At 38.0% G+C, this 265,463-nt stretch overlaps 11 protein-coding genes and 1 long non-coding RNA gene across 17 annotated transcripts; 3 read left to right on the top strand and 9 right to left on the bottom strand.

The window, feature by feature from the left end:
• Nucleotides 1-9,226: 9,226 nt before the first annotated feature.
• Nucleotides 9,227-29,467, bottom strand: LOC129410738 (uncharacterized). Its single transcript, XR_008633007.1, has 4 exons — nucleotides 29,371-29,467; nucleotides 18,114-18,261; nucleotides 10,383-10,489; nucleotides 9,227-9,322 (listed from the first exon to the last, which is right to left on the bottom strand). It is a non-coding gene; the product is annotated as an uncharacterized LOC129410738 (long non-coding RNA).
• A 16,396-nt stretch (nucleotides 29,468-45,863) lies between these two features.
• On the bottom strand, nucleotides 45,864-54,188 carry smyd5 (SMYD family member 5). Its single transcript, XM_020923478.2, has 13 exons — nucleotides 54,054-54,188; nucleotides 52,561-52,669; nucleotides 52,305-52,444; nucleotides 51,289-51,410; nucleotides 51,147-51,216; nucleotides 50,965-51,069; nucleotides 50,815-50,877; nucleotides 50,336-50,406; nucleotides 50,162-50,268; nucleotides 49,932-49,988; nucleotides 48,956-49,050; nucleotides 48,127-48,197; nucleotides 45,864-47,472 (listed from the first exon to the last, which is right to left on the bottom strand). The coding sequence occupies exons 1-13, from the start codon at nucleotides 54,144-54,146 to the stop codon at nucleotides 47,322-47,324; spliced, it is 1,254 nt and encodes a 417-aa protein (XP_020779137.1). The 5' UTR covers nucleotides 54,147-54,188; the 3' UTR covers nucleotides 45,864-47,321.
• Nucleotides 54,189-55,348: 1,160 nt separating this feature from the next.
• Nucleotides 55,349-64,946, bottom strand: sfxn5b (sideroflexin 5b). The gene is made up of 14 exons (XM_020923551.2): nucleotides 64,869-64,946; nucleotides 61,567-61,635; nucleotides 61,405-61,482; nucleotides 60,426-60,452; nucleotides 60,274-60,328; nucleotides 60,162-60,187; nucleotides 59,987-60,040; nucleotides 59,762-59,818; nucleotides 59,619-59,684; nucleotides 58,592-58,682; nucleotides 58,362-58,477; nucleotides 58,102-58,187; nucleotides 56,570-56,687; nucleotides 55,349-56,316 (listed from the first exon to the last, which is right to left on the bottom strand). Exons 1-14 carry the CDS (start codon nucleotides 64,923-64,925, stop codon nucleotides 56,239-56,241), a joined length of 978 nt encoding a protein of 325 aa, XP_020779210.2. The 5' UTR covers nucleotides 64,926-64,946; the 3' UTR covers nucleotides 55,349-56,238.
• A 2,138-nt stretch (nucleotides 64,947-67,084) lies between these two features.
• Nucleotides 67,085-75,099, bottom strand: LOC129410553 (rab11 family-interacting protein 1). The gene is made up of 6 exons (XM_055159007.1): nucleotides 74,720-75,099; nucleotides 72,594-73,114; nucleotides 71,312-71,876; nucleotides 68,696-70,888; nucleotides 68,135-68,270; nucleotides 67,085-67,339 (listed from the first exon to the last, which is right to left on the bottom strand). Exons 1-6 carry the CDS (start codon nucleotides 75,097-75,099, stop codon nucleotides 67,085-67,087), a joined length of 4,050 nt encoding a protein of 1,349 aa, XP_055014982.1.
• Nucleotides 75,100-75,936: 837 nt separating this feature from the next.
• LOC110158828 (BEN domain-containing protein 4) lies at nucleotides 75,937-80,982 on the bottom strand. The gene is given in 7 exon segments (XM_020923347.2): nucleotides 75,937-77,327; nucleotides 77,916-78,156; nucleotides 78,292-78,318; nucleotides 78,391-78,482; nucleotides 78,567-78,874; nucleotides 78,876-79,122; nucleotides 80,514-80,982. Coding segments are annotated over 7 exon segments (1,617 nt in total). The 3' UTR covers nucleotides 75,937-77,094.
• Nucleotides 80,983-82,375: 1,393 nt separating this feature from the next.
• On the top strand, nucleotides 82,376-85,294 carry shisa3 (shisa family member 3). The gene is made up of 2 exons (XM_020923573.2): nucleotides 82,376-82,947; nucleotides 84,056-85,294. The coding sequence occupies exons 1-2, from the start codon at nucleotides 82,677-82,679 to the stop codon at nucleotides 84,604-84,606; spliced, it is 822 nt and encodes a 273-aa protein (XP_020779232.2). The 5' UTR covers nucleotides 82,376-82,676; the 3' UTR covers nucleotides 84,607-85,294.
• A 1,829-nt stretch (nucleotides 85,295-87,123) lies between these two features.
• On the bottom strand, nucleotides 87,124-194,801 carry atp8a1 (ATPase phospholipid transporting 8A1). Of its 3 annotated transcripts, none has more exons than XM_020923351.2 (36): nucleotides 194,198-194,801; nucleotides 173,538-173,655; nucleotides 164,517-164,616; nucleotides 162,860-162,958; nucleotides 158,286-158,331; nucleotides 158,083-158,123; nucleotides 157,202-157,275; nucleotides 155,214-155,283; nucleotides 154,985-155,112; nucleotides 154,066-154,177; nucleotides 153,775-153,940; nucleotides 150,946-151,073; nucleotides 149,840-149,917; nucleotides 149,665-149,753; nucleotides 145,599-145,671; nucleotides 142,367-142,472; nucleotides 141,509-141,591; nucleotides 140,553-140,602; nucleotides 139,801-139,870; nucleotides 138,818-138,902; nucleotides 138,030-138,169; nucleotides 134,479-134,617; nucleotides 131,784-131,848; nucleotides 127,764-127,936; nucleotides 125,348-125,531; nucleotides 122,125-122,235; nucleotides 115,663-115,737; nucleotides 113,995-114,117; nucleotides 109,234-109,312; nucleotides 108,114-108,175; nucleotides 107,919-107,975; nucleotides 107,687-107,794; nucleotides 95,984-96,072; nucleotides 95,585-95,677; nucleotides 92,042-92,133; nucleotides 87,124-89,327 (listed from the first exon to the last, which is right to left on the bottom strand). In XM_020923351.2, the coding sequence occupies exons 1-36, from the start codon at nucleotides 194,244-194,246 to the stop codon at nucleotides 89,230-89,232; spliced, it is 3,453 nt and encodes a 1,150-aa protein (XP_020779010.1). In that variant the 5' UTR covers nucleotides 194,247-194,801; the 3' UTR covers nucleotides 87,124-89,229. The 3 variants fall into 3 exon arrangements, with proteins under 3 accessions (XP_020779010.1, XP_055015171.1, XP_055015172.1); XM_055159196.1 differs by lacking the exon at nucleotides 157,202-157,275 and adding an exon at nucleotides 156,618-156,691; XM_055159197.1 differs by lacking the exons at nucleotides 87,124-89,327; nucleotides 92,042-92,133; nucleotides 95,585-95,677; nucleotides 95,984-96,072 and adding an exon at nucleotides 100,653-100,903.
• Nucleotides 194,802-201,235: 6,434 nt separating this feature from the next.
• On the top strand, nucleotides 201,236-208,322 carry grxcr1a (glutaredoxin and cysteine rich domain containing 1 a). Of its 2 annotated transcripts, none has more exons than XM_020923346.2 (4): nucleotides 201,236-201,649; nucleotides 204,216-204,455; nucleotides 206,474-206,539; nucleotides 208,058-208,322. In XM_020923346.2, the coding sequence occupies exons 1-4, from the start codon at nucleotides 201,236-201,238 to the stop codon at nucleotides 208,235-208,237; spliced, it is 900 nt and encodes a 299-aa protein (XP_020779005.1). In that variant the 3' UTR covers nucleotides 208,238-208,322. The 2 variants fall into 2 exon arrangements, with proteins under 2 accessions (XP_020779005.1, XP_055015451.1); XM_055159476.1 differs by having other exon boundaries at nucleotides 201,254-201,649; nucleotides 204,222-204,455.
• A 1,716-nt stretch (nucleotides 208,323-210,038) lies between these two features.
• Nucleotides 210,039-216,211, bottom strand: slc30a9 (solute carrier family 30 member 9). Its single transcript, XM_020923443.2, has 18 exons — nucleotides 216,004-216,211; nucleotides 215,374-215,522; nucleotides 215,100-215,279; nucleotides 214,962-215,012; nucleotides 214,556-214,655; nucleotides 214,372-214,464; nucleotides 214,212-214,294; nucleotides 214,068-214,126; nucleotides 213,642-213,709; nucleotides 213,119-213,277; nucleotides 212,858-212,993; nucleotides 212,747-212,786; nucleotides 212,593-212,664; nucleotides 212,304-212,411; nucleotides 212,034-212,199; nucleotides 211,800-211,929; nucleotides 211,146-211,259; nucleotides 210,039-211,064 (listed from the first exon to the last, which is right to left on the bottom strand). Exons 2-18 carry the CDS (start codon nucleotides 215,480-215,482, stop codon nucleotides 211,020-211,022), a joined length of 1,713 nt encoding a protein of 570 aa, XP_020779102.1. The 5' UTR covers nucleotides 215,483-215,522; nucleotides 216,004-216,211; the 3' UTR covers nucleotides 210,039-211,019.
• A 1,337-nt stretch (nucleotides 216,212-217,548) lies between these two features.
• On the bottom strand, nucleotides 217,549-221,932 carry gsr (glutathione reductase). Of its 3 annotated transcripts, XM_020923474.2 has the most exons (13): nucleotides 221,730-221,932; nucleotides 221,217-221,388; nucleotides 220,826-220,852; nucleotides 220,664-220,752; nucleotides 220,243-220,312; nucleotides 219,887-220,034; nucleotides 219,727-219,781; nucleotides 219,496-219,595; nucleotides 219,155-219,409; nucleotides 218,820-218,931; nucleotides 218,543-218,674; nucleotides 218,319-218,452; nucleotides 217,549-218,222 (listed from the first exon to the last, which is right to left on the bottom strand). In XM_020923474.2, the coding sequence occupies exons 1-13, from the start codon at nucleotides 221,786-221,788 to the stop codon at nucleotides 218,073-218,075; spliced, it is 1,503 nt and encodes a 500-aa protein (XP_020779133.1). In that variant the 5' UTR covers nucleotides 221,789-221,932; the 3' UTR covers nucleotides 217,549-218,072. The 3 variants fall into 3 exon arrangements, with proteins under 3 accessions (XP_020779133.1, XP_020779132.1, XP_055015620.1); XM_020923473.2 differs by lacking the exon at nucleotides 221,730-221,932 and having other exon boundaries at nucleotides 221,217-221,474; XM_055159645.1 differs by lacking the exon at nucleotides 221,730-221,932 and having other exon boundaries at nucleotides 221,225-221,344.
• A 276-nt stretch (nucleotides 221,933-222,208) lies between these two features.
• Nucleotides 222,209-226,902, top strand: LOC110159055 (zinc finger protein 518B). The gene is made up of 2 exons (XM_055159643.1): nucleotides 222,209-222,570; nucleotides 222,906-226,902. The coding sequence occupies exon 2, from the start codon at nucleotides 223,009-223,011 to the stop codon at nucleotides 225,568-225,570; it is 2,562 nt and encodes an 853-aa protein (XP_055015618.1). The 5' UTR covers nucleotides 222,209-222,570; nucleotides 222,906-223,008; the 3' UTR covers nucleotides 225,571-226,902.
• Nucleotides 226,903-227,913: 1,011 nt separating this feature from the next.
• On the bottom strand, nucleotides 227,914-239,914 carry LOC110159056 (cytokine-dependent hematopoietic cell linker). Its single transcript, XM_020923622.2, has 16 exons — nucleotides 239,769-239,914; nucleotides 237,056-237,105; nucleotides 234,159-234,312; nucleotides 232,264-232,319; nucleotides 232,127-232,181; nucleotides 231,449-231,499; nucleotides 231,338-231,369; nucleotides 231,242-231,252; nucleotides 231,071-231,151; nucleotides 230,385-230,440; nucleotides 229,930-229,990; nucleotides 229,821-229,840; nucleotides 229,628-229,728; nucleotides 229,458-229,535; nucleotides 229,230-229,385; nucleotides 227,914-228,696 (listed from the first exon to the last, which is right to left on the bottom strand). The coding sequence occupies exons 2-16, from the start codon at nucleotides 237,056-237,058 to the stop codon at nucleotides 228,550-228,552; spliced, it is 1,062 nt and encodes a 353-aa protein (XP_020779281.2). The 5' UTR covers nucleotides 237,059-237,105; nucleotides 239,769-239,914; the 3' UTR covers nucleotides 227,914-228,549.
• Between the last annotated feature and the right edge of the window lie 25,549 nt (nucleotides 239,915-265,463).

Here is a 265,463-nt window from a genome sequence, read left to right as displayed (position 1 = left end):
CAAAATGTTTTAAGTACAATAATAATATTTTAAACTTAAAGGTCCCATATTACACAAAATTGACTCTTGTGGTATTATGTCATGTTAAAATATTATTGCCTCATCAAAAATATGCCTGGAGTTGTGTTTTGTTTCATTCACACGTTTGAGTAATCCTGCATTATTAGTCTGTCTACACACAAAGTGGTAGATTTCAAGTTAACAGCTACCGTTTACCTTTTGCTGAGTAAAGACTGGCTATTCCGGGCCTAAAATAAACCAAATCAATCTAGTGAATGTGTATGGAGTTTAAAAACAAAGTAGAGCACTTCTTGAATTAACACGTGACATCATTAGTGTTTTCTGTTTTAGAGAAAATCTGCCTGAATATGCAGTTCGTGAATGAAACAAAACACAACTTCAGGTATGTTTTGATGAGGAAACAACATAATAACATAGATCAGAAAATAGTGTAATATGGCTTCATTAAGCAATGAAAAACATGAAATATTGTATATAATTGGCAACAATATACGTAAAGTTACACATCACTAACAGCATTCTAGTATTTTCGCACTTTTCCCAAAATGACTTATTCATTTAGTATTTTATGAAGCCCTTGCATGTTTTGAAAAATACTGCGATGAAAGCCCATTGTGAATCTGAAACAAAATTGCATGTGGAAAACACATCCTGTGACTAATGATACCTTTTCCCACTATACCTCTGTCTCTGACCCTGATCCCATTTCATTTGGAACAAGACTGTACACTCAGCTTTTTCCTCCAAAAAATAATTTAAAAACAACAAAATGCTCTGTCAGATATATTGATTTACAACCACCAGACATCAAGACTTTGAGCCAAAAAACATAGAGCATCTGACCATAAGCAAGCGCACCCTCCAGCACTAACCACAAAGCGCCTTCTTGGCCAAAATCAATCACTATTTTGCTGCCAAGTACAAAGGCACCAAACCATTTCTCTATCATGAAGATCATATATTTTCTGCAGTTTAATAACAATAGTTCTGGTATTTCATCATTTCGAGGGAGAAGGCATAAGACATGGGGTAGTTAAATACATGTTGTGCAACATTTTTCTTGTGTTTTGAATGGTTTTCAACTGGCTTTTGTGCAATAAAGAAAAATACCCAAGTTAAGACGAAACTACTTTTATAATTGTTGTAAAGTTTATTGGTAGCACTTTGGAGTGGACTTGATTTACGTTTGATGTTTGTGTACCTAGTGTTTGTGTTTATGTGTGAATGCGTGTGTGTGTGTGTGTATGCATGTGTGTGCGTGTGTGTGTGTGTGTGTGTGTGTGTGTCAGTTTTGTGTTGAATGTGGAGAATTTTTAAAAAGCTATGGGTCAAATGCAGATGATACAATTCTCTATGGGGGACAATAAGATGTACCTTAACTCTTAACCTTCATTAAAGGCCCTGTATCCGATTTTTTCCCATGTATTAGAGCAAGATTTGTCCTGCTCCAGAAAAGATATATTGTATAAGCAACTCTTGAAGTAAAAAAAAAAGTCTGCTGCATGATGTCTATATTTAATTAGAAAGCTTCTTATTGTCTATTGTATTTTATAATAAGGAAGTGCACATTTTTCCATGATAGCAAAACTCTTGTCTCTGAAAAGCACTTATAAACTCATCACTAGGAATAATTAGGATGCTTGGAATACATGAGGAAAGTGAGGAATAACTTTGGACCACTGTAAACTGGTTAAAATTAAAATGGTTTTAACTATCTAACTAATACATGAAATAACAGTGAAAAACTGATAATCCTGATGTTACAAAGTGCAATATTAGTTTATGAAATGTAAATAGTTGTAAATCTTATAATCCTATATTTAGTAGTTTGTAAAAGTTTAAATTTACCTGTTTGGGGCTTAGTGGTTTAGGCCAAGCTATATAAGGGGAATTTTTTTTGTCACGGTTAATATGAACATTTTAAGACCAAAATGACGATGCTCTCTGCAGCAGTTATAGAGAGAGGGGAGACAAGATCCCAGTGTAAGTCAATTGAAGCCAGGGTCAGAAGGAGCCGGAAGAGTCTCCTGCCGAACTTCCTATTTGGCAGGTGGCGACTAGTGCATTAACTATGTCCACTCATATATACGGTCTATGTTCATGACCTCACAAGGTGGAACAGAGCATTTTGAGCTTTGGAGATGTTAGACAGACTAATAATAATGGACTACTGTACTCAAAATTGCATGAATGAAAAAAACAAACAAAAAAACAGAACTCCAGGTATGTTTTTGAGGAGGCATCAACATTATAACAAAGTTTAAATCTCACAAGATGGAATTTTGTGTAAGTCTTTATTTATATAGCGCTTCTCACAGACATTTTTGTCACAAAGACGCTTTACAGAGCAATATTCAGCATTATTCATTCACTCTATACATGGTGATGGTAAGCTACTGTTGTAGCCACAGCTGCCCTGGGGCAGACTGATAGAAGAGCGGCTGCCATGCCGATTGGCACCAACGGTCCCTCTGACCAACATCATCACTCACACACCACTTTCATACTAGGCAATGACAGTGTCTAGCCACTAGCACCAGCACCAGCACCCTGGTTGATCATTGATTGATTGTATTTAACTGACCTTGACTATCAACTCTTCTGGAGACCTGTAGCATGGGGGGAAACCGGAGCGCCCAGAGAAAACTCATCCAGACACGGGGAGAAACATGCAAACTCCACAAAGAAAGGCTTGGGCAACCCAGGGATTGAACCTGGAACCCTCTTGCTGTGAGGCATGAGTGCTAGCCACTCAGCCACCGTGTGTAATGTAGGTCCTTTAATTTACAAATAGTACTAGGATCATTATCAGTGTTTGATATTGCGGTGTATAGTTAATGAAAATAGTGCGTACTTTTTACTTCAGCACTTTCTGTTTACAATGATAGAAACATTTTTGAATAAAGTTGCACAGAAGGATCACTCATTAAGGCTGTTTTATACTTTCTCTAATCCCAGTGCGAGATCTTGCTTTTTCAGGTGTCCACGTAATCCCAAATGAGCCTTGTTTAATGCCTGCTCTAATCAGCTACGGCTCTCTCTCCCCAGTACTTAACAGCGCTCATTTTCCTCTGACTAAACATCTTCAATCACACAAATCTCCCAATGAAAACACCATGAGCAACGTTCTATTTGAAATTTAACCACAGACCCTCAACTACAGTAATGGATTAAGGCATTAAAGTGCAACTCATTTCTTTGCGCACACACATTCATCAGAGCTAATCAATGGTCTTTGGCTGGAGCCCGCCCCTTTAAGATTCTGACAATGGCTCCGCTCCCTGATAATTCAACCCCCCTTTGATCCAATATTTATGAACGTTTAAAAGTTATCGCGGTTTAATATTAAAGGCCAATGATTATATGGGAGCTGTACCCGCTAAAGGTCGCAGCCATCAGACCGAATGACATCTAAAGAATGGTAATGTGCTCAATTCAGATAGCTCAATAATTAAAGACAGGGTTTATTCAGAGGAGCGGTGCAGCCCCCCAGAACACCACTGAACGGGCTTTGTGTCTAGAAAAGCTTTTAGACCCAAGCTCCATCATCACTGAATCACTCAAATAGTTTGATAGGAAATGGAAAAGTCATATCCTTCATTGAGCAGTGCTTCCTGTACAATCCACAAAGTAAAGTACAAATCAGAAGTTTCAGTGAGGAGGCTCCATCTGTCACACAGAACAGAAAGGAAGAAGCCAGGTGAAAATTTTAGTTAATTGGTTTATAAGATTCAATTAAAGGTGACAAAAAGGACAGGTATTTGACATCACTTGTGCTATTACATGACAATGGAGTTTTCAAGTCTACCTTGAGCTCCTAGACCAGTTTAGTCCAAATTGCGGGGCTTTGTATCAAGTGATTTTTTTTATTTTTTTTATTTTTTATTAATTAAATCATATTAGTTAAATATATATATATATATATATATATATATATATATATGTATATATATACTTTTTAAGCGGGTATTGATTAAAATATTTCAACTGAGGTGGATTTTGACTACACAATATCAAAGGGTCTAGCAGCAGCCCATGAGGAGCACCATGAAGAGTGGAGCTTCACTAACTACACCACTGGTTGGTTTTAATACTCAATTAACTACCCCAAAGTAAACAAATTATCTAACTCTAACTTTAACCAACTTAACCTTGTTATTCCCAGCTTTTAAAAAATATGTTTTGCTATCAGATGTGATGTAGCTGATCTCCTTTCTTTAGCCAGTGGCTCCAAACTTCCAGTCCATATGGTGGCTGCACCTAGACCAGCAAAATATGATTCTTCCTCTCCAGACTCAAAAGCACTTGGAGAACTCTGCCCCTTGTGTCTGGAATTAGTATCTTCATAGAACTTAAGTTATGACTAAAATGTGTTCTACTACTGAAAATGGGAAAAGAAACTGAGTGGAGAGAAAATAATTACAGCAATTAAGCAAAGATCTAATAATTATTCTCAGTATCAATTAATTGGCACATCCAAAACACAGAGCAAAAAAGATGACATTTGAGTAAGCCGTGGTATGATTTCCAATCTTCAAACTGTTGAGCTTCATTAGAATTCATGAAAAAGGCTGCAGGGAGTTCTTTTCACGTGACGATTCATGAGGTGACAATACAAGTCAAACAGAGCGCCGCCGCATAAATCTGAAGTAAATGACATGTTCTGCAGTGTAAATCTGTAATTCACAGTTAATAGTGCATGTTAATCTGACGGGCGCAGGGACAGCAAAGGGGGAACTACTGGAGCGTGCTGACCAGGTGCTTGACCCTGGCTCTGGGTATGATGAAGCATATTTATGATATAGGGCACATATTGTCCTGTCAGGGCTCCTATGGGACTCTGCCAGCTGTCCCGTGTACAGCAAAAGCACGATCCTGAGTTAGACTATGTGTGCTGTACAGCTGTAGAGGCTATAGGGGTGCAAGATTAATCACAATCAAAACAAACACGCTATTTAAATAGTTGCAATTAGCACATCATAAAGGCTGCAATTTATGAAGTACCATCATTTCCTTCACAAACAACAAAATATGCTGCATAGAAACTGTTACCCGTGTTTAAATGTGTGCAAACATGCTCTGAAATGACATTCTTGTACTGTCATTTCATATTTCAGTCTTTTTATCAATAACTCTAAACATATTTAACTAGTGAACAGAATCTGTGTAAATTGTAAATGTAATTACAGCTGTAATGTCTGTCAGTGGTTCAGTCCTACATAAGTGATTTGAGAAAAATATAATTCTGATTTCTGTGACAGGTTTAGTGCTTATGATTCAATTTGCAGTTTATGTTTTAATAACAGGATTCTGTTCAAAGATCACATTTTAAACACAAAAGAGTTGACAAAGAGACTGAAATATTAAGTGACAAACTAAATAAAAAGAATCACAGAACATGTTTGCAAAGATCTAAATTACAGGGTTGGCAGTTTTATGCAGAATAAGACAGGAGATTTTGTTGTTTGTGAAGGAAACTGGTACTTAAAAAATTGCAGCCTTTGTGATTTGCTAATTGTGTCCATTCAAATAGCTATTTTGTTGCTGCCCTAGTATGTGCTGCCCATTTCAAATGAGCTTCACGACAAATGCCCTTAAGAAGGTACCCAATGTGCGCAGGTAATAGCAGGCCTGGCAGTGCCTATCTGTCTTCATTTAAGACATAGGTCAAATCCCACAATGTCAGAAGCTTTAAATCAGTATGGTCACTCTGCAATTATGGCTCTGGATCAGACACTTGCATGTGAAATAACGTTAACAAAGGCAGCAAAACTTTATTTTATAGTAATTTACAGTTTTATTTTTGATTAAAGGTCTGTTCTCATCTTTTTAAGGACAATGGCCCAAACTCTGTCACTTTCAATATAGAAACTCAAACATAATGGCAAAATTCTATATTTTGTGTCCACCAAAAATCTAACAGCACGAGTCAAACAGGGAGAGGGGCCTCGACAGACAGCACACACTGTGAATATAAAGATGTACACACTGTGAGAAGTATAATTGTCTTTTCAAGACCACATTACACATCACAGTACAAAAGTACTGTTCACTATTCAAACATCTTTCAGTTTTCTTCAGCACAAATATTTTTGAGTGTGAACACCAGTGACAGACCAAACCAGTGATTCTCTGTGGTCAAAGAGAGAAGGATTAAAACCTCTGAACTGCAGTGTCAAATGAATGAAAGAGCACGGAAAAACACATAAAACTTGCTTTTGGGAGATGATCGATCAGTTTTGAATGTAAAACTGTATTTTTTTGTGAGCTGTTTTGCAAATATCAATTCTCAATAAATAAAAGTGAGAAAGTGACTGAAAAAAACTGCAAATGAATGAAAGAGCACATAAAAACACATCACAAGAGTTTAAGAGTTTTGATAATAAAACTTGATTTTGAAGAATGGTTGAACAGTTTTGAATGAAAAACTGCATTTTGTTGAAATTTAATTTTGTTTTAGAAAACAAAAATTCTGTTTAGGAATTTGTGTGAGCTGTTTTGCAAATGCCAATTTTCAATAGATAAAAGTGCCAAAATGACTGAAAAAACTGTAACAGAATTACTAGTATATGATTTTAGATATTGCAGCCACCTTTGTGTCTTTGTGATCCCTGGGTGTTCTTTAAACATGACCATGCAACTGCGCATTGGGGGAAAAGAAATATAGGACCAAATTTCAAAAAGGCTACACCTAAAATTTTAAGTGAATTCTGCAGGGGTGAATTCTGGACTATAAGATTGTCAAAAATATTGAAAATCAGATATCAATACTAAAATGTGTGTCAAAAGTAGATAGTAAGTATTGGGTATTGAGTCTATTCCTTCGTATCAACATCAAGTTTGAACTTTTAATATTGTGACAACACGAATCTGGACCAAATCTAGTTCAAGATCCGGAGATGGAACAGCCCTAAACATTGAAGGATGGGCCAAAAGCAAGCAGAGGCCAACATTTCCCACAGGAAAGTAAATCGATTTTAAGATTTCTGTTTGTTAAAAAGAAAATAAAGACACAACAACCATAACAGTATTACACAAATAATCCCTCTTTGTGTCTATTTGATCTTTTATGCTGCATGATCCCAATTTAAGCAAGTGCATGAGTGAAAATACCTATCTTCTTATTCAAATACAATTATAAGTGACAGTAATGAACCATTGTGGGGTCTCTTGGCTGCAGGTTTAATACATGGCGCCCAGGACCAGCACATCATGATCTCACTGCGCCTGGTTCTGCCTCACAAACTTTCACTCTGCTTTATAAATGGCTTGAGTCGCCGAAGCGGGCCGCAGTTTATGGCCTTTCACTGATTTGTCTTGGTTAATTGATAAGAGCAGATGGCTACACAACGACTCTAATCATCAGCTACACTTTCTCACAGAAAACAGAGGACTTAAAACATTGGAAATCCGTCGGTTTGATTAAAGAAAATGACGAATGGGGTGCAGCGTGTGTTCATTGAAACCACCTGAAGTAACCGTCAGAGGTCAGTGCGCATGGACAGGTCATGACTCAAAAGCGCAAACTACTTTTCCATTGAGCATTTCTTCCCGGTGACTACCTCCATGCATCCTCTAATGAAACCCACTAAAGGAGCGCATTAATAATAAATCCCGAGCTAATACTGGATGCCTTCTGCTTTTGTTAACCCGGTTTCGAAGAGCCCACTCGTTACGCGAACATACAAGTGTGAGGCCATTAACAACGCCGAGGCACGCGTCTGAGCTATAGGAGAGGTGCTCCAAAAATCAATATTCCAACTTCATTCAGTGAAAGGAGACCGCTCAGTGACACACAGCAAGGACGGAGCGCGTAACACACACACAAGAACATAAAAAATGACAAGAATCACATGCGAAACTGTCATGACAGCAATACATTTTTGATTTTTGTTATTATTTTGTCCTTATTATCTATCTAAAATAACCAATTGTGCATGTATTTGCCAAACTACTGCCCAATCAAACAGGAATGCATAAATATGATGAGCGCAAATCATACAAGAAACACACCAAGTGCAATGCGGATTGACCAACCGGTATCCAAATGAGTTTATGCGTAATGAGCAAAAGTCTTGACGTTCAATTCTTATTCTCCAACAAACTGTTCACAAACCACAACAGTTTTAATTGAATAATATAAAACGAGTGTCCCTACTCACCCCAACTCGTGAAGAGGCAAAGAAAAACTCCGCAAAGATCCATGTCTCGATGCGCTGATGAATGAATGAATCACTTTACGCGGCGGAACTAGGGCTGCTGTGCGTTCTCCAGTCGTGGGGTTGTCCTGCTATACATGTGGAGGATAGTGTCAGAGCGAGTTGAACAACCTGTGAATATAATCCCGCTGTTTTCTTCGTTAAAAATCCCAGTTGCGTCACAGTGGAGTTGAAAGTTGTCGTTGGGTGCGTACCGCGTGGACAGGAGAGAGGCAATAGTGTTTTAAGGTCCGCTGCTGGGGAGATGCTTAGCGCTGAACGCGCGGTGAATGGACTGGAGAAGCATAGGAGAGAGGGGGAGGGGGGTGGGGGCTGAACAAGGCTGTAGTGTTACCGATGTGGACGCATAGCAAATTAATTGTTAATGTAGCCTATTCGTCATAAACATTATATTGTACATTTTCTTAAACTCAACCAACGGTGCACTGTGCAACTTTTCTGGTCTGGAGTCTCGAACTTCATGGAGATGTTATCACTTTGGAATGTTCCACAATATGGTAGGTATTAAACTAATCTTTCTTGCATGTATTCAATATACTTACGTGTGCTATTATTGCTCAGTACATTTAAGAACATGCACCTCACCGTTCCTCTCCACATATCAGATTTGTAATTTAGCCTGGTGACCTGCTTATCACCATTTGAGGTAAATACATTTAATCTTGTACTGTTATACATACCAGGCACAGAAATAGCATGGTGGTGGGGAAAGGTATGTAAAATGTTTATTTTAACTTTCATAAACATGACCTAACTGCGTCCCTAGATGTTCAAATCAAAACTCTTAAACAACAGTTGTGATGCTGATGTATTAACATGGTGGCCAAATTATTTATGTCTTTAGTGTTCAATCAGAAAGCAGAGTGAATCTCACATTTCCTTCAGGTCAGATTGCAAAATGACTTAAACATGCACAGAAAGCCCTCCTACCGTAAATCCTTAATGAGTGCTAGTGCAGCATCTGCAGCTCAGTGAGTGAGTTCTGGAGGATCTGAGCTTTCACATGAGAGACGTCTTCTGAGAATGAGTAAAATGTGTCCTCTTATGTAGGTTAAGGCTCTATATACCCAGGTTCTTTTAAACTGTAAGAGCACACAGACTGTGGTTACTTTAATAAACAAACAGATGTTGCAGAAAGTAAATTATGATTAAGCAGAACTGCAAAACATCCTTTTATTATTCAGAGGTGGTTTTGTATGGTTTTAATATAGTGCCAAATAATTTATTATAAAAGTATCTTGGGACAGTTGGAGAAAGAGCAACACAAACAAATAGATAGCTAATAGGAAGTGTGCTCAGGAAGTGGTCATATGGACTATAGACTAACACAGATGGGACTGGCTCCAAGCATCACTCTAACTTTATTACTTTCAACGCTGCTGATTTTCAAAGTTAATTAAAATGTCTGAAAAGATAGACAAAGAGACAGGGTTAGAGCAAATAAACCATCTAAAATGAAGAAAATTGTGAAATGATTTCAGAATATAATAATTACAGCTTCCAAACTTTGCTTATTATAAACTTGGTGAAATTTCCTGAAAGACTCTGAGGAGCTATTCAAATATTAATGTCTTTATATTGTAATGTGAAGAGAAGAAAGCAACAGCAGAGCCCTGGAGAGCTCATGTGTGCCAGATTAAAACTGATTTCGAGGCTGCTACTGAGTTTTGCTTTGTACAGATATGAAACATGTTCCTTTGGCGATAGGGGCTACTGTTGTCCCTGCTGTCTGATACGCCTGTGGTGTAATTCAGCCATGTTCACTCATTTGAACTAATTGATTTTTCAAGTGGGGTGAAAATGATAACTTTGGGTTTATCAGTTACATTTACTTGTCTAACTTTTTTAAACAATTTGTGCTTCCCTTTAGCGGTTTAGTACATTTACTTTTACTTGAGTAATATTTAGCTTGAAGTGAGAAATTAACATACTTTTCAGAAACCTGACATTTCTGTTTAAATATATATTTTTAATTGATCTCATTTAATATATATGAATTTTGGATTTTCATTATCTGTAAGCCATAATCATAAAAACAAATAGTACATAAAAATACATGTCATGAATCTATATGACATATGGATTTGACTTTCTGAAATGAGAGACAAAAAATATAGATCTTTTCTCTCTCTTGAGACGTACCTGTATTGTGTGGTCCAGAAACATCTGGAGCTTGTGAGGTAGTTTGTTGACATTGATGCCATCATGACCATTCCAAATGCCATCTCCACTAGAAGTATGTACAAAAGCTGCAGAGGAGGAGATAAGAAATGGTCATGACCATGTTTGAACAGCATGAGATTTACTGTACTCGTGTGTGTGTGTGTGTGTGTGTGTGTGTGTGTGTGTGTGTGTGTGTGTGTTTGTGTGCGCTCCAGGGTCCAAAAGGATGATCCTGTGAAGCAAAAACAACCCATTCCATCTACTCTTGCCTCTACAGCTATCTTAAAGGAGGAGTATTTTACTTCTATGGGGTACTAACTGGTAACATACCACATGTTTAGATCATTATGTTACCTTTTATTGTTTTGAAAATGCTGTCTTTGTCAAAAGCAATGTGTTAACGTTAATGTTTTATAAGTTCCACTGTTGTTTTTGACGCTCTGAGTCTACCCTCCCTTTGCTCTTGGGCCTCGGCTCTTAGTCACTCCTCCTCCAAAGCACTATAGCAATATAGTCAGTGTGCATTCTGCTAATCAAACGACTACACATCACATCAGGTTTGTCAATTTGTTTACGGTTTTATATTATACTTTTGTATATTTATGGAGAATTGTCGTGTGGGAGCACGGATGACGTAGGATTGTGGGCTGAGTATTGGACATAATCTTGCAGCTAACCAGGAGGGCTCAAGTAGGACCTGGGAGAGATTAGTAAATTTGTGAAAAATGCATGGATGACATTTAAAACCCCTTCAGGCATGTTTTTGATCTTATAACATGGTAGAAAGCAAAAAAAAAAAAAAAAGTATTTTGCATAACACCCAGTCTTTAACGCCATTCTACATCACTTACATCAATTCAGTCACTATATATTTACATGCATGCCAGTAAACCAGATATCTGACCTAGTTCATGTTAAACAAATTTTTCATGCATGTATGCCACTTTTGAAGAAACCAGTTTGTACCCTGATGCCTGCCGCATGTAACAGCGCAATCTGCAGAATGGAAGAGGCATTCAATTGCATGGGTAAGAAACAGCCAAGAAAATATTAAACATGTGTTTGGATGTGATCTCCAGTTTTAGATCTACAGCAATGACAAACTACAGTCCATTCACTGTGGACTAGTGCATGCTTTATTGCTTTGGTCCACTATGGTAAAGTAAAAGTAAAATCTACCAGAGCTTTAATATGTTGTGTGGTGGTTAGTAAACAGTTCCTAGCATGTCTGAAAATCAAATTCTTAATTTAAATGAGATGTCACTATGTGTGTGTGCCAAAAGTGTGTGTATTAGTAGCAATTACAGCTGCATATTTTTAGTGCTAATGGTAAATTACTAAAGTCTCTTGTACGTCTCTTAACCCCCAGTTCATACTGACATGGTTCCTTGACCTGTAGACTAAGATAACAGTGGCTTGACAGGTTTTGGGGTAAAAATGATGTGAATTTGGTTGTTTAACACTCTTGGAGTTATCTGTGCATGGAAATCTAGAGAGTGTTTAGTGCCTTACTTGTTTCATAGTTGCTTTATTTTTTCACTGAGAGCTTAAATTGGAACTGTAAAACGTCTTTACGCCTGGGCGACTGTAATTTTAACTCCCTAACAAGCTTGCTATATGAGGATATTTGGAACAATATATTTCACTGTCTATTGGGACCCCTAGTGCTTAAACATGGGGAGATAGGCTCTGAATATGTGCTAGGAATCTTTAAAGAGCCTTTCAGGGCCTTAGGGAACGATCACTAAAGTACATATTTGCAATCTGCATTTGTAATTCAAATCATATCAGAATTTGTCAAGAATGAAAAGGCCCCTTTGACATTTTACTGTGAATTGGGGGAAGATGTTGATTTTCTTCCTAACCACTTTAAGCAGAAAGTTGTTGGCTCTTTCCCAGTAGATGTGTGGTGCAGAGGGCTGCGTCTTTGTTAGCCTGAAATGAACTAATATTGCACTAACAGGAGCGAATTCAAGCTATGTTTTAGCATAGATGTGGTTTTCAAAGCAACACTTCCACCCTTAAAAGTGAACATTAAACTAATGATCATGTGACACTGCAGGTGAATAGGAAAAAATCCAGTTTACTTACATTATCTAGTTTACTTACAAAAAACCCCTGCAAGTCTGTCACATTGTAATGGACATTTTAAATACAGAAATACAGATACAAATGTTTATGATATAAGGAAAAGTCTTATATTATGCTATATAATGTTGTTTCCTCATCACAAACATACCCAGAGTTTGTTTCATTCACACACGTTTAATACACAAACCTTGCATATTTAGGCTGAGTTCTTCTCTAAACCAGAAAACACAACTTGTGATGTTATGTGGTAATACAGGAAGTGCTCTAATATAAGACCTTTAATAAATGAGGCTTAAAATCAATATCATTATCAACAAGTTGTGTCTGTGTAAGATTAATTTCTGTATATGTGTAAATGTATTTGAATTTACTGTATCTCATAAAATCTATGGATGCAAGTTGATTAAATGAGAAAAATTTTACGTGCAGACTGGACAATGTTGTTGTTGGCACATGAAAGCAGATCTAGGCGGAGAGAGCAAACTGACCAAAATAAATACATAAATAAATAAAGAGCTTTTCCTGTAGTGTCTCTCCTTAACCAATCTTCCATATGCAAAGCAGGTTTACACAGCGGTGACAGACAGCGCTCAGCTCTGGCTCCAGGCAAAGGCTACATTGATTTCCTATTTTTGCGTGCTGCTGCGGTGTGGACACGACATTAATGAGGGATTAGTTATTGTCCCCGTAATCATTGCTGTGTCTCAGTGCCAGGAATAGATGATGGAGAGCCGCTTTGTAAATATTTGCTGGACCCACTTAGCCACAGTGCTGATTCTGCCAAATACTGCTCCAAATTGTGTATGGTTATTCCAAGTACTGCACGGAGTTGGTAGTTGACATTTGATGAAAATATGTTATTGTTGTGTCTCAATACATTACTAGGTACTAGGTAAGTGGTACTAATAATAATAATAATAACTAGAAAAGCACTCAGAGAGCGCAGACCTCCGCCAAGGACTACCCCCATTTTTTATATAAATTGCGATAAAATCAGTCGTCTGGATCAGATCCGGATCAGCCTTTGGAATATGAAAGAGGATCCCACTGTCCATCCCTGAGTCAAATTTCATGGGGTTTGGTCAATAATTAACCGAGATATTGAGAAACAAAATTTTTGGCCCCATTTACCACAATGTTAACTAAAATTTCAAAGTGATCCAGAATCCAGGATTTCTTCCGGATCACCCCCAAAATGAAATCACTTCTTCCTTTTCACATTTCCAACAAATCCTGAAAATTTCATCAAAATCAGTCCATACCTTTTTTGAGTTATGTTGCTAACAGCAAACAAACAAACAAACAAACAGACAAACGCCGGCAAAAACATAACCTCCTTGGGGAGGTAATAATAATAAAGGTGTATTGTGTAACTTTTCCAGTGGAGGGCCTGTCAAACACTTTTCTTCATGGATACGTTACTGCTTTGCCTGGAATGTGTATGGTATTAAACCTTTCTATCTTCATGGAGACCAAACCAGTCCAAGTTACAGGTCAGATTTGTGGAGAGGCAACACTGAAAAAATGGTCCGAGAGGGGTTGCTCAAATTGCAAAAAAAAAAAATTGACAACAATAACATGACTTTTTTATGTTTCTCTGTCCAGCATGTTTAAATCTTACAAAGGTCACTTGATTGTGGCTGATGTTAGACCTGCATGTTTTAATCAGGTTGAGGAAACATGACTTTATTATAATCTCTGGTGAGGCTCCTCCCTCTGGAATTCTCCTCCCCAAAACTTTTAGAGGGAAAATTCAAACGTAACAGGACACAGGACAGTTCGAGGAGCAGAGGACACACACACAGGAGGATTATGAGAGCTGATCTGGAGGTAAGACTTTTCAAAGATTGTATGTGCTTCTCTGGCCTAGAATGTCGTCATTGTTAAAACATGTTTGTGATGTTTCATTTGAAATTATGTAAGGACTATTTCCATGAAACTAATTGTATTTGACTGTCCATCTACAAGAGTGTGACAGTTGTACTAAGATTTGAATGTGTTTGTTCCAGAGTCGTCTACAAACAAAAGAGCACTGCTGGAGCTGTGGGGAAGTTCACGAATGTTATATCTGATGTTTCAGAAAAAGGAAGATGTTTGAGAACCAACAAAACACAGACCACAGATGAACAAAGTAAGTAAACAAACTAAAATGATTTTAAAATAATTTTTCAAAATGTACTTCTATTGAAACAGTTTTCGTGTTTCTCCAGGGTGATGTGGCACTAGGAGGACTTTATATCAGATGCCCTACCTGTTACTGCGTTTAGAGGAAGAAAAGCTGCACATGGTGAGTTTTGTTCTACATATACAGTTCTAATGTTCTTCTGTTCTGGTCCATTATTGTAGTAATAAGTGCTTTAAGTGTATTTAAACATGTACAACAGAATAGATCATCACAATGTGATCATCATGTGTTATTCGTGTGTCCACAGGCAGAGACCAGAGCTTCTTCACTGGAATAAATCTTCACATTGTCCATCTCCAAACTGTGTGTCTCTGTCCCTGTGCTCTCTGTGTGTTTGATTCTGTTTAAGACAATACAGAACTGTAGAAAACTAAAGACTGTATTTGTATTCTTTTACAGAATTAGATCAATTAAATTAAATTATACATACTTATACATTTCATGATAAGGTAACATAAGATAAATATGCATATGCAGCATGAATTGATCAAATTTCATCAACATGAAAAAGTGACGTTCATGTTCTGAGAAAAATATGTGTAGAGAGGATCGAAATAAGTTTCAAAGCCTAAACATAATTTTATTGCATGCAACCGCTTTCCATAACTTTTTTACGCAAATCCAGCAACCTTTTTTTTTTTTCAGTGAACCAGGCTCACAGTCAGAATGCCTGTTTTTCTAGGTATTTTTGTGCTATAAAGCCACCTGTAATTTAATAAATGTAAAGTAGAGCTGTTTACATTCAAGGCAGAGCAATTACAAGCAGGTGATGGACCCTCCACCTTTTAAAGGGAAAGTCTGGAATTTTGGACATAGGACCTCATTTCCTAGTTAGCCAGAGTGTTGGAGATGTGTGGAGACACTTTTTAAATATTCCATCCAGTTCTTGTATTTGCAGAAGTCGCTGGTGCTATAGTTAGACAGCCACTAAAAACAGTCTTACCCACTCCACAAAGGACCCAAACAATCTGCAAACACTCTGGCTATCTAGGAAATGAGGTCTTGTGCAGTTTTCTAGTTTTGTTAATATTGCAAATTTTGGTTATTTGTAGTACATGAGCAGCAGATATGACATGCATAGAGTTAATTATAACTATTGCAACCATGAGGTAAACAAGAGTCAAAGTCCAAATTGAACAATAGTTATGATTAGACTTCAAACTGACACTTATAATTGTAAAACTATGGTAAATATTTACCACAGTACTATCCCACCAAACCAAGTAATACCAGCCATATGCACTTGAAGGACCAAAGCACAACAGGAGCCCTCTATATTTTATACATATATATAAATATATTCCACAAATACTGACTTTAACTTTTGGAATTTACATACAAACATGAAATGTTACAGAGGGCATGGTCTTTATAAACTTACAGCTTAAAACCCGTGTGGTTGTTCTGTGTTTAATTATTATTTGAATGTCAGTGGTGCTAAGAAATGGCCGATACACGCTGAGAGCTGGCAGCCTTTGAAGGATTTAGTGAAGTAAACAAAAGTGGAGTTCAAAGGGGAATAACAGTGACATTTATAAAGACAAAACTGTGGATATGAGACTGGAATAAAAAGCCCCTAACTTATATTAATAATAATTTATAGTGTGACCACTTTTCTGTTAGCCATTGCCAAAGCACTAAAAATAATTATGTTAGGCTTGTGTGGCGGTTGCATGTTTCTTCTCGGGTCTGGGCGGATTTCTGCCAGGCACAACGGTTTCCCCCATCAAACCCAAACCATGCACAATAAGTAATTCTCAACACTAGGTGACCTCAAGCACTGAAAGGTAATGGCTCACTGCTTCTGACTGGTTGAAGGATGGGGCAAATACAGGAAATGAATTTTGCTCACTAGGGATGAATGAAGTGTACCTTAGCCTTTAACCTTAACCCTCTAAATGTTCAATTTTTTCAAACAACAGAGACATTTTATTTTATGAGACCAACACATATGGGCTTTTTTGCACCCAGAAACCCATCTCCAGACATTAAGCCAGGCTTGGTCAGGGGCACTACATTAACTTAAGGATTTTATCTATTTTGCATGTTTTGGGTTGTTGAGGAGAATGAGGTTCTAGTAGGAAACCCACTCAGACATGAGGAAACATGCAAACTCACAACCTTCTTGATATGAGGCGAGAGTGCTAACTACTTTACATCTGTCTTTTGACCCCACTCTTGTAGTAACAACTGTAGTTGCAATTAAGGAGCAAAATCAATTGACAAAGTTGTAACCAAAAGCATTATGACCCAAAATATCCTCACTTTTATCAATTCTTTCATTGCTCTCAACTCAATTTTTATGGGAATGTGGCCATATTTTTTCAAACAACAGCACACAGGGAAACCCTGACTGTGAATGTACATTATCCAGGTGTGTTAGTCCAAGAGAAATCCTGCCATTTGTCTTTCAATTACCATTCTCACTGCATTCCTGCGTCATCTTAATTGCTTTTCTGTTTTGCTTTTAGCTCCATTTGAAGAATCACAGGTCTGTGTACTTCTCTGAAGACACTTTTCCAGCCATCCACTTTTTACTTTTTCTGCCGAGAGCAAACAGCTTTCGCAGAATTGAAATATTTTTCACACTGAACCATATTGACGCATATACAAAGCTTTAATTTTAGTCATATCGGCTGGTGCATTTTGTTATACAACTGCTGTCAATCAATCTTTGTGACATGTGGATTGCAGAGAAAATGAATTCTTGAAAAGTCAGTGGATCAATTTCTTCATTCCTGTTTACATTTTTTATTTTTTTACCATGGAGACGATAGAATAGGTTAACGTGACATTTTAGATTCCTATAGTTAAAAAATTATCATGGAGGTTGCTGTTTAACTGTCAGATTGTTGATTTGCATTACTGTGTAGAGTTTTCATGTGTCTCCCCATGTCTGAGAGGGTTTCCTCTGGCCACTCAGGTTTCCCACATCAACCCAAAACATGCACTCCGGGAAAGAAGTCGAGCTTAAGATGCACCAGCAGCATTGAAAGATGGTTCAAATGCAGACAGCAAATTTTCCTATGGGGGCAAAGTGTACCTACAACCTCCAAAATATGATTGTTGTCAGATGAACTTTAAAGAACCCATATTAGTCTAATAATAAAGGATTACTCAAACGTGTGAATGACACAAAACACAGCTCCAGGTATGTTTTTGATGAGGCAACAGCATTGTAACATGGTTTAAAGCTCACAATAATCCGTTTTGTATAATATATGAACCTTTAAACCATAAATTAATATGGCAAATTTCTGGACCAAATTCAATACAAATAAATGTGTGAATTTGTGAATCATACATTTGGATATTTCTTTCAAAAACAGTGAATCTTCCATAAAGACCACAGCTCTCCATCACGTTCATTTGCTAGAACATGAATGCAAACTATACTGTGAAGAATGTGTGGTGTACAGATGTGTTGTCTTCACCTTCAGTGCCCACGAGGGGTGAGGGGTGGGGCTAACGTGGGTGCCCTCCTAGCTTTGTCGCTCAGTGATGTCATGTCTTCAATGAAAGAAACACAAGGCTGGTTGTTCTCAGTTGACCCTTGCGGCACTTTCCTCTCACTCTGGCTTCCTGTTCCCAAGAGATCAGTCAGTCAACACGGACACACTTCAATGAGTTTCACTAGTCTTTAACATTAGAAGGGGTAGTGTTGGTCATGAATAAGGGAGGTTCTTGGACAGCTACACATCTCTCTTTTTTTTGTGTGTGTGTGTGTGTATTGACAAAACCCAAGGAGGTCAAGCTTCACACTCAACCAAACACCACCCACACATTGCATCCATACCCACCCATACTTAATACAGATCCATAAGGAAATAATTAGTAATAATAAAAAATAACAGAAATACTACTACTACTACTATTACTACTACCATATAATAATAATAATAATAATAATAATAATAATAATAATAATAATAATAATAATAATAACACAAATTAAAAACTAAAAGGGTATAAGCAACTCAACAAACCATATATAAAGAACCATATATAAAGACATACAAAGAAAACATAAAACAATAAATTATGTTTTTAAAGTATTGTAAACATACATTTTATAATGTTGAAGCCTAAAAAATAAAAAAAAATCTTTCCTAATCTTTCCTAATAATAACTGGGGGAAATTTCAAAAGAAATTCCCACTGACTGTACCCAAGATCGAACAGAAACCCAAAACTTGGCAACATAAGGACAAAAATAAAACAGGTGAAACAGGTCTTCCTCTTCCTCAGAACCTGCAGTAAGGATCATTCCTACCTGCCATTTAGATAACAATTTTTTGTGGCAGTAATTTAATTTTGCTGAAATATTCTCAAATAAGAGTCCATTGTGGTATTATAAATAGTTTGAAAGTAACATTTCCATGAAAATAAGGCATTTATTTCACCTTCCTAGATGAAAATAGACTTTTTTAGATGCGTTGATGTAAGGGTTGGATGAGACAAAATTAAATTAAATTTAATCAGTTGTACAGTTCCGTTCACAACTGGCCTAGATTTTTTAAATATTTTTGCTCAAGTTATAGCACTGCTTTTCAGAACTACAGGTTCTCAAGAGGTGTAACTCAGCAAAGTTATCTCTTTTTATTGTCCAAGTTAATAGTATCACATGTCAAAAAAATATCACAAGATAATTTTTCTCATATGTGTATAGTCTTGTGGCAATTTGATCTTGTAAGATCTTGTGGCATGAGATTTTATCCCATCTCTACACTGTGGTTTTAAAAGGTACACTGTGTCAATTTTATGTTAGAGTCACAATCTTGTCTCCATGGAGATGTTTTTGCTGTACTCTGAGCCATAGTTTGGCATTAAACTTATGTATATCTTGCTTTTATTCAGTTGACATGGTTTCTGTTGCTAAAAGTACTTGAATAACATGCATGCTTGCTGTGACCTCTCCACAGATCTGATCTGTAACTTGAACTGGTGACATGACATCCTCAGCTTTTCTCCATGGATATAAATAACTTTAAAGCCATACTGTGGAATTTCCAGGCAAAGGTATCTCCATGGAGACAAGCAGGTCCTTCTCCAGAAAAGTATATTGCTCTTTAAGCTGCACAACTACAATGATTCATGGGACAGATTGTACCGGGAAACCTTTGTAATTTTACGTAAGTGAATTCTATTACAAAAACACAATTTCATTCCTAAAGCCTTGAGCTTTATTGTACATCTTGAAACATGTGCAAGTGTCGTTTCCAAAGGCACTACATTGCGAGTCAAGTATGCAGCAAAATGGACTATTAGATGTGCTAATAGTTCCAGGGTTTGGTTGCTAAGTGCAATGTAGTACCCTTACAGAAGGTCTAGTGGAGGGGTTGGATCCTCAAAGCCACTGTGCCGGTGATGTTTGTGCTTTTCAATGAATGTTCTAAGTGGCAATTTTCCAGCCAAAACCTTGCTTTCTATTGTGTCTGAGAAATGGGACTGAATGTGTGATTTGAATGCTAGAATTTTTGAAAACCATGATTTATTTTGAAGTCATTGTGCAAAATAAATTACCGTGATTCGTATGTAATTTTACATGTAAGAAAAACTGCTCATGTGTTCACTTCAAATACTCTGGTATGTGGTATGCTGCACTGTGTCTGTTGACTCACCAAGACAACCTTTTCAGCTGGTCAATATGTTTAAGTGACTTAAAATGTGTTAAATTGAAAAACATCGACTTGAATTTCATTTGAGCAAACTAGACCTGTCAAGTAAAACTATTAAAAGAACCTTTTTTTTTTTCTTAATTCAAGCTAAATTCAAAGCTTCTCTCATTTTAAGTAAAAAAAAAATTATAATAATAGTAATTTATATGTATATATATATATATATAATATATATATATGTGTATATATATATATATGTATATATATATATATACATATAAAATTACTATTATAATTTTTTTTACTTAAAATGAGAGAAGCTTTGAATTTATTATTTATTTTATATGTATATATATATATATTATATATATATATATATATATATATATATATATATATATATATATATATATATATATAAATGTGTTTCTCACCTTCCACGGTGGTAGGTCTCTCTTACCCTCATTGAGCTCGGGTCCTCTACCAGAGGCCTGGGAGCTTGAGAGTTCTGCGCAGTATCTTTGCTGTTCTCAGTACTGCACTTTTCTGGACTGAGATGTCCATTGTTTTTCCCGGTATCTGTTGAAGCCACTCTTCCAGTTTGGGGGTTACAGCCCCGAGTGCTCCGATCACCACAGGCACCACTGATGCCTTTACTTTCCAGGCTCTCTCCAGCTCTTCCTTGAGCCCCTGGTATTTCTCTCTAGCTTCTCGTGTTCCTTTTTCCTGATATTACCATCGCTTGGTATTGCGATGTCCACCACCACGGCTCTGCTCTGTTTCTTATCCACCACCACTATGTCTGGTTGGTTCGCCATCACCATTCTGTCAGTCTGTATCTGGAAGTCCCACAGGATCTTGGCTCGGTCATTCTCCACAACCTTTGGAGGTGTTTCCCACCTTGATCCTGGGGTTTCCAGCCCGTACTCTGCACAGATGTTTCTGTACACTATGCCCGCCACTTGGTTATGTCGCTCCATGTATGCTTTCCCTGCCAGCATCTTACACCCTGCAGTTATGTGCTGGACTGTCTCAGGAGCCTCTTTGCACAGTCTACACCGTGGGTCTTGTCTGGTGTGGTAGATCTGGGCCTCTATTGCTCGAGTGCCCAGGGCCTGCTCCTGAGCAGCCAGGATCAGTGCCTCTGTGCTGTCCTTCAGACCAGCCCTCTCAAGCCATTGGTAGGATTTCTTGATATCAGCCACTTCAGTTATGTTCCGGTGGTACGCCCCATGTAGGGGTTTGTCCTGCCATGATGGTCCCTCCAGCACCTCTTCCTCTGGACCCCACTGTCTGAGACATTCTCTGAGCACGCTATATATATATATATATATATATATATATATATATATATATATATATGCGAAAGCAGCAGCTCATGACAAAATAGGACCACTGCAAGTTTTTTTTCAGAAGTAAACACCTAAAGCAACTCTCTAAATGGCCGCACTTAGGCCATTCACCCCACTTGCACTTTCACTTGTTTTTTTTTTTTTTGTTTTGTTTTTTCAGTTCATTTGACCTTAATTTTTGACCTTTTGACCTTTTTTGAGACCTGACCAAGGTAGCAGTCAACACAATCAATCCAAAAAAGTTAAATCTCAAAATATCACATTATAAAACCATATGCATCTGTCAAGAAAAACATTTTGCACATTTAAAAAATACCTACTCCAGCTGTGTGAAAATAAGATACTCAGCTTTAAGTACAAAAAGTCTCGTCGCACTGGTAACTGACCGCTCAGTGCAAATCTGCTCAAATCAAAATCTTGATTGAAGTCATATTAAATGACCTATACATTACAAATTTTCTAAGTCTGCTATTTCCGCAATAAAAACAACATAAACTACTTACTATACTCTATTCATGCAAATATATGCATGTGCAGCATTTCTAGAATCTGTCCTCCTTGGTGCCAAAAGGAACCCACATGGTGCCAGACTGAGTGGCGGGCATGGGCGTAGACACTGGCCCTGGCCAAAACAGATGGTCGGATACATCACGTTATGCTATAGGTTATGTTACTGCTGCGTAAACTGATGCCTGCGCGTGTCTTAAATCTGATTCTGGACACACAAGCGCTACATAATGTCTTGCCCAGGGTCTCACAGTTTAAAGCACATATAAACTAACCCTAACAACAAAGTTAAAGGGGCTATATTACGCTACTTTTTGATTTATTTATAATGTTGTCCTCAACAAAAACATACCTGGAGTTGTGTTTTGTTTCATTCACACATGTTCACCACACAGAACCTGCATATTTAGACTCAGTTCTTCTCTCAAACAGAAAACACTGTGTTCCACCTTGCGATGTCCTGTGGTAATACAGGAAATGCTCCACTGTGTTTTTTTTAAATTCCATACAACTTCACGAGAATCATTTGAATGATTTCAGCCCTGGAACAGTCAATGTCTAGTGAACTAAAGGTAAAATGTAGTTTTTAACTTGAAAACATGACATTATAAGGTGGAACAGAGATTTTGGAGATGTAGATAAACTAATAATAGTAGGTCACTCAAACATGTCTGAATGAAACAGAACACAACTCCATCCATCCATTTTCTTCTGTTTGTCCGGGGCCGGGTCGCGGGGGCAGCAGTCTAAGCAGGGACTCCCAGACTTCCTTCACCCCATACACTTCCTCCAGCTCCTCTGGGGGGACCCCGAGGTGTTCCCAGGCCAGCCGAGAGACATAGTCCCTCCAGCATGTCCTGGGTCTTCCCTGGGGCCTCCTTCCGTTGGGATATGCCAGTAACACCACCCGAGGGAGCAGCAGACATCAAGAACAGATGCCCCAGCCACCTCAGCTGGCTCCTCAGCGGCTCTACTCCAAGCTCCTCCTGTGTGACTGAGCTCCTCACCCTAACTCTAAGGGAGCGCCCAGCCACCCTGTGGAGGAAACTCATTTCAGTCACTTGTATCCACAATCTTGTCCTTTCGGTCATTACCCAGAGCTCATGACCATAGGTGAGGGCAGGAACATAGATTGAGTGGTAAATCGAGAGCTTCGTCTTTCAGCTCAGCTCCCTCTTCACCACAAGGGTTCAATACAGCAACTGCTTCACTGCAAACGCTGCACCGATCTGTCTGTCAATCTCACGCTCCATCCTCCCCTCACTCATGAACAAGACCCCACGATACTTGAGCTCCTCCACTTGAGGCAGAACACAACTCCAGGTATGTTTTTGAAGAGGTAACAACATTATAACATGGCTTAAAGCTCACATGGATCTGGCTTTTGTGCAATGTAGGAGCTTTAACATAAATTAACATATGGTATTTCTAAAAAGACTGCCTGGTTTTCTAGTTTGCTTATTCTATAAATTTACTTGCTGATTGGACACTGGTAGAAGATGTGATATACAAAGGGGTAATTCAATAACCCAGCAACCATAAAAAAGGGCCAGTACTTGTTTTTAAAAAAATGATTAAACTAATAAAAATAAATGACAACAAATTACCTTACTTATATATAACTCCTCATTTTAGATTTTGCTGTTGATACTTTTTTCTTTTTTTTTTTTTTTTTACAAACTGTCACTTAATTGTTGTAAAATCATGATAAATACCACAGATACTATCTCACTAAGCCAAAGTGACATAAAAAAAAGAAAAGAAAAGCTATGCAAGGAGCAAAAATACGCTTTGTGAAATGGCTTCGTGTTGGGAGCTACGGGAAAGGTGTGGGCTCGTTTGCAGTCTTTGTCACAGTGTAATTTATAACACTTGTTTTGTGGATTTTGTGCTATTTTGTTCTTCTTGGGTGTTTGTTAGCAGTTGAACCATTAATGGGAGAAAAAGGCACATCAAGACCTAGCTGGGTTTGTGAAGTTGTAGCTTTAGCTGCATAGCTGTGGGTCAGACAAGGTGTTTTCATGTGTAAAGTTGGAACTCAAAAAGTTTAAAATAGTTGGAAACAGTTAAATCACGAAATAATATAGTTTAAGTTTAAGTTTGTGTCGGGATTGTTTCACATTATGCAGGAAGCTGATTATCTACTGAATGTCTCACCCGTCTCTTTAGCCCCATTTTACACTCCATGTCAAAAATATATATATATTTTTTTCTTTAATTAATAATTCCCATTAATAATCCCTGAAACACGTAACATGTAACAGCTGCCAAAATAATGTAAATCTTATTTTATTTGATCCAATTTTATGTAACTTTAATTTTGATCCTATTAAATTTTTTCTTAGTTTATTTTATTTTATCCTATTTTATTTCATCTTATTTTATTTTATCCTATTCTTTTTTATTGTATCCTATTTTATTTTATCTAATTTTTTTCTACCCTTCTGCAGTCCTGGTGTGATCTGACCACAGAGGAGACAATATGAGGCAGAACTATGACGTCTTTGTCCTTTAGCGGGCTTGTGGTAGGTTTATGGAGGTGAGGAGGTTATCTGTTATAAATCTCTGTGGCTTTCTGACACTGCTGGTGGCCAAAAATAATCACTCTGCACCTGGATCAACAGTGTGAACATTTGTACAAGTTACCAGTGGTTTTTGTGAAGATGTTTCTGTGTGTGGGCGCATGCCACTGTTCGCCTTAAAAGTTGCCTGAGATTTTTGTCTTTTTAAGCAGAGCAGATGTTTGTGGGCAGTGAGGCTCCACGCGTTCCTCTGCCGTTGAAATAACCTCGTCACAGTTAACCTCCACATAGACTTTTTTCATTTCACTGTGGCAAGAAACAAATAATAATTTTACATGTACTTCTACTGAATTCTTTGAGAGTTTATCAGTTGTAATGTACTGGAGTGTGCATGTCTGTCTATGCTTCCATGGGATTATCTTTAAATGTCCTTTATTACACATAATTGACTCTTTTCAACTTTAAATCTTGTTTTCATTTAGTTTCAGTATTTTTGTTTATCATCTATATTTTCTTCCGCAATTTATTACACTTCAAAAATTGTTATTGTGGCAGGCTCAGTGGTCACTTAAATAAACTTAAAGTTGAGCCAGTTTCCAGGTAAAAATCGCCCAAAACATTAACATTAACCCTAAAGACAGAAAATATACTATGAACTAAATAAATGAAATATGATCGTGAATGTCAGACATAGTGTCCGCACTTTCCTAACCCATTCCTAGCATCCAAATTATTCATGTCAAAAAAAATGGCAACAACAACTAGCATGCAAACAGGTCACTTTGGAGGTCAGTTTGGAGACAATAAATGCTAGATACACACAGCACATAGCAGTCTCATTATGACACTTAGAGCTAATTTCACATGCATGTGTGGCAAAACTTTTCACATAAATAAATCATGTATGTACAGACCATTAAAGCCAACTTTTTAAACATCAAGAACATCAAGAAGAAAGAAGAAGAAAGTTGCCATGTGATTTCAAGAATTTACATACATTTAAATTGCATGTATTTCAGACTAAGAACTAACTAAGATATAACTAAATTAGTGAAGCATGTTAAAAGTGTTTAGGAAGCATTTGTCCTGATTTATGTGTTGACGTAACCCCTTCTCAGTTTGGGACTCGGTGATGGTGCACATGCCGCTGGAGTATGTGTGTCCCGTGGGGAAAAAACTCTATTAGCCAAATTAGAAGACAAAGCCTGCTGGGGTCAAAGGTCAGGAGGTGAACCCAGGACGTTTTCCAGGGCTGCTTGTAAAACAGCCCAGTAGCAATGTTATTTCTAGAAACCCCATTACTCTTTGCTGTTACATGTAAGCAGGCTACCACGCCTATCTCTATTTCTCACTTTCAAAGAATAAACATGAGGTTGAATACAAGGAATGCACGCGTGGCTTATTTTCCCCCATCGCTAAATACACATATATATCGTTCTTCATCATTTCCATAATTTATTCTATCTCGCCTCTTTAAAGTCATCATCATTTGGTCTCAAACCGGCTGAAGTTGCGTTTTACCTTGTGTCTTTATTTAACAGAATGCAGTGCAGACATGTGGTGTCAATCTTATGCATATGGGAATACATTTGCAAACTGTAATCAGCTCTTGTTGTTGGAGAATGTTTTGGAGGCATGGGAAGACTGTACAAGATGTCTATTTTAGCTAAATCTGTCTTGCTCCAGTTCATATATATTGTGCAAGCAGCTCTTGAGGTCAAAGTAAGTCCATGTGTACTCTCTGTATATGATTATAAAGCATTAGTTTGTCCAGGAATAAGGAAGTGCACGCTCAGCATGCTAGTTGTTGTTAGCATTAGCATGACAGCAAACTCCACTCTGGCCTCTACTGTGAAATGAAAAGGTAAAACGAGGAATAAATTTGGACCACTGCAAACCATTTAAATTAGAACTAAACACCAAATCTGCTTTTTTTTTTTTTACTGGTGCTTTAATAGCATTCTGTACTGTTCCTTGTGCATTTTTTGGCAACAAACTATGTACATTTGGTCAGTTTCCGGTAATTTTTTTAAAGATATGTCCTAGCTCCACTTGGTAGTTGGTGACATCACACAGAACTACCCTGATTACAGCTAGGTGTTTCTTACCCTGCATTCGATTATCCTTCTGAATCGGTTTTCTGAGGAAGTTGCCTAGCGACACACGTGACGCGACTCGCACCTCGGTGACGGAAAAAGTAGACTGAGCAAGGATTCCAAGTCAGAATCCAGCATGGTTGCACCCACTGTGACATGTAAATATAAAATGTTTTCATTGTGTTTGGACACTTTGGTTGTTGAAATGACAATTTCAGTCACTCATATTATTGCAATCCCTCACTGCATCCGTATCACTGCCTATGGGTGTGGTAGTGGTGAAGCCAGTAATGAACAAATATTTGATTTAACTGATGTTAACATCCTTAAGGTTGTAATGGAAGAGAAATCATAACATAAAATGAAGTGCAAAATTCAAAAATATTATTAATTAAAGTGGCAGTGTTTTCATAAAATGAGGGAATAGTCATAATCATAATCTACGTAGTCTGACACATGAAACATAATAATATGCTTCAAGCTCGGACATGACGTCAAATCCGAGGTCCAAGTGGGAGTTGGAAGATAATCGAATGCAGGATGATTACAAGCACTTGGCTGCAGGGGCAGAGGTTGCAGTACGGATACCTGTTAGACTGATCACAGTGTTCCTCTTATGTCCAGACCATACCCCCCTCTGCCCTGACTCTCCCCTTTAGTCCTCTTGTCCTATTTGAAATGTGCTTTTGGTTAGAGTTTAGATGTTTAGTTCCACTTTAAAATAAACTAGTTCTGTTTTTCACATTTTAAGTCAGTAAAAATCAGGTACAGCATCGTCTCTTTCAGGAAATGTATAATATGCATTTGACCCATCTTCAAGCTGGCCTTTTTCTTGGAGGTGTGATTACTAGCCAAAACAAGTTTTGTAACAGTAAAAGCACTGTAATAGAAATCAATGCAAGATAAACAAAATGAATGCCTACTAGGAATATTCCAGGCAAAGCAATAACATCTCTATGGAGACAAGCAGATGGTGCACCCTCCTTCAAAAAAGTTGCATAACGATCTTCAATGTTTGTTTGTTTTTTTCTTTAATGGAGTTCCAGTGTACTGTTCTGGCAAAATGTAGCTATAAATACTTTATTTTTTTAGGATACAAGCTGAAATGCATTATTTGTGTGTATCCATATGTTTTTATTCCTCTGGCGATGAGAGGGATGTGGTTCTCAGCTCAATATTCAGCTCTATCGTGTTATACAGGGTTTATACTGGCCTGAGGTTTTCATGAATATTGCACCATATATGGTAAACTCCATGTGTGTCCAGTGTATCATTACTCCATGTTATTTCTGAGTTTGAACAAGATTCTATATGCTCTGCAAATTTACACTGACTATATACATCACTGCTATTGACGTATGATTCTTCTGTTTCATATGCTAATATAATGTGTTTGCACAATAGATTTTTTGTTCCTTTTTGAATAAGTGCTTTGCCCAAATCTGTAACAACTAGTACATCTTACCTGCTAGATTAGAACAACATGTAACATTTGCAGGCTTGGAAGATAAAGATTATTCTAATGAACGGAACTGACACCTTTTATGTGGTTTAAGATTTGTGATGGTGGTCCAATCTATTATAATGATTTTTACACACTACATGCATTAGCTGTTTGTTGTGCATTGTACATTAAAATGCTAATATTTTATGGCATCAGCTATAATAGGAGTCTTTCTAGGCAATGTGCCTTCAACTTGTAATATAAAGTCAGTGTAACATGAATTTACAGAAACATCGGTGTACACTCATACTTTGAGCCAGCCTAAAAAAGATCAACTTTTTTTTCTAAATATTTCTCAAATCACTTTTTAGCACTAACATCTGGCACACCTATAGTGGAAATTGTCTTGAAAATTGTCATTTAAAAAATATTTCTGGTTAACTTATAATTGGAACTAGAAAAGAGTAAACATCTACAGTGTTTTAATGTCATAATTCTTCTTGTATGACTCTATTCCTTATTCCAAATTTCATTACTGTGTGACATTTACTGGCTCTGTCTGAGGTGCTTCTGAAGAAGTGTTTTTGGGGACATGGGACCAAACATGGCTGCTAATCGCAAAGGAGGGATTGGCTGCAGGACTACAGAACGTGTCCATTTTGAATATTAGCTGTCAAGATCACTCAGTGCACAAGTGAGTGATGTGTCTGCTGTTCCTTTTAATTTAATGATCTGTTTTAGTGAATTGCATTTTTTATAACATATTCCTGGTCCCCTGTTTACATCGACAGAGTATTCTTACTGGCACAGAGAGAAAAATCTAACCACAGAGTGAGTCTTGTTTTACATTTCTCATTAGCATATACACTTTGACCACATAGAGCACAGTGGCTTGTAAACAGCAGTCGTGTGACCTAAAGTATCCCAGAGGAGGAGACATTAATAAGACCAAACCTTAAAACTGTGACTGTTGCAAAATGCATGTACCACACCCATTCTTTAAGCATTTACAGAAGTGGAGCATTAAAAATAAAATAAAATAAAATACAAGAGTTAAGAGGCAGTGGCAGAGGCAGAGGTTGGTGCTTCAATTTCAGTTCAAACCAGTGCCTACTCTTGTTGTACCTGAGGCAAGAAACTTCACCAACCTTACCTGTGACTGAATGTTGTGTGGTTGTAAATGTTCAGGAGGGCCGGTGTCACAGATTGGCAGCTTTGCTTCCATCAGTCTCCCCCAGGCCAACTGTGGCTACTGCTACTTTGAGTATCTGGAAAAGTGACATTCTGGTTACCTTCATAAGAAGAAAGCATTGCCTTTTCATCAACATTATTATTCCATAATACAATCCAATTGGAAAACTGAATTCTGAATACTGATCCTGCTTCCTTAGCTAGAATTTCCAGCATGCAATAATATTTAATAATATTTTGCCTCTCCTTAAAAACATGAACATCAAGTAAATTTTCACAATATTGTTTTGTACTGGAAGCAGTACCCATCATTGTCCAGCATTTTAGCCTGTGTACTTCTATGTTTATTATACTCTTTGTTTGTGAATGTAAAGCCAAACTAGTTTAATGAGCCATGTCTTGTTCCTTTATTACAGTCGTCTCTGACAGCTCACAATGTGGCTTGGTTTTCCAAGTTGATAGAAAAATGTACATCAGCAGTAGAATGGCCTCACATCTAAATGTGCTGTTGATGTTGGCGAGAGGCGAGAGCTATTGGTGTAATTGCTGACAAGTGGCAATAAAAGTGTAAGAATCTCTAACAAAGCCTTCATAAACACATGCATTTCAGAAATACTTTCAAATAAATCTGTTTTGTGGCCATTAGTTAGCAAAGCTGAAAAAAGATGTAGGGTAAATTGAATGAGAAATGTTCTTCTGAAACCACCATCTTTGTTTGAGCTGTAATTGAACGGTCTCTGTAATTTAAGACAGTGGTTTCACAGTGGGGTTTGTTTAAATTTAACTGAACTTATTGAGCCAAAAGGTAATTTAAAGGTACTATATTATGCAAAAGTAACTCCTGTGAATTTTAGGCTGTGTTAAAATGTTGCGTTGTGTTTTGTTTCATTTGCTCATGTTTGAGTAATCCTGTATTATTAGTCTACATCTCCAGCACTCAAAATGTTCTTTTCCACTCTGTGATGTCATGAAGCAGCAGCTACCTTTTAACTTTTGTTTCGTAGAGATTGGCAATTCCATATCTAAAATGATCCAAATGATTCTAATGAAGCTGTATGGGGTTTAAAAACACAGTGGGCCACTTCCTGTATTACCACATGACATCACAACGTTGAACAGTGTTGTGTGAGTGTTTTCTGTTTGAGAGAAGAACAAAGCATAACATCACATTGTTATACTGTACATCACTATATAAATTTTCTGTATTGACTGAGTTAACCAGCTACTAAATAATTTACTGTATTGGCTGAGTTAACCATGACCCAAACCACAGATGATATTCCATGTACAATCTTACATGCTCTAGTGCTCTTTATCTCTCTACATTTCCCTAACGATTAGCCCCTTGCACATTCACATCGATGTTAATCTGGACATATGATCCAGGCAAGTGAGCGTGAAGCCCTAGCAAAACACAGAAACCACAGCAATTAGCCCACACGCATGTAACTCTACCTAAACATGCCAACTGGGAGACAAAGAGTCTAAAACTGTCTCTAGAACAGCAACAGTTGGGTATAGGATGAAGGTAATCTGAGCCGTCATATTAGGGACAATATAGAAGGAGGGTCTGAAAAAACACTGTGCAAATAACATGGCAAGTTATTCAGTTCCATGGGAAATGTGGATGTGTGTCCACTGGGAGCTGGAGTGAATGGGAAGAGTCAGGGATTCGCTCAGCTGGAAAAGGATTACGTCCAGTGGGTCTCTAGGGGCGGGCACAGATGCAGCATTGATCCACATGATAAACACTCAATGACCACCGCAGCCTGCAGTCAGGGTCGGGTTGCACTAGACGGAAATGCTAAGAAAGACAGGAGGAGTTGTAGGGGTGCAAGAGAAGTCACAACTGAATTGTAGCTTTTTAAAGGTCCAATATAAGGCTATTTTTGAATGTGTTTTGTTGTGAGTTGTGTTTTGTTTCATTCACACATATTTAACAGACAAACTCTCCATATTTAGATTGAGTTCTTCTCTTAAACAGAAAACACCCTGTTCCAACTTGTGATGTCATGTGCTAATATAGCAAGTGTTACCCTGTGTTTTTAACTCCATACTTTTTCACTAGAATAATTTGGATGATTTCAATATGGAATTGCCAATCTCTACTGAGCAAAAGGTAAAAGGAACTGTTAACTTGAAAACCATTTTGTAATACTAATACCACCATGTGTGAATGAAACAAAACACAACTCCGGGTATGTTTTTGAGGAGGTAACATTATAACATGGCTTAAAGGGACAGTCTGGAATTTCGGACACAGGACCTCATTTCCTAGTTAGCCAGAGTGTTGAAGACGTGTGGAGACACTTTTTAAAAAATATTCTATCCAGTCCTTGTATTTGCAGAGGTCGCTGGTGTTAGGCTAGTGCATGTCAATGGCCATAGTTATCCTGCCACTAAAAACAGTCTTACCCACTCCACAAAACACTTGAAGTAAATCTATTATTATGCCAGACTATCAATGTAAATGTCTGTGTTGACAGAATAATGTTTGAAATAAAACTAACCTTGCATTGCATGAATCGTTGCATGCTGAGGGACTATTTTCTCAGCAGCAGCAGAATTTTACTTTACTGGTAAGATAGGTGTTAGGTGATATCAGTCTGCCGCTGCCAAACTTTCTGCCAGGAAGTACAACTTGCTGCTACTCCTCAAACATAAATCCTTCAAATGCAAGGTTGGTTTTACTTCTAAAATCATTCTATCGACACAGACATTCACATCGACAATCTGGTGTAATAACAGATTTGCTTCACGTGCTTTGTGGAGTGGGTAAGAGGGTTTTTAGTGGCAGGCTAACTATGGCCATTGACATGCGCTAGCCTAGCACCAGAGACCTCTGCAAATACAAGGACTGGATGGAATATTTTAAAAAGTGTTTCCACACACCTTTAACGCTAACTAGGAAATAACATTCTATGTCCAAAATTCCGGACTGTCCCTTTAAAGCTCACAAGAGTTCATTTTGTGTAAAATAGGACATTTAATGGGCATAATCAACAAATCACAAAACTGCAATTAAAACAGCTGTACTTTTTTCATGTGATCAAGTAAAATTTGTTTTGTACCAACCATAGACTGTAAATATAAATGGACAAAAAGGAAGTGACCATGGATACAAAGCTGGATACATTGCTAATTTATGTTTTGAAATGCACAAGAGTCTTATATTATTAAAGTGACATTTCAGTCTTCTTTCAAATGAGATGTGTTTAAAATTATCCCTCTGAACAGAATATTACTTTTAAAGCACGAATTGCCAATTTGATCGTTATGTGTTAAAGAAAAAATCAGTATCTTTCCAAAATCGTTCAACCCTTTGGAGCTGCATGGATGGTCTGCACTGATGATAAATAAAAGGACCACTGCTCATTTGTATCATTTCCTGTAAGAGCGATCAATGGAAAAGTACTTAATGAGGTTCAGACCTTTACTTGTAGGTCAACTCATCAATGTGTTAATGCATTACAACTTATTTGACATTTTTAATTAAGCAAACGAATACGACTGTAACCTAGCAGTAAACATTGAGTAGGTGTAATTATTCCATTTCCATAGATTTTATTTCTGGATAGTTGATGATACTGCTGTAAGTTGGCTTTGGCACATTAAGGAGAAAAACATAGGTCGTAGACTTACCATACTTACTTTTGCTGTTGGTAATTTACAAATAAAAATCACTCAATTAAACATAATAGGCTTGATTTTATCAGACTACAATCTGACCAAGTGATGGTTGCAAAAAGAGATAAATTAGCTAAAATCTGAAATAAAAAATATAACATCTTTAAAGGTGCATTGTGTGATTTTTCTGGTTGTGAGACCATTAAATGCTTTACTCTGTGGAGATGCTATTGCTTTGATAGGAATGTTTCACAGTATGGCTTTAATTAAATCTTCCTATCTTCATGGAGACCAAACCAGACCAACTTAAAGGTCAGATCTGCGGAGAGGCAACCCCACTCACCATTAGAATTCCTGTTTCTTCTAAGTACTTTTGAGCTATAAAACAACCTGTAATTAAATAAATGCAAGTAGAGCTATTTAATGTCATACTCTGGAACATTTCAGGCAGAGCAATGACATAGCCATAGAAACAAGCAGGTGATGGGCCCTCTAGCAGAAAAGTTACACAATGCACCTTTAACAAGTCCAAAATTATAACTCCTAACAACTATAATGAGCCAAATGGTGTTGCCTGTAGAGAGCTTTTGTTGCCCTAAAATCCAATGAGTCTAATAAAAATACCCTTTTTTATAAACACTTTTAATGACCATTGACTAAATCTGCCAATCAACCAGCCAGTTAACTCCACATCTCCTTTGGCTTCTGACAGAGCAGCTGTAAACGTTTCCTGCCTGCTATTGCCTTGGAGACCATTGAAACAAAAGACACCTGTACGCTCTGACCACAAAGCCACAGTGTGCATGTGCGAGTGTGTGGTCACCCTACAGGAGAGCCCTCTCAGCCCAATCCTTTTATGGGCGTCACAGGATGCTGCAGGCACCGCTATGGAAAGACTCCCCTTTCTTCTATCCTGTTGGTAAGATTGTGCTCTGTGAAATGACAGTAGGGTTTGTATGTAGGTGGAAGAGGAGGCCACCCATCAGGGATAAACCGGTTCTTGTATTGTGGGACCACATTGAGTGCATCTCTGTGGAGGGCCACTGATTGCCTGCAGCTCCGTTAATTGATTTAGTGCAAGGTCGGAACCTGAGTGCCAGAGGGTAAAGGAGGAATTTCCTGTTTCCCCATCTATAATTCAGGGGCTTCCTGTGTGTGCATATGTATGAACATGACACACACAGTTAGACAGTCAAGGCTAAAGATTTTTGGCTGAGGCTCCGTCACTGAGTCCAAACAGAAATTACTGACAAGAAGTGAGGTCAGACTGAATCCTGAATGCTTGTTATATTGCTTTTGACGTGTTCACAGTTTTTCACTTTTGGAACAATGGATGGGTTGTGAGAGAACAAAATCCTTGGAACCTGAAAAACAGTCCTCTCTGTATTTAAACTGATATTTCATCTTGTTCTAGTTCATAGTTAAATGTGCTTTATATTGGAAAAATAGAAGCACAGACAATCATAGTCTCCTATTGAAATCATCTGTCTGATTTTTTTTTTTTTTTTAATGCCATCTCAGAATCTTCCAAAACTCCACAGTTGTTTCCATGTTTTGAATCCATGGAAAAGCTGAATGTATATTTTGTTAATAAATACCAGCTAATTCATTTAAACTGCAAACTTCTTTTTTTTCATCCTATGCAACAAGTTCTTATGAATATGAATGTCTATTCACGTGTTATCCTTTCACAGTTATGGACAATAGTCTACACCACACATATGTGCCATCACATTAAATACATGGTGAAAAATTGGTCTTAAATGTTCTTGTACAAATATTTGTATGTATACAATACGATGGCCACTGCTGTTGGTTTGTTTACGTTCTATAGCCTGTATACTTGGCTTAGAGTCAACAAGCTGTGCAAACTGCACTGTGCCAGCTCCCCCTCTGCGAGCTCCCTTTGAAGGTCAGTCGGGTTTCTCCATTCACTCTCAAGACACTTCAGCGCGAGCACCATATGAGAGCGCTCCTTTGTCTGTCTGCCTATTTGCACTGTAGTCCAAGCACTGCAGCCAACCTTGTACATGGTAGCATATGGACTGGAGAAATGGTATCTCTTGTTTTGTGCGCAATTGAGAAGAAATGAGAAAGTAGTAGTTTTGACTAGTTTAAAAGATGCTGCGTATGATTTTTACAGTCTTGAAAATGTGAAAAAATAAAATAAAAAATCGCATTGATTTTAAGAGGTTTGCAGAGATTTAACCCTTATTTACTAGTACTGTCCTAAAAAAGCATAATAATTGGTCACCGTGATTAATTTATAAACATGTTTCACAACTTTTCAGAAAGAATTTAGCAACCACAGTAATGCTAACTACAACTAGCATGCTAACCACCCACTTCCTGATTCTCAGAGGAAAAAATGTTTTCAAATTGGATGTAGATGCCACACAGCAGTCTAATTATTAAAATATCTGTCTAACAAAACTAAATAGACAAAAATTCATCAAGCCGAAAGCCAGCAGTTCGAATCCGACTCAAACAACTGCATTCTGTTTTTGTGTCCTTGGGCAAGATACTTCAACCTCCTTTCATCCAGTGTCAATTTACACTGGTGCATAAATGAGAAAGTATTTGCGAATGCTGGGCAACAGATGGAAATTAGCTCAAGGCTACAATCTGGCGAGTTTACATGTGTCTCACGTATATTCATTAACGTCCACTGTCCCGAAAAGCAATAATAATATGTTATGTTTGAAACAAGAAAATAGGAAATGTTGAAACCAGTCAGGAGTGTCTTAAATGAGGCAAAAAATCATATCATATGTGAAGTAAAACAATGAAAAATGTTAAATGGTGCCTGTTCCCTGCAATCTGTCATACAATCTTAAAGACTTGCTTGAGGCTATACTGACCCACAACCCCCTTAGTGTTGAAATAACAAAGTCCAGTGAAGTTGAGAGTTGGAACATAGACTCTTCTTCCACTTGCACTTGTAATTAAAGTATTTCATATTAACAAAGTGCAAATTAAAAGCTTGGACCATCTCCGGATATTGGATAATTTAACAGCACTGTACCTGATTTTTACTGTCTTAACGGAAGTAGTTCATTTTAAATTGCTTGTAGTGGTCCAAATTTATTCCTCCCTTTGTAATATAGTATAATATAGTTCAGTTTATAAGTGCTTTTAACAACTGTCAAAGGCCAATGCAGACTTTTGCCATCACAGTAATGCTAACGACAACTAACATACTAGGAGTGCATTTATCAAACAATAAAACCCTTTATAATGAAATGCAGATTGTACTTGTTGACTCTTGACTTATTTTGATTTCAGGAGCTGCTTATATATGGAAAAAATCATGTACAACTCCTATGAAATCTCCTTATTTACAATATCAAAAACATCTGTCACTTTTAGACTTTCCATATCGTTACACCAAACAGGTTTACACTAACAAATGCTTAATGTCTTCGGGGAAAGCGTGCCTAAATGATGGAGACTTTGTTGAATGAATCCTTATACCACAGAGGTTTGAAGCACAAATCACATTTCCAGCTTGTTCATGGATACAACTTTGTGTCCAGGCGGAGGCTCAGAATCTGTATAGTTTTACGGGGAACTGCAGAGGTGCTGATGAAGACAAGGGAATGATTTTAATGGAATTGTTTAAAAAATGTGTGAGTGTGTGAGTCACCTGTGAAATTGAGGTATGGGCTCACGGTGCAGTGCAGTCTTATTAAAATGTGTGAAACTTGGATTTTTATGTAGAGAAATATTAGATGGAGACTGAGGGCAAGTCAAGATCATCTGAGGATTGGAAATATTCAAGTCACAATAAACCAGATTGCAAAAGCCTGTCATCTACACCAAATAATTTTAGATTTATAGAAGACAGTTTCAAGGTGCACTACATAACGTTTCTGATAGTTAGTCCGCCACCTGTTTGTCTCCTTAGAAATGCTATTGCGTTGCCTGGAACATTCCAAAGTATGGCATTGGATGACGTAATCTTGAAGACAACCAAGTTAGGCCACGCCACCAGACAATGTTACAAGTAAGATCTGTGGAGAGGCAACTGCACTCACGGTAATAATGCTTGCAAGAATGTTTTTAAGATCATTGTTGTCCAATGCCTGTAATTATTGTAGAATAGAGAGATAAATTTTATGTTACTTACTGAGTTTGACATGTCTGCTGTAGAACATTGCAAAGCTATCTCTGTAGATTAGTAGGTGGCAGACCCCCCACCTCAAAAATTACATAGTGTCTTTAAAAGCATCAGCTAAAGTTGCCAATGGGAAAACTATGTCAAGGAACATACAATATAATTTCTCTGAGCAACTTTACGATTGATTAGTTTTTCAGAATGATGATAATTAGGACCACTGACATAGCAATTGACAATTTCAAAACAAAATATTCTACCTTTTGAATGTGAAAAAGTCCACTAAATATTACATAAAACAGGATGCTGAAACTAACAAATCCAATATATCATGAGACACTATATTTCACCAAGTCTAAATGTCTAAAAATAAAACTCTTTTGTAGAAATGGCTTTCTCCGGCAGCCCGCCCTCACATGTGCTCCATTAGGATATACTCTCTGTGGACACATAATGAAGCTGCCTGTGGGACCAGTGCTCTTTTATGTGTAATCAATGGAAATTTGGTGGGCCCTAAATAAGAGCGTAAAGCTTTAGGCCTGGTCTCTCTCTCTACCCCCACACTGCCACGTTAGTCTGACTGTGTCCAGGAGGCATTCAAGATCAGGTTCTCACAAAGCATATTTCATTTAGGACAGAGAAAGGAAACGTACAGATGAGAAATGATGGGTTTTTGAATATAAGGACCATATATCCTGAAAAGGTCACTGCACATTGACACTTATTTGTTATTGAAAACAGAATGAGTGAAACATTATAGCCTAACAAATCAGAATGTAGAGCAGTCAGTGTTTTTGTATTGTTGCGACTGGAATATTAAATTGTTGTTTGATCATTGCTTGAAATTGGTAAAATTATGAAATGTTCAGTCCATTACAGAAATAATTGTGAAAGCCCACGCATCTCAAGAACTCATTTAAACAAGCAGTTTAAAATTCCACTATTTTGGTGGTTGGGCAAAAATAATACATCTGCAATGATGTGTGATGATTTTAATGTGTTGTCTCAGTCCATATCAAGTTTACTTATTTTGATCAGTGAATCAACAAAACGTTTGCCTTTCAAAATAATACGTTACTTAAAGATGCTGTACCAGATTTTTATTATCTTCAAAATGTAAAAAAAACACAATTATAGTTTATTTTAAAATGTTTACAGGGGTCCTATACAATCATTATTATTCACCACAATTAATTTAAAATCTCTTTTCACCACTTTGAGATCGGTGTTTTGCTATCACAATAACGCTACAACTAGCACACTAACACTGTACTTCCTGATTCTAAAAGGATAAAAAGTTTAAGTAGATAATTAGATATTAACAGCTGACTCATTTTGACCATAAGAACTGATTATACCTACCCCCCAGGACCTTCCCCGTGTATATAATATATATATATTGGTACTAGGGAACTAGAAAAGGCCTAATTACTACAGAAATAAATGAGCATGGCTAACTCCATAAGTCCATCAAATATCTGACTTATGCAGCAGAAAGCTCTTGACATTCCCAAATCTCTTATCTTACCGAGGGATCACTGACAGTCCTGACAAGGAACAATAAGCTGCATATAATTGGATACTGTAGCTTCTTATACACGCCAAAATGCCACCGCTAAAAGAAGAAATTAGCCTCATGGTGTGTGGATGTACAAAATGTCTAGCGGGAGATGTGAACATGAGATAAGACCGAGATATGAGTGAATGCCCAATGTGTTTGAATGCCTCATTTGCACTACATGAGTCAGGCCATGTTCAGTGTCTCAAAGGGAATGTGTGGCTTGCCCTTGGAGCAAGAATTCCTGGAGTATTCACAGTTAATCACCAAACTATTTCACATTCAGCACAATGAGCTGTTTAATTCCCAAATTCTGAAATTGAATCGTTAGAAATTTCTAATGTTAATTTCCTGAACTGAAAATGAGGCCATGTTATACAGTTACAAGGGATCAGAAATGGGTGTAATCTTTGGCTATTTCTAAGCCTTGATAAATTGCTTAACTACAGTATGGCACTGGTTGGCAGCTCCATCACAGCTCGAGCCAGTGGATAATTTTGTTGTGTCCTGGGACAAGACATTTCATCTTGACCATGTATAAATGTAGTGAGTGGTTGTAGTCAAAGAGGCCATGGATGCAGATTGGTCGTCATGTTTTCTTCAGTCAGTCCCGGACTGATTAGCCTGATTCATCAGCCGGTTTTACTTAATTTTACTTCGTTTCACGTCGTACAAACCGTCTGACCTCGCAGCCTTAGATTTCGTTCGCTTGACAGTAGGCGGGTACTTTTTCATTTAACCACTCGCTGCTATTTGATCGTGACGTATGTAATGCGTCGCTAACAGGCCTAACTGGTATATGAAGCTTTTCCCAAATCCCATACGAAGAAGGGCAATAACGTCTTTCCTCTTGATGAAATTCACCAAACATTCTCTTTATTCCAGCTTTAAATCCTCGATCTCAGGAATCGTTGACAACACGGAATATGACTCTTTGCTGATTGGCTGGTGCCCGAACTCGCACTTCCAGGGTTTTTGCGAACTATCTATTGTATTTTGATTCCTGATGTAGTTGCTGGAGAGAAATTAAATTGAGCGGAGGCACTAGGTGGAGCCAGTCTGGCTAGGACTGGACCAGTTCAGGATGAGAATCACTGCGAGAAAAACAAAAAAAAAAAAAAAGAGAAGAAAAATGAATGGGGGAGCACAATGGCAGTGTTTAATACTTCTGTCCTCCACAAGTGGGATCAATGTCTGGGAAAGCTCTTTGTTCTTTGTTCAAGTTTCTAAAGGTAGTTAAAAGCCGACTATGTAACTTTGCAGACAAAGGATTGAAACTTCCATGGAAATATTTTTGCAGTGTTTGGAATATTCCACACTATGGCATTAAATTAATCTATCTCTATGGAGACAAGCAGGTGACACCACAATGCCAAGTTATAAGTCAAATCTGAGGAAAGGCATTCTCGCTTACAGCAACAAAGCATGTTTTTGTGATATTTCTTCCATCAGTACAAACAAATGTAAATGTATAAACGCAAGATAAAGAGTTCAGTGCACTCTGGGAAATACAATGACATATCCATGGAGACAGGCTCGTTGTAACAATACAAAATGAAAGGATATGTAATGCTCAAATTTTATCAGCTCGGCAAATTATGCCTCAGAAAAAGATGCCAGAATGTTTAGTTATGATTGGAAAACTACAGTTAGAACCATTTGGCTGGGAAATTACCTCCCGATCAATCCTTACAAATTTCCTCCTCTTGTGAGTCACTGCAGGAACATTTCAGTTTCTTGCAAATCCTTCAGCTCCCAGCAAAGCCGCGCAGACAGAATCCATCCACACACCACCTCCAGGTATCAAAACAACATTTTCCTCGCCGCATTTCTCCACGGGATCACCGCAGATAGTTTCATTGTTTATCCCGGTGTTACACTTGTGATGCTAAAGCTCGCGTTTGGCTGATTCACAGTTCAATTCTTCATGTTCCGTTCCACCGAGTCGGGCTGCGCTGTAAGATTTATTTCAACAACATCCAGGACGCCAGCCTTTCCCTGTAAAGATGGATGAGAGGTTAGCGGGTGGAGCGCAGGTTTACTCGTCTCCCAGGTGACCACGTGCCGCATGTTGACAGTTTTTAAAGTCGCTGTACCTGATTTAGAGACTGTCTTCAAAACTATATATTTAACAGTTTGCAGAGGTCCAAAGTTGTTCTGTACTGCATTCCTCGCGTAACAATTATTCATCACATTGAGTTTGTAAGTTTCAGTTTTAAGGCTTTCGGAGACAAAAGCAGAGATCTGACGTCACAATAATGTTAACAACTAGCATGCTAACAGTTCACTTTTTTCTTTCACCACAACTTTATGAGCACTTTTCATAACTTTCAGAGGCCCGATCAGCGTTTTGCCTACAACTAGCACGCTAACAGTGCACTTCCTAATTCTTGAAAGATAAAAAAGTTTTTTCTCACTTACCTAATTCATTTAGATCATCCTAATTATTCTCAACAACTTTATGAGCACTTTTCATAACTTTCAGAGGCCCGATCAGAGTTTTGCCAACAACTAGCATACTAACAGTGGACTTCCTGATTCTTGAAGGCTAAAACTATATTATAAGATGCAAATAGTACATAGGAGACTTCATGGTTTCCACTCTTTTTCACTGACAAAATTTCCCATAACTTTTTCATGACCTAAAGTGAATTTTCCATGACTTTACTGTACCCTACATGTGTAGATTTGAGCATACTTTTAGGGATAAATATGAAATGTGAACCCTTACCACTCACCTTATGGTTTGGTATTATAGTTTTTTAATGTTCAAAATACTGTCAGTGCATTTATTGTCGTCTCTTTTAAACAAAAGGTGCATACATTCAGAAATAATCATTGACATTTTCAATTTCTATAACTTTTCCAGGACTTCATGACCGTGGGAACCTTGAGACTTATTTTGATATCAGGAGCTGCTTCTACAATATCTACAATATAATTCTCCAATATGTATGGGAGTAAAGTAACTTTGCTCAAAATACACAGAAAAAAAAATAAAAATAAAAAATCATGTGCTGCCACTTTTACAAGGAAATGAATTCAACACAGCCAGACCACAAACCATTAACATTGATCATACCTCAGTCATGTTTGTCTTTTACACAAAATTTCTCACTCATGTTTATTTTATTACGAGGTGAGCCAACGTGCGCTAACCACACTACAGGTCGGCTGATTTCGCATGAGGTAGTCGTTTATCATTTACGCACAAAGTCGCCCTCCGAGGCAGCAGTGGCATTCGTTTGTGGTAACCTATGTGGACAGCGCTAATGTAGGTGCCAGATTGTTTCCATATGGGCCGTGTTTTAAGCGCACAGGGTTTTACTCTTTTTCTATAAACCAGAGTCCATTGCGGAGTTTACCCAATTAGTGCGTGCAATGTGAAACAGTTATACAGCTTTAGCACCAACTGTGATAAACAACACAGGCCACCTTTAACCCTGTAGGATTAATCTATCGCTGCATGCCAAACTTCTTCAGTGTTGATGTTGTTTGCACACACCAGCTGTCGGTGAGTGTTCTAGGCGTGAGAAAAGGATGTGGTATTAAATTATTTTGAATGGTCATGTTTTAGTCCATTTTTGCTATTGCAATTTGAATTCTATACAGCGTGTTCATCTCTTAATAATAATAGTATTCATCATTCACTCCATTCTTGGTGGTACTATGCTCTTTACAGTTTCCAGTGGTCTTAAATTGCCCTTGTTACACAATTTTCTGATCTATGTTATGTTGTTTCCTCATTAAAAACATACCTGGAGTTGTGCTTTGATTCATTTACATGTTTAACACACAAACCCTGCATATTTAGGCTGAGTTATTCTCTCAAATAGAAAACACGTTGTTCCACCTTGTGATGTCTTTTAAACTCCAGACTCCATAAAAATTAGCTGTGGATGTGGAATAGAGCTTTTTGAGCTTGGGAGACCAAAAATAAAAGGTTACTTAAACATGTGTGAATGAAACAAAACACAAGTCTGGGTATGTCTTTGAGGCAGTAACAAGATTATGTATAACATGGCTTAAACTCACAAGAGTAAATTTTGTGTAATGTAGGACCTTTAAGTTATTCCGACTTTATGCATTCCAAGCATCCTAATTATTCACCGTGATTTCAATGCGATTTCAAACCACTCAGACACCAGTATCAGACAATAAACACTTTCTAATTTGATGCAGGCAGTATGCAGTGGACGTGTTAAAATTTGTTTTCCGTCTGGACTGCCTGGGATCAAAAGTAACAAAAAAGTGTTTTGCGTAGGCAGAATTAATCAAGGTTAGGACTATGTATAAAATTCAAGCGTTATAAGGGGATAGTGAGGCCAAATGTGTAGGCAGCAAAAATAAAAATCCTCCAGCATTTTAGTGAGTTACTTAGTGTTAATGTCATAGGCCAAGCCCTTCATAGTTCAAATCAGTTACTTTCAATAAAATGAATCAATAAACCAATGAACCTAAAAGGCATATAGAAAAAAATATATATATAAATAAATAAAAATAATAATGACAGCAAATTCCATGTTTCATTTCAAGATATGACCTAATATTATGTGACGACGTATCATTAAGAAAGTTGCTGATACGATACATCAATACATAGGCCCTGATACGATACACATCTCGATACAGTGAGCTTTCCATTCAATAAGATATTTCAAATTGGTTCGATATGGTTCAATTTAAAAATAATGACAAAATTATGGCTGTGATACTAAAAGTCTTTGTTAAACCACTTCTTGTGCAAAGTGAATATGAAACACGCCCATTTTAATCCTCAAAACTGTAAAAATGTCAAATGTGTCGCATAAACGAGTTTCTTTCCACTAAACAAGCAACAAAATTGTAGCGCTGTAACAAAATAATTTAGTAAAATAAACCAAAAAATACTCTTGGTGATATATCAATAAGGCAGCCCACGATATCGATACTGTATCATCACATTAAACGATACGATATATTGATATTTCCACATTGAGAGGTCCTTAATATTGTTTACAGACCAATATAGACATCAAACAATGTGCCGAGAGATACACGCACATCCAAGACTGTTGCCTGGGCCCAAAGAGTAACATCTTGAGAAAATTGAAAATGGAATCAAAATAGAATCTGAAAATTACACTACAACAATTATGCAAATATCTTTTATAATATTGAAATACAAACAGCAATTTTTTTTGTCTTTTCTATCACATCAAACTGCCCAACCCCACAAAGCCCTCTGCCCCTCTCCTCTTTGGGCAGCTGGGCTCTTTGACCTTCGTTTTGCACCCTCCACTTGAAACAGTCGTGGCATATGATGAGGTGACCCCCTGCCTGAACTGTACCCCCCAGAACTGCCCCCGTAGTCCCTGATCTTCAATTCAACACTTTCTACCAACATTTCTGGCCCAGCTTTAGAGAGACGTGTGGGACTGTCTCACTCAGGACTGAGGTCAGAGCTGCAGCACCGGGTCCCAGGTGTCTATCCTTTCATGTACATAATGTGTTCTTTTAGCTCTGCTCTCATAAGTATTCTGGATGGATTAGCATTTTGATGATATGAAATGAATAAACACAAAAGGTTAAACAGAACATGTCAACTGCCGTCAACTTCAAACAACCGGGGTGAATTGTGTAAAAAGCATTAAAGGCCTGTATGTGATTTTATTTTATTTTTTTTTATGTGTATCTGAGCAAAATAGTCTCACCACAGTAAAGATATATTAGAGCTGCATGCTGTCTGCATCTAATGAGAATCCATTTTATTGTCTAACTGTGCGTTAGCATGCTAGTTGTTACTTTATCTTCATGGCTAAACTACGCTTGGGCTTTGAAAGTTTTGAAAACGTGCTTATAAACTTGTGAATACACAGATGGCATGTATCAGGTCTACCACTCATTGGTAGGGGTGTAACAATAACCAAAATATCGTGATATCATATCTTCAAAGTTCTCACAATAATATCATGGACCATCACAATATATCGAATTACAAGTCTCTTTGCTTAAATTAAGAGTTATGGTGAAGCAATAGCTAAAAAAAAGAAAGACAGAGAGAACTACATAGACCATGATCCTCTGCTCCATTTCAGTGCAGACTACATGCAGAAATAACAGTTCTAAGCACTCTTAAGTCTTAGTTCTTTGGATTAAGTCTTGTCTAGGTATTTTAAGAAGAAAAATTGGCTAATTAACAGTTTTGTTAGTCTCCAAAAATATTGCAATAAATATCATACCGTGAGCTGTATATTGTACCGAGAGATTCATACCGTGACGTATCGTATCGAGGGACTTGAATATCGTTACACCCCTACTCATTGGTTAAATTTTTTTTTAATTATTATTATCTAATAAACTTATAGATGGTATCTTAAGGATTGCAGTTAACTTCTAACTCTACTTGATTTGCATCTGAAAATTTAACGAAGCTGCTCACTTATGGGTTATTACAAATTACATTATTTGAGGGGAAAAAAATATATAAAAAATCAGGCACACATATTGTTAGAGTTTATCGCCATCAGTTGCTCTGGATTCTAAACAATCAACTTTGGTCATGAAAAAACAAAACGGTATTTCAGAGCACGTTTGCAGAGATATAAACTACAGGGCAAGCAGGTTTTCATAAACAGAAAGTATATTTTGTTGTTTGCAGAGGAAATCATGCTATAATTGTGAGCACTCAAATTGTGATTTTGATTCCTCTGCAATAAATCTTACAGCCCAAGTTTACAATGCACTTTCACAATACAAATAATTGTCCCATTGAGATGCAGATAGTGTGTATTGCAATAACAGTGGTGGGAGGAGAAAAATACTTGTATGGTTAAGAGAACAAATCAAAGGTTGTAATAATATGTCTTGGTTATGGCTTTGTGTTTGTTCAGTATTGATTTATCACTACTTCAAATGAGCTATTCTTTTTAATAAGTTAAAAGGGTATCATTAATGGGCCCTCAAGCAAAGCAACAGTGAGTGGAGCAGGGGCTATAAAGCAACAATGATTTGTGAATATTCAAAACATTTCGAAAATACAATTACATTTTTGGTTAATATTCTACAGCAGAAAAAATATTTCACCAGTGCTATTTGAGTAGCTGCAGATCAGACACCCAATACCTCATTTCTAAATTTATGCCAGAACAGTAAAGACAAGCACAACCAGGGATTCTGTTCACATCTGTTATATTTAGACTTTTATGGCTTACAAAGTTCTCATGTCACATCACTGCATGCCTTGAATTCAATGAACAGTTGAAAATCTTTAATGCAATGCTAGGATTTGTAAATTGTAATCACCGGGAGTATCTACATGACCAGAACAAATCTAATAACTAGAATAATGAGATAACCCAATATATCTGTTTTTTGTGTTTTTGTGTGTTTACTTGCACAACAGAACTCTGATCATCAAAAACTCCTCCTTTTTATTTTTTGTCTTTTTGTCACATTGTTTAGCTTTTTTGTGCATAATTGTCCTTGTCAAAACCTGAACAGGTGTGAAGAATTAGAGGAAAATCAGAATACTCACATCAAACCAACCATTAACATGGTTATTCAAATAATCAGAAATCAGATAATGGTCAGATTTGTGGTGTGAATGTAAACATAGCCATTGCTGTGGTATTTGTGTGCAATGCACCCATTTTAGTCAAGTGGAGTTGAAATATTGTCCTCCATAAAGGAAACTGTTATGGACAATGCAATTTTCAACTCAAGGTCTCCATAACCGACTAAGTAAGGTTTATCGTAATCCAATAGATCATAGTGGAACACGTCCTATATTATAGTGGCTCTAAGCCTCGGAGATGACAACGCTGTAATTACAACAGAATATAAACAAAGTGCTGCTCACTAAAGTATGCATAGCTGCGTATCAAACTTTTTAAAGCGTGGAGCATAAATTGAGAACCAATTACCCGCTTAATCACTAGGCGCTGTTACAAGAGGTGAGACACGTCTCTGAGCGCTAGATTTCAGGATCCACAAGGAGCTGCCTTGGGTTACAGGATTTAAATAATCAATTATTGATTTTGAAGCTCAATGTCATAAAATATAGACATGGAAATATATAGTGTTCCTTTATAATGAAATGAAATGGGCTAAAAACTATTAACAAATATAGATTTCCTTTTAAGAAGGACCTGTCAAAGCCTATAACAGCTGACACCTGGTTGTAACTTTGCTACACTAGTACAATAGGGATAATAAAAGACAGTACCCCAAGGGGCAGTAAAGTTTGCAAATCCAATGTTTTGGCCCATAGAGAGGCAATATATCAGGTCACAGATGCACATAAATGATTAGTTAAAGGGACTAATGCAATTGGCTCTGGTGGTGCTTCTGTGAGATTTAATGGCACTATTATTTCATTACTATGCTTAATTAGTTAATGTGTATAGTATTTATTTTTTTATAAGTGGATTTAGAGTGCCACAATAGACCAATAAATATATAAGCATTGCATAACGCCAATAACCCAGAAACATTATTCCAGTATTTTAAGTGCGTATTGTTGTCTTGTAGCTGTGGACAGTTCGGGGGATAAGGGCTATTTGCACAGCGCCTCATGAGTGTTTGTGTGGCCGCTGAACAGTGAATGAGAACAAACTGGAGCAGTCTTTGATCAGACATCTGTCATCTCGTCTTCCATCTCGTCCCCCTCCGTTTCACCTTCTGCCTCGCCTTCCTCTTCATCCTCCTCTTCTGATGTCACGTCCAGCTCCTCCATCTGGGACACACACTTTGGACATGCGCACACAAACAGGTAGTTTTCTCTGTAAAACAAAGTGAATATTTCAGCTGCGTCTTTATAGTTTTAATAGCGGCAACAATGAACAACATAGGTAACATCGGTAACATAAGACTTTATTGATTCACAAGAGAAATGACAGTAGCTCACAAATCACAATATATTATAATAACAAAGAGAAAATACTAATAAATAAGTAGCAGAAATAGCAAGAGACTGGTGTCAAATAAGGCATAATTATATAAATGTACAAGTACAAGTAAAAATGCAGAATTAAAGTAATATAGTAATAAAATATTTGAGCTGTATACAAGAAGATTTAAGGAAAAACAGTACAAGGATGATATGATGATTGACAGGACATAGGGTCTGTTACATAAGAGCGAGTGGTTGTACAATTGTATAGTATGGTACGAATGTAATATGACTGCATTTAAGATTTTACTTTGAATGATATAGAACTATCATAAATATTTACTACAGGTACTAATCTACCAAACTAAGTAATAATTAGAAAAACATGAAAAACTATCATATGCACTTTGATTAAGAAACAAATAAGAGTTGATGAATAAAAAGCTACCATTCCTTGTACCTACACAAGATTGATCACCTTGTAGAGTGGCGATCCATTTTCAAATTAAAGTTTAGTGAGCTTTAATAGTTTAGAATATCTTACCTTAGAATTTTGTGTCTGCTATGGCGGCTTCGGTCTCGCTGACAGCAGTCCAGATAACTGATGCAGACCTCCTGAAAAAGAAACAACATTAAAATGAAGAAGCTACGATAAAAAAAATAACTGAGCAAAAAATGTGAGCTTCGACCATGTAAATGTAAATATTGTTTATATGTAACTACAGTCATAAGCTCGAAATAATCAATCAATTTTAAAGTGTATTACCAGGGATGGGTAAGAAACAGTATTTATAATTGGACACTACTTTCTAATCTTGTCCATCCATGTGTCATTCCCAGATTGTAATCCACAGTACATCAAATTCATCTTTTTGAGCAGACTCATGAGTAAAAATGGAAACAGAAATGCAATTAGGCTAAAGATAAGGCTGTATGTTTACACAATCATGCAACAAAATATTAATTTGTGGGCCTTGGTAAGGATTTCAAAATGTATTATCTAATTAAAATATTAGTCATCCACCACAGCAGCACAACAAATCTCAGTATCAGTTCAAAATATCCATAAAGAACTTTTTTTTTTTTAAATCCCCAGAGCAGCGACATGGTTCTTCTGGTAAAATCGTACATAAAGTGCTCCTGTCATTTCCAGAATTCAAATGTGAGCGTGGCCGTGGTTGCCGTGACATTACTGTGCCATGCAGATGCAAGGCTTCTCAATCTTTGTGACGGCTCCACAAACCCACTCCAAGCCTCAGTCCCAGTCCTGTAATGCTGCGTGACAGGGGGAGAGCACAGAGCACAGCGAGGGGGGGGCTATGGGGTTCTTCAGCCTGAAATTATAGTCCCCTAAACCAGACGTATCAGCTGACCTCTCCGGGGCAGATGTCGCTGAGGGCAGTGAGGTGAAGACGGAAGTTGTTATCTGGGAATGAAGCCTCGGCGTTGGGTATGCAGCTGTGGTTACCTACAAACAAAGTACAATAACTAATACTTAATATCAATTAACTGAGTTAATGTTCAAGATTTTGATTAGGGCTCGACTGATATACCGGTTGGCCAGTATTATCAACCGTTATGGGCACTTGGAGACATATCAGCTATCAGCCTAAATCTTTTCGATATGGGCGGATAGTCCACATGGGCATGTTATACCTCGTTTTAAAGCTTAGACTCTATATCATGTCCATTTAATCAAATTTACAGACAGATAAAAGTCCTAATATGTGATGCAGCATCAATATTTATTATATTATTATTTATTTAAATTTGTAATTTGTAATTACAGTGAATTTTTACATCACTAAATATATCGGCTTTTATATCGGCTATCAGCACCTCTAACTCTCATTTTATCAGTATCATATTGGCCGCAAAAAAATCCATATCAGTCGGGCCCTAATTTTGATGGTGTCGTAATTTCAGATGGAGGAGTATAATTCAGATTCACTCTTTTTGCAAACACTATCCAAACTTATGATCCACAAATGTTGGACCTAATTTTTTCATGCCTTAAAGTCCTTTCAACTGACAACAATCACGTCTTTGTTAAATAAAGGCACCACTTTCTTCTGAAGCTGTGGTGGCAAAACAATTTCACTGTAATATATTTATGCTGACAGAGAAGATGTCAAACTTTGTGTCAGTTTTTGTTTCATGTCAGTACACCTAGTAATTACAGAGGAAAACAAATCTGCAATCAGATCACTTAAATAGCAAATTCACCATAGCATTCCTGACCTGTCCTCCAGTTCAGTTTGATCTATAGAGATTCTACAATGTTGTGATGGGAACACATCGTATTAGTTAATACATATGAAAAGACAGATAGTTTATTTGTGTACTTACATGTGCTTTGGAGTATAAACAGCCCGGAACCCTCACAGTTCAGAAAGTCTCCAGTTTCTATAGGAAGAAATAAGAGGAAGTATTATGGAAATGTTGGACCTCTGACACAATGAGCGACAGCATTATGGTAAGCAAAGCCACAACTATAATAACAAGACTCACTATGGTCTCTGGTGTAACAAAAGGCTTTAATTCATAACACTACTGCACAACAGAGATAAAAGTGTGACCTTTCTCTATGTCCTTGTACAGCCGGTCGATAAAGGAGTCCAACTGCTCCCTCTGCTGGCTAGGAAGCTCCAGTGCATCACAGGCATGAACCCACTGACTCAACGAACTAAATGAAAAAAGTGAATTAGTAACAGTTGCAGATAACAAGGTCAAAACTGCAGTTGCCTTCTTACCTAGTGCCAATGCCTTGCCCATTGGTCCCCACCAGAGCAAATAATGAGCGAAAACCTTCAGGGACAAACCACTGTAATAGAGAAATGTCTTATTGATCCACGTGACATTAAGAGTAATTCCATCCAACCCTTTCAATTCTGAGGTTAAAGGTCAAATCCTACTGAGGTCTAACTTGAGCTGCTCAGATTTCAGAACATTGATGTTTCTTTTACTTAAGCATGTTGATAATTTCCCCATAGACTGGAAATGTAAAATGATTTTGTTTAAGTGAAGCTGCAGGACAATGATATGTCAAGGAGTCAGTTCTATATACTGACACTAAAACTATGATAAATAATTTGAATACAAATTGTAACTATTTTCTAAAATGAAAACAAAAATTTGTTTGTTCCACTTGGTGACCTTTATATGCACTGGTGTGATCTGCAAATGGCAGCATTAGAATTATGTGGTAATCAAAACAGAACAGCACACTCACCCGACTGAGATGTTCATCAAAAAGTGCTGATGTAAACAGACTATGTAACAAGGCCAATTGCCCCTGAAAAAAGCAAATAAATAATTAATTACAGTACAACCAATCAAATGTATTGTATGGATTTTAAATTTAATAAGGAAGTAAACTTACTTTGAACTGCTCTCCTAAGAGCTTGTGGGCTATCTCCTCCTCCTCGTTTGCTGCCCGGCTACAAAAGTGTGAGAAGAGTCTTTGCCAGTGTGCCTTGTCCTTAGCCTGGTTCACAAAACATAAGAATGTCATGATGATTGTGGACCTTATCAAGTACTTCCTAAGAACTATATGAGCCTCACCTGCTTGACAGCAGCGACCATTTTGGCCATCAGCATAATGCTGGAGGTTTCCGGGGGATAATGAATGCTCCTGTAGGACAAAATGGTTAAGGAATAGTACTTAACATTACATCAGTTCACTCTAAATCAATCCAGCACTTACCTCCATGCATCTTTGAGCTTATTGATGGGGTGATCAGGATCGTTCTCAGATGGCCCCAGACAGAGAACTCTGTGATACTGGTCCGCTGCAGCCTGTCGGCATTCACTGCTGCAGTACATCACCTGCAAAAAAGTTTTGTCAATGTTAGTTTTAGTGTTTAAAATTGTATAATAATGCTTTTTTTTTTTTTTTAAATATCATAATTCTATTGAGCTCAGACTAAAGGAGATGGAGTAATATCATGTGAAAAAAACAATTAGCCTTTCCCTGCTCCATAAGAATGCTGGCTTATCGATTTATGGCAGTGATACAAACCACTAGAGGTAAAGCCATGACCACATAGAAGAAATTGCATTATGGACACTTGGACACTTTCTGGCTCCATGGGTTGCCTCTATACCACAGGTGTCAAACATAAGGCCCGGGGGCCAGATCCAGCCCTCCAAGACCTTTAATGTGGCCCTTGGGTGATTTTTTACTAAAATATTTAAATTATTTTTTCTATTAAAATATTGGTAATTTTCTGCGGTGCTTAGCATAGCAGCATCTCCAGCGCCTCTGTACGTGGCCCCTCCCACCAGAGCAGCACAAATGAAGACTTTTCTCTTTCCAAACGCTCTTAAAGGACGATCGTTTTGACTGTTGACTGTGAAACCCTCATCTGCAAAATGTCCAAAATGAGAAAAGTGGACACAGAGTGCAGGATTTTCCAAGAAAAATTGACTTATTCCTGTTTGCATACAAGTTAATGTTAAAACATTGTGTTGAAATTGAATATTTCTTAAAGTTTCAGGTTGTTCATAATATTATAATAAGAAAGAGTTCATCAATTATAAAAGATTTCTGTAATAGATTTGCGTTTCTCTGCACAAATATTTGAACTTATTGTTATTTTTGGGGTATATATGACATGAGTTTTCTGATCCGGCCCCTTTGGGATCAAAGTAGGTTGGATACGGCCCCCAGACCAAAATGAGTTTGACACGTCTGCTCTATACAGTCATACACAGCCCCACCTGACACTGGGGGCAGGCCTGGTGCAGCTCCGGTCGCACTTTGCACAGCTCCGGGTGTGGGAGACTGAGTCCTGGGTTGCCACTGAGCCTCCTCGCATTTTGTTCTGCAGTCTCAAGAGCCCGTAGGCAGTACTCACAGGCTACAAATATCATACAAGAGGAAGACTCATTAGATCTGAACCAGTGACAAATTATTCATGCAACATTAACAACCGTTTATATACCAGATTGTACATATTAACACACATACACTCACCTTTATATTTATAGAGGGCATTCCACAGAAACTGGGCTGAGACAAGAGGGCGTTCGATAAAAATGGTCTCCCCCTTTTTAATACTCTTTTTGGCAAAGAGCCCCTTCCCCTAAAAAGCAAGTTACATGAGGTTTTAAGAAGTGCAACACGGTAGCCTAAAGCAATAAAAGTCTGACCAAAATAACAAGTAGGCTATAGGTAAATAACTTTAACAATACAATTCACCAAAGTTTAGATTCTTACTATAACAGAATCACAAATATACTCAGCTCTGACGCCTTGAAAGAGGTGTGTAAATCAGGGTGACCAGATGTCCCATTTTAGCCGGGACAGTCCCAGTTTTGAGCCCTGTGTTCCCTGTCCCAGCAGATTTATCCAGAACTGGTGATTTGTCCTAGTTTTATGCAAGAAATGTCCCAGATGTCCCTATTTTTGACCAACTTGATCTCTGCCAACAGTAAAGAGAGGCACATATTGTGGTTTGTTTAACTAAAATAAAGAGTGCTTGAAAATGATCATAAGGGGGGGGAAAAAAAAGCACCACCAGAAGTCCCTCAGATTATGACTGACCCACAAGTGAGTCGAGAAAGGACAATGTTACATGTTCTTTTCACAACTGTATTTATACAAAACCATCCAACCCGGGTATGTCCCAGTTTTGAAATTTGAAAATCGGATCACCTTAGTGTAAATATAAAACGATTCAATCCTAGCAGAGAGGTGAAGTTGCTGCTAGGTAACCAGACTATTCAAGAAGTAGTGCCTCAGTCTCGCCCATTACGGAACCAGGAGCATGAGGCAGAATGGAAACATGAAACTAATAAACAGGTGTATATGTGATGGGGTGATGGGCACTACTTTAGGAGTCAAAACTGAAACAGACAACAAAATTAGGGTGACCAGATAAAAAACAAAAAACAAAACTGGGACATCCCTGGTTTGGGGTGGTTGGTGATAATAAAATGGTGAAATAAGTGTGTAATTAAGAAAATTGTTAAGCACTTTGCACTAATGAGTCTGTATAGTCGCATTTTCTTTGAGTTATGGTCATTTTTAAGCAGTTTTTCTGTATTTATCTAAACAAATTACAATTTATGCCTCTCTTCGCTGCTGGCAAGAATCAAACTGATCAAAAATTCTTTGTATAAAACTGGGAAAAATCTATGTTTTTTGTATAAATCGACTGGGACAGGGGACACAGGGCTCAAAACTGGGACTGTCCCGGGTAAATAGGCACGTCTGGTGATCCTATTAAAATATAATTACAAAAATGATTACTACGAAATGTTTGTAGGTATTTTTTTTTTCGTTTGAGCCTAACAAATGTAAAATATTTTAACTTTAGAAATCACGATGATGCAGAAGTTTCCCATCACCGGGGTTCGGAGGATGAGGACGCACAGAGCAGCCAAACAAACGAACACGTTTAATACCTCACGTGCAAAACAATAACACGTGTTTATCCCACGAGCCTACGGTACGCATCTGTTTACCTTGATGTGGTCGATAAATCGGATCTCCACAAAGCTAGAAACTTTAACGGGATCCACGCACAGCGAAAACATGTCATCCACGGGGGCCGCCATGTTGGATGACGCGACCTTTTCCCTTTCAACCCTGGCTGACCCTTGTATTAAAGTCTGCGGAAAGAAAGTGGCGACATCTGGCGGACAAAATGTGAACAGCCCCTTATAGGATTGTGAAATAATAAAGGCTGTATTCATTGTTGTTAGAGGTTCAAAAAAAAAAAAAAAAAAAAGATATCTTATCGTGATGATACAGTATCGATATTGTGGGTTATCGTGCTGTATCGATATAGCACCAAGAGTATTTCTGGGTATATTTTACTAAATTATTTTGTTACAGCGCTTCAGCTTTGTTGTTCGTACAAAAGAAGGAAACTCTGACATATTCACGGTTTTGATGATTAAAATGGGCCTGTTCCATATTCACTTTGCACAAGAAGTGGTTTAGCAAGACTTTTAGTATCACAGCCATTATTTATTTATTTTATTAATTTTTTTTTTTAAATTGAACCGTATTGAATTGATTTGAAATATATCGTATTGATTCGATAGCTCACTGTATCAAAATATGTATTGTTTCATAGCTTATGTATCGAGGTGTGTATCGTATCGGCAACTTCTGGATGATACCCAGCCCTAGTTGTTCTTCTTTGTTTAAAGGTTCACTGTGTAACTTTTCTGGTGGACAGTCATCTGCCATCTACTCTGATCTGTGGAGAGGCAATGAACTTACAATCAGAATGCTTATGGTATTTTCAGCTTTTAAAACAGTAATTGAACAAATGCAAGATGTTTAATAATGACCTAAAGCAGAACAATCCAGGCAGGAAAAGCAATAACACCAACAAGAAGACAAGGAAATGTGTAGAGGAGCCCCCACTAGAAAAGTTACATAGTGTACCTTTGATTTGTGTACTAAGATAAAGCCTACAGACAAATCACGTAATGCAAAAATATCAGTCACAAAGGATTAAAAGTGAGAAAAGCAAATGATGCCTTTATTGGATAGTTTCTTTGCTTTACATATTCCATTAGCAAATATTATACAAATTTGTCAAGTTTATTACACAAAAATACAAAATAAATCCTGTTAGGTAGTATACGTAGATAAATTCATAAGGGTTACATTGGTTTTAAGATCAAGCCTTATTTATTATTATTTAATTTCAATTATTTTATAGAGAAGTAGGCATATAGCATATATTCGGCTACAAAATAAAACAAGTACCGCCATGTTTTTACTATTCACATAAATTGGTTTATTATAGCTTGCAGTCATATGCCATAATGCAGCATGTAGCCTACACCGCAGTCCCAGTGTTTGGCCACTTGAACACCCTAGAATTCCCTTCATTAAAAACAATAAATCAAAGTATACATTAGTATTGCACATATCTTTCTGCAGGACAACTATTGCTCCTGGCTTGCATGTACATTTGTGGTTCTTGTTGGTACATGATATGGGGTCACAGTATAGAGTAGACCCTTAAAAATATAATGTCATCAGAATTCATATCAAAATGCTATAATAGAGGCAAAAATATGAAGATCATGAAAGAAATCACATCAGATGAAAATGATGATGTTCTATGATTTATAGCAATCAATAATATTTTTGAATTTCTGGGGTTGAAATGTCAATTCATGTCAGAAAACTGAACTATTGTACGGTCAGCATTTCTGTTTTGTATTTATAATATTTTTCTATAAAAACAAACAGGCTAACATACACAGGCTCTGATATCACTTATATATATCTGAGTGATTATTTGCCTAAACCACCTTGATTTTGAAATTGCATCATGTTCATGTTTGCTTCCTCGTGCCTCCATCCCATGAATTAGAATGCATTTATTTACAAATTTTTAAAGGGTCTATTAGCAGCTGACTTGGAGAAATTACACAATATTGACTTACTGTGTGTTTACTGTTCTTCAAACGGCTATGAACTGATATGAGAATGTTAATCCAGTAGTAGTAAACAATGTTAAATGGCTACAGACACTGGTTTAGTTGGCACATAGTAGTCTTAACTGTATATAGTCTGCAACAGTACATGTTTAACAGTTCACTGTATTAAAAAAAAACTAGCCTCCTTTCACTTGTGCTGCTCACTGTCTGTTTTCTCTTCTTCTCACACACCCACCATCCATCACAAACCCTTGTTGTAGGTCACCACCTTGCAATCAGTTGCCATGGCAATCTCTGGCTCAAGGCGAGACACCTCAATCTGCAAGAAAGGAAGAAAAGAAAGACTAGAATTAGAGCTGTATTCACTTACATGTGTTCCTGCCATAGCCTGTTTTTGACATAATTATCAGTGGATATAGTGACATCTGGTAAAAGGGGTGAACCTAGGCTTATGGGCAGAATTTGTGCATGTTTAGTGGTCTATGTATAATGTGAATGTCTGCAGCTGCTCCCTTAACCCATCTGGCCGTGTATGTTTTTTTTTGTTTTTTCTTTTCTGCCCTTTGCTGTACCTGGGACATCTGCGGGAACAGGCTGATGGCCACAGGCAGAGACAGGCCAAAGGTAACCAGGCAGACTACACTGTGGATGGGGAGCAGCAGCCGTCGGTTCCTCTGAAGGAATCGGAGCCTGGGTAGAACAAAGGAACACGTGGTGAGTCAAGCTGTCGATAGTGGAGCTGCGTGCTGTGGGGGTCTGAGACTAAAATAAAGCATATTACGAAATTACTGGGTATGATTTTTTTGTGTCTGTGCAGCTCAGATTTTCTTTGTAGTTTTTCTTTTTGTATTTTTCTGCCCCAAAGTTTGAGATTTCACTATTTCAATTCACTTTATTGAATGTTGGAGTCTATTTCAGTTATTTGTATCTGCTTGACAACCATTTCAATTATTACATATATGGTTAATATTTATAGCATCAATCAACTTAAAGGTCTTATATTACGTATAATAGTCTTTTTGAGCTTTAAGCCATGTTACCTCATCAAACACATACCTTGGGTTGTGTTTTCATTCACACATGTGAGTAACCCTTAATTATTAGTCTGGCTGCATCCCCAAAGCTAAAAATGGTTTGTGCCACCTTGTGATGTCATGAAGTGGTAGTTAACAACTACCTTTTACTTTTAGTTCAGTAGAGATTGCAGTTTCAAGACTGAAATTATCTAAATTATTCTAGTGAAGGTGTATGGCATTTAAAAACACAACAGAGCACTTCCTGTACAACCGCATGACGTCAGAAGGTGAGGTGTATTCTGTTTGAGAAAAGAACATGGCCTAAATAAGCAGGGACTGTGTGTTAAACATGTGTGACTGAAACAAAACACAACTACAAAGGTATGTTTTAGATGAAGACACATTATAACATACTGTATATTAAAAAAAACAAAAAAAAAAAAAAACTTCTAATATAGGTTTTAATTTAAAAGTTGCACCATGTAACATTTCTTGAGGAAGGTCCACTTCCGAATTGCCTGTTATTACTTTGCCTCAAATGTTACACGCATTTAAATTATCTATCTCCATGGAGACAAACAGGTGGGGTCGCGTTAGGTTAGATCTGTGGGGATAAGAGTCTGCTCACTGTGAGAATGCACGATTTCAAGGTGCATTATTTCAAGACACTTTGATATTTCATTTTCTTAAGCTATACTGTTCAGCATTCCATACTAAAAGATAACATCTCCATGTAGAGCAGAATACAAAAGTGACATTTGCATTTCTAAAAAGGTCAGATTGAACTATTTCAGTTGTGATAGATTTGTTTTTATCATGCCATAAGTTAATTTTCAGGACAGTATAATAACATCAGTAAAACATGCTGTGCAACATCTGTGAACTATATCTTTCACTTTAATTGAATTACTACAGTTGTTCTCTTTTTCTCTCATTTTCACTAGAGCTTGTGTTGTGTCCTACGGGAAAGCAATAAGTTCACATATTGAAATCTGTACCCCCGCTTCCTCACATGTACACGGTCCAGTGACTATACATGGTTCTTTCTGTGTCAGTTCTAATTAAAACATAATCAGTGTGCCGCAGACCTCTCTAGGTAAGACATGATGATGGGAGGGAGGACAAAGATGGGCATCGGCAGCACCACTCGCGTGAAGGCTGTCTCCATGATCGCCTGTGGATCCAAATGAGAACATTGTGCACATGCTTCAAATCAGTGCCAAGAGACATAATTTCATTTTCACTTGGACAAGACTATCATGAAACAGTATCACAATTCCAATTTACTGGAATATTAAATGCAATCAAGTAACAAATCTGCAGAGTATGCACAAAGCGGTTATCTCACATGTCTGGCTGCGATTCTGGATGCGCCCACCACATTGCCGTTATTATCCAGGACGTCAATACCCTCGGACAGCTCATTGTGTCTCATCAGGCCCACGTTGCAGATGTTTGCGCTGGCTGGGGACAAGAGTAGAAGATAATAGGTTTTAAAATTAATTACAAATCAGTGAACTAAAAAGCGGGTGGCAAAACAATAGGTCTTGATTCAAACGAGGTGCTTGAAAAACCCACCTACAGCTGGGAATGGCACCAGTCTTTGAATGATCATTCTAGTGGCAGGGTTCAGTCTATGGGCCTTCTCGATGAGCACATTTAGTCCCACCTTGGAAATAAAAACAAAGCTGCAGATTTTCATAGTTTTAGCATCTTTGTACTAGCGGTGGGTGATAATTAAACAAATGGACACAAATGTATATCTCAGTATTTACTGCATTATCACAAATTTGATAATCTGATATTGTTGCTTCCAAAATCTACTGAAAAGTGCCTGTTGTTATAGTTAGGTGTGTCACAATAAAGCATTTTAGAGTTGATAATTGTGTAAAGAAATATCACAATTTGATTAATATTTTTGATAATATGCCAAACATCTGTGAAATCCTTAATACACTTTCATTTCTGCCAATCACCATTCTTCTTATATGTGACGGGCATCAAGAAATCAAACTTACTGAAGTTATTGTGACATACACAGTCAGTAAAACACATTACATTTAGCAAATAGATTAAATTTAAATAAATTAACATAGAAGTCTTGACTTTCCTAATCATATTTGAGGTTTAAAGGCCCTGTACCAGCTTTTTTTCCCCCATGTTGGCTATTTGAGCAATTATTTTTTATCCTGGTATAGATATATTGTCTAAGCAAATCTTCAGGTCAAAATTAGATGCCTCTGATTAAATTATTGTCTGAAAATCAGGAAGTACATGTTAGCTTGCTAGTTGTTGTTGTTAGCTCTACCATCATGGCAAATACTTATTATGGCTAATAATTAGGATACTCAGAAAGCATGAGGAATAGTTTGGACCACTGCAAATGTTTAAAAGAAAGTAGTTCTGTTTTTCACGGTTTTGGGCACTAAAATTTTGGTACAGCGCACAAAAATGAATCAACATAAATATCACTGTATACTCATGACCACCATTTTTTATATAGATTATATACCTGATATCCTAAAGCAAAACATTTTTATTACATCCCACCTCTACATTTTTTGTTACATTTCACAATGCAAACGAGTGGTTAAGACGAACTCACTGCTATAGAGACCGCACTGGTAACAGCTCCAACATACCCCTGGAGAAACTTGGACGTCGGTGTAGGCTGAGAATGGATGACAACATAATCATTACTATAGAATTACTTAAAATATTAATAATAGACTAGGAATTGCCTCGTACCTTTGTAGCATTACGATTTGCATAGTTCACACAGGCATTGTGACTTTGGTTCAGCCACTATATTGAGAAGATAAAGACTTTTGAATCATTATGAATATGATTTGTATGTTTAAAATACTTTATTCCACTGTCGACACACTTTATAACTGAATAAAAGTGCATTGACTAGAAGCTCTGGATGGATATAAATGTAATGACTGTACAAAATCAGCTTTGTCACAGTACCTGCCATATAATGGTAGACAGCACAGTCTGATTTGGCAGAAGAAGGCCTATGACCTAGATGAAACCAGGAAACAAGAGCTTATTTTGCACAAAATAAGTCTACAGTCTCATTTCATCTATTCTGCTCACATGGATATGTTATGGATATCTGTGCATGAGTTTGGCTGGAACTTACTATTGGAGTTCCAAATGGGACATAACCTGCACAGTGAAACATGGACTCAGAGTTGATCAACAATGACTAAATGGAGAGCCTGGTCAAAGATCTTCATCGTCTGTGGTCATACCTGACATACGGAATGGCATGAAGATCTTCTCCCCTGTGTCAGGATGAATGATGGCCTGCAGCAGAGAGCATGACATCATCCTCATGCTGCCAGGAGCTCAGGGCTGTGTACTGTATGGAGGTGCACAGTTCACATGGAGAGTGAGGACCTACCTGCTTGATCTTCTGAGCCTCCCACAGCTGCAGGGGCAACAACAACATGCACACCTCATTACTGTTTCACTCCGTCTCTGTATCTCACAGTGTTACAACGTCAGCTGTGATTACTGCACATGACTCCCTTCCTGTGATGACACTAGGCCTGTCATGATAACACGTTTAGGTACTTGTAAAGACAAATCTTTTCTCTGGTGGTACTTGGTGAGAAAAGTGAGCGTCAGTGCTTTTTTAGTAGTTAGATTGTATCTGTATTGAATCATAGCTGTTTTCTATACCACTGTCTTGAGAACAGAGAACTGCAATAAATACATAGCAGAATTAAATACTTGCATTGTGTAACTTTTCTGGTGGTGGGTCCATCAAATGCTTTTCTCCATGGAAATGTATTATTTAGTCTGGAATGTTTCACTGTATAGCATTAAACCTTCTATCTTCACTGAGATCAAACCAGACCACGTTACAGGTCAGATCTGTGAAGAGGCAATCCCACTCACAGTCAGAATGCCTGTTTTTTTAGGTATTTTTGAGATGCAATTGAATGACTGTACAATGTCATAGTGTGGAACATTTCAGGCAGAGCAATGTCATATCCTTAGAAACAAGCAGGTGATGGAAACTCCACCAGAAAAGTGACAGAATGCACCTTTAAGTAGTTAGTTTGTATCTGTAATAAGTCAATGAAGTTTATTATTCAACCTTTTATGACTTATATCTTATTGTATAGCAAGAAATAACCACAGATGTCTCCCTAGTGCAAAGAAAAAGCACCCATCATAAATACTGATTCCAAAAAATATTGTTACATCTAACATATATTCAAAGTCAATATAGTAATTATCGTAACCGGCCTAGTCTACATCTCAAATCTGATTGTAGTACAGAAAAATAACAATAATAACAAGATAAATGATGAAAATAAATAAATAAATAAATAAATAGCTGAGATGTCACGTCACATTTTACACTCACGCACCTGATCATCAGACACTCCAGGTGGAACAATGCCGTTTTTAAAATCATTTAGAAGCTTGAGGCTGGCTTGTAGCTGTTTCTGCATTCAAACAAAAGAACAGAGGTGACAATAAATACACTATTCAGTTATTAACTTTCTACCATTTTTAAGCATATGTTTTACCTCTGAGACAAACAGTGTGGTGGGGTCAATGATGTCGATGAAGTGTCTCAGCCGGCCAAGAAAGGAGCCCTTTAAAGCAAGACCAAAAGAGTACATTTAGTTTAACATTACATTAAGTTAGTTTTATATGAAAACTATATTTTAATTTTGCGCCAACAAGTAACACTTCCAATAATAGAACAAGAAGGTGCAAACCTGGGCACTGAAATGGCTATACCTGCATTATCATCATTAATCACTTTTTCTTTAGTTCCTCTCAGTAATGTATTTTCACATAAGGTCTAGTGTATTGTTTATTAAGCTCTGCATACATTAAGGTTGTCAAATGCATTGATATCCAGATATAAATCAACACTAAAACTATTACTGAAACATGATACTCAGCTGAACAAATGGTGAGAGATTAAAATCACACAAAAAATGATGGAGAAAATTGTCCTCAGTAGTTTTTTTCAGAACTAGTATAAGAACGCACACACATTTCAAACACCTGCTATTATTTTGAGTTGGAAAACACATTGTATTATCAAATTGTCAAAAATAGCTTTTTTATTATTGTAGAATAGAAATCTGCATTGTGTATTAAGTCTTTTCAATGGTGTTAAAATCTTTTTTTTTTTTTTACTAACACCAGTACACACTAATATGTAATTCATAATCCATCAATACAGAAACATCATTTGATCATCATTATAAATCAGAATATAATCTATCTTCATTTCTTTAAGTATATCTAAGCAATCCAGTCTTCCTGTTTTTTTTCTGCTACTTACAGGTTCCTCTCAGTGTGTGAGCAGCAAACAAAGCATGCCAATGAGTCTGGACAGGCCCACGTCCAGCCCCAGTCAAGAGTGTTGCTCAGAACACTTCAATCTGATTTTTTTTTTTGTATGCGTTTTTTTACTTTTATAAAGGCCAGGAAATGTAGCAAAATGTATTTAAAAGAAAGTCTTTTTCTCAATGTTTATTTTTGTTCATTAATGTGGAAAATATTTTGTATTATGGTTATTGTGATGGTTAAAAAAAGATTAAGCTTAAGTGAATGGTAGTTTTACTCATAAATAATCCCTACTAACCTGTTCTCTTGACACATGTTTTAGAGTCTGTCAGACCAGTCTACCTAGTCCTCAACTACAAAATTTGAAGACAGATTTTTGCACATTTATTTTGGGCTGAAATAATATCTTCTGAATGCCAGTATAGGAATTCCCCCAAAAAGAGAACAGACTATAGAGGGACAGAGGAGCTCATTCTGCAACAGGCTCCTACAGCTCCACTTAAACAGTGAGAGATATATAACTATATTTTATACCATACTCTATACAACTGCACAACAATTCACCTTTATATAATAGATAACCCTGTCAATCATTATTTCATCTTTGCACTGTCTTTCCTTACGACCTCTTGTTTATAGCTGATATATTTTTTTATTACTATATTTCTCTATTTTATTTTTCCTTATGTTTTGTTTGACACCAGTCTCTTGTTATTTTTGCTACTCATATAGAATTTATTATCATTTATATATTTTTCTCTTTGGTATTAATATTATATTGTGGTGTGTGAGCTACTGTGTCCAAATAATTTCCCTTGTGCATCAATAATGTTTGTCTAAGTCTAAATAAAAAAAAAACATTGAGATCCTAATTTTGCCAGTATCGCCCACCCGTTCTTGGAGGTCTGGCTCTGTGATGGGCTGTATGTGCTGCAGAGCTGTTTTGTGAGTGTGAGATCCATGTGAGGAGGCCTCTTTAATTATGCATGAGCCTGAGCTCCCCAAGGAGTGCAAAACAAGGCCAGGCGAGAGGGGAGCGCAATGAGGGGAGCCATTGACAAATACCCCTACATTTGTGCTGATTCAAATACCAGCCCATTTACTAGTAAACTACACTAATCCACAAGATTCAAAGTATTATGTGTTATAAAATTTGGAAAGGTGGAGAAGATTTTATGCAATGATTTACTAAATGTTTTGATAATAGAGAGAAAAAAAATGTCTCAGAGGGAACACAAAAATCACGCATGTACTGAATGGTTAGGTGAAGTCTGCAGGGTCCAGAACAATAATCTACCCACAGGATCAGCCTATTTTTGATCATGTCAGTGCACATTTAAATAGTCCAATTGTATATACTTAACATACATTGACAATTCACATTACTTGGTGAAGATTGCTATTTTGTTCCAGTAGTTAGGTTTTGTTAACAAATATACCATCTGTGCACCGTGAATAAATCCATGCATTAGTTCTACTTTTACATTAAAGATTAGAATTAGTGTTTTGTTATTTACTCAGTATGTAACTTTTAAGCCAAAGACATTGACTAAAACAAGAACATGTTTTATTAATTTGGTTTGAAAAACATGTGAGCAGGCTTGCATCTCCACACACCTGACTATTTATTTGACCTGGAGGAAGCCACCTACTGTTTATTGAAATGTTCCTTTGGCTATAATCGTCCACAGTATGGCATCAAAATCTCTTTGGAGAATGCTCCAAAGTATCGCTTTAACTTTCTTTATTTCCATGGCATCATGCAGGTGCCACATGTACAAAGTTACATACCGAGACAATAGCGAAATGTGATTTAAAGTTATGTTTAGCATTGCTGGTGTTATATGTTTATGTAAAAAATATGCTTTTGAGCAGGTAAATGATTCCCTATTGACATTTTACAAGAGCATCCCTGAGCATAAATGTGTAACTACAGTGTAGTGTCCACGCTGCAGCCTCTGTAAATGTGATATCTGTATAACGTGAAGGTCACTTTCTAGTCCAGAGCTGACCACGACCAACGCAAATGCATGTGTGGGTACACAGGGTAAAGGACTAATAAGTGGTGGGCTTGGAGAAAAAAATACAGCACTAACTCAGCATGTTAATCTCCTGCGCTGTTGCCAAATTGCAGGAGAAGAAAATGTTACAAGTTTATCAATTTAAATGACAGTAGAATAGAGAGAAAACACAAAGCGGGCACTTGATGTTCAAGGTGTTCTGATGATATAATCTGGTAAGAGACAATAGGATAAGGATTTGACAAATACCCTTCACAACGCGCGCATTTGCCATAAACGCACTAATTAAATTACCGCCAACTTCAAACTAGTGCCCAAGTTGTTGTTTTCCATAAGAACAATGTTTAGACAAAGAAGAAAGGTTCGCACATGTAGAACTTTGAGCAGAACCAGAGCGGTACAACCAGGGCGGAGGGCGCTGTTTTTTTTTTTTTTTTTTTTTTCGTCCAATTTTTGTCCAAATGTGATTTTCGCTTGATGAACAGAGGATAGAGAGCACTTACCTGGTCGTACCGGGATCTTTCCAGCTGGAAAGCAGGACACACTGCAGATTCCGCCATGACACCCAACTATTTACTTATTAATGAACCGAATCATGGACGGGTTGTTAACTACAGCGAACTACATCCAATGTGGAACTAGTGAAGAAACGAGCCGCTACGTCAGCTGGGATGTGTAGTCCTCGGGCTCGCGATAGTCCGCCACAAAACGCATGGCTCCACTATCTCCACACAGGATCGATATGGGTTGTCGCTATTGTTGCGTAACAGTTCGGATTGATCTCGGGCGAGATAAGAGTTGATTGGTCCATTAATTCATATGTGTGCGGAGAGGTGTGGCCTGGAGGAGGATGTTTGCACAGTGATGCTCTGACCGCGCTGCGCTCAGGTGCAAGTGACTGGAGGCTGCTAAGAAACATGGTTCATAATAAATTATAACCTCCAACATCGCATGGACACATTTATTATACCACCAGGGTCACAGGCAGAAGTCCCAAAGGCAGTGACTGGCATGATATATAGGCGAGTGTACAGTGGAGCAGCAATAGTTAGGTTTTTCTCAGCTCTTAGGGCACAAAAGCCATTACAACAGTGTCTAGGATGTCACGGAAGGCTTTATACGTCTCTATAGCCTATCTAACCTTTTGGGCCCCTGTTTCCTCACTTATTTAAAATAATTAATATAAAAATAATTCCGTGTGTTTTCTCAACTACTTTCCACCCAATAAAAATAGGTTCTATAAAATCACCTACTTACATGACACCATATAACACTGTAGATAATAATAGCGGTTTCCATAGATTGGCACATAATTTAAAATGAGCTACGGGTTCCCTCTAGTGGACAGGAACATGCACTACAGCCTTGTTCAAATAGGTTGTGTTGCTTGTGGATTGGTAATTATGAGAGATCAGGTTGATTCTTGTGTACTTTATTTAATACAGTACTGTGGTCAGGGCAAGCCTTGCAATTTGAGCGGTGGTACTGAGACAACATGTGATAAAACTGAAAAACAAAAAAAACATGGAAATTATTTGCTACAGTGGAGTCTTGTGTTGCTACATCATATAAAACTTAGCATAACTATAAAATTTAACATAACGTTTTATGTATATATTTATATTTATATGTGAAGAAATAAATCTTAAATTCACAAAGTGCAAATAATATTAAAATACTTTGGCTTCCCATTCATTTCAGTTAATCAAGTACAATGAGACACCCTGCTTTTTTCACTACACAAACATAAACACACAATTTAAATTCTAAGGAGCTGCTCAAGTCCAACACAACCAGACAGCCAACCCAAACATCAGCAGAAGAATTACAGAAAGATATCTATACTGGTCTTTTACTTTATGCATAGCAGCAGGTAGTAAACAGCTAATGATGAACTGATTCTACTAAGCTTGGGTATAATGAGTGCGTCTGCTTGCATTGAAGTAGGATATTTCTTTTATGTCAAATTAGCAGTTAGCTGTAATTGACCAGCATGCATATTTTCTGTGTCTGTAGTGTGTGTAGTAGTATCCAATTTACAAAGGCAGTATTTGTGGTGAGGAAACCTGGAGAACTGTGAAATCATGTTTGTGTTGCTTTTGTTTTCAGCAACACCAGTTTCCAATACCTTTGATCTGACTTGTACCACATAAAAGATGCACTATGTAACTTTTTTGGTGGGGAGTTGAACCTCTGTTGTCACCAGTCTCCATGGAGATGTAGTCACTGTATGATGTATGCTCAATAATACCTTGAAAGACAAGCATTGTTACTATAAGTGCAGTCATCTCTCCACAGATCTGACCTGGGTGGGTGGTCATTTGCTTGTAATAAAAATAAAAACCTTAAAAACTTCAGCAGAACCACAAGATGACTAAAAATCTAACTGATATATGAATGGATATAATTAGGTTATCACAACGACTGCAGTTTTACCATAACTTCCCTCGCAAAGAAAAAATATCTGGTCTTATTCTGCAAAAAAAACTAGTTTAGATCTGTACAAATATATTCTGAAATGTGATTCTTGTCTTAGATTGTTAGTTCATTCTTCAGTCTTTTAGTCAATTCTTCTGGATGAGTTTGAAATGTGAATTTTTAACAGAATTATCAAAAAAAAAAAAAAAGTATATTTTCCTCAAATCATTCGGCCTTGTAGGTAATAGACTCTGCACCAGAAAAGTTACAAAATGCATCTTTAAGAGTGCATCTTTCAGAGTCACTTATGCCTGGTGCGCACTTGAAGCAGAGTAGGTGTTTGCTCCATGATCCTCAGCAGCAGATTATCGATGTAGTCCTCCAGATCTCTGACCTGTGCTTTGACCTTTCTCAGTTCAGCCTCGCACTTCTCGAGCTGAGAGGCCTGACGCTCTGAGGCCGCCTGCTGCTTCTGCATGTCCATCTCCTGCTGCAGCAGCAGAGAGATCAGCTCCATGTTGGTCATATCCTGGTACTGGGACACGTCCACCAGCACCTGAACAGCACGAGGAGGACAGGTGAATGGGGGAACACAAGACCTATCAATGCTTTTTCACACTTTGATACATCACAAAGTTATTACTGCTACATTAGGTTGTGATTAAATAAAAGTCAACCTATTAAATATAATTGAATTATAGTACTCACTACATCATTTCACATGAACTATTTTAAAAGGACAGTATGTAATAATTGAATTCCAAAAGTTCATAAACAGAACCTAAATGTGTCCTCAGAAAAATGGTAAACATGTTCAAATCAAATTTAGCTTTTACTGATGTAAAAATGTAGTGCTGATTTATTCTTAACTGTAAAAAAAATGGGCCATGACGGTCATGTTGTTTATGTTATAATTTGGTGTTTTTGTTCTTGGGACAATTATCTAATCAGAAGCAGAATGAGCCTCACTTGGGTCTCTCATTTGGGTTGCCAGTTTCATTGCTGAACTGCAGTTGAATTGCAGAATTACTGAATTGCAGTCGGTTTAAACCTAAAATGTTTCCCTCTAATCTGAATGATCACTACCTAAACCCCAATCCCTGCAGCCAATCATGAATCAGTGCTAGTGCAGCTCAGTGAGTGAATTTAGTTTCAGTTTCAGTTGTGATTGTTTTTTTTTTTTTTTTTTACAGGAGAAGCACAGGTTACATATAGTTCCTTTAATATGAGTTACATAAGTGGAAGTCATTCTGGGTTCCTAAAACAAAACTCCACTCCACTGTAAATACGTTACGACACTGAATCTTTGTATAGTGTTTTTTTTTTTTTTTTGTTTGTTTTTTGACATTACCGGAGTCTTCTCAGGTTCAGCTGAGGCCTGTTGGGGCACCCTCCCTGGGCTAATTGTGGACTTAAGCATCTCCAGAACTGACCGACCCTCCTTCTTCTCTGATTGGCTGGATGTTAATGGCTTCACTGGGTGAGTTCTGCAAAGTCAGTATGTTAGTGGATGTAGTTGTTACATATCCAGGTGTTGAACATGTACACACACTCACATAGATAAATATGAGCTACTGAATGAAATATGCTTTTGCAAATAAATAATAGAACAATCTATACATTTCAATTTCCAATTTCTGAGCTTATACACATAACTGATATTAGATAATTATGTACATTTGTCATTTACAGTCTTATAGTAGCAAAATAGGTGTAAGAAAGCCAAAAATATATCATTTTAAAACCAAAAGCCAAGAACTGTGCAGCACATAGCATCCAATATTTTGGATGCAAAGGGCAAACTTAAAATGTCAAACCAGCCAGGCCACGAGCAAACAAAGTTTCAAAGTGATGCAAACATATTCTTTTAAAATGGTTATTCTTAGCATGTGTCTTGTGCTACGGCGCTCACCTGCTCTGTGGATGGGACAGGCTGCTAGCTGGCTGTGTCTCCTCAGGCAAAAGTGATTGGTGTGCATCAACCAGGGGCCGCTCAGAGGTGCAGGAGGTGAAGGTGGTGGGGCCCTTAGGTGTAGGCCCCATGACTGAAGTGTCAAAGCAGGGGCCATGGACAGAGGGGGGACAAAGCTTAGCCTGGTGCTCAGCTGTCAGCGAAAGTGCAGGGGGAATGGGAGGAGACGGCTCAGACAAAATCCTAGAAAGTGTTCTCGATGCAGGAGCGACTTTGGCATGGAAATCTTCGAAACTCATCAGTGAATCCTTTTTAGCACTATTGTTTTCAATAGATGGCTCTGCTGCCAATTTTTGCCCACTTTTCTTGATGTTATTCACTAGCATATCAATCTTTTCATCTAAAGCTTTCATACTACATAGAGCTGATCTACGGGGTTGGTATGACAATGGCCCTTCTTGGGAGATATTTTGAACTAGTGACAAAAACTGCTCAAACTCGCCTTCTCCATGTTTGATCTGGTTAATTGGACTGCAACTTCTACTGTTTGCATTAGAGAATCCTTTGGGTCTTAAGCGTGCGCTAACTACCTTTCCTTGTAAGTTTCCATTATCATCAGTAGAGGTTTGCGTTGTTTTTAGATCATTGTCTGTTTTGTCTAATTTGCATTCAACATTAGCCGTCACTGTATCTTTGACATTTGAGTTAAGTTCTACATTCTGGAAATCACAAAGGCAGTCTTGGCAAGTGTCTGGACCTATCGAGGAGATATTGGACAGTGTATTCGTTGATATTTCAAATGAGGAGTTCATCTCAGGAATGTAGGTGTCCTTCAAATGAAACACGTCTTCTGGATTGGTCCGTGGAGGCTCTGGAATACTTGCTTGTAATGTCCTGCCTAGACCGTTTTGGCCTTTGTAAAGATCACCAATATCAGAGTGTGAAGATGCGTCGGAATCAATGAAACCAAAATCACAGTTATTCATGTTCAAATCACCTAAAGTTAAAGAAAATGAAATATTGTTGTTCAGGCATGTTTCAAGAGGACTTTGTGGGAAGTCTAGAGTTTCCTCAGTTGATGGAGGAGTGCAGTCTATTAAAGGTACATCAACTTTAGGAACGAAAGGTGGCATTTCCAAAAGGTCAGCATCTGGCATTTCACCATCAAGGGGCTTTGTAGATCCATTCGTTTTTGAAACCGTCTTCTCTGCAGCTAATATCTCACTTCTCAGAGACAGGTGGTTATTTGCCGGAGTTGGGAAATAATTCCTTGTGCACAAACGCCCAAACAGGTCCTCTTCGAAAAGCATCCCACCCCAGCAGTCGGAATCATCTTGTAACGGTTCATACTTTAACTTCTCTTCAGTTCGAGGTTGAATATTGGAACTCTTGCTGCAAGGTGGTTGGATCTCCTTCGAGACACTGGGCGCATTGTGTTTGATTTCTAGTTCTCTTCCACGCTGGAGACAAGCCACACCAGTCTGTGATAGCAAGTAGGCTTCTTTGTGCACAGCTAGCTCTTGGCCGCGATGCAACCAGCCATCAGAGAAGATCTCATTGACCGGCGTTTTGAGGAGTCTTCTTGGAGGCAAAGGTGGAGGTTCAAAGGATTGGATCTGGTCTTGCGTGTGGATAGTTTTTGCGGTTTCCAATTTATGGCTAGGTGCTGTTTGACTTTGAGAATGGCTTTTGGGAGAAGTGAGCCTACTAGAGGCAAAAACATCAAACGATTCCTCCCATTCTTCTGCACTCTCCGACATGGAGCGAGGGCCAGTGGGGTTGGATGCTTTAGGGAGCAAAGCAGGAAGCGATGTCTGCCTAGGTACTGGCTTGGGGCGGTCACGCTTTATGGACGCTATGATCGCGGTTTCATTATAAGAACCGGATGCGTGGGCCTGAGATGGTACAGTGGTATAATGAAAAGGGGAGGTGTCAGACAGTGAAGAGGGCGTGAATGGGGGACTTTGGGTGTCGATTAGCTCTTCAAAAAATGGGTTTCGCTGCAGGTGGGGGAAGAAGGGATTGGACGGAGAGAGCGGGGTGGTGGATGGAGAGGAGGAGGGAGGAGTGGTGAAGGGGTTAACGTGGGTTCCTTCTAACGGAGACACGGGAGGCAGGGGGGGCACGGGGGAGCGGGCGGGGAGGGGAGGGGGCACGTCTGAGCTGCTTTCTACCTTAGGAGAAACTTCCAGCCTGTGGAAGAAAATAGGGCACAACAGTCCTCTTAGTTAATGATGTGCCAAGGAACCAAAATGGGCACAGCTTTGTCACACAGCAAACAGATAATTCAACAAACACAAAAGTGGCCAAATTATAGACACTGAAATAAAATACAAAAAGGCAAAGCGCATTAGCAAAACAATCAAGCATAAAAATAAAGCAGTGAAGCCATTCTGAACAAACTGCTAGCTATTCTCCCCGGGATGCAATTTCACAAAGCATTTTTATATGAATGCTTTTATGGAGCATTGCTATAGGATGTGGTGGTGACACAGCATGGGTGTGAGATGGGAAAATCTATGAAATCAATCCACTGACTAAACTTACAGATAGCTTCAATGTGCCTTTTTAGCATTGATCGGACACCTGAGCTTAGTGGAGGTGACCCCGACTCACCTTGGCTTGTTCTGTGAGTCGCCTGAGCTGAACCAACCCCGAAGGCGTCCCTCGTTGGTAGGCGTGGCCTGGGGGGAGTCCGATTTGGCGGGAAGAGAGTCGCTCCGCCCCCCAGAGAACAGCGTCTTCCGGAATTTCCGACCTTTCTCTGGAGACGCTGTGGTGGAAGAGACCGAGGACTTCTGAGATGGAGGCGATGACTGTCCCTCTTTATCTTCCTCCTTTTCGTCCTTTTTGGTTTTGTCAAAAGACCACCGTCGGCTGTCTGAAAACAAACTCTTCTCATCACTTTTTTTGGTGAGATTCTGCAGGGAGCGAGACAGAGGTGCGCATTTCTCCAGAAGTACCAGTTTGGATGGGAGAGGTCCGGACATCTTGGGAATGGAGGGTTCGGAGTCGTACACGTGACTTCCGTTGATGCAAAGAGAAGACTTGGACTGTGTCATGGTCTGGCCTTTGAGAGACTCCACGGAGCGAGGGACTGCTGCAGTATTGATCTTACTGGCCTCGTCGCTCAGAGCACGCTTGTGGGTGAGGACCTTTGTAGTGTGCTGACTGGTGAGCACTGTGGAGAGAGGAGGAAGAAATATATTTGTTTATTTGGAACAGAGCATATTAATGTACATACATTATATACATTCTATAAACACTCTGGATTGTATCCCTGGGCTAATTTTCATCCACTGTCCCACATGAAGTGCGTTGCCCAAAAAAAAATGCTGCTCCCATCCATCTCTCATGCAAATACTAATCAGACTTTGGCCCTAGCTTCCAAAATTAAATGAGAGACATTGCCAAAAACATAACTGTTAGTGAATACTGAGCATATTATCAATATTTAAAAAGCAAACAAAAAAAAAAACTGATTATAAATATTTATAATCTTTTATTGGTACGACGTTTCGGTTGTAGGGACCGAAACGTTGTACCAATAAAAACAGCTAAGTGCCTCTCATCCAACGCACCTGTCACCCAGTCAGGTGTGAAAGTCTACACAGAAACTATTACATTTGGATGGCTAAAATATTATTTATATCTCATAGTGCAAGGCCATATCAAATCGCTTGTGATGGGGATGATGTGCAGTTTAAAATATTGTAATATATGACTTGCACTCCAAACACTGTGAGAAAAGTCAGACATCTTCAAATTTATAGAAGGCCTTGCCCTAAAATCAAATTCATGCATATAAATTTTTGTCAATATAACCCAAAAGGTCCACATTATGGCAAAAACAATAATGAGATGAGCAGTAGAATGTTCAGTGTCTTTGGAGCTTTACCCTTTTTCGCCAAGTCTGCCTCTCCATAATGAGGGTCCACTCTGACTTTGCTGGTGTAGATGGGAGAGCTGGGGGGGTCTGAGAGCAGGTCCAGACTGGGAGGAGGGTTATCACTGGCCATGGACGATAAGCTGCTATCTGAGGCCAGCGAAGAGCAGGACCTGGTGTCTGAAGACTTCCGCAGCTTGCCCTTAAAGAAATCCTTCATCTTGTTCCTCTTCTCTTCTGTCACCTCCACCTCTCGGGCCACCCCTCCCCCCATGTCCTCACTGAAGGACTGTCCCGTGGATGCAGACAAGGCAGCATAGCGACCTGGGACGATGGCCGAAGAAGACTCAACGTCTCCTCTCCTCCGTCCGGTCACACGGTCCTTGAGTTTGCCAAAAGCGGAGCGTGGCTTGTCTTTCATGGTCAAGTCAAACATACTGGCCGTCATGTTGTTGCGGGTGAACTGGACTGTTACCTGCAGCTCCCCCCGCTCCTTCTCCTTGCGACCCACCTTTGAGTGTAGCTTGAACCACCTAGGGCAACAATAAATTATTCATATGCAAGCCACCATATTATATACAAATTATAATGTTAAAAGTGCACTTTGTAACTTTTTTAGGTGGAGGATTGGATGTCACCTGCATGTTTCCATGGAGATGTTATTGCTTTTCTTGAAATGTTCCACAGTATGGCATTAAACATATCTCATAAAAGACAAGCTAGACACACATCAAGTCACAAGTGAGATCTATAGAGCGGCATGACTGTTCCCAGGAAGCAATTGTAATTCTAAACTTTCTGGAAATGGCACGTCACCAGTGTGATTACATGGAAATAGAAAATTTAAATCTCTCTGAAGATAGCTATGCTTTCTGTCATATTGTGAAAGACTATAGCTAAAGTAACAACATTTAATTGAAAATCAGCAGGAGGAGGCCTTCCTCCAGGCCAAATAGGAGTCAGGTTTGTGGAGATACAAGTGTGCTCACAGTAAGGATGCACGTTTTTTTCCATGTAAGAATCAAAATAAAAAAACAATAAAACAAAAAACATGCTTTTATTTTGGTTAATTTTTACTAAAAGCTATGTACGCAGGCTTTAATAAATGCAAGATTGATCAGTTTGATGTTATAGTGTGGAACATTCCAGGCAGAGTAATACCATCTTCTTGAGACAAGCTGTTGGCAGACTCTCACCAAAAAAGTTATACTGTGCACTTTTAAATGCATCTCTTTAAAACAAGAAGATAAAAACAGTGACTTGGCATGTGAGCAAGTCTTACATAATGTGTGGAAATGGCTAAGGGAAGCTGCATGGATCAAATCAAACCACAATGAAAACTAAATATTTAGGGGCCCCCAGGCAGGAAATGGCATACATTCCTGAAGATGCACCCTCTAACACCTGGAGTGCAATATGCACTGAGCAGACAATATGTGGAGTCCTAACTTTAGTCTCTGGACAGGACTAACACACGGCTGCAGTGGAGGCAAAGGAGAAGGCAGAGAGGACCAAATCAAAGCCAGATGTGTGTTACTCCATCCAACTCCTGAGCTGTGAATGTTTCTCATGTATCCTATTGGTGACTGTTGTTACGTCATCTGTGCCACTGCTGAGTTTTACAATAACACCAAAAGTATTCGAATGCAGACAGGATTTCAGCAAATCATACCATGATTTTTTTAGGTCTAGGCTATAGGTTGCAAGTGTGTGTTAATAAATTATTTCAACAAAATGTTATACATGTTTGTGACCTATACTGTTGAGATCCATTCTACAGTAAAATATTTACATTGTATAATCTATAGGCTATTACATTTGTAAGACTTATGTCACTAACCCAGAAAAAATTAGTACACAAGTGTATAAACTAGTGTACAAAACCTCTTCATCTCATTTATTGTTTTGCAATGGCCAAGAGAGAGGAGCTTTAACAAAGGTGCTGTTTGTGAAAAGATAGGCCTATAGCATTTTGTTCTACTTGCATCAATGCCATTTCCATGTGGGGACAATAAACAGGCTACTGTAACTAGCTTATATACCACACACATGACAATCACTCCAGTCATGACTCATGACTCAACATTATTTCTCATGTGTTAGCAGTGTAGCCTTCTGTAACAGCCGATATGACCTACTCATCTCTAGGACACGTCCCCTCCTGAAAGATCTTATCCAGGGGGATGATGGTCTGCCCCAGGAACACGTCCAGTCCGATGAGTACGCGGTGCATAACAGTGAACACCAGGTCCCCGCTCCCCGGAGGGTACGAGCTGCGCCCTCCGTCCTCCAGGATGCCCGGCAGAAGCTCGAAACAGCACTCCTCGTTCCACTGCGGCACCTCGGCCTTGTCCACCAGCCCCGTGGTGTACTTCTCCTTGCCCACCTGAATAATAGTGTACAGGTAGCGGCTGCCATGCTTGCTCTTGGTGCGCAGTCCCCTGGCGCGGAGTACGGTGACATTCACATGAGTTGGTACCCAGCGCTGGTCATCGTCTAGATCGATCAATGACATCATCTTGAAATGTTATAGTAGATGCCCGTCCCTAAATACGAACAGTTTACAGTGAAAACGAATGCCTGGAATCGATAATCCTAGTCATGTTGCGCCACGGGTTCATTCTGTACAGCTGCGCCAAAACCTCTCTGCAGAAGTCCTACACCGTTTGGATTGTCTGCGCCCAGGCTCTAAACTGGATCCATGTTCATGCTGAAGTGCTGCGTGCCATTTCCAAATTCAATCAAGGCAAATCGAGTTAACTGAGAAGGGGACTCGGAAATCGCTCGAAGTTCACGTTCTGCAGCTGCATGTCGTCGTTGCATCACTGAATTTACTGTTAGAATGTGCACGCTGAGCTCACGGCCCACCCTCCTACAAAGAGGCCAGAGACACGGGGATGCTGCGGAATTAAAGAGAAAGACCCGCGCGCAGAGAGATTTCCCCAATCATTACCCGCCAGAGACGTAACGCACAACAACGATACATTGTCACCGACCACACCGTGTCTGTAGTCTGTTTGATACGGACTAATTCATTTTACAAAAAATAAAATAATAATAATAAAATAAATACATTTTTAAAAAGCGACACATTCATTTTTGGTAATGTTCAAACCTGCGGATCAGGCATTTAGTCGATTATTTTTAAAGTATTATTTATTTATTTTAATTATCTAATTTTACTATTAAACACATGGCTTTTTTGAACAATAAGGACTGGGAATCATGCAACCATGAGTGTAATGCCATCTAGTGGAGATAAAGCAGAATGCATTAAACTAATGAAAATGTGAACATATTGAGATGTGTTTCATTTTTCTAGAACTGTTTAAAATGGAAGACCAGACCAGTCACACAATTTCAAGTGTAATTTATTTAGAATAAACAAAAACGCCATTTGAATCAGTAAAAAAACTACTTGTGTTTCACAGTGTGAGTAGAACTTTGAGGATAATATGCCTATGCCATCAAAATGCTGAGTTTTAATAATAAGAAACATCAGGAACAGTACAAGGACAGAGGCCAATAGTGAGGGTTTCTGTGGCACTTTTCTACTTGGCTTTGAGGAAGAGAACACCTCACACAGTTGTGTTCTATTTAAAACACTTACACTAAGTGGCAAACATTCTGAATATACGATATCTTGTACATTCAACCATAGAAAACAGTAGCTCGAAGGGAATTGTACACATTACAATACAATACAAATATGTGGAGTCATTCAGAAAGGCATAAATGCTGACTCCTCACTGTCTCTGCTTCAGTGAGGCTGATAAGTGCAAATAAGATTCTCATTTAAAACCAAGTGCGTTTCATAAACTTATTCACCAAATCCTTCATAGATTATGATGTGCGAATACATAAGCATAGGAATAATAGTTGATGAAGGAAGTTTAAGGCATTCAAGTATGTATGGCAACTGCCTTAAAAAACAAAACAAAACAGTGCTACATTGTAGTAAAGATACAGTCCATCATGAAGGAGTATATATAATTAACCCAGACATGGACACATGCTAACTGCAGGTAATACAAGTGTGTACAAAAGAAAACTGTGTGCTTACAACATAAGTGCTCTAAACGACAAACATATTCATGTGAAGTAAAACTGCACAGGACATAGTGTATTCAATGGACTGTTCTCATAACTTTGTAACAAATAACTTCTTTTAAATCTTGCAAATAAAACTTGTTGTAAAGGTGCTAATTGAAATGAAAACTGCTATGTGCTGTGTCAGATTTAAGAAAGAAAATAGAAATTTAAAAAGTCACATTACTTAAAGTGATAAAGACAATGCTGTAATATATCATGGACTGAACGCTTAGAACTGTTCATCTGACACTTTACATTACCAACCATTAAAGTAACTCCTACCAACCAGTAAAGTAACCTTTTTCCCATTAGTTTGGAATGTTTTCTTTATAGTAACAGGACAGGATAAGGTCATAGTTTTGGGATATGTTGTTGTACAGCTACAGATCAGGCATGTGCAATCTGTTCCCATGTTTTACCTTCAGTCGCAAGGGCCGTTCGAGCAGCTTTTCAGATAGAGTTCATCCTGTGATAAGTGCCCATCAAAGGCCTCTGTGTAGAGACTGCTGGTGCTGCTGCCACTGCTGCACATGAACGTACCCACTGCCCGGCCCTGGCGCGCATGGCCCACGGCATCACTGAACACTTTATTTATCTGCTCCTCAGAAGGCATCCACCAGTCCGGGTTTGAGGCACAGTGCATCCGGATAAACTCTGATGGAAATAGGAAGTGTGCTTTTATACAGGTATTTAGTATTAAAGGGACTATATTAAGCTATTTTCTGATCTTTGTTATAATGTTGGCTCCTTGACAAAAATAAACCTGGAGTTGTGTTTTGATTCATTCACACAACACACAAATACTACATAATGAGGCTGATTTTTTCTTTCAAACAGAAAACACTTCCACCTTGTGATGTCATGTGGTAATACAGGAAGTGAACTACTGTGTTTTTTTTTTGATAATTTCAGCCCTAGAATTGCCAATCTAAACTGAATTAAATCTAAAAGGTAACTGTTAACTTGAAAATTACCAATTTGTGACATCATAAAGTGGAACAGAGCATTTAGAGCTTTTGAGATGTAGACAAACTAATAATAAAGGGTTACTCAAACATTTGTGAATGAAACAAAAAAACAACTCCAGGGAATGTCAAGCCTCAAATACATAAGACTGGCTTAATCAAACATGCATAAGTAAATAGAAAAAACAGTAATAAAGGGATACTGTTATAACAAGGTTAAAAACTTACATAATATGTCTCTTATAAGTATTAATAAAATGTGCAGAAATGTTGGTACCTCTGAGGCAGCTGACTTTGATGGGGTTGAGAGGTCGCCTCTCCAGTCCTGGTTCCCCGGAGTGCACAGAGCGCTTCCTCTTGCCCAGCCCACAGGAGAACTTCAGCTCATCTGTGGTGAAGACATACCGGATCAGGTACCGCAGCAGTCGTCGGCCATCTTTCTTGGAGGAATTGACCGCTTCATCCCATTGTTTGTTAGTGATGAAGAGGGGGTAGTTCTCCAAGAGCTGCTTACTTCCCTGCTGAAATTACATATTGTGATATGTCATCAAACTGTTTTAACAAAAGGAATTTTACGTCTTGCTAATTGATAATAGTACACCATCGACTCCATTATGCTATTATTATTTTGTTAAAAAAAAAAAAAAGCTTACCTCAAAAACTGAATGCCTTTCTTCCTCCTGGTAAAAACAAAACTAAAAATGATCTCCATAGCAAATGCACACAACAAAAATATGTATTTGGCTCCAAACCTCAATAAATGGTTCCTCATGCATTGGCTGAATCAGCTGGTTGTGGAAATCAAGAACCGTCTTGAAGTAGTCAAGAACATTCTGACATGGGACTGGGGAAACAAGATGTAAAGAAAGATGAATACAAATGTGTGCAGAGAGAATACTGGTTGTAAAGCTGTGCTGTGCCACCACACCTGGGATGTTGTCCAGTTTGTTTCGTAGTTCCTCATTCTCCTGCTGCAGGGACAGTACCTCCTGTTCCAGCTCCACACAGCGGGGGCAGCAGCTCTCCTCCTCCTCCTCGGGCAGAGTGGAGGACGGGTGGCCATAGGACTCAGAGGGTGTGGGGGAGCCCCAGCCCCCGAGGCTGTGCCTCTGAGGGGACAGCCCAGAGCTGGGCTCTACAGGTGGGCTCTCGTTCTCCAAGCCTGGGGCCAGCAAGGGCTGCTGCTGGGGCCCTGACAGCAGGTAGTTCTGAAGGGAGTCGGTGAAGATGCGCAGCAGCGGAGGTCTGCTGCCGGCTTACATGGCTTGGCTGAGCCTCCTCCTCCAGGTCTGTGGTAGAAGAGCTCTCCTCAGATTTGGTCTTCCCCAGGACAGGGCCATGAAGGCCTGGGCCCTCCCCTGGGCTGTCCTCCACCTTTATGTTGGACATGAAGGAATGAGAGGGCTCCAGCAGACGCCCGTTGTTCAGGAGGTTCAGGACTCTGCTACATTGCTGGGCAAAGGCATCCAAGATGAGACGGTTTTCTATAGAAAATGGTGAAAGAGAAATTATGTTTGTATAGAAAATATTTAAAATAAAATGTGTGACCTTAAAACCCAACATAATGTAAACAATATCGTCAGCACTGCTAGTCTGTGCACGTATCTCAATGTGATGAAACCTCCATAGCTCCATGTACTGATCACGGACCCACTGCCCTCACACAGAGGAGACCAAATGAGTTGTGTGTTGTGTTGCAGTCATTCAGACGTGTCTATCAGGCTGCCGCAGATGTGTCGCATTTATTAATATGCGTGTGGTCTCTGTTTACCCGTCGAGATGTATCTGATATCATTGGCCTACACCACCTTCCCCTCCCTCTCTTCATCACCATCACACCACTTCTGTGGCACTGCGAGCTGAGAGCCTCATAAAATTTCATTAAAAACAACACGCTTGGCAGAAGAAAATTTATGAGACCCATTTATTTTAATCACAACTCTTTGCGAAGGCTTTTCAATGCAATTTGTGTTATTGTGCGCTGACCTGATTGCAGAGTCTGGGATCTGCGTTTCTCTTTGTGAAATGGGCATTTGGTTACTTGATCCATCAGACACCATTTGAAGAAATATAAGCTATAATTGGCTTAAATTTTATCAATCATATGCAAAGGAATACTGAGTACCTTCAGTATTTTTAAGTTATGCAATCAACTTTGTTAATAATTACAATGAAAAGTTTTAGTAATAAATGTTTGTAGTTCACTTGGATTTTAAACTTGCTCTAACATAGGACTGCAACCTGATCTCAGACCAAACACTTGGGGAAAATAATGAAGAGCAAATTGAGCCTGCATTGGTAGCAGTGATAAAGAGATGGCTATCTGATTGGAGGATGAGATGTCTGACGATTAATTTCATAAACAACAGGATTAGGTTCATTGCTTTCATCTTAATACTGGTTCCCATGGACCCGCCCTCCGCTCAGGGAGCGCATTTCTTCCACACAACGCCACTGTAATGAACAGCAGCTGAGAAGAAAAATGAGCATGGAACAATATGTTTCAACAGGAGACTGAAGTCCGCACACACACACACACACACACGTGCATACACACACACACACACACACACACATACGCACTCGTGAACACACATAAATGCACAAAGACAATTACCAAATGTAATTTGTAGCACATGCACTGTACACTAGAGATTCAATCATGACTGCTCTCATTTTAGTACCAGCTCAAACTCTGCTGAGAGAATGAAAAGGATGCAGAAACAGTCTACAACAGCACTGGATAAGACATGAGGAACTGACTCAAAGAACATCAAATATCCTAATATTTATTTTTATTTGTGATAATAATATTACTATTCAAAATGTTGTATCACTCAGGAATGCACAGGTTTCTGTAGAGGTTTGCACTCACCTGAGCTGATGGCAAAGGTGCAGTCTGGAGCTTGACTTAGAGAAGCTCTTCCAGGGGAGAACCTGGGTTCTACGTCTCCGCTGGCACGCCGCTGCTGGCCGCATGCTGAGGTGGAGGTGGGCACCCTGCTGCTAGGCCTGCTCTCACATGGGAGTCGGTGCTGTTGCTGTGGGAGCATCTGGAGCTGCTGGCTGCTGCTCGGCGCGGGGCAGGTCTGGGGGAGCTGCGGGCGCTGCTGCTGCTGATGGTGAGGCTGGAAAGGATGAGGCTGTCCGGGATGGAAAGTGAACTGGTGCCCCCCTCCATCTCCGAGCAGTGGTACCTCAACTATAGCGGACCTATCAAAGCGCGACTTACCAGCCGCGCGCTTGGTCTGGAACATTTTTAGGGAGCTGTACGGACCCCGCTGAAGACGGTTCATTTTAGGGGCGCATGGTCCTTCGTCCGGGGATTGCATCTCTTCATCCATCCCGGAAAGTGGAGTAGCGTGGTCGCTGCCTACAGGTCAGTCTCCCCTTGTGCTGGTGTGACAGGCAGCTGGTGACAGGGCTCCAGATCCGTCACTGTCTGGCTCGTTTCCCTACACAGACACAGCGTGAGGGTGGGTTCATTTACTGACAACCCCCCGCTCCAATCCCCAGCCGGGAGCGCCGACACGGACACCCTCCAGAGGGAACAGGCGGGACCAGCGCCACTGCTGCTGCCTCACTGTACGTCTACAACAACGGGGCGCTGTGGTTTTACTATTGGAGAGGGAAAAAAAATCACATTGTCCTAAATGAAGAGGGGGCCATTTTGTCAGCTCAACATTCTGCCTGTGCCAGCTCTAATGCAAACCAAGCTAGGCTACTAATTAATCACTATAATAGGCCTAGTTGGAGGTCTACTATAATGGTGTAGACTGTGGACTAAAACAAAACGTTTATGTTACTATTAAATATTTTTAATAAATAAATAAATAATCTTTAATTTACACTTTAGGCAATTGGCTTCGCTATAAGACCTACGCTATTTGTGTGGAAAAATACTGACAATGATAAATGACATCTTTCTAAGAGCAGAAAAGCCTATCACTTAGGTCTACCTGCAAGTGAGCGCTATTGGCAAATGACTATTGGCAAACAGCTATTCACAATCTTCCGAGTTTAAACATGTGTGAACACACGAGGGCGCTACTATTCCACACGGGCGCATACTCCATCTCCTAACCCAGGACCGCAGGTTAAAAAGGCGAGCCAAGGCCTAAAAGCTACAAAAATATTAAGACTTCTGGTTGTTTATTCAGGATATTAGTCAATGCAGAGTAAATGGAGACTGGGTTAAAACATTATGGGCTAAGACTACAGGATATCTGATTAACAAAAATGTTGTTGGGGGGTTTGCTTTCTGTTAACTATCATGTTAATTACAGGTAATCAGCCTATTATCATCTGTTAACACAAATGTAAATTTTGCCACATAGCTCAGTGTGACGTGATTGATTGGGTTAAGTCTGAGGAGGAACCTGTAGAGGTAAACATAAATACCTGTTAATTGATTTAGCCTACATGACCTCACAACAAAACATCTGGATTGTAGCTAAAGTAAGATTCAGTTCTCATTAAAATAAGGTCATATTAAACTAGATACACCTACTGCATATAGCCTGGGTGGACCAAATATTGTTTCCTTCTTACCTATACCAGTCATGCATGGTGGAGTATTTGGGGGAAAATGTTATAGTAACCACCACGCGTGGTGAGTTGTTTGGGTGCTTCTAGTTGGTGCGCAACGTGAATGCGCACGTCAGCTGCAGGGGGGTGGCGTGCGCGCGTACAAATCAGAGTCACTAAAGTAGCGCGGCTCAGTGAAGAGAACTCTCAGCTTGTGCTTGGACACCTACAACAAACTTAGTAGTTTTGGTCTCTCCGGTGAATCCTGGACCATGTTTGCGTCGGAAGGGAGTCGAATAATGTTGCCTTAATTTTTCTGGACACAGATTCGATTAGGAATTTTGCTGAAGTTTGGTCCAAACAACTTTGCAAAGTTGCAAAGATGACTGTGACCTAATCCGACCTGTCGCGGACGGTTCATTCATTCTTGTGGAGAAAGTACCCGTACAGCCAGGCATCGGGAGTTGAAGCCCTGTCCCCGCTTGTCCCGTGGGGCGCAGAAGTGTTCGTGATGGTGTGCCTTCTCCATTGCGTCCTGCTTGGATATATCACTTGGAATCTGCGGATATCGGACGCACAGGGGGAGTACTGTCACGGCTGGTTGGACGCTAATGGGAATTATCATGACGGCTTCCAGTGCCCGGAGGACTTCGACACCACAGACGCCACTGTGTGCTGCGGGACCTGCTCCCTGCGCTACTGCTGCGCGGCACCGGACGCACGGCTGGACCAGGGCAGCTGCACCAACGACAGGGAGGCAGACAACACGGAGTTCGCTGCACGTGAGTTTCTAGAGCGTGGCTTAAATAGGCTATAAGGATGCACCATTGTTTAGTTGTAACACAGGAAAATTCGCAAAGAGTTTGTCATGTGATTCGTGAATCCATCGAGAGAGTGGCAGCATACAATGTATATGCTCATTAAAGACTCAAGCATTGCTTCAGTGAAATATTAGACCAGGGTATCTCAAATATGTTAATTTTGGCTGTGAGTATAATTTTTAGTTCAGTTCAGTCTCAAAGATGTTTCTTTCCACTCAGAGGTCAGAGGTCAGCGGTTCAGCTCGGAGTGAGGCCACAAGGAGCATACAGGTCAGACCTGGACCTGTCTGCTGTCATCACATCAGCAGACTACAGCTTGTTCTCAAAAGACTGACTCGCATGCATATTTGCTTGCTACAACTTTTATGTTAAATGACACATCTCGTCCTTATATGTGCACACACCCTTGACTGTTGTATAAATTGTTGATTTCTTCTCAACATAAATCGTATATCAGTTATGGCCACCTGCATAGCGTACGTCTTGGCTGCTTCTTGTTTGACCTTTAACTCAGATTCCATTTGATGTGAAAAAGAACAGAGCATTTAAGTGAACACTGCAACAATCTTTAATTTGGTACCACATAAAAGACTCAGTGTGGTCCTAACCCACTGCCGAGGCATTCATAATAAACTGCTTTAAACTTGAGCTTTATCAGTTTTCTTTAAATTTCCCGTAAGGATCAATCAAAGGACAATTTAATTTTTTTCCTTAACAAAATAAATACACTTCAGCTGATTTCCTCCTTGAGCTCAGTGAAACTTCAGAGGCTTGTAGTCAGAATATGTGGATCATACAATAAAGTAAACTTGTGTCCTGGAGTTTTGTGACTGATCATTTATTTGCCTAAAAATAACATGAAAGCTGAAAACATTTTTGAGTGTCAGTTATGATCTGTGAAACTGTCTATAGCACAAAGAGATGTGTGTGTGTTAATGCTTGTGATATGAAACTTATTGAGAGAATATTAAAATGAAGAAAAGATAAAGTTATATTTTGCAACACTGAGGACATAAACATCTTTGTACACAGATCAAGTCTCTCTAACTTGACGTCCCTGTCTCCACAGAGCCGGTGTATGTGCCCTTCTTGATGGTTGGCAGTATCTTCATCGCTTTCGTCATAGTGGGCTCTCTGGTGGCTGTTTACTGCTGTACGTGCCTTCGCCCTAAACAGCCCACGCAGCAGCCCATCCGCTTCTCTCTGCGGAGCTGTCAGGGCGAGACCATCCCCATGATCCTGACCACCGGCCCCCCCAGCCTGCGAGCTCCGTCCCGCCAGTCCAGCACAGCCACCACCAGCTCCAGCTCAGCCGGAGGAGGCAGCTCCATGCGCCGCTTCTCCCTGGGGGGTCAGGGCTCCCAGCAGCAACATGGATGTCTGGTTTCTGCCACAGTGTCCTCATCAGCGTCAACCCCAACACAGACTCCACCCCCTCCGCCCCCCTACACTTCCCCTCCAGCCCCTGTGCCCCCCAGCCTGCCGCCCAGTCACGGTCACCCCCCTCTGCAGCTGCACCAGCACACCCCCGGGTTCCTCCTGCCCCAGCAGTACTTTTTCCCCCTACAGCCTGACACCTTCACTGTCGCCAAAGGCTTTGCAGACTTTGGGCAGAGCTGACAGAGCACAGGCATGTTACAAGACAAACAGCTAGCCTGTGTGCCAGAACCCAATCAAGCTGTCATGTGTTTCTGTAAATCAATCAGAGGTGGAATATTTAAATTTACTTGACTTTCTCTCATATGAAAGCAAATCTGATATGGTTATTTTTGGTTAGCACTTGGTTTTGGTTCAGAAAAGATCCCACTTCTACAGGCCACAGAAACATAAACGCTGCTTATACAGCCTCTCAGTAAGTGCTCATATGCTTGGGATATTTTGGGTAGGACTTTAGTTACATCTGGAAAGTATATTTGACGTTATCTCAACATCTCCCATATCTCCCATATCTCCCATATCTCCCATATCTAACCAAGAAGGTACTGTAGATAATGGTGGTATGCATTGATGGGTTTACAGAAACTTCTTACTGGACCTTTTACCTGGTGGCAGGGCTGTGGCAGATGGAGTAGGACCTGAAGACCTGAAACTGTCTTTATCTGAGGCACTTTTCCACCACACTAAAGCTCTCTGGATGACCATCATCTAAGCTCTCACCAAAAGTTCACATGGAACAGTCGCATATCATATATTTTACCTTTTGATACCAGATGTGGAGTTTTTGCCACTTCGGAGAATATGCCATTAAATTACATTGTTACATCAGGGAGTAAAATCTTTGACAATCACAAATCTTCCTAAAGGGAGGGTGACTGACAGACAATGGAAGAGACATATGGACTTCGTTAACATTGTACAGTGGAGTTGTCAGAATGGTTCCTGAAATTGATGAATAAAATGTCTCTTTCTACTCTTGTGTGCTGTGGAGTAACACTAAACCGGATGACAGGAGGTGGAAGCTAGCGTATCCTGAATGAAAGGAAACCGCACTTGGGCTCTTTACCTGTGGCTGAGTCTTCTTGCGCCACATTTCCCAGCAGGAATGTGGCACTCAGATCAGTCATTGTAAGTGTTCAATGAGCATCCCATGGCCACAGTGTTAGAAACAACTCATCCCAGAAATAGAGGTTTAGGTTGCACCAACAGGTATCGCCAGGCCTGGACAAAGAATGCTCTGTTCCCCGGTCATTTGGCTGTGAAATAGTGCTGCCAATCAGCACCTGGTCAGTCTTACCAAGTGTTGTGCATGTCCTGTTGAGTTTGTCAGAATGAAACAGGTTTATTGCCATTGTCAGTGAACAAAATAAACAAAACTTGCTTTGGTGGTAAATAAAATAAAAATAAGACAGGTATAAGGTAAATAGAAATACTTTTAGAAACACAAAATATACAATATGGCAGAACAACTGTGCAAAACTATCAGCACAAGTAGGCAAATTTCAGTTGTCTTAAGTAACAGTGACAAAGTGTCAAACTGTTCTTGTGGCAAGAGATTAACAGGGAATTCACACACACACACACACACACACATATATAATTTTTACAATAACATAATACAACATAATACGACCTTTACGAAATGTAATGTTTAAAGTTAAAGGTGCACTGTAAATCATGGAATCCATCATCATGTAATTGTTATTTGTACTGGGATGTTCCACAGTATGGCATTAAACATATCCATCTTGCGGTTATTTAGTTACTGGGGTTTCTATTGCTCGAAAACAACTTGTATCTTTCTTTCTCCATATTCATTTCAATATTCTATTTCCATATTCAATGGCTGAGGACCATTCTGGGTAAGGCAATAACATCTGGAGCCAAGCATGTGGCCGACCTTGCACCAGAAAAATTACACAGTACACCTTTAAAATTGCATGCAAGTTTCCAAAATGCTGGCCTTGCTTTTCCAAATTTCAGAATTTACTTGTTTTTTTGTTGTTGTTTTTTTTTTTCATTTTAGCCCAAAGCAAGCACATAAGTCAGCCGTCTGTTTTATCTCTTCTGTGTTTATCTAAAAAAAATGACTCCGCTATTGTTATTCTAGTTTTTCTTCTAAAAAGTAGGCCTCTACAATATGTTGCAATAGACATAGCAATTTGAGTTAGTGCAATTATTTAATTGCTAACACTGTAATTATTTAGATAACAGAAACTATGCAAATAGCTAAATATTCCGTTGTTTTTTTAGTTTAGTTTTTTAATTAAGACTTGCACATGTAGTTTGAACCTCAACAAACTGAAACGCATAGGATTCAACCTTACTCAAAATGCAAATATGAACCAAAAATGTGTTAACTAGTGGTAATGTCTTATATTGTCAGACAATGGAGATTATTCCCACAGCATTTCTTGATAAACCTGATCCAAAGACAAGTAAGACAGATAGCAAAACAAAACATAACTGGACAAATAAAGCAGACTGCTGCAGTGATGAGAATGTGCGCTCTCAAAACACAGTGTACAAGTCGGAACTGCTATAAACAAAATTAAACCAATGGGTGGAATTTTAATTTGTTGATTTCCAGTTTAAGTTCTCATTACAAAGACGTCCTGTTTGTTTCATAAACTTAGCCAAGACAAATCGAGTTCTACAAAAGAATGAGCAAATCAGCACATGATTTCTTCATGATTGTAGTTTATTTCAGTAGTCTTTCATGGCAGTAAAAGACAACACTTAAGTTTGCAGTCCCAACATGCAGAACAATCATTGAATAAATTAGAACAGAAATTCAACATTAAAAGAAAAGTTAAAGGTGCAGTATTTTGTAAAGTGGTCAAAGTAGTACAATTAACACTTGAGAGAACAGTTTGTTATCCATTCATGCAGCCCACATCTGACAGACAGCCACATGGAAAACGGTTTCTGGAAATAAAAGCAACAGTCCAAGCCTTTTCCACGACAACAACATTCAGCGGTTTGATAAAATCATGATGACAACCCAACATTAAAAAGTCAGAACCATCACTGAACTGATAAACACAAAGCAGAAGTACATTGCATGAAGAAAAATAAGTTACAAATATGAACACAAATAATTATCAAACTCAGAATACCAGAGATCACTACTGAAAAGGTACATTGAGTGCATTGTGCAACATCTTCCATCAAAAAGAGCTGAGCTTGAGAAAAGGTGTGTGCAGACTGACACTGTGTGCCCATAAGGGACATGCATCAGCACACAGCAGTACACAGCAGTACACACAGATACTGTACGTGAGGAGCACAGACAGACAACTGCAGCAGGCGTCTGTACCCCCCCATCCACTCCACATGTATGCTCCCAGCTCAGACACAACATGCAGTGCAGTCTCAGGTTATCCACAGAGTACACACATGCACATGCAGACCCACACATACACAACCTCGTCTCCCATAGGGAGAAAAAGCAATCACACAGACATTTAAGTACTCAATTATAAATAAAACAGGCTGTTACAGTAATAATTATAGTAATAATAACAAGACATTAACAAAGCTCACTTTACTCTTTCAAGCAATCCTAATCTGCCAGTTTCTCAAAAGAACTAAAGTTACAGACAGTTCATTACAAAGCCAGTCAATGCAAAAGTCAGACATCTCCAATATAAAAATACAAATCCACAAAATAACTATAGAGACAAAGTCGTTTTGATACTGACGTGGAGTTTCCTGGCTAAGTTCTCTCTCCCTTAAACTAATGGCACTTGTGTTAGAAGGTTAGGATCTTCATGTGTAGGTAACATTACCACAGAGAGGAAGCCACCACTGCAGAGAGCCGAACATGTGCCACAAGGCGCTCAGTCGTATCACACTGTACAAGTGCAATACTGTGGTGATGCTTCACTGGGTGTGTGAGGAGCACTGTCCTAGGATAGCTGGCTAATCTGCTCTTGGCTAACTATCATCTACGAGGGAAGGTTTACGTAGGCACCGTCGTGATTGTTTTAGACTGGAGTGACATGCGGAATGCTAATATGTGCCAAGCGGTAAGAAAAGTTTGTGGCATGAGACTACAGCTTTGAGGGACAAACCGAAACAAAAACAGGCACATTAATAACATACATTAAATATTCACATAAAATATGCACAATACAAGATGAAGGCATGAGCATATGTAAGGCTTTACACGATAGATGCTTTCTCAAGTGCAAATTAAACAAACATGTATGCGCAGAAGTGGTCCATTTAGTGCTGGAATACACGCACAAGTGTGATTACATTTGGTTTAAGGTTTTCCCAATTCACTAGTACTTAGAAGATTGTATACACGACTGCTCTTTGGCAATCTTACACAAGTCTATATCCTCATCATCACACATTGTCTACATCTTGTACAATAACAGTGTCAAAAGCAGCTCATTTTAAATGGACTTCAATTATGTGAACCGTTTTTGGTATGGTCCTTAAACCATCATCTATCAAACCAATGCGAAAGGAGAGTTGTTCAGGCTGAAACTGTGCAAGGACAGTGAAGAACGTCAGACCACAGACTGCTAAGAAAGCACAGTGCTCATTATGTCTGCTGGACGTGACAGCTGAGAGTGATGTGTTCCTATATGCGTGCGTGGTGTCCCTTTGTGTGGCTCTTCCCCTCTCTTACATAACTACTTGTGTCCATCTGTATTCTTTATGTTACTGGTAAATCACTGAGACGCTGGGCGCTAACTCGTACCATCGCACCACACCGTCTCTCCTGGTTCAGTATCAGAGGAAGCGGCCTGGTGGCTCCTGATTGGCCGGCCGGAGTGTGAAGGTGGGATCTCACCAGGCGTTGGTCCTCTGTTTGGTGGTGTCGTACGCCCGGATCACCTCAGACTGAGACACCACACCATTTTCATCTTGGGAAAAGGCATAGCCGTCTGCAGAAGACAACACATTTTTAGATAATGATAGAGAACGATACAAACACAAGGTAATAGGTCGTGTTCACATTTGAGGATTTGATGATTATCATTTCAGATGGATGGCAGGGACATATATTCACAGGTTTCAGATTTAGGAGCTCAGTTGTTCTGGCAATAATGCAATTAAAATAAATATATAATATAGCTTTGAATGGGGAAACGTCCTAAAAAAAATTCTTCAGCTCAAGAAGGGATCATGTGGCTGAAACCATACATAACATAATCCTAGGAGAAATAACCAAATGTATGATCTACAAATGTTGTGCTTTGTCATTATTAGACATTCGTTCCCTAAATTTGCAATAATCATCTTATGACTTAAGGTCCTTTCAACAAACATCAGTCATACTTTCAGGGCTGAAGCTTTTTATACTGACAGAGAAGACATTGGAATTTGTGCCAGTTTTTGTTGCATGTGGATTGGCCCAATAATTACACATATATTAGGATAGCAAACGCAACAATAGAAACGGTTATGATGTCAATGAACCCAACCTATTAAAATGAAAGACAAATGATAATAACGTCAAAATGGGCTAAACTCTACTTCTAAGGCCTAGTCAGTGAATCCTACAGGTGTGTATACCTAGCATTAAGGTTCCACTCTGACCTTTGACCCTGACTCACCTTCAGGTGTCATATGACTTGGTGAGTACCTGGAGACCAGCGGGTGAGTTCAACAGACCCCGCTGAGACGTGTGCATAGTGGGGGAATAACAGCGCAACATTTCATCATTTTAGCAAGAAGTCGCTCAACTGATGCTAACACTCGAGGAGGCACACCAAGGCAAAGAGAGAGGGGGCGAGACAGGAAGTGAGATGACTATCTAAGGCTAAAGGGGGTGGGGCTTCTATCAGGACAGGTTTTAATGTTCAAGATGGAAAAACAGTAAAGGGAATCACATAATAATGATCTCATCCCCACCTATGAGACAAACAGAAACAAAATGATGAGACAAAGAAGAAACTCAACACGGCAAAATAAAGATGACAAACAGAAACACGCACAGAGAGATGAAAATGAGAGGGATTTTGTACAGAGATGGTTGGTACTCACTATTTACTCAGTTACCTTTGCTTGAGTAAGAAATTCTACTTTCACTTTTATTTTATTTTTTTAAGTAACATTGCTCTTACTTCAGTAAAGGTGTGCTTTGAAACTTTTCTCACTGTGAGTAAGTGACATTATGTTGACAATATTAAAGATTTAAACTTTTGTTGAATTGCTTCTTCAGATATTTATTTTTTTTTAATTAAATGTTATGTGAATGTTAATTGTTAAATGTTTAATCCCTCCATTTACAATAATGTAAAAATTAGGGCTGGGCAAAAATTTAAAAATTTAATCGCGATTAATCGCAAATCGCTATTAATCGCATGTTATACGCAAAATCAATTAATTATTTAAAAAGTAGAGTATAGCGCTCTTTTATTGGAAATGTAAATGAAAGAGCCATACATTTGTTGTGCAAACAGCATTTCTTTCACAGGGGAACCCTCAGAGCCTTCAAGGTGTTCAGGGAAGGCTCAAGAAAAAATATTGAATGGACGTTTGTACTACTAATATATTTATTGAATATTTTTTATGCTGTGAGTAATGAACACTACACTAGTAATAATTTCTAGATCAGTGTTATAAACTTGGACTGATATTTCTTAGGAAAGAAAGGGTTAATATAATGGAATGGAAATGGACCAATCACATTTTTTCTTCCAATGGTGTCTGGGTAAATCAGTGACTCCAGCACTGAACTAAACAAATAAGCTCAGCTCAGAGCCGGTGCCCGCGGCTGAGTCCGCGGCCGGAGTCGGAGCCTGCAGCCGAACCCGCGGCCGGGCCCGTGGCTCGCAGAGGCTCGGGCACATTGCATCTCACGTGGTCAAAAAAAGTGAAAAAAGTGTAAAGAAAACACGTCAAACTTAAAGAAACGCTCACGGTGGACTTTTTCAAAATAAAAGCCAGTGAGAAACAGACGTTTACAATAAAATAAATAAATAAATAATAAAGACTGCGTTAAAGGCGTTCAAATAATTGTCGGCGTTAATTACTTAATTAGTTAACGCAAAGTTAACGCGTTAACGTGCCCGGCCCTAGTAAAAATATAAATTATATGACATTTAATCTTTTAGTAACTCATACTTGAGAAGTTTTTTACTTGGGTTAGTTCATGGACGATTACTTTGTACTTCCTCTTGAGTAATATTATTTTGAAGTAATAATACTCTTTATACTCTGACTACTACTTTTGGCTACTCTATCCATCTGTTTTTGTTCCATAAAATGTAGTTTGATGAAACTCAACAGCTATATAGTCATTTATGTATATCTATCTATATAATTTTTTGCATAAAGCAGGTAGATATGTGGTCATGCATGAGGGCTGAGGTCATCGAGTCATAGCATCCTGTTTACACACATTACCTGCAGTTTCCTGCATGCAGTATTTATGTGCAGAGGTGAGAGTGCGGCCCCTCTAGAGGTCTATGCAAGTGGAGGAATAATGAACTGCACTGTCTCCCAAGTTGGCCTCATACATGTGCAAGCCAATTTTATGTGATAAACTGGATTTTTTTTGTTTTTGTTTTTTTTTCTGGGAAACATTAGTATGATAAATATGAAAAAAGAGAAACAAAAAGAGCTAATTTATAGTTGAACTTGTACAACTTACGGAGCAGGTTTTGCTGCAAGGACTCGGAGCGGTACAAACTGACGGTGCTCTTCTTGAAGACGTTCTTCAGCAGCTGGGCCCTCTCTGTCAAACTGCACACACACAAAGAGACCAAAGTTAAAAGGGGCGGTACCTTATTTTTTCAGCTAATAAAGTAACATTTGTTTTGCTCCATTATAGACAAAATGTCAAAGCTCTTAGAGTCAAAATGAGATTGCGATGTGCTGTCTGCATGTAATTGAACCAGGAAGAAAGGCTGGTGCCCTATAAGCGTGCTAGTTGTTGTCAGCATTACTGTATCAACAAAACTCCCAATCTTAAGTCCTCACTGTGAATAATTAGGATGAAAGGAATGCATGTGAAAAGTGAGGATTACGTATGAACTGCTGCAAACAATTTAAAATTAACTTGTCCTGTTTTTCACATTTTTAAGATGGTAAAAATCATGTACAGGGCCTTTAAAACCCACTGAGCTCCACAGGCAGGTTTAATGGCCCTATGCATCCAGTTTCAGTCCAAGCCCCTCCACAGTTACACAGGCTGCCAACTGCTCTACCTGCTGCTCCCAAAACAGTGTGAGCAGAGGGTAAAATATCTGGAACAGCACACTGTCCCACAAGTATTAAGGATATGAGGAAGTTCTTACTACAAGTGCATGTACGTATTTGTGTATGGGCTCGGATTGTCAAAATGGCAATACCTAGCAACTAAGGCTACGTTTATATGTCGCGTTTAGATGAGCGTTTTTCGGGAGGAAATCTGTGTCCATATGGTGATGCAAAAGTGCGTGAAATTCGAATTGGGTATGCATACCAGGGGGCTAGGTGGTGACGCCAGGTGGTAATGTATGTGACGTAAACGTGTACGCGACGTGAGCAGATCTGACCAGAGTTTTGCGTCTTGGGCAGTGTAAACGGAAACATTACAGTGGACCATATTCAATTTTTCCACTCTGGAGGGTGGTTTCAGATTTTTGCGTTTTTAAGCCCTTAAAAACGCCGTCACTGTCTAAATGAAAGCCACTTCTGATTAAATATTTTGTCGTATTTACCCGCAAGCATTCTCATGTAAAGAGGCCCTAAGTGATACTAAAACTAGATGCTTATTTGAGCCAGTAAAGATATTGAAAACAAGTTGGACATTTTTCTTAATAGATCTATGTCAGAACTTAAATACAAACATACTGTAATGTTAAACAAAGTACTATTATTATATTATAAAATTACATTATTTATTATGTATTTTAAATTGTGTAAAATGAGCACTGGGCAATCAAAAGCACTGAGTATTGAAAACATATACTACACTTATAAATGATAAATAAGTAAGTTTATGTTACTTTTTTTTAGAATGTATTATTACCATTTATATTTTTGATCTTTGTTATTATAATAATATACTACTGTGTCCAAATAATTTTTAATTATTTAATTATTAAAGTTTATCTAAGTCTAAATCTACACAAAACTAACACTAGTATCAAGCCTGCATACTTGAAAAAATATCTATACAGAAAAAAACTGAATCTATCCTGAATAATTTTATGTGGTCTTTTGATGTATTAAAATAGTATAAGACCACATTATAAAATTAAATTACAATTATGGGTTGAAAATTACATTCTATTGTCTAAAAAATGTGCTATCTGAATAGAATATGAAACCTTTTCCTGATTTTAATATGGTGCCATGGTGCGTGCTGGGGCTTGGACTTGAGCCAGGATAGGGATACACACTGCGGCCTGACGTTGACCCTAGGGAGCGTGCTTCATCTAACACTATATGACTTAAATATGGGAGGTCCACATTCTGAATGTGAAAAATGGACACTTTTTCTTGACATGATTACCAATATTACTGTCAATCTGCAGCAATTTAGTAATTTTAGAGATTTCGTATTTTCCACGTAATAATCAAATTGGCTGGGGTGCGGGGTGCTTTAGGGGAATCATGAGGGAATTTGGGGTTAAACAGGATTGTTCTCCAAGTTTGAGAGACTTTGTAGAAGAAAACAATAATCATGGGGTTTATATAAAAATGACTAGAGTATTATTATATTATTTGGACATGATTTATGGCTGTTTGGAGCAGTGTTGAAACATAGAAAGCAGGACACAATTTTAAGTAGGACACTGACAGATTTTGGTCTATTTAATAATAATGTACTGTATAATAGAAGTGGATGTTATATTAAAAACACAGATGAAATATAAACCTATAATAAGAAAATATATAGCTTAGAACAGGAAAACTATCCAAATTCAACACAAAAAGCTGCTAAAATAGAAAAAATACAATGAAACACATTCAGTATATTTGTGTGGGAAAAAAAGACATTTGGGGGCTCAATTTGGTGCAAATTAGTTGATGACAGACAAAACGCCACTTCCTTCAAATTTTATTTACCGTAACTGTAATGTACACAAAATTGATTAAAAGCCAAAATATCAGAAATGTCACAATCTTTACTGTCAACGATGGTGCTAGGGTTGGATTTCTATAACAACAAATTACAAAGTAAAGCAGCATTTCAAACGTGAATTTGGTTTGTTGCAGCGGATTATGCATAAACATGAATTTAAAATGTTAATTTGTGATTAGCATTTGTGATTAGCATATAGATCAACTCTAATGGACTAATGGAAATCTGGTAACAACTGAAACATGACTTGTACGTGTCTGAAACTTTTGTTTTCTAGAATTAGAGCTGCACTACACACTAACGAGGTTCTTTGGTAATTTGAGCTTTTAGTGCTTACTTCAGTAATCGTCTCTTCTCATATGAAACTCACACATGGCACTGACTCTTTCGATATGTGCAAAGACTGGCTGGAATGAACTGATCAGACAGTACCAGAGGTGGGACCAAGTCGTTGTTTTGCAAGTCTCAAGTAAGTCTCAAGTCTTTGACCTGAAGTCCAAGTCCCAAGTCTAATACATGCAAGACCAATTTAAGTCGAGTCACTGGCCCATAAGTCCAAGTCAAGTCCAAGTCGTCCGCTTTGAGCTTCAAGTCATTTCAAGTCTTTCAATGAAAGCACCAAATACAGCTTAGATCTATGCAATTTTTATGACTTTTAAGATAAATTATATTTTAAAAAATCATAATATATTCATATGAGTATTTATAGAGTATATAAGAGTTGTAGAAATGAATTTAGTTTTATTTTTTCCTTTTTAAATGTCTTGACAAGATCTTAGTGTGAATCATTACAGTCAGAATAGAAATAATTCACATTTAATAGTGCTTCTCAAGTCTTCTCAAGTCACAGGCCTCAAGTCTGAGTCAAGTCCCAAGTCACTGAGCTTCAAGTCCAAGTCGAGCCCCAAGTCTTAGTCCATTTTATCAAGTCAAGTCTCAAGTCCTAAAAATAGTGACTTAAGTGTGACTCAAGTCCAAGTCATGACTTGCAAGATCCTACCTCTGGACAGTACCAATATAAACCAGGTATACTTTAGCCATTGTTTCCCACCTACTATATAGAAATACTCCAAAAAATTGTACTAATACAAATTCTAATTAATTTATGGTGTGATACTTTACCTTTTGCCATGGACCACTGCTCCAGGGTCTTTGGATAAAGCCTCGAGCTCCTGAACTTCATCTACCAAAGTCTTGAAGAACACTTTTTTCACCCTTTAGACAAAATAAAAGCAGAATTATGTTATACTGTCACCGACCATGAGTAAATGGGTTCAAAAACATTTAGCTAAAAAACTGTAAATGACATTTTCAATCATCTGTGTGTTGATGTCATCCAGGTTCGTGATGAGCAAAAAAATTCCCATGGATTTTTGAGTGAAAGAGAAAGCTATAAATTTGCTAGAAGTCCATAAATTTGAAAGGATCTTTTGGAATAGATTACAGAGATCCTGAGGGGATTTCCTTTATGTGATATCTATTGCGGTGATTGTGAGAAGTGCTATGGAGGAGAGGACTCACACTTTGTAGGCCACGTCAAAGACCAAAGAGGTGACGGGGATGAAGAACAGGCCCATCCAGAAGACTCCTGAGCTGAACATCATGTTAGCCTGAAACAAGAGATCCACTTACTGTAAGGCCATCATGGACAAAGGATAGGTCAATGCGAGGAGATAAAAGAAAGTGCCTTAAGGATAAACACCTGATAGGAAGCCCCCCTTATCATCTGCCCTGATAGTTTTGATGTCACGTGAACACAACCAACATGAAAAAAAAACAGGCATGTTAACTATCAGTATAAGTAAACAAAAGTGATTTTTTTCACCATAGCTACAGAAAGTGGAGCTATTATTCAATCCCAAAGACATGATTGTTGTCAGTTGAAAGAACTGAAAATCATAAGATTAACATAGCAAGTTTGTGAAGCCAATTTTTTTGTGCATCGTAAGTTTAAATCATTCATTCATACACAGTGGATTCCTTAAACTAATATAGACCCCTGCCCTCCATCTGAAATTATGACAAATCCTACAAAGTGAACGCAACATCACTCACAAAGGCAAGCCTAAATAAACTGTTGTACTGGGGAAATCGAGACCCAAATAAGCAGTTAAAAGTGCTTAAACCGCCATGACTAAGTGATCCCATGTTTCTGTATGAGTACCCCTCAGGGCACAGGAAGTTCCTCTGAAGTGTTTAGACCAAGGTATCAGCTTCAGAGGAAAACAACTCCTCTGTGTGCTACGGTGATGGCTTCTGTCAATGCATCACAGCTGACAGACAGGCCTGGTAATGTGTGCACAATGCCACAGCCACTTATTGCTAGCGGGGGTCTGGCGGGCTAATATGTGGGAATCTACCATCCTCCAGTGTCACTCGAGTTGTTTTGAATGTATTTAGTAAACAGTGGGTTAAAATAGCTCTCACCTACAATAGTTGGTTAGTTGGCTTTCAATGAACCTTTCAGTCAACTAAAAACATGTTTTGCAGTTGATTCGGCACTGTTGTAGTTGGTACTGGTTGATGGTAAATGTTTAAATCACGCTTTTCCAGCTCACTCATTCATACACATTCATACACCAATGTAGGCAGACACCGGGAGCAGGATTCGAACAGTTGACCTTCGCATTAATGGACACTGTACCAACTGAGCTACTGTCGCTTGCCCCTCCCCCCCAGTAATACACATAAAAGTATTAAAATCTGTAATCCAATTATGGCAACACATTCTTTGTTGAAATGTGGTGCAAAAATAATTTTAAGATCCACTGCTGTTTCATTTGTAACACAGAATGGCCTGTTTAACAGCTCTGGTCTAAATATGTCAAATTTTGGAAACCTCTCTCAACCTAGTTTAAAACATATTTGGGTTCATCCTATTTTTAATTAAAGTCAAGAGGCAGCCTCGCCACTTTTGGTCATCATACTGACTAAACATATCAAGACAGCCATCTATGCAAGAAGAATTAAAATCTTATAAGTGGGGGCTGTGACATTAGTGAATTGGAAATTGCCTTGTTGCAGGCATAGCCTTTTAGCATTTAGTTCGTGGATGGTGTTTTCTTTGGCTTGGTGCAGTGAAACAATCTGTCATCACGTGTCAGAAATGCTAACCCATGCTGCATGCATTGTAATGTAGCTCTTGTTTAAACTGCAAGGCCCCACCAGTGCTCTTCCTGTAATCTGACACACTCAGTAGCTGTGGTCACGGATGCACTAATGCTCCTATCACAGTCAAAGCTATCACGGGCTATCTCAATAGGGATAATCTACTTAGTATTAGTCTACCTACAAATTGAGCTTGATGCATGTCAAAACAGGGCCCACAAGGCATATCATATGACAGGAATAAAAAGGCTTGATGCAAGCGTTACGAGACCTTTTGCTGAATACAGTTCTTGTGACATCAAATAATTCTAAACTGTTATTTTAAAGGGGCCATTTTACATTGTTTTCTCATCTATGTTATAATGTTGTTTCCTCATGAAAAGCATACTTGAAGTGGTTTTGTTTCATTCACACGTTTTAACACACAAACCCTGCCTGCATAGTTAGGCTGTGTTCTTCTCTCAAACTGAAAACACTCTGTTCCACCTTGTGATGTCATGTGGTAATACAGGAAGTGTTCCACTGTGTTTTTGAACTACATACAACTTCATTAGAATCATTAAGATGATTTTAGCTATGGAATTAGCTCTCAGTACTGAACAAAAGGTAACTGTTAACATCAAAACTACCTCTTCATGACATCACAAGGTGGAACAGAGAGTTTTGAGCTTTAGAGGTGTAGACTGTTAAATAATAAAGTATGACTCAAACATGTGTGAAACAAAACACAAGTCTAGGTATGTTTCTGATGAGGTAACAACATTCTACCATGTCTTAAAGCTCACAATAATCCATTTAGCGTAATATAGGGCCTTTGAAAGTGTAACTTTTCTAGTGGAAGTTGACACTAGCTGCTGGTTGTCACAAAAATGTTATTGCTTTGCCTTGAATGCTCAACATTATGGCATAAAACCTATCAATCTCCATGGAAACAACAGGTTGTATTACCTATCAGATCTGTGGAGAAAAGGCATTTTTGAGCATTAAACACACTCTTAATGAAAATAAATGCAAGATGTTTAATGCCATACTACCAATGCCATTGATTATTCCATGGAAATGAATCACATCTCTGGAGACAAGCAGTCTTTCACTCAAAACTCTTTCACAACTGCTTAAAGTTGTGGCCTTACTCATTCTTAGTGGTGTAAATTGTTGTCAGTTGGAAGGACTTTGAAAGCCACAAATAAAGAGTTCATTTTTGAACCCTGCCCTTCATCTGAAATCATGATATCAAATTCTGTGTTGTGAATGCAACGTAACCTATGAATAGAGGTATTCTCTGCCCACACAAGCTCAAAACATATGAGATGAGGGAAAATGACGCTAGGGTATATAGTATTTTCTTCATAACGATTTTGAAATTGTGCAGTCCTGGTGGAAACATTTGCCGCGTTCTGGTCATACGTCAGTTTAATTATTTTTGCTTCCAGCCAGTGTATCATGCATTTTAATGGAGACTTTCAAGACGCACAGAGAATTTTTTGAAAACAAATCATAGATGTGTACTCAGTATATTAAATCAAAGTCGACTGGCTCCAAAAATAAACCAGGCACGTTTTTCATAGGCTAAATGTATAAAACATTGTTATAGGTGTAGCAAAACTGCATATATAGTATAACTTGATATGTACTTTTATAAGACAGTGGGTAAACAACAAATCTGTTAAAGGCCCAGTACATGATTTTTTCCCATTTAAGCAAAATTTGTCTTACAGTACAGATATGTATAAGCTGCTCTTGAGGGAAAATATGTCCACTGCATGCTGCATAATTAGAAATTGTTTAATTTGTTGATAATTAGGAAGCATGTGTGTTAGCATGGTAGTTGTTATTAACTTTACTGTCACGGCAAAGCATCGCTCTGGTCTCTGAGAGTTGTGAAAAGTGCCTGTAAACTCATTGTGGTGAGTAACCAGGCTGTTCAAATGCAGGGAATGAGGAATAAGTTTGGACCAATGCAAACAATAGTTCAGTTTTTCACATTTTTGGTGCAGCACCTTTAAAATGTATTAAAATGCTTATTTGTTTCATGTGTTTTCATGGTGTTTTTCATGTTACTGTTTACATTCTAAAATCAAATGTTGCTGTCTAATTCCAGTCAACACATGTTTGTTTTCTGGCCCCTGCTACGGCTCGGGTGTTGGCGGGCCCTAGTGATGTCTCATACCAAGAGGCCCCCTGGGAGTGGCGGGGTGAGAGGGCTCCGGGAACATTGGCTGTGGTTTCAGGACAACTAATAAACTTGTCTGGCTGGTCAGACAGTAGTGTGCCCAAGCAGCCTACAGTGTTTTGACAGGTCGGTGACCCCCCTTCTCCTATGGACGTGTACAAAGCATGACGAGTGTGAGCAAGATTATAATGGTTCACTAAATAAAGGCTTAAAAAGATAAATCTAAACGATTCATGAATATACTAGTATAGCATACAGAAATCATGGTTAAAGGAGGGATATTCTGCTTTTCAGGCAATTACTATGAACTATAACATTACATTAGGTTACATTTTATTCATTGTATGTCGCAATATTTATGTAAAATGCCTTAATACTAATCGAAAGCACTGACTATTTGTATGAAACTGTAGAACCTCTTACAGTGGCATTTCACCCAAGCAATCAGTCATTTATGGCTTATTATTTTTGTAAAGTAGTTATGAGACATTTTGAACATTACATGTATCACTCTTTGTCTTCTTTTTCCATATACTCACAATTAAGTACAGGAATGTAGAAACAGATAGAAAGTAGGTGAAAACAGACATTTCCTGAGCACTCAATATCATGCAGGTAACTTGAACTCAAATGCAACACAAGCATGCAGGCAAACGAAGGCTTAATTCAATAACAGAAAGTGTCAGATAATGTTTAATATGTTTATATTATATTTAATAAATCAGACTAAAAACATCAGGAATATATGATTATCAAACATAAATGACAGATGACAGATAATGTTTAATATGTTTATATTATATTTAATAAATCAGACTAAAAACATCAGGAATATATGATTATCAAACATAAATTAAAATATCATCCAAAAACTGGGAAATACTCTACGTAGGAAATAGGCTGTGAAATAAACACGGAAGCAGGTACTACCAACAAGGAAAGAAATCAGAATTGCACTAAATGCAAACAACAGGTTACAGATAGAGTTTCAGGGAAGGCTTGAGTGTGTGTCTTGACAGGTCAACAATTTGGCAAAGATTGAATGAGCAGGAGGAGTATATATAGGTTATCCTGGGATGATTAGTGAATGAGAGTCAGCTGCAGGAAAAGGAGGGAGGCAGCAAAAGGAGGACCGGAACAGACTGGGAAACGGAGCTGGACTGGGGAAAACAAACAAAAAGGCAGAACTGTGACACTCAATCCTTGTAAGTATTTTGTTTCATTAATGCAGGTGTGAGTAATTCAATAGTAAGTTAATGACAAAGGAACACAGTTAAAAGCTTATTAAGATATCCATATTATGCCTCCTTTGAATATTTTTGCATATAAAAAGGTCACCCACTATTTCAGTCAACACAATTTTTCAAGTATCTTTTGAAGCAAACTACTGATATTTTCTGGGTAGCTCTACAGATCTTTGAACTATTAAAAAAATTATAAAACAAAATAAAATTGCTTTTATGTTGAACAGAAACCATTTTAAATATTTATATGCACCTCTTTTAAGAATGTTTTCAAGTCTAACTTTTTGGGAAGGCGTGCAGAACCCCACCGGCCCACTTCACCACAAGTAGTTTAACTCAACCGTAGAGCAGGAAATGGAATGTGAAACTATAAAATTGTCCAAAATATGGATCAAATCAATCCTGGTCTGAAGCCTTTGTAAAGTCTGAACATTTTAGCGTCAGACACAATGATCAACGCAGGAAGACAGGCCAGCACAAAAGCTCCACATGGGGGCAAGAGGAACAGTTCTCCTCTGACTGCTTGCATCAACCGTAAACAATCCAGAAGAGGAGAGTGGAAAAGTCAACACAGATTCTCAAATGAGTTGTACTGAGGCCTTTTTTTGTACTGTTTATTAATACTGTTAATACTATTTAACAATGGAGGAGAAACAATCAGTGGCTATGATTACATGCACATCAAAATCTAATGAATGATTACCTGATTTCTGGACCTTTAGGATTACTTAAATGACATGCAAACCACATATTCTGATTATTTGCTATTTAAATAGTTAACACCATGCATGCAACCACGGCCAGTAACGTGAGCACCAAGTAGGCCTTTAATTACTATATAAATTAGATTGTTCACAAAATGTACTTAAAAAAATATAATTTTGTACTGCACTAATGGGATACTTTAACATTTATACAATGCTGTCTCACAGGCAGAATTTCTTACTGATGTACATTGTATAATTGATTTAAAATATGGTTAATTTAGAAAAGAGCTTCAAGGGAATCTTTTTTTTTGTGGTCTGAGGCTTTGCTGAGTAGGACAGCAGTATAGTGTGAAATGGGAAGACAGAGTGTAGAGGTATTCTGCAAATGGTTCGAGCACAGGAATGAGCCTCGATTTTCAGTATAAAGTGGTCTTCAGTATTATCACTGAGTGCAATTTTTACTAATATATAACACTTTAAACTACACTGTTTCGACAGGCCCAGTGACCATAAATTACAATATGCAGTTCATTCTCAAATAGTCAATTGATCCATCTGTCAAAAAGTAAAATATCTACGGTTTACCATCTTATCTTGAATTATTACTGGAAAAACTATTAAAAAAAAAGGTTCAAGAAACATTTAAAGGCTTCTTGCTGCTTTGAGTTTACATGAACCACATAAACAACTCACATGTTTCAACTTAAGAAAAAGACTGAATGTTCACAAAAGCAAGTATGTCATTTTTCCATATGTTGCTTTCATACGTACTATAATGAGAACCTATACATTTCTACAGGCTAAAACAGCATTAGAATAAGTGCGGAGTGTTTTGAAGACGAGTAAACAATGACAGATCAAATGCAGCAGACTCATCCTGTATGAAAGAACAGACACAACTGAAAAAGGTTTTGAATCTACAGATCCTCAACATATGCTACCATCTGCTTGTAATTTCTTCCTTCATACAAATAAATCATACTGTAGATGACTGACAATACTTAAACAGTATATTGCAAATTGAAAAAGACAATTTGTCTTCTTTAGAATGACAAAGATGTACGTAGGAATTACCATGTGTGATTTTCTATCAATTATGGCAAAAGAAAGTAAAATATTATGTTAATTGAGGAGTGTCATCATCGAATATCAACAATTTATGAAAGTGAATACGTTTTGTCACTCATCCAAGTAGCCTCTTCAGTTCTAATTCAACTCTGATAGGGACTGGCTTAAATAAACTGTATTTATGATGGAACCGGTGTGGATGATTGAGGACACAGACATCTGTTTAAATCTTGGTTAGCTTGTCCATGAACAACATAAATGAAGTAAAAACTTGATAAACCTAAAATATCTGTATGCTGAATTGAATTATCCCAGAATTACAGGGTTCTATCTGCATTCTGGGTAGTTTTCAATGCGCTGGTCTGACCACTCATAACACAAATGGTAAATGGTCACATTTTTCTATAGCGCTTTTCCACCTTCAAGGCACTCAAAGCGCTTTACAACAAGGAACCACTCACCCATTCACACACACATTCATACACCGGTGTACACAGACACTGTGGGCAAGGTGGGTTAAGTGTCTTGCCCAAGGACACAACGACAGCATTCATCTGTGGGAGCTGGAATCACGCCAGCCAACCTGTGGGTCAGTGGATCTGACCGCTCAACCTGTGATGTTTATGTCGAGAGCTGGATTCAAACCGCCAACCTTCAGATCAATGGGCGAATGCTCTACCAACTGAGCTACTGCCGCTCACAAAGGAGCAGGGAAACTGATATTTTTGCTCATACAAACCAAAATGCTTACCAAACTCTAAAAACTTTCCAAAGTGTACAGGACTTCAAGAAGAATAACTACATTTCAATGAAAAAATACCAGTTAGAAGCCTGTCAAATATACCTTATATATTTGTGTTAAGCCCTATTCACACAGGATTAGTTTTACCTGTGGACCTTTGGTAATTTGTAATAATTGCGGAGGATGCCTGAGATCTTAACCCCGTGCGAATGCGCCATGTCTGTAATTTGTAAAATAAAAATTCCGTCGCAAATGACCTATATTTTGCCAAACACAGATGTCCGGTGATAATACTAGTCCCGCGCGAATCTGCATCTCAGTGTTTGTTTTTGTAATTGTGCACATTTTCTATCTCTTTGTTTTCTTTCCGTGTTCTCTTCTCTTTCAATCTCAGTCAGTGTCAATAAAACAAAGTCATTTACGGAATTGCTTATCCTGTGTGAATACGCTGCAAGTAACACAGAGGTGGAGCGGTAATTTGCAAATTACCAGATGTGTGAGGTTTGAATACAGCTTTAGTATATGTATGAAGAAGCAGTAATTAATAGTTCAAGTCAAACAAATTTTATAATTCAAGCCACAAGGTCAAAATATAGCACAATTTTTCACCTTTACTTGTGCCTGTATGAAAGTAAATTTTAGTTCAAAAAAGTAATTTCTAAGTCAAATGAAGTTAAACATGGGATCAAAAGCTTATTAGCAGGTGTGCTGATTTGTTGATATCCCAGGAGAGGCACTAAATCAGTGTGCCAGAGCCTGCAAGAAATATCAGGTATAGCAGCTTACACAACATCAACTAAATCCTCTCCTTTTCATACCTGTGGCGGTTTATAGAAGTCTAAGCGGTCTGGATTTGCACGCCAGTTCCTGCAAAGGGTTTTTTTGACTGCTTTCTGGCTGGATCCCGCACCTGTCCTGTCAATAGTACAGAGCATACTTCCCCTGACAGTGATGGATGCGTGTACATGGAGCCAGGCGCTGCTTAAGGTCTCGCGATGAGAGAGTGGTGGTGAGAGAGAGCAGAGACAAGAGCAGTGAGGAGCTCTGGTGTCTGTTAAAAGGCTAACCCTGTGGCGAGGTAAGGGTGAATAAAGAAGCAGCATAAATATCAGCAATACTATGTAGTCACCAGTTACTATGGAACTACGGTGGCCTGGTAGGAAAATGTACGTTTCTAATCTATATTCATTCAGCAATGCACAATATCTATGCAGTATATTTAATCACATCTCTACATTAAACCCTTATGGTTGTGTATCAGAGGGGACTTTCATGAACTATAAACCATGTTGTTGACTCATTATCCTCTTACTCCAAGTGGTATTTTGATAGGTAATTAAGCAATTCTATATTATTCTACACTGGAAAATTTCTGTTTCAACCTAGCTCTTATTTCCACCCACTATTCTGTACTCACACTTCAGGCCATACATGGCTACATAACTATTTTTGTAAATAAAGGGCTTAAGATCAATATTGCAATTTATAATGGACAAAATGTATACTCGAAATACTAAAAATAATAAAAGCATAATTTGTCTTCAGCTCACAGACTTTATTTCTAAACACCAACAGTTTCCGATCTTCTCAATTAACAGAAGTGTATGTCTATGGCATGGCAGCAAATGAGCACAGTCCATAGTCATCATTACATTATATTTCTTAAAAGCTTTGAAAGGAATACAAAGAAAAACAGACAGAAGTCCCAGGAGCTCAAACACATTGTAAACATCACTGGCAGATGGGGCCAGAGTGAAAAATGCAGAGACTGATTGGGACTGAGCTGTTCTTTAAAGGCTGCGTGGCTTTGGGGCTGCTGCTGTGTTCGTATGATGCTGTCTCGGGTTTCTGAGAGATGGGACCCCGTTTGATGCTGCACGGGCATCTGAGCGAGCTGAGCCGGGGCAGGAGCGTAAGGTTACCCCTGTACCCACAGGACGCCATTACTGTCCTCGGTCAAGTGCTGCAGGCCATGGATGAAAGAGACATGTTTCACGCTAAGATGAGAAGAGCAGAGTAATGTAGACTACTGCTGCTGCTACGTGCCTGTCTGGCTGAGTGAAGAGACACAGCGAAATATTTGGGAGACAAGGTTGGTATGTCATGTATGCGACAGTCTGACTCACGGGAATGTGTTGTGTTTTGGTGCTTGGTTACATTTAGAGTAGCGATACTCCAATTTTTACATTTTACAAAAGACCTCAGACGTCAATCTTACTGCAAGTAGGCCTGTGAATCAGTGTCAGATGAAAAGTATTTTTGGGCTCAATATCAGTGTAAAAAAAATAAAAAAAATGCACCAGCGAGGATTTTTTAAAATCAAATATTATTTTAGCTGCGGAGCGCAACAGTGACCACCCACTACCTGGTTCCTGAAGTAAATTTACAATTCATTTTTTCCATAGTCTTTCTGAAAATAAATTATATTAAAGGTTTCAAATGTGCTTTCTATAGTTATAAAAAGAAAAAAAATGTTGAACGGTGAATGGTGACAACTTGTTGATTTAGTGATATATTTACGATGGCAATCATAAGGATTATGACTATACTATATTCAGTATGTACAAGGCCCATTTATTAACTAATGAGCAACATGGGTAAGTCGACTTTGGGTAATGTTCACCTGCTGTGCTCCTTTGTTATGAAGAGACAAAGCCTTTAGCTAAATGTATTAAGAAATGTCACCTGGGGTTAACTGCTACCCATTCACCACATGTGGGGGGCTGAAGTGTAGCGCATATGAAGACATGTTACAACATAATCCGGGGGACTAACCCTAAGAAACAATAGCAAAAGAGGGTACAGTTCTTTAGATTTAGTTTTTTAGAGTGAATGATTTGCCATTCATCCAGTCAACCTCTTCAGTTCTGACACACTGACACTGGTAAAGCTGTTTGGATGAGAGTCGAAACGTATTTACTCTAACTTCAGTTGACAGAATGCAACGTTTTTGCTATAGACTCACCTGGGCTACTAGGGATTACAGAGATAACTTTAGAAAAATTCTTACTACATAAACATACAAAGAATATTAAAGTATCTGAGTTAACTACTTAAAAGAGCTGTACGTTATTTTTACAGACTTAAAAACAGAAGTAGTTCAGTTTGCAGTGGTCCAAATTAATTCCTCATTTATCTTATACATCCTGAACATCCTAATTATTCACCACCATGAGTTTATAAGCACTTTGCACAACTTTTACAGACCAGAGTGGAGTTGGTCTGTCACAGAAAAGCTCATAACTGCTACAATGCTAACACACACTTCCTGATTCCTTATTCCTGACACAGTATATCTGTACATTATATCTGCAACACAGCCTTTAATACAAATTTACTTAGGAAAACTACTTGCAATCAACATTAAGACATGGTTTTCTATAATCCAGAGTGCACACACCATATCTTTGCTTCGTCTCCCTCACAGTCTGAGTGTCACCTGTGGATACTCAGAATAGCGGAGGGCAGAGCTACACAAACACTGGCCTAATTAGCCCAATTAAGTCATTTTATAACACAAACCAGAAGTTTGACAGTTCACACCCATCTGGCTCACCTTACAAAGACCCATGTCAAACAGCGTCCTGACATCTTCCAAAGTGTCTGCCTGACTTTTAGGAATCTGGCAGGACTTTAGGCATTTTAGGAGCACTTTTGCTGAGTATTGGTTGCATTCACAGTCCGGTATTTAATGATCTCATGATCTCAGATGAAGGGCAGGGGGCTATATATACGTCAATGGGAGATTCACTTTGAAAAAATATCAAAATTTATGATTGACAAATGAGGAACCTTATCATTTGTTAGGGATTGGCTCCACAAACTTCCCATATTCATCTTATGTCCTTAATAATGATACAACTTTCTGAAGCTATTATGAACAAAGTTCCCTTCATGCTGCTTGAGAAGATGTCACACTTTGTACCAGTTTTTGTTTCATTTGGATAAGTCCAGTAATCAGACATGAACCATAAACCAGGTCAACAAATTTGCAATCAGATCTGACAATTAAAAATCAAATATTATCATATAATTCTGACCTGTCCTCTGGCTCAATTTTAAAATATAGGCCTTCTAAAATGTTGTGATGTCACGTGAACCTGTGAAGGCTGTGCTCCTGCTGTGATGTTGTGGGTGTCAGTGTGTCCAGTGTGTCCGGTGTGTGCGAGCAGCCATGTTTACCTCTCCGGACATGTCAGGAGCCAAGGTGATGAGTGGCCAGAGGGAGGAGTAGATCAGGAAAAACACGAGCCACAATATAATGCTTCCCCAGATGGCAATGTGACTGAACTGAGGAGAAAACAGGTTACTTGGTATTAGTGCAAATATATTTAGTATAGACATTAGACAAGCAGGTAGAAAAGTTCCACAGTGCACCTATGAAAATACTGTATTGAATAGAGAAGTGTCTTACAGTGGTCCAAGAGGATGTCTCCAGACCAGCTTTTAGACAAACTGTGATGACCACAAACTGTAAAAACAAATTTAAATGTATTAACATGGACTCACTCTGTAAATGTAATAAAGAGGTGAAAGGATCAGAGCAGGTGCACACATATAGACCAAACTCAGCAGAGACAGCTGCTGTCAACAGGACTCAAGCACTTACCGTGTAAACCATGTTCCCCAAGAGGAGATAGTCCGGAGTTTGTCCACTGCCAAAAACAGTATCTGCAAAGAAAATCAAAAACACAAGCTTGTGAAAGTGCTCAGGAAATTACTACAAGTTCTGCTCGGCAACTTTGGTGTGAAATGTTCCAGTGACTTATGTACAGTGGACATGGGAAGAGAAAATGAAAAGCACAGTGAATCACTGATTTCTTGGTGTTCTAGGGGAGAGAGTGGAACAATAACTTGTCTTTAACAACTCTTAATTCCACAATGTTTTTATAAAGTCATCAATGTGGCAGAAAAGGAGATGGTCAAATGTAAGAGAAACATTCGAGCTAATAGGTGTTTCCTAAAATAATAAAGATGTAATTAACATTTCACCATGTCACATGGGTTGGATCTACAATAACAGCAGAGGGTTAGTGTCAGTAACAGGCTCTGCTCCGCTTTACGTCCGACTGATCACATGTGAGCTCAGTGAGGCTGTGCTGACAGCCTGTCACTCACACTGAGGGCTGGGCCTTTGTCTGGAGCTCAGGCACAAGCCTGTGTGGTCCTGTGTGTGACTAGCCAGCCCCTGGCTCTAATGATCTACTCTCTGTATGAAGAGTAAAGTATGTATGTGGGCATTTAAGCTGGTGAACATTGTTCAACTGTTTTTATTATATATATATATATATATATATATATATATATATATATATATATATATATATATATATATATATATATATATATATATATATATATATATATATATATATATATATATATATATATATATATATATATATATATATATATATATATATATATATATATATATATATATATATATATATATATATATATTTGCAGTTTCTTTATTTCATCAACCATATTGTTAAGTGTGTGACAAATGAATGACAAATACCAAATGTATGTGTGTAATCCAGTTCTAGTACACTTGAACTGTAGTGAACATGGATTCATGCTTGTTAGACTATGTCTCTCTAACTGGAGAACACACATGTTTGCAATAGAGGACGATGGAAGAGAGACCTAATTAAGACAGAGTGTGTGAGTGTGACTGTTCTTCCTCTTCATCCTGAGCCCAGTGCGCTCTCAGAGCTACTTACCATGCTGGAACGCTTTAAGGGGGAACCAGAAGAGGATGACGGAGTGGAAGAGGCCGTTCAGACAATGGGCCCAGAAGACCTGCAGAGAAATGGGAAGAAAGATGGAGGGGATGGAGGCAGTGCACGGGTGGGGGAGGAGGAGGCAGGAGATTCCAAAAACAAGGGAGGGAGAGGAGACAGAGAGAGAAAAAAGAATTTGAAAAGAGTGCGAGGAGCTCCAGCCTACCCAGTGACCCCTGACCCCGTGCTTTTGTGCCAGCCCAGCGCTAGGCTAAGTGGCGGTTTTGTTGAGGCCTCCTGCGTGAATAGCCTCCCCGCTGACAGACACGCTGTATATCCTCTGAGTGTTATGAGTGAGAGTGTGTGGAGGAGTGCTGAAAAGAGCGCACAATGTTGGCCTTCAGCTTTAACTTTATTTCTTTTACACTAAGCTTATTTGAAAATTTGGATAACAACTCCGGAGATGTCTAGTCTTTCAATCAACTGCAGGGTCTCGCGCCAGGACAATATACAACATCATTCATGCAAAAACCCACCCAGTCCGGGCCCACACAGATTAAACACTTTTCATGGTAATTATTAAAAGTCTGGAAAGTGTGTGGCTGATTTTTGGAGTCTTTCGAACCAGTATTGCCAATCCAAAACCACCTTGTTTAAAATGTACACTATGCAGCGCTACAGCCAAACAAAACAGTAATGGGCGATGTAGCATGAAACAGCCGTGAAATCTGTTCAGCTAAAAACTGCTCCACTGTTGCCCTCCTTTCCTCCGTCGGGCTGACCCAGACGCTGGTGCTAATTCGCAGAGCTGGGGGTCCATCCGAATTCAAAGAGTGAATTTGGCTGACAGGGCGAAAATAAAAACAAGACAGGAAAATATTGCTGGTCTCCTTTTGGTCATTACTTTTTGGCCAGCTTTAGGTGTTCTAATAAAATCCTTTACAGCAAAAAAGTCATTGAAACTTAACGCGTAAATTACAATTTCCTCAATTTTATATCATTTGAGGTAATTATTACTAATATTTCACATTGAACTTTTCACGCTTGACATTTTGGAATGAAATAGGACAGATCCCTGAGCTTTAATATGTGGACCATGTTCATATAGCTTTACAATAACTACACCTTAATTAGCTTTAAAAAAAAAAAGCTTTAAGAAAGATTTAATTCATGATGAACAAATACTTGTTAATAGTTTATTAAGAAATTTGAAACTACTTTAAGGTGCTGTATGCAACTTTCTGGAGATGTCACCAGAATGATTCCATGGAAATGGAAATTTAAAACCTTACTCTCCATGTAGACTAAACTTTTATCTCATACTGTGAAATATTATAGCCAATGGAGTAACATTTTTCATGGAAACAAGAAGGAGAAAGGATGCATGTTTATTAGTGCAATATTCAGTGTTACACACAACCAAAATGAAATTTTTACTTTTTTTTTCATGGCCAAAATTTATGTTTTTACAAAAACTACACCCTAATTAGCCTCGATAAAGTGTTACCAATGTTTTCAAAAGCTACAATTTCCTGAGTTTTACATCACTTACAGGAATTATTACCACAATTTCATGCTAAACTTGTCACGCTTGACACTTTGGAACGAAATGGGACAAATTTCCAAGCGCAAAACTTTGGACTCTACAACATCACGTTTTCTGTCAACTAAACAAAGTCACACAGCCACCACCCGCCTAACGAGGATTACCTCACTCTCCCACTGTGTACACAAACCCAATACACTGGTTGCAGAGTGGCTCAAACTGCCCCCACAGTGAGCCAAATCATCCCTAATGTTACCACGCCATATTTAGGCCAATTAACCCCCAGCTGACAGGATTATGGCTCTAGTGTCTACAGACTTCCTCCTGTCCCAGACACGGCACTGCAGGGGTGAAGTCCCGTACCCCTTATCCCTCTACTGTAATGAATGCTAATGGAATCAAATGTTCATAACCATTTGTCACAGTTGGATCCTCCCCTCAGTCCAGCGTTTTTGTTTTGTTTTGCACATTGTATCCTGGAAAGCGGCTGAAAAGAGCGTTTTTAAATGAATGTCCAGTCTGATCTGTATTATTTATCAAAAAAGAACAAAGGTGGTAATAATGAATTTAGAGCCAGATATTTCCTGGTTGGCCGTTTTTATTATTCATGAAATGTGATACCAGCAGAAATGCTTAAAAGTGTTTAATTGGTCATTTTTAATGTTAAATGATAAGACGTAATATTAGAGAAAATTTAATATATGCAGTTTCTAATATACAAAACCTACCCAGGCCTTAATTTGGAAATAAACAAGATAAACAAAAAAGATAATCCAAGAAATCTGTAATATAAATTGTTTGTTTTCTTAGTCTTATGATTGATACAACTTTATATTCCAATTTTATTTACTGCTCAATATTCTAATTGTACACTTAAAACAGCTTTGTGATATTAAATAAACATTACATTGCCCACCTCTACTTATGCCATTGTTGCTACAAAATGTTTACATCTCTGTTAAGTCAGTGCAGTAGGTGTATCCAGGGGAAAACAGTCTGGTAACAGAGCCAGGACCCCACCTAGCTTTCCGAACGCCCTTGGTCCCTCCCTGCTCTCACCTCACAACACAAACAGCTTTACTCGACAAAGGCCGTATCTGTTGTGTACAAAAGAGGCAGGCGTGCAGAAGGACAGGCGGTGAGGGGCCAAATTCCTGCTGGATTTTCTCGCCTCGCCTCGGGCCAGCTGCAAGGAAAATATCTGGGGAAGAGAGTGGACAAGCCAGCAAAAACAACCTGCTGACCTGGCCCAGTCATCATTTATGGCTCTTGGAAAATGTGGCCCAAACAAAATGAAGGCTCGTGTTCACTATCAGACAAAATAGTGTCACTAAAGTTGATGAGAATAAAATGCAGCATTCAACAGGATGAAAGAAATAAATCTTCATTTTACGGTAATGAACTAACAAATCAGAGACCACTCCATAGTAATTTGTCTTTACTTTTCCATTTTGGCTTGGGCTACCGAACGGAATTTCCTCACATTTCCTTAATTGCATTAACATTCTGCCATCATCAAAAGCTTTTTTGTTTACAGGTGAAAAATGGTACAGAGGGTAGGGGTGGGCAATACGACATAAAATCATGATTTTCTTGAAGTCAGGTCACAAATTTTGATTGTATTTTTACAATTCATGTACAGTTTGTATTTATCAATTGCTTTTAAGATGTAAATTAAGTCAGGAAATGAAAAAGTCTTCTAGTTAAATCCAGCTGTCATTCAGAGATGGGACTAAACGATTTTGGAAAAATAACTAAACACATTTTTTCTGGCAAGCATTGCAATTAGATTTGTGATTTATGTTTTCGCAGTAGGATTCTGTTCAAAGGTCACACTTTAAATGCATCCAAGAGAATTTTAATAGACTGAAATAGGCCTAAGAAGTGACAAACTAATGCAAGAATCCTATGTATTTAAGAACATATTTGTGCAGATCTAAACTACAGGGTTATTAGAATAATACCTTCAGTTATAATTAGGTGTTTGTGGAGGAAATATATCCTTCAAAAATTGCAGCCTTTGTATCCATTCAAACTGAGATTCAATTGCGATTAATCTAATGCTTTATGATATGCTGATATGACCAAAATAGGGATCAAAGGGATAAACACACAATTACATTTTTGTCACAGTATTGTCCAGGCCTAACTGAGAGTACAACATCTTTCTAGCAACATGTTTTTCTAGTTTATTTATATTTATTTTTATTATTGAGTTTTAGTTTCAAGATGATACATTTCCTAAATAACTTTGCCAAAGAATTATCCGAGGGCCATTCAATTCTTCTTTTGAAATGAACTGTGAAAAGTCATGGCATAAAACTCAGCCTTTGATGGAACCCCTACTGTTATTTTGTTAGTTCCACTAGTCACGGATGTTTCAAACTAGATCCGACAGTCTTGCTCGGGGGACAAACAAGAACTCTCTTAAACAAATTGCATAATTTTCCGCAACAAAAGCTGCCACACAATACAAGCACACTCTCCTATTCCCTCTTTTAGCCCTGATCCCTTTGCCTGCATCCCACAACCCCATGACCTTTCTTGCCCTTGTCCGCCATGGCCAATCCTCCTCTAATCCACCTCCATGCAGAGCTAACCAGGTCACCACGCCTGTGAGGAGGGACCAGGAGTCTGCAACCAGCATGAAGAAGTGGGGAGACATCTTTATTATCAACGGGGAAAGTAACAAGAGAGCATAGACACAGCAGGTCATACCAGGCCAACCCAGAAACCATGGTTGGAGACGTCCAGACTACAGCTGTCGGGTCATTACTGCGGCAGAGATGGCCTCAATCCAAACATCCACAACACAGCGTAGTCCGGTGTGAATTTATTTGAATAAACCTTCAATGATGTATGTTGTGCAGTATATATTATGCTGACAAGTAGGGCTGCAACAATTAATTGACTAATTGTGTCTAGTCAACTACAGTAAATCATATTTTGATCATAATCTGGACTATACAGACTCTAAAATGCATGAGAAAATGTGGTGACAGTGGTATTTTTATATTTAAATGTCTAAAAAGAAGAAACAGTTACTGACCAATAATACACTTTTTGTGAATATTTATATATACTCTGTAATTTGAAGCCCTTGGTCACAATATTTCAACTTTTATTTGGTTAATAATGTATTTTATAATCATTAGTTGCAGGACTACTCAAAATTAAAATTAAAATTTGATACAATAACAAAACGGAGCCCATACCTTGGTATTGAAGCCCATGGCATTCTGGGAGGATTTGTAGAGTTCAGGGTACTTTAGCATGTTCTCTTTTCGGCAGGGCCGTTCAAATATTCCCAAAGTGAGAGGCGGCAAAGCAGTGAATAGCTGAGACAGAAATAAGAAAGAGCAAAACATTAGTAACTTTCAGATAAATAAAATATGTCAATAGGTCATGTATACAGTAAAGGATTAAATCATTTCTGTGTTATACAGTATATTACTGGAGGTTTATACCGCACTATTCACTTTATTATTATATTATTAATTATGTACAAACATGATCACCCACCCCATATAAAAGATGCATAATGTAACCTTGGACTAGTGGAGGGTCCACTACCTGCTTGCTTGGGAGATGGAGATGTTATTGATTTGACTGAAATGTACCACAGTGTGGCATTAAACATATCTTATCTTAAACTTATCTTGCATTTATTCAGCAGGTGTATTACATTTGTATTTAATGCTCAAAAAGCTCGCTCTGTGTGGGGTTGCCTCTCCTCTGACCTGCGACCGGCCTTTTGGAGTCACCTGCTTGTCATATAATACAACACTGTGGAAAATTCCAGGTAAAACAACAAACTCAACACAGACAAGGAGGCGGCAAAACCTACACCAGAAAACTTTCAAAGTGCACCTGTAAAATTGAACATCTGCGATTCTCTTGACTAAGAGGCAGGTATTTAGTGTAATTTTTGCTTAGTGTTGTAAAACTGGCCCGTATAGCAGCTGCCAGGAGAGGACTGCTGGTATTGTGTGGTTTTGGGGGCTCGGCGGGTCAGTTGGTGTGAGACCTCTTTGGGCCCATCTGGAGTGGGTGTCTACAGCCCTGTGTGTACGTGACCAGCGCTTCACGGGATATGCTCCACTGGACTCCTTTCTCATTCAGAGCCAGGCCCAGGAAGATCTCCATTGAAGGGTGGATTCAGGCCACTGCCTCTGACAGACTCCCACCAAGAGGCAGTTTTAGGATGAACTGAAAAGTGGCAATGCCCGTCTAGAGCTTTATTATCATTTGTATAAAAATACCTGCAAGGAAGGTATATGTGAAACTACTCTCTCAACAGTTGGTGCCTCCCAGAAATGACTTCCATTCAAGGGCAGTCAAATGTTGAGTTTGGGAAATTTCACCTCACACTCTTCTCATTCATTTCTGTTTATTGAAGTAAACTGGATCTAATAAACTGTTTAAAGTCAGATATAAACTCCTTGTGGGTTAAATGACATAGTATTTATGATCAAACCAGCCAATGCACATGTTCCTCCTCTTCTAAACTCATGACAGACTTGAAATATGAGTTCATTAGGAGTGGTCCCATTACGGAGCCCTGTGGGACGCACCACATCAGCAGCCCGCTCTTTTTGCTTCATTCTTTCTATTCTTTTTTATCATTCAAACTGAGCGGCCATTGCTAACTACACTCTGTGGGGCAACCAAAGCTGTTGTTCTTTCACGTTCAGTACATTTTTTAAGCCGCAGAGGGAATGAAGACTTGACAAGGGGTCATAAATAAGGAGGGACGTTTTCGGGATGCTGATGACATAGTTGTGCAATAAAAGGATCATTTTTGGGGCACCGTGGAAAGTCAGTTTGGTGTCAAGTGTAAGAGATCATAGTGGGTTTGTTGGAGGGTATAGATCAACACTTACCACATTGTACAGGCCAATGCACCAGCGTTCAAACAGGATCTGACCGGAGAAGCCATTGACAAATGCAAACCAGATCTAGGAGAGGAAAAACAGACGGATCAGAGCATTAGAGCAAGAAAATAAGCAAAGCAAGTCAGATTAGAAAGACTTTATAAACATGTTCTTTCATGGGCTTTTGGGTAAAATATACAGATACATTCAAAGTGCACTGTAAATTTTCTGGTAGAGGGTGTCCCATCTCATTGTCTCCACAGAGACATTATGGCTTTGCTTCAGAGGGCTTTAATGTTACATGGTCAAATGCGGCTCACAAGAATGTTTTTATGAGAAATAAAACACCTATCATTAAATACATGTAAGATAGATATGTTTTAATGCCATATTGCCTGTCATAGGCAAATAAATATCAATGGACCCCTACCAAAGTTACACTGTGCACCTTTAATATGAAATACAATTTTGTTAAAAATAGCCTTTTTCATTAGATTTTGCCACAGCCCACAGTAACTTCTTATAGTGTACTTATAATGTATATAGTGTATAGTGATTTACTATATTAACTCTGTCAGTGGGACAACAGCAGTAGACATCAGAAGCAGCTAAATGCTGACCTGTGCCCAGACCTGGGTGCATTTTTAAAAGTTACTTGAATATATATGAATCTGTCAATGTAACTCTGATTAACAAGCAATCCAGCTAACCCATCATTATAATACTGATGATACAATAATAATAGATAATACATTTCTGTCACATAACCCTTTTCACAGGCATCCATGCCCACATTTCTACACAGCAGAGGCAACACATCATCCAATTATCTTAATTTTCCATGCTGGTAGTCTTTACAATCATACTCATTTAAAGCAGTAACCGGGGGTCTGGCTTCAAACTTAGAAAAATGCTCGAGGACAGTTTGAAATTAGACAAGAAGGACCACCAGACGCCATCTCCGTAACACAAATTGTCCTGTGGATTTATAGCAGGACTACTTTCAGACGTTTGTCAAGCCGTGCTGTTCCCTCCACGATCAGACTGATGACATGGGGATGATGGACAGGGTAAGTTAAGGGGTCAGAGCCAGGGCTGAGAGACTGAGCGATGGAGACTTTGATATATTGTGTCAGAAGATGGAGACAGTGGTAATGTGAACCATACGCGGTCATCTCTATTAGTCACACTTGTCGCACTGAGGGAAAATGTATTTGGAGTTGACGGTCATGTACTTTAGGACAAAATACTGTGATGGATGTACTTTAGGTTACAAAAGACCAAAGAGCAACATGTTTATAACAACTTGCCAAAAATGTATGCTTTTTGGTGCATCAGTTAAAGTTGGGGAAACTGATTTTGTCCGTGAAAGGAAAAGTAGGCATTTAAAATGAACTAACTTGTAACTAGCTCTCACAGGTCCTTTAGCCCATTACTAGAATATTCATGACTTTTTTGGCCACTAGCACAGCTTAAGAACATCTTTTTTCAGACACAGGATGGACTACCCTTACACAGCCCTTATCCCAAAGCCTCATAGTGATGACTCTTATTTTACAAATTTACAATAGATAAAATGTGTTCTGTGTTTTAAATAAAAGAAAATAGCATGTAGTGGTCTGTTTTTGTAACACAATTCTGCTTATAAAATTCACTTTACTTTGACTTACTCACTACTTATTTATGAATAGATAGTAATTTGTGGAGTACTAAAATTTAAAACCTTCAAAACACCAAATACCAATTCAAATACCGCAATCATAATTAATAAAATAATATATACTATATAATAAAAGCTATTTTAAACATGAAATAATAATAATAATAATAATACATTTGTTTAAGAAAATGACCAACTTTGGCCTATGTGATTTTGTCAAAACCAATACCTATTCACATTATTACGGTAGTTTCATTACTGGTTTGAGAATCTCTTAGCATCTACGTATTGTTTATTTGACAAGCCTAGTTATCCAAATTGTCAAAGGAACAAAAGGTGAGCTGTGTTTTGGCTACAGAAAAACTAGCGTGTCCTTGCTTTATTTAATATCATTAAAGGCATTGTCATGAATTGCAGAAATTCTCAGACTGGCAGAAAGGCGAATGCCAATAGCACATTTCCATATAATCACATTTGAAGCTTCTGCAGAAGGAATAAATGACAGCCCATCCTTTACTTCAAAAGCTCAGAATATCTTTACATGACCTGCTTGTGGACCCCACCAACCAATAAAAAATTCCACCCTCTTTCGAAACAAGTGCATTCTACCATGATGTGTTTTGTTCAACACGACAGGTTACATTCTGAGAGGACTACTGTTTTGGCATGGCATGATAGGCGGAGGTAGGCTTTGGTGAGAGACGCATTGCAAAGTCGTTGCTATGGGTTATGTTTGATGAATTTGAAGCCATGAGGCAGGTTGAACCATTAGCGTGGCTCGAGCACTGGTAACGAGGGGCTAGCGGGTAGGTCAAACTGCTGAATTAATTACAGCGTGTTTCAATGAGAGGCTCTGGGCTGATATATTGTTGTGCTAAGTTTAAAAAGGTTCCTATTCATAGCATGTGGTAACTGGCTCCGTGCAAGTGTTTTGGCCTGGTCTTCGGGGTCCCAATAGCGCTGCCTCTCTTCCCTCCCTCTTCGAGCCTTCTCTTGAGGGACAGATGCATTGATTTGCTCATTAAGGGAAGTCCCAGCCTGGGTATTTCTTCTTCTTTTCTTCTCCTCATTGAGAGCCACTCAGCGAAGGGGAGTGGCTGGCCTCTCTCCCCCAGTGCACATCGTGAAAAACAGCGACGGACCAAAAGTAGGAGCCAAGAAAAGGAGAATTGGGCAGTGGCGATAAGAAGACTTCGTTGAATATTCATCAGTAGCGAATCAAAAAATCACTGATTCCAAATGCATAGCTTCACAAGGCTCGACTTAAAGTATCTGGTGGGAGAGTGACATTTGTCCCCGAGATGCAAGTTCGGATACTCTTAATCTTTATGCTACGGAATTGGCAATGGATGGACTCTATGCACAAAGCAAGAGTGGGATAAAGGGAGGCATACAGAAGGAGCTGAGAAATATGGTGGAAATATGCAAAAGTACAAATGCGAGCTGTGCCCCCAATGGCAGGCAAAGTTTCTATGGTTTCATTCAGGGTAATAATAGTACAAAATCTCCACAGCTAATGTAGACCAAATGGAAAAGATTTCGTGCAATTGCCTCATAAATGCCACTTGTCCATCAGGGAATTCTGTAGCTTCCTAAAAATGTGTCAGTCAAACTAAAAGGGCCAGCTGGGATTTTGAGTCTTTTGCAACATTTAATTATTGGTTTAGTCTTATAATTGAAGTTTGTTTTATAATTTTGAATGGTTTATGAATTATTGTTTTAAGGAGTTTTAGTAATAGGAATAACAACATGATTTTCAGTTTGAAAAGGACCATGCTATCGCCACCATCTGCCAGTCAAGCACAAATTTGGGACAATCTAAGACTTGGCAAAACCCAGAAAAAGAAATCATTAAATAACACTAGACTTGTTATTCAATTTTGCTTTAGAATTTTAAATGGTTTATGAATGACTGTTTTCTTTAAGGAGTTTGAAAAGAACCATGCTATTGCTTCGCCATCTGCAATTCAAGCACAAATTTGCCAAAGACTTTGCAAAACCCAGTCAAAAAAATAAGTACACTGACATTCGTGTATTGTAGAAATTCCTATGCCTTCCTCCTTTATACCCTTTAAAAGAAATCAAATGCCAGTGGAATAAGCCCAAGACAAAAAGAGGCTTAAACATAAACTTGCTAAGACGTAGTATTGAGAAAGTGAAAGTGTCTTGTACAGTGGAGCGGCAAACACAAAAGTTTAAATTTCCGTGACTTTTTTTACTAAAAGTCAATAGGAAACATGCAGGCATAACAGTAAACCTATTAGCGATCCAACTGAGCATTAAGCGGTATTCTCCGGTTGCTGGTACTGTGGGAAGCAGCCGGGGTAATACAAACCAGGGACATTTGAAATATTGAGGCTGCCAAAGAGTGAAAAATGTGCTATCTTTTTCAATCCCCTGAAGGAGTTTTACAGGGGAAGGCATGTTATGTTTTTCAAAGAGCCACAAAAGGTGTGCTAGACCAAGTGACATTGTAAGAAAACAGCTACACATACTTGGTTACAAAAATTCCCTTAAACATCAGTGTTGTGCAGAACAACTCTCCAATTTCAACACAACACAGACGAGGCAGACTGAAAACAACAGAATGCAAAAATGTTGATTTGTTGTGAGTAAACATTGGGCAAATTACAGAAGCTTAAGTAAAATTGAGATCATCTACAACAGATGAACTAGCATATGTTTTAGGGAAAGAAGATTTAATTTGAAACAAATGTAATTTTACTTTGGCTTTGTGCAATATGTGGAATAAATACTCAGAAATAACACCACCACAAAAACCAAATGTCAAGATTTGTAATACAAAAAGAATTGGCATATTCTATTAAATGCAATTGGGCCACTCTAGAAACATATGGTACTGTTAGTATATTATAGCATAGTAACTGATATAACAAAAGCATATTGCAGCCTTGTTTCCATATTTCATAATACAAAACATGGTCATTACCAGTCTCTCATATTACAACGAAATGTAGCAGAATTAAAGATCTGCCCCAATATGATTAGTTAACATTTGAAGGAAGGGTCAATTGCATACATTTCTATAATAGCAAATAACAAACAAAACAAAAAATAACAAAAAAAAATCCAATACTAAACTAATAATAAATCCAACAATTACACTTTTATTATGCTATTGGGATTTTAAGCATGGCATAATTGACATAATGTTTGTAGAGCATGATTCATACACAAAGTTAATTTTACGGCACTTTGTTGTCAGCATAAGGAAATCTGTCCCCTGCATTTGACCTGTCCTTTAATGCCGCTGGTAGCAAAGTGCTTTACGTAACGACAAATAAAAACTTCAATAATCATTTCAAAACGAACTATTTTTAACTCTTCATAGTGTTACTTCATACTATGAAGTTCAGTGTTATAAATCCTTTGTGTCATACGCATTTGAACTTGCAATGCACCAAGCTCCATTTTGTAGCACTAAAAAAACCACAGCCTTTACAGTTTCCTACGCAATATGTTTTTACTTATTTTACTCCATTGAGAAACCATGGGCAGAAGACAGAAAGGGCTATATCAGATCTCAGCAGCTGTCAGACCAGTGCATGGAGATCAAACCCTCCCAGCACCAGCAGAGATAGGGCTAGTGCTGATAGGGGCCACTTCATCTGTCTGCTCACTCTCAGTTAGAGCCCGAGCCTGTAGCAATGACTGTCTCTGCTCTCTGTCAAAAGCCAACAAACTCGCAATGATTTATGGAGTAAACAGCATGCGCCATTAATATGTGGGTGACTGGTTCATTTGAAAGGACTTTAAAAGACTTCAAGTGTGTGTCCATTTTGAGAGTAGAAGGACGGAGGGAGACTTCAAGGCTAGTGGAGCTTCCAGGCATACATCCAGTTCATTAGATAATTTTCCTTCATTACGAGGTGTGTTTGTTTTTTGTGTTTTCTGTCCAGCCGCGTCAAAATGGTGAAGCGAAACCATTCATAATGCTCATCGGAGACTGGCAGCTCATGTTAAGAGCCAGTCATCAGAAATAAAAACATGGAAATGCCAACAAGAAATACCAACTTTGAACAACTTGAAGAAGACATATTATGCGTTTTCATGCAATATACTTAATCTATGACACCCATGGACAGTAATTTAATATTATGAATATTTCAAATTGCGTGCGTCACTGTAAACGTCATCACAAAGAGGTGCCATGCTCCCAGGTTGATGAACAGTCTATGGAAAGTTACAGTTCACAAAAGGAAGTAGAGTTTTTATTTTTTTATTTTTATTTTTTTTTTAAGTTTTAGTTATGCTGCAGAATCCTATGTATACCACTGTGTAAGAAATAAAAACGGAGAATTAAGCAAATAAAGAGCAGTGGGTGTGTATAGGAATGGGAAATGGGAATGGGAAAACAGGAATTTTTGGAAAAATGGGTTTTGAAAGCAGAAAATAAAGATGAATCGAGCATGTATGAATCACTTTAAATATAACTGTGTGTGTAAATGCGAAGGGAAAACAACTATAATGTGGTTAAAATTCTTTAAGGGTGTGTGACTTTCTTGGCATAAAATGTTACACAGCATGGCATTAAAATGATCTATCTTTCATTTATTTTGTTTTTATTGCTCAAAAAATGCATGCATTCTTATTGTAAGCAGGGTTGCCTCTCCACAGATCTGGCCTGCAACTTGGCGTCCTCTGCTTGTTTCAATGAATATAAAGTTTAATGCCATACTGTGGAACATTAATGACCTCTCTATGGAGATGAGCAGGTGACAGACACTCAGTGCATGTTTAGTAAATATTACACAGCATGTCCCCTTTAAACATCTTAAACTGAGACTCACCTCAATGATGTAAAGGACAATATTCTTGTAGAAGCAGTACAGGATGCACTTGGCTACGCGGTTGTAGTTCCAGGCTCCGTGCACAAGCAGCAAATTCTTCAAGTATTTGAACTTTGAGGGCGGAAAGAAAGCGGGAGAGAGCACATAGATAAAACATTATTAGCAACAGGCTGTGTACAGTGTGTATATTCTAGTAGCTCATCACTCAGCAACACTTAACCGAATCCAATAATCCTGTTCCAAAAAACCTCCACATGAATCAAGGACATTATGGAAAAGGTTGAATGACTAATGAAGAGTTAACTTAAAAAAAACCTCCTGTCTAATGATATCAACAACCTAAAACCAAGATTCGGGTTTCTGCAAATTGCATAATAACATTGGTCTCTAGGGGTCTGTATAATTGTTAAATGACTTTCTAATCATTCTGCTATTACGGCCCCGGTGAACTCACAATTTAGAGCAATTTCAGCTGGTGGTAACTACGGTTATTTTAGAGCAGAGGCCAGTTGCAGATGTTTTGCAGTTTACAAGGTAAAGTTTAAAATGCATATGACAGGTTTTCATGTTATTTCAAATTACTACTTTGTTTGGTTGAATAGTACCTGTGGTCATTATTTATAACAATTTCAAATGAGACAAAGTGGCAATTTGTAAAAAAAAATATTGATGGAAAAGGTAGAAAAAATACAAAAAGCAGCACTGAATTAAAAAAGAAACTCTTCCCATGTCATATATACACAAAATTACATCTAAAATGCAACAATTTACAGGAAAGGATTTTTTTTTCTTTTTTCTGACAGTATAAATAATAATTTAAGGTCAATTAGGTAATCTGCTGCGCGTGTAGGTAAACTGCTGCCCATGTACAACAAGGAAGCCAATTTATGGCCAATACGCGTTAAGTAGGTTTTAGTGAAATGTGTAGCCTACAAAACTCTACTCTTGTATGTACAAAAAAGTAGAAGAAAAATGAAAGCCTATTATTGGCACATTTATCCCCAATCCTCACATGGTGGGATCAGTCCGACTTTAGCTGATGACAGACAGACCGCAGGGGAGCTTTAAGCCAAGTCTTTATTCTCCAATATCTTCTCAAATCTAAGCTAAATGGACAAAGGCACATTTTCACATCTCAGAAACCGAACCACTCAAAACTGACAGAACGCAATAGCCTCCACTGATAGCTGGGACATTGATACAAATTATGCAATTAGAAACAGGAACAGAAAAACAAGTTACGCAACCACCCAAGATTGATTTCACTTTTCACAATTTGTGTTCGGCAAATCGCAGTCAATGTACCATCACGCAAACATCTTATAGAAGAGCTGCTGGTATAACTTTATTTGGACCTAAACTAATTATACAGTGAGGGGCCACCTGTTTGAATGGCACGCACTTGAACATGTCATGTGGATTTAAGAGTGCACTTGAGACAAACCCTAGGCTCTTGATTGGGAAGTCATGCACTGGGACACAGAAAGTTTACTGTGTACTCTTGGTTTCCATAACTTTCAGACCCTTTGGCTACAGTAGTAACATGAGGTACAGAGCGGCATGTTACGCACTGACAAAGCTACAGGAGGGGAACTCAAAAGCTATTGTTGCGTCTGTGTATCGCATAACGACAGCTTGTATCATTAAGGAGATGTTACTAGGGCATCCAAGTACAAGCATTTTAATAACGTACTGCCTGGATCTCTTTCTGGTTGTGCTGGGAGTTGGGTATCAGTGGATGCTTGTTCTACAGGTGTAACTACTCAACTGTATAAGCTACAGCCCTGCCAGTCATTTAATCTATTGTTATCAGGAACAATGTGTTAGGATACTGTATCCCATATTACACTTGAGAGCATAATGACAGCAATGACAGCTGCAGGAATTTGTCTTATTGTGGATTAGAAATTAACAGCGGTGATAATGGGGGTGGATAATATTTTTTTCGGGGAGTTTTTGAGGTCACACAAACGAAGCAGCCAAAGGATACAAAAACAATTTAGATGAACTATTCACAAGAGTTGACGTAAGGTGATTGTTAAAGTGTTTAATATAAAAATCGAATTTATCAAGTAATTAATCTGCTTCTTTCATTTTTAGCCCCAAGCCTGCTACAGTAAATCATCTACTTTCTAAAACGTAATAACTCACAAAGGTTACAGGGAAAGGACATCTTCCCAAGAGCCATCCCTTCTATATTTGGGTGTATTGTATTGGTTTATGCCCCATGAGTATAAATCAATTTCAGGACTGACAGCATACTGTGTTCACACCTTAACAGTATGTAGGGCTTTTAGGGGTGGGTGATATGACAACTATACATGCATTTTCTAATATTGTTCAATCACTATGTTTAATTTAGTCTTATTGCGATATATATATATATATATATATATATACTTTGTCTGGAATATATCACAGTATGGTATTAAATCTTCATAGAGACCAAACCAGGCCAAATTACAGGTGAGATCTGTAGAAGAGCAACCCCACTCAGTCAGAATACCTGTTTTTCTAGGTATTTTTGAGCTATAAAACCTCATGTAACTGAATACATGTAAGCTAGAACTGTTTAATGTCATATTGTGGAACATTCCAGGCAGAGGAATGACATATCCACTGAAACAAGCAGGTGACCCTAAACCTAAAGGTTCCACAGTGCACCTTTAACACAAAAATAGTGTCAAAAATCTACTCGAAACCAAATGCTTTTACTGACAGAGGATTGGCTGTAGACCTCTTTATTAAAAGGACCCATGCTGATCATTGACGATTAGAAATGACTAAGCTTGGCAATTGTAAAGCTATGATTAACTGTTTTTACAAGGTTCTGTTTTTGAAAGATAAGAGAACTTTTATTTTTCTTCACAATTAGGAAATTCAAGAAGTTCGGCAGGAGAATAGAAATATGCGATAAAAACAAAGATAAACAAGTATTAAAAATTAACTTAAGTTTATCCCATTTTAATTAATTAGAATATTAGTAAAGTGTTAAGATACAAAAAATTTTATAATAATGAAAATATAAGACAACAGTAGGCAAGTAAGTAGAGTAAAAATATAGGAGTACACAACTAATCTGTACCCTAAGTGGTTATTTATAGATTGTTGAATGTATCAATTCTTAGGACTTAATATGGAAGTAATTACTTTAATACCATCTTCCATCTTTGGCAGCTGATAAATCATCGCAATTTATGTGTGTCTTGGCAACTTGCCTCACCTGCGCTATGGAGTAGTCGGAGGAGTTAGCGGCCTGCAGCCCCTCATTCCCTGAGATCCCCACTCCCACGTGAGCCGTCTGGATCATGCCCACGTCATTGGCTCCGTCACCTATGGCCAATGTGATCACCTTCACGTGTTTCTTCACCATCTCCACCACCTCGGACTTCTGAAGGGGAGACACTCTGAAAGACAGAAAATCCAGTCATTCCAGCAGAGGTGTTTAGTACTCAGTTAAATTTACATTTACTTGAGTAATCTGTCACAAAAACAGGCATCACAAGTATGATATAATGCTACAGAAAAACACCACAGTAAATGATAATATTGAACGTACTTCATACCACTGAGACAGTAACAATAAGTCTTAAGACCAACTTTTATTCTCGGCTTTTAACACCGCATGAGTTGTGTGGTCCTCTGTGTCTTTTACTTATCTTATTTATGTTTTATGTATTTTATAGGTTTTATTTATTTATTGCTATTCTATGATTCTGCTCTCATTTTATTTTACTGGTTTTATTATTTTAAGACTAGTATGATTAAGTTCAATTTATTGTATATTTTTATTCTTTTTATTATTATGTATTTGTGCAGCACTCTGGAAACTGTTTGTGAAATGTGCTGTAGAAATAAAGTGGATTGGATTGGACTGAATAAAGCAGGATAATCCCAGTATTCCTTTTTCCATATTGTAATAGCAAATAAATAAATAAATTAACACATTTTATTAAACACTTAAGTAGTATCTATGATGTGAAATATATGTTAATTATTAAACCAATCACTCAGATGTCATCATAAAGGCTTAACACAACAAAAAAGAAAAAAAAAAAATGCATGCTATCATTTTGAACATGAAAAAAATATTGGTTCATCTCTGATATACTGAATAAGTCTAGATATAAATAATCATGACAAACCTAGACACCATACTTTTACTCTTACTTTCCCAAATATGTTTTTTTTTTTTAATTTAATTTCTTAGACCACTACTTTGTACTTTTACTTGAGTAATATTATTTAAAGTAATGTTACTCTTACTCGAGTTAAGTGTTTGACTACTCTACCCACCTCTGCATTTCAGTAGGAAAAACCCATTGGATGTCTGTTTAATATAAGTACAAAAAGCAGTGCCAAAGAAAAGGTGGAACACATGAGGAATAGCAATAGGAATATATACACAAAAAGAGAAATGAGATGTGCACGTTCATTCTTCAGCAGAGCAGGGCAGCATGATTGGGGTTTGCATAAAATAACATAATCTTTTAAAAATGTCTCTAGATCAGCACTTGGCAAACGCAAAGCTCTTCCTTCACTTTGAACAGCACAGTGAAGCGTGTAGACAGTGAAAATGAGGACCACCCTAAAAGTAAATACGGTGGTCTTATTGAGTGGTATAACTCTAAGCAAAGTTAAGGGTCTATAAGACAGTATTCAAACACCAAATTTTTTCACTTTCACTCACTAATATTATAAATGTTGCCCTACATAACTATATTTGAGAGTCCACCTGCTCGTCTCCATGAATACTCCTCCAAAATATGCACAAAATGTTTAAACTTGTCTATCTCTGCAGAAACAAGACTCCCCCCATAGGTGATGTTACAGGTCAGATCTGTGGCGGGGAGAGTAGGCAACCCAGCACAAAGTAAGTCTTCAGCATTAATAACCTGTATTAATAACCTACTAATAAAATTGTTTTATTTATTTAAGACAATAAATAATTTTACATAAATCAGTGTGGATGAAAAGGAATAGAAAGAAGAATAAACTTGTAATGTCTGCCCCCTTATTACCAGGTGGTCAAGTTAACAGGTCAGATCTGTGGAGAGGCGATTTTGGCACCCCAGCCAACCCTCACTGTAAAAAAATTCAAATGCACGTTTTTTCAGGATTAAAAAAGATAAAACTGCAAGATGGCTACATTTATTTACATATATACATTTTAAAGCAGGTGGCTGACTCACCACCAGAAAAGTTACATGGTGCACCTTTAAGACGTATTGCTCAATCTGTAACTGTTGCTTCACTAAAATTACTTTATAACTTGAGGGGCAACCATCTTCCCACACTGAAGCTTTTTGTTGACCAAAGTTTTGCCTGTGATGGATAACCCAGAAAGTCTCTTGAGATTATATTGTAAACTGGAAGAAGACAGGATATATAATTGCTTGCAGAAGTAATGTTATAGAAATATTTGCGATTTGCCAGTAGTGTCCAAATTTTCAATTGCAATTTGATTGCAATAAATAAATGACTAATCTTAAAAGAATAAATAAATAAAAATCAATCTTGCATCCCTAAAATGTGTTGTCATTCTGAAAGTTACCATGTTGAAGTGCTTACAGAGTTGGCAACATATATGTACAATTTTTCTCATGGGAGGTTTATATTATTTGAGGAGTAAATCTTACCTGCAGCATATGACCGCTTTACAGGACAGGGCGAGGTCTAGGAAGTACTGTCTCACTCCAAACGTGAGCGCGTACTTTAACGTCTTCCCATCAATAATGAGAGCAAAGTCGTTTTCCTTGTACAGGGCATCCCCCAGCATTCCACAGTGATGGCTTAGGGTCTCCCGTGTGGCCTACGACAAAAATAAATAAACATTATAATGTAGTTTAAGTTGGCATAACACCCTATAATGGTAAAGATGTCTACTAAACATTTTAAAATAATTGGGGTTAATGACAACATTGTTCTTTCCTTGTTCAAGTTTCCTTGTTAAGTTCTTTGCTTGAAATACATACCATATGATTGATGTGGTGAAGCATTTGTATTGCATTATTTGCTGGTAAAATATTAAGGAGTACTCTCACTGCCAAATAACTCAACTTAAAGGGCCTATAAATCATGTATATGGCTTAAATACATAGTGTAAAGAACATTTAGAGAAAATAATGACTTGCAATGGTTGTAAGGATTAACACTAGGGCCATAGCCAAAAAGATGGACCCTGGAGGAGGCAGAGAATGGCTCATGTTTCAGATGATGAGTGAGAGTGGAAGAATTAAATATGACAAAAGCTTTAAGTGCATATGACAGGTTTCTGTTTTTCTAATTAGTACCTGGTTTGATGGGATAGTATCACACTTCAATATTTTACAAGTTTTTGTCAATGAAACAAGCACTAAACTGTTAATCTGAGACGATACATTTGATTTTATTTGTACATCATAGGTGACCACTGAGCTTGTTTGCTTCACATGTGCCACTGAAAAAGCTAATCTGATTGCAAGATCACATTTGGCTGGGCTTGAGACGCGACAAAGGGTGTGGGGTCCAGACTGATATCAATCTGTATAAAAATACAGAGAGATATCGTTCTGCATTTGCCAGGCAAGCAGTTTGTGAAAATAAAATCTGAAAAGAAAATGCAGGAAGTAGCGGTGAGTTCTAAAGCAGAATTCCACCCGAAAGTAGTTACAATTTATGTGTAAGGAACAATTTTTTTCAGGAAAATTAAACAGAAAGGTGTCTTAATTTATCTTTAATAGTCTAGTCCAGTTGGAATCACCTCTATGCATGTCACAGCTACTGCCCATGTCTAATCAAGAAGTAAAATTATAAACTCAAAAGTAGAAAAAACTAGGCACGATTTGAGCAAAATGTGTATAACCCGTCTTTGCACTTTGTTGGGTAGAGCTATGACATCACCATGGCATACATCTCTAAATCATTCACCAGATGCTGAAGTCATTACAATGACATCTGCACAGGTGAATTGGGTGTATATTTTCTTAACCATGACTATTGCATATTAAAATGTCATTACATGTGTCTGTCTAATGTTTTTAATTGCAAATGATACAACAAGAGAATTGGACTGATCTACATTAAACAAACAAGTTATAAAATGATTTATAACTTTCAATTGCATGAATAATAAAAATTCACACTGCAAGGTACAACGCTCAATGTGCTTGGCAGATGCTTAAACAGCTGTAATCATTAGAAAATATTGGCCACTAGCTCCAGTGAAAGCAGGAGGGGCCCAGGCTGGTGAAGGTCAGATATGTCAGCGCAGGCAGATTGTACCAATGGGACCGTACAATGTTCACTTGGCATAACAAAACTCTGAAACCCCAGCTTTAAGGAAATATTTGGAGAACGGAGCTTTAAGTTTCACAAAGCAGAGGAGGGAGAGAGACATGCAAAAGAGATGATGGATTAACAGAGGAGAGAGATTGAGCAAGAGGATACAAGCGCGGAGCAGCTGGGAGGATTTAGACATCCCTGGTGGGGCTAAGAGGGTAGGGCAAAGGACGGGCTGTAAAAGGCAGGAGATGTAACCAAAATTTATCTAACAAACTGTGTAGAAAAGGATCACTTAGTTTGGAGAAGTAATTTATCATGTGGTGTGTTAAGTAAAGTTTACCATTTCCTCAAGTGCAGCAGTTATTCCCCCCTCATTTCCACAGGGGAATTTTAGTGCTTATGCTGTATGTGTGTTCCTAAAGCCTTTTTGTTATGACTACAATGGCCAGTTTAGCCTGTGTGACTGTCTATGGTTTGGTATGTGGTGTCCATTCACAATCTACAAGAGCTGTCCAGAAAAACTGAGCTGCCTTCACTGTTGATATAGTCCTTGAGTGATACGGCCAACAGGACGTGACACTCAGGATGTGGAATCTGGACATTTGTGTGGAAGAAATGTCATCATCTGTCTCACATTTGGGGCACCCACGAGGAGAGTCTTAACTTAAGTTAGACATGATGTTCACAAATAAGGCAGGATTACTGCTTTGAGGTACGTGCCACTTCAAAAGGGCTTTTTTTTTTTTTTTACCGTAACTTCATGGTGGACATTGCACTACTTATTGCTTTGCCTGGAGTGTTCAATCGTATGAATTTAAATTTACAATCTACATGGAAAAATAGCAAGCGCCACCAGGCTAAAATTACAGATCATATCAGTGGACCAACAACAAAGCTCAAAATAAGAATGCATGTTTTTGAATAATAAAAACATCAACATTAAAATAAATCTAAATAAATGCCACACTGTGGGACATTCCAGGCAAAGCAATAACATGCAAATTGTAGTTTACAGCTTGATTTTGTCATTCATTCCTACAATTTGATCCATTTATTCAGGTTTTGGGCAAGCACAGACTTGGAGGTAGACACAAATTTTGATAATGTTGTGAATCTTGTTTTGAAGATATAAAAAAAATTTAATATTGAGAGTATCATCATCATTATAAAAACAATGCTGAAAGTTGATTGGTTTTACAGTAAAGTTATATTTATACACTTGAACATCAACTGTTACATATAAAGACATGTTTAACACAATTCTTTTGGACTGACAAAATATCGGGTGATTATTGATTGTTACTGATATCAGTATACTCCAAAAAATATCAATATTCATTTTTTGACCATTTCAGCCACTTCCATAACGCATTTTTTTCACTTCTGAAATACAGTGTAACTACAGCCAGTACCAACTTTGCTTTAAAAGTTCAGAATAGCGAAAAAATGTCATCTCCTCTATGATAACCAGCTAAAAACAACAAGAAACAAGCTTCAAAATTACTTGTTTGTGGCATGAGTGCACTAACATACACCACACATCAGGTACACACACACACAGACACACACACACACAGCTTTCTCTGCCTGATTTGGGAGCGCAGACTTTCCCCTTGTTTGCGTTCTAACAAACTGCCTTATATAAGCATCTGTTCAGGCACACAGGAATGGGAGCTGACATTTCAAAGAGCCCGCCTTACATACAATATGCACCAGCAGGCCCCGGATTTCTACCACTGGTTCCATTTATCACTGCAAATGAGTAGATGACAGAGTGAAGCCTGTCCGTCATCACCCTCGCGTACCCCCCGTCCCTCCCCCCTTCACATCCTCTGCCCCCGCGTGCTACAGACTCCACCGGGCTAGGTTTCAGCACCATCTGTGGATTGAGGGCTTAAGCCTTTTTTCTCTGCTCCCGGTGTTGGGACGTGCCCTTTGCAAATGTAGAAACAACAGACAAGACGGTCCTGCTGGGGGGTCAGCACTCTTCTCTGCTGGGTGTCTTAAATGCTTTAGTGGAGATTTGGGGATGTGTAGTGGGGCAGTGCTGTTCCAATGCTTCCTGCAGCTTCAGTCCTCTAGTTTTTTTAGTTATATCAGGGGTAGGGATAGGCCAAATCATAAAACTGGTGAAACATTGTAATATATATGGGGGAGTTATGAAACTTGGAATCCCGTGATATACTGCAGGCAGCTGATCTTCCTCTCAGTTGTGAGGGAGGCAGAGATTGCAGCAATTGCTATGGCTAAATTGTAGAGAAACTTACACATTGACTGTGGAGGGTATACAGAAATTTAAAAGGTGAATAATGTTATATTATATTCACATTTCTATTTCTTCTGATGTTTGATGGTCTGACAGAGTGTAAAATGAGAAAAGTCAAGACAATACTTACATCTAGAGTGTCTTCGTTGATCACAAGCATCCCCATGTTCTTGGTCAAAAGCTTGCAGGAATGTCCTAGGAGCAGACACACACAGTACATATGAGCTGCAGATTGTTATTGGGACATTTCTGTTTACCGGCTTTACCCTCATATTTTCTAAATGATAGATTATTATTGTCCTTGCGTGCTTAGCTTGTGTGTTGGACACAGCCTTTAAATATGCATGTACATGACTTAAAAATGCATTTATGTTTTACAGCCTGAAGTCACTGTCTGTGGGACATGAGTAATGAGTTTGGTTTACAAGGGTTTGTCAGTTTCCTGTTTTAATAGGCAGTTACAACTGTGGGCTGGCCAGCACAGCTCTCGGGGGAGAGCTCTTGGCTGGAACAGAGGCGGAGGGTCGCAACAAGGTGGTAGATGGTATCCCATTAGGGAAAAGAGAAATGTTCACTAACTAAACTCAGGCTTTCAGCTGGATCCCACAGTTATAGGTAGCGCTGCCATCTGTGGCACAACCACAGAATTTTTGTGGCCTTCCACACTTTGCTTCTGTCTGGAGAGTGCTTACTTTCCTTAAGGGGATCGCCACAGAGCAAATGTGCTATGGATACATGGGTGGCATTTTCAATGTGATATGGATAAAACATGTTCATTGTCAAGGTCAGAGTGAACACAGGACCTCACTGGGGTCATGCTGCATGCATGAAGGAAATGAGAGGGTTTCACCTTCAGGGCTCCAAACAGGGCTGGGTCTGGCTTCAGGGAATGTTGTTATAAGAGTAAAAGTGTAAAAGTCCAAAAATCTGCCAAAGTGTGGAAAACGTATAACCATCTCAACACTGTCTCTGTTCCTTCCCTTTGTCATTTCCTGTACCAGCCCTTCTGTTCAGTGTGCTTGCCTTCAGTTCACTTGACTCAAAAGCCTTTCATATGCTCAAAGCCAAACAAATACTGATCTCAGGGGATTCAAAAAATTCCTGATATCATTACTAATGGCATAGCTAAAACGCTCAGTTTCAGGAGCATATTCAAAAGTCAAAGTCAAAGAGTCCACATCTCTGGCACCAACCTGACTTATGCATTACATGTGTACACCTCAGTCAACAAGCCGGTGCTTTGGGACAGTGTCCCAGAGCAATCCTTCCTCCTCCCTCAGACAGTGTGTCAGAATATTGACTTTACATTATGCAAGGGTGGTTTGGGAACACACCAAACATGTTGAGTGTATAGTCTACGGTCTACAGAGCCTGGTGTGTCACTCAAATAGGAAGGCTGTTCTGTGTCAAAGTGATGCTTTAATATAGGACAACACTGCAGTGCCAAATGCGGCTTTCACTACCAAAACACAAAAAGAACATTTTAATGACTCATTGCAGCAATCTAGTTATATTGGTATAATTTTTCTATGAGTTAAATGTCAGAAAACAACATCAATATAAAGATGGAGATTTTACAGAGCTGCTCGGTAGAAAGACAGCCCAGAGAGCCTGTGCTTCTGCAGAGTTCTCTGGCTTTTGGCAGGGCCCACACAAAGGCCTGATTCAGTCGGCCGCAGAGGTAGGTAGTCTCAAAAGCAGCCACTCTTGGTATATATTTTTCTAAACTCTGTGTTAATATGTCAGGGGTATAGAAAGTTGATCTATTTGTAGTAGCTGGCCACATATTAGCCCATACAGCAGCAGTACGTTTTAAAGGTAGGTGTCACTTCTGGACCAACATTAGTAATGCCATCCTGATAAGATCTGTAACAGTAATATCTCCAGAGTGCCACATGTGTGAGAGGTGGAGTCTTGTGTGCATATGCATGTTATTTATTTCAGGTCTGTGAAGTCTGCTCATACATCATTTCATGTTTTGCAACCGATGCTTTAGCTAGATACGTGTGAGGAGGAAACCCTGTGCTGTCAGTAGTTTGTCCAGAGGAATGAAGAATGACCAAGTAACTGACTGCAGGACCTGTTCTGGACTGCGTTTCACCCAATAGTGTGGCATATCAAGTTAACTTATGATTTTCAGGTAAGGTTATAGTAACGGTAAGTGCACATGACAGGTTTTCATGGTTTTCTAATTATTACTTGGTTTGCTGGGACTATGTCTGTGGTAGATAGGCACCATAGTTTTATCACAGTAATCAGTTAAGTGGCAGCTTGTGAAAAAAGGTTGAGAAAAAAAGTCCAGAAATAAAGGAAATAAGGAAGTAACAGTGAGTTCTAATACGGAGAATCTCTACCAATGACCAATAATGAAAATTACATCCAAAATGCAGGGAGAATTTATGTGTAAGGAAAGCATTTTTCTGACAGTTTAAACTATTTTTATATTTTGTTTAGTCAAATCTAAATAGAATTAGGTTAACTGCACTATAGTGAAATGAGTACAGTACTTCAACCTTTTTACAACTTTCAGAGCTCAGAGTGTGTTTTGTCGTCAAGGAAATGCTGACACAATTACCATGCTAACCGTGCAGTTCCTGAATATCAGACAATAAAACTCTTTCAAATTAGATTCAGGCAGATGTTTTAGACTTCAAGACAAATTTCACTCAAATACATTAACAAGTTGGGCATAGGACTTTTAATTTAAGTCCAGTTTGTGACCGCGGTTTTGCTTGAACATTATTCAAGCATTGTGTCCAACAGAGAAGAGGTTTGTCTGCACTGGAAACTGCATTTCAGCTTGAGGCTCAAAGCACAGATCTCACCAATATTGATGGCTGTTTCCTGTTTGTCTCCAGTCAGGATCCAGATCTTGATGTCGGCTTTGATCAGCGTCTCTATGGTTTCGGGAACTTTGTCTTGGAGTTTGTCTTCGATAGCTGTGGCTCCTAGCAGCTGTAGGTTCTACAAACAAACATGGACAAAGTGAGTAGAAACCAGTACCAGATTTTGTCTTGAATTCAGAGCATCCCAATGATAAGTCTGCAGTCACGGTAAAGCTAACAATAACTAGCATGCCACCATATACTTCCTGATACACGGAAAATAAAACGCTTTATAATTACATGTAGACACCACACAACAGACTTATTTTAGCCTCAAGATCCACTTATACAATATACCATAGAGACAACACAATTTTGCTCAAATACATGGGAAAAAATTGCATACAGGGCCTTTAATTAAGAACCCTTTAAATCGTCCCTGAAATATGTGAGCCAGAATTATGTCAGTGTTGTGTGTTTTGACTCCAATCAGCAGCTCTTGTTTATTACCCAAAAGAGAGTACAGCGGTTTGGGATCAGTGGCTATGTTTACAAGCACACCAAAAATATGATCATTGTCTGATTTCTGGAATTATCAGATTGTTGATATGCCATGTAAACAGTTGCATGAGAGAAATCTGATTTCTTAAAGATTGTTCACACCTGTGCAAGTTTTGACAAGGAAAATTAAACAAAAAAGGGCAAAATAATGTGGTAACAAAAATGAAAAATAAAATGTTAAATATGGAAAGAGTTCATTAACTAAATCAAGTTTGATTATCAGTCTACATCTACAATGCTCAAAAAGCTCTGTTTCACCTTGTGGTGCCATGAAGTGGTAGTTTAAGTTAACAGCTACTGTATCTTTACCTTTAGTTCAGGAGAGACTGGAAATTTCAGGGCTGAAATCATTCAAATTATTCTACTGAAAGTGTATGGAGTTTAAAAACACAGTGATGCACTTCCTGTATTACCACATGGCATCACAAGGTAAAACACTGTTTTCTGTTTGAGAGAAGAACTCTCCCTGAATTTGCAGGATTTGTGTGTTTAACATGTGTGAATGAAACAAAACTCTAGGTATGTTTTTGATGAGGAAACAACAACATAGATCAGAAAATAGCGTGATATTGGCTCTTTAAAACGTTACTGTACTTTGTCTTCTAAAAATCAGATCTAATAATTGCGTGATCTGATTTTTACTGGCCATGTAAATATACCCAGTGTGTTAATTAAGTGGGAGGAAGCTCTTTGAATCGTCATATGTCACTGAAACATGTGAACCAGGATTATGTCATTGCCGAATGTTTCGCCTCTAATCAGCTGCTCTTGTTTATTACCCAAAAAGTTCACTAGCGGTTTGGGATCATTGATGCACCACATACTTCCACCCAAAACATACTACGGGTGTTTTCCTAGGAAATAAAGCAGTTCATCAGGGCGCGTTGTGGGGTCACGTAGCCCTATCACACAACTCAGGCCATGACAAAACACAGGGTGAAAGAGAGACGAGAACCAGCAGCAGAAAGAAAGTGAAAGCAAGGCCCTGACTCATTTTAAGCAATTAACTATAAATTAAGATAAACAATACACTGTCTGCTTAGCTATAATTTGCCATTTGTAAATTAGTATAAGGGTTGTTTGAGGAATATTTATGTGGTGGGAACAGCTTGGATCATGATTTCAGCCTGAAGTCAGGGTGGGACTAACAAGTAAAATACATGTAATTTATGAAGTGGTAATAGTAGATCAGTGGAGAGTTTTATAGTGAACAAGGAATCCCTGCAGCTAAAGCAAATAAAAAGTTCAGGTTTTTATTCTCTGAAGGGACACTAAACCCTAATGTAGACATGTGTATTTATTATAGTAGTTTTAAAAATATGTCAAGCTTTTATTTCATTATTACTGGGCCAGTGTCTGTCTAACATATTGTGAATGTAACCCAATCATCAAAATATCAAAATAAACTTCAAATTTATTGTACTGTTGAACAATATAATTTCTCCTTCACTTGAACCTGACATTTGAAGGTCGGGAGTGGAGTTGCTTTGGCTGTAATGTTCCACGCATACCCTCTACTTTACTTTTGTTCAATTACATGTTTTTTATTGCTAAAACTGTGCATTCAGCCTCGCCTCTCCACAGATCAGTAACATGTCCAGGTAGAATGCCCTGCTTGATTCCATTAAGATTGATCAATTTAATGCGATACTGCAGAACAGACAGACAAAGTGACAGGTAGGTGACACTCTACCAAAAAGGTTACACAGTGCAACTTAAAATTGTAAAAAATAAAATAAAATAAAATGAAAATAAAATAAAATAATGACCATAATAAAATAAATACATTACTGGTAGATAGAGACAACAAAAATTATGACTGCGTGCTGGATCCAAAGACAAAAATTGTGCAAAAGAAGAAAGAGATTCACTCTGCAGTTCTTTGAAGCTCCCAGGGAATCTCTTCTTTTGCATAATAAATACATACAAATAAAAATTAAAAAAAGAATAAAATAATGAAAAATGTAATGTTCACAAACTTCAATACTTTGACTCCCATACATAGAGAATCTGATGAGTTTTAACTAAAGCTCCAGTGCTCCACCCTGTGGCCAAACACAGGGTGTTTACTGTACTGTAGATGCCCCCCAAACTGAACCTCAAACATTGGCATCAGTTTTTCTTAACGGGCAACGGACACTGAACTTTCTTTTAAGAAACATTTAAGTGCATTTCATGATTGATTACCTCCATTTGTTTTGGGCAGCCATGAGCTACCATGAAGGACATGCCAAGTGCTTGATTTACGACTGTGGCTTCCTGTGTTTGACGACCGCTTCCACTCAGACCTACCTCACACTAAACCCAATCTACCTGCTGCCTAAATCTTCAGACCTCATCACAACATAAACATTACATTTCTCACATGTTCAGATGTGCAGGTGTGATACGGCAGCTTGTTTCCTCTTTCAACTAACAGCAAAAATAAAGTCTGCACATTTCTCATTTTCAGGCTTACATGCTCTACACATCTATTTTAGCGTTGTTGTGAGACTGAAATTTCAAATCTGATTTTAACACCAGAGAAAGGCCCAAAACTGATTGAGATTTCCAATAATTTCTCACACAAATCTTTTAACATTACCTCACGATCTTATCCTAGTTCCAAACACCAATCTAGAAACTATTCAGGAAAGGTCAAACTTTGTCCAATTTATAAATGGTTTAGTATTTTTACTTTTTACTAGCTTAGCACTGATTAGTATTTGGGTATATGATTTTTTTTTTACTCGCTTTTTATTTTTAAATAATATATTATTTTAATATATTTATAATTGCATGCAATCATTTTTAAGCAATCATGTGCTAGAGTCTGTATTGTCTAATAAACAGTAATGATTATCAAAACACAATTACAATTGATTGAATAGTCGACAAGTCACAATTACACTGTTTAATTAATATAGACCTATTGACAATCTTAGTCTATTTGTCCACCCTCTGGTATTTCTCCTTGTATTGTATGTTAAATAAAAAGCAATTTGACAAACCTTTTCAATGAGTTCGTAGCTCTCCTCCATCTTCAGTGCTCTGTTTTGCAGTGATGTACAGGCCCGGTGATGGATTTCTTGCCAATGCTTGTAGGACGACTCACTGATCTCAGTCACAGCAAAGCAAAGGGTACGCAGCCCTGGGTAAAACAAAATAATTACAAATATTGTTTAATTTTTTTTTTTTATTATTATTATTAAAGTTTCTCTAGGTAACCTTTCTGGGGGGGCATTTATTCAACCAGTATTATTTTCCTCTCCACAGACCTGACTTGTAACTTTCTGTGACATTATCTGCTTGTCTCCATATGTAAGTTTAATGTCATACTATGAGATTTTATTCCAGGCAAAGAAAAACATCTCTATGGAGACAAGCAGGTGACAGACCGTCCTCCAGAAAGTTACATAACGCAAGTTTAGTCACCTGACCTCATATAATCTGTGCAGCCATATAAAACACTTCAGTCTGGTGAGTAAAAACGCTGTGCTATTTAAAATCCAATCCATAGGGCGACAATCCGTGCGTGCTATTTTTAGCTCTCATCAGCTATTCTGGATGACATCATTTTGCCGATGTCTCACAAGGGGGCAGTATAGACACAAAGAAGAGACCGATGCGGCTCTCCCTAATGCCTTTGCCTAGACCTCATTACCATAAGCCTCAAACAACTAAATAAATGAATGTATTCAGTTTCTGTCACATTCCTACAAATTATTATTCATGTAAACTACTAACACAGATGTATTCACCCAAGAGATATTTGTAGACAGTATATTTGCTCACTCACCTTCTGTGGCAAACTGTTCTAGATGTTTCAATGTGATCTCTTTATACCGGGAACTGTCTGCGAGACGGTCGTAAATCACGGTGTCCTGGACAGAGGGAAACGGGTACTGGTTACACAAACCTCCAAAAAGCTAGAGGAGACATTAGACGACATAGAAAAGAGTGTCTTTGGATGACTTTCACCAAGACTGAAGTGACATTCACTACACTTCAGAAATGAGGATGATTACCAAGCACTCATAGAGATTTATCAGGACCTGTTATACTACTGAAAGTGGATTATGGCAAATATGACATACTCTTAAAGGTGCATTATGAAACTTTTCTGGGGGAACTGCCATCTTAATATCTCCAACAGGATGTTGTTGCTTACGCAAGAATAAGATGAGTAATCTTTTATTTGACCTGGAGTGATTCAGTGTAGAGTTACCTAAACAAGAATGTTCCACAGTCCGACTTTAAACACTGAGAGAAGCTTGTACCACCACCAGGCCAAGCAAGAATTAATATATTTTTTACAATATATATATTTTTTACAACAATAATACCTGCAATTGAATAAATGCAAGATAGATAAGTTTAATGCCATTCTGTGGAAAATTTTAGGTCAGTCTATATCATCTTATAGTGACTAGCAGGAGGCAGATCCCAATCAGAACCTGAAAAAATGTACCGCTGAGTTACAGCTTAGCACTGTCTTATATGAGAAGTCAAAATATAAGAATCTCCAAACTATAGGGGTAAAAATGTTTATGAAAATTATTTGTAGGGTTTTACTATAATACCTTTACCCATGGCTGTTTTTCACTATAATCCAAAATCATCAACTTTTCATCAAAACTTCATTACAATTTACAGACGATAATACATGATGCTCTTGCCATATTAAAAGAGGATCTAGAGAAAAGTGGATACTGGGCAAAGAGCATTTAACACTGTGGGATGGCCTGTCATGTGTTGCCATGGTGAGAGACAGACACTCACAGCTCCTTTGCAGTAGAGCCGTATCTTCCCAGATGGGGTGCGCATGATGACGGACATTCTCTTCCTGGCACTGTCACATCACAGAGGGAGACAAAGAGGGATGGGATGAGAACAAGTCATGACCTGTTACTGAGGTGTTTAAGCTGCTACAGTTAAGAACCACATACATTTTGAAATTTTTCAGTAGTAGTATATGGTGTCATTTCCTTGGGTTACAGGAATAGTAATTTAAAGTGCATATGATGGGTTACACAACACATTCCACTAAAATATTCTGAGCAGAATTACTATTATTATATTAGTACATTATATCAAAAGTATCATACCTAGTTTTTGCTAGTTTCAACATTTTGGTGAAGTCTGTAATTTTACTTTCAGGTGACATGCACCATGTCCCAATTCGAGGACTGCAGCCATCAAATTGGGACACAGCTATGGGCATCAGATGTGACCTATGTAGAGGTCAAAGTATTGTAAACAAGGTTTGTTTTGTTAAATGAATGTGTATATAGTCAAAAAGATGTGTTCATGCACATAAACTGTCCCTTCATTTTGGATGGAATTTTGTGTATTGATGACAGAGGGTTTTCTATGAGGGACTCATAGAAACACCGGACTAGTGTAAAATTATGATAAATCACCACAGGTACTATCCCACCAAACTAAGCAATAATTAGAAAAATCTGAAAACATGGCATATGCACTTTAGGTACAATTTTTACAATATGGCCATTGTCTGCCATCCAACTGACCTTGTAAACTCCAACACATGAAGCAGTTCATACTTCTCTTCTTTTCCTACCTAAAAAGGGGAAACATTAACTCTATTAATATACTGTGGCAGTGACATAGTATCTTAATAACATGAACTAACCCTGCAACCTTATTACAATCAAACCTAATTTTAGTCTGTATGCGTTTATCAGTTTGTAGTCCTAATGTAATGGCTATAATGGCAGGGGAATAACAAGGTAAAATTCAATTAACATCCCTTATTCCAGAAAGTGCTGGGTACAAGATAGAGCAATTAAAGAAGGGCATGGCTTAGAGAGGCCTATTAAAAGGTGCAAAACAGAGCAAACATTTTGAAGACGCGGTGACTCAAAATAGATAAGTGGTTTTGGTCTTTGTGCTTTTGCTTCAGTGAGTGCAATCTTTGTGTCAGCCAATTAAGAGAATAATAGGAAGATTGACCTGAGTATAGACAGGACACCCCGTGCACCTGCTAGCAACTTAATAACAGTGTTTATACTGTAAACTCTTTCTATGTGGCTGCTTGCATAAAATACTTCACTTCCGGAGGTGGGTAGATACATTCAGTTACATTTACTACTACTTACTTTAGACTAAAATTGTAATTCTCAGAGTAGTTTTGAGACACTGTGTTAAATGTAACAAATTATTTGAAAATTTGTTTTCCTGATATGATTTAGTTTTGTAGTGTGTTTCGACCAAACTGAATCATTATATATATATATATATATATATATATATATATATATATATATATATATATATATATATATATATATATATATATATATATATATTATATATATACGCTCTGGAGTAAATTGTTTTTTCTGGCTTCTCTACCCCAACTCTTTGCACTACTGGTTGTTTATGCATGTTTATGTTACATTCTATGAGCAAACTGCAACGTTATAAAGCCATGTTGTTCTGTGAAACTCAAAAAAATATAACTTACAATGTCCACGATAACGCTGTCTGGAGTTCTACCAGAGAACACAAATCCAAGGTTGCGTGCAGCCCGGACCAGAGCGCCTTCATCTACAAAGAGACACTTTTTTAATAGATTGAAAAGGTTGTAAGTGGACACTGAGGTCTGGTTAGGTGGTGCAGCACAGAAAGTAGGCCTTTGTATTTAGCGCACAAACTGGTTCATGTGGACAGAATGATGACAATGAGGGCACAAGTGAAATCAGTGGACCAGGTACATTATGTTCCAGCATGAGGTTGCCAATGGGGGAGAAAAGGCTCTCTGCTTATAGTTTTATCATTTATATTTGCCATTTTAAAGTCAGACAGTGCAGCAGAAACCAGAAGTTTACAGTGGAATTTTTAAGCATTCCATTAACAAAAATATTAATTTATAGCATGTGATCTTAGGAATAGTTTTCATTTGTTCACAGTATTAGCATCAGTAAGATAAAGCACAATCTGGCAACATTTTGAATGTTCTTGTTTAATCAAAAAGGTCCCTAATATAATTTACAAAAAAATCTGTATTTTCATTTTCATTAATGTTTCCATGTGGACCAGCTCTACTATAGACCAATCTAAAACAACTAAGAAAGGTCTAACTGTGATTAAGTGATTCTTTTCCCCAATATGTGTTAAAATTAGGATAGTTTTAGTATCAATTAATATCTGATTATTGATATTTTTAAAGACATTTTCACTAATCTTTGGGAGTTGTGCAATTTTTGTGTAACTGTCTCATCTTTCCAAATGAGTGTTATGTGAGCGAGATTATCTGACAATTGAAAAGAAATAAAACTGCTGTTATTTAACTTCTCTTGGTCAGTTTCCAAAGTGGGGTTACCTGGAGACGCGGCCTGGTAGGTGATTGTATCATCAGAGCGCTCTGGTACTGCAGTGTGACAGATGGCCATCATAGTCATGAAGTCCAGGATGACAGCAGCTGTGGGCTAGCGAAGGAGAGAGGGCACAGGGATTTTTAGAGCTCTGCCATAAAAACATGTCACAACATAAGGGAACAAAACCACCTGGAAAGACTGATAGAAAGTGTTTGGAATATCTCAGTATAGCTCAATGTTGACAAGACAGAGGGTTCTGCACAACCTAATCGAAAACACAATTACAATAGGCGCACCCATCACAGTGCAAACACTGCAATCATTTAAGCAATAGAATGTAGAAGGTTCTCTTATCATAGGATGAATATTCTAATAATAGAAGATAAGCTTTTTCTTTAATAAAGAATGTATTTGCCTAAATACATTAAACAAGAAAGTCTGTCCACACAGTTGCGGTGCAATTAAAATGGTGCTGTGTGTCATGGCAACCATGCTGGAGTAATAAAGGGGAGAATGAATGAAGTTGGGAGGGAGGGCATATCAAAGGGCCCTTGTAAATGAAAGTACACATAGTCTATTACTGTCCAGGTGGCAGTGGGAGCCCTATCTGCCTCCTAGCTGCATGCTAATCCGCTATGGGTTGACAGGTATCCTCTGAAGGACATGTCAGCATATGCTCTACAGTACATGCATGTGTGTGCGTGTGCATGGGGTGTGTGTGTGTGTGTGTGTGTGTGTGTGTGTGTGTGTGTGTGTGTGTGGGTGTGTGTGTGTGTGTGTGGGTGTGTGTGTGTGTGTGTGTATACACAGTACAGTGTTACATTGAACAGAGGTGTCATTGAGTGAGGATATTTATAAGAGATTATATGGCTTATGCTTTATGTCAGTTGTTGGTCCTTTCACACAGTTGAAGGTGCACTATATAACTTTTCTGGAGAAGGGAATGTCACTGCTTGTCTTAGAGGTGTATTTATTGCTCCAAAAACAAATTGAAAACATGTTTTCTAACTGGGATCACACCAGTCCACAAGTCTGACCTACAACCTGGTGTTATCTTGTTTCTTGTATCTTGTTTCAGACCAGATACTTACTTTGAAATGTACTTTATTTTTGGGGGGATCTCAGCCAATAAGCTCATCCACTTCAGTGTATCATTGGGTACAAACCATGTGTTTACCAAATATGATAATATGAAGAATATGGACAAAGAATCATTATCAATGTTAATAGTAAATACTACATAAACTCACATTTTGCCACTGGGCAAGTTATTATAAGTGTTATGTTTTGGGCTATACTTAAATAAAATACACATTGAGGGCAGAGATAAACAGGGTACAGAGGGCAGGACATGTTGAGAGCTCCTGATAGCACAATTAGATGTGACAGCTAATACTGCGCTGCCAGCTCTCGCCCCCACGGACTCCTGGGTAATGTGTGTCACGGCAACACTGACAGACAATCATCGCTGCCGACATGTCCAGATAGAGACAGAGGAAGGGTCAAGCAGAGAGAAAGGAAGAAGGGGGAGCGGTCAAACACAATATTCTAACAGGGCTGGATCTCTGTGGGTGGAAAACACAACCAAAGAATCAACACGAGACAACCACAGGGGATCCTTGTAATAGTGGGTGCACTTAATTTTGCTGTTCAGAAGTTTGCCACCCCCTCACCACTGCATCAACACTACTCCTACAGCGAGCCTGCAGCTAAACCAACTGCTAATGATAAACACTTTTAATGCTATAGCAAGTACGAGCCCAAAGCTACAAGGGTAAGTAAGTATGAACTGAGAGCATATGGTGTTAAGAACTTGGAGTATAAAAAACACATCCAGAAATAGACTTGTGAACTAAATGTGATAAATGAAACAAGAACTAATTGGTTGGAAGAAGGACATTGGTATTACACTCCAGAATGTACCAGAAAATTTAAGGAAGAAAAGAAACATATAGGCTTGATATGAGTGATGGGCTGATATGTTTTGTCATATCCAATGGCAATAGCAATGTTTTTTTAATCTAGAGCAGCTGATTTTGTCACCTATATTGGTGGTTTTCAAATTCAAGAATCTCTGGCTCTACAAAACACCCAGAGCCCTTTCCCACTGTAAACCTAAAAGAGAGCAGTAGCTACTGTACTTAAGTGTTCTAATAAAGCACCAATCTAAAACTTAAAATAAATATCAGCCTAAGCTGGAGCTAAGAATATACCCATTGTCACTGACTCGGTATCCAGTAGTAATAATATTAATAACTTCATAAATAATAAGAATACAACTGACATAATCACTGTTAGACACAACACTTTCAGTATACAAAATATCAATACACAAAAACTATCAATATACAAACACAAAATGCTCCAGGCTTTATGCAACATGTGGACATTTTGGACTGTCATAACAGACCTAACCTCCCAGTGGGCTCCTTACTTCCCCTGGTGCACTACTGTTTATAATTAGATGTGACATTCATTCTCTACCAGAGCGCTGGCTGACGCACAGTGACACAGTCAGCCAATCAATCTGTCTTTGCCATTTCATTCATTATGGCAGGTGGTATTTACTTATTTTTATCTTTTAACAGTTTTTTGACGTTGATTTACACACTGAAAAATGTTTAAGACAAAATTTTACCATCTGATTAGTAATAAAGATATACACAGAGCTGGGAAGTAACTAAAATGCACCAGGAACTAGTATTCAGAATCATAATTTTAAGAACATTTACTCTTTCATTTAGTGGTATTCAGAGTATAGTTACTTTTCAAAAATCAAAGGAAAACATTGAAGTACTCATAGTCCACAGTATAAACTTGTATATCTTGCCTTTATTCAATTACAGATTTTTAATGAATCAAAAATACCTTGAAAAATATGTATTCTTTACTGTAAGTTATCGATGAATATAGATATGTTTAACTTTAATGCTATATTGTGGAAAATTACAGGAAAATTAACTATATATTCATGGAGAAAAAAGGTGTCAGACTCCACTCAAAAAGTTACGCAATGCTCCTTTAAATTGAATGTAAACTCCATACATCAGGATGTATTACAAAATACATTTTAATGCAATTCAGTATTCTGAATCTTTCCCAAGTATTCTTCACAAATACACTGCAAATACAACATGTGCCAAAAACATTAAACTTCTAGCATTACAAGGAGATTCACTGGTTTGAATGTGGCTTTAGATAACAGTGCCAACCATGGGAAGACCTGACATGACTTACGTGATGACTTTGGAGGTTTTCCAGTAAGCTCGGGTCATTAAATCCTGCCTCATCTGAAGAGTGAGAGCTGTGCCTGGAAAGAGGAGATGGAAAAGTCAACACAAAACCATGTTTGATGTTTAAAGAGCCCATATTACACAGTTTTCTGAGCTGTAATAATGTTGTTTTCCTCATTACAAACATACCTGGAGTTGTGTTTTGTTTCATTCACACATGTTTAACAAGCCCTGCATATTTAGGCTGTGTTCTTCTCTCAAGCAGATAACAATCTTTTCCAACTTGTGATGTCATGTGGTAGTACAGGAAGTGCTCCAATGTGTTTTTAAACTCCATACACTTTCAATAGAATCATCTGGGTGGTAATAAAAGGTTGTTAACGTGAAAACTACCACTTCTTGACATCACAAGGTGGAACAGAGCATTTTGAGCTTTGGGAATGTAGACAGACTAATAATAAAACGTTACTCAAGCATGTGTGAATGAAATAAAACACAACTCCATATAAGTTATTGATGAGGTAACAAAATTATAACATGACTTAAAGCTCACAAGAGTCAATTTAGCCTAATAAAGGACCTTTGCTCATTAATAAGATAAGATACGCTAGGAGTTGGGTCAAGCTGGAATACACAAATAAATTAGATTAAGAAATCATTAATTGATGATATGATATGAAAAATAGATTGAGATGGGTAGTAGTCAGTTACATTTACTAAGAATAAAATTCAAATTTTTGGACTAGTTTTCAGACATCATATGTCTACTTCTATTTTACAGTACTCTTACTTGAGAAAACGTTTTTGATTACTCTTCCCACTGTGAGTCTACAAGTGATCCCTCCTTGGACCACTTCTTTATTTCTACTTTTGACTACTCTACCCACCTCTGATAATAGGCTGTTAACACCTATAGCTTGCCAATGGATTAATGATGAAATACAATGCTACATTCTTTGCAACATGAATTACAAAAAAAGGACAATTTACACAAGAAAACACCACTGTCTCAGTCAACAAGCAGAGCTAAACAGGGTTAGAAAAAGGGCAGCATTGCTCATTAAAAGCCAGGCACAAGACATTATTGTATACATTTGAAGATGCAAGTATAGGAGGGTAACGTGTAACAAACATATGCATCAGTTATCAAGGACAACAAATGAACAAACATGTGTGTATATATAGCACATAGTTATTTAACTCAATAAAGCAGTATTATTACAGTATTAAGAAAGCCCTGAGCTCTTGAGCGCTGTAACTCAACGTGATGATCAACTTAATGAAATTTTAAGCTACAGGGCTGTGTGAAGAGGACACTAAGTTATTGATTGTCTGCCAGCACATGGAGGTCCTGTCACTATAGAAACAAGGGTACAGGCTGTTCACAGCCAAGACAAAGGACCTCTGACACACCATGCAATTGTGTTTGTTAGAAATCAGTTTTAAAACTGCAACATTCCTATGAAGATCACCTTAAAATTCAGACTCTTAGTTTGGCTTTAGGGTTAAAAAAATCATGTATGTCTATGGATGTTATACTTTAATTTTCTAATAACGCGAGGGTGGGGAAAGAGGATAAAACTATTTTCCAAGCACTCAAGTTCCAAATGCAGGACAATACAGGATTACTCAAACATGCATGAATCAGTCAAAAGTTAATTATGACATAACATGGTCAAAAGCTCATTAAAATCTGTTGTACATCTATCCCTTTTAAGTCCTTTTCTCTAGTCTGGGGACTGTCGTAGAAAAGCAATGTTTATTATTGGATCTCACTCATCTTTACGTTTTGAGCCAACAATAAAATCAGAAAAAATAAACAGCAAGGCAACACATGCTTTCTATTGGAGGAACATCTTAAACCAAAAATATTTCAAATGTGGACATCATAGGCATTAACAGGTCCAAATCCCCCGTGCAAAATGGATAGGACACACCCATGCTCTCACTGCAGACCCTAACACTCAGAAGTAGGACTGTGTGTGAGAGCAAGAGAGAAGAAAGGAGAAGTGGGTGTGAGCCCAGCAGCTAAAAACTATGCACAGTGCTATTTTTAAAAGAGAATTTACTTGAAGTAAATAAAATGTTTTAGGCCAATAAACAAAACAACTTATTGCATGAACTTCATACATCTGTTACTGTACCTGGGAATTCACAGCTAGTAACAGCATCATATTTCATTCCATTACAAACAGACTCACAGCCCACACAGACACACACAAATGCACATTTACATTTGATTCATAGTAAGTTCCCACAATGCAAAGCATCACTGAACACATCACAGAAGCAGAGAAATTGGGTCACTGTTTTGCAACCATCTTACCAGTCCTCCTCTGCAAAACTACCATCGTCAGGCTCTGGCACATGACTGTAGGAGTGAAGGTGGGAGAGTAAAACCATAAGAGCTACTGCTAACATGAGGAAGTGTGTGTACTTGGGCAGCTCCAATGTATAATCCAAACACGGAGGGGGACAAACAGGTTTGTGCTGGATATTTAGAAAAGATACAGTCATCCCTCAGCTCAAGAATGAAACATCATTACTTTCACATGTCGCTGGGAGACTAACTCCAATGCAGGCTTTTGTGAGCTCTGAGGCTGGAGCATGTGCTCCAGTGAACATTATAGGCCTTCAACAATTTAGGCTCATTTAACTCATACTCTCGGCTTGTTCTCACACTCAAAAATTGCAATCTGCAAAAATAGATATTTATAATAATGATGATTATGCCATTATGTATAGTTTGAATGTCACTCAGACCAATCCAACAATGCCCAGGAGGGCCTTCTCTGCTTATGATTATTATTATTAATTACTGTCTAAACCACTGGGGAAGGCAGGATTAATAACAGTGGTGAGAAAAACAACAATCAACAGCATGTCTCTGGAGCAGATTACAACCACACATTATACATTTGTTACTCATGCACAGTACCCACACCACTCTAAAACATACTTGCACTGCAATGTAATAAAAACAACATCCATTAATGATATGTATTCATTATTTTCTCAGACCATTTTTGAGGCACAAATGTATAGTAAATACTACTAACACAATGCAAAACAGCTTTGCCTCATTAGAACACATCATTCACTCCTGCTTTCAAATACTCATCCATATTTATCACCTGCACAAGAGAGCCTTTGAAAGGATAAAAAAACAGCCCCAAATACAGTCCAGCTATATTTAAAGCACAAAAATACTTTACTGTTTACAATTTAAAAAAAAAAAAAAAAAAAAAAAAAAACTTTGCAGAATATCATTATCAGCATGTACATTATGGCTTTACACTCAGAACAAGACCAAAACGTGCACTGTGGATAGTACTACATTACATAGAGAAAGATCTAGATAAAACTGTCTTTGTCCTCCCCCTCACACTTCATCAATCACGCTCTTAATTGAATCCTAATGGGATTCATCACATCGTGTCACGGCTGTACTCCTCTGCAGGAATACTTCAGTGAACCCACTGAAGCATTGTGGAAAAATGATTATATTTTTAAATAATTAAGAATCTGCTCTTGCTCAGATTGCTCAGGATTTCATAGTAACCTGGCTAGTCACAGTGTCTTTGCAATCATATTCCAGGACCAAAAAAGGCTTAATTTCCGCTAGAGGATTCTTGTCAGACGAATCAGCGCGCAAGTGGAGGGGATTCAAGATGCAGTCATTCACCATTTGAATTTCATATCAAACATTTAATAGTGACGCATCTCTATAAGAAATTCTTTTTAAAGGATGGGTTTTTGCCATGAAGAAAATGGGTAACACAGCACATATCTTTAATTTGTTTACTCTGCACCAGTTAAACTCTTATCTATATAGAACGTATTGAGAATCACAGTAGCATTATGCCAAAAGGCTACCATTAAAGTCCAGCCAAAAATATCTAGCATGGCATATACACCTGTACTGTAGTAAACTTAATCTACTATTGAAAGGGGCAGCAGTGAAAAATAAGGAAAAGGGAGGAGAAAAAGCAGATTTGCTGAGACTAACAATGCTTTAAAAGAAGATAAAGGAAAGCAACAGGATAGATTGGGGTTATAAAAACACATACCCATATGCCACTCCAGCAATGGTGCATTTCTTGAACTGCATCACATTGCAAGTCAAAGTGCCTGTCTTGTCAGAGAAGATATATTTCACCTGTAAAGAAAGAGGGGTGAAAATAAATGAGAAACCTTGAAATTAAGTCTTAAAAGGAGAATATAAACAATCTTGTGCATGGTTACCTGGCCTAATTCTTCATTTAAATTCGAAGTTCGAGCCATAGCAGGTGTGTTTGTAGGTTCGTAGAGCATATCAGTGTCCTGGAATCACATAAATATGGTTAGTGGTTGTGGTTATGGTTATTGAAATTGTATTAATACAGAGGCATCGTGCACATTCAGTGGGTGAAAAAAGTTGAGGTGGTTGAAATAATTCATCATTATATTGAATTGAGATCCAGTGACCTCATCATGATCTGCCAGCTTCGACAGATATATAGTGTCTACTTTTACTTCATCCAGTCCCGATATTGGTCAGTCTCCCTTACAGTATGATTTGACTGAGCTAAGCAATGTGTGAACTGTCGAAGGAAATGACATTTCCTTTGAAACTTGTAGTCAGCATTAGCTCCTGCTGAACATTTGTTGTTGGGGGTTGACAATATAGACAAAAAAAAAAAAAAGATCTAGAACTAGATAGAGCTCAGTAATAATATTCAGATATTTAAAAAATGCATGAGGAATGTACTAAAACCTGCCAGTAAATGTCTCAGTTGAGGGTCAAGCATCGCACAAAACTTGACCATATGGTTTAATCACAAAGAGCAAAAATATCACTTTACATTTGGTAACTCGATATTTAAAGGTGTAATGTTTAACCTTTCTGGTTCAGGGTCCGTCACCTACTTGTCTCCATGGAGGAAGCCTAGAATGTTCCACAGTATGCATTTCATTTATTTATCTCCATGGAGACAACCTTTGGGCCAAATGACAGGTCAGATCTGTGGAGAGGTGACCCCTATTTACAATGAGAATGTTTTTTTTTTTTTTTTAGATTTTAAGTGATAAAAAGACCTGTTTCCGAATAAATGCATGATGGATAAGTTTAATGTCATACTGTGGAACATTTCAGGCTAAAATATTACATTTTCATGAAGACAAGCTGGTAGCGGACACCACAGCAGAAAAGTTCATCTTGCACCTTTACATTTTGAGTATTTCCAACATTGCGATATAATAAATTTGGTGATATATTTGTTGCCATTGTAGAAATTGTACAGCTAAATGCAAAATTTTTAATTTTAAATAAAAGAATACTTAAAAGCAATTATCTCACTCTTTAAACTCACCCAATTGATGAAGAAGGCCTGGATGAACTTGATGACCTCCAGCGTGACCAGAAGGCTGATGGGGATCAGGTTGTTGAACAAGATGATGAAGGTGAGAAAGTTGAGGCCAAAGTTAGCTGCTCCGCCGTCTACGAGGGAGTGAGTTTTGAACAAAAGGAGTAGTAACAGAAAACAACTCATCAGTACTGTTATACAAACACAGGTTAGCTTAATGAAAATGCCCAAAGCTACTTCCAGCTAATGTTTGCCATTAGCCCACTCTGGGTAATGTTTGAGGCTAACGTCATGCATTAGCTAGAATTAACCATTTCTTCCACCCAACCTCATCCTCTTAGAGCTCAACCAATTAGCAGTCCAATTTAATGTACCCTGAATTCAAAGTAGCCAAAAGGGACTTGGGAATTTCAAAGTCATTAGTATCACAGCAGCAGCCTTGACATCCAGCATGATCCAGGCAATGAATTTCACAAAGCACTAATGCAAAAAAAAAAGTCCCCCAAAAGCCCCCAAATCAACTGGATATGATCACCATGTACCCCAGTGACACCCCACATAGAAACAGGAGGGAGGTGAGTTACCTTTCCACAGCTTGCAGGTAAAACTGTTACCTTCTCAAGCCTTGATCTTAGCATTGCAGGTTGAGAAGGGGTTGAGAGTGCATCCCCGTAATAGGTAAATTTGCGAAAATCAAAACAAAGAAGGGATGGCACAACAAAAGTGGCGAATGAAGCTACTGCTACAACACATAATGGTGGGATTACTAGTCTGAAGTGGGGAGGAAGACAGACATATCAGATGCTCTCAAGACAAAAGGGGGGAGATTCAGTCCATAGCACATTCACAACCAACAAATTGTGAAAAAGGGTGGGTGGTTTAGGCCAGGAACAATTTGTAGTTTAATATAATTGAATTACATTGGAGATACTGATTTGTTAAGTTATAAAAATCTTGCATGCAAAATTGAACAAAATTGAACAATGACATTTAACCAAACCATTAATGCAAGATATTAGTACACTGTTTTGACTAAATATTTAGCAAATATTAATACCTCAAAATTCTTATTTAAAATTTCATAAATTTCACAGTAAGAGTGCAAGCTACACACAGTTCCTTTTAATCTTCTGAGATGCACAAATTGGCATCAAGTAAATCTGAGTAAATATTATATGCGTACAAAAACTATTCCATCAGAATCAAGATCAGCATTTTACAAACTGCGATGTCAGCAAGTTTGTGATGAATTCACAGTCCTACTTAGCTAGTGGTGCAGAGGGCATCAACATTATTCACTTGTGCCCCTGGTGACCATAAAGTGAAGTTGTCACAATGTAAAAACATAGTGCCTGCTAAGACCAGTGTCAGCAATGGGTCAAAGTCAAATTAATTATTCACTACGTGTGCATAATCATAGTGTGCGTCATATGAGCTGTCTGATATGTGACAGCAAACAATGCATGTGCCAAATCTGCGTAGAAGTAGAAAAGGCTGACAGAAAGCTGCTTATAAAACGAAAGTGGTCCAATTAAAAGCAAATGGCATCTCTCCACCTCTCTCTTTTGTCACAGATTGGATAATGTGCACTGGACAGAGCCTCAACCTCCCCTTATGGAAATACAATCATCAAGATGGAGACCTGCTTTATGACTTACATTTCCATTGATTCATTAAATAAAATTGAACACTTTAATGTTAATGAACCAAACATTTCCATTGCCAATATATGCCAATGTAAAATCCCTAAACACGGGAAAGTGTAAGTCACAAGGCAAGCTGTACTTGACCAGGGCACAACCTCTCCTACACAGACCTATCAGGTTACAGAGAAATGGCCAGCGTGTCACAATAAGCACTTTGCAAACCAGGTTCAGAGCTTCCTCAATCTAAATGTATTTTTAGAGCAATGTGTTCTGCAGCAATATTAAAGTGAACTTGATTTGTCAGCACTTTGTATTTAGGAAATGACCACTGTACTGCACTCTGTTGTACTGCTCTGTGTTGTACTCTACTGTGTTGTGAGTGTAAACCTGTGTTTGACCCATGTTACAGTTCAAAATATATGTACAAAATGTTCCCTATTCTGCTCCATAAGTTGCAGTCAGGTTTTTAACAAGATTCCAGCTATGACATTCACTAAAAACAACACTGTTAGCATTTAATGCAATGATTATGAAAACATTAGGTAAGATTTTGTTGAGGGTCTGAAGCTTGGTAGGTGCAAAGTGTTTACCGATACACAAAAATGAAAGAAAAGTGAGACACTGTTTGCATCAGGCACTGAAAAGAACTAGACAAAGGAGTAAGAGAGCTGGAGGGGAAAAACCTATTGTTGAATCCCTGGTTTGTACTTGTCCATGGCACGGCCCATACAATGGGCAACCATTAAGGGGCGAGGATAGGGGCTTCATTTGCTTAGCAAAGGCAGAGCTTCAGTAAGGGGTTAGTAAGGGAGGGTCATTCACGGATGGCCAAGGCTTTTAAATGGTTGTTACCTGGAGCTGTTAAAAAACGACAACAAAGAAAACAAAATCAAACAGAACATTAGAAAGGAAACCAAAAGTACAGCAGCGCAGTGATATTCAACCATTTCTTTAACAGACACACATCAAAACACATCTAAGCATTTCTCAGTTAGAGGGAATGTAAGCATTCCCACATTGCCACATATTTCACTTGTAATGTGAAACGTAGTTCAACTGAGGCAACAGAAATTAACAGAACGCATACCAGCATTTAAGTAACTTAAGATCAGACAGAAAATAAGCTGATATGGAACAAGTGAAACAAAATATGTGGAAATAGATGCAGCATGTGCTTTGGGATTCTTACAGTTGAGATCCATGTACCAGGCATCATTGCCATACTGGTACTTCCAGATGGTCTGGCCAATGGAGCAGACTAGAGATATAGCCAGCAGGCAGCCGAACAACACTAGGATCTGAAAGTTGGTAATCCGCTCCACGTTGGACAGCTTCAGAGGTGGGCGAGTGGAATTCTGGCAACACATAGGGAAACAGCCTTTGTTTATTTTTGTTAGAATTTCAAACATTCCTGAACAGTTAATTAAAGCTGAAGAAGAATATTTTTTGGTAATTTCTTAAACATTTTGTTTGGCTGTACCTGCATAAGTTTAGTATCATGTCCCGTGTACACGACCACTCCATGGACCCACTGTGTGTTCCTCAGCTGGGCTCCCCTCAGTAAAATCTGGTCCGGCCCCAGAGGCACAGTGCTGCATTTAGACAGTTCAGTCAGCCAAGCAGAAGCACACAGGCAAACACACTGCCTCCTGCTCACTTATTTATGAAATACACTGTATGAAATATACATCACAAAACTAGGGTAATTAGATCTATTCCCTAACCAACCAATCCATAAATCCAGTTTACTTCAACTATAATTCTTGCACTGATATTTTTGCACTTCTGCTCTGTCCATACTGTATATTTCATATATATTCACCTTATCTTTAATAAATGTCCTAAAATATTTGTATTTTATCATAGTTTATACTTTATATGCTATTATTATTCAGTGTTGCACCAAAGCAGTTTTGAATTTTGTTCACTGAAACTGGCAATAGAACTTTTTTACAGTTACTATTGCACTGGGAACACAAAATACAAGGATTTTAAAATAAGTTTTAACCTTTTACAATTTCTACCTCATTTTTGTCTTTGCCACATTAGTTTGCTTTTTGAGTAATTGTCCTTGTTGAAACTGTAGTGAGATCACGGTCAGAGACACCATCAGAAATAAGAATACTCACAGTATTCAGATGTAAGAGTTGTACCTGATTAATGTGCACTTCCTGATTCTCAGACAATAAAATGCTTAAACAATCAGATGTAAACGGCACACAGCAGACTTATTTTGACCTCAAGAACTGCTTATACTATATATCCGCAATGGGGCTTTTTGGTTAAATATATGGGAAAAACTGGGTAAAGGGCCTTGAATTTCCAGAAATCAGATAATGATCAGATCTTTGGTATGCATGTAAACAAAGCCAAAAACAGAAATATTTCGGTAGTTGTACCTGTGACCGTCTAGTCTGATGTTGCCGACAAACTCATACAGATGGCGGTTCGGACTCTCACACTCCATGCGGCCAGACAGACGCATGAGGCTGTCGATCTCCTTTATGTCTGAGGTCACCTGGAGGCCCTGGAAACACAATGATAATGAGTAAGAGAGATTATTCATTTCTTTTTTTTTTTTATTTGTTCCTGTAATAAAATGTTTAAAGAGTCTTGGCTGGAATATACCTGTCTGATTTTAAGATTGGTCTCTCCATCCAAGTTTGAGGTTTCAATGTAGCACATACCCTGTGGTTCACTGTTGGGATAAAGAGAGGCACATGCTTGCAGCTGACATAGAAACTGGAAACTGACATAGAGCTGGAGTTCATGTATTGTAAATCAAAATTCAGATTAATGAGATTTTACCAATCTAATAAACATTTTCTATTTCTATTTAGCCAAGTCAGAACAAGGCAAACAAAGATGATATATTTTCTTATAGTGGTAACAGAGGCAATATTAAAGGTGCACTGCATAACTTTCCTGAGGAAGAGTATGCCATCTGCTTGTCCATGATGTTATTGCTTCATCAGGAATGTTACCAGATTACATGATGATAAGCAGGTGATAAATAGTTACAAGTGCATATCTTTCAAAGACATTTTAGAAATAAACATATCCAAGTAAAGAATGTCTAACACAATAATGTGGAAGAAAAGTAAGGTTGTGCACCTTTAACTGAAAAAGCAGTAAAAATGTACCTATAATGGGACATATACCATCTTTGTTTGTGCAAAGTTCTGATTTGAAGACAGAGGAGAACCATGAGTGAGGACACATCACAGTAGGCTGAGAGGGCAAGCCGGGTACAACAAAGCGAGCAGACAAATGGGGCGCTGACAAATTCTGGGCATCGTGTCAGAAAGAGCGGAGCATGCCAATGATAAGGTGAGCTGGGTTGTTGGTCAGCTTCCCTTTTAAACCGTGATTTATGCATATAGAAAGCTGGGCCAAACATAAACAGGCTAAGAGAAGAAAAAACCTAAAACTCAAATAAAGATCTCGACAATAAGCCCAACCACAATCAATAAGACATTTACACTGTGCTGATGAGAGCCATCCGCCAAGTACTGTGTTTTAAAAAGCAACAGTCCACTCTGCTTCAATGGCAGGTGTAAATTTGGCAAATAAAATGAGGTTATTTATTAGTAGTTTGACCTACATTATATTAGGATCAGGTGAGAGGTAGGTTGTCAGTAATTCCAAGATGCTTTGCCTTCATCTTGCATTGTGACTACATGCAAAAGTGGCACGAGTAGCAAGCCATGCAAAGGCAAAATTATGGAAAAAGTATATCAAACCAAAACAACATGTCGGTTCTTGTCAAGTTATATTGAAAACATTCAAAAACTATAGTTGCACAAAAAAGACTAAATAAAAATAATAATAATAAAATAACAAAAAAACAAATACAAATGAAATAATTAAGAAAAATGTAAAATTAATAATTGACCACTCTGTAACATGGCTAAATTCATCAATGACTTTTCATGAGAGGTAAAATAATACTGTATGTGTGGTCCCACTAGGTCCACAGCCCCTAGTCTCTCCCACGGCTGTTTCGTTGGTAACGCTGGTGGATTTTCTGACCTGGACGACAGTATGACGAGGTCGGCCGGGAGGTGATCCCCATTTGCAGCTCTGACTACTTCACCAACAGCCACCTGATATTACCAACCACACACCAGCAGGGGGTGAGAGAGAGGACATGTGGCAGTTGTTCACATAAGAGGCAGGAAGGAGGAGGATGAGAAATAAAGGAGGGACACAGACAGACAAACAGCAAACACAAAAGGAGAAAGACAAAGTGTTTCAGTCTTTGGGAGATGACAATGATCACTCCTGATGAGCTCAGGGTACAGCACTTGTTTTCCTTTTCACAAACCATTCACATGTTACATAGATGTTTTGGTAAAAATTTAGTAGTTACATGGTTTATGATAAGGTGAAGAAGTACATATATGCAGATATGATTGGTACTCTGGTCAGAACATTGCGCCATAGCCCACTTACAGAAGTGATAGTTGGTTTCACATAAAATATTAAAGACTTTAAATATGAAGGAAATTGGTTAATTCAGAATGTGAATCTAACCACCACTTCTCTAGTGATGGCTAAGAGAGCAAGAGGGAAAGGAGTTCCTGATTGTCAGGCAGCATGATGGACTCCTATACCTGGTAGACAAAATGGCAGCATCCGCAGGAACAAAATCACTGCCATTTACTTTAATAATATCGCCCACTTCAACCTGTGAACATAAACTGGTTAAAAACTACAAGGAGGGAAACATTGGGATAGTTCCTCCACTAAAACAGGGAGTAAAGCTGAAAATAGGCAAAGTTTATCTGTGCTGTAAAAAATAATAAAAATAACGCAAAATGCAATCATTGTATAAAAACTATGATACCACTTTTTAAACAAATCTGTACAACGCAACTTAGACAGTGACAGAATGTATTTATAAAATACATAATTAAAAAGTAAAAACTATAATATTTTAATATTTCATGGATCTGCACTAATGTTACCAATGTTATTAATGTGACACAGAAAAGAGAAATGTATTAGTGTTTTAGCTAGAGCTCTGACACTTCAACTGTGGTTTATGAATACTATATGCTTATTTGTATTATATTTACATAACATTTTTGCAAATAAAATATTGAGACATACAAAAGTATGTATCACAGTTAAAACATACCCAGCTACAGCTCATCTGTGAAACTAGAGCTTTACAAATGAATACCACTATATTATTACGTAATTACCACTGAGAAAAATACTCCCATTATGTACGATGGAAGAATTTGCTCTTTGTCCTGCATCATGACCTTCCAATGGCCAGCCACATGGAAACGCTGCCTTAATTAGGAGCTCCATGGATGCTAATTGTTTTGGAGTGTGTGTATCTCTATGCGCTCTGCATACACAAGGTTTCTTTGTCTGAAAACAACTTCAGGGATGGTACAGCTAGTTGGTGTATACATTTTTTTTCATATTTTTGGTAGCCCGGGTTACAATATAATGTCAAAATGTGCTTTCAGTGAATACATACCTTCTCCCAATGCACAATCTCCCAGGCACCATTTCTCAACACTGTGATGAGTAATGAAGGGAATGTGGGAGTGAGTCAGACCAAGGGTGGGAAAACAACGACGCAGGAAGAAAGAAATGATTTGTTATTATACAATGTTATTATAAAATGAAAATGCAATTAATACGCATTTTCCTAGTCTAAGTGATTATTTTAATACCCACCTTGACATTCCTTTTTGTTGACTACACTGTCAGCATTATGACGTTTCTGAAAAGACAAAAAAAAAACATGAATGAATGTGTTATGGTCCGTTTAAATTGTAATCAGAAGGCTTGCCCATAATTAAAATCTATCCCTCACAAAGCCTTTGGCACATTGCATGTTCACATGCATTATTTTTTTAACCACTAACACAGCTTTTACATGAAGTTGGTGAAACACCCCTCAACAGCAACCAGCTCTCATTCCTATTCTCATTCATATCCTATGGTGACTCATATTGCTCTTTCTTACAATTTTGTAAATTGTAATAGATACAATGTTTTGCAATTAGATGGAGCCAAAAGGTAGAGGTCACAAAGTTCCATTTCTAAAATACACTTTGAGGGGGAGGCGGAATTTATAAAAGTATAAGGCAGCCAGAAAGAATAGCATGTTATTAAAAAGAAGGACAAAGGCTACCTCAAAGTATTCATTTTTGCAGTGTAAATGGTAGATCAGAGTGGACTGGGTTGCTGCTGGCATTGGTTTGAGGCCTTTGGGACTAACGAGAAAGAGAATGGGAGTAGGCCAATGAACGGCCACAGTTATTCTTCACACCTTTGCACTGACTGGACTCTGGACAGAGTTCAGACTATTATCACATAGTAGTAGTCTCTCATGGCAGTGTGGCAACATCTGAGGACAACAGTGAATGGACGCTTACATCAACAGTTATTACAAAAATATTTGGGACTGAAAAGCTATTTTAGATGAATCAGCATGTCAGATTAACGGTGGGCGATACACACACACACAAAAAAATTTCATTCACCTCACTATGTGCCATTATTGGACAGACCCTTCTTTGGAGTAGGAGAAACTTCAGTTTTATATTTTTCAGCTTTTCATTCTTCTACCCTTGCGCAATTGGCTGTACTATGCCTTACATCCCAGTGGACTTAGTGAATGGGAGAGGTTCTGTATTTAGATGATGTGTGTAATCACAGTGCAGCAGCAGAGAGCTTACAGTACATAGAGGAGAAAGAGTAAATACTGCAGTATCAGTAAAGTTCAAGAGACAAATAGAGGATAAAAGAGATCAAGCTTCTGCAGCAGTGCTTTGATTAACATATTTATAGCCTCATATAATAAAGTGAATGCAATAAACATTCACTGCAAAAAGGTCCTGTGTTCGAACTCCAGGCGGCATGGGGCCTTTGGTAGAGTTTTCATGTTCTCACAATGTATTTGTGGGTTGTGCTGTTTCCACCATCTTGCCCCCATCTGGGAGTATGACAAAACCACCAATCCTTCAGCTAAGGCAGGCCTGACCAAGCCTAGCTGGAGTTGGGTCCTTGGGCACTCACTCCATGGCAGTTTCTCTCCTGCTCCTGACAGGTTGCCCCAGCAGCAATGAAGGATGGGTCAAGTATAAATGATCAATGAAGTACATCTAACCTTACCTTGATAACTAGATTAATTTGCACTTTTATTTTTTTTTCATAGACATCAGTATTATTTTAAACAGTAAAAAACATATACTATAACTAGAAAAGCACTCAGAGAGCGGTTTCAGAATGATGATAAAATACCATTGCTAATAAAACAACATATTAAATATTTTAAATTAGAGAAAGTCAAGAAAACACTGCATATAACAAACCACGGATGTGTGTAGAAGCTTTGCATGTGTAGAATTGTATTATTGGATCAAAATTGCATTATTGGATCAAAAACAAAACAGGTAGAACAGTTCTTTCCTCATCTGCTGCAGTGGGACTGGGAGGCAACAAGGTGAGCCGGTGCAGAGTGTGTACTGTCCATAGTGCATGATTCATGAAGTTGGGGTCGATCATGTCCTGTCAGGTCAACTTGTGAGGAGCAGAACACTACAGAGACCAGACGTGTGTGTACCGGTGACCTTCATACACAGACACACACACACGGGCAGTCATCTCCACTCACTCTCCATGTTTTTCACCACAGTTCAAGAGGAAAAAGTGCTGCGCTGGGCCCTTCACGAGGAGATAGAAGCTAATAGTATAGAGTAACTGCCCACTGGGAACTGCAACGGGAGGATCGCATTGCAGGGTCACCGCAATACAGTAGCATGCAACATTCTCTGGCCAACGTCACCAAAGGCTGAGTGAGAAATTACTTATGCATGAAGAGGGAAAGGTGTATCGAGGACTTTGACTTCTTTCGAAACACAGACAGAGCTATACAGTTTAGAAAATCTGGTAGGGTTGAATGATTTTGGAGAGAAACTGAATTGTGATTAGATTTGTGAAGTACAATTCTCTTCAGAGTGCACTTTGGGAACAACTCCAGGTGCATTAATGGAGAGCTATTATGCAAAATCCACTTTAGAGTTTTTAGCTACATTGTAATTGTTGTCCCTTCTCATTTACCCACTCAAAGTAGAATATAGACTGATTTATGCAAGTTTGAGTTATTCTCCTTCATTCAAAATGTCGTTGTTCTGATCTACCCCCCATTTTCACTGCCAATGATGCACGCCCAACACTCAACATTATTATACTTACTTTGTTCTCCCTTTGCATTTTTCTAGACTGTGATACTTAGGCACATTTTCTTTTTACAATACACTCTCTGTTAGCAGGATCTGCAGCTATCGATTTGTGTTTTTTGATTCTAGACTGTTGATCATGTCATGCTTCCAGATGTGGAAGAGACAGTTTTTCCTATTAATTGGATTGCACTTTTTGTGGAAAATATCTAAAAAGTAAATCCACAAATGCTGAAGCTGGCCATTTCTATTAATGACAAAACCCTATAACTGTCTATTACAACAAATATAATATTAATTTTAGTTAAACCCAATAACAGAACAGGTCAGTAGCATGCAGGACTTTGTTGTGATGTTTATGTTTTTTGTGGCAATGTACCATAAAGTGTCAGGGGGGAATTTTCAGTATGGTGAATTAAAATGTCCCAAATATCAATTATAACATAATGATCCACTGGTGTCATAAATTATAGCTATAATGCAGACAAAACCACAATATGTCTTCTTTAAATTGGAGAGAAGATTAAAAATATGAACTGATAAAAGCAAGGATCTTGTGAACAACTTTGTAGAGGTCTAAATTACAGGTACAGCATTTAGAGAGTACATTCTATTATCTCAATAACTGCAGCCTTTGCGATTCGATAATAGCACAAAGTCAAATTGAGGTGTAATTGCGATATATTGTGCAGCCCTAAATTAGACATCTGTTCATATTTACTGAGCTCATGCAGTTGTTTGGTTCAATTTGACTGAACAGTTGTTGTGCATTAAATGTTTTGTTTTTTTTTAATCCAGAAAGGCAAGTGAAGGCACAGCTGTGACCCCCGAATGGCCACGTTTCTGTTTAGTTGTTTTGTCTGGATGTAGGGAAATCTCCCGCTGAGCCCTTGTAAGCATCACTTCCTCTCTACCCCACAGGGAACACATCAGGGCGTACACTGAAGAAAAAAAAACCTAACGCCATCCACTCTCAGCATGGGAGGTGTGTTTTCTGTTGTTAAATGAAAGGAACACATAGTCATGTGTTTATAAACAAACTGGAACAATACGAGTGAGTCAGAGACCATGATAATTACTGTCCTGACTTATAGACAGGAACAATATTTTTGGGGGGTCAATATTTATGCTGAATGAGGATATTTCTCATGAACATAAAAAACAGATCTAGTCCAGTCCAAACTTATTCCTTATTTACCTTTTTTTTTTCTGTACTACAATAAGATTTGAGCTACTGAGGGTTGAATAAATAACTTGTATGAGTTATTAAATACACAAACTATTACACTGGTTTATTCTGCCCTTTATTCATTGCAAAAAAATAAATAAATTTAATTTAATTTGATTTATTTATCTATTTATTACAAAATTGTACATTAAGAATACTTTTACTTGCAATAACCCTGCTTTGGACTTGGTGTGTCAGTGGCATAATTAAGTTTCATTATAATTTATTGTCTATATTTTCTCAAGCAATTTTGTTATCATGACAGGCTTAGTTGCTATGGCATTGGATGGGAAATAAATCAATCATCAAAAGGTCATAAGGTCATGGAGCCTGATCACGGCATGTTAATTTGGTTTTCAAAGTTTGTAGCTTGTCCATTTATTTGTGCTGAGTCTATGTTTTATAAATGAGGCTTCTGTGCCCCTGTCTTGATTGCCTGCCACAGTAATTATTTTCTCTGTGACAAAATAACATCTTGAGTAAAACATAGAAGAGACATATTATGGAAAATTGAAAAAGTGATTTTGAACCATATTTTTGAACCACTTCAAATTGTATTTAGACTGATTCATGCATGTTTAAGTAATCTTGCAATCAAGACGCCATCCTTCTCCAGGATTCAGCAGCATCACATATTTTGGAACAACAACAAAAAGTCTGCTGCTCGGCAGTGCAGCAGATGACATTGCAATTTAACACACCCCAATATAAAATAATGATCCATGGGTGCCAAAGATTATAACTATATAGCAGACAACAGCATATTACTACTTCATCTATGTTTCTATTAATCCATGATGAATTTCAGATTCAACACTAATTATTGTTTTTCTTACCAGATCTTCAATGATCTCTTTGACAGCTGCCACCACAAGGATGAAGAGGAGAGGGACCAGTGTTGTCCAGCGACCAGTGGGAGAAACATCTGGAATTTGCTAAATAAAAGACAACAAAGAATATCAGCAAAAGAGACAACATAGAATACAGGATCACTTCAGTTGATATGGTTTGTGTGAGCTACAAGAATATATTTCCTTTGCTAATAAGAGTATTTCTTTGGTTCATATGAGTTGTTTATTTTCTGTAGGCTGGAGTACACTTCTTGACAGTAATTGTTTGTGATTTTATGATAAAATTGTTATGATGATAATGAAAGTTTATGACAAAGATGTGTGGCTTTAATTAGAGCAAGTCAGTAACTTGCTCCTCTGCTCCTGTAACACACACTCTTATGGAAACTTGTGAGAAAATGGATCCCCCTCCCGTCTTGCTCATCTGCATGGATGTTTTATTCAAGGTCGCAGCATCGACAGGGCAGGTAATGAAGATTCACACTGGCTTCTGTTCAAAGCCCCAACTTCAAGGTCACTGGAGAGAGCTGGTTTCCATCTTGCAAGCTTTCATTAACATTAACATTACACTGGTCTCTCAGCACCGCCACTAGAGGCTGGGGCATTCTGGTTACTTGGTTTGCTAGTTTGTTGATGTTGACGATATAACAAAAGTTACAGTCTGGTCTTTAGAGGGGAGTTGATTTTTTTGCCTTAATTTTTTCCCAGATTCAGATTGTATTCTGGAAACACCAAAAATTCACAATTAAAACAAAAATGGTGAATGCATACGTATTGTGGCTTAAAGATGCATCATGTAACATTTTGGGTAGGACAGTAGTATTGATGCCTATATTACAAAAACAATATTACATTTTCTCCAGGCCAAGTTACAGTTCAGATCTGTGGAGAGGGACCCCACTTACAGTAAGAAAACCTGCTCAGAGACATTTTTGAGCAACCTATTCTTATATGGCCATCTATATCTATGTAATCTATCACGATCAGTGATGGTCGATCAGTATCAGATTTTCAATACTTTTGACAAACCCATGCCATACTTTTGTAGATTCCTGACAAAGCATCTTCATGGACACCCCTACCAGAAAATTTAGATAGTGACCTTTAAAATTATGCCTAAAATCTACAAAGGGGAGATCAAGTGAAGACAGCTACTGTTTTTAGCTGCTAAACTCCTTTTTAAATACGTACAAATATTAAATTATTTTTATTTCAATATTTTCTTCTGTGTTATTATAAATGCATATTCAATATAAACTGAACTACTAACTGCCTCAGTTTACTGGCATAATCAAGGACAAAGGACAGTGATCCTCTGACTCAATGGTGTTCCTAACATGTAGCGGTTGTGTATGTACAGAGTGGTTTTATTTAGTGACACACGCAGTATTACATGTATTATTCATCATCAAGCAGAGGCATAAAAAAAGCCATTGTGTGTGTATGAAATTACAACCATGACCTTAGGAAGATGGAGTCTAGGTCAGAACAAACACACCAGTCACACAGCAAAAACTACGACCAGGGAGAAGTGTGATTTAGCGCTAATGAGCTCCTAAATCTATATATCGGGAACACTTCTAGCCCTCTGGTTTGTAAGCAAGATGGACAGGCCCAAGATGGCAACCACAGTACATCTTACCTGCAAGAGTGCAATGAAGAGGAAGAAGGCATTGGCCGCTCTCCGGAACTGAGAGTAGAGGAACCGCGGGAGGAAGGTGAGGACGTTATATTTGGCAGTGCTGCAGCCAGCATCACACAGCAGCGGTGTCAATAACAGCAGAGGGCAAATAGAGAGAAAAGAAGAGAGAGATTGCACAAGTTTATATAAGGACTCAAAACGCACAATGCTTTTCTAGGCTTAAAATTACACAAAGAACAGCCCATAATTAGGGATAGGTTATTTGCTTAAAGGTGTACTGTAACTAAGCTGGTCTCCAAGGAGGTATTGGTGCTTTGCCTGAAATGTCTCAGAGTATGGGCTTATTTAACCATAATACAGGTGTTTTAATTAACATTAAAAAGCCTTGACAAAAACTCATTCTTAGGGTGGCTTTGTACACAGATCTGAACTGTATCTTGTAGCATCACCTTCTTATCTTCATGGAGATGAATAAGTTTAAGGCAATAACATCTCCATAAAGACAAGTAGGTGGCAGTCACTCCCCCAGAAAAGTTAATCAGTGCACCTTTAAGTGAACCATAGACTGTATATATCTATAAATAAATGGACATAGCTTGCCAGATAGCCTCTGTGTTCCAAGTAGGAAGACAGCATGGACTTCCAACTCCAATTCACTTTGTATTGAAAAACTGTTGCCCCTCTCTCTGTAATTACTGCTGTCAGGCTCTTCATTTTGGTCTTAAAATGTTATTAACCTGCTCTACACAATCCTGATGTTTTAATTTCGCTATTTTGTCAATAAATCACATGACTATAAAATTTGATTCTATAACTGCTAGCGTCGGTGAGCTTTATTTGACTGGAGCCAAACTCTACAGATGATGTCACACTCCTTTAGTCTATGAAGTGAACTTATTCTATTGTTAAAGAACAGAGCAAAAGGTATTCATTAATAATTTTAGGGGTGTCATATAGGGTACGTAAATTACTACTTTTGATATATTTTATAAAATGGAAACCAAATCTAAGATGTTAAAAGCATTGAAAAAAAACAACAACAAAAAAACTTACATTAACACTACCCATTTTAAAGACAATTAACAATATAAATAAATTAACTAAAATATAATACTAGGTCCAAGAACAGTAGTAGGGGAGTGATTATGTGCTCTGATGATGAATAAAGCAGACCAGAGCCAGTGATCCTGAAGAAATGTGGGAACAGACAAACATGAGCTATGTGTATGTCTGCTGCTGTGGTGGGCTTGTGGGCTGGTGGTGATTTCATACTGGACCTAGTGAAGCCCTCCAGCGCTCTGATTTACGACTGTGCTAAAGGTCTAGTCAGAAGAGCCACTTTGGAGGATGATATATGCCATGATGTATGCCCAGCTCTACACTGGCAGCGCTTTGCTTACTCACCCGCGCACAAACCAGCCACACATACACAATGAGGCTATAGCCCGCGGCTCATGAAAACGATAGCATATGGATTTTGCAATAGTAAGACTACAGCTGCACAGGTAAAGTAAACAGCGACATCAAACAAAAGTGTGTGAGCACGGTGTTCATTCAGAGCTGTCTGTGGCACTGAGAAAGCCAATGACTAATGGAAACCGGATGGATAGAAAAAACAGGACAGACTCTACTACGTTGTATACAGAAGGCGATATGACAAAAAATATTTCTTTCATGAATTGATCAATCATGATTTCCAGTTAGATTTCATTTGTATCTATTTTATCAAAATTGTATTATGTATTTATGTATATGTCCTATGTGTGTATTCATTATGTATTAGTTTGCTGAACACAATACAAATTAGCCAGTGAGCTTTTACTGACTGGCTGTAGATCACTCAATTTCAAAGGTGCTGTACCTAGATTAAAAACATGAAAAACAGATCCAGTCCAAACTTATTCCTTACGTACCTTATGCATCCCATCATCCATGCGTTCTATACATCCTAATAATTCACCTCTCCCACAGCTCCCAAAGACCACAGCAAAGTTTTGCTATGACGGTAAAGCAACAACTAGTATGCTAATGTACACTTCCTGACAATCCGATAATAAAATGCTTTGTAATTAGAGGCAGATAGCACCCAGTTGAGATATTCTGACCTCAAAGGCTGCTTATACAATATATCTGTACTGGGGCTTGCTCTAATACATGGGGGAAAAATCAGGTAGGTCCTTTAAAAGATGCTGATCACTTTAGACAATTAGAGATGACTGAATCTCAATCTTGATTAATTACAAAATCCTAGCTTGTAGCTTTATAACAAGTTTCACTGGTGAACTTCACTATGTCACTATACAAAGTTACCATCAATTGTGCATCATGTTCATTTTCAGACCTTGTGCCGCCAACTCTACAGGCTGACACAAAATACTACATGAAGATAGATGCACTTAGTAGTGAATCTGTCAACATTTGAAAACGCAGGGAGACATGTTGAAAGGTGAGTGCAAATATACTGTGTGAGCTTTAAAGAAAGGTCATATTACAGTAAACAGTACTCCTTTGCACATGTGAGTGTATGACTGAAGCTAATGGCCTCATAATAAAGTATGTTGTCATGCATCATCCAAAGCGCAGTACAATAAGTTGAGCACATTTAGAGCACAGTTAAGGTGTGTCCATTGGGTATTCTGCCCGACTGCACTAATGCACTGTTACTAACTTCCCCTGAGAGACTGTAGATGGATTTCTAAATGTGCAGCTGATATCTCCTATGCTAATTATTTGGGAATAATCGCGAACAATGGACTTTTAAAATAATCATAATAGTATTTTGATAATAATGGACTGGAATATACAGACATGCAAAAAGATGTTTCATCACAAAGACTATAAAATATACATAAATAATTAATTATACATAATTATACATCAGACGTTTTTAGTCACCATAGTACAACCTTTATTTGGTTAAGGCCACAATATGTAAGTTTTTAGCCAACATTAGACTGCTGTTTCCATGGAAATGTCATTGCTTTGGCTATAATGTGCCAAAGTATGCTATAAAACTCATCTATTCCCATTTAGAATGTTCCAAAGTAGGGTTTTAACTTTCTATTTTAAATCATGCTCTAAATAGTACTGTGCCTTTAAAAACCAATAGAAACTAGAAAAGCACTCAGAGAGCGCAGACCTCCGCCAAGGACTACCCCCATTTTTTTATATAAATTGCGATAAAATCAGTCTTCTGGATCAGATCCGGATCAGCCTTTGGAATATGAAACAGGATCCCATTGTCCATCCCTGAGTCAAATTTCATGGGGTTTGGTCAATAATTAACCGAGATATTGAGAAACAAAATTTTTGGCCCCATTTACCACAATGTTAACTAAAATTTCAAAGTGATCCAGAATCCAGGATTTCTTCCGGATCACCCCCAAAATGAAATCAGTTCTTCCTTTTCACATTTCCAACAAATCCTGAAAATTTCATCAAAATCGGTCCATAACTTTTTGAGTTATGTTGCTAACAGACAAACAAACAAACAAACAAACGCTGGCAAAAACATAACCTCCTTGGCGGAGGTAATAATTGTTTGCTTGTTTGACTAGTTGACAAATTAAAAAAATAAACATAAAAATCACTGATGAACTCAAAAATGTTTTCAACTATTTTTTTTTTACCTTTCCACATCCTAGCAGAAGGAGCTGGATGCAATGGGGCATTGTCAGCTCTGGTTGCTACAGGACTTCCTCAGAGCTCACCCTCACGCTGCTTAATGGATGATTATAGATCTCACATTTTATTTCCTGGCAGAAGAATCAGGATCAAGATTGTCCAGAGGAGCAAAACAGCACTTTCACTCACTGCAATCCTCTTCATAGTTTTATTATCAGTCCTTAATGCTTTTCCTTTCCATATGTAATTATAGCCAGTGATTACGCCTGCTACAATAACAGCTATCGACTTATTCTTCAACAAATGGGAAACTTTTATTCAGTTTTTTTTTCATTTGACCTTTTGACCTTTGAGCTTTCAATGTCAGTGGCAACAAATAGTTTATATTTTCAGTAATAATATATCCCACTTCAGTATTTTAAACTGTGACACGCCTATCACTAATGCTATAATAAAGGTAAAAATCAGGTACAGGCCCCTTTTGAGCAAAATTTTGTCTTGCCCCAGTACAGATATATTGTACACACAGCTTTTGAGGTCAAAATAAGTCAACTGTGTATTGTCTGCATCTAATTTACAAAACATTTAGAGATGTTTAAGTATGCTGCTGTTGTTACCATATACTGTGAAAAAAGTAAAACTTATTATAAACTTATTGTGGTGAGAATTAGGATGAATTAATAAGGTAAGTAAGGAAAAAAACTGCAAATAGTTGAAATAGTACATTTAAAATGAAGTAATTCTGATTCTAATTTTTTAGGTTTTTAAGACCATAAACCAACTATAGAGCAAAGTGTTGTTTACAGTTTATCTTAAAAATAGTGCTTGTTCACGTAGCCTACCATTTTGAATTGTGTTCTGCATTAGCGCTCCATAAAATGATCGTGGATGTAACTTGGTGCCACAATCATGCCATTACGGGATTGATTTCACAGACGCTAAACCCATTTCTCTGCCTTACAACCATTTCTTGTATAAACAAATAAAAAAGCCAAGATGTATCACTCACATTAGAGGGGCAGAACAACAAAGTAATCTAATGAAGTGGGCGAGACTATTCATACTTGGTAGTGCATCTTCTGAAGGGCGAGTGTGTGCCAGCTCGTGGTCGGCAGGGATCCAACCACAAAAGGAGATAATCAAATGAGCAGGGCCATCAGCTAAACACTCAGCTTTATGCAACCACACACAATGAGGATGTATGTCAGCTTTTACACAAGCTTTGTACCATGTTCCATTTAAACATTATATAGGTTAGACAGATCAACAACAAACAGTAGCCAGGTACAACATTTGAACAGAGAGTAAACGATACTTCAGACTATAGACTACAGGATGTCCTTTTCTTCTGTACACAAGGACTTTAAGTACATCAAGTGCTTAAGGATACCTGTTTGACCGGTTTACAGAAGCAGCATGAGTGGTCCCTTTATAGTACAAACATTTCATTTAGTGACATATAAATATAAATATGGTTTAATTAAGACCAATTTGTGGTGGCAATCTTTCTACAGCACCATTTCAGGACACGTACAACTCGGCAAAACAAAATTCAACAAATTCATTACCAGTTTCAATACCAATTTCTTTTCAGTACCCTACCAGTAGTAGTATCCAAACTTGGAACAGAAGTAGCAGGTGGGCACCATGTAAACACAGTTCTGCATTTTTAATTAGATATTCTGCATATTCAATGTATCCTAGTTTTTCCATGTATTTGAGCAAAATTTATCTTATATTATAGCATAATCAGCACATTTGATTTTCCAATAATCAGAGAATTTACCGTCGCTGCAAAACTCCACTCTGGTTTCTGAGAGTTGTGAAAAGTGCTTCTAAAGACATTGCTGTGAATAATTAGGATGCTCAGAATACATATGGTAAATGAAGAAAAACGTTGGACCACATTTAAAATGAACTAGTTTTGTTTTTCACACTTTTAGGTATAGGACCTTAACTTAAGAGTAACTTTTAACTGTTCATAAAGGGAATGTGAATGTAGTGCTTTCATAATGAAATACTGTTGTCAAAAATGTCTGTTCCTTTAAAGCTGTGATAGATCAGAGCATATCATGTACAATATAAGGCTGTGCAATTAAATGAATTTTTAATGCGATTTCGATTCGTGTGTCAAACGATCTCCAAACTTATAATCGAGTTGAAACAATTAAAGCTTAACGGTATTTATTTTGGGATATTTTTAATATAAATAAGTATATTATGTTTTTTTTTTTTTATATATAGAGAGATTTTAGAACAGTTAGATATATACCTTTTATATCTTTTATATATACATTTAATAGTTTATACATTGCAAAACTGCTCTAAGGTACATATTTGTAGTCTTTATGTTCAATTTGAAAGTGTTGCGTAATAACAATGTGTTGTTTTGAGAGAGAGAAATGTTGAATAAATGTGTCATGCAACAAAAAAAAAAAATCATTTGAGTAATCGTGATTTCAATATTGACCAAAATAATCATGATAATGATTTTTTCCCGTAATCGAGCAGGCCTAGTACGGTATATAGATTATTGCATCGTATCATGAGTCATGTCTTTTGGTATGGCATTGAATAGTGATTCCCAGTCCTATAGCTCACAGAGTTCTCTCTTTCTCTCTCATATGGTTTGCTTCTGCCCAATACAAAAATGAAATGTTGTCTGGACATTTCCAACCTCAATGTCAAGTTTGCCTTTTTAATACATCTGTCGAGTGATCAAATAATCATTTAATATCACCATGAGTGTCCGCACGCGTGTGAGGAGATTAACCCGGTGTCCCACAAAACACAGTCAGCACTTAACGCCTACGTAACTGGATGAGAGTCTGTGCGGCCGCTTCCAATCGCAGTGCAGGGATTAAAGTTGTTTTCAATTGTGCAATTAATCATCTTTCAATTCTGAGCTGGTCTGCCAAAAAGCTCTACAGCTGAATAAACAATCCGCAAGTCAGGCATGCCAGGCAACATCAGACATCTCTCATGAGGGGTTAGTCATATGCGTAAATATCAATGTAGTATTAGAGGATATGATTTTGCAATGCAGACAGGATGCTAGCTAGGGCTGAATGATTTGGAACAAAAAGTGCCATCCATGTTTCAATAATAGGATTCTTTTAAACGTTTACATTTTAAACGTGTCCAGGAACCAGTGTTGTCACTATACTCAAACTCGAATTCAGTACTAAGGAACAGACTTGATACTCAATACTAACACTGATATTAGAAGATAATAAAAGCACTCTTTCTCCATAGAATATACTGTGATTTTCACCATTAAATCATTTTATTATCATGTAGTCTTATATCTGTGTAATTTCACAGTCCTCCAGGTAGGTTCCATAGTGGTTCATGGGCGCATTCAAGTCTGTGTGGACTTATACTTGCTATTCAAGAATGGTTCGTCTTTGTCATGTGAATGTGACTTTTTTAGTATCGATACCTGCTCAAATGAGTATCGATATTGGTTTTGGTATTCTTTAGTATCTGACCTTCAATACTTAACAGCCATATTATGAACTAACAAATTCATAAAAGAATAAAAGCATGCTCATAGTTTTTTATGCAGAATAATAACAGGATGTTAGGTTGTTGGTGGAGAAAATGACGGTACTTGAGAAAAATGCAGTCTTACAGTTTCAATTCATCTTGCAGTCCTAATGCTAAATGCTTTTTTTTTTTTTTTTTATTTACTTGGATGGATTCTGGTCCATGTCTCACACACAATGGAGACGGGGAGAAGTCCACCTGACAAATGAGGACCTGGGCGTGTGGTCTTTGAATTGCAAATGTGCCCAAAACAGATGCCAAGAAAGTTGGGCCACACACAAGCAGCTTTCTCTGGTGTTGACATTCCAACTGCCACCTGTTCTTCTTTTCATCCAATGGGTAATGAAGTACAGACAAAACTGTAACAAACTTGAACTAAACACTTTAAACTATAAGAAGAAATTCCACAAGATTAGGTATTTTGTTGATACAGATAAATTCAAGGGATGAAATGCATGCCAAGAATCAATTTTTCTTCACACCAATGTTGATATTGTGATCAGACAAAGATGGCTCCACAAAGCTAAATAATTCAGAGGCTTTCCCATGCAGTCATCTTTTCATGTTTGTCTATATACAGTGTAAAGTTGCAAATGCAGCAGCAATGCCAACACTGATCATTTCAGATATTGGAAAATCTGACTTAGCAACAGCCTATGCAGCAAAATTACACCAAGAATCATATAAAATACAGATGGTCATATAGAAGCCAATTGCTCCAAGAATGAGATTTGATATAGAATGTGATTACTATATACAGTACCGGTACAGTCTGCATCAAATTATAAAGGGCCACATTGTCAGAGAATCAGGAAGGGTGCAGTTAGCATGCAAGCACACTCTTCTCAGGCCTCTGAAAGTTGTGAAAAACTCTCATAAACTCATCACAGTAAATAATTAGGATCTTGGGAACGCATGAGGTAAGTGAGGAATTCCTTTGGACCACTGCAAACTACTTATAATTTACATGTTACCAAACACAGCATTTCCTAAAAATATATTTAAATAAAATATGAGCTAAAAGAGTTGTAACAGTGATCGCAACAACAGCATATCAAGGTTAAGTCAACGTGAAGAGTATTCATTACCAGGATGTGTGTGAACAAGTGATCAAATGTTTTAATACCATTAGATGTGTCACTGTGTTAAAGTGTCAGCTGTGTTTCCATAGCTTGTGTCAGTTAACTCGTGTCTCACAAAAGTGTATCATGTATCAGGTTTACAATGTGCGTAGCTCTGTATGGCTTAATTTAGCTGTTATGCTTGAGACCATAAAGGTTAACGTACATCTAACTGCAGTGACAAGCGGGTATGCCGGGCTGAGGTCACAAAACATAGACAACCCCAGGGTTAACATTACCAGTTTTAAATAACAACACATGGCAATGAAACAGTAGCAGCTGAGAGTCTTGAAAAGTGGACATTGAATAAAATAAATGCCAGTTTTTATTGTGTTGATGGAACACACTTTTTTACACTGTTTACACTGTTAAATATTGACACTAAAATAGTCAACTTTAATCAATCTAAAATGAGTTTGTCTCAGTTCAATTAAAATGTTAGGTTTTTTTTTGTTGTTTTTTTAACCTGACGACAAGCTATGTTGCATGAATGAAGCCAAGTTTGGATAGTGCTTGGAATATATTTTAAAGCTAAATTGCAACAAGCAAGAAAAGTTATATTCAAAAAAATAAAAATACAACAACTAAAAATAATAATTAAATAATAATTAAATAATAATAAAAAAAATATATATGTATTTAAAATATGTTACAATTTATAAATGTATTTGCTAAGTAGAAGTGGAATTGGTAGATATAATAATAATAATATCCATGTGTGCTTTACCTGACACGGTTGCTACAAAACTTGGCGAACTGTGGCTGGTTAAGATATATGAGCCGTGCATCTTCTTGGTCAGCCAGAGATGTCTTTTCTGATGTGGTGTCTGCGGTCTTCTCGTATCCTGCAACACAAAGAAGAAAGGTGATTCTATGAGAGCAGCCCCCTGAGTCCAAACACAAGTCAGATGAAAAGTATTGTGAAGTGAGTTGGATCATGTGCGGATGTCCTTGAAAATATGTTGACAATACAGCATAAGATTGCAGATGGCAGTGTGCATATAAAACAAAGACAGAATATATTCTCTATGATAGATCTCCTTGAGCTCTGATCTTACGTTGCTCTAGTCTAAATATACTGAGATTAAAGGCCATGTAGTCAATATTGTTTGGGTTTGAACTGTTAGCTTCACCACCTATTGTCCTATCTCATTCAAAAGTTGCACCATGACAAAGAAACAGCTGTCGGCAAAAGGCACAGACAATTGTTTCTAAAGCACTCTCATTCAACAATATTAACACTAGCGCTGGGTATCATTCAGAAGTTGCAGATACGATACATACCTCGATACATAGGCCAGGATACGATACATATCTCGATACAGTGCATTCGATACCATATATTTAAAATCAATTTGATACGGTTCAATAGACTAAATCACGGTTGTGATACTAAAAGTCTTTGTTAAACCACTTCTTGTGCAAAGTTAATATGAAACACAAACATTTTAATCATTAAAACTGAAAATGTCAAATGTGCCGCATAAAAGAGTTTCCTTCCTCTAAACAAGCAACAAAACTGTAGCGCTGTAACAAAATAATTTAGTAAAATATACCAAAAAACACTTTTAGTGATATATCAATACAGCAGCTCACGATATTGATACTTTATCATGACATTAAATGATATGATATATCCATATTTCGATATTTTTGCACACCCCTAGTTAACACATAGACAACAAGAAGGATCACACTTAGGATTTCTTATTGGATAAGAACTATAAGGTAACAACTATTTCCACTTCCACATGGTTCTCATCCAACAACATTCCCAACTGGACAACATGGCACGTCACACCAAGTTGTTACCTTATAGTTCACATCCAATGAAAAGCCTATTAAAAGGTCTCAGGCGGTACAGTCTCTTATTTTATTACAAATAACAGCTTTTACAACCCACTGTGAGAGGGCATGTATTTTCTAAATTAGAAGAAATATAAGTCAGTCAGATACATGGGCTTTAGGTTGAGGAGCTCAAATGTGAGTAAAATGTTGTATAAATCATTCAAACATTATTATTATTATTATTATGGTATCTGGTCACAGTAAACCATCAAAAGCATTTCTTGAGTTAATAAGTAGACATAATCCTGGAAAGAATACACATATTATCTATTGTTAAGTACTTTTACAACAAACTTCCTTCATTTCACTCACACTTATTTTGACAAAGGTCACAAAGTTTAGTAACCATTAGAAGTTTAGAGCCAAAATGATTGAAGACAGCATTTGTTCATTCATGCATCCTTCACTGTCCACTTCCTCCAATTGTCCAACAGTCACAGGCAGAGCACTTGGCAAAGCTACAAAGAGTAATCAGCTAACCAAAAGGAAATAATGACCGAGGAATGTATTTGATAGCTTATCTAGAAAGTGGATGTAGTTTTTTTCTTTTGTCCAGCAAAAACTGTAGATGTAAATCCCTAACTCTAATCCTAAATGTTTAACTAGGTGTTTTATTTTTATAGCTTGTATTTATTACTTTTTCTATCAAAATGATAGCCAGATATTAAAATAGTCTCCTTCTGGAATAGTTTCAGAATGTTCCTCATATATCAAAGACCACACGATAACATTATAGAAACTAGGATTATTTTATGCTGAAAATGCATCTAATGATCTACAGTATAAAAAAAGTACTAACAAAAAAAGATATAACAATAGCCAACACTCTTGGTACGATATTATCACGATATGCATCTCACAGTATGATATTTATTGCGATATTTTGGAGAGGCTAATATAGAGTATTTTAAAAGCCAAAAAGTGTCCTGACAATTATTTCCGTCATAATCCCAAGAATTCAAGTAAAAAAAATATCTCTTCATGTTGTTTGCACTGAAATGAATCATGGGATATGTAGTTTCCGTTGTTCATAAGCTGTTGCTACTATAAAACCATGCATTTAAGCAAAGAAACATGTAATTCGATATATTGTGACAGCCCACGATATTATTGCGAGACTTTTGACGGTTGATTTCGGTTATTGTTACATTCCTAGTTTTTTCCCTGTGCGGTCTCAAGTATCAAACCTTTTAGTATCAAAATTGAGTTTGAAATGTTAGTATCATCACAACATTATTTAGAATTAAGAGCTATGGTTACAGTGACTAAACACATATTACGTACGTACATACTTTATAGTTATATTGTGTAACTTTCCTGGTCAAATGCTTTTGCTTTGTCAGGAGCGTTTCATGGTATGGTATTAAAACTTCTATCTTCATGGAGACCAAACCAGACCAAATTACCAGTCAGATCTGCGGAAAGGCAATCCTCTTCAGCCAGAAAACCCGTTTTTTTATGCATTTTTGAGGTATAAAGCCACCTGTAACTTAATAAATATACGGTAGAGTAGCAATAACATCCATAGAAACAAGCAGGCGACGGACCCCCACCAAAAAGTTACACAGTGCACCTCTAAAGAGTAAAAATACTCCACTAAAAAGGTTCATAATCCACTGTCCAGTCTACAGCCTAATTTATATGCCTGGATTTGTATCCTTAAGAGTGGTGCAAGACGTGGCTTAAATCTCTAAGTCAACAGGATCACAGGCATCTCCGGTTGCATGCGTGCATTTCCATGAGCGCATAGAGAGAGGGGTCTAGTCCTAACATGAGGTGGTAACTGCTGCCAGGTTATCAGGTAAGGTCAGATGGGTTGACAACTGCACAAGCCCAGCGTCTAAAATAGCCCAAACTTTGAGGGGGGTATCCTTAGAAGTTTCCAGGTCAAGGCATCAACAACAACAACATGAGTGAGCTACAAAAGAGTGCAACCCAAACCCTAGCGGATATGGCCCGGTAATAGGCCTTAGATAGATCCTCTGCGGGCCATATTTCCTGCTTGTCAAGAGGAAACAAAGTAGAGACAAGCCTGGCACTGTTCTCAAAGTCACACTCTGTAACTTTCTCCTCTCTTTCGGTGCTTTATTCTCACCTTACGCTTAACACATTCTCACTGATGTTACACAAAACTTCCACGTTTAAATTACACCTCTCTTGTTATTTTAATGATCCACTTTGGGTCGGGGGGTCAGGTTTCAGAGAAGCGTAAGCCAAACATTCCTCCTTCCATTCCCTCCCGTCGTTTACTCACAAGCAGAAGCAGGGCAGTCCCCTTCAGCATGCGCCTGCCTTGGGGCTAAAAATAACCGGCCAGCCCCTGGTACTTTGGTCACAGGGAGAACGACGGGAGGACTGGCTCTCCCGGGCAGCTTATGCAAGAGCGCAGCCAGGCACACGTCACATCAGCATAGGTGGTTTATGGGATTAGCGTGGAGGTGAGGATGTGCAGGGTTAGAGGCAATGGGGAGGATAAAGATGCGTGGTGACTCTTTAAGTGGGCATACTAAGTAGCAAGGAGGTAGTTCGTATTCATTTTAGTAGGGGCCCATATTGCTCTCTTTTCTGACACATGGAGCTGTGTTTTGCTTCATTAACACATGTTTAAACACACAAACCCTGCATATTTAGGCTGTGTTTTTAAACTCCATACACCGCTAGAATTATTTAGATGATTTCAGCTCTGGAATTGCAAATCTCTACTGAAATCACAAGGTGGAAAACAAAATTTTGAGTTTAGGAGATGTAGACAGATTAATAATAAAGGATTATTCAAAAATGTCTGAATGAAACAAAACACAACTCCAACTGTCAACAATGTTTTTGAGGTAACAACATTTTAACATGGCTTTAAAATAAACTTTTGCGTACTATAGGACCTTTAAGAGGAAGTAATAACTAGCAAACTTGGCATTAATTTTAATAGTGTAGAGAAAAATCTGAAAGTTGCGCAAAAGTGATGCTGACGAGTAGCTAATTTATGGAACCATCTGTAACAATGGTAAACAATACTAGATTAAGATAACCCAAACCTTTTAATCAAAGTATTACAAAACAAGTAATAATCCATTTCCCCGACCCTAAAAAGTAGTCCAATTTATTTTCTTTCATTTTGTTTTCATTATCATCTTGCACATCCCCCAATAAAAAGTTAACAAAATTGAAATCATCAAATCATCAGATAACTGCAATGTATATTTATTCGAAAATCACAAAAAAGCATTCCTATCATAATATAACAGTTTAATTTTGTGTGTGTCTTATCCAGTCAGAAAGCAGAATTAGCCCCTCACTTTTCATTGCCAGAACTTAAGACATAAAACGTTTTCAATAAACCTCTTAACGATATGATGTGTTCTCAGTATATGACAGCTAACTGCATCCCAGATTTTCTTGTGATTATAACTGCTATTTTTAAACCAGTTTGGACTGCATGATATGGCTATTACTTTTCAATAATCCAGCATTACATAGCTTTAATAACCCTAAAATCCAACTGCAATATAATGTTACATGTAGAAATTTGTTAAGGTTATTGCTTAAAAGTTGCACTGTGCAACTTTTCTAGTGGTGCTCGTCTTCATAGAGATGTTCCATAGAGATGTTCCACAGTATGGCACTGAACATATCCATCTACATAATAACAAGTAGGTGACACGACCAGGCCAGGCTACAGGTCAGAGCTGTGGAGAGGCATGTCCACTCACTGTACAAACACTGATAATTAAAGATATAAAAGATAGATAACTTTAATGCAATACCTTTGGACAACATTTTGGACAAAGCAATGACATCTCCATCAGATTAGCAGGACCCTCCACCAGCAAAGCTACACATTGGACCTTTAACTTGCAGGAAGAGTAGGGATGGACAATTGTGATAAAATGTAATGGGATAGTCATTAGATTTGCGATATATGTTTAAAAAAAAAAAAAAAAGTGAGTGCCCAAAGACTTCAGGAGCATTAAGATTTGAAAGAAGACTGAAATATGAACTCATACAAGAATTCAATGAATTTCACGTCTGTTAAAAAAAAAATATATATATAAACCAATATGGATTTTGTTATTTGCAGACGACATTATAGTATCTACACAACTGCAGCTTTTGCCATTTGATCATGGCGCCAACTTTAATTGCAATGTCAATTTGATAGCAATAAACTGTGCAACCCTAAAGTAACAGCGCACAGCTCAGTGCATCTTTGCTCAAATCAGGAAGCACATCTTAAAGTGGAAAGATCTCTCCGCTGAAACGCCCATAGCTAACAGGTTTGTGATTGCACCGAAGAGGAGGAGACCCGGGAGAGAGGTTAGCGTAAGAGCTGCGAGGTGGTGAAGGCAGGGTCAGAGGGACTGTGTATACGATGACAAATGAGAAGGCGGAGTGGTGCAGTGAGGTGATCCAGAGCCGGGCCACACCACAGACTAGACCTGATTGATGTCGTGTGTGTGAGCAGTGAGTGAGCACTCGCAGCAGGAGCCCCGGCCGCCTCAGACCAGGTGCTACTGCAATGCACCAGTTGCAGCTGCTCAACTTTGTGTTCCCCCTCTTCCACCGGCTCTCTCCAATTCATCATGAGCGCTTTGAGAAAAGGGTACAAGGCAATGGTGTGAGGAAAGTGGAGGGAATTGAACTATTAAAATGCACTTTATTATTCTTCGTTCGTTCTTTATTCTTCAACGTTCTTTTTTTTTGTTTAGTTTTTTGTATGCACTTGCACTTGCACACGTCATGTCAAAACAAAAATACGGAACTAACTGGACTTCACTTGCAGTAATTTCAATGTATAGCGATTATTTAACTCATAACTGAATTCAGAATTATTAAAAAATGTATTATAGTATAGTGAAAGAAGCTATAGATGTTATTTATAGACAGTATTTGTAATGTTATTTTGACATATTTGTTTAAAAGCTAGTCAATCAGAAGGGTTTGAGTTGCAGAATAAGCATATATCAGTCTTCGCAGAACATAATTTATTGGAATTTTGATTATGACATTTTTGTAATTCAATAGAGTAATAATTGAAATCACTTTAATAAATTTGATTAACTGCACAGCCCTAAATTAAACCAGGACTAGAACAGGACTAAACCAAGTGTACAAGAGCAATAAACGGGGCTCAAACCAAGATGAGTGTGAATGCCCCCTTAAACCCTGCAGCACTGTAATGAACCTATTTGTTCCCTTTCCAACTTAACTCTATTCTTCCGACTGCAATACGGAGCAGTATCGTAACGTAGTCCAATCACTGTGAACAGAAGATGCACCGCGGCGTTTAATCTCCAGGTCCCTACTCCTCTCTCACACCTGAGCCTATTATGGGAAACAAGCCGGAGATTTAAATAGGATAAGACGCTGTGATATGGAGACTGCACTAAGAAAAGACCACCAACGGGGAATAGTTCTATGACTCAGACAAAACACAATTCTGTTCATTATGATTGCAACACAGGAAAATTTATGGCTTCTTTCCGATCGCTAGTAGTATTTATTGTAATCTACACAGCAGCTCAAATGCAACTGTTACCTGCTTCAATGCATGGAGTTTAAAGTTATAAACTCTGAGACAAGTCTATAAAGAGTAGCTTCACACTTAACAGTTCACATAAAGCATTGTCTTACCGGCTTCTCTAGCTGTAGGTGTTACAAAGTCCACCTCCTCCATGTCCATTCATTCCGAGCTCTGCAAACTCACTGTGTGGATAAAGTAGTCAGCAGCCACGCTCCCCCAGTCTCACCAGGAGCTGCTCTTAAAGCTCCCTGGTGTATGCCGTTGCTTTTCCTCTGCACTAATTTCATTAACTGCAGGGCGTGCGACGGCTCAACTGTACGCCCGCATCAATATCCAGAGCAAGAAACTGGACGGGTATACGCTCAGAAAATAATTTGTAATTTATGTCGCAGTTTCATCGCCAACAGTTCCAATCAGCAAAGTCATTTATATTACGCAAATAGAAAGGGTAATTGTGGGACAGATAAGGTTTAAGAGAGGTAAAGCTCCCACTGAGGAAAACCTCTAGAGGCAGGATCAATGCCACCAAGTGTCGTAATGAGTTTGGATGGAGCCCAAATGTCCGGATTATTGGCGGTGTGGGCCAGCAGACAGATGGGTGGAACAATAGCCGCGAGAGGGCACGTATTTTGGACAGGGTGCCCACTGGGAGAAGCAGGGCTCAGTGTGAATTGGCCTTGGCCAACACTTGCATGCAGGATATCCCATTCTCCTTTTACTCTGTGCTAAGTGATCCGGGCTCACAGAAGGGACAGTTCTAGGAATATCTCCAGGGATTTTCAATAAGTTATTTTTAATGTCCGAGATATGCAAGGAAAACAGGTCACTGGCTGGCAGTCATTGTAAGGCCGGTTCATTCCAGACCTAAGATCTGAAAAATGAAGAAGATTTTCACGGGAAAGTAGATGTCAAATTAAAATTAGAGAGTTAACAAACTAAAATGGCTATAGTAAATATTTTTCAGGTAATTAAGTTAAAACTGTAAATATATAGTAAAAGCAGTGCTTAGGGTTAAAATGGGGCTGTTGTGAGCTGTCTGCATCTGGAAGTGTGCTGTTAGTATGTTAGTTGTTCTATTTAGCATCGCTGTCACGGCTCAGCTCTGGCCTAAGAAAGTTGTGAAAAGCACTTGTGAACTCTTCACGGTGAATAATTAGGAATGTAGTAAGTGGGAATTAAGTTTGCAGCATAGCAAACAGTTTTACTTCAAAATTAAGTGTTGTTTCACATTTTTAGGATGGTAAAGATTAAGTAGGCATTTTGCCAGAAGTCTCTTGACCAACAATGAGCTCTATGTTTATGACTAGAAAGTCAGCAAACCAACCTCAGTGAAAAATACAATTATCTAGCCTAGGGATGGGCATGATTAATCGATTAATCGATAATTGATCATTAAGAATTTCATCGATTACGTTCATTTTAATGGACAAACCGAATGTAGGTTGCTGTGCGTAGCGTGACCAAACAGGGGTCCGTACATGTAGCTCTTTGCACTCAGAAGGAGCGAGCAAACACAAACAGTCGGTCAGTCTGCAACGCAAATGCGTATTTAACGATGATTTGTACAAGAAATTCCACGCTTTCCGTTGCGTTCGGGACAAGTGTGAGTCCATGTGCACAGTGAACAAAGCAGCACATATGTTTCGGTGTCCAGTGGGAAAAAGTTTTGCCAGGTGAGAGTCGAGCAATGGCAATGACGAGTCCCCACCTCCCACCCCCCGTACGGTGTCATGGTTTTGACAAACGCAAATATGGTCACACTAACCTGTATTCCACTGAGTCATGTCTTTTAATCCAACAGAAGTTGACCGCATCAGCGACACAAGAGCTGGAGTTTTATCTTCGCTTAGTTTATGCAAATTAGCGATGCGGTTTTAAGTTTCGTTTCTGTGAGAGTTGCGCAAAACTGCGTTAAACACATTATAATCTCAAACGGATTGATGTGGCTCTAGAGTCGTTACGGTTTATATGTCGTAAAGTTGAATTTATGTATGCAGATTAGTAGTGCAGATAGTAATAATAATGATGATCATTTTAATATAAACACGTTAATGATTAATCGATAATCGATCGTTAATTCTTCCGACGATCGATTAAGAAAATTTCATCGAATGCCCATCCCTAATCTAGCCCAATATCACAACAGCATTCATCCCCATGCTTAAAAAAACTGTATGAAAAACGTGCCTTCTCCTTCCTGGACACTCACTCTTGGCTTCAGCCTGACTATAGCTGATGTCATGACAGTGCCATAGAGAACATCACCTCCTGTAGATGGATGTTGTGCTGCATAGTAATGCATTATATCGGGTCAGCCAGAAGTGTTGCGGGTCAAAAGTTATAGCTCCCATGACTGTCAACAGCTGAAAGATTAAATGCACCTAATGGCAGCAGCGACAGCATCTATAACGACCTGATACTGAAAGATTACGAAGTGCACAGAGTCAGGGTTATACATAAAGAGCATGTAAAGTGTAACATTTAAGTGTGAAAATTTTAACACTAACTAGGGTTGCATAATATATCTTAAAAAGTACTGATATAGCAACAATCCATAAACACTACAAAGTAAATATATCACAATAAATCACAATAAAGTTCACCATTTGACAGGAAAATATTTTTAGTTTTCTACAGTTTTTTTTTTTTTTTCTTTGTTTGCTTTTTAACAAAGTAAAATGCTGTTTTTATTTGAGATAGTTTGTACGTCACCATTTAGTTTCGTTAGGTCTCTGTTTGACAAGTACATTTAGGCAAAAACTTATATTTTTTAAACGTGCTGTGTCATGAATAAGAGAAATTTTGCAATATCATGATCACAACACTAAACAGATTGAAAAGCCCTCGAACAAGACATATTTTGCAACACTAATACTAACACATACAGTAGTAAATTGTATTCAGTTCACGATATACTTAAATGTAATAAGAAATTCACCATAATGACTACATACTCCGGGTTGGACTGCATTGCGTTGAATCACTTAGATCCATGACCACAGCAAGTGAACCCAATCTGGGAGTTCCCTCAAAATATTATCCATCAACCATCCTGAGGCTATTCAAGAAAAAAAAAAAAAAGCATGGTTCTGGGTCTTCCAAAAATAGTTCCAGCAGCCAGACAACCGTCCGCTGCAGAGCACACACCACTAATGAGGCGCAAACAGTTGTAGGCAGGTCAATAAAACAGGGATGAGAGAGAAAAAGGAAACACGTGATCACACCAAAGATAGGCTCTCACTGGAACCATTCAATAACAGCGGGCTATGGGGTCGGCTCGGGGCTACTGACATTGATCTAACCTGGACACACACATGGCAGAGAAACCCTAATTAACAGGACTTTCAACACATTAGGCCCATGGAGAAATCACTGTCTTATTACATGCTGAGAGGAAAGATATGCATCACACTAAACCTCAGTAAACATTGTGCTTAAGGTGGACGGCAAGAGACACATCCAGGCAATAATCAGAGCCACTTTGACATATGGCTGCAATTTTAGTGGTTCAATGGAAAACAGTAATCATGGCTAATGGTTAACAGAGGTGCAGATGTCTTCCGGGATATTGACATTGACATTTTATTCCCACTCTTTAAAATAAGGCTGCACAATTTTCAAACAAAAACATTCAACAATAGTAATATTGGCAAGTATTGCTAATGTGATTTTGTGGTTCCAAATCAGGATTAAAGACACAATATGTTAACTTTTCTGGTGGGAGGGCTGCCACCTAGTCTCCCTGAAGTTGTCATTGTTCCACAGTATGGCCGTAAACATATTTGACTTTCATAATAACAGGTGTTTTATAGCTCAAAAATACTTCCATGGAGATTTAAGTTTAATGCAACACAGTGAAACATTCTTGAAAAAAGCAGATCCACCAAAAAAGTTACATAAAGTACAGACTAGAGTAACAATATCTTTTCCATAAAAAAGATTAGATATTCCTCAGTTTACAGTGAACATCACCTAAATAACTGCAATCTTAGTTACGTTATAATTACATGAATTCAAATAGCATTTTTGTTTGATTGTAATATACAGTTCAGCTCATCTATAACCAAACTTAAATCATTTAGTCTCAGTTTCATGTTTTGGAAATCTAGCTAGTCAGATTTTGATGGAAAACGATCTATGCTGTGCTGTGAAGATGACTTGTGAAGCTATTGAATTATATGAAGGTACAGCCTAGTATTTGTATGCCTTAAAATGTAACTAAAAAGACATCAATTTCAGTGCATGTAGTAGTACTAATGCAAAGAAAAAACAAACCATAGAATCAAAACACACAGTGGTGGCTTATCTCTACAGTGGCACATCCTTTGTTTACTTTTGATCTATGCAAATGTATAACCTTCATGATCCCTCCCTGTCAAAGCCTACATAATGTGGCATTCATATTTCATCAGCGTTAACATGATTCATTTATACGGGATGAATATTGCAGCAGGAGCCCCGGTCTATTCCGAGCTATGGCGGTGCCTGAGATGACCTCCTGGTGCAGTATTTGTGAATGGGGCCTCGAGAGCTGGAGGTGGGTCTGCGTGGAACATGGGTCTGCCTCCACCTAAGCAACAACTGTAAGTCTCTTATCAGATCACAGCCTGTAAGCACTGACAACAACAGGACACGCAGCGAATAATCCTCTCTGCGCGGCGCTGTGTCTGGCTCCTCATAGGCTTAGAGCAGGGCGGGCTACAGCGGGGGCGGGCAGTCTCCGGGCGGCACGGGCAGCTGGGGCATTCTGTGACATCATGGGGCAGGACGAGTGCAGCTTAGCAGGGGGATCTGCAGTCACAGACCTTTCCACAGGGCGACTTTGTCAATGGTAAACAGGAATGGCATATGGCGTGCAACTGCAACTGATCTGTTAACAAGAATGAAAACAGGGAAATGACCCGGGGAATGCCAGTCTGTCATGTTAATGTCATGTCAGAGCTGGTCAACCCTGCTTTTTGAGAGCTAAGAAAAATTGGTTTTCAATATATTGATGAAAAGCTTAAAGAGAGTTTCAAAAATGGTGGTATTCCAATTTTGTATGAGTGTCTAAAAATGGATCATTGGGGAGATGCTATTGTTCCACTCATGATGATTTCCAACTATTTCCAATTATTTACTGTGTGCTTAAAAGTCAAGATATTTAAGTAAGTATATTTGTTAGTATAATTGTTAAAGGTGTAGGTGTAGCTTTTCTGATGGAGGGTCTGTCAAATGTTCTTCTTCATGGAAATGTCATTGCTTTGTCTGGAATGTTTCACATTATGGTATCAAACCTTTTTCTCTTCATGGAGACCAAATCAGATTTACCAGTTACAGGTCAGATCTGTGGACAGGGCAACCCCACTCACCGTCAAAATGCCAGTTTTTCCTCCTATTTTTGAGCTATAAAAAAAACCTGTAATTGAATAAGGTAGATCTGTTTAATATCACACCAAGCAGAGCAGTGATATATCCATAGAAACAAGCAGGTGATGGACCCTCCACCAGAAAACTTACACAATGCAAAGGGGAAGTGCCTGATTTTCTTCATGTAAAAACTAAAATTTGTTCATTCCAAGTACAGACATCGTAAAAAAATAAAATAAAATCACAATAATAAAGACCCACTGCTGTCTACTTCTAATTATAAAGTATTGTTTGTAGTTTATAGAGAACCAGAAAGTCAGAAAGTAACGCTGGTGCACTGTTAGCATGGTAGTTGTAATTCGCTATGATGTGACAATAAACATCTGCTCTGGCCTCTGAAAGTTGTGAAATACACTGTGGTGAATAATTAGGATGCTAGAAATACATTAGGAAAGTGAAGAATAGCCCATGTCTGGATCACTGAAAACAGGTTTCAAATTAACTAGTTCTGTTTTTCACATTTTAAGACAGTAGGTCTGGTACAGTGCCGTTAATAAAATAGTGCATCCCCCAATGCTGCTCACTCCTTTGTCCTTGTATCACAGCATAAAACTGTTGTCATAAGGCTGTGTCTAAAAATAGATCTTATCCAAATGGCAGAGCAAAACAATTAATCCATGCCAGTGTTTTGAGATGCTCACTGACCTGACTGATGGAACGTGTTACTGTCAGACAAAATGGTGGGCCCCACATCCACCACACCATGTTTCAACAAAGGGAAAGTACTATACCAGGCTAAAATCTATGTAAATTTTTTATAAAGTGAGTGCGTAATAAATGGCAGTACTTTGTTAGCGTGCAAGTTGTTAGAATTGTGATGTCAAAATGAGCTTAGAAAGTCATAACGGTGTATCATTAGGACACTAGGAATGTGTTACGAAAGTGAGGACTAACTTTGGACATATGTTCTGTTCTTGACATTTTTAGGACAGGTACACCGCCTTTAAGAAACAACTGAGCCGGATGTTTGCCTGTGACAGTGGCCCATTGTTATGGTGATAGGTTAGGGTCTTTATTATCAAATAAATATCACGTCATTCACAAATACATTTCATGACTTACAAATAATGTATCAACATTCACAAAAGTATTTCTCGACTCAAAAGAAAATGTTAAGTGATTCACAAATTTCAGTGCAGTTACATCTATTTGCAAACCTGCATTTACAAACCACTGTACAGTCCCTGACAAAAGTCTTGTCGCTTATCCATTTTGTAGAAACAAAAGCTTATAACCTGACTTTAAATTAATCGATTGGTTTTAGAAATGTCTCATATGAAAGCTAAAACCCTCCCAAATTATGCTCAATATACTCAAATAAATTTGCTTCACTGAAGAAAGATTGATCATTTAATGAACACAGAAAGGTCAGATTTTGGTAAGACAAAAGTTTTGTCACCTACAGAAAATTGAACAAATTATTTACTTCAAATTACAAAAATATGTTGCATAACGTCAGTGAATTAAGTAGAGATGGACGTATGCGATGGAGCACCATCCTGCTGCAAAAATTTGACCCCTTTTATGGTTGGGAATGTAAGAGGTAGCTAATACTTCTTGATATTTTAGGCTATTGATATTTGCCTTCCACCCTGCAAATGTCTTGCACACCCCCATACTGGATGGAACCCCAGACCAGGATTTTTCCACCACCAAACTTAACTGTTTTCTGGGTGAATCTTGGATCCATGCGGCTCCAGTAGGTCTCCTGCAATATTTGCGGCGGCTGTGATGTAATTCAACTGAGGATTCATCTGAGAAATCCACCTTCTGCCACTTTTCCAGTGTCCATCCTTTTAGTAGGCTGTGGACCTTGGCAAATGACACACGGTTTTTTAATTGCCTTTTGTTTAGTGCTGGTTTCTGTGCACTGATTCGACCATGGAGGCCATTTCAAGACAGAATTCTACAAACTGTTGTGGTTGACACAGGGACTTGAGGTGACCAGGCCTGGTGGAGCTCTGCTGCAGTGGAAAAGGGGCTGGCCTTGGATTTTTGAATCAACAAACGGTCCTCCCGAGCAGTTGTCTTGCGGGGTCTGCTGGACCTGGGCTTGTCAAAAACATCTCCAGTCATTTCAGATCTTTTTCTTATTCTTTGTACTTGATGCTGAGACACATTGAAGGTGTCAGCCACCTCAGCAGTGGATCTGGTCTTCAGCCTCTTGATAATTAAGGCTTTGGTCTCAGGGTGGATCTTAGGCATGTTGTCAGAGGTCAAGTTGCAGTTGATGTGAAGGTTTGGTGTGCTGGGGTTCTTTTTATACTCACCCACTAACTGACTGATCAGTTACTGATCACAGGTGAGGCTGTAATCTAGGATTGGGTGCATCATATGACAAGATGACAAGACTTTTGTCTTGCCAAAATCTGACCTTTCTGTGTTCATTAAATGATCAATCTTTCTTCAGTGAAGCAAATTTATTTTAGTTTATTGAGCATAATTTGGGAGGGTTTTAGCTTTCATATGAGACATTTCTAAAACCAATCGATTAATTTAAAGTCAGGTTAAAAGCTTTTGTTTCTACAAAATGGATAAGCGACAAGACTTTTGTCAGGGACTGTACAAATTTGTGACTATCTCTGCATTTATTTGTGGATTTTTTAAACCTTCCTGACAGCGCTCAATGCACAAATGTGTTTTTTTTTTGTTTTGTTTTAACAGCCAATCACATCAACTGAAATTCAAGTGTATAGTTTATGGCAGAAAATATTGCGCTACTATTGCGCATAATACTAGTTAGGTCCATAGGTTCCAGATAATTTTCAGGTTGACTGGCGAAAATGGGGTGGGTTCATCAACTGTAAATATAACTTGTTTATCTCCTCATAATTTAACTTGTTTAAAATCCTTTATTTGTGACTGAACTTAATTTAAATTATTTGAAAGCATTAAACCGCAATATACCGGGGGATCTAGTCTGTATTGCTAATCAAAATGACAGGACCTGAATGATAATTTTCCCTTTTAAATTCAATGTATGGAGATAGGTTAGTGTCATACATTGTTAATGCTGATCCAAAGGAGGATCATAAAAATCCAGGGATGTCCAGAGTCAAGGGCAGGGAGAGTCTCATTTTGCAGCCATTGATGGTGTTACTTTCCTGTGGAGTGTTTGTCGCCAAAGCTCTACCTGACCTTGTCATCCTGCTGCGGCGCAATCACATCCACAGTTACGCTACATTTAGGGATGGGACTCCCTCCACTCAGACCAAGAGGCTGAGTCTGGTTTACGAAAAGACTGCACTTATAAAGATTTGAAATGGCTGGGTAGCACAATATATCGCAATAGAATCAAATCGGAATTTCATTTGGCTTATCAAATACCAAAGGCAGCAATTATTTACATAATAATTTTTTTTTTTTTTACAAAGATCAAAATATACTGTCTTTAAAAATGTTCTGAAATTCATGGAAATCTTGTATCTTCTCTCACATACTAGGGTACTGTTCTGACTGTGCACTTTTTCAAAACACAAACCATAAATCCAATCACATCGAATCTGTAGAACTTTTTTTTGTGAGAAATGGTTAAATAACCCAAATCACTTTCTTTTTACCAAGAAACTTACACATGCTAATACAGTCTATGTTTTAAAGTACAATTTGGTGTAAGAGGTGCATATAAAGCCCAGCCATTTGCGACAGTATAGAACACCATAGATCCCTTTACTGGCTTGTCCTCCACTCTCCAGTCCCCATCCTTCCCCCTTTTTTATTCCTCTTTTCCTCTTTCTTAGATTGACCTGCCACATTCACTTTGCCTTGCAGCCAGCGGAGAGTTACTGAAGTGAACAGAATGAATATCTGAAGAAGACACACATATTAGGCTGGCTGCAGGTTAGCGATGGAGCCGTGATATGGAGGAGAAAACACTAGAGGAGCGGAGATGTCCCATGGCTCTGCATCGACAGTGGAGAGCCCTGAGGGGACTTGACGTGCCCCCCCAGCGAAGCCAGACAGGGGATTTAGAGGCGTGTTGGGGTTTTGTACCACATTATTATCAGCCAGTGATCCGGCCAGGCAGGCAGTCTCCCTTCAGACAGGAGCAGTCCATTCCCCCGCAGCCTGCCCGGTATCCACGGTTCACACACTAGGCAGGGCTTAGCCGGTGTAATTGAAATGCTACAGAGGACCAGATTGCTTTGCCTACATAAAGGGGGAAATGTATTGACACTTAAAAGTTGAGCTAAGGTGAAATGTGTTCCTTAGAAATAGTCAATAAAGGGATGTATAGCCTCAGAAAATGTGTGAGTAGAGATTGGAGATGTATTAAAAATGGATATTCCAATTGTTGTTTCGAGGATATATGCAAAATTATAATAGTGTTTATAGTAAAAAAACTTTTTTTAAAATGGACACAAAAAGAGCTGATTGAAAATAAATTTAACAGAAATGTCTGGTGTTTTAAACAAGGGAAAAAAGTGATATTTCTGATCTGTTCTGGTCAGTTTTATAGTTCACTCGCATTTTCGTGATACTATTCATTGTTAAAATATCAACTGAATAGTGTTATCAAGCTTTAAAATATATATATATATATATATATATATAAATAGAGGTTTTCATCGTTGCTAGATTGTGATATTACTTTGCAAAGCATTATGGGATACCCCCCCTCATCCTGCTGACAAAAGATCTGTATGCAGGCTCAGGATGCTTAGTCTTAACATGCCGAGAGCACTCAACCTACCACCAGACTCCAAGATAAGGCATTCTGGCAACTGATGTGGGTGCAGTCTGCCATTGATGTTAGATGTTTCCTTGGTGCATGGGAGATGAGTGACAAGGAGCGGGCCAACACGTGCACAGACAGACTGGGGAGTGTGCAGCACTGAGGGCTGACGGACAGGCTGCTGATGGATTAGGTGGTAAGCCTGGCATAGGGCTGCCCTTTCTAGATGGAAGCTCTCCTGATGCACTGCAGTGATTAAAAAATAACACTCAAGAGCAGGGTGTGGGCTTTGGTTTTACTGAGCCATTTGTTTTCCTGTTTATAGATGTTATTTTGAGGAATTTTCACTGATCAAAAGATAAAATGTTTGTTTTAAATTGGAAATTGCTATGAGAACTAGATCTGGGAGATATGACAAAAATGTATATATATATATATATATATATTTTTTTAATCACAATTTCTTCCTCATATGTATCAATCTCTTTTTAAGTATTGATTTCATGGGCATGAACAAGATACACTTTAAATCAGTGCTATTTAACAGAAGACATATTAATATATTGTCCTCCAAAGTCTCCAAACCACATGTTTTTACTGAGAGAGAGTATAGGCTGTAGACCTATCCATAAAAAAAGACCCATCCTGATCCTTGATAAACATGACTGAATCACAAATTAGATTAATTACCCAACCCTAATGGAAACAGTCCCTCTGAAACCCCTGGATACAACAGGTGTGTGATCAACCAAAGTGACAAGATCCACAGGTAATGAACTTTGTGCAAGCAGTGGTTAATATCTAACCAGAAATCATGACTCCCACACAGCAAATTTTATTGGTATACTGGTATCAGAAAAAAAGAATGGCGCAACACAAACAGCTAAAGAACAACAAGCTAAAGCACTGAATCTTCATAGGATCACCAGGCATTGAATGGGAGTTGGGGGGTGACAGTAATAGCATCTGCATAATTCATGTGTTCACTCTTGTGACTGCAGCAGCCGCATCTGTCAACAGTTTCAGTGCCATCTATATTAGTCTTTAATTATTTAGACTGTCTTTCAAACCATGAGCCTGTGAAGGCTTTTCACTGACAAATAGCTTCACAATGACCTCTTCTTAAGGGATTTCATGCTATACACAAGTACATCACGCTAGCCTTAACAGGATGTGAAACATGAATGGCAAGTGAATGTTTAGGTTTCATTACATGCATTTACATGTTTCCAGAAGTGAAAAGCTGACAAACGCCATATATGTTTTCTAGCATCTCAAAGGCTTGCCATGCAATAACTAGAGCAATAGTCCATTAGTTACTTAGTCTAATCAGTGAGCGGTGTCTTAGTCAACCAAATGAGTTATTAGTCCACTAATTATTTTATTAGGATTATAAAGGATTTGGACCACAGCAGGAAGTAGAATGCACAGAGCGAGTCAGCTGGAGTTTAAGAAGTGACTGGGCAGTTCTCTATATACACTTGAAAGAGATGTTAATAATTTTGCCATACTTTTTTAAAGTTGATTAATCTGTCCACAGGGCATGTCTTTACTCAAGATAAAATGTCTACAGCTGACAATCTAATAATCAAGCTAATAATCTGTTAATATGGGTCTGGATTCAGTCCATACTTATGAATTATCCAATGTATGTTTCCTCATAGCAAGAGAGTCCTGGATTCATTTCATGGACCAAGAGAAGTCTTTCTGTATGCCTTTTTCCCTGTATGTTCCTTGTGCCTGTATGGGTAGGTTTCCTGAGGGCACTCCAATTTCCCCCATCCATTCAAAACATGCACACTAGGCCAATCCTCCAGCTAGGGTAATCCTGACTAAGATTCTGGCTCAGGCTCTACAGAATGGTCCCTGAGCACTGCCCCTGAAAAGTGTCCAGAAGCACTGGTAGAAGGATAGGTCAAAATACAAAGGCTGAATCTCCCTACATGGCAAACAAGTCCAAAAACCCACTTCAAACAGCAAACAAAGTTTGCAAGCAGTTTCTTTATATAGCACCTTTCGCAGACAAGGAAGTCACAAAGTCTTTCACAACTAGAAGATAAAACACATTGAAAATAACATAGAATTGCTCAAATACACAACAAAATGGCAGTCATAGCAGCCCCTAAAAAACTACTGCACCATAAAACACTTGACCAAATAATCAACAGACTCCAGTGAATTCAGGGAGAGCAGACGATCACTTCAGAGTCTGGGAGCAACAGCCTGGAAGGTCTCCTCTGGTCCGAAACACAACAGCAAACCAAATCAGTAATGATGAAATACGAGTCAAAAGAGTTCACATGAGACAGCTAGATTTTTGGAAATAAATCTAATTCAGATTTTTCTGATAGGGCTAGCAATTCTTTTATGATTTATGATATGTTAAAAAGTAAGATTATGTTAAAAGTGCACATTGTGAACAACTCCAGGAGCATTAACAAGCCTGAAATATTAACTGATAAATTAATACAAAATATTCTGACCATGTACACCAAGTTTTCTATTTAAAAAAACAGGATATTTGTTTCTTTGCATTTCCATTTCTAAATAATTTCAGTCTTGCGCCAACTAGGAATGCCACAATAAAAATTTTTGAAGCGCGATATATTGGTACAGAGAAATATTGAGATAAACGGCAATACTGAAACTACTTTATGCCACAGATATTATTTATTCTACATTATCTTATCTTCTCACGTAAAAATGGCAAAAATCTCGACCCTATTGCAAAGAAAATGGCACATAATAAATATTGAGCATCAAAATATATTGAACTATAAGCTGATATAGTAATGATCATCACAGGCCTAGAACCAGCTCAATTTGTGATTTGGATTCAGTTGTAAAATATTATGTCGACATGGAGACAACATTAGACATAAGAGTAAAAAGAAAAAAGGAAGTAAAATATTGCAAGCCATGTGGGGTTACTGCACCAGGATGTAGAATCATGAAAATAATGTAATCATCAGCAGTGATAAAAGGGTACAATAAACCCACCCAAAACGTCAAGTGAAAATTACATCTAGATCACAAAAGATCTCACAACTCACTATGATTTATCAGTCTAGAGCAAAGCACGTTTAAGTCATAAATAAATCCAGTGTGGCAATACTCCATTTGAACAAAAAGGAAACTGATCAGTCACAGGATCATAAATAACACCAGTACACTGAGCAATTCACACAGACATGACCTCTGTTCAAAAGGTCAGGGCCAGCCATCCAACAAGGAATATTAAGAATTGAGACATTTTTCGAAGAAATACACATGCTGCAGTGTGCACCTGCAGCATGTGACAGGTGTAAAACCATAAAACAACACACAGAACCAAAAGCAAGCTGGAACATGCTAAACTGGTTTAAAGAAACATGCATGGGATCCATTTGCAAATACTTTCACTTCTGATGCAGTGGGAAGTTGCTGGTACAGCGTGGAACAGATTCCCACAATGGTGCAATTATGAGTCCAAGGCAACCCACTGTCTACATGGGGCTGTGTAGGCTGACACTGAGCAAGTCATAACTTGATAATGCAGATCAGTTTATTTAGGCTACCAGGACACAAGTTTCTGTGTCTATTTGAGTTGTATATTGAAGAATTGAATATAGGCCAATGTAAATATGTTGAAATAAACAAGAAGATCGACCAGCATGATAAAATACATGTTTAAATTGCATGTCTCTTTTGGCCATTTCCTAACGCACCGATGGCGCAAGTCAGTTCCTAGATAGCCTACTCCTTGAAGGGACTCTCAAAGTGACCCCAGGGGATTTCTTGACCCTGGTATGTTTAATCAAAGCCTGAGCTAGCAACTTATATTATAGGAGAACCGCCGGGGGCCTGTCTTCCTCCTCCTCCAAGCAAAGACAACATGAAAATACGCCAGAACAGAGCAGAAGACTTTTTTAATAATGAACCAAACATCTTCACGTACCCTCAGCCCGCGTCCGCAGATCAGACATGGTTCTCTTGACGGGGGGCATCTCTCCTCTTCTTCACACCCGAGCGACGACACCTGCCAAGCGGCCGCGGCTGCAGCTGCACTCCCCGCGGGCTGGTGCCTCCTCCTTTCAAACCGTGAAAGAGAGACAAAATACGGCTACAGTACGGCGGCAGACGACCCTCTCTCTCTCTCATTCATGCGGACAGGAGTGCCGTGGGAGCGCCGCTAGTGTGTAATGTGTAAAAGGGAATAAAAGGCGTCATATCGTGTTGATGGTAGGGAGAGCATGCTCACAGTTCACGGGTCCCGCAGCAGCATCCCCCCGGCACGACGCGGCACACGGATAGAGGAGCGGTAGACGGGGCGCAGACAGCGGGAGCGCATACGGACTTACCACGGAGTATGTGAGGGGGACGCTACCGCCGCTACATTACGGACCATACCACATCCAAGCGCAGGGGAAGGGGAGGGACCGGCGACTTTCAAGCTGTTTTCAACTGCAGAAACGAAACCAGATCTTAAAAATAATATGTTAAATGCAGAGAAGTGGTGCGTAGCTTGCTCTGTTTGTTTTTCTAAGCATGTTTTTCTCATCAAATAGATTTGAATATCGATTGCCCATGTGTTGGTTTAGGCACCTCCCCCTCTGCAGCAGACTTCGTTCACGATTGCACACAAAACAATAGTGGGTGGGAGTAGGATAATGACAATGAGTTTTTACAGTAGGTCTATGTAAGAAATTGGCAATGAGTATATTGCGTAGTAGCCTATGTGGGGGATGAGAAAGCTGTGAAAGCTGTGATTGAGAAAGTAGGTTAGGAACTGGCATAACAACCCCATGATCTATAAATTGGGCATAATATGATTTCCCTTTAGCTTGAATTGAAATGCAATTTTTAGTTCATGCGGATAAAGAAATCTTAAGCCTGTAACCCATGGCAGACTACTTTACATGTATTTGTTTATTTGACAGAGTTGGGAGAGTGAAATTAAAGGTCCTACATTATGCAAAATCGACTCTTGAGCTTTAAGCCATGTTATAATGTTGTCACCTCCTCAAAAAAATACCTGTCCTGTGCTGTGTTTTGTTTCATTCACACATGTTTGAGTCATCCTTTTATTATTAGTCTGTCTACATCTCCGAAGCTCAAAATGCTTTAAAGTTAAAAGCTATTTTTTTTTACCTTTTGGTCAGAAGGGATTGGCATTTCCAGAACTGAAATCATTCATATTATTCTAGTGATTCAGTTTAGTCTATTTATTTATTATTTATGTATTTATTTAATGAGACAGGGACAATGCACAATATACATTAACTCAACAGGAGAAATGTATTGTACCAGGTTGTAGCACCAGAGCTAATTTCCATCTGTAGTCCCTGGACAGTGGAGGTGAAGTGAAGGTTTATGGAGTTAAAAAACACAGTGGAGCACATCCTCAGTTACCACATGACATCACAAAGTGGAAGCATTTTGAGTTTAAGAGAAGAACTCTAAATAACCTAAATATGCAGGGTGGCTCTGTGATGAGGGCCTTTAAAGGTGTACTATATTACTTTTTATGGTGTCTCTAGGCCAAGTTACAGGTCAGATCTGTGGAAAGGCATTCTGCTCATTCTGCTCACAGAAAGAATGTTTATTTCTCAGAATGTTTCTTTAGCAGTAAATACACATGCAGCTGAATAAATTCAAGGAAGATGAGTTGAATGCCACACTGTAGAACATTCCAGGCAACACAATAAACTATCAATGGGGACAAGCACCCACCCCACAAGAAAAGTTACACAGGCTAAAGCACCTTGAATTTATATTTCAAAAGCTTTAAACATTCTTCACATAAATGATAGTTGCACCTTTCTAATAAACGCTAGAGCACTTAACACAAGGGAATGCCACTTTAAAATGTTATTGTTATTCAAGGCTGCTCCATCTGATATCTAGTGACACTTTTCCTGGTGTAAGCAAAAATGACCAGTGATGTGACGTATAGCAGACACAAGAGACGTGATTTTGTTTAAATTCAATAAGGCTATTATTTGAAAGATGTATTTCTACGCATCAGCAATGTGTGCACAAAACCCTTAATATAAGAGAAACAATAAGATGTTTTATGTTTTACTGTCATTGCACAACATACTAGTATACACCTACAATTTATCAGTTTATTTTTCGATTGACAGGGACCATACACATAAACATTTCTCTATTGGACATGTAAAACTTTGTCTGATCCAAAACAACAGTCATGTGTGATCCTGTGTGTGTGCTCTCATGCTCACTGTGGCTCAGCTAAATGACACTGAGCTCATGTTATTTGTGCAGCAGCAGCACCACTGCAGTTTGCACGAAGAACTGCAGTCTGCCAGGACACTTGTCTGATGCATGTGTTGCACTGGCACCATCTTATTTATATATAATGCTGTAAAAGGGAATTCATCAGTTTGTGTTCTCACAGTCGGCTATAAGTATTAAAAACAGGGACTTGGGCGGCAAAATGTGGGTTATTTATGCTACAGCATACATAGGACAGTGCTAAAATGCATTCTCAAACATTCCAATTTACAATGAATCATACACAACTGAACACACACCCCGATTGTCAGAAACCGGCAAATGAGTCTTGCTTTCTTCCCCTGTTCCCCATAATTCAGCATCACATCAGCAGCACCGCGGCTACAGGGATTTAGCTCAGTAGCTCTAGCGGTTGCTTAGCAACAGGGACAAGAAGCTGCCTCTCTGATTGTGTGAGCACCCTGTTTTTGTGATTTCCAGATTGTCAGTCTAAACAATGACACATTGATAAAACTGGTATAATTCAACCTTAATTCAAATCTGTGTGTCAACTGTCAACTTGATCTGTAATGATTTTATTTTATTTTTTTTATCTTAAGAGGCCATAAAACTGAAAGTAACCTCAGAGCACCTCTGTTCTTTGATAGCTGTAATAGTACAATAGACTGGTGTGTTTGATAGACCTTATGCAAACACAATAACCTTCAGAAGCTCAAACCACGTATTTATTTAAAGACGAGATAAGTGATCTGTACACAAACATAAGCCTTGGCAACTGAGATTACAAATACTATAGCAGAAATGTTGACAGACTGTAGTTGCCTAAATTATGGCTCATAGTGCACTATGACTGAAGAGCATTACAACAAAAACAGTTGACTTCCTCTAGTTTATCTTAAAGCTAGTGAAAAATTAGAACAAACAGGTAGATATCTTTGCAAGAGAAGACAAACTGAACTGAAACTGAAACTCTGAATTTATAAAGAAACTATAAATCCTAAATGTTGCAATATCTCATGGCACCCATCCTATATAAGGCAGTTTGTTAGAAAGTAACTAGATTCAAAACGTGACTTGAATCCATAACCAAATAATTATAAGTAAAATCATTATGGAGGAATCACTCATACATCACCTGCCTGATTGGACACGTGTTCGAGGCTACAGCTCCCATGATCCTTTGGTGCAATAGCCTCCAGGCCTTGGGGGAGTAATTGGGCAGTGTGTCAGCGAGTTGTAATTGAATTGAAATTTGCCCCCTTGTGGTTGTTGAGCTGTGGTTTGGGACATAACACAATCTTCTTATTTGTAAGGTTTATAGGATTGTAAATGTTTGACAGCGAGTTTTTTTTTTTTTTTTTCTTTTTTTAGGAACTGAACTAAAGATTCTTAATTCTTGAGCTAAACATCACCAAAGCAATGTTATATTTTGATTATATAAGCTACAGGAAATTAAAACCATAAATCACTAGCTCTATTTGACACATCTATTCAATTACTGCAATGTGAGCGGGTGGCGGAATATTAAACGCTGTTAAGGTATTCATCTTATCAAATGGGTTTTGGAATAGAAGGGGGAGAGCGAGTGAAGGCTGTTGATGACTGGGGCTGGGAGATAAATAGATATAGAGCTTCTTCAGGTTGAGCAGCTTAGCAGTGCAGCAGAGGTCTCTTGTCTGAACGTGTGCGAGGGGGAGATAAAATGGGGGTGCAAAAACAAAGTATAGATGAGGAGAAGAAAGGGATAGTATCAGGGCTTGTTTTGCACACATAGAGAGTTTCACTTCCCTTAATCTATGAAGAATTGGCTATATATAAATGCATATTATTCCTCCCTTAAGACTACAGTTTGTAACTCTGTATCCCAAAACTGATTAAATTTAAAACTTAAAAAAAAAAATATTATTATTATTTTGGTTATGTTTATTGCACTAAAAACAGAAAAACATGTGTCTTTACTCTGAGTGAGCTTGCAGCTCCATAAACCCGATTCTTATTTGGCCTGGAGAAGGGCCTCTTCCTGAAATGTTCCTTTGGCTATAATATTACACAGTATGGCATAAAACCTATATACCTTGATGGAGAATGTTTCAAATTATGATTTTAACTTTATATTTCCATGGAAATATGTGTCACTTCCAAAAAGTTAAGTACTGTGTCTTTAAATATGTGAGTAAAGGTTGACTATACAGATTATTCTTATAAACTTTAAATACGATTTGTAAAGAAAATTGAGCAGATTGATTTTAGTTAGTCACCTGTACAGGCCTATACAATAATCTGGCTAATAAATAGACAGAAAAAGGGCAATGTCCTTGTATTTTGGCACAGGACACCAAATTTTCCTAAAAGGTATCAAAATTATTTTTAATTAGACTGACAATACTTTTGATGACTAGGTGGTTGGAAAGAGCAGTCAGTCACTATAACCATGAAATCTTAGAAAATAGCAGTCTTAGAAAATGCTTTAGAGATTAAGCATTATATGTGAAATAAGCACCCTGGCAGTCATATATACATGTGAAATACTGTTAGCCCACTTCCTCAAAACAAGCCACTATAGGTGACTCTTGCGCCAGTACTTACACATTTACTTTAAAATAGTTCAGAATATTAACCAATGAGAACTGAACTTTATATGAATTTAAGAAATAGGCTGACTTACTTCAACATGAGAAAGTGGAGAAGCTTTGATGAAAACTCCTGTTTGACATGCAATAATAAACCATAACCTTTCCAGCAGGGGGCGTTTCACTGTATGTTTAATAAACAACCTCAACATATTTAGACTGGGAATTCTCTCCAACAAAAAACACTCTATTCCACCTTGTGATATCATGTGGTGATACAGGAACTGCTCCACTGTGTTTTTAAACTCCACACCTTCACTAGAATCATCCGGATAATTTCAGCCATAGAACTGCTAATCTGTATTGGACAAAAGGTAAAAGGTAACTGTTAACTTGAGAACTACAGATTCATGACATCACAAGGTGGAACAGAGCATTTGTGTTCTAGAAATGCAGACAGACTAATAAACCAGGATTACTAATAAAGGATAACTCAAACATGTGTGACAGAAACAAAACACAACTCTGGGTATGTTTTGGATGAGGTAACAATATTTGAACATGTCCTAAAGTTCACAATATAGGACCTTAAACTGAGGGAAAAAAATGACAAAATTGACGTCAACGTGTTGTGCATGTGGGATAAAACTGTCGCTCAAACAGCAGAGCAGCGCTGTCAGGGCCCTTCACTGCTCTCCTCTCCAGCAGACGTGCCTTCTCTCTGGGGAAGTGCTGTGGGCGTTTGTGGCCTCACTGCTGTTTTCTGTCACACTGACACATTATACAGTGTGACCCTGTTCTGCTCGGCTCAGGCAGGGGCAGGGCGGCCACTGAACACCTGCACCCCTGCTCTGGCCACAGGGGAGAGCCACTTACATCATTATAGCCATGCTGGTACCTGTTACAGTAAAGGTGTGGTTTAGCTCTACAAGTGAAAAGTAGAATAATATGTTATAATTGAAGTCAGTTTGTTTTATACAACCTGGTAAAATGGCTCTTGATTTTTATTTTATCATTATATTACTAACCCACCATATTGCTAAATACCATCACAACATTCTGTAGGCCAACAGAGAGAGAGAAAGACAGACTTTATTGATCCCAAAGGAAATTCCAGTTGCAGTTGCTGTTGCTGCAATATTTACACTGCACATCAATAATATAATTTTATTGTATTTATTTATTTACAAAACAATTTACAAACATTTAAAGTAGTTCATACTTTAAATTCCTCTAAAAGGGAACTCCTCTGAAGCTACCTTAGCTCATAGATGGGGCCCCAGACGCAAAAAATACAGTTACAAGTTACAGTTCGATCATATTATATTATATAATACAGATGGGGACAGCTAAAATGAATATCGTTAAAATACAGATTTTTCATGTAATATGGTGAGTTTAGGGTTCAGTCATTTGTGCACCTTTTAGCGTATTTCTTCTGGAAATAGCAGACTAATCAAAAGAAAATGTTATTCTGTTAATGGACAAAAGTTTTAGAATGAAGACTTTTCACCATCTATCCAAGTGCTTGTTCAGTTGTAATCAGGACAACAGGCTCCATCTGAGAGTTAGCCTCATTTTAGAATTTGAAAACTACTTAACTTCACCTACTTGTACACATACCATCAGTGGACTATTTTGCTATTTGGACCCCATATTACTGAAATTTTTTCATTTTGTTTTCAAGCCAACAAGGTGTTTTTATTTGGCCAAAACATCATCACATTCTTGAATATGAAACCACCAATGAGCTAATTGGTTAATTATTAATTCATTATTTCCAGAACTTCCTTTCCTTTACTACTTGAAATATAGGCCTAAGGTGAATAATAAATGCTCTGTCCTGATTATGGCATCACAACCCTGCGTAACCAACTTGAGTAAAAACTGTGTAAATCGAGATGAATAATTTATGACCCAACTATCACTTTACCTTTTCTGAGCGTGCTCCGTTGCCATAGCAGCACCCCATTCATTATTCACAGTCCGAGTGAGGGTGACCGTGAGGCAGTTTACAGGCTCCGCTCTTTTTTAGATGCCTTCAAACTGTGAGGATTAAACCCTGTGGTAATCCAATGGAGCACATCACTCCACTTTTACCCCTTGGATGAAGAGGCACGTGGCGCACAGTTTCTCTGTGGGACATGTGAGAGGGCAAAGGGGACCAAATGGACGGGACAGAGGGGATGGAGGGGACAGTGGGTCAGGACAAGCCCCAGAAGCGGGTGAGGTTCCGGGTAGCCTCGGGAAGCAGCGGCCGGGTGCTCAAGGAGATGTTCAAAGATGAGGGACCATCGGACTCCCTGGATTCGGACTGCACCAGTAACTCGGACGCGGATCGGGCCAGTACCCCCTCCACAAGCGGGGATTCTCATGGACAGTTCTACGGATTTGTGGGGTCAGAGCTGGACGACAGTGAGAGCGAGCCCGATGAGATGCTTATGTTTGCAGGGGGGACCAAGGACCGCGTGCTCACCACCAAACGGGTCAACATACTCAGCCAGAACGGGACAGTACGTGGGGTCAAGCACAAAGTCAGCGCTGGGCAGGCACTTTTTGAGAGCTTGCCTACCACCAATAGTGTAAGTATTAACAAAAAGTTCTAAAACTTGTTGAGGTTATGGGTATTTTCAGATTTTATAATGTCATGATCTCATTTTTCCCCTATTACTCTACACTTTGTCATGAAATATCCAAAAGGTAAATTCACAAATGCTGAATCTAATAATTTCTATTATAGACTAGACCCAAGAACTCACTCATTGCTACAGAAATCTGCATTTTAACAATATAGCTGCCCCCATCTGTATAAAATAGCCCAAATATTATTGGCAGAATATTGTGTCACCTGAAACCTGTCAATAGGCCTACAAAAAAGATTGAACCAATTTTCTAGGTATGCCTATTGAACTGTAGTAGTAGTATTAGTAGTAGCAATACTTGCTGTTGTAAGCATGAATAGTAAATAGTAGTAATAGGTGTAGTAGTAAGCCTAAAAGTAGGTGTAGTAGTAGAATTAGGCCTAGTAGTTGTTGTGGTTGTAAGCAAGCCTAATAAGTAGTAGCCTAGGAGTAGCAGTAGTAGGAGCAAATGGCTAGAAGTAGTATTAGTAGTAGTAGTTGGTGTAAGCCGATAATGCTAAGTAGAAATAATAGGAGCACCAAACTGAAACTGTCCAACTGTTCTGCCAAATTCCAGTTTCACCTGTCCGAGAGTAGCACTGTGGCTGGGATAAGAGAGTACAATAGAGGACAAGGTCACAGGGTAATTAAAGTTTGATGATGCATTTCGGTAAGTGTTTCAAGGGAAACTAATCAGGTTAATGCATTTTCACCAATTTGCTTTCTAGTAGTGTCCCTGATGCCACCAACACCATAGTTTGTAACAGTCTAAAGGTCATATTAAAAACATTTTTTTCTTTTTACATTAAATTGAATGAAGACAGGGTGTTGCAATAGCCTAGATAAAGCCTCTTATCAACAGGAGTTCAGATTAGTGTCTGGATAGAGAGAATAAATGCCTCGGGAATCCAGTGAGTGATGTCCCTAATGAAATAATGGTCCCTCACCTGCTCACCTCCATGGAGATGTAACTGCTTTGTCTAGAATGTTCCGCAGTATGGCATTATATTTTCCTATCTTGCCTTCTTTTCAATTACAGTTTTTTATTGCGCAAAAACTGTGAGTGGGGTCCCCTCTCCACAGATCTGAACTGTATCTTTGTCTGGTAATGTGCCATATCAGTGGAGAATAACAGGTGATGCCATTACACCAAGTTCAAGATCTGTGGAAACGTGTTCCCACTCATAGTAAGAATGCATGTTTTTTCCAGATTTCAACAGGTTTTCAACACCTTTAATTGAATAAATGCAAGACAGTGTCATGCTTATGCTTATGCTCATAAAGAAAATAAAGGCTTATCTTAGTTTAGTCATTGAACTTCATAATCTAAAACATGGACATTTTTATAATGTTAGGAGACTACAAACTGGAACACTGGAGGATGTTGTAGTTTTGCTAACCACTCTGCCACTATGTATGCTCCAGCAGCCAATAGATTAAAAAAGGACATCAGGAAAGTAGTATATCCTAATGACTTTTAAATGCTGTGGTTGTTTTGTTTATCTACTTTTAGGCACTCTCCTCTTCATCTTGTTTAGCTTGTCTGTGTGGTGTAGCTATCGGCTGTGTCCATTATTAATAACACTTAATAATTGAGGGGTAAATAAATCCCACTGTCCAGGAAATCTGTGCGTTCATGGAAAGCAAACATTCACAGATTAGGATACAATACCAGAAACAAGTGCCTCAGAATAAACTTTAGTGAAAAGAGTACTGTGGGGTGGTGGGTTTGGAAAGTGTCAGCCTATCCATTGTGTAATTGTCGACAGTGTACCAGCTAAAAGCCCTCAGCCAGAGAAAAGTTACTGCAAAAAAGACTCAATTAAATCCTTTTGTGGTTATTTTAAGTAAAACATCAATCAGTCAGTCAATAGGCTACTTATATCTACTTATGGACACTGAGACTAGATACATATTTGAGCAGGTATTGATACAAATCACATAAATATAACAAAATTTTCCTAAACCTTTCCGAAATTGGTCTTGATGATAATATTACAAAATATTCCATGCTGAAAACATTTTTTTGCGTATAAAAGTTTATTGTAAGCTTTTGTGTGTTCACATGCAGAAATCTGATTATCAAAAACACTTGGTGACATGTGTCAGTTAATCAGTAGATTTTCAGAGTGACTGTTGTATTCGAAGACAAAGTAGGCTATTATGAATTATAAAGTAATTTCACTCTTGGACATTTACTCTTTCATTTTTGTCTTTGCCACATTACTTTGCCCTATTTTGATTATTAATGACATTCAAACTGCAAAATCTGATGTGACTAATCACAGGGACCATGATCAAAAAGAAATCAGATGATTTAACGGTTTACATGTAAATAATAATCTTATAACTCCAAATAGCTGATAGTAATCACATTTTGACATGTGCATGTAACCACAGGCACTGTTTACGTGACATTTCAATAATCTGATAACTCCAGAAATCAGACAAAGATCACATTTTGGTGTGCTTGTAAACACAGTCACACTGTCTGTCTCCTAACTTCTCATGCTTTCTCTGTACACAGCTGGAGCTGTCTCTTGAATTTGGCCGTATAGTCATTTACACAACGAGCTTCCGTGTGGTGAGGACCACCTTTGAGCGCTGTGAGCTGGTTAGGAAGATATTCCAGAACCACCGGGTCAGGTTTGTGGAGAAGAACATCGCTTTGGACTCGGACTTTGGCAAAGAGCTGGAGGAGCGCTGCAGACGAGTCGGAGAGCCGCCCTCACTACCTGTGGTGTTCATAGATGGCCACTACCTTGGGGTCAGTAATATCAAACTGCACTACTACTACTACTACTAATATTACTACTACTACTAAATAATATAAAGTGTTATTACTACTACTCAGCGGTGGAATGTAACTAACAACAAATTCTCAAGTTACTGTAATTGAATACATTTCGTTAGGCTGCACAATATAAGACAAATGTGTGATCTTTGTTTTGTATTGCTTTAATGATATTGCTGCAATATTTATTGTATTTTATATAGTTAAATTAAAACAAAATACACATATTGTAATTTACTACTCAAAAAAGTCTATAATATGCCTTTCAAGATACCTAGCATTATTTATTGACTTCACTATTATTTATTGACTTCTCACTATTGTAGCTTCAGCTGCCCTGGGATACACTTACAGAAGTGAGGCTGCCAAGTTGTGCCATCAGTAGTGGGCAAAGTGGGTAAAGTGCCTTGCCTGAGGACACAACAACAGTTTTTGCCACTGGCGGCACCACTGTGGCAGCCGGTATGGTTCCGGTGGTCTCCCATCCAAGTATTAACCAGGCCTGGCCTTGCTTAGCTTCTGAAATCTGATGAGATCACGCTTTGACAAGCCAGTATGGCTAAACCAAGACTGAAAGTAGGACTTGATTAGGAAAATCATTAATCAAATCTGTCTTTTTACATTTAGAAAAAACAGTACATTTCTAACAGATTATACTGTCACTTGAACACAAATACAATTTTCAGTACTCTTTCCACCACGGGGTACTACAACTGCCACTGATACTTAATATTCCTCTGTGAAATCCCTCAGTCGTCCAGGAATTTCTCCTTTGAAATAATACTGAATGGCAAAAGGAGAAATTAAATTTGTCAACTGGACAAAAGTTTATTTGGTTGAATATGTTTCGCAGCTCATCCAAGCTGCTTCTTCAGTTCTGGTCAAAATGCTGTTGGATACTTCCTTATATCTGTCTGCAGAGAGGACCTAACTACAATGAAACTACTCTGAAACTAACACACTTACTTGTTTACAGTTTCTGTTAGTTAGATAAGCCTATTGATCTTGTGGGATGTTATTAGCATAACCATTCAGGGCCATGATGGGTGTTTTCACACCTCTGGACCTGACCTGGCTACACCTCTTGTTCTCTTGTTTGTTTAGATTTAGGTTTGAGCATGGAGTTGTAAATAGGAGATAGGTGGTTTGTCCTCCATTTCTATTTAAAGAAAGACTCTCTTTTTAAAAATAAAAATAGCCTCCTTAACTCCCCTTTTAAACCAACCAGAAACTGAAGCACCCAAAGACAAAACACCAAGCCACAAACAAAGCAATGTGGTCTACTCCATTCAGTGTAGTGAAGACTGCAGTAAGCGCTACACTGGAGAAACAAAACAGCCACTTCACAAGAAGATGTACCAACACAGACGAGAGAGCAGCAGTGGACCTCAGTCTGCTGTCATCTCCACTTAAAAGTCACAAGCCACTCCTCTGAGGATAGTGAGGTCCAGATCTTAGCCAGAGAAAAGAATTGGTTTGAGAGGGGAGTTAAAGAAGCTATTTTTGTTTAAAAAAAGAGAATCCTTCTTTAAACAGAAATGGAGGACTCAGACATCATTTTTCTTCCATTTACAACTCCATCCTCAGGCCTTAATCAAAACAAACAAGAGAACAATAGGGATAGGTCCAGAGGTCAGGTCCAGAGGTGTGAAAGCACCTATCATGACCCTGAATGGTTATACTAATAAGACCCCACGCTCAGTGCAAGTACAATAGTCTTAATAACTAACAGAAACTGTAAAAAAGTGGAGTGTTAGTTTCAGAGTAGTTTCACTACAGTTAGCTCCTCCCTGCAGGCAGATATAATAAAGTATTTACCAGCATTTTGATCAGAACTGTAGAAGCAGCTTGGATGACCTGTGAAACATATTTGACCAAACAAACTTTTGTCCAATTGACAAATCGAATTTCTCCTTTTGCCATGGATTCTACCTGGATGACTGAGGGATTTTTCATATATAATACTGAATATAATATTTTTTTTCTTTCAGGGAGCTGAAAAAATCTTAGGCATGAACGAATCAGGAGAACTCCAAGACCTCTTAACAAAAATTGAGGTACAACTTTATTTTCACTCCTCCTTTGCAGCAAAATATGGAATGGCTGATTGGCTACAAATCATTGTTTAAATATTAATTACTTTTGCCCAGATTCATGGAAATACGCCTTGTACACTATAGCAACCAGAAAACCAAAGCATATGGCGATTATAGTCTCATAATAAATTTAGATAGTGTGTCCGAAGCAGTCAAAATGAACACCAAGAAAACAGAGCAGTCACTCCCCACTCCCCTCATCATCCATAAAACATGAGACAACTGCAGTGCGAAAGATAGATGCACGTCAATGTGCAGTCATCAATAATGGAAAAGCCGGTTATTGATTGGATTTCTAACACATTTATTCAAACAGGAGGCAGTGCACTGTAATGCTGGCATCATATAATGTAGTTAGCCAGCAGGAATATTCAGGTTTTGCATTCTCATTTGTGTTTTAGTGCAAACAGGAATGCCTATAGTGGAAGAAATCAGTGTGTGTAATGACATTTAAGATATGTATTCAGCTGGCTGTGGGCTATTGAAAAGAGTGTGGTACAGAAAGGTCAGGCGTAAGCTAATCAGACCAGAAGCAGTAGTAAAATGGCCTCTATTTAGAAATATAGTTGTAAAGAAAATGGCCAACTCTCAAAGTAGACTGTAAGCCTAATAGGTCTGTAGGTGTGTCTGCTATGACAAGAAACTAATGATTTCATGATTCATGATTATATATATTTTTTTCTAACTATTTATATATTTAACAAACCACAGTTTATAAAATAAAAACAGAAACAAAACCAGTGAAGATGAAAAAGAAAATACTCAAACGCAAAAACAGAACAGTATGCAACTGTCCCACTGATCGTTCTGTAAGTGTATCAGCTTTACAAATCATTGGCATATTATTACTTTTTTTACCATTTCGATATTTATATTTTTTAAACATAAGTCATCAGTGAAGTAAAAATAAAAACAAAACCAGTGAGGATAAAAACGAAAATACTCAAACTCAAAAAACAAGCAGCAATACATGTCCTCCACCCCCACGTAGTCTCATGCTGCAGAGGCTGCACTAACACTGATTAGAAATTGGCTGCAGGAGCTAGGATTTAGGTAGTGAGGATTCAGATCAGACAGAGTCCTTTTATGCTGGGTTTCAGCATCGGAACTGGCAACCCAAATGAGAGACACATGTGGGGCTCATTATGTTTTCTGATTGGATAATCATCTTGAGAGCCAAAACACCAAATTATAACATAAACAACTGAGTCATCATGTCTTTTTTTGGAAAGTAGAACAAGAATCAGCATTACAATTGATACTAGTAAAAGCTATTTTTGATTTGAACGTGTTAGATATGTCATATGGAATATGAAAAAGTCTAAATTTTACATACAGTTCCTATGTGTGACATTAAATGATCATACTTTTAATAGCCAGTAGCCTATTAAACAGTTCAGCTTGACTAGAACTTGGTCATTTTAACAGAGGTCATCTTCATATGCCTCATACTAATTAAAGGATTGTGTGTCTCCTCAGAGGGTGCAGCAACCTCAAACGTGCCAGATGTGTGGGGGATTCGCCTTCGTCCCGTGCCCAACGTGCCATGGCAGCAAGATGTCTGTGTTTCGCAATTGCTTCACGGATTCCTTCAAAGCCCTCAAGTGCACTTCCTGCAACGAGAATGGCCTGCAGGCCTGTAGGAGCTGCAGCCAGTAAGGATCCTATACAAGTGCCTGACCCTGTGCCCTTTGACCCTCCAAAAGTTAACTCTGGACTATGAACTTATCAGCATATTTTTCCGTGGCCATTGTAGCTGATAATTTGTAATAAAACGTTGTGCTCATTTTGTGGTGTGATGTGTGTCTGTACAGGAGAAATGCTTGGCTGTTCACTACAGCCACTTTCCCCGCTGTAAGCTTGTTAGTGCTGAGGTCCTTTCATTAACACAGGTGTCATTACTAATCCCATATCAGACAGGTTAAGTAACTGGTGAGACAGTGAGGGAAAGTAGGTCATCATGGTGAGCATCAGTTTACAGTTTGAATTATTTTTTTTTATTAATACTGTTTCAATTATACAAACGAACAATATCAGTGGAGTACATTCAAAAATACCATCCAGTTTATGTCTGCAACAAAGGGACATAACCGTACCATTGCTTAAGCGCGAACTCTCTGAGAGCCACATTTCCTTTTTGGAATATCTGAGAAAGCACAGCTCCATTTACACATTGAAGTTCTCCATATCTAAACGAGATCCCACGTCGTTTGAGGGTTTTGACCGGATGATGTCATCTGTTGGACCGCGTCCATGGCAGCGGGTCCGGGAAACGAAACGCGGTGGTACCAGCAAGAGGCCGGAGTCCAGCTCTCTGCGCCGTCATAGCCCTGTACAATGCTGCTTGAACCTGATTAGACAAGGCAGCACTGTAAAGAGGCTAAAAGCACAGAGCACAGTGATGTGGTCCGCCATGAGGAGTTCTCCTGCCACCACACAACCAGGATCATTCTAGATGAAAATGCCCCTGTAAGAACAAGACCAATCATTTAAAACCACCAACACATCGACTGTGCGTAAAATGGTGGAGGAAGTTGGGTCGCCGTGGCATTTAAACCCAACACAGAGTCATGTTTATAATTTTTGATTTCCTGCTGAAGACCATGGGGCTCTTGAAAGCCCACTAGCCCATTGTGGAGATGGATGGAGGGCGCATATTGTGGAAATCTGGAGCATACTGTGCAGGTCTACTGCGCCCACGTCTGTGAGATGCGAGCGCCCAGAACACAGTATGGGCAAAAAGGAATGTCGAAAAAAAAAAAAAAAATAAACGACAAGGCCGTTGCAAAGCAAATGCATATTTTAATTAATGTAGCAATAGGAATCTTATGTGCAGCGGTGTTGTGTAAAATCATGGATTTGGATGCCTTGGGGATGTATTGATGACAGGAGCGCATCGACGCTTGTGCGAGCCTTGCCTTAGAAATAACGTGGCTGTTGTTGATAAATGTGCACAATGGAAACCTTTTTTCTAACGAAGGGAGATATGGAAGAAATAGATGGGCAGTGGCACAGGCACAGCTGACTTGGGAATGGTATGACGAGACATGACACTGATGCGCGCAACAGCCAAAATGTAAAAACAACATTCAATGGTCAAAAACCTGCAATGGCGTTTGTCCGCTTCTCTGCTTTGATGGTATTTATTTCAGTCGAGTAGCCTGGCGTGGTCCAGCCTCGACGCTGAGCGTAATGTTTTGAATGGTCGGTCAATGCGCAGACTGGTAGAAAACCACTGTTTTTATTGACGTCAGCGCACAGGGTACTGCTCCCCCCTCTCGTTCATCTTTACAACTGCACCATCTAATGGACTTGGGTTTACATTCCAGTCAACCGTCCAGAAAAAGGAGACCTCAATGCAAGTTTTCTTTTTAATAAGACAAATCTTTTATTTTTAGCTATCACACGTTTTGTCCTATTAAATTGCTATGTAACAATACTTGTAAGAAAATAAGCACACTGAAATGGCAAAATAATTTATTAAATTATTCAGATTTTAATCAACCTTCTTCAGCAGTGAAAACACAATAAGCACTGAAATATTACATTATTAACATCGTTTTGGGTACAGATGAAATGTTGGCCTTCCTCATGAATAAAGATTTGAATCCCAGTCATTTCACTTTGTAATTGAGGGTAAAGACAACCTAACCACTCCTAGCAAGGCTTTGAGAAGATGCGTGGATTTAATTACAGAAACTTATTTTCTACTAGTTATTGAAGGTTTTCATATTAATACTCATCTCCTTATCTTTGGGATAGTACAGTCATCTGGTGCTAAGCTGCCAAATAAGAAGTGAAAAAATGGGTTGCTGTTGCTTGTGGATTTCCCATGGATTGTGCTTAAAAATGTTCAATAGATGAGTGTTGCACACATTTTTACATGTGTAATTCAAATAATTATTAGAAATCAGACTTGCTATTGTTCTCACTGTAGCAACATTTTGAAGCGTGTAAAATAACAGGCCAGGTGTGTTTGTAATAAAAAAACGCTTAATTTAAGGGACTATTATTGCCATAATAATATAATAAAATTTTGTCTGAATAAATATGTTTCTTTAGTAGGAACAGGGTACCATTATATGCGTGGCTCCATTATAAAAACAATGAGTATGGGTATGAACTAGTAGTTCTGACACAAACTGTATAATTGAACCTTCAAATGCAAATACTCTCTGTGAGACTGATCTCACAGAACTATATCTGCTTTGTGACTTCAAGAATTGATCAACAGACTATGCAACAAGTCTAGTCAAAATACATTACCTTCATGAAGCAGGGAGAGAAAGCAACACAGTCAGTTTTTACACTAGATTTGATGACTCTACAGTGTTATATGGACCAAGATAAAGGAATATTGCACCGGTTGACACTCCTCATCTTTGTCAATGTCTTCTGTTTTATTTCTAAATGTCTTCTGTTGTGAGAACTTCCACTAATTTCATAGAATCTCCAAGTCTACATGACGGACCTCTGGGTTACGTTGCTAAAACAAACGAAACATGTATTAGAGTAAATTGAACTTGAACTGTAATTAACAGGGAAATATAACAGACAATATTTATACCTTGAGTTCTTTCTCCAAACGGTCCACTTCAGCTCCTAATGTGTCAATGATGTTCTCACCATGTTTTAGCATGAAGTTTTCAAGCTCCTCTGTAGTCTTTACCTGTTGAATATCCTTCAGGACACAGTTACAGAGAGGCATAAAGAAGTGTCATAGATAGTAAAATTACAATTTTCAAAAATATACATCTCATAATCCCATCAACTCCCTGTTAAGTGTGATTAACCATGAATAAAAAGGAATTAGTTTGTATATAAATATATATAAGTCTAATCTAGCTATATCTAAATACTGTTGTTTTATTTGTGCATACTGGTTATTTTTAATGTACATTGCCTTTTAAGTACATTATAAACTAAATAAAGGTTGAAATATGTTGACTGAGGGCTTCTAAATAGAGAATATTTACAAAGTGTACTAATGAAGAACATTTATTTGATATTTTGATTCAACACTACCACTATCTTTGTTTTTAAAAGGATATAAAGACCAGATGCTGATTACAGTTACAAAAATATGATTACTTTTTTTTTTTTGCATAGCTGATTAGTCACGATTAGTGGCTTAATTGTTGCAGCCCTGCTCCATGGTAGTGAATAAATAATAAATGCAAAAGCATTACATGATAATATAATGACTTAAAATTATACTTACATTGAGTATTTGGTCAATGTCTTGTTTTTCCAAATATGATCGAGTAACCACCCGGCCATCAAAGTCCACCTCGGCCTTAAATCGCACTTTACTCAAGCCTATATCTGTGGCTTTCACGTCATGGATCCCTCTGTCCATAAAAATAAATTGTGGTCATTACAAGGGAGCAGACAGACTTTGTTTATTGACGAATGTAATAAGACACAAGAGTAGATTACTGAAGAGTGTACTTACCTTACTGCGGGGTCACTTTCTAAGAACTCTGTAAGCTTTTGTACACGCTCAGGCTGAATGGAACGTCCCAGCAGAGCTTCAGTGTTTGTGTAGATGAGAAATGCTGACACAGCGCCCAACAACGTGCCAACACCCAGAGAGCCCAAACTATCATATGTGGGGTTACCTGAACAGAGACGTATGATTTTAGTTAACAAACACAAAACCCGGAAAGACTTGTCTGCATGGGTTAAATCAGGTTCATAAACACTATATACTATTTTTTCAAACCTGTAAGAGAGGTCAGCCCCATACTTCCAGCTGCCAGAATGACCCCAAGTACAGCAGCAGCATCCTCCAGCAGAACCACATTTGTACTCGGGTCACGGCTCTGCATAACTACATAGCAATATGTTTATTAAATATTGTAAATCCAAATAAAAATTGTTGAAATCAACACTAAAATTATTTAATGACTTTTAGTTTGCTTGCAAGGCAGGATGGTTGAGCAGTAAATTGCTGAAATATTTGGACAATATAAAGGTTACTATAGAGGTCATTTAGACATTGATCAACTTACCATAATCAAAAAAGGACACCCCTTGCTGATGAGCACTTCTCTTGATTTCATTCACAGCAACAAGTAATGTTGCTATAAAATAAAATGCATATTTATTTTCCATGATACAGTGTGATAATGTAATGTAAATGCACTCATGTTTTATTGTACTCACCTCCTTCTGAAACCAGAGAACCAGCAAGAATACAGTAGGCCTGTATCACAAAGAAACTTTAGCATTTCATATTAAGATAGTACTAAAGAAGCAGCATATTGTAGCAGTTACCCATAATAACGATTCAATAGGTTCTGGATGCAACAACCCCATGATGCCATGGTACCAGGAGAGACCGGCTCCCATCATAAATATTCCAACACCACTGATGAGAGAAGCAATGTAGCGCATGTTGGAGAAGCCATACCTAAAAAAAAAAAAAAGATTCATTACAACAGTTAGACCAAATAGTTTGCTACCACAACATTATACAAATAATAAAATACATTATAAATGTTTGCATTTTTTAATATATATTGGGGGTATACTCACGGATGCACAGCATCTGGGTTGCGAACAGACTGGCTTATTCCAAGTGCTAATAGAGCTTGGTTGCAGGTGTCAGCCAGAGAGTGGATGGCTTCTGAGAACATACTTGCTGATCCAGTGTAGACCCAAGCCAAAAGTTTGAAGAAGAAATTCAACCCATTTCTAAAGTCAAACAAACACCGTGCACAGCAATATTGTGAAGGAGTGATGAATTTTGTTTCTAGATTAAGTTAACTAAAGTTAACTAAAAACAATCATACACAAACATACAAACATATAACTCATAATCTTGGGCAACTCTCTAAAACTACTATGAATAAGCAATGGATGCTTTTCATGTGACCTCCAGCACATGATGCAAACTTAACAAAATTACTTTAATCTCAGAGATCATCCCGTATCACGTGAGGCCTCACTTTCCCGCAAACCCTATTAGTTACAAACTGAATTAACTTTATAGTAACAAGGAACAGACACGTTTTTTAAAAGAATAAAATAGAAATAAATACATCATGCTGCAACTTACATACAAATGGCAACCATTACAACTTTCCCTGGGCCTTGTAAGAAGGGAGTCCTCTTGCCTGATCGAGGCTTTATGAAAAAAAAAAAAAAAGATATGAATGAACTTTACTTTCTTTAAAAGACTCAGGATAATGCAAAGTTTTACAAATATGAGATGGTATCTTGTTGTCTAAAATGTTATGCTATATTGCAGCAAAAAATGGAAGCACTATACATGTACAAATATATCTCAGAAGTATCATTATCAGAATCTATGTAGCTTTACACTCTAAACAATATCACAAAATAATTAATGTCCATGACTACTGAGGACTTTGGAAAGGGTTTTATAAAATGTATTATATAAATAAAGTGGATTGGATTTAAAATGCAGGGGAAGTAGAATGTTGTGAAATACTATAGGAGAACCAGAACTACATAGTATTACCTTGGTGTTTCCCCAAAAGTCCTTGTATTCCTTCAACAACTGTTGATTGCGGAAAATATCTAGAAATGAACAAAGGAGCAAATGAACAAATGTCATAATGTAACTCCCACACATACTGTATCGGGGTAATGTTAAAAATCATACTTTCTTGATACTCTCTCTCCACTTCTTTCCTAAGATTTCTCTCTCGTGCCAAAGCTTCAAGACTCCCCCAGACATCTAGTGCTCTAAAAGTCATAGAAAAATAATTAACCAATTTTGTTTTCTGACAGATTTAGCAAATTAATAATTTTATGATACATACTTTGCCTCCACGTCAGAACGCAGAAAAACTGTGAATGCCTCTGTATCATCATGGGGACTTCTCCGTCTGATCTTTCTTAATTGTTCTAAGTCACTGAATGAAGAATAGGCCAAAGTATTAGTATGCACTGCAGAGTTCACCCATCCAATGAATGAATGTGACAAAAAATGTGAGAACAATTTACCTTGGTTTCAGACAGAACTCATTCATGGCTCTTACTGCTGTAATAAAGTTGTTCTGAGTATATTTGGCCCCATAATCCCTCTTCTTTAAAACAGCCCGCACTGGGGAAAACAAAAAACATTGTTGTTCCAGTAGCCAACTTCTCAAGAGTAATGTAGAGTTTAGAATTGAACATCACACATTTTACATTACTGGCCAGATGTGCAAAACACCCATAGAGATCCATGTCGACCAAAAATGTATTTTGTCTATAATAACTTTACTTACGCTATAGTCTCAGAATACTTTTGAATGAATGTTAGTCTAATTTTAAATCAGAGATAAGACAATAAATACTAAACTAACTAATAACTCTTTGAGGTGTAATGATACAATCACAAGCTCCATTAAATGTTTGAAAAAACTACCTTTCACTTGATATGGCTGAGCCGGTTTCAGCGTCCCCAATGCAGATGGTTCTAAACACATGCACAACAGAATATTGGCCATGTCACACGTTTACTGTTGATCAATCACAACATCGCAGCATACAAAACTGACAATACCTGCTGATTTTTCAGAATCTCCCACCACCTTCTCATTGACATCCACCGGTTCAGATTTGGGAGGGTCATTTTTACTGGACCCGGAGGTAGAGTAGTATTGGATCTTGTTCAGTCCTAGAGCTGCAACACGGAAGTCAGGATGACTGAGCCACCAGCTATGTATACCTCCACTTGGCCAACCTGTGTGGAGATTAGTAAATAAAGTAGAAACATTTAGGCATGACAAAATCTGTAATTCAATGTAATGTAATGTAGTGTAGCTTTGTGACCTCACCATAGCTTGAATGGGTGAACTTTGGGCTCCAGTGTGACAGAGATGATCTGTGGTGCAGGGAGACCCTACAGAACACATGCCATGGCCTGTGTGCCAAGCTCGGAAACATCCTTCTGGGTGCGGCGTTCCTACTTAACGGGGAAAGATTTCTAGGAACAGGCAAAGACACACAGCCAGGTAAGCAATGCACCGAGCTTAATGTTACCCACACAAATTCGGTTTAACGTGATCATTTAGGTTCGTGACACTGCCACTAGAAAGTCGTCCTATCATAGTAATTGTGTTACTATTTTAACTCTACGGTCTAAAAGCCGATTTGTAATTTATGTCACTGATAATCACTTAGGTTAGCTCGCTGGCTAGCTACATACCGGGTCAGCTAATATGTTAATTATCCAATGTTACAACGAACATGGATAGTTTACAAGCAGCTGATCTGTACTATTAACCTTACTGCCAGTCCCAGCCATAAATCAACACAAAGTTTTATAATGTAATAATATTGATAACGATGGCTAATAGTGTAGCTGTCCCCAAAAGCTAACAGTTAGCGTCTAAACTTTGAGCTCCTTCACAACTTTCACTCACCAAACGATCCGATCACTAAAATGTTCAACGAGAGGATCGTACCTTTTTATGGCGAAATGTGTTCAGCGTAATCCATGATAATTTCCAGAATCAATGAGCCAAATTGCAGCAGCAGAAGCGGACAGTCTGTGGTCCATCTGTGCTACAAACATCGGCGCTGCTGTGAAACAAGTGACGCTGCGGACATCTCGTGAGACCCGAGCGTGATTCGGGTTACCCTCATTTGTCTCGCGATATTAGACCAACGTGAAACGATAACTTTTTATTTAGTATTTTTATTTAGTATTTTATTTTTATTATGCAAAATTATATGTTTGCATTATTTTATATAATTTATATAATAATTATTATTATATTACAAACAAAATGGCAATATGAAATGATCAAGTAATTAAGCATGACAAATGAGAGGTCAGGCAGGAACAATGTAAATAAAAAAATAAATTAAATAAATTAAATGGGGTGGTAGGGGTCTAAGAGTTCATAGCTAGTGATAAGTTCTTTCAGAATGATAGCGTTCTTGCTGTCCATGAAAGTGAGAGGCCAAAAAAAGTTGCAGCCCTTTGATAAATGTAAAGTTCAAAGAGAATGTAAACATGCTTTCAAAAATCAAAACTGTAATAATCAGAGGAAGTAAAAAGTAAAAAAATATTACCATGAATATTATTCAATAGTGGGGTGACCATATTTTCAAAATGAAAAACTAGGACATCCCTGGTTTGGGGTGGTTAATAATAATAAAATTGTGAAGTGAGTGGTAATTGTTATGTTATGTCAAAATTGAACTCTGCACTAATGAGTCAGTATTGTCAAGTTTTCTTTGTGTTTTGTCATTTTTAAGCAGCTTTCCTGTATTTTACCAAAATAAACGGCAATTTATGTGCTTCTTTACTGTTGATAGGGATCGGATTGGTCAAAAATAGGGACACCTGGGACATTTCTTATATAAAACTGGGACAAATCACTGGTTTTGAATAAATCTGCTGGAATAGGGGACACAGAGCTCAAAGCTGGGACTGTCCCAGGTAAACAGAGACATCTGGTCACACTACTCAATAGTAAATAAGTAAAATAGCTGCTAAAACTTTGGACTTAAAGTCAAAAAAGTACTTGAAAGAAGTGATGATGGAGTCTGACATCTGCTAGTTTTTTTTGTTTTGTTTTTTGTTTTTTTTGCTCTGCCAGGATTGTTCCACAGTATGGAATTCAACTTATCTAACTTCATGACAAGCAGGTCAAACCAGTACAAGTTACAGGTTAGATTTGGGGGCAGACGGACTCACAGTATGTTTTCAAGGTATTTTTCAGTAATACAAAGACAAGTAATTGAATAATACCACATAGAGAAGTTTGATGGCGTTCTGTGAAACACTCCAGGCATAGTAATAACATCCTCGTGCAGATAAAAAGGTAGCAGACCGCCACCACAAAAGTTATACATTGCACCTTAACAGATGTAAAGCTTCAAAATTCAAATAAAATTGTTTTCTGATACTTGTAGTGGGCATGTGACTCTTGACTTTAGAAATACCTGCCTCAATAATGCAGTTTAGTACACAGTTTAATAAATCCAAATATGCTCATTAGTTTGTGTCGCAAATGTTTTAATATCACTCCTCTTTAATAAAATAGAGCTACAGAGTTGTACAGTGACTCAGCAATAACAAACAAATCAAATAATTTCTTAAACACTTTTCTTATAAGGCTGTGACTAGTGTATTACCTCCATGTTATTGACAGAGCAAACCGACACAATTCTCTCAAGTGTTAGCTCTGTCAATGGTGAAACACTCACACAAATATTCATTCACACAAACATTTATGCACCTAGTTATCACCCTTCCTGAAAGTCCGTCTTTGGGGAGTATACTGCTGTAAAAAAAACACAGTACAAGTGTAATAGCTTTTTTAGGCCGTAAGGAGTCTAGAAGATTTAAAAAGATTAAACTGTAAGTTAACACACAAATTCATAAACAAACCAAAACACTGTGGACAGAAAGAAAGAGTGAGATCTGATTAACTATTAGACTGGTGGGACAGTAAATTAATTTTTGAGAAAGTAATTGTTGATTGTCTGTTGTGGTCCAGCTACAGAATCAAAGGTAAAAGTTTCAGCGCATTGTGACAAACTCTTCTGATGAGGTTGGGTGAATAGCAACAGTTTTATCAAAGTCAGATTTGGTTGCACCCATTTTGATGGCTACAGCAAAGCCCTGAAGCATCTCATCACACCCAAGACCCTGCATATGCAATCCAACAACCTGCAACAAAAAAAATATATAGTTTTTAATCTTGTATTGCTTATTCCATTAATTACTTTAAAAGTTGAAATTACTATTAAAAATGAATAATCATACCTTTTCTTCTTTGCCCACACACACCAACTTCATAATGCACTGGCTCTTCCTGCTTGTGAGTGCATGATACATTGGAGTAAAAGACGTTTTGTAGATTTTTACATTTTCTTTGCCTCTTGTTGTAATGGCTTCCTCTGAAAGAAACATAAGGAACTATCAGTCAGGGCAAAAGATGAAGCACTTATCTATATGTATACATAAACATGAACAACCTCTCAATTTACCTTCTGTGAGGCCAACCGTTCCAATGGGTGGGTGGCTAAAGACTACAGTAGGAATGCAGGAGTAATCCAACTTTGAGTCTTTTTTGCCTTCAAAAAGTCTGTGTGCCAGCTTTCTACCAGCAGCAATAGCAACTAAAAATATATACATATGTTTTAGATGAACTGTTAAATGTATGGAATACAAAATACTCATTAACCACAAAGCTATAATATTTGTGTTTTGTTATTATAGTCCACAAATTAACAATTCTATGTCAACAAAAAGATATGTACCCACCAGGGGTTAAAAGTGCCTTTCCACACACATCTCCGACTGCATAGACTCCAGGTCGACTAGTGTTCTGAAACTCGTCCACAACAATGTGACCTCTGTCATCAGTCTCCACACCCTGCAAACATGCACCAACACGTCAATACAGGTGCACTGGAAATAGTTGTGAATAACAATATATTCTTGAAGATTAATCTAAACATCTAGAGGTGAGAAAGAAAAGTGGTCTAGACTGTTTTGGTATTGAGAGAATATTTCAAAGTTGTTGTAGTTTGCGCTACAACAACTGCTTAAGACTACATATATTTACTAGACAAAACACAGGAATAAGCCTTTCTTACAATCCCTCCGATGTTTAATCCAAATGTATTTGGTTGTCTGCCGATAGCCCAGAGGAGACAGTCCACTTGCCCAATAGTGCTGATCTTTTCCTCGTCATTTTTCTTCTCAAGATCTTTAGTGGCAATAGTCAACTCCAGCCCACTGTCTGTTTTCTTCACAGACGTCACCTGAGAATTTTTCCACAAATCTACTCCAGAATTTTGCAGTTCCTTTGTGCAGTTTGCACTAATGAGACTGTCAAAGTTTCTCAAAACCTATAAATGGTATTACAAAACATGTTATTGTATTATATAATTATAAATAAGTGAGTTACTTCAAGAGATAGAAATATTTTTCTTACTCCTGACTGACGAATCACAAGTGATGTTTTGGAACCTAGTGTGGAGAGAATACCTGCCATCTCCACAGCAATATACCCTGCACCAACCACAACGCTGCGCCTGACGGGAAGCAAAATATCACCAGACATTCAACACTGAGTACACAGAAATAGGAGGCAAGATTTTATCATTAAGAGCAGCTGACAACTACACCCATATATTTTCTAAAGACAAAATACAAAATAACTTACTTTGGTAGACTTTCAAGTTCAAAAAAGCCATCACTAGTGATCCCCAGACCAGCCCCTGAAGTAAAAAAAAAAATTACATAACTTCATGACATGTTTATGTAATAAAATTTCTTTGTACTCACCAAAAAAAAGAAAACAAAAAACAAACAAACAAACAAACCTGGTACTTCTTGCTCGCTTAGCACTGCAGGATACCCCCCAGTGGCAATGAGGATATGAGGCGCAGTGAACTTTTTTCCATTGACCTCCACAGTAGGCTCAGGGTCATTTGTAAATCTGGCTTGACCTTGAATTGTCTGTATTTTGGCCTGGAAATAGCCACATTATTTTATTACTAGTTATTAGAATTTCTGTTTTTTTTAATCTTTAGTTAACCATGGCAATCAGATTTTTCAGGAGTTTGTACATGTTTTTTTATGTTTATGTTTTTCTCTTTTTAAGTAAGGAAAATACTAAATTATATCTATATCAATAAAAGTAAAAACACTATGAAAATAAAAACCTAATACATCTTACCTTGTCAAGATTGTTGCGATAAATTCGATTCAGATGACTTACATAAGCATCTCGTTTGGCCTTCAGTGTTCTAAAGTGGGAAAAATGACAATATCTGTACACATTCTTAAAACAGTATTCAATATAGGAAGCGCGTGCGCACACACACACACACACTCAGAAACTCACACTAAACTGGACAAACTCAGTTCCCAAATCTACACAAGGACTACACTAAACTCTGACCGGAATAAGTGTAAATGCACCTTAGCAGAGAGGAATTCTAACAATAAATACTGAGACTAACCCTGAAATTAGGATCAACTGTGCAGAAATCTGTAACTTTAAGTAGCCACTCCTTGTAACCAATCTTTCACAACCAACTACAAAGAAGGAAGAAGCAGGTAAGTGACGCAAGAGAAGAGGAAACAAACCAACTTACTCCCAGCTGAAATTCACTTGCCCCACTTCAAAGCCATAATCCCCGTGATCATGGAGATATTCCGCATGAACAGCTGCATTCCACATAACCTTTAAAACACAAGAAATATTTTCTGATTGTAACAGACATTTGTTTTTGTTTTATGAAAATTTAAATAAATACCTTTTTGGGAACACAGCCAACATTAACCTATTGGGGAAGAAAAGAAGCATTATTTAATCCTGAAAATGTTGAAAACTGTAATCCACCATACCACTACACAGTACACATTCACATTTGCATTATTACATATCAAATAGTTTTACTGAACATTTTAATGCAGTGTGTGGACAGCTGTGTCCTGACCGTTTTGTCAAAATATATCTACTGGCGTGTAACCAAAGGAGGTCAAATGAGGCCGTCTGATGCTCCCATAGGCTCTGCAGTCTGGGGCCGGTAGAGTATTGGAGCCGCATTTGACAGTGTAAATGTGTACTACAGTGGACTGGAGGCTTAGCGTTAGTGGTAAGACTAACAGAGCATGTGAGTGAATATGGCTATGGGGTTTACTCACGCAGGTACCTCCGAGTCTGTGGCTCTCGATCACCGCGGTGGCTGCTCCAAGCTCCGCCGCCCGACGAGCCCCAGCGAGACCACCAGAACCGCCGCCGATCACCAGGAAGTCAAGCCGGGTAACGTCCTCTGTCGACGGGTCTGAGGCCATGCTGCGGCTATGAACAAGAGCCCTGCGAATATGTGGAAAAAGTTTTTGATGTAAAACCCAGCGGGAAGCGTGCGTCTGCGATAACAGAATTAATAATGCCATAACCAGGAAGCTCTCCTTTTAGCCCATCTGTACTGGGCAGAGGGGAATGGGAGGGTCAAGTGAAAGCCACTGCTGTGTCATTATGAATTGCAACAACAATGGTGTGTACATCCCAGAAACTGTTTTCACAATGGTGATTCTCACATGGGCTGCAGTAGAGTCACAATAACATGTGAAAATCACATATGCAAAGATGTTGTACAAAGTAGAGGATAAAGTATTTTAAAGAAAAGGACATAACTGTTAAAGTTAGATGCTCACCGTGAGATCACTGGCACAGACACAGAAGGGAGAAGCCTCCAGGATCTTGCAAGAAACATCTTTTATGCTAGCAATGGATTTGGAGCTCTTTGCATGTTGCGGATTAATAATTTGACTGGTCATTAAATCAATTACACCACTATCACACTGCCATGCAGACTAGCACTGTATAATTCATAGTGGCAGTAGCATGGCTGTGTTGTGACACGTAACGAGTAGTTGCCGTCTTCTCCAGTGCGACTTTCATGAAGCTAACGTTAACAATTAACAGGTGGCCCAGTGCGTTAGGTCAGTAGTATTTACGTTATTAAGTATATAGAGATAAACTTGGCTATATTAATCCAATGTGTCTCACTAGTCCCGCATTTTCTTCTATAGCGATGTTTGATTAATATCAACATTTATACAGTTGTTATATAAACATCCGGTGAGGCCTTTCGAAATAATAGTAGCATATGGTGCTCTGACACTGAAAACAGCTATTTGTGTATCTTACGCAAATCCTCATCATCGCCAGTCATAGCACACAGTCCAATACTGCTACTTACAGGAAGATGTGTAGGACGACTGCTTAATGTGGTTAGCTCAGTTTTGGAGTATGGACTCGATCCTATCCATTGGTATCAAAAGAATATGCTTGTATTTTGAAGAAAAGCACAATCGTTTCCCGGAAGTTTATAGCAAGCTCAGCTGCTAACGCTAAGGTATCCAGCTAACCTAAACCCATCGGCTGGTTCATTTGTAAAGTATTTCTACCCATCTCGCTGACGGATTTGCATTCATTCATTTATATCCAGATAGTATAAAACTTCTATCGTTGTTGCACGCCCCGCTGTCCAAGGTACGTGCGCGATCAAATATAAAGAGAAGGGTTAAGGATCGGCCCGTTGTCTGCTCGACCTCCGTGTTGTGGTTTGCAAGGCCTTTCCCTAATTCTTTTGGCACCATTTACCCGATACATAGCAGAGATTGTTTTAATGTTTTCCAATCCTGTTGTTTTAAGGTCACTTTATAAACAAGAAAACTAAATGTACATCGAGTAAATAAATTCTACATGTCCACTTTGATCCAGGGGGAGGGGCGTTGTTGTTGATGACTGACGAACCCCCGTGATGATGCTACATGTACTCACCTCCCTCTTATTTGCATGTGTTTTGTGTTTTATTCCCCTTTCAGATATGTAAGCATTTTGACACTGGACTACACCTGATCCCGCTCCTACAACACTGTCTGATCTGCCATCGAAGGACCAGATGCCCTGTGGCCTTTCTGGTTCATCATGAAGCCCGCCAGCTATCAAAGTATGGCTTCTTCTGTGATGAATCCAAATATAAGCCTGGGCCATTTACTGAGTGCTCCCAATGTGATGCGATGTGAGAAATGCCGATTTGCCACTACAGACATGTCGGCTTTCAAGAAACATGTGGCACAAGAGCATACTGAGTATTACTGCTTTTACTGTAACAGGGTGTCTCTCAGTGAAGCTGAGTTACAGACTCATTTGCAGATACACACAGGAACAAGTCCATTTAAATGTCCTCATTGTGGACAAGTGTATATGCGGAGGATGTGCCTTATAAAGCACATTGAGCGTCTTCACAGTAAAATTATACCTCAAGAACCACCTAAAATAACACCACGCATTTCTGTCTCAAGTGCCTCTCAAAGTGTTCCCTGTGCAGCCAGTGCAGCCAGTGCAGCTCCTCAGAGGCCTGTTGTTCGTGTGAATGTTCCAACTCCTACTACCGCTGGAGTTACACTGGAAAATAACTTGCAAAGACTAAAATCCTTGAGCTCCTATATCTCAAACGCTAATCATGGTGATGCTGTACCTTTAAATGGACAAGTGCAGCACAATCGAGCACTTACTGTTTCACTCCCAGAGGAAGTTTCTATCCCTGCCGGCTGCATGGTTGAGGTAGCGGAGGTGAAGACTGTAGATGGAACTAAGGAGCTCCGGCTAAGATTTGTTGCTCATCAAGAAAATGAGTCCGTTATAAAAAATGGAAGGACCACAGTCCCCGAAACCTCAAAAGTACTTTCTTCACAAATGAAATATCCAAATGCAAATGATTCAGGGATGCGATTTGGCAATAAAAATAATGAAACTAAGCTTGTGAATAAAGGACGCCCCACTCTGGTTCCAGTTAACATTTCCAAACCTTTTCCAAAACAAACGATAAAGGAACAACGCTCTAATACAAAAAGACCATCAGAAGTTATCAACTTGAATGCAGGTGTCCCAACTAAGATTCCCAGAACCTTTATTTCTGTTGGGGAAGCCAAGGTTGCTTCACAGAAGGAACCCATTAGTCACAGTATCACACCTACGGCTATGTCCTCTATGTTAGCCAACAGGTTAACAACAGGTACTTTGCTACCAGAAAGTTTGTCAACTCTGATTAGTCTAAAAGGTGTTGAGGAGAGAAAAAGTTCTGCTCCAGGACCTCCCCCTAGTTCAGAACCATTAATGATGAACAATGTGCAGATTATGCCTCGCATTGTTCCTATGAACCGGGGTTCTGTAACTGTAAAAGCTAAGGAAGACCCCATACTGCACAAAAACAAGCATGAGTTGACAAACCCTATGCAGCAAAACTTGAAAACACTGCTTCTTCCAGTGACACCCTCAGTGGTTGCACCGCCACCTCCCCAAGTTCGAGTTACAAATGAATGTAAGGATAAATTAGTTACAAAAACATTTACCCCAGAGCAAGCTTCTTCTGCAGAGCTGTTAGCAGCAAAGAAACTTGCAAACAACACAAACATGAAAATGCCCTCTCTGCCCCAAGAAGTGAAAAGGGAAAAAGCTGTAACCGAGGATGTGCGAGTAGAACCTGAGGGATTTCCAGTAATATACTCTGTTTACTCTTTGAGTCAACAGCCAAGTGATCCACAGGAATCCACTCAGCCAATTGTGATGGCCGAATGGACCAACAGTGCAGGGTGTCACAGCCCAAAAATCAAAAGTGTTCGCACAGAGCAATCCGAAATGACAGGACATCAGGCTCATAGAGATTTAAATGATGGCAAGATTACTCATGATACATTATCTAATAAGATCTCCTGTGAGTCTGTGAAGATTGAAGATGATCAGGACATTCAGGATGTCACAGTGGCCCCTCAGAATATCAGTTTAAAAAAGGAAAAAAGTACACCTGTGAAAGCCAATAAAAAGAGCAAAATGACTCCTAAACTTAACCTAACAAGCTCACCCATTGTGGATGCTAATATTACCAAAACATGCCCACCACCAGAGGATGCTAAACTTAGCAAAACGTGTGCATCACCCAAGCATGCTAAAGTTAGCAAAAAGTATGCATCACCCAAACAGGTTAAACCCAGTAAAACATGTGCATCATCCCTTCAAGATGTTAATACTGGTCCGTTCATTCCCCAGCCACCACTGGTTTCAGAAAACATCTTGGTGCAAACCCCTGTTGAAGCACAAACTATCCCTGAAAGTCCTCCCAAATTCCTGACTGTGTCTTTAAAAAGGGTTCAAGTTGGGATCTCGAGGAAAAGCAAGAAAAAGGCTAAGACTGTTCTCAAATTAAGTGTCGCCAAGGTCCTTGATGGCCCGAAGCCTTGTGCAGCTCTGCAGCTTTTGCCACTGAGGAATGACCAAGCAGTGAAGTGGCCAAGTACCAACCAACCTGTGGTGGTGCTCAATCACCCAAAACCTTGTTTTCACATGAAAACTGTACCTACAAAGACTTTTCAAAATAAAGGAGCTGGAGGAACTGCCACTCCAAAGTGCCAAATACTGAAAATGAAACTTGGTAAAGTGATGGGACGGAAGTATGAGGTGATGGGGTGCACCATACGGAACTTCTCTTAAAACATGGACAGTGCCACAAAAGGTTATTATTCACATCCAACAGTATCCTGACATGGTATTGATATAAAACAAAGACTATTTTCATTTCAAAGACGCCAATTCCATGGACGCTGGTATTGTGTATATTTGCATGTGTTGTTGAACTGAAGTGCAATGTTTTCAGATGCCCTATTAGTACTTTAACATCATATCCAGCCACCAGTTTACTGCATAAAGATAAATTTGTGTTACATTCAGATAACATATATTTTTTCCTATCTCAAAGTGTTTATACGTGTCCAACACTACAAATGTTTAGTAATGCCGGGTATTTCAAAAAACATCCAGTGACTTTCAAATATTTTCTATCAGATGCAAGATGTGTAGATAAAGGAGTAAAAGTGTGTCAGTGTGTCAATCACTGGTTTGTTTTGATTGAGTTCATCGATTTGTTTGAACTGTACGTTTCAGTGAATTAAAGATTACTTGCCTGTCTTACTCACCTTACAGCGAAATACACAATTTTGGGTATTGAATGCATGTCCTGACCACTCGATAAAATACCATTTGTAGATTAAGTTTTTGTTATTCTGTTGTTTGTTATTTATTTAATGCTTGTATATTTGGCTTATTGATCAGATCATTGTCACTTCTACAAATTTCTAAGCATCTTTGACCAGTGTTGTTGCTCATACTAAAAGACAAGCAAAACTATATGTACTTGTAGCTATTTCTACAAATCAAACTATGTATTTTTATTTTGATTTCCATTTAAAATTTCTGTATATATTCTGCAACTGTGGTAATTGACAATACGACACCCATAAATTTATACAGGACGTATGCTAGTTTGTAGAGTCTAATATACCGTGTCCAAGCCGCTAACAAAAAAGGGAAGAAAAGATTGGTATTGTGTTTGCCAGTACATGTAAATAGTCAATGTAAATATAGTTATCGTAACAAGAGATGGGCCTCATCGACACAGTTATAGCGTCTTAAGATGTGGTATCTTACATTTGGCCTTATTTATATCAAGCATACAATCCTGTAGTTCTTACCTCAAGTGTTAATATTTTAAAACGTTCATATGTGGTTTTGCTTTTTTTTTTCAACATTTTATGGTGGTGTCACCTGTTATGGCATAGAACTACTGGCACTTATTGTACAGTTCATAAACCCCATATTGCATTCTGTGTTCAGAGCAGCTTTTATCCATACATTTACAATTGTACACTTTGCCTTTTCATTATTGTACATTGAGGACAATTTATTTTCTTCACCAGTGTTTGTTGTTATGCATACTTTTGTATTCACAATGTGTTACTACTTTTTTATTAAAAGGAACATGGCTGACTTGTATATATTTTACTGAGGTGACATAATATATGCTGGGAAGTAACATGAACATGTTTTTAAGAATATACAAATTGAAATAAGAGCTGAACTTGAGTACAGTAATTTAAATGTTACATATCAAATGAAACCATAACACACTCAAGTTCAGGTTCGATCAAGGTTAGGTTTTTTGTGTCCTGACAGGCCATCAAGGATTTTAAGTAATTAAGTCACTGGGTGTGCAAAAAATAGTTATTTGTTAATTATAAAAATAAAAATGGCAATCTTATGTGTACAAACTTTTTAACAAGACAGACTTTGAATTCACACGAGAGATCATCTCAGTTTATTCCTTCAGAGTCTGAACACTTCTCTAAACCTTTGTTGTGCACTGTGTTCATTCATTTTACCTTGGAAATTGTTAACTAAACTTCAGTTTTTTGCCTGTGGGACAGTATTTTTTGTCTCCCACCATTTTTCCATATATAGCCTACGTATTACTGCAGTGTCCTTGAGCAAGACACTTTATCTGTTTGAGGATTGGGGTGACGCATTGCATTTGTGGACAGACAGACCCTAAACAAGTGAAGGACCACAGCTGGGTATTGGGAGTGAATGAATACATGAAGGAACATTTAAGAAGTCGGACAGTGATTGGTGATACCAGTGACTTTTTTTTAAATAAAATGCATCAAAAAAATTCTCCACTATCAAATTTTATCTTGGCGGCCTCCTGCTTTAACTAATCTAGCAATTAAATATATTTACAGATAAAACATAATATTAAAGGTGCACATGTAACATTTCTGGTGGAGGGTCTGTGACCTGCTTCTCTTCATGGAGTTATTGCCTGGAATGTTCCACAGTATAGCATTACAATTATTTACCTCTACAGAGACAGGAGGTGACACCACAGGGCCAAGTTACATGTCAGAATCTGTGGAGAGGTGAGCCGATTCTCAGTAAGATTTTATTTATTTATTTATTTTAGAAATTTTAGGTTAATAAAAAACAATGTTATTGACTCAATTCAAGATGGATAGTTTTAATGCCATACCAGGACATTTCAGATAAAACATAGCAATAGCATCAGCATGGAGACAAACAAGTTGCACAGTGCACCATTATGGTAAACGGTCACATTTTTCTATAGCACTTTTCCACCTTCAAGGCACTCAAAGCACTTTACAACAAGGAACCACTCACCCATTCACACACCAGAGTACACAGACACTGTGGGCAAGGTGGGTTAAGTGTCTTTCATCTGTGGGAGCTGGAATCACACCAGCCAACCTGTGGGTCAGTGGATCTGACCACTCAACCTGTGATGTTTATGTCAAGAGCTGGATTTGAACCACCAACCTTCAGATCAGTGGGCGAATGCTCTACCAACTGTGCTACTGCTGTCCGTTAAAGTTAATGACAAAAGAATAACATCTGATTAAAATTATAGCCTGAGAATTTATACATTTTGATACCTTGTCAGTATGAAAATATTGGTTAAAATGTGTCCATATTTAAATTTGTAGCTTAGGTGCTAATTATTGAATGTCCACAGGCAACCATATTAGCAACACAATATAGATCCTTGTAAAGGTCAAAGTAAATCCTTGTCAGTTGTTATAATATAACATTATATCCGTGCATGATCTGTGTATAGCAGAGTCACTGGAGAAGTCGTTCCAGATCTTCCTTTGTCACTGGAAATGTCAGTACACAATTCTCTGGACTCCCTGGAAGATTTTTGCCACTAATGAGGATTATCGGGAAGATGGAATGAAAGTTGATGATGTCCGATACTGTGTCAAACATCTGAGGAGCAGGGCACACACCATCACATATGCAGTATTACAATGTTAACTTTAAAAGACCCTTATTATGCTATTTTCTGATCTATGTTATAATGTTTTCCTCATTACAAACATACCTGGGATTGTGTTTTGTTTCACATGTTTAACACACAAATCTTGCATATTTAGGCTGAGTTCTTCTCTCAAACAGAAAACACTTGTTATGTCATAATACAGGAAGTGTTCAAGTGTGTTGTTAAACTTCACACAGCTTCACTAAAATTATTTGGGTGATTTCAGACCCAGAATTGCCAATCTCTACTGAAAAAAAGGTAGAAAGTAGCTGATAACTTGAAAACTCCCTCTTCATGATATCACAAGGTGGAACAGAGTGTTTTGAGCTTTAGAGATGTAAATAAACGAGGATTACTCAAACATATGCCAAAAAAAAAAGCACAGCTCCAGCTATGTTTTTGATGAGGTAACAACATAACGTTGCATAAAGCTCACAAGAGTAATATAGGTCCTTTAACTAATTATTTTTTGTTCACTTACTTCATTAGATCGTTGTCCCGTTCCTAAGGCATACTTTCTGTGAGATTCAATAAAACGGATTTTGACATTGTACACTTTCTTCTCGTGAAAAACTGACAAGACTAAAGGTTCACTGTTGCTGTTGAGGGAGCAGTTTCGAACTAAAAATGCCCCATCCTAAAATGAAAAGTGACATTTCAAAATAAATAGAAGTAATATAAATTGACTTGTTATATTTTTGTTTTGTACCTTATTGACGAGGTGCAAGGCGTGCTCTGCGTCTGTCCTATTACACGGTCCAATGTACCACATATCTCCCCTATACATCTACCCCACAAACATAGTCCCCAAACGTTATACAGACAAAATATGCAATAGAATAATATATAGCTAAGGACTATAAGGCATATATTTGTTACCTGTGATTCTCCCCTTGGTACAAAGTCATGTTGATCAAGCACATCTTTAATCTGAGGCCATTTATTGTGACAATGTTGCAGTTTTGGATCGTCGTCATTTTCTAAATCAGTTATTGTAGTATTATACAATAGGATCAGCTAATATATATAACATATCCAAAGAAGGTAACATCTGAGTTGTTATTGCACTTACCATGGTCCTCATTTGACCACCTGATGAGCAAGATAAGCAGTTATAAAAAAAACAAAACAAAAAAACGCACACACAAAAAGTTAAAATTTTGTTAAGAAAAATAGTCTACCTTTCAGCAATGTGTTGAGCTTCTATGTCAATAGAAAATTTAGCCCGTTCAGCATGTGAGCCTGAAATGGGAATTATCAGTATCATAGTATTTCTTATAGGCTGAATCTTTCAAGGTGCATTGCACAACTTTTCTGGTAGAGCATCAGTCACCTGCTTATCTCCATGTAAATGTTATTGCTTTGCCTGAAATGTTCCATGGTATGACATTAATCACATCTATATAGCATGTATTAATTATGGGTATTTCTTGCTAAAAAATTCAGTAATTCTCTCTGTGAATAGGAGTGACTCTCCACAGATCTGAGCATTAATTTAGCCTCCCTTAACATACAAAAGTTTAATCTATACTGTGGAGCATTCTAGACAGAGCAATAACATCTCCATGAAGAGAAGCAGGTGATGAACCCTCCACCAGAAAAAGTTGTGCTATGCACCTTTAAAACGAATGCATACCTTTAGAGTTTGACGAGGAGTGACTGCTCACATTTTTAGCAGTTTTATTTTGCCGTCTAAAATGACAAGAAGATAAGATAAAAAAACAATAAAATTGTTACTTATTATTCATTACTGATTCAGCTGCACTGACAGAGCCATTATTAGTGTCAAGCATAGTGTGTTATCGCAGACCACCAGCAGAGGGAGACAGTGCCCTACACAACATGTGCCCCTCAAACCGGAGACAGCAGAAGTTAGTTTTTAGACTTTATTGCCCCACAAGGGAAATTATTTGGACACAGTAGCTCACACATCATAATATATTATAATAACAAACAGCAAAAATATTAATGGTAATAATAAATTCAAAATAAGTATAAAAAAGCATGGATTTTTTATTTTTTTATTTATTTTTTTTTTTGAGTGGATAGATTATAATGTTTGTGAGTGAAAGGGATTGCACAATTAGTGTTTTAGTGGTGATATTATCAGGTGCACGTTCTGCTGAGGTAAAATATAAATTCAATATGCTCTTATTGTGAAAATATTTTACATAAATGGGTACTATTTTGGGGACTTAAATGGTACATTCAAACACGCTTTGAGTACTCCTATAACATAAAACATAATATGAATTCAAGTGCCACCTTTATTCAGATATACTATATAGAGCTAAATCTGATCCAAAACATGCTAAAACTCACTGTTTCTTGGAGCTTTCTTTCAGAGTTATCCCATTGAGCTGGTCCACAAGCTCCGAGGGGAATCGTGGTGACGGAGGACATCTGGAACAAGACTTAATCCTGTTACATAAAGTTCATGCAAACTTCCAAATCTCATTAAGCTGATGTGATGTCTGATGGCTGAGTAATTACCTGCGTGATGGCTGTGATTGGACAAGACAGAAAAGTGATCATCAGCATTATAAATACAGAGCATAGAGTGTGCATAGGTCAGTGTGTGTACTTTACCGGGTCCGTGTGCTGGAAGGACTGAAGGTTAGCTACAAATTTGAGCACTGGTTAACATTAGGAAAACATGGCAATGTAAATATACCATAAGTATTTTATATTAATAATTACCACTTGTGTTTTTCCTTCTCCCTGGCTTCAGATCTCTGTTGATAAAAGGAGCTTGTAGCAAAAACAACAATACAAGTTTATTATATATATATATGTATATATATGTATGTATGTATGTATATATATATATATATATATATATATATATATATATATATATATATATATATATATATATATATATATATATGTATGTATGTATATATATATATATATATATATATATATATATATATATATATATATATATATATATATATAATATATATATATATATATATATATATATATATATATATATATATATATATATATATATATATATATAAAGTAAAGTACTCCATTGTCAATTCAACTAATAAACAATAAACAATCAAAAAGGCAATCATTTATTGCCAGGAATGAAGAAAGAGAAAGGAAGCCACTAATCAATCAAAGCCAAACTTGCTAAGCTGAGTTCTAAAATGATCAAAACAAGTCTGGTGGTACTGATGAAGTTGTATGGACTTTAAAAACACAGAGAAGGAGAAACAAAACAGGTATGTTTTTGATGGGAATGTCACAATAAAAAAAAAAAACCTACATAAATAAATGTAACATAATATTGTACATTTAAGCATAAAGATTTAGCCAACCTTTAACCTTTGGTTCCTTTGTGTGTGTGTTAGTTTTGTTTACCTGGCTTTGTTGTAGTTCTTCTAGGAGGATAAGTGGGGTGGATTATAGAATGACCCTGTTGGAGGAGACAGAGTTACAGAGTTACCAGTATTTAGACCAGAGCAGATAGAAAAACTCCAGAGGTGCTCAGTGCTTACACTGGCCAGGTCAGATGAAAGGCTCTGAGCAGACGATGACCTGGGGAGATCCCTGTCTGTGGAGGAAATACAGAGTCAGTCAGTCAGATTATTTTTGAATATAAGATGAAAGCAATTCCCCTAACTTTCTTGAGATGATACTTCACCTGCATGATTCCATGGGAAAATTTAAACCTCATACAACATACTCTGGAACATTTTCCAGGTATATATAATGTTTTATGGCATGCTGTGGAATATTATATCCAAAGATGCAAAATTTCTATGGAGACAAACAGGAGGTCCCTCCCCCAGGTCAAGTAAGAGAGCATGCTCAGTACAAGGATACGTGTTTACTAGTGCAATGGAAACACCAAAAAAAAAAAAAAAAAAAAAAGCTTCTATTTTACTACTCCTAATCTTTTGGAGCAATGTCCAAATAACTTCCCTTGTGGATCAATAAAGTTTGTCTAAGTCTAAGTCTAACCCCACACTCGTTTCAACTCGTTTTGAGACCCAGAGTTTAAACTCTTTATTCAACTCAGAGTATTATAAATCCCAGGGTCTCAAACTAGTGCCATCAAAATTAAACTGGCTTCTCGGTGGGAGTCGAAATGTCTTGACCGCAAAAACTGTGTCCGTATGACTACCACTGTAAAACCTTCTCTATATCAATCTTTGACTACACAGTACATGATATTTTATGCTGTGTCGTAATATTTGCCTCCTACATGTGTCCTCCTACATCCCAGCTTCCAACTGATTACACAGACAAAACTCTCCAAGTGAGAGCACAATTTAAACCCACAAGAAAACAGCCCAGTCATTTAAAACAACATATCTTCACTGTGCATTCAGGATAACTGTAATGGTAAATGGTCACATTTTTCTATAGCGCTTTTCCACCTTCAAGGCACTCAAAGCGCTTTACAACAAGGAACCACTCACCCATTCACACACACATTCACACACCAGTGTACGCAGACACTGTGGGCAAGGTGGGTTAAGTGTCTTGCCCAAGGACACAACGAAAGCATTCATCTGTGGGAGCTGGAATCACACCAGCCAACCTGTGGTTCAGTGGGCGAATGCTCTACCAACTGAGCTACTGCCGCCACTGAGCTACTGCCACCAATGTCACAGTCTTACTCAACCTGACAACAGATGGCCCCAGAGATGCACTGACAGACCACACGCAGGAGCCCAGTGCAAAAGAGCACAACTACCGCTCCATACACGTCACTATAATTACACCAAAAAAGCCAACAGCCCCATTATGTGCGGATAGGATCAAACATTTAAAGTTATTGTACTGTTTTCTTTTTAGGATTTTCAATAATACAGTGGAAAAGTTTTTGTCTCTCAAAGTGTGTTATGATAATAGTGACGTGCACATTTTAAAGGTCAAACTCACTCCTACACATTCAGTTGGGGTTCAGACTGCGCCCACTTCATTTGCTCTGTAGATTTACTATGAAAATGAACTGGAGTGTGTGAAAGTGTAACTGTTACTAAGCGCAGACCTCCACCAAGGTTCATTTCACAGTAAATGCAACAATGCAGAGATGGGCACCGAAATCTATAATCACATCTATATCTATATGGCTTTGTCTAGTATGTATTAAAGCGGGCATGTAAAATCAACCTTTATGAACTTTTAATCATGTTATAAATGACTGATGCATGTTTGAGTAGTCCAGTGTTTTCCTGTATCATTTTAAGACTTGAATGATCAGAAATTTTCACTTTTCTCCTCCCCCCTATTCTCTATACTTGCTTGCAATTGCCTTATCTATTTAAAAACGTCACATATACATTTTCCAACAATAAAAATAAGTATAAAATTTGCATCTTACTACAGTGAAAAGCCCTTATGAAGATTTTGTGTACACATTTGAGTAATAGCACTTATTTACCTGCGTACTCCCTCTCCTCATCGATGGGTCTGGCTGGTTGTATGTGCACATTGTGAACAGTCTCATGGTCGTCCACTTCATCATAGTATGGTTCCAAAATGTCACCCTGGTCCCCATATCTCTGCTTGAGTCTCCACTGTGACCGGCTGCCCTCCTACAGAGAGAACAGAAACGTCAGATGATCCCTTTAAAATGTTAAAAATCCTGGAACGTAGGCGACTGGAGCTGTACAAGGTTTGTTGTTGTTGTCTCTTGAAAAGTAGTAATTGGGCTAATTCTGGCATATTTACATTTTATGTTCATTAATATAAATACATCTAAATTTAAACTTGCCTTATGCATCTCGAGAATCCTAATTATTTACCACAATGAGTTTATAAGTGCTTATCACTATTCGTAGAAACCAGATTGGAGCTTTGCTGTCACAACAAAGATCACGATTATCGGATAATAAAATGCTTTATAATTTGATGCAGCCTGTACACATATTCAAAAAGCTGTTTATAGTTATGCAATATATCTGCATTGGGACAAAATATATTTTGTTCAATTGATTGAGAGAAAATTACTATTTATTAGTCTCAAATTTGTCATCACAACTACTTTTTTTTGGAGTAAAGTAATTGTGGCATCTGATGTCATCAACATTTCCTGGGGGTGTGATGCAAATGTCAGCACCACTCTGTAAGAATCTCTCTTAGACTTTAATAATCTGTGCTTCATTTCAACACAATCTGACCATAAAGTGCTGACTTAGTTGGAGCTAGACCAGGTGAACTGATTTCTGCTGTTAAACAAGTCCCTCTGACACATAAATTTACAGCCAAAGGCTAGTGAGCATTAGCCAACAGTTTTTATGTTAGTCAGTCTCACCTTTTTATTGAAAATGAAACACCTAAATGGGACCATGCACACTCCCATTGATCACAGGCTCCTGATAATATTTTTTTTTTTTTTTTTTTACAGTGTTTACTAATGTATGCTTTGTGTCACCATGGTAACTGCTGAGCATTCCACCATATAGATGCAGAAAACCCCTAGCGTGTTGTCACTACAAGGTATCAATAATGGTTTTCAAATTTTTTACACCATCTTCACTGTTATGTTACTCAAAATAATATTTCTCTGTTAAATGCTTCGACAGGAAACTACAATCTTGTACATGAGTCACTGTCTATCACTTTCAAATGCAATTTAAAAAACTGTGAATGGTACAGGTGTTACCACGCAACACTACAGTCAATATAAACTCGACCTCAGACTGTATTAAAGTCTGTATGTGTTAGTAGGAGAGAGAAATGGGAAATTATTCATACAGTCAATGAAAGTCCTATATGGAGCTATAGAACAAAGTGGAGTTATAACATCAGTGAAAGGCAACCTAAAAAAAATTTAATAAATAAAGTCAAGTTTTGAAGTTGTATCTCTAAATCATACTGCATGCTATGTTATCTTGTGTTCAGTGTAGATGGATTTGATTGAATATCAATACTATACTTCGACATGCATCATTTATTAGAGACGTTTACAGACGGGTCTAAGAGAGCAGGTGATTCAGAGGAAGTGAAATATGCAGATGAAGATGTAAATTAGTATATCTACTACTCTGAAGAAAAGACAGATTTTGCCCAAACACATGGAGAAAAAATAGGGACAGTACCTTTAGCTTTTTTTTTTTTTTTTCTTACAAATTCCCTTTCCCTTTTGTAAAATAAATAAAAGTTTCTATATTAACCAAAATTGAGTGTTGAGCTTTTCACTGTGTTGTTTCCTCATTAAAAACATACCTGGAGTTTTGTTTTATTCACATACGTTTGAGCAATCCTTTATTATTAGTCTGCCTACATCTCCAAAAGACAAAATGCTCTGTTCCACCTTGTGATGTCATAAAGTGGTAGTTTTCACAGCTACATTTTATCTTAAGTTCAGTAGAGCTTGGCAATTCCAGGGGCAGCAAAAAATATCAGTGCTAAATATATATATATTTTTTCCAATGACAATAATCCAAAGTGACTTAGTGAAAAACTATTGGCTAATGCTTTCTATCTTAGGACTGTAATTTTTAGGGGTGTAACGATATCCAAGTCTCATGATACGATATCATCACGGTATGAACCTCACAGTACAAAATTTATTGCAGTATCATGAGAAAGCTCTTGATATGTTGGGGAGGCTCACGATTAGGAATGTAACAATATCCAAATTTCTCTTTACGATGTTTTCACAATACACATCTCATGGTACAATATTTATTGCGATATTTTGGGGGGGGGGCTAACAAAACTGAATATGCTACTTTTTCATCTTAAAATGCCTTGACAAGATGTAATCCAAAGAACTAAGACTTAAAAGTGCTTAGAACTGTTATTTCTTCATGTAGTCTGGACTGAAATGGAGCAAAGGATCATGGTCTATGTAGTTCTCTCTGGTGCTATTGCTGCACCATAACTCTTAATTTAAGCAAAGAGACTTGTAATTCGATATATTGTGATGGTCCATGATATTATTGTGAGAACGTTGACAATATGATATCACGGTATTTCCGTTATTGTTACTTCCCTAGTCATTTTGTGTGAGAGACATATTTAAGAGCACAAATCAGTTCACCTGTCGTAGTTCCAGCTAAACCAGCCCTTTCTAGTCATTTTGTGTTAAAATGAAGCTCAGATTAAAGTCTAGCAAGATTGGGATAGAGCAGTGCCTGTAGTTAGCATCACACCCCCGAGAAAGTCGATGACATCAGCTACAAAATATCAGTAGTAGCACTAAGAAAGACAAAGCATCTGCTCACACTTGGTGAAGGTAAAGGTAATTACAAGCATAGCGCTCCCACAGTACAGCTTTACTCCATGTGGAACCTGCAGAGAAGCACAATGAAACAGGGTCCCATAACTTACCATTATCAGTGCACACTCATGGCCCTTACCAGCAGCGCAGTTAACTATGTCTGAAAATAGAATGAAAAACACCATTAGTTTATATATAGACCTGAAAATGTTTCTCTTCCGTCCTCACATGAAGAAAAATGCGCTAGTCAAATGCGATACGTTTTCATTTGATCTCATGGTTAACATTCAGGGTGTAGGGTGCTAAACGCTGCTAAAGGCAATGAGAGTGGAATGGAAGGGGCTTTGAAACAGTTGTGGTGCTATGAATAATGCAGTTTTGTAGACACATGACTCGCTGTGTAAGTCCGGTTCAGTTTGGGGCAAATGGACAGTGATCAGGTCAGACAGCAGAGGAGCAGAATCCCAGTTAGTCTTTGGTTGGCTGTACCAGGGGAGCAAGACTTTTCAAAGTGTTTGAAAACGCCTAAAACAAGCAACATCAAACCCATGAAAAAACTGAAAATTGTAAGCTCAAAATTTCAAAGCAGCTTTCCAAATAAAGACACTTGCTATAACAAAGCAGACTTGACATTGTGTCCATTGGTTGATAAACCTAACATTACTAACTGGCAGTGCTGGAACGTAACAAAGTAAAAGTAGTAAACTGTTTACTTAAGTACATTTTAAAGCTAATACTTTCACTTCAGTACATTTGAGAGAAGGTATCTGTACTTTTTTCTTTATCATTTTATTTTTTATTGCTGTCTCAGACCTGCTGAGAGGATTATTTTTTAACATGTTTGAAATTTGAGCCAAAAATAATATGCAAATAAAAATGGCTAGGAAAAACCCCCCAAAAGCAATTCAGTTGAATTGTATCTACTGGACAAAATTCAGAACAAATCTTTATCAATATCGATACATTTGAAGCAATATTAGGTCTAAAAATCTGCATATATACTTTAACTTTTTACTCTTTGTACAATTTTAAACAATTCTTTAATTCTTCTCAGGTTCTTTACTTTTACTTGAGTATTTTCTTTGTCCTGGTATCTGTACTTTTACTTAAGTAACAAAATCAAGTACTTCCACCACTGCTAACAAATTTTTACTAAGAATTCACTTTTAAATTAATATTTTGTGGGTCAGTCACACACCAGTAAAACCAAGTACCAGACAAGAACAACAGAAGAAGTGATGAAATCTTCTGATTAAAAAAATTGAGGAAAAAAGTTTGTCCTAAAGTGGTATTACATTCATTGTGGCAAAACAAAAATAAAAATAAAAAATAAAAAAGCCCATATTGTGCTGTTTTTTGATCTCTGTTGTAATGTTGTTTCCACATCACAAACAAACCTGGAGCTGTGATTTCATTCACACTTTTTAACCCTGCATATTTAGGCCAAGTTCTCCTTTCAAAAAAAATTAAAAATAAATAAATAAAATAACTGTTCCACCTTGATTTAATGATTTCAGCCCTGGAATTGCCAATCTCTACTGAACTAAAGGTAAAAGGAGCCGTTAACTTGAAAACTACCGCTTCATGACATCACAAGATGGAACCACAATCGGAATGTCACTGTTCCATCTTGTGATGTCATGAAGCGGTAGTTTTCTCCAAAGCATTTTGAGCTTTGGAGATGTAGATACTAAATAATAATAAATAATTACAGAAACATGTGTGAATGAAACAAAACACAACTCCAGATATGTTTTTGACGAGGTAACACATTTCTAACATGACTTAAAGCTCACATGAGTCAGTGTAGCATAATATAAGATCTTTAAGTAGGAACAGCTTGCAGTGAAATATAACTGAAGTTAAATGTAAAACAGTAATTCAAATGGCATAAATGAACTTAAAAGTTTCCACATATAAAAGTCACCTGTGTTCATCCACATGTTACCTTGAATGTTCCAACATATGGCATTAAACTTATTCATGGAAACAAGCCTATGATACCAGGTCAAGTAAAAGCAACGTTTTTCAAGGTATTTCTGAGCATTAAATGTACATCAGAACATTCCAAGCAAAGAAATAATATCTCCATGGAGACAAGTAGGTGCCGTAATCTTTACAAGAGAAGTTGCATAGTGCACTTTTAATATAGTAGATAGTGAGTGCTCTATGTGACATCCATACCAAACCACAATAGGAATGTCACTGTCGCTCAGACCTACAGAGATGAAGTGAAAATGAGGTGACCGTTTTACAAGTATTCCAAATCTCATCTGCCCCACTACAGATTCAGAAATGTACTATGTAACTTTTCTGATGGAGGGTCTGTCAAGTTCTTGTCTCCATGGAGATATTTATGCTTTGCCTGGAATGTCCCACAGTATGGAATTAAACTTATTTTTCCACCAAAACCAAGTTACAAGTTACATTTTTGTAGCACTTTCTGACACTGAAGAGTATGGATATGTGATTTATTTACTTGGTATGCTCCACCGTATGACATTAAATATGTTATCATTAGATTTAAAATTTTTATTTTTTTAAATTATTATTTATTCTTCAAAAATACCTTGATAAACATGCAGTTTTACTATGATAATGGTAGTGTCACCTGATTGTGCTCATGGATATGTTTAATGTCACATATAATCCAAAATTCTAAACAAGCCATAACATCTCAGACACAAGCAAGTGACGAAACCTTGACCAAAAACACACTGTACACCTTTAAGCCTTTATCAGATAATGTTTAAAACTTTTTCTTAAACACTAAGTAATTTCTGTCGATTAACTACAAAGTCTACAAAGTCTGCCATGCCTTACCTTTGGTTCAGATATGCGTTCGCTGGCACCTGCGCTCCTACTCTCTTTAAGTAGGTAGTATTTCCTCCCCTTATAGACACAGAAGCTTGTTTCAGTGTGAGGCAAAAGGTTTGACTGCTCTAACCCAAAGTGACTTCCTGTGTGGTAAAGAGGTGGCCCGTGTCTGAAGTTTGACGAGAACACAGCTTTGAAGACCTTTTCGGACTTTCTCACATCAGCAGCGTTCATGTGTTTCACTTTACAGATTGGTTACATTTTTGTTATGTTGTCACCAGTGTTGGGATTGAAGAATATACTTTGAAAATGTGCTGAGCATATTGAATGTCTGCATTAAAGCCCCACCATGTAACTTTTTATCTACAAAATAAACTAAAATAATTGCAATATTATAGCACTGATGCTTCCATCTCCACAAACCTGACTTCAATTTTAGCTACATCCTGCTGTCATCATGGAAATGTTGTACCTCTGGCTATAATTTTACACAGTATGGCATAAAACATAGCTATCTCCATGGAGAATGTTCCATAGTATAGTTTTAACTTTACATTTCCAAGGAACTACTTCCATTTCATTACATGGTCCAGTCATAGTACAAATACTTCAAATACTTTCAGGTTGAGTAGCATTAAATTATAGTGTAAAATGTGACAGGATTAAAAAACAATCAATAATTAAAGAAGAAAAAAAACTGCACACACACTCACCACAAGAACTGTTTTCTGTTTTTCTCGTATTGTGTAGTTTGAAGCCTAAATTGCATTTGCATCAAGTATCACCACGTACCCCGTTGATTCCAGGAAAGTGGTAAGTGCAGGCTACCAGAGTGCACTGAATACGTGCGTATACGCTGTCACACACTGGCTTCAAACTTTAAATGCATATATGATAGGTTTGATTGTTTTACTAATTATTACTTGTTTTGTGGGATAGTAACTATTGATCATAGTTTTCATCAGTGGCAGTTAGTGGAAAAAAGTTGAAAAGAAAAAAACTACAGAAAGTAGCAGTGTGTTCTAAATTGCAATAACTCATCCTAAGGCATAAACATGATTTCGATCCAAAATTCAGGAATAATGTACACGTAAAAAGGTATTAGTCTATTCATAAAGAATTGTGTCTTTTAGCAGTCTTTATGGTTACAAGGTGACAGTTCTGAAGTTACCCCGATGTATGCCATATAAATAAAATGATTAACTTCACCTAAGCCAAGATGTAGTAAAAAAAAAAAAAAAAAAAAAAGTCTTAACATGTTAAATGCTCATTCAGCTGAAAGTACTCTGTGGTCTTGGGGCTCACTCCTTCCTCTTATTCCTATCCCTTTTTTCCATGGTGACATTTGAACATTTTCTCTTCTGGCTGCACATGGTAGAGGCATGACATTTACTCTTTTCATTAGATCATGATCTGGTTCCCTGGTTATCTCAAACAAGACAGCACAGCTAAAAGCCTTTATGTAAGCGCTTCCATTGCAGTTTAACCTTTTAGAGTGATATTTCAGTGAGCAGGAGTGGTAGGGCTCTGGCATTAGCTGTACATGGTCACAAAATTTTTCAGTTAGATGGTCTTTTAATGCACAAAACACTTTAATTAATGATCTTAAATTTAGGTTTTATTTCACAAACTGAGCAGTGAATCTGAGAAATGAACGCAATGCTCCTGTTTCCTCTAAAACATCAACATGCTGTCATTATTGTTACATATACAAGTTCCACAGCATGTAGTTTTATATTAGAATGGTCTTTGGTTTTAGCAAACTGATTGTTCCACAAAATGGCATCTATATACACCCTAAAATTAAATTGAAATGAAGTAGATGTAGTGGTGAAAAAGAAAAAGATCATAATGTTTTATTTGTGCAATGTTACTGTATATAGAATGCTGTTGGCTGACATGAAAAGACACAAATTATCTCTAAGTATCTGTATTTTTTTCTTCTTCTGCATGTTACCGAAACAAAGGCGCATTTCAGTTTGGAGTAGAAATGTCTTTCCATGTCTCAATAACCATTTCTGCTTAATCTTCCAGACTAAAGACGGGATCATGGAGAAGCCATGCTTGTGTTTTTGAAAACATTTGAAAGCATTTGAAAGCATTCTCTGTTCAGGTTCATACATGCCAACAACTGCCTTTCGAAACATGTGAAACATCTTCAAGCCAATAAAGAACACTGGACTACAGGGTGTCTAATTTTACTAAATGTTCTTTCTTAATGGGCCTGCACCTGCTTTTTTTTTTTTGCTAATTGTTGCTATTTTATTTATTTTTTTATTAAATTAAATGTATACTTTTTTTTCTTACCTTGTTAGTAAACTCCACTCTCTTCAGTGAAAGTTGTGAAATGGTCTTATAAACTCATCATGGGGAATAATTAGGATAATTGAACCACTGCTGATCATTTAAAATGAACTAATTCTGTTTTTCCCATTTTTTAAGACAGTAAAAATCTAGTTTTATAACTTAACATGGTGACTAATTATTTTGGCAGCAACATAATGTATGTGTATCTTCCTGTGCGGTGTCTTAAGGCCCAGCTCCAGCCCTGCTCTGCGGCAGCATGCACAGACACACACACAGACACACACACACAGACACACACACACAAGGTCACTCTCTCTCTCCTGTGGTTTCTTCTGCAATGCTATAGCTCTGCTTCCTGTGAATGATCACTATCTGGCCTCTCATATTCACTGTGATGCTTATCTGCCCAGGCCGCGAACGCTAGAAGCACCGGACGCCTCCACACCTTGGCCCCCAGCTGACAGCTCCGTGCACGGGCCTGTCAATCCAGACCCATCATCCCCCTTTCTGCCCCCCTCGCAAAGGCCAAAAATTAGCCCTCTCTGCTCCTCTGTCCTGGTCCTGTCATCAAGAAATAGGATCTACAGCCAAAGAGGCAGCAGCAGCCGAGGGGCAGAGGAATACGCAGGTTAAAAGTGCACACTGACAGGTTAGGCTATAAAGTTCACATTATATCATTATTTTTGCATCATTATATTTCAGTTTTCACAAACAATCTAGCATTTTTGTTATTATTGGTGAAGTTTATTATTTTGCGTCCTGGTTGGACACAGGCAGCAGATATGACATACGTAGAGGTAATAATAAATGTTACCCAGCAGCCATAATGTTTACAAGAGGAAAAATCTGTAAAAATTGCACAACAGTTAAAATTAGACTAATGAAAATTAAAGATAAGACCTTTGTTTTGTTAAATACATGTTGAAACTATCAGAAAAATGCACGTAAATTGTCTCATCATTTTGAATGGACTGTTTTGTATTGATGACATGTTGAGGTTTTAGAACTAACTAACTGCCTCTTTCCTGTATTTTTACTTTATTTTTTATCCCCCCCTACTACCCCCTTCCAAAATCATGAAAACCCTTGCACTTTAAATACAGGTGAGTTGTGTGTGAGTCTTGCCAGAATTAGTTCATTTTTTTCATCTTTACAGAGTATGTATCTGCAGCAGCGTTGAGGTGGAGTGACATGCTTTCACAGGAAGAACAGATATGTAGCTACTCATAAACCACATGGGGAAGGCCTGTAACAGCAGGTGTACAAGTTGTGAAGAAAAGTCTGCATTTCTCAAGATGACGTAGTATGTAAGAGTCTAAGAAATAGTACAGTCTGATGACTGTACTTATTTTTGACATCTATTTTACATTCATTTATCTTATGGTCCTGCAATTTCAAAGTTTTTTTTTTTTTTTTTTTTTTAGAAAATTTGTCCTCAGTTTATTTAAAAAAAAATTTACTTTAAAGATTTAAAATAACAGTTTTTCAAATATAAACCATGCAATGAAAATCTACCACTTGGCCATGAAAGAATGAGTACTGCAGTCTTAAACAAGAACAGCCAATGGACTCATTTCTATTACGATGACATTTTCTAATCGGTATGCCAGTGTACAATGGACACGTCATTAATTGTGTCTTCAAGATATAAATTTTTATTTTTTTTCAGTTTCTGTCTACTAATACTCAAACTGAAACTGAAAACATTTTTTCAATCTAATCAGTGACATCAGTTGCATACTAGCTGAAGATTGTAATCCTATCTGTCGTACTTAGTTCAGCTTCATTGAATTTGCCTCCACAAAACATATTGAACATAGAAACTGTCCACTCCTTTGGTAAAACAATCATTCCCTTAGATTAATAAGATTCTATCTATGTTCTGGGAGACATAGATAGACCACAGTGCAATCGGGAAATTAGTTTTTGCTTATATAAACCTAAAAAAAAAGCACAAAATCATTAAGGTATTCAAGAAAAATAATATATGAATTTATTATTTTCAAAAAAGTAACATAGCCCTAGGGTTGTCAAAAGTTAAAAAAAAATAAAATAAAATGACATTAAAATCTGTATCAAAACTAGATACTGAGTTGAGCACATGTCACATTAACAGGACAAATTTTGAGCTTTATCAGAATGAATATAAGACTTCATGCCAAGATATTTACATATTACTAAAAATTGAAAATTTTTGTCATATTGTAATCGGTATCGAGTATTGATTGAATTTCTTACCACTGAAATCAAGTTTGAAATTTGTGTAACTTGTGACACTCGCTGGAACTGTTTTCAAAGTAATGTGACAAAATGTCAAATTTAAGTTTACAATCATGATTTTTTGCACTTCTGCTCCTATAATACTACTTGCAGCATTTTCATCTTTGTTTGTATCAGTATCGACTAGCTGCGACGAAATAACAAACTGTGTTAAAATGTGCTCTGAAATTCACCAAAATCAAAGTCTCCTCACAGTTCTGAATCCTTGACTAGATTAGAACGCCTGCTGGGCCCTGGAGTTTTCTAATCTACCCTATACGAGAGAAGAATGCGATAGCGTCATAACTGCATTCTGATTAGATCATGCTAGCGATCGGCAGCGTTCAGATCCTGCCCTCTATGCCCAGCACCGCCATGAGAGTGTGAATAATTAAAGCCCGGTTGCCGATAGCGATCTTCGGGCCGAGATAATACAGCGGTGATATCAGGGCTCCGACATTACTCACTCCGGTGTGCCCTGGGGCCTCTGCAGGGGCACACTCCGAAGGTCAACCGTGATGGATGCACCCTGACCACGGCTGGCTCACAGCAAAGTTCTGCCCCAAAATATGAAAAATTAGCAGTGGCAGGAGCAAAGATAGCCGTTCCGATATGGAGTGTGAGGGTATTGCATTTTACAAAGAAATTATAGTCTATGAGATTAGAGGAGATGTTTGCCAAGGACAGCTGCAGGTAAAAGGAAGAGTTTAAAGGGGATGTACGACATCTTCGAACATGAAAACATATTGAATTTATTAAAAATTATAGGTTTGCATCGGTCTAAATTTTTCTGTACTTTCATAATCCATTCATAGCATCTTAATTATTCACTGCGATGAGTTCATAAGGGCTTTTCACAACTTTCAGAAGCAACTAGTTTTGCTGTGACAGTAATACTAACAACAATTAGCATGCTAACAATGCACTTTCTGATTTTCAAAGGGTAAACCACTATAATTAGATGCATATACAGTACACAGTGCTCTCATTTCTACCTTAAGAGCTGCTTATATCTGTACAGGGGCAAAACTAATGTTGCTGTAATACATGGAAAAATAGGTACAGGTCCTTAAAAGCCTAATTACTTGTACCTGAAAGAATGAAAGTAGAAAGTAAATATTTCATGTACCACAACTCTGATTCATCAGCCGGTTTCACTTCATAGAAACCGTCTGTCCTCACAGCATTAGAATTTGTTCGCTCAAAGGAAGGCGGGTACTTTTTTATTTAAACAATTGCTGCTATTTGGTTGTGTAATGCACTGCTAACGGGGCTAACGGGTATATTAAGCTTTTCCCAAATCCCTTAGGAAGAAGGGCAATAATGTCTTTCCCTTTGATAAAATTCAACAAATATCTTTGTTCCAGTTTTAAATCCTCAATCTCTGGAATTATTGCCAACACAGAATCTTCGCTGATTGGCTGGTGCCTGGACTCGCACTTCCGGGGTTTTTGCGAACCGTCTAGTGTATTCCGATTCCTAACCTAGTCGGTGGGAGAAATGAAACTGAAAGGAGGCAGTAGATAGCGCCAGCCTGGCTTCCACAAATCAGCTCTCATTACAAAATGTTGTGTAGTGAGGCGGCAGTAGCTTATTTGGTAAGAGCGTTTGTCTAGTGATCCGAACTTTTGCTGTTTGAATCCTGCTCTCAACATGAGCATCACTGTTTGAACGGCCAGATCCACTGACCCACAGGTTGGCGGTGTGATTCCAGCTCCCACAGATGAAATCTGTCTTTATGTCCTTGGGCAAGGCACTTAACCCACCTCTCCTCTAGTGTCTGCGTACATTGGTGTATGAATGGGCAAGTGGTTCCTTGTTGTAAAGTGTTTGAGTACCTTGAAAGTGGAAAAGTGCTAGATAAAAATGTGACCATTTACCATATAGTGATTCACGTGTCTCTTTTCTAATTAGAAGAAGGCTGCAGCGGTCTGATATTTATCAATAAATTCTGCTTTTACAATACAAAAAGTAGTGCTGCTTTAATGTAATGTACACTAGTCTACACATGGCTAGGACTACATTCATGCCGTGCTGCATACATTTGTACACCAACTCGTGCTAATGTAAATGACCACCTTATGTGATGTCAAAGCTTTGTCATCTTTGCACTATATTACATCACCCCACCTCTCGCATTTATATTTTATATGTTACTTTTTTGCTGCTCTCATTATTATTCTTTTTCAGACTTCTATTACTATTCCATGTCTTATGTCTTATTATAGGCCATTAGGCTAGGTATTTTTGGAGCATATGACAAAATCTTTTTTCTTATAGATGAAAGCTGTTTTAATAACCCTCTGTATTCACTTCCAACAGACAGAATATATAGAACGTAACAGTCTGGGGTTCGCTGTATTCAACCTTGTGGTAATCAGACAATCACTCTACCACCTCTTGGGCATTCAACCAGTACAATAGCAAGTAATAATTATCATCTGATTTAATTAGGAGACAAAGTAACATGGACAGAAAGTGATGAAAAATAAGAAACAGCTGACTTTTCTGATACATATATAAAGGACACATATTACACAAAATTGACTTTTTTGAGCTTGGAACCGTGTTATGTTGTGGGTTCCTTGTCACAAACATACCTGGAGTTGAGTTTTGTTTCATTCACACATGTTTAACACACTAATCTTGCATATTTAGGCTGAGTTCTTTTCTAAAACAGAAAACACTCTGTACTTTCACTAGAATCAACTGGTTGATTTCAACCTGGATTTGTCAGTCTCTACTGAACTAAAAAGTAGCTGTTAACTTGAAAATTACCTTTTCATGACATCACAAGGTGGAAAGGCACATTTTAAGCTTTGGAGATGTAGACAGGCTAATAATAAAGCCACCAGGTATGTTTTGTTTTAAGTTACAACATTATAACATGGCTTAAATCTCGCAAGAATAAATTTGGTGTAATATAGAACCGTTAAATAACTCTTTTCTCATATTTTTAATTACAACTTGATTCTTCAAACATGTATTGACTTATGTGGCGGATATTATCCCAGAGAACCTCCAACACTGTTTAAATCACCCCTCAAACAAATCAAATACAACAGTGCTTCCTAGCCATTCTTCCCAGAGCGTCAAAGTGATTGTATTGCATTTGTCCCTCTATCACTCCTCCAGAACTTGTTCCATTCATTACAGAGGCAGGGGCCCCATGACACCAAGAGCCCCACATCCAGGTCAGCTCGCAGCCGGAGAGCTTCCCTGATTATTCCTTATTTATCCCAGCCATTGCCCCCGCTGCGGCCTGGAGTCTGTGGGAGATGTGAGAAGAGAGTGCATCTGAGAGAAACCATCCGAAGGCTAATGAGCTGAGAGCTAGCCAGATGATTGTTAGCCTCGCTCGCACTATCAAGTCAGGGCCAGTAAATAGGAATCCGCGGCGTGAGCTAGTAATGCTAATGCGTTTTTCCGCTAGCACTACAAAGATTGTGAAATGCAGTGTTAGTAATGGCTGTTTTTTCCAAGTGAGGGTTTAGAGTTGAAAGAGCAATTTGTTGTGTAAATAATAGGGTATGTCCTTGCAAGACTGATTCGAGGAGATGAAATGGCCGCCACATTCGATTCAAAATAAATGCAAAATTATGAATAATCAAGGTGGTAGTCTAAGGCGCTGTACCTAATTTTTACTGTTTACTTGAAACATGAAAAACAGAACTAGTTCTTTTTAAACGTTTTGCAGTAATCCAAACTTATTCCTCACTTACATCCTAATTATTCACCACAATCAGTTTATAAGCTCTTTAACTGTCTGAGAAGACCAGCTGCTGATTGAAAAATAGGGTACAGAGCCTTGAGTACTTTACTTGTGAATTTATCAATAAAAAAGATGTATGTATGTAAACATTTAGACCAATTTTTACTGGTAATCTACACATGTTTGGATATAATTTCTCACACACTTTTACACACACAGTTAAACATACATTGTTTAACAATTTTTTGTGGCAGGTCCATTACCTGTTTGTCCAAATTATTGCCTTGCTGTAATGTTCACACAGTGTTCACACATCTAGCCTCCATTTAACAAATTAAAATGTAAATGCAAGATAAATAAATGTCTCAAAATTGCACATTCAAATTGTTAGTTGGGTAGCCTCTCCACAGATCTGCCCTGTAAGTTGACCTGGTGGCATCACTTGCATGTCTCCATGCAAGTTGAGGACCTTTCTCTTGTAAGGTCACATAGTCACATAAATGCAGAGGTTCCGGTTAGACATTGTTTTTACCCACATAGGTTTGTGAAAGTAGGTTAAAAATGCCACAGACAGAACTCAGGGAAACACTGTGCAATAGCCTACTATAAGATAACATACAATACCTACCTACATACTTTAAAAAGTCCCTCTCATGTATTTGATGTCAGACGACTGTTTGCATAGAGAGACTGGCACTGAGCATATGCTAGTCGTAGTATGGGTACTTAAGCAGTAGTCCATCTGTCGAGAGCATACTGTGTAAATAGCACCACTATGCAGGAGTTTTGAACACACTGTTTTTTGTCTACCAGTCCCACCTGTCACTCTTATCGCTGAATTAAATATAGTCAGTTATTCTCATGGACAGCACCTCCAGCTGTGCAAACATATATACTGTATGTCTGTTTAGCCATTATGAATAACACTAGTGTCATTCTTTAGCAGTGGAAAGTGTTAGCAGCAGCACTGGAAGTCAGAGGGTGAGTTCACATTTACACATAGACAACATCAAAACAGGACTCAAACAGGATCAAACCAACCCAACAAGAGCAAGTGTGAATGTACACATAGATAAATGGTGCATTGATAATGCTATCATAACAATATGAAATTCATTTATCCTCTTCTTTATGCTTCTTTTCTTCTTTCGCTTGTTTGTATTTATAAGTTTGTAAGTATTTATATCATTACAGCTTAAGCATAACACTATAGAAAATGTCTATTATATTAAACAATTCTATTTTATTTTACCTGGAAAAAGTGTTTATTATATGCTGCGAAAAAAGTGCAATACTTGTATGTTTTATTGTTATTATTTATATATTTCATTCATTCATAAAGTATAAAAAGACATTCACAGTGTCATAACATCAAACCAACAAGAAATGAATAAAAAGGAGCAGAAAGAAGTGTAATCTTATGTTATCTGCCCCCTTTTCCCTTTTCCAGACAATACATCAACACTGATAGTCACTTTAAAACATTTCAAACCAGTCACAATAACTCACATCAACTGCAAACAGACATCTTCACTATTATGCACAACAACTTAGTTTCCTTTTCCATACATACACATTGCACAGGATTTTATGTGTTTTTTAAAATGCCATCATTAAAGAACCATCTATAATCATTGATTAGATAAGAATATAATTTTAATGACACTAGGTAGCGCGTTTCAGGACAGTAATACCATGGTAATAGCAAGGTAATAGCAACTACAAGTGTTACTATGGATACTAATATAAATACAAGAAAATGTATTACTTATATGAGCCATTCTTACTCTAACCCATACGCCTATGCCTCAGTTTGTTAAGCCCAAATGACCCCAAAGCATCTTTCAAGCTATTTCCATTCCGTTACAATGACTGAGATTTGGAATTGCCTTTATTTCCAGATTCTTTGTCCTTTTCTTTATTTCCTACAGTGTTACAGACAGTTTAATTACCATACTGGTTGTTCTCAGTCTTGGCCCTCACACCTCTGACCTTCGACCTCTGCTGACCCGCTCACACCTGTAATGGTCAGTAAGCCTCTCACAGTTCATATCTCCAGTGTTCTTATTGCCATACCCATCCATCCACATTAGGCTAAAGCGATTTGCCCCATACATGTGCCTGAACGTGTCTTGCCCCGCTGGCGAAGTTCAAGTGCTCCGAAGGACAGGAGGTAATTGAGTGTGCGATGGATGTAATGATGTGTTCGCGGACACTCTGTGAAAATGGTCATTAGCACCTCCGAGCCAAGCGAAGTGTCCACAGCGGCAATTAGGGAATAACAGTTCATCCTCTCTTCACAGAAATGTTACAGCTAATGCTAGCAGTCAAGAATAGACACACAAGACCTTTAATGCACAGCAACGTCTTCTCGTTTAATGGCACTTACATAAAATATATCTTTTCAAATTGCAGCCATTTTCAATTTCAATAATCTGGATGCAAAAATATTGTATTTTATCACTACTTAATGTAAAATGTCCATTATCACTAACTTCATGTACTAAATATTCAACTAATCTGACCCAAAATTCTAAGACTCCTTGACAGAAACAGAACCGTCCATGTAATATTAATATTGATAATGACTCAGGAATAGAAAAAAAAAAAAAAAAAAAGTAGATGCATTGCATATAGACCTACAGAACATATCAATTCCTTAAAAGTTTTTCACATTTTATTTATTTATTTATTTATTTATTCATTTACTTTCTAAAATGCATTATTTATTCATATCTGGTATGAGGACTTACCAAGGTAACATTTTTTTATAATTAGGGACTTTCAGTGTACTTAATACAAAACTAATTTATTTTTAATCTGGTTTATTTAGCAACAATAGTGTCATTAATCAGCATTTCTGTGAATATCACTGATACTGGTATCGGTATCAGTATCAAATTGATATCAGAATGCTTACCTTATTATTACTTGGTATGGGATTGAACCAAATGTACTTCTTTATGTATACAGATCTACATTAAGTTTACAGTTCTGTTTACTATTAATGCATTTTATAAAAGATTGAAATAGACTTCAGAGATTCTGCAGTGACTATGTTTCTCAACTTAAAATGAAAGTGAGAAGAAATCAAAATGGAACACTTGGTTTGTCATGTGGTTGATAATGGTTTTGTTAACTTGCTTTGAAAACCTTCACAACAAAAGCTTCTCCATATAGAACACATCATATTTATGTGTGACATGACCCACACTGTGCAATGTATTCATATAGCCTAGGCGTTCAGTTGTTATTCAAAAGCTTCACAGTACAAATCTCTTGTAAACATGTTTTCTGCACTGGCCACATGGGGGTGCCCTTTAGTGTCCTTGGCTCCATGCAGCATCATTGCAATAATAGGTTTTGATGTAGCATTATGTTATTCAGCCATACATTAAAGAATAATGTGGCCTTGTCATGGTATAAGGGGCTACAGATGGGAGTTAGTCACGCATGTAAACGCTAATAATTTATTCCATGAACAGCACAATGGCACCAGCATAATAAAGGGAGCTCTCTGAAAATGTTGTGGTATAGTAATTTGATTTTGTCTGTGTAAAGGCGTATGGAATTGCATTAAATTCTCATCAAGCCAAGAAGATGTAAGCAATATCAGGTATTTAGAACAAGAGTATATTGTACTGTTTTGGGTTGATGGAGGAAAACAGAGCGCCTGGAGAAAACCCACTCAGGCACAGGGAGAAACATGCAAACTCACACAAAAAGAATCCTCTTGCTGTGGGGCGAGGGTGCTTACCACTCCGCCTCCATGCTGTTTAACCTGACATATGGATGAAGTGACTAAATACTGTATAGGTACTAAAAATAAGCATTCAGAATAGAGTTACTTTAATAAAACCAAAGAAAGATATTGCGTTAGCAGCACAACAAGGAATATATTGAGTTAGTTACACTGTAATAGTGACTAAAATAGAAAATCTATTTTCTATTTTGCGCTAATGCATTTTTTAGTTCATGATTTTAATACTAGCCTTAAGTATTTACTCGATACCAGTGCATAGACACCAACAGTATTTTCCTTTAAACTAAAATAACATAAGACACAACTGATCTAAATGTGTCATGTATCTATTATTTATACTTTAAATAACTATAAACATCATGTAGAAATAATCATTCAAACATAACTTTCTGGGCTAACTACGGCCAGTAAATAGTAGGGATGTAATGATATTTACAACAAACACTGTTAACACTGAACATGTACCAGTCAATCATAACCATGTGCAATTATTTTTAAGTCTATTTTTAAATTATTTTAAGCTATTATTTATTATCTGTGTTACCTTTTCCTGCTGTTCTGAAATTGTGCATTGCAACACTGGAATTTCCCCACTGTGGGACTAATAAAGGCATATCTTATTTAAATCTCTTGAAACAGTATTTTCATGATATACATCCCATGGTACGATATTTATTGTGATATTTTGTAGATGCTAACAAAATTGTGAAAATGCAACTTTTTCCTTTTAAAATGCCTTAACAAGACTTTTGTTCTGTCATAAACCAAAGAATTAAAGTTTAAATGTGCTTATTAGGATTATTACTATTATTATTTGGATTACTTTTCATGTAGTCTGCACTGTAATGGAGCAAAGGATCATGGTATAAGTAGTTTACTCATTTTTAAAATTTTTTTGTTAGCTATTGCTGCACCAAAAACAAGGAGACTTGTAATTCAATATATTGTGTTGGTCCACTATATTATTGTGAGACTTTTCACGATACGATATCACAATATTTCAGTTACTGTTGCATCCCTAGTAAATAGTCTTATTACATAAATTTACATGTCCAAGAAGGATATCGGTTGAATCGATATTTGGAAGTCAGTATCCGATCCAGCTCACTTTTCAGGATTGGCGCAGATCAGATACCAGTACTCTTCAGGTGAGTGCATGTGCAATATTTCCTTCCCTTTGTGGTTATAGTGAGTTTTAGACTCCTGTCACTGAAATAAATGATCAGGTTTAATTTATGAATTTACACTTTAATTAACAGTGGAAATTGGTTCTTGCCCCTCTCCGGGAGTATAACATCATCACATCCTGGAATCTGAAAAGCACCAATTCAGTATTCTGTAACTAAACAGATTTTCAAAGAATTTTCCCCAAAACTTCATTTGCACTTTAAACCACAACAACACTACCCAAACTTGACATAATATAACATTTTCCTTTGTCCCTTTTTTATTTGCAAGAAGACAAAATACCCATCTGTTCCCATCTCTGTACACAAAAGAATGACCCAAAAGACTGATGAGATTTTCAGACATTTTTAAAAGTAATTTTCTTATTTGGCTGTGAAGTCTCTGTACGGGTCCATATTTGGCTCTGTTACCTGGAAGCGTGCTGTTTATTAAGGAAAACAAATAATCCTGCACCCACTCTGGCCAATGCATTTATCAACACAAGTGCTTCTATGAGGAATAAAGTAGGAGAAATGAGGCCTGTGTTTAGCTCTGTTTTGACAAAACATTTGGCCAATTTCTCAGGGGAAAGTTATTTGGAACATAAAACTTCATAAGCTGCTGCAATAAACAAAATATATATATTAATTAGCAGATGCCATTGTAATTTCACTTAAACGTCCTACATTACATAAAATTGGCTGCTGTGAACTTTAAGATGTTTTATAATGTTATTACCTCCTCAAAAACATACCCAGAATTGTGTTTTGTTTCATTCTCACATGAGTTTGAGTAATATTAGTCCGTCTACATCTCCAAAGCTCAAAATGCTCTGTTCTACCTTGTGATGTCATGTAGAGGTAGATTTCAAGATAACAGCTACCTTTTGCCTTTAGTTCAAGAGAGATTGGCAATTCCAGGGCTGAAATTATCCAAATGATTCTAGTGATGGCGTAGTTTAAGAACACACTGGAGCACTTCCTGTATTAACACATGATATCACAATGTGGGACAGAATGTAGTGAAGTAGAAGAACTTGGAAAGACTTTATTTTTGGGTACACTTATTGACATCTAAATACCCGCTAATTAGCATAGTTGTAAATGGTTAATTTGTCATTAATTAGTATTTGTTCAGCCCTTATTCATGTCTAATTCCCCATAAGCTTATTCTGCTATTAGTTCTTTAGATACTTTATTAATACACTTATTATTATTGCTTATTTGTATGACAGTAGGCCATTTTTGTCCTTGAATTATGATTCCAAAAAGCTTTTGGTGCAAATAACTAAAAACTAAATTTCTTTTGCTACTAGTCCTGAACAACACCAGCTTATTAAAATCATAATTCATATACAAAAATGGCCTAGTATCATACTAATAAGCAGTAATAAGGAGTGTATTAATAGGAAAGCATAAATGTCTAACTAATTGTAGAATAAGCTGCTGGGGCATTAGACATTAATAAGGGTTAAATAAATACTAATTAAAGACAAATTTACATTTACAACTATGCTAATTAGCAAGTAGTAAATAAGTGTACCCTAAAATAAAGTGTTACGGAGAACTCTTTAAAATAGGGTTGGGTTTGTGTGTACAAAATGCTTGAATGAAACAAAACACAACTCCAGGTGTTTGTGATGCAGAAACTGAAAATAGAGTAATATGGGCCCTTTAATTGTCTAGACATCCCTTCTAACCTCTTTTGGCTCTCTCAGGATTTGAGTAGCAAGTTTAAAAAGTTGAAGGTTTACCAGATGTCTTATGATTAATACATGTACTATTTCGGTCACACTCTGGCGCCTTAGGGACAGGAAACAAAAAGATCGATCATGATATAACTCGCCGCCATCTTTTCTCGTGGGAAATATTTCAGTAATAGAAGGAAGAGAATGTGAGAAGAGAGATATTAGCAAAAACTGAGCTAGAGTATTCAAAGGTGCGCTGTGCACCTTTACTGGTGGAGGCTCGGTTACTCATAAATTAATTATAATTTAGTGTTTCCTTTTCAAAACATACCCAGATGAGACGTAAAAGTGGCATTGCATCTTTACTTTTTATTTCACATTTAGAAGAGTGTTTTCGGTACAAAATTTGCGCTCATACGATGACGCAAAAGTGTGTGGAATTTGACTGGGTATGCATGCCATCTGACATGTTTCTGAACATATCTGACCAGAGTTTTGCGTCTTGGGCAGTGCAAACTGAAACTCTACAGTGGAGTGTATTCAACTTTTCCACTCTGGAGGGTGGACTCAGATTTTTGCATTTTTAAGCCCCAAAATGAAAGGCCCTTCCGATAAAATATTTTGTCGTTTTCACTACCAAGTGTTCTTTTGTAAACAGGCCCTCAGTCATCTGCACTTTCAGTCTGTTTTCTGTTCAACTGGTCCAAATGGTGTTTTCCACCTGCTGATGTCACAAGTTAGTGCCCTCCTCTACTCCACAAACAGGCTCCTTTGTGCTTATATAATTGTTAGCTTCACTTTACTTATTATCTTTATCTGCTATATAGTTATATTGTATGACACTGTGGATCATTATGTTGATCCAAAATCTAAAACTACTTAACCTCTTAATAAAGAAAATAAGAAAATAAAATGGATCAGAAAAGTAGCGTCTTGAAAATAAGTGGTTAAAGATTGCTCAAACATGCACTCAGGTGAATAAATGGTGAGGGGAAATAACTGTATAACATGATTAAAAGCTCTGAAAAGTAAATTTTGCTGAATATTTCTGTACTCCGTAACTTTTTTTTTATTGGGGTGTTTGTCTGGAATGTACCACACAAATTGCATAAAAATTGAATACCTTAAATTTACTCAATAATAGGTGTTTTTATTGCTTAAAAAACATGCATTCTTACTGTGAGCGGTGTCTCCTCTCTGCAGATCTGACATCATGCATCTTCAGTTTCATTCTCGTGTGTGTGACCTCTGCTAGCACCAATGACAAAAGGTATACAAAAATGTCTGTTTATTATATCAACACGTACCACGGCGCTAATGACTTTTTGTGTGTGTCTCTTGCCTCCTGGTTGAATACTTCTAAAGCTCTCAGGCGATTTCTCCTGGGATTAAAAGAAATGTGCAATCACTTTAAAGAAAGCCATTGGCACAGCGACAATGGTTTATCTGCACTTGACAAGCCCGAAACACTTCTGAAGCCGTCTGCTGCTTACAGTGAGATTTCTGCGTGAAAAAGTCTGTCCTACATATTCACAACAGCTCTGAGCAAGGCTATGAAAGTATTACATCAAACTCAGACATCAATGTTTTCCACTGAGTCTGCGTGTGCACTGGGAAGGAAACTTTGGTTATCTGGAATGTCACTAAAGGCTTATCGACAAAACTTTATGTATGTGACAGTTGTGCTATGTGGGTGATTAAACAAGTAATAATAATGATCATTTTAATCTAATTTAAAATAATTTGAACCCAGATATTAATCACATAATTTGTATTTTATTTATTTATTTATTTAATTTGACTTAATGTACTGATATCTACCAATAGCAACTAGAGGTGTAACGATATCCAAGTCTCACGATACGATATTGTCACGGTATAAACCTTACAGTATGATATTTATTGCGATATTGTGGGAAAGCTCACTATATGATGGGGAGGCTCACAATTAAGAATGTAGCAATATCCAAATCTCTCTGTACGATATTTTCGTGATATACATCTCACAGTATATTTATTGTGATATTTTGTGGACTCTAACAAAACTGGTAATATGCTACTTTTTCCTCTTAAAATGCCTTGACAAGACTTAACACAAAAAACTAAGACTTAAAAGTTCTTAGAACTTAGAGTTATGTTTTCATGTAGTCTACACTGAAACGGAGCAAAGGATCATGGTCTTTGTAGTCTTTTTTTTAGCTATTGCTGCACCATAACTCTTAATTTAAGCAAAGAGACTTGTAATTCGATATATTGTTATGGTCCACGATATTATTGTGAAAACTCTGATGATACAATATCACGATTTTCGGTTATTGTTACATCCCTAATAGCAACTAATCCAAAATTTTATCATAACTCAAATCAGTGTTGGGTTTCTATGCTTTTAGGGGACATTACATTCACTTCATTTATTTCCTGGAGAAGGATCCTAACGTTGACCATTGACAATACTTGCCTAAATTTAACCTAAACCCTTACAATAATCATTATTTAACTTTAAATCATATTGTTGCTCAAATAATAAAGGATTTATGTCATGGAGATCAGATTTTTAGGAGGCATGTTTTGATGTTGTGTAGGCTTTGCGTAGGTCAAATTCCTTGCTCAAGTACATGACCAATATAAGATAAGATAAGATAAGATAATCCTTTATTGTCTCTCATGGGACAAATTTGTCTTGGGCCAAGGATCACATGCTTTAAAACAAAGACAGCACAGCAACATAAACCCAAACAAACACCCACCATAGAACATAAATAAATAAAAGAACACATATAATGGTGGGAAAATGGACCAAACCACCAACTGAGTGATCATTTCACAAAGAGCTCCTGCCTCACTCTTCCTAGGCTCCACTATGTCCCATATGGCCTCCCTTGACTTTTATTGTAAGGATTTTTATTAGTCACTCTGTACATATGAATGCAGCAGGTTCACAGGCATGTTTTCTGAAAGATGGAAAATCTCTGTAATACACAACCAGGTGCAAAACTATACAACTAGAGCCCCGGGGTCAAACCTCACATATTGCCAGGGTCAAAGGTCATCCGAAGCCTGGAGTTACAAGGTAACAGGAATGCGCTTGTTTTCTGCCACAGTTGTTACAGTTGGGATCCTTTTTGACCTACAGCGCGGTGAAGTCGAGTGGAGGAGAGCCCGGAGAAGGTTTGAGAACATCTGTGCCGCTGCCTTTTTAATCTTCTAGCCCTCATCATGCTCCACTCTCCATCGCAGGAATCCTAAACACGTTTGAATGTTTCTAAATGCCCTTTCTCTCTCTCTCTCTCTTTCTTCTCAAAGCTGCTGTATTAACAATTGCATAGCTCTAAATGGCATCTCCTAGGTAAGAGCTGACCTTGGTTCTCAGGCAGAGGGCACAGCAGTAAATCCATTTCTCTGGAGATGTGGTTCAGTGAATAACAAATTGCAGGGGCTGTTAAAGAAGCCCGCTGCTGCTGGTATAAAAGTGAAGAGCAACCAGACAAAAAATGCTACAAGACAGCTTAGCATCCCTCTGTTCCTTTTACTGATAACACTTAACGCATTTGAAAAACAAGCTGCAGCGTACAAACAAATACCCCTTCTCTCGCTTTTATGTTCCACTTATCAAAAACACCTTTAGGAAGCCGAAACCATATCTTACACATATTCTTGTATCTAATTTCGTCCAGCGCTTGGGTCTCTTTGGGATAACACACGACTGTCACAGCATGTTAAGGAGTCTCGCATTTCATAAAATGCCTTATCTGCCTTCACGACCAATGTAATGTTATTTAAACCCACCAAACAAAATGGCTCCCGAGCTGTCCATGCCGATAACAGCCTCTAGTCAGGGGACGCGGTGACAGCAGCCAGATTACAAGTTGGTGATTTACTTACCTTATTCATCCCTTTGACCTAGAACGCAAGGCCAATTTCGCGACGTGTTACCGTTTTGACTTGATTTACTGTCCGCTGGCGTTTTATTGAATCTCCCGACCAGAAAGTGTTCATGCTACTTTCCTTTTGATTTGGGGAAAAGATTAGCTTGCAGATTGAAAGGGATAAAAGTCACGGAAAGCAATCTTTGAAACATTATGGTCCTTTGGTCAAAGGGTCTGCATCCAATTTCAGCTTTGTTGACATCCACAGAAACTTGACTCTCGGGTTGTTTTACAAGATGGGAGTTAGTGACAAAATGGTGGGTTTGGGCTCTGAGTCATGCCCAGGTTTAACACTGTTGTCAGGGTTATATAGTCTGCAGATGGAACTATAAATCACGGGGGATTCATAATAAAAGGAAAGTGTTGTTGAAGTAAACAGTGAATAACAGACATTGATGCCATTTTAGGGTAAATAGTAATAATTTAACTTTTGATATCTTTGTCAGTGTTCCTGCTTGCTTCATCATGATCTTCATTATTGCCTTCATCATATTTTACTTTTGGTGGTAGATCTGTTAACAAGTGAATGCTCCGCATGCTGTTCCAGTGTGCCAGGCTCTCATTGGCTAAACTGATGAGTCAAAAATAGATGTTAAGATTGGCTGCCATTAGAACAGGTTTGATTTAACCATCTTCATCAAGCGCAAGGGTTAATAAAAGAAGCTACACTTGACCACTGACTTAGTTATCATAACTTTTGGGATGTTCTTGTCCACAGACATCACTACTCCCTTTACCAGCAGGTATTCTTGAAACTGATACGGGCTGCACTGGCATGGGCCACCCCCAACTAAGATGCGTTTATTAGTTAATTTGTTTATGCGTTAAACAGATTTAGCTAGATGTAACACATTCTGTGATGTGTCTTAATACATCAAATCTAAATCCTACCTGAATTAAACTTTTTAATCATCAAGCTAATCTCATTCATAAAGTTAATCTAATTCACAAAAAGCTTTTATCACCATTCATTTCATTTTCCTGCATCACTATGTCACATTTCTTTTTATTTGATACATTATGTACCATGGACATTATTGACATTATGTATGTATTGCACAGAGCAGAAGAAGAGCTGGGGACAGCACCCAGAAACTATCTGGGTATGTTGTTTATAAAGGACATGGATAATGATCTAAGTCTAATTCCAGCCTTGTATGAAACTGAAGTTGGCCTATATTTGCATTTTGACTTTTAAAGGCTTTAGCAAAGACAGTATATTTGAAATATTTCTGGCTGGCTGTAATGTCTTATTTAGCATCTTGGCTTATGTTGGATGACTTTCTATCCCTTCCTGAGCAACTACTTTAAAACACTAGTTCAGAGAGCATTGTAAAACTTTTCATTGAGAATAACTAGTGAGTTCTTCAATCTTGTATGGTCAAAGAAAAACATCTCCACTGTATAGACATCTGAAATCTTAAAAAGTTAGAGGAACTTCTGATGTGAGAGTGCCTGGCTGGGGTAATGATTGTGATGGGGACACACGGGAATGCTAGGTGCTAAGAGCCTTCAGAGTGCATGTTCAATAGCGGCCCCCTCTCCTCCGGGATGCTGCTGTAACAACCTGATAAGTGCATCGGAGACACACAGGCATGTAGCAGACAGACCGCACATGCACAGAGCTGGGTCAGAATGGGACTCTTTAAAGCTGCACAGTGGAACTTTTCTTGTAGGTTGTCTGCAAACTGTTTTTTTTCATGGAGATACCTAGAATGTTTCACAGTATGATACTGAACTTTCCTATCTTGCACTTATTTATTTAATCACTTGTTATCGGTTCAAGCATATTGCTCAAAGTGTGGTGAATGAGAACTATTTTTACAGTGTAAGTTTTATATAAAAAATTTGTCTTGCCCCAGTATGGATATACTGTATGTAGCTCTTGAGATCAAAACAAGTTAAACTGTGTCCTGTATTGTCCCATGATCAGTAAGTGCTCTGCAAACATCCTAGTTATTGTTAGCATTACAATTACTGCAGAACAGCGCTGTCTTCTGAGAGTTGTGAAAGGTGTTTATAAATTCATTGTGCTGAATAAATAGGCCACTCGGTATGCATAAGGTAAGTGACAAATAATTTTGGACCACTGCAAATCGTTTCAAATGAACTAGTTCTGTTACTCACATTCTTAAGACAGTAAAAATAAAGTACTGTGTCTCTAAATAAAGGTATGAAAATGGGTTAGGGTGGCATTACCTTCTTGTCTTCTTAGTGCTAGTGGAACATTCCAAGAAAAGCAGCACTCACTTCGTTAAGACCTGGAGATAACGGACCTTCTACTAGAAAAGTTACACAGTGCACTTTACATAAGTGGACCTCCTATATGCAGTGAAACGGAGCAGTGAGAGAGACTTATACACACTGGCTTTCTGCGCGCCACCTCACCATAAGCAGCCGGTCAATGGGCTGACTCAACAGTGTGTGAAATTAAGAGGGAAATAGAAGTAGACAGACATTAAGTCTCTCTCCCACTTCTCTTCACCCTCTCAGACGCCAGACAGCGGCTAATGCACCCCCTTCGTCCCCCCGGAGGCACCCACCACACCCACCCCCTCTAAACCCCCCCTCTCCAACAGTATGGCGCTATCACCCAAGAGCGAAACCGCAGCGCCACATCACTCTGTCGCCTTCTACGCTCCGGCTGCACTCAGATAACTGCACTGACCTCCGGGTGAGGGGAGGCTGATGTGTGTGGAGTCAGTGGGAATGTGGAAAACGTATACTGGGTTTTAGAGATGGTCAGATGTGGATGCTTTTGAGAGGACACCAAGTCCTGATATTGGTCTTGCTACTGTAAGATGTTAAAATCCATTGTAAGGTACTATCAAATTTATGCTAAACTAAAGTTATGTTTATCAAATTAACTATAAAATTGTATCGAAATATATTTATGTACATAATAATTAGATGCATATTTACTCATAAGTCTGTTCAAAAAGACAAATCTGATATGCTGAGGACACGAGGAATGACACATGGGCACATAGTGACTAGGGAAGATTAGAAAAATCATTAAACAATATCAGATCGATACCTGAAAAAACCATCTGATATCACTGATACTGGTATAGGGACACCTCATCCATCCTTACCGAGTTGTAATATAAAGTATATTGAACTGATTCCATAGAAAATCCAACACTGTTATTTCTCAGTATTATGCCTCTGTGCAAAGTGTAACACAAAGATGTGAATCACATTTGGCAGAATTCATGCATATGTAAGCTGTCAGTGTTGTTTATTCGGGTAATGGTTAAGGAGACTTTGGACATGTGGTGAAAGTGCAGAAACACATTATAACTGGTATGAATTCACTCTTATTTTTGTGCATGACCAGTTTAGAGTTAATATTTGTTATCTGCACTACATGTGTGTCTTGGGACAGTGGAGGAAGGCCCTAACATGGAGCAACATACAGGGAGTCTGCCAGTCTGGATTTAAACCACAATGTTCTTCATGAGGGATTCAGCTTACACCATTTGACATAATGTTGATCTATTGAAGAACTTAACAACACTGCAAACTCAAGCTGATAGAGCTGATGAGCAGTGATTGTGAAGGCTATTCCTTTTAAAATAATAACTAATGGTGTTGTCTATCTTTATGTTGAGTGAAACTTGGGCATAAAAATGCGTAAGAAATCCATACAAATTGTTAAAAATGCCATTCACATTGAGAAAAAAATATGTAAAACCTTTGGGCTGGTTGGTATTGTAAACAGGTAAACAATGAAATATGGATGAACCTGGCACGTTCTCCACCTTCTTCACAAACACAATGCAAATACTGTATTCTTGGAGAACTGAAATTTAAGTGTAATATTTAAAGATTTTCAAATAGATGATATTATGAAACAACCACTTTGTATTTAGACAGGTCAGTAATTAAGGCTGTAAGTATCAGTGATGGGTGATATGGCGGTGATTTTGTTTGAATACTACGACAGTACTATGACAAGTATTATGATACTACTCTAATATGATGCCAGCTGAAGAGAAATTAAGAAATGGGAAAAAGTCCTCAAAATGTTGCATTTAACAGGAAGTTGAAACCAACTGAATACATTATTATTTTCACTCCACTCCATTATTTTCACTCCACCAAAACACAACCTGGAGTTGTGTTTTGTTTCATTCACACATTTAACACACAAATCATGCATATTTAGGCAGAGTTCTTCTCTCAAACAAACAAAAAGCAAACAAACAAAAAGCAAGCAAACAAACAAACAAACAACAAACAACAAAAAAACTCCACGTCCTGATGTATTAATACAGGAAGTGCTCCATTCTGTTTTTAAACTCCATACACCTTCACTTCACTAAAATGTAGATGATTTCAGTAAAAGTAAAAGGTAGCTGATGACTTGAAAGCTACCTCTATGTTACATCACAAGGTGGAACATTTTAAGCTTTGGAGATGTCAACAGACTAATTACTCAAGCATGTATGAATGAAACAAAACACAACTTCAAGTACTCTTCCACCTGAGGCAGGGACTCTCCACCCACCCGGAGAGGGCAAGCCACCTTTTTCCAGTTGAGAACCATGGCCTCCAATTAGGAGGAGCTGATGGTCCCAGCCAATTCCTGTTCAATGGAGCCATTATGACAATATCATCTGCAAACAGCAGAGATGACATCCAGTGGTCCCCAAACCTGACCCCCTACGGCCCCTGGCTGTGCCTAGAAATTCTGTCCATAAATGCAATGAATAGAAGCAGTGACAAAGGGCAGACCTGGCGGAGTCCAACATGCCAACTTGAAGTATGTTTTTGAGGAGATAACTACATTGTAACATGGCTTAAAGCTCACAAGAATCAATTCAATAAGTGAAGATAAACTGAAATATATTTAAAATGTTAAGTTTGTATGTAAAGTTTCAAGTATGAATATTTTATCATTGGTATTGATACTTTTCAATAGCTTGTAATTGAAATATTGATATTTTGGTATTGGTCTACGAATCTATTTTGATCATGAAGAGTAAAAACAAAGGAATAACAGTTATCCCTCTATACAGAAAACACCCAGATAACATGGGAGGCATCCACGCTTAAGATCCATTGAAAGCACATCTCTATTATCAGGAGTCCTATGGGAACATGTTTAAAACCTCTTTTTCTCCACACTCCTTGATATGCTAATTTGCGTCTTGTTTTTGGGATCGAAACCGAATCTTTTCTGCTGAGAGCCGTGTTATGTCAAAGCAGGGCGGAGTCACATTTCCATACCAAATGTGTCACTTAGAGTGTAAAAACAATTAAGGAGAGTCTACACAGCCAAATGATAAAAAGCCTGTTACCAAGGTGATATGCAAAAAAGCCTTGGTGACTCGGAGTTGAACTATGAGGAGCTCCTTCCAAAAGGAGGCTGCAGAGTTGAAACAGACTTGCAATAGACTTAAAATAACAACAAATAAATGTGCATTCTAATTTTTATATGCTCAAGTGATTATGAGAAAGAGGGAGCCCTAACTTTGTAAGAGGAAAAGCTATGGCAGAACAGAATTAAAACAGTCACTGCTAAGACACTGACCTTTGAAATGGTAAAAATCACACTTTTACTGGAGAAGAATTATTTCCCTAAATGCATTTCCAGTTCACTATACCCGAAAGAAGACTCATATTTTACCTTATTATTATTATTTTTAATACATGCCCTATTTTTATTTTTTTGTTTTGTCATTGTTTATTTCATATCATTATTCTTTGTTTAATGTTGTACCGAAGCAAGTTCCTAGTTTGTGAATTTTGTTCATTGATAATCGCAATAAAAGATGTGTGAAGAATCCCTCAGTCGTCCAGGTAGAATCCATGGCAAGGAGAAAATTCCGTTTGTCGACTGGACAAAAGTTAATTTGGTTGAAGACGTTTGGCTTGGTGTTTTGTCCTTGGGGGTGGACCAGTTTCAAAAATGGGCCTTCAACAAAACCAAGAGAACTAAAACACAGGACAACAGAGAATCAGAACCCAGGAGAAAAGTGGTAACTATTCCGTACATGGCTGGTGTTTCTGAAAAACTACAGAGGATCTTCAGACAACATGAGATCCCGGTCTATTTCAAACCTACGAACACTCTAAGACAGAAACGGGTCCACCCCAAGGACAAAACACCGAGCCACAAACAAAGCAAAGTGGTCTACTCCATTCAGTGCAGTGAAGACTGCAGTGAACGCTACATTGGAGAAACTAAACAGCTACTTCACAAGAGGATGTACCAACACAGACGAGAGAGCAGCAGTGGACCTCAGTCTGCCGTACATCTCCACTTAAAAGCCATGCGCCACTCATTTGAGGACAGCGAGGTACAGATTTTAGCCAGAGAAAAGAACTGGTTCGAGAGGAGAGTGAAAGAAGCCATTTTTGTTAAGAAAGAGAATCCTTCTCTAAACAGAAATGGAGGACTCAGACACCATCTAACTCCTATTTACAACTCCATCCTCAAACCTTATTCAAAACAAACAAGTGAACAATAGGCGTAGCCAGGTCACGTCCAGAGGTGTGGAAGCCTCATTATTGTTATGTTAATTAGTCTCCACACCCTGTACAGGTTAATAGGCCTAACTACTAACTGAAACTGTAAACAAGTGGGTGTTAGTTTCAGTTAGTTAGCTCCTCCCTACAGACAGATATAAAGAAGTGTCCACCAGCATTCTGACCAGAACTGAAGAAGCAGATTGGATGAGCTGCGAAACGTATTCGACCAAAATAAACTTTTGTCCAGTCGACAAACTGAATTTTCTCCTTGCAATCGCAATAAAACTTATTTTGATTCTGAAAACAGTCTTTAATTAAACTATAAATCTGGTGAGTTGTGGTGTGAAATTCAGTAAAACATAACTTATCAATTTAGTATGTATAGCAGAAAAGGTTACCG

Source organism: Boleophthalmus pectinirostris, unplaced genomic scaffold (assembly GCF_026225935.1).
Source record: "Boleophthalmus pectinirostris isolate CB_2022bp ecotype Guang Dong unplaced genomic scaffold, ASM2622593v1 HiC_scaffold_23, whole genome shotgun sequence".
NCBI lineage: Eukaryota > Metazoa > Chordata > Actinopteri > Gobiiformes > Gobiidae > Boleophthalmus > Boleophthalmus pectinirostris.
Note: the sequence above shows the minus strand (reverse complement) of the source record. Positions and strands in the feature narration are given on the sequence as shown.

Bases quoted from the DNA above. Each gene is read 5' to 3' on its own strand.
- atp8a1 (XM_020923351.2), bottom strand. From the start codon at position 194,246: ATGCCCCCCGTCAAGAGAACCATGTCTGATCTGCGGACGCGGGCTGAG. The intron at 139,871-140,552 runs GTCAGTTGGATG...GTGATGTGACAG, and splicing joins CATGTGTTGGAGTTTACAAG to TGCCAGGAAGAGAATGTCCG. The intron at 96,073-107,686 runs GTAAACATGGCT...CTCTTGTTTCAG, and splicing joins CTCCTGACATGTCCGGAGAG to GCTAACATGATGTTCAGCTC.
- sfxn5b (XM_020923551.2), bottom strand. From the start codon at position 64,925: ATGGCGGAATCTGCAGTGTGTCCTGCTTTCCAGCTGGAAAGATCCCGG. The intron at 56,688-58,101 runs GTCTGCGGCACA...TGTTCTACCCAG, and splicing joins ATCATGTCTTACCTAGAGAG to GCTCCGATTCCTTCAGAGGA. The intron at 56,317-56,569 runs GTACAGCAAAGG...CCTTTCTTGCAG, and splicing joins TGTTCCCGCAGATGTCCCAG to ATTGAGGTGTCTCGCCTTGA.
- gsr (XM_020923473.2), bottom strand. From the start codon at position 221,468: ATGGCATTATTAATTCTGTTATCGCAGACGCACGCTTCCCGCTGGGTT. The intron at 219,596-219,726 runs GTAAGTTATTTT...GCTTCCCGTCAG, and splicing joins GAACTTGAAAGTCTACCAAA to GCGCAGCGTTGTGGTTGGTG. The intron at 218,223-218,318 runs GTATGATTATTC...TTTTTGTTGCAG, and splicing joins GTGTGGGCAAAGAAGAAAAG to GTTGTTGGATTGCATATGCA.
- smyd5 (XM_020923478.2), bottom strand. From the start codon at position 54,146: ATGGCGGCCCCCGTGGATGACATGTTTTCGCTGTGCGTGGATCCCGTT. The intron at 51,217-51,288 runs GTAAGTGCTGGA...TTTGTCCTACAG, and splicing joins AAGCTCAAAGATGCATGGAG to GAGCATTCATTATCCCCCGG. The intron at 49,989-50,161 runs GTCACACTTTTA...TTCTTCCTATAG, and splicing joins GTACAAGGACATAGAGAAAG to AAACTGGAGACTTTCTGAAC.
- grxcr1a (XM_020923346.2), top strand. From the start codon at position 201,236: ATGGACGGGACAGAGGGGATGGAGGGGACAGTGGGTCAGGACAAGCCC. The intron at 201,650-204,215 runs GTAAGTATTAAC...CTCTGTACACAG, and splicing joins GCTTGCCTACCACCAATAGT to CTGGAGCTGTCTCTTGAATT. The intron at 206,540-208,057 runs GTACAACTTTAT...GTGTCTCCTCAG, and splicing joins ACCTCTTAACAAAAATTGAG to AGGGTGCAGCAACCTCAAAC.
- LOC110159055 (XM_055159643.1), top strand. From the start codon at position 223,009: ATGAAGCCCGCCAGCTATCAAAGTATGGCTTCTTCTGTGATGAATCCA.
- shisa3 (XM_020923573.2), top strand. From the start codon at position 82,677: ATGGTGTGCCTTCTCCATTGCGTCCTGCTTGGATATATCACTTGGAAT. The intron at 82,948-84,055 runs GTGAGTTTCTAG...CTGTCTCCACAG, and splicing joins CAACACGGAGTTCGCTGCAC to AGCCGGTGTATGTGCCCTTC.
- slc30a9 (XM_020923443.2), bottom strand. From the start codon at position 215,482: ATGTTTCCGAGCTTGGCACACAGGCCATGGCATGTGTTCTGTAGGGTC. The intron at 214,465-214,555 runs GTAAATTGTTCT...TTCTTCATTCAG, and splicing joins GAGTTCTGTCTGAAACCAAG to TGACTTAGAACAATTAAGAA. The intron at 214,295-214,371 runs GTATGTATCATA...TATGACTTTTAG, and splicing joins CGTTCTGACGTGGAGGCAAA to AGCACTAGATGTCTGGGGGA.
- LOC129410553 (XM_055159007.1), bottom strand. From the start codon at position 75,099: ATGATGTCATTGATCGATCTAGACGATGACCAGCGCTGGGTACCAACT. The intron at 73,115-74,719 runs GTAGGTCATATC...TTGTTGCCCTAG, and splicing joins GGGACGTGTCCTAGAGATGA to GTGGTTCAAGCTACACTCAA. The intron at 67,340-68,134 runs GTAATGTCAAAA...CGTGCTGTTCAG, and splicing joins CTGAACCTGAGAAGACTCCG to GTGCTGGTGGACGTGTCCCA.
- LOC110159056 (XM_020923622.2), bottom strand. The intron at 231,500-232,126 runs GTAAACAAAACT...TTTTGCTACAAG, and splicing joins AAGAACTACAACAAAGCCAG to CTCCTTTTATCAACAGAGAT. The intron at 229,991-230,384 runs GTATGCATTCGT...TTCCCATTTCAG, and splicing joins CTCCTCGTCAAACTCTAAAG to GCTCACATGCTGAACGGGCT.